General features: G+C 38.7%; 1 protein-coding gene across 1 annotated transcript; it reads left to right on the top strand.

The window, feature by feature from the left end:
• The first annotated feature begins 18,582 nt into the window (after window positions 1–18,582).
• Window positions 18,583–203,158, top strand: SHISA9 (shisa family member 9). Its single transcript, XM_034065634.1, has 4 exons — window positions 18,583–19,181; window positions 25,917–26,044; window positions 184,609–184,764; window positions 202,788–203,158. The coding sequence occupies exons 1-4, from the start codon at window positions 18,583–18,585 to the stop codon at window positions 203,156–203,158; spliced, it is 1,254 nt and encodes a 417-aa protein (XP_033921525.1).
• Window positions 203,159–240,161: the final 37,003 nt, after the last annotated feature.

The raw sequence follows: 240,161 nt of genomic DNA, 5'->3' as shown, positions 1-240,161 counted from the left end.
CATGGACCGAATGCTATACATTGTTTAAAGTTACTACTGATCTATATCAGTTTAATTATAGATTTTCATTAACTTAGTCCAGATGACACCTAGATAAGCAGCACAATTTTGTCATAGGACTTGACTCATTATACAAAGTGTCATGAATATGACAGTGAATAAATAGTTTACAGTACTACGTGTCTGGTCTTATTTATACGGTATAAATTGAGAATAATTCTACTAATCGCAAAAAGTGATTCTACTAATCACTTTTTAAAAATCATTAATTTAAAAAAGTGTTTATGAGCATAGAGAGGACAATATACCATTCTGGAAGAGCATGCAGTATATTCAAAATAAGATAGATGAAAAGTGAGAAATTGAGGCATTTAAAAGGAAATGCTTATATAAGTTTTAGCTTAGTAATGACTGTGATTAGAACAGTGCAGATCTGAGGAGTCCAGATCTTCTAAGACTTATTCTAGTAAGTGTTAAGATCATGCTGCCAATCCTTGCAGTTCTTAACAACTCTGACGTTCCGAAAAATCCAGTAGCATACACTATTTCTTACTGCAGTTTAAAGTATGATCTGCACTTCAAGAAACCTAGATAAAAGCAGTAAATAATTCTAAAATGTACTACCTCTGATGAGCAATTTGTATAAAAATCAAACCAGTCAAAGCAGTGGTTAAAGGAGGGAGTAGTTTCTCTATTGTCAGTAAATGAAAAGAAGACAACAAACTGCAAAAAAAGAAACACAGAAGGTGAACAGGACATAACAGGGTTGGTCTATATACTGGAATTAAAAGTACAAAGCACAGACAGATACACTGATTTGAAAGTAAAGCACTGTAGTCTTACATGTAGAATAGAATTACTATCTGCCATCTGGAATTCAGGGAATCCGATGAAGACTGGAGGTGTAAACAACACACAATTATCAACGTGTATTTTCAGTGCATGCTGGTATATAAGAGTCCTTGAGGGGTAAGTTAGAGAAAATAATGGGAACTAATAAAAGTGGGTGATACAAAAATGATTGCATCCTTGTATTTGTTTAGAGACAATATGGACTTACACACGCTGAAAATAAATAATGCATACAATGTATCAAGTCTGATTTCTATTAATGTCTTATTCCAGCTCCCATAAATCCCGTAAAAAGATGGCATTCCAAGCAGATGTAGCATTTTGGAAGGTTTGGCATATGATACCCCTGCTATTCTTCTCCCCTGAACAAAAATTAGGAAGTTTTGAAACCTTGCAGTAGTATCTCATCCTAGCCCACTCTATCTCCCATTCCATTGCTGAGAATAAAAGACTCTAGGATGACTATGCCAGCATAAATAAACTAAAAGATTACAAAATCTCATAAAATTTATGCTCCTTTGACATCCTATACAAACATAAATTAACTACTACACTAAAGAGTGCTTATCAATGTTAAAAAGGTCCTGTTAATATTTGGCCTTGATACCAAATGGCTTTTTATTTTCAAAAGGCCCACAAAACAGTATAAGGAATATTAAAAAGATTGGTTGACCAGCACCAGTATTTTGTTGCTAGGAAGAGAACAATGACGACATTGATTATTTCCAAAGTTAAGGATCCACAATGTAATTGATTTTTATCTGACTCATTTAGTGTGGGCAGACTCCATTTGTTCAAGAAACCTGTAATATATTCCTTGAATCACTGTAACTACGAGAGATATAAAAGTTGATGCAATGAGTTAAACACACTATTTAACTCAATTTGTTTTGCACACTGAATTCCCAGTTCTGACACAGATACAGGTTCTGTCTAGATCTACGGTCATTTTTGTAAGATGTCTCACTCATTTTGTGTGCTGCCAAGTAGTCAAGAGTTCTACTTTATTCAGGTGCCTCTGATTTTGGATTTCCCTATTCTGAGCTTTCATTTTCAGGTACACTGAGCATTTGCACCTTTCATTGAGTAATTGAGACCTAGGCTGTCAGCAGATTCAAAAGTCATAACCAGTAATGACTCCAGTGAATGACAGAGCTAGACTAGAAGCAAGTATTTGCTCTGGTGCATATTTTTGACACATTAGGTATCTACTTCTGAAGAGCCATGGGTGTTTGGGTCATGAGTTGAAACAGAGAAAAAACACATAAGAGTTCAGCAGAACTAGATCTAGGTTAAAGAAACCAAGGCTTTAACTGAGGTACCTGCTTCCAAAGTTATGTAGAAAAATTGTGACAGACTGCCACCTCACCCTGATCTAAGAACTTTCTGACTTGTTCTGAATGTTCTCCAGAATTATTCCAGTCAGAATTGGACAGCATTTACATACTATCTAAAATTTATGATTCCTGCTGCTCATCAAGCTCATCAAGACCTGTCCAGTCACAAATGGAAAGGAATTAGGGATATAAATAGATCTGAAGAAACTACTCAGTGTATACACACACACACACATATGTGTGTGTGTTTTTAGAGTACTATGGGTTTCAGGTATATACTATTTGACTTGGTCTAAGAAAAAAACTAGGTTTAAGAGCTTTTAATCCACATCCAGATCTAAAATCTGGACTTTTTGGACTTTTCTGATTTTAAAACAGATTTTCCATTAATGCACAAGCAAAAGCAGCAATCTGGCAGAAGAAGCAGTATTTAGTTTATGCATCTGTATGCATGACTCCCAGATTCCTTTCTCCTTCTTTGCTGATAAATGACATTTTATTAGAAAAAAATAAAACCCCAGATGATCATTAACCACAGTTGCTATTTCTGCCAAAAAAATCAAAGAAGCAGCAATCCTTCAAGTATTAAAATTCAATAAACAGGCAGAGCACTTAGATGTTTTTTCAACTAGGCATACAACAAGGACATTCTTGTTTTACTGTTACATTGGTTAACTCAAAATGCATTGCAAATGCACTGGGCAGATCCTTTTATTTCCTCGCTCAAAGCAGAAAATTATTTTTCAGACTAGAAAAAACTCATTTTTATATGCAAACAATTAAAAATAAAAAAATATTCAATTTCCTTTTTCTTCCTTTCTTGTATAAAGAGAATTCATTTCTTATTCATAAAAGGGGAAATATTTCTTTGGTCACCTAAATTTTAGCAGGCAGGCTCTTTGTAGCTCACTTGTTTAACCAACTGTATTTTTGAGAAGCACATGTATGCCACCATTCTGACAGGCTATAACAAACTGGACATAAACAACCACATCAGGTTACTCTGTGAACAAAAAAAAAGAAAAAGTAATTTCAGAAAACTGTGAAAGAGGAGGCACTGTCATACCACTTTGCAGAGTTGTAGCTTCTAATACAGAGTGAGGTTCAACACCGCAGAACTGTCCTCTGTATGTAAGTGGAAACTGTAGGTGTACATCAATCAGGCAAGTAAACCCTCCTGTTGATTGGCCTTTGTGGGTCACAGACTACCACGACTCTCCCCTCAAACTACAGCCTTACCAATAGATTGCATCAGAATCTTTGCTGCCTTAGAGAATGATTTATGTCCCCTAAGACCTTCATAGAATTCCTCTGCATGTTAGTAGTCACTTATGTTGTGTACCAGGTTTTGCACGTGAAATAGATGTTAAAATTCACTTTATCATCTGTGATGTCACTAATAGAGCAGTCACTGAACCTCCTGAAAAGGATGACTATGAAGGATGCATCTGTTTTGCCATAGATTTCTGTAAACGAAAATGTGTTTCAGTAATTAAAGCTGGAGATGAACAAAGAAGGTACTCTGGGAAAAGCACAGATTAATTTAAGCATAAATGACCCATTTAAGGTTTTTTTTTTCACTCAAGTAATGACTGAAGAAAATGAGTTCAGAGACTGATGAAGGATGCTGAATAGGTAATTATTGCTATTACAGACCTCTTAGTTTAATTCCTAGGAAATATGATTTGAAAATTAAATAGCACTTGATTTTTTTATGTGTCAGTGTGGACTCTTTTTCAGCTGTGTCTAGCGCTTTGTTTCTCAGAATTTCAAGGACCTTCCCTTTTCCATTAATGATAGTATTAGATAACCAGAAAGATCCATTTTCCAACACTATTATCTCAGCAATAATTACATTTTCCACTTCTCTCAGGTTCCTGGTCTAAAGACCTGTAGGTGTTTAATAGGGCTTGGATAAAGAGATAAAGATCAAATGTGGAAAAAGGTGGAGGTACACATAGGCTGATTTATGAGTGAAGACATAATATGCACCACAAAGCTTCTACTTTCAAAATTAATAATAGATGAGAACAGGACTGCATGCTCTACAAGGCAAAAGTCTGGCCTTTCAATTCAAGTCTTCTCAACTGTGTTTACAATTTTTATTTTTTGGGGGGGTTTCTCCAGCTGTATTTATTCATAACAACTAAGTCAATGACAGCAAACTTTTGTATATTCCCATAGTGGTGGTCTTTTAATTTCCTAGCTCTAATATTTTTTAATTCTCTGTTACAAATGTAACAGAGTCCATTGTGCAAATACAAAAACCAGACTAAGCAGACTTCAATTGACAATAAAAATGTGTCTTTCCCACTCTTTGCATTTCTTCTATTTTTAAAACAGTGGAGAATAAAAAGCTTGGTCTTTACTGATACATCCTTACATTTGTGGAAGGATGATCATGCTAAAGATGAATGTACAGCAGGCAAATTAAACAAATTCACTAAAGTGCTTCTTCTCCAGATTACTTAGAAGCAGTAAAGATAGATAATTTTGATGTCTGCCAGTTGGTTGCAGGCCTATGCGGTAGAGAATGTGTAGAAGCTACATGTTCGGTACAACAGTAGGCTAAGATTGAGAAGAGTGTTACATTCAATGCTTAGCAAATTTACCAATGACCTTACAAACTGAACCGCTCTATCCATTTTTGTTCGTATATCAGGTAAAACTAAGACCCTACAACTATGACCCAGTCAGGCTTGTTCAACAAGAGTGGTAGAGTCACTGAATGCAGTTGTTCAAGAGCTGGTCTGAGAGTGAGAAAATCACGTAATGCCAGTCCAAAGAAGTAGAGAGACTGAAACTATTTGTCTGTAAGGTTGCACTCAATAAGCAGAGATGTAACAAACCATGTTTAAGCTTGGCATGTTGATGACACCCATTTAACAAAAGACAGTCTGGCTACAAACCTACGATCTTGAACTTAGGCAATGGCCTTACTTTATTGACTAAGCTACTGGAATGAATGATGAAACAGGAGCATCCTAAAAATAGTGAAGCATGATTAACATTTCTGTTGAACACAGTGGGATGGATTCATCAACTGTAACAATTTTTTGAATAATTAACTTACTGAATTTTTCATTAAAAAAGTACAACATTCATACAGTGTAATTATTACAGTGTGAAACATGTTTGAATTAGAACAAGATAACTTTGTCATTTGGTATGGAAATGGGAAATGTTCTCCTCCCCAGGTTCTAGGAATTATGTACCTAACATTCTTTTGCAGCACACTGTACAAGCTACTATTAATAATATATCTATAGCTGAACATAAGGTATGGAGGGAGTGTTTAAAATGTTTAATTATTCAAATGAAGGAATTAATTGAGTGTGCCTTTTTTGCAGTTCAACAATATTTCTAAACACTAGAAGAGGTCAACATGCTAGGAAGAATGTAAGTGCCTAGAAGGAGGTAAAAACTAAAATAACTGGAAACTGAAAACTTTCCTAATGACTGACGCTATGGTATACACACTGTATATGCTGTCTTCATGAGTTGCATTCATAAATCAAATCCATTATAAATTCTTATGTATTTGGGCTCCTGAATGGAAAGAAATCAGATTAAAAACATGAGTTTATAATGCCCACAGAGCATTGGCTGGTGGTGTTTGTATAATAACAACGTAACCACGGCTCTCACACCGGTTAGTGTTGGTACTTGCCAATGAACTTTTATATAAAGAAAAATAAGTTTACTTTTACTCTCTTTTAATTATGTCTTTACCACCTGCAAATTCACAGTAAGATGAATGGTAATACATGAGTCTCTTCTCTATAGTAAGGAGACCTTCAAGGGATGTCCCCTTACTCCTGTTTCCTGATGAGTTTCATAACTTGAAATGTTTTCAGATGATGTAGTGACTTTCTGAGTTGCAGATGCCATAAGAATTATATTGGACTCCAGTGAAAATCTTGAAGAAAGGCCTTGAATGTGAACAAATAACCACTGATTGGAGAGCCAGTGGAGTATATCTAGTATTGGCATATTACTCATACTTGTGAAGAGCAAAGTGAAGTCCAAATGATTCATATTTAGGCTTTCTGTGACAACTGTAAACAAAATGATACTTTGTTCACCAAAGAACCTCCTTTCTTTTTCTGCCCTTCCTACTATTAAACTGAAGTAGCTTCTCCATCTCTTATTAGTGGTTTCTGTTAAGTAAACAAGCAAAAAACAACAGAAGGAAACCAGGGACAAGTTCTTCTTATGCTGAGAAGATGAAAGTAGAATGCAGAGTCCAGAGTCTTGAATTGATTAGGAAGAGACATCTGCTTGTTATCTTCTGCTAGCTATTTAACCTCCATAGAAGAGCACTGGGTAAGACAAACTTCTCTCATCAGCACTTCACTGTTGGTTGTCATGTTTTCCACTCAGCATGCAGACTTCTAGGTTCATCCTTCTGAGGCATCTAACTGTCTATGTGTGCTATAGAGAGAGCTGAAGTATCTGAGATAGAAGAAGCATTTGAGTTTCTTCTTCAGAAGACAGGCATTATGGGAAAACAGTTTAAAGTCAGGTATTTGGAACAAAGTAAATGGCTTTGAGTAAAAGAAACATATCTATGTATGCAATATCTAGAATCATAAAATTGTTTAGGTTGGAAAATACCTTTAAGATTATCGAGCCCAATGGGTACTGAACCAGCACTGCCAAGTTCATAACTCTCCATGTCCCTAAGTGCCACATCCATGACTTCTAAGTACCTCCAGCATTGGTGACTCCACAACTGCCCTCAGCACCCTGTTCCAGTGCTCAACAACCCTGTCAGTGAAGAAATTGTTCCTAATATCCCATCTGAATATCCCCTGGCATTACTTGAGGCCATTTTCTTTTGTCCTATTGCCTGTTACTTGAGAGAAGAGACCAGCTTCTACCTCACTATGATCTCCTCTCAGGTAGTCGTAGAGAGTGAGAAAGTCTTCCCTCAGCCTCTCTTTCTCCAGGCTAACCCTCCCCCCATGTCCCTCAGCCTGCCCTCATCATACTTGTGCTCCAAGCCCTTCACCAGCTTCATTGCCCTTTTCTGGACATGCTCCAGCTCCTCAATATCTTTCTTACAGTGAGTGGCCCAACAAATACGTATATAATATATAAAAAGTGTGATTGATGAATCTGATTCAGCAGGTGAAGATCTTGATGTACTATTTGACATACAAAATGTGATGTAGTACTGTATGCATTGCTGCACTTCACTAATATTTACTTCAGTATAGGACTAATCTCTTTTATTTGTGATTCCAAAATGACACTACCTTTTTACGTTCAGTTCTCAAGAGATTCTAATCTAGTCTAATCTGCCACCATACTGTATAATTATTTCTGTATTAAATAAAGTATTAAAGAAATTTGAATTAGTGAGAATTTGCTAGTGCTGAGCTTTTGGTAAAATAGCATTCATTATTATACTTCCAAGCATACCTAGATGGAAATCATCACATTCCCTGCAGGAACTGATGGGAAAACAACTATTCTTTTTGCCTCTCTAGAAATCTTTAGGGCTAATTTGGCTCAAGGTAAGGTCAAACTTCACTGGAAACCAGGTTAATTTACATATTTATAGTCAAGCTATAGTCAAAGTCTAAATATTGTTAAATATAAAATATATAACTGGATAAACACATTATTTATGCAAGTCAGCATAAATCTGGAGGAATCTCCAGAGAATCAGCATAAAGACTGTGCATAACTTTTGTCTGCCCTATTTTTGAGAATTTATTTGGGACTGTATAAGGCTAAATTTCTTTCTCAGTGCAGGTTTTGTATGCCAGTATTGCTAAACTGTAGTAGGGATCCTCCCACTGTGCATTTAAGGCACTGAGAGATCTGTATGTGGTCTGTTCATGCATTTAATATGCTACAATACTTGAAGTCCATCTACTGTAAATAAGGAATGGAAGCTTGTCTGGGAACAGGCTGGGAAGCCCTGACCTGAAGAAGCATCTGTTACCTTGCATCAGCCAGAAATAATGATAACCTAAACAGACTGGTACTAAAATTTCCAGTCTTTCCTCTTGGACTCCAAAGCCAGAAGCAATCTGTGTAGTTCTGATGTTGCACTTTATTCTTCCCCTTCAGCTCCTCAGTGGGCAAACAGGTTCCCTTTGTCATAATGACAAATTTAAGGGTGACAAATTTGACTGTTTTTTTACTAACAACCAACAGAGAATACTTGTTTTGTAAGGCTTCTGCCAGATTTGCTTAATTGGACTCTTTGGATAAAATAAGCTAGCAAAAGGCCATGCTAACGGTCTCAAAATTCTAATTTTCACATTTTAGCATTAATTTGCTTCTGGATAAACTTTGGTTAACATATTTCTGCAACTCAGGCAAATAAAGAGTGAAATCCACCCTGCTGAAAAGAGCCCTGGCCATTAGAATTTTATCTACTAATATTGTCCCAGTATTTACTACTTCATCCAGCTTTTGAAGTATAGTTGTTTTGGAAGCATCTATATATGTACAAAGATCATAGAATCATAAAATAGTAAAAGATTAATTATTTCAGTAGCTAAAATCTGTTTAAAAATAATTTCGCAATGAAAAATATTTTATACTTGACTCCTAATATCCTGCTTAACAGATTTTTAAACCTTGGAGGTGGGCATCTGGTTTTCTCACAACAGCAGTTCTTCCACTTACTCCTGAGAATACCTTATCCTGCTTCTGGAGGTGAAAGGTTAGCACCTTATTCATACCCACTCAGACTTTGATAATGATGCTGCCAGGACACAAAGTAGTGTAAAATGAATTGGCATTCTTGTACAATGTAGCTGTTAAGAATTTGGCAATTGAAAATAGCAGTGCTTACTACTTGAAACTTAGAGTTGAGTAAATATCTTGAGAAAGATTTTGTGAACCTATGAGATTGTTATTATTTTTCACACTTTTCCTTTCTTGAAGAAAAACAAATTCTAATATTTTAGGGGCTCTTAGGTAGTGTAGTCTAGCAAATATTTATCTCATATTCTAGATTAAATGACCCAAAACCAAACAAAACTGATCCTTGCATAAATCCTATGTAAATAGAAAAAGTGCATGGTAGAAGTTAACTTGGAGAACTTTCTGCTTGAGTTTCTGAACAATAAATCTCACCTGAACAAACATCATAATAACATTCTGGCTAAAACTTGACTACAGTGACTGAGAAGACAGGTAGGTATATAAAATACTTCTTTACCAAGGAGAACTCACATTTATTTGTTTATCAGCTAGGGCTTAAGAGTACTTTCTTGTAAAAAAAATAATGTATCTTATGGCTGTCATTTTTGAAAAAATCTCATAGTTTAAACTAAATCAAAGTAAAGAGAGCATTTTGTGGTTTCTGCAAGTAAATTTGAAAGGACCAATAAGACTCAACAGATTTTTAGGACAAAATCATAAACTTGTGGTGAACGCCATGATGTGAAAGAGGAGGGAGAATTGCCAGCTGGATCCATCATCTCTCTTGGCAATTATACTGTGTTCATCACCATGGTATCAGAACACCTTTACAAGCTCCAAGACTAATCACAGTAAAGGATCTCTAGTTTCTCCTCATGTCCTAGGAGGGATGGCTTTCTTATTCTCATTATTACTATTATGAAACAGGTAGGTGAAAATAAAGAAGTTTACATTTTATTCTTATGGAGCTGAGATTTGTAATCGTTCCATTCATCAGGGAATGAAACCACAACTGTATGCCAGCTGCCAAGAAATTTTTATCTGCTCATGGTATAGAGATAACTCTTGTCTCAGAGGAATGCAACTCTAGTGAAAGGTGCTGAAGTCAGAGAAAAGTAGCCTTCATTCTTTTACACTTTCAGGGCACAAGAAAGTCGCCTAGGAAGGATGTAGGCAGGAAGGTAGAAACAAGGATTGTTGAATCTGCTGCTGATTGTCATTGGCTTCCTTAGCAGTGCAGGCAGCTTCCCTCAAGCATATGTGCTAGAAAGCTGTCCTTATCACACTGCCAGCAGAGCATGCCTCCCTTGGGCTTCAACTACTGATGGACAGAGAGGACAGGTTCTGTTAGATACATTTTGAGCAATATACAGCTATTTTGCACTGGAGCTTAAAGTTGTACTGCATGCAAAAAACATTATTTCCTTAAATATTTCTACTTCTTTTGTATAATAGGCATCACAACACAGCCCTTACCCGAGTTATTTTTGTCTTTAACTTTTCTGTATCTTTTTCTGTATTCTTTAATGTTAGATTTTGGATTTGCTTTCATTACGAATAACAGTAGCATTATGAAATAATCCCATGGAAACAAATGGAATTTTATGCACTATAAAGAACATCTCAATAAGAATGATCTTATTAAATCTTGGTCCTTAGAGTGGAAGCTTCCGTCCACTGAATTTAGTGGTAATGTTGCTGTTTACACTTATGAGTCAAGACTTTGTCCTTTGCATACAGCTGTCAGTAAGTAATTAATGTTAACCAACAGACCTAATGCAAAAAAAAAATCCTTTGCAATGAGATTAAAAGACTGAAAAGTGGACCAATGGTTCAGGCTTTGTATGGAGGACCTATTTCTGTTCTCTTTGTGCAAGGGTTCTTTTTATTTTTTTAACTTGAGCTAAACATTATGACAGAAACAAGTGAAATAATTGGGTATTATGATGTATCTGCTCTTTTTCACTTATGAACATTTTATAAGTTGAAATACTTGCATTGTTTATGTAGGAAAGCAATCCTATTGTTCACCATCTAAATTATCTGTTTCTTCGTCTTATTATCAAGGCTCACTTCAAATGTTCTAGTTTGCATAGAAATTACATGCAATTTCTTTTTACATTTTGTTATTTTTTCTTTCAAAGAGGAACAATCTTCACAGGGAGAATTTCTTAAACTGCAAAATTGTATTTAAGACTTCAAGGTGTATATAAATTACAAAATTGACTTTAAAGAGGCCAGCTTTCTCTCAGGTGCATGGGAGTGAATGACAGCCTAATTCCTACACAAACCTGAGAAAATTGTGTAAAAGTAGTCCTTTTACCAAGCATTCAATTACAGCTGGACCTATATATATATGTTCATATTATACGAATATATGATTTTCATATAGATATGAAATATAGGAAATATTTATTTCATATATAGGAAATACAAATAGGAAATAATATATATATTATTTCTATACTATACATAAGTATTCCTTTTGCATCTTCTTTACATTTTACTCCAGTTACTTGCATATAAATATATATATATATAAATATATAAATATACAGATCAAAATAGTCCATTCTGAAAACTATACTCAGGTGTCAGCATTTTGTATCAAAAATGTGTTTAACCTTATTGTACTCTGCAGTAATTTCCTATATATTTGTTAGGGAGCAGTTGTCTTAAATATGTTATTAACATTAGATATTGCATTTAGGAGGTTAGAGATAATCTGCTGATTTAAGTACATGCTACAACAAAGAGAGATGCCACTAGAACCTCCTGCCACCATCTTTTTGCAACACTTCTCAAGACTTCCTAATGTGCATTTCACACTACAGTCAAAATGCTTTTATTTGTCCTATTATTTATCTAGCTGTGGGATCACTACACTTTCACAATAATAAAAAAACCCTCTAGGCAAATATATGTTACAAAACCACAGTAAAAAGAAGAATTATTATCAAAATCTGCTTCACATTGTTTACTCTAAACATGTACTTTTCAGTCTACATGACTGACATGATGCAAAGAGCAAGCAGTTTGGGCTGATGCTTTTTCATTCCAGACAGGTATAATAGAATACCCAGACAGATGTTCTAGATATATATCCCATTTATGTATGTATAACAGAGTTCTACTGTGCTAAGAAACATCAGTGATGAATCCTGTTAGCATTATCAGAATGCTCTCTAGAAACAGAACATAAGAAACCGTGCATACTTTTCCACCTTGAAATCTTAATGGTTTTTTGAATCATCTGCCGGTATACCTAGTTGATAGATTATTTCTTCTCACTGGCTATCACATCAGAGGACGGAGAAGCAAACCCCTCTGGAGCCAGCTTTAGTACTGCTCTTCACATTGGCTGTCAAGTGCAGTCAAGAAAGGACAGTTGTTAGCATCTGCCTAAAAGTGGTCTGGAACCTGTATAAGCGTGTTTTGTACACGTCAACAGTTTTTCAACATATGCCTAAATTTAGTCTCTGAATTCATTACTGGGCTTTCAAATATGTGACCTGATTTTCAGAAATTCTGACCAGTCAGACATGTGGTAATTCCAGTGTAAGCTGTGATTATTCAGCATCTCTTGAACAAAATCACCCAGTGCAGTTTCCGTTTTAAATCAGTGGAAAGACAGTTGTTGAATTAAGTAAATACAGTGCTGGCCTATGGATATTTAACCTTTGGCAACCACATCTGACATTTTTGGCCAGGCATGGTAAGCACATAAATGAATCTGATAGGCACATGAACACTGCAGTGTCATATAATATAAAAGATATCACAGAACTCAGACCATTATTACTTTCTCTCTACCTCTTATTTCATCTGTCTTGAGATCTGACATTTGAAAATCCTGAGCATCTTTGAGCAGTTAGCATCCTTTAAAAATGGAACTGTCAGAGAAACGTTCTTTTTCACAAATCTGAGAGTTCCTACATCTATATATTATTAGTATATGCAAGATACAAAATATATCAAGCCTTAGATAGGCATGTTGTGACAATGAAGGGAAGCACACTAAAAAGGTCTAATATTCAGTAAGAACTCTTGATTTTGGTTGCCCGACAGTACATTTTGGAAGACATACAAAATATATGGTGGCTAAAATGTTTTGATAGTTAAGTAATATAGCAGCTTTACATTTTGTGAAGAACAAGTTCTTCACTTCTGAGGTTTACAGCTCACTTCTGTAGTCCTTGCAGATTAATAGTGCTAAAACTTGGCAGACTATAACTGACTCACTAATTTGACTTCTTCCTGTTCTGGCTTCCATCCATGGATGTTATAGGCCTGGAGAATGTGCATTCTAGACTAAAACTTGTCTACCTCTTCATTACTGATGAGTTTTTAGAAGAGGTATGGATTAGATCAGCTGCTCAGCTGTTCTAACATATGCCAGAGTCAGACAGCAGAGGATTAGAAAATATTCTCTGCTATGTGTCCTCTTCTACATTTAAGCACAGCTTCTCTATGCTCAGGCACAGTATACAGCCTATGATACTGACTTTAACCTTGAAAATTTGTAATGCTCTTTAAGGTCTGTTTAGAAAGGCTTCCTCACTGCCTTGAAAAGTTAAATTCATGGGGACAAAGGTGATTGGAAGGATACAGCTGGAAGGATACGAAAGCCATTCCAATTTTGTTTTGATCCTCTGCAGCCTTTTTTTTTTTTTTTTTGTTAACAAGAGATAAAGATTTTTTTGGCATGAGTTTGGAATGATGTGCAGAGCCTTCTTTGTCAATTGCAGTAATCCTCAGACATCTAGCCAGTCATTCCAGGTCTAAATTCCATGGCAGTCTAATTTACAACAAGCAGAAACATACCTTGTTCACAGGTACTTGCAATACTGTTCAAGTTCAAAGTAACATCAGCTTTGCCAATGAGAGAACCTGATTGGCAGTTTTCCTTGTTCAGGCTCAGAGCGATAGTTGTGCAACAGGCAAACCTGAGGGCTCAACTCATTTTTCAGCTATACTGCTGAAAGCTGATTTAGACATTTTGGCACTTTTTTTCCCACTGCTGTATACTGAAGACGTCTGCAGTATGCATGTGTTTCCTCTTGTATATTTGCAAGTACTCCTTTAAACTTCTAAATTTATCTGAATTTTTCTGAATTTCCTTTGAATTAAACTGGATTTAAAAGAACTCTCAGGATTTCATTAACTTCACTCCAAATGTGAATGCTGTTACTGCCTGCATCAACCCCAAGTCATGCAATTACTACAGTTTCAGTTTTACAGAAAGACTGAAGAGAAAAATAATATGTGATAAAGGTAATTTCTACATTTCAGAATTGCAATAAATTATCTCCCTCCTCAGTGAGCCATGAAAACAAGTCTCTCAGGAATGAAAAAGCATTCAGGAATGTATTTTCATTCCTGAAGCACCTCCTGCCTCATTAAGATCTCTTGATGATGATCCATTTGCTATGTGCAAAGTGTATTTTTTTCAGACATGCTCAATGTTTATAGTTTAAATTGCTATGAATTCTTGAAATTACAAGAACAAGTTGATTCTGTCCACTCTGTATATGTGTATTTTTTAATGAAAAAAGAAAGGTTAGTTTAAAAGACATGTACTTAATAATTATAAAGGAGAAGTATATTTAGTGTCAACACACTGCATGCTGGGATTTCACACATTTCTGCACTGATACGATAATAATGATTGCAGTTACTAGCTAAAAGGACAAAGGATTATGAAGTGTTAGCTATATAACAAAAAGAAAGGCCTAAACCCAATTGCATTTTAACCATCCAGCAAGCCTAATAACGAATAGAAAGTATACTCCTTATAGAAAAATGACAAAACTTAGTAGAAGCAAATGGGTATGTCTGATGTATGTATGCTGATTCAGGAAAGTAGAGGTTAAAAACAAACTTTTGTGTTGTGTCATTCAACACTGCTTACGGTATCTGTAAATCATGGGATGTTTTCTATATACAGTATCTGTAAACCTCATGCCACTTGTAGCTCCATGTTAAATACACTTTGCTTCTTTAACTCATGTCTGCTAAGGTATTTCTTTCCTGTCTCAAGCTACCTCATTTCTCTTCTGCAGATATCTAATATTTAGATGTACTTTTAAGGACTAATCATTGCAAACATGCTGCCAGTTGGCCTGCTATAGTAGAATCATAACCTCATTTGGTTTTGGTTTGCAATAAATTTTGTATCTATATACCCAAAAATCCCACTACATTCTTTAGATTTACCACCACTTCAGCATCCAGGTTGAGTCATTAACATTCTCTCCTAATTTTACTCTTTTTCAAACTCTCTTATTTACATAAAAAATCCCCACAAGAATCAGTTCTAAGAATATAGACAATCAAGTGCTGAATTGAACATGTATAATATACATATATATATACAGTATGAGTGTATGCATTTATACAGCTTCCACTGAGACATGACTATAAATTGCTACAGTTGAAACAAAGCATAAATTTGAACAAGCACTGCCAATGATCCACATATACCATTGATCCACATAGCAAAGTCTCATTGAAAACAAGAGGCATTTGAGAAAAATATAATAGGAATACCTAACTTTGTAGAAGATCTGTGCCTAAAATTCAGTATTTCACTTAACTAAATGGGTATGTGCTTGATTAAATATGACACCTTAAGTTCCAGTTGAAACATTTTCTCAGCTGTTTTGGAGGCAAAATGCATTCCTTATGGGATAAAACTGCAGAAAAGTACGTGATTATTACTACCTTAAAGAAGTGTCAAAAAGAGAAGTGTTGAAAGTGGAAGGAGATGGTGCTAAATTAGGAAGACTTCTGCATTTTTCAACTCAATAAAGACAACTGAAATACATTAAGAGTTTATTGACTTAATTGAGAAAATCTTTATAAAATCACACAAAGACCCAATGTGTGCCTCAGTCCTATGTGTAATATCCATTTATCTCAACTAGTGTTCTTGTTTCCATTATTGTACTGAACTTTTTTTATATTTTGAACATACAGGTGGCTATGGAGCCATTTAAGCCACTAAAGCACACTGGTGGATGTCTAGTAAAAAGGATTTGTGCCCTAGTCTAGAACAACTCTAGTTCACTATTAGAATTCTAACACATGGTACAGCTAAAGTAACTTCACTGCTAATAATGACTAACAGACAAAGAGAGTATAACAACTAGAATAGCTTATGATTTATGAGTTCAAGGTTCTGTGGGTTTGATCCAAAGTGGTTTTCTTTTTCAAGAAGCTTTAATCACCCTCCTGTTCTCCCCAAGCACATGCCACTTAGGGTCAGATTCTGAGCACATGGGCCTGAATCCTGCAAATGTTAGATTCTAGCCTAAATCCTTTGGGTTCTTTTTGCTGTAGGGGAATTCTGGGAAACCCCCAGGAACTCGGCGAAACAAGAAACTTCCACCATAGCTAGTCAGGATTAATAGCCTATAAAATAAATAATTTTTTGATGTTATTATTTCTGTACATGTATAGCACTAATCATGCAAAATATTTAAGCAGCTTTTTAGCAGTCAGATCAACAGGGGAACTTGCATAATCTTAAGCACCTGACAAGACTGGACCTTAACCATCTCCAGTTCCAATGGTAACTAAGGAACAGATTAATTTTGTGCGGTATTATCAGCACAAACTGCATCACAAAATGTTAATAAATAATAGGAGAGAGAAGCATACACAAGGGAGGAATTATATGATTTCAGAGGAGACTTGAGAAGGTATGTTGATGAGGTGGATGTTTTAAGAATTAAATATTAAAGAAACAAAAAGAAAGGCTGGTTTTGGCTGGGACTGATTGGTTTTCTTTGCTGAGAAATAAAGGGGCTTTTTAACCTACCTCTTGGACAAAAATGCAAGGCTTAGTGTCAAACTGCTCAGTGGAATCATCACTGTACTTAGGGTCTATTTATAAGAGAAGGCAGAGGATCTCAATAAGCTAACTACAGCCCTCTCCAGTTCCAAACGTCTGTTTTGCCCTTTGCCTCACCTTTGTATTTCTTCATCACTTCAAAACTCCACATGGAGTTGGCCCAAGATCCTGAAGCATGGCAGTGATACGGCCCCACTGAAGTGCAGGTGATTGGAAGGGCTTTGTGCTACTGCGGAGCTCCGCACACCAGCCCCTCTTGCCAGGGCAACAGTCGCAGCAAGGCCGCAGCGAGGCTATCACAGACGTGCCCAAGGAGAAGGGAAGCTGCTTCAAGCGCCAGCCCACACTGTTAAATCACGCCGTAACGGGTTGATTTCCTACATTTGGTGGCAGCATAGTATTCAGGATAACACTATCGCTACTTCGGCAGGTTGCTGCCAAACCAAAAGGCAGAGATGAGAGAGTTAAATAACAGTGATGGGGAGTGAATCGCTAAAAAGTCTTTCCAGAGTCAGTTCTCTGTTTAGGGGAAGTTATTTTAATTCCACGTCTCGCAAAACAAGCCGCAGTCTCTCCGTGTCCTCTGGAGCAGCCTGCCTGACATGATAACAAGATTTTTAAATAAAAGATGCGCAGGGGCAGCTCACGTTTAGGAGACAAGAACGCGGCTCCGCTCTGAAGCGCGCGGTGAGAGTGACACCGTACCTGTGCGCAGCGCGCCGCTCACGCCCGTGGTGTAGCGGAGGGCGGCCCCATGGCCCCTGTTCCGACAGGACCTGCCTTCGCCTTGCAGGTGAGCGGGTCTCCGGGGAGCACCCGCCCGGGAGAAGGAGCGCTCTACTTATCAGGAGAGCGGCGCCCTGCGCATCTCCCTTAGGGCTGCCACCCCTGCCTGGAGCCCGCGGAGTGAGGGGCTCTGTGGGCCCTGGTCCGGGAGCGCGCTGGCCATTACATCCCCTCAGCGCGGGGCGCGCAAGGTGGGCTCAGGAGGCGCTCCCGCGCTTTTGGAGACGCACCTGTGAGGAGCGATCGCCTGGGCGGGAAGTCTCTTATGTAAGGGATGGCGGGAGCTGCGGTGGGGGCTGAGGTGGGGGGGGAGTGTTGATCAGCCCCCACAGAGGGGCTGATCAGGAACGCGGTTCGGGGCTCAAGCCGGCGGGACAGTGCCGGGTCTCCGGGCACGCAGCCTCCCCCGGGCGCCTCAGAGGCCGGGCCGGGCTGGGCTCGCCCTCACCCGCAAGCTGCCCGCCACCGCGGACTCCCCCTTTGGCGGCACCCCTTCCACGCAGGCTGGTTGCCGCGGCGAGTCCGACTAGCCTCTCGCGCTCTGCCCGGGCAGCCGTCGCCTTCTGCGGACCCGCCCGGCTCCAAGAGCGGCTCGGCGGGCACTGTGCCTGGCTGAGGGAGTTGTGCGAGAGAACGCGCAGGGACAGGCGGGGGAGCGGAAGGTGGATGCTCCCCGCGCCTGCACGCCGGCCCCAGGCAGCGCGGAGAGGCTCCCCGCTCGCTCTTCTCCTCCTTCCCCCGCCCTACAGCGCACTCGCCTCAGCCCTCCCGCCTCGGGGGCCCTTCCACGCCCCTCTCCCGATCGCGCCGCGCAGTGCCCCGCACTCCCTCCGCCACCTCCCCCCCTCCCATACTCCTCCTCCTTCTCCTCCCGCGCGCTCCCTCTCCCGCGCACTCCACAAGTGCCGCGCGCTCGCTCTCCGGAGCGGAGCGGCGCGGAGCGGCGCCGGGCTGCGGGCGCTGCGCGGGGGCGGTGGCGGTGGCTCCGCCCGGCCCGGCCCGGCCCGGCCCGCGCGGGGCTGTCCGCGGTGCTGAAGGCGAGCGCGGGCTGAGCGGACGCCCGGCCCCTGACGGAGCCTCTTTATGTTCAGCTCCTGGCGCAGAGCAGCATCCAGCAGCTCGAGCGGCGGCATTGCTGAGCCGGGACTGGGAGGCAGAATGGAAGGCTTTATCCGGCTGGTCTTCGGCTACTTGGTGGCGGACCTTCTTACGCTGGTGTGTCGGGCTCAGGAGAAAGCTGGCCAGCAGCTAGGGAGCTTTGTGGTGCTCTCGGGAGGAAACCACTCCAGCCCTGGGGAGCAGCTAGACCCCTCTGAGCCACCTCCTACCCCAGACTTCTGCAGGGGCTACTTTGACGTGATGGGGCAGTGGGACCCCCCCTTTAACTGCAGTTCGGGGGAGTTCATTTTCTGCTGCGGCACTTGTGGCTTCAGGTTTTGCTGCAAGTTCAAGAAGACAAGGCTGGATCAAAGCACCTGCACAAACTATGAGACGCCGTTGTGGATGAACACTGGAAAGCCTCCTTCACGCATAGACGACCCTCTGCATGACCCTACCAGGGATAAAACCAACCTCATTGTCTACATCATCTGTGGGGTTGTGGCAGTCATGGTGCTGGTGGGGATCTTCACCAAACTAGGGCTGGAGAAGGCACACAGACCACAGCGGGAGCACATGTCCAGGTAAGGCTAAATGCCAGGCAGCAGGGTCTCCCTCCCTGCTACCTGTCCCCTACCCCCAAAGAGGAGAGAGAAGCCTATTTGTTCCTGCTAAACAAACAACTCTTGCCAGTCAGGCTGCATTCCCCTGCAAGGTGATCAAGAGACCAACTTTGGCAAGCAGAGCTCCTGTGGTTCCCCAAGCCCAGGTTATCAAAGTACATGCATAATGAGGAAGACTAGAAATAATTGTGGAGTCTGCACAGACAGTAGTCCATTTTTATCTGCAGTGGTTGACTCTCTCCCTAACATGAACCAGCAAGTGTTCCTGAATATACTGTGCATGAATAGGAAAACAAACAAACAAAAAAACCCCTGAAACCAGCAACACCAAATTATAGAAAGCCTGACAGGTTCCCACTTCCAACTGTTTCCAAGCCTGGAAAATGTTTTTACTTCTCAAGAGAAGGATGTAAACAAATGTCATCTCACACTCGCTCTCCAGCTGCATAATGGTTTTGGCAGGACCTTCCCTACTCCCCCAACCCCTGCAAGTGTGTGAGCTATTTGTGAAATTTCTAAGCTGTGAAAATGAGCCAGGGTGGAAGGAAAGAGGGAGACACAAAAACGAAAAGCTGTTGTAGATTTTTTTAACATTTTTTTTCAGTTACTATTGAAAGGTAAAAAATGTAACATAAAAGTATTGTCTTATCCATGTATGTGTGTGATATACTTTGTCTCCACAGTGTCACGGCTGAGTTATATCAAAGAGAACCTCCCCACCTACAGTTAGGCATGCTGTGTACTGTCTACTCCAGGTGCTGGTTGCCTAGTGGTGGATAGGCAGGTGGGCAACTCGGGACAGAGCCCAGTGGCTTTAACAACATACTTCAAACCCAGATTTTCACAGCAGTTCAAAATCAAGGCATAACACATTTGTCAAGTTTGCAGTCTGTCTGATTCTTTATGCTAATTCCAGGCACATGAAAGTAAAGCAGATGGGGAAAAGGCATTAAAAAAGGCAAACAGCTCCATTAAAGAGTCTAAATAAATTCCAGCATATTGGGCAACTTTAGTGATAAAATGATATCAAAAGGATACCTTCTACTGGACGTGCAGTGTGGCAGAAAGCTTCCTCTTGTCTTGGCTGGTAGTGATGTAGTTCACAATCTTTGAAGCTTAGATGAAGAGTCATCCTCTGAAAGATAGTCCAAGTGATCAAGTCAACACCTGGAGCCTTATTTTTTACTGAAGTTTCTGCATGACTTTTTGATTAACTGCTTATCCTGAAATGAACAGAGAAAGTCACAAAAATACTCCTGCAAATGCATCTCCATTTTACTAGCAATTATTTGCTATTTATAAACTGTCTGATTTGGATACACTTTTACTACCGAGGAACAAAGCACATGGCAGAAATTTTAGTCAACACTGTGTCTGATACTCCTGCAAAGGTGGATTTTGTTGAGCAAGGTATAATAATCCTTTAGACATTCTGAATATTCTCAATTACTAGTTGAGAAAAAGAATATATAGCTCCCAACTTATTTTTAAAATCTTAATTTTAAGCTACAGAGCTTGCTTGGTTCAGCCTCTTCCTGTAGTGTCTTCATACAGACAAAAAGGCAGGACAGAGTGAAGTTGTGGCCATCCCTGCTTACATACGGCTTTAGCAGATCTGATTTCTCATAGTAGAAATATTTGCTATCTAAAGTACAGGTGTGCAGTATTCTGTCTTTGCTCATGGAAATAGAATTATAGGGGATTGGAAAATAACACTGAACTCCTTCAGTCTTGTATGCATAAAGATTAGGTTTCTGAAGTGGTTCTTGGAAAAGGTTGTCTGTTACCCTGATTACTTAACAGTGTCTGAGATAGTGTACTTTTCTTGCCATGAAAATATTCGAGTCAGGATTATACAGAAACTTGGAAAGTCATGATCACATGGAAAAACAGTCACCCACTCAGTACACATAATAGCTAGTCATGTTCTGAAAAAGCAGTGCTACAGCTTTTTGTTTTTTTAAAGATAAAAGTTCTCTCAGTCCTATTACAGCCGTGGAGAAGACTCACCATTAATTTAAAAAGGAATATGATTTTTAATTCCCTTTGGCAATCTAAAAATTTGTTCACTGAGGGAAGAATTGAAGTAAATTCTGTCCTCAAATGTGAATTCAACTAAAATATTCCATCCTAGCTTATTTTACACTACTAGTGTTCTGAAAAAAGGCTGCAGTGCTTAAGAAAGAAACAATTTATCTGTTCAAACAGTTAATAGTACCAATAATTAAGTAGTATGTAGCCTATATTAATTTTCACTTTTTCAACACTCATCACTAAAACATAAAAAACCCCCACCAAACAATACCCCCAAAAGAACACTTCTTATGTTTTTTTTTTTTTTGTTTCTGTACTGAACCTTATTAATAAGCAGAAGTATAAAGCATCCAGAGTGTTAGGTAGGCCAAACCGAAAGTACTAAGTGTTACTCCATTTTGGCAGGCAGCACGAAACACATGTAGGCTGATTTGTCATCTATTTCCTTAGCTAAGATTGTCTCCTTTCCCTCACTAGCCAACGGCTATATGAAACACTTGGATCTTCTTCATTCCTATGAAAAAATTCACCTATGGTGAATACACTGACCTCCCATTTGTTTACTGCTATATCAAAACAAACCAAGAACACTGCATTAATTTCCCTGTTTTTTTTTCTCAAATATTTGGGGAAATGATTTATTTAATGAAAACAATCCATAGAGAAAAGTCTCTATTGGGAAAGTCCTTTTAGGAAAAAAGAGTCAAAATTTGTCCTTTCTTAGAGAGCTTGTTACTTCCTTTTGTTTTGAGAAAAAAGGCCAAATGTGGCACTGTTGACATTTTCTCTCTTTGTCAGATCAGTGCTTTTCAGTAAAACTCTCACTGTTGGCATGGAACTGTAAATCTGGAAGATGAAAACGGAGAGGGAAGTACAGTGTTAACTCTAAAGGGCATATATCACTTTAGACATCATATGTTAATGTTTTCTTTATATCATTCTCACTTTTGTATTTGTTACTTGACATTAAAAGGAGATAAATATTCCCTTCAGCTATGGTGTCCAAGAACTAAGCTGTAATAGTAGTATCCAAACAGACTAACTCTTCCTTTATCCTCTTGCTTTCTAAGAGAATAAGGCTGTATTAGAATAAGATGGTGTATGTTAATAGATATGGCAAAGTGAACAAATGTGGCAGTATTGTGCCTAAAAGGAAACAGAACTGATCTGCCTCCTGAAACAGACCTAGAAAGCTATTAGGCATGTGAGGGCAGCATGTTTTTGCTGCTTAAGAGTACATTAGTGGGACTTCCAGGCTCCATTAGCTAAAACTAAGTATTCTCTCTCAAAAGTGTGTAGAAAAGGGGAAAGCTTTACTTCTGTTTCATGAAGGAGATTTTTCTGCAAATAAACCCACACCTTAGTCTTCTTTCCTAATCCTTGTGGAGAATATGCAAACAAACCAGGAACGGAAAGGCCAAGATGTACAATCATGCTCTTACACTATAGCTTGTTGTCCTTTGAAGCAGTGCTTCTGACAGTATGTTAGCAACCTTCCAAATATTGTGAACCATCTGAGCTCTTCTTTCTTCTTTCCAATGTGCTGAGCTCACAAGTTAAGTCTTTTGTTGATCATTCAAAAGGCATGTACCTGGGGCCCAAAATAGTCTGACTTGCCAAAATCCTGAATCCTGTGTGTGAAATTATTTCCCTTACGAGTTTTGACCCAGTTTTGGAGGCAAAATATTACAAGTGACCTTTTATGAAATAACCTGTACTTCAGCTTCTTCAAGCTTGTACCCATAAGGGAAACACCTGGCTCCACATGCTTTGTAACACCTGAAAATAGTATTACATAGCCAAAGAGAAAAATTCTATAGCAAGAGAAATGCTGACGTTTGTTATACTTGGATAGTTCTGGCCCATGAACTCTTTAGTAGGTAACGTTTCTCCACTTTGGAAATAGTGCAATCAGTATCAGTACACAGGACCCAATGATTAAGCTACCTGATTAGAAGGTTATCTTGTATTATGCACTTCCTTAAAAAATCATTCAGTATAGCAAAGGTGTAGACAAAGACCTTTTATGTATATATAATTTTTCAGTGCAATTCAATCTAACAATTTCTTCAGATAGTAAGATCTATATGATGATATTCAGGTGAGCCAAATGCATGAAGGTATTATAACAGTCTGTTGGCCTACGTGGAATTTTTCAAAGCAAAGATCTATTCAAGGATTTCATCATGCACTGAGGCACAAACCTCCCTTATCTTTTTCATTATATGGGCAAATCCCTAAAAGAACAAAATACAGCTACAGCATTTCCTTTGTACTTCAGTGATACAAGCTGCTGTACATTTTTAACTCTCCCTGACATCAGTGGAAGATAAAGACAAGCTCTTTGTTATATGAGCTATTCAGCCCTGAGGAGAGTGTACAACTTTGACTAACACAGTATAAACATAGGTGCTGTGTTGTTAAAAATAGAACTTGATGGTGATTAGTTCCTTTTTTCTTAATACAGTGGGAGTTGGACAGCTAATTCCTTAAAACACCTTTGATAAAGGCCACCCTAAAATGGTAGAAAACTTAGCTGGCATTTTCACAGACAAGCAGTTGTTAATTTGCTCTCATACGGGGTGTTATGTAAAGTCTACGTGAACAATATTTACCATTAAATTAAGGACAATGAGGAAAGTGTTTCTGAAAACCTGTTCTCACAAAGTTGGGAAATACTAATCCATGTATTACGAGATCTCACAGTTTTAACTCTCACACTGAAGTTAGGAACTTTCATTTGCCTTTCTTCCTTTCCCAGAAATGTGTCCAGCTGCCTCTGGAATTAGAATGAATACTGATGTCAAGAATTTTCTTTGTATAAAGACATATGTGCATAAATTGAAGAGAAATTAATGGTTTTGGTCCCCCCTTATTTTAAACTACGTTTTGCAATATAATGCTTTCCTTTCTCCCCATTTTCTACATACCTTTGTGAGATCTCTTCTACTGAATTTTTATTATTCTGCTATGTAGGCCAGCTCTGCTATTTCTGCTGTATAAGCATTACTTCAAATGGGAGCATTGCTCTGATAGCATTAATCATTTGGTTACTGTCTTCTGACCTTTTACAGTATCAACAGAGTATTCCGTAACATGTTGATCACAACTGTAACTAATAATTTAATTACATAATGCTAGCCATAAACACAATGAAACATCAGTCTTATTCAGCTGTGCACCAAAGCAATGTTCCTGCAATCTGCAGCAAGATCCAGTTCAGGATTCCTCTCTGTCACTTAAATGAAGCTACTTTTTAATATTTAAAAGCACAGTGCTTCCTGATCAAGAAATCATCATGTCACAGAAGTAGGGTGGAGGAGCTAGATGGCACTTGCCATGGCTTTCACCAGTGAGTGTGTTTGGTTTTACTTATTTATTAGTGTATAAACTAGTCTTTCTTGATGCAGTATCTGGGACACTGTATATAATTTTGCAGAAAATTAAACTAAAACAGGCAGAATGCCCAGAAAATACATCCATTCCCTTAAAAACAAAAACTCTGAAGACACTGGTAACACACACCACAGCCTTCTTTTGCCTAAAGCAAGTTTCTGCAGGTGGGCCAGTTCTTTTGTATGGCACAGTAGTTCGCAGGTAGCTATGTGGCATGTACCTAAGGGTTAATCCTGCTCCTACAGAAGTCAATGATAAAACTCCATAGCCCAGAATCACAGGGTTAGATGTTGTCATGCTGAGTTTTGGAGCATAAAACTTAGTCACCAACTCTGGATCCACAGGGCTTATACAGGTGTGTGTTCTTAAATGTATGACGAAGAACGGACTTGCACTCAGCAGGACACTTGGCAGTGAGATTAGTCCTTAGAAAATACACCAAAGCAGGACGATTCTGTCTCAGATATAGTTGATGCCTGCAGCTCTGCAGAAAAAGTCCACAACCAGCACCAGGTTGGGCCTGGCCTAACTGTTAGCAATCCTTTTGCTTGCCCCCTCTTTGCTACCGTAAAGCTTTTATCCTGTTTCTGAACTGGCTTCAAAGCAGCAAGGAGTGTGCCTGTGCAAGCTTTGCTCCATCTTAGTGACTAGAAGACTCACAGGAGTCAGAAAAGACATTTTTCATCTCCCTTGTGGATGGGAAAAGCTTAAATCCTTGCCTATTTGATTTCTACATGAAAATATTGTGACCTTTCACTTTCTCTGACATTTTTTATTAATTTGACAACAGCCAAGACCACTGCATTGTGTGGAGCTCCGTGCAAATGCATGTGTGAACTTTTGCTTTGACAGGCCCTGCTGGTAATACAGGTGTGAAGAGAACTCATTTGTGAAAACTAGTTTCACAAACAGGGAGTAGGTGCTGAGGCACACAGCTTAACCAACATGGCAGTGTCACTAAACACATGCAATGGCAGAACTTTGCAAGTCTCAACAAGCTTAAATTATGTTCCTACAAAGCTCAGACAGCTAAAGAACTTAATGTGTTTCTGTGTACTACTGCTAGCACACTGTCTACAACAACCTAAAAAGAGCCTCAAGTGCTAAGTCTCACAATGAATCTGATTCCCTCATTTTGCTGTGAATGGAGCTGGTTTCTCCAGTAGACATTATGATGGATGGTATCCCTAACTAAAAACATCCTTACAATATATTGATGATGCCTTACAGATTTTGTAGTATCATTCTGATTTTGTTGTCTTCCAGGGCTCTTGCTGATGTTATGCGACCTCAAGGCCCATGCACGACAGATCACATGGAAAGAGATCTAAACATTGTAGTACATGTGCAACATTATGAAAACATGGAGACCAGGCCTCCGCCAAATAATTTACGTAAGTTGCATTTTAACTTCATTAAAATCTGGAATGTTGGCACTAAAATGGGCATTATGAAAAAATATTGCTGGATGTCAAATGAGGATCGATAGGACATGGGTTTTCACAAATTAGAAATAGTCCTTACTTCAGAACCAGAAATATTTAGGATATCCTAGTGCAAACCGTGTAACACTGAGAGAAAGCCATTTTGAATAGAAAAACTAGTTGTTATATTTATTTTTAATTAGTTGTCTTGGTTGATTAATATCGGTTTGCTGTTTTTGTCTCCTTCTACTTGTTGATTGTGCTCAGTTCACCAAGCTATGCCTTATGACATGGTTTGTTATACCAAAATACAAATAGTTCAGCTTGCAGCAAGGTTTCACAATATGTTTCCTAGGGCTGTAACATCCAGTAAGAAAGAGGTCTTGCTAGGCTGTTATACTATTTCCCCTAGGAACAGAATTCAGTACTTTCCCAGAAAGCATCAAGTTGTATGTGGCTTTCAATTTCACTTTTTTTTTCCTAAGGGAAAGGTGAGAGTAAAATTATTATTTTAAGTTTTAAATAATATTTGTGTTCCGTATTTGTTATTACATATTTATGTTATTGAAGAAAAGGCAAAAGCGCACCTTGGAGCTTGGAGAGAAAATACGGTGACATTTCAACTGGTTCTGAAGCCTAGGCAACTTATTTCTCAGTCTTGTGTTAGACCACAGTACACATCTTTCTCATGCTCAATAGCTTTTGTAATGAGCAGTTCCACTGCAATTTTAGTTTGGATATATATTTGTTTTTTATATCCACCCATATCTTAAATACACATGCATATATAAACATATATGCATGCTTACAAATTATAGATAATATATTTACAAATTGAAGTTCAATATATTTATAAAAGAAAAGGGTATAATTCAGGAAGGTTTACATTGTTAAGCAGTGAATGGCTTTATTCTGTGCTGTAAATCAATGCAGATGTGCATTTTGCTGCTAATATACTTTTGCTGCATTGGTATTTGGATTTTAAACATTTGAAGTATATGCACTAGTCTTTTCCTTATCTTTCTGTAAATATAGAAAGCAGAAAATTTGCTTATATTTGGACAAAGACTGAGTTTTATTTGGACTGCAGTCTGCAGTATTGAGAGATTTTAAAGCTTTCTTTTAGGGGGAGGGTATAAAAACAATAAGAGGAAGAGCAGGTTCATATGTTGCATGCACTCCTGATACTTGTTTTGTGGTAGATGCTGACTATGATTTCTTATGCACACTGTTACAGAGAATATGATTGAATTAAAGCTGTGACCTCTAATAAAGATACAATATACAGTGAAGTGTGATACCTAATCCATCTGCACTGCTCTCCAGCAAAGTACTTCCACCTGGGCCTGTGCAGTCTTACATTGCAGAGGCGGAGTACATACATACTGCTGCATTATATCCCTAATTGTATAAAAACACACCACTTCTGGAGGGATATTTATGCTTGTCTCTCAATCAAAGGTGCTCTAGCCCTCTGGAGCTGAAGTGGTGAACTTCTGAAGGTTTAAGGAGGATGGGAATATGCAGAATATCTCTCTGCTATGTGTATTAACTTTTTGCTGATCTCTGGATCCTTCCTGTGACTATCTTTTCAAGAAGAAAGATGCCAAATTGGAGTGAAGTTAGGGTACAATCTTTATTTTCCTCTCCTGTGAAATGTTTATTCAGAATCCCAATTAATGAAGGAGTCAGAAAGGAAAGAGATTCTTACTGCACTAATTGTATCCAGATCTTTGTAATTACCACAGAGATATTTTGCTTAATGCTCTTTGTACTACAATGTAACATACCAGGTCTTTAAACACATTGTTTCTTAGATTTTAATTCAGATTTAAGCTTCTTATACTCTTGCATATAAACACAACTCACACAGTTACTGCAGGGACTAAAAAGATACATTTAATAGTATCTTAGGATCTTGGATTGTGATGACCCCAGATATCCGTACCACCTCTGTCTCAGAATTTGGCCTTCTGGCGCAGATGAGAGAATTCTGTGAAACAGCCCTTACACCACTGCAAATTACAATATAGAAGCACTACTGTTACCTTGGATCTAATAACTTAATAACTTTGGATCTAATAACAGTATCTTAATAACTGGGTAATGAATAGGGTGAGTCCCAAGACTTTTCAGGAATTGCTGCTACAGATGCAAACCTCAGAAACGAACAGCTATGATGGTAACTCTTTCAGTCTTCAATCAACTTTATGGATTAGGTCAATCAGTTTAGATTGTTCAATGCAGATCTTCAAGTGGCAAAATTGCTCAAGGTATTCTATAACCAATATTACATACATTCGCTTCATAGCAAGTACATCATTATTCTGTATTTGTTGCCATTATATTCCCTCATAAACTCATCTAAAATGTGACTGAATGACCTATTAGAATTAGTCAGAACATCACTAATGTTTCAAGTCTGTTGAGAACATGTGCATTTATAGTGCAGAAAAAAATCTTTATGAACAAAAATTACAAAGACACATTTTCCAAGTCTAGTATCTTGGCAATTTGAAATTTTACAGTGGAATTCTGAACCACCAAAACAGCGGACATTACTTTGGCAGTGCAGCATTACCTACTGCTACTGCTGGAAGAGTGAGAGGCTTTTCTGGGTATTTTTACAAGCAAATAAACCTGTGTGAATTACAGCAGAAATTCTATTCCAGATCTTATAGAGAGAAAATGTAATGGTAGAAAATTTAGCATCAGACATTTTGATATGTATTTTTTAAGTTTTCTAAGTTACCACTTTATCTACTAGTCATCTCAGAATGACACTTGCGAATTTGAGGCTGGTGTACTTCTCATATTGGCTCACAAATACAAAGAGGACAGGGGGAATCTCTTAGGCATTATGCCTCCTTTCCATGTTGTGCCTTTCAGAATACTGAAGACCAACTATTGAAAGCCAAACATTATTAAAAAATGTTCTAATGTGAGTGTTCATTTGCTCTTTCTGTCCTCTTGAAAATATTTTCCTGATGCTCCCAACCCATTCTGAAAGTGTTTTATGACACGGAGCTCTGTCAAAATGACAAAATTTGCATGATCTCTGGCACTGAAAATGAGTGTGGTTTTGTTTCTGGATTGTTTGTTACCAGAGGACAAAGATTTTATGAGCTGCCTGCAGCCAGCACAGCTGTTTGCCAAAACTAGCAGTCCAGTGGAAGGCCAAAAGTAGAGATCACTTGATAGCATCTTGCAGTTTACTTAGTTTCTTGTCCCTTCTTTACTGATATTCCAAAAAGACCAGATACATTGGAGTTTCTGGAAAAATATTTTTTTTTCTTTATTCATATGAATCCAGACAACCTGGCAGCTTTTTAGTAAAAGCTATTTTGTCATTAGTGGTTGCATCATAATTTTCTTCCAGTACTGTGAGTTACTTAGGATTACTTTTCCATTATTTTCCTTCATTTATAGGAATGTATATGTTAGAATGTAGTGGTGCTTTGCAAACAAGCAGCAGATATCTGCCAAGAATCACAACAGTCCAGTTTTCTAACATGGAATGTTAAATAAAATAAAAAAAAAAAAAGAGGACATTTAAAAGTTACGTTGAAAACAAAACCAAAAGCAAAGCTTCCTGCACAATGAGCTGTTTTGTTCATCTGTTTTATGAATCTGATGAAGGCAGAAGCATTCTAGATTTTTTTTTCTTTCTACTTGTTGTGTTAAAAGTAAGAGATTTATTTAACTTGTTTGGATTATAACACTGGTGTAGTGGGAGTTAGGAGGCTTTGCAGCTACATCCTCATTTCTGAAATGTGATTACTGCTATTATTTCTAATTCATAATCTATGACAGCAGAGTGAAACAAATACTTAAGTTAGTGCAATCCACAGTAACTTTTCATAATGATCAGTAAAAGCTCTGTTATTCTCTCCTCAATAATAACCAGCCTTGCACTAGTACATTTAAAGCATTTATGCAGACTCCCAGGATAAAGGTGGCTTTAAAAGGAAGCCAATTCTAGATTATGGAGGTTTTCAGATGAAAAGTGCTAGCTTTTGTTTAGTTTGACATGTATGGATTATTTCTTTATTCTGACTTTAACACTGCAAAAGGGAATTGTAAATACACCACTCAAAGAAGGAAGAGTTGCACTGTATCAAATGGCCAATTTTAATACTGGCCAGGTATTTGCAGCACATGTGATTAAAATGACATTTTCTCTTCTAAAATATATGCAAGGGAATAATGTGTTTGCTGCTGCATTTGATTGTCAGTTGTCCTGGAGACTTAACTGACTACAAATGCTAATGCTGAAAACAAAGCAAAGACATATCTGTAACTGGCACCTTACAATAAGTTAACTTTTGTTGGTTTTGTTGGCTTTTTTGTTTCTGTTTTGAGACAATTTAAATAGGAGGGTATTTTCTGAAGTTCTCATGTATCCCAATAAGTGTCCTGTATTCCTGTACTTTCCCCATTCCCGTAAATGGAAGCTCAGCCTTTGTTTTCCAGGGAGAGAAACTCACTAGCTTGACACTGAAAATACAGTTAGAATTTGCAAGGGTTTTTTCCCTGTCTCTTTCATCCCTAGTGAATATGGGTTTTGTTATTGTTGAATACAATGGTCTTTGGCAGGCTAATTATTTTTATGTTTAACGTACATAAACATGTCTGTATCAGATGATTCATTGTATCCCATTGCCTAAATAAACTTCCTACTGTTGCTCACTGGAAATAATCATACAGGCATATTAAGAAACTTCAGTTAAGAGAAGTACTATTCTTTAAAATGCAAAGCTTCTGAAGTATATAAAACTAAAACCGAATTTACTTACAGTTACTCTTGGACAATGAATTGCATAACACTGAAAGAGTAGTCATTGAGAATGTGCAAGTATTACTGGAATGATACTATTCTGGTGACAGTTTCTTCTTGAAACTACCAAACCCCATGCTCAGACACAGGCCTGCAAAATCCAGAGGACTAAGCAAATAACTGAATGCTTGGCCTCATTGGCATCTAGATTATTTGAATATAGTAAAATGTTTTTTTAGGCCTGGCTCTACGCACAGGTCTAGCCCAGAGGAAGTGAACTATGTTCTTGGCTGTTCACCATCTCACTCAGAAGGACAAAGTACGGAGAAAAGCTGAGCTGTATAGACAGGGCTCCAGCTATGTTTTATGAGGGAAAAGATGGACAACAGCAATAAGTTTTCAACCAAGGAAAAGACAGTTTTAGCACAGTGACAGGAGGAGAAGTGAAGAAGTACTGCTGATGGAGTGCTCTGAGACAGTGAAGAATGAGGGAGAATAAAATGGCTAACTTAATTGGAAGGCATACTTAGTGAACAAGAGACTACAGTGTTATGACAGAGGGAGGACACTGTAGTCAGCAAGAGTTGCGAAATTTGTTTCCATTTAAAGCTTTAGTCTTCTCTACCAGTATGCAAAAACTATTTTACTGGAGTTTCTGTAATCTGTCAGGAAGCACCTTCACACTATTTCAAAAAAATCTGATAAGTTAGATTAAATTCCTAATATCTAAAAGCTAGTAGAAGTTAACCCTGGGAGAAGGCTACTTATTATACTTTGATTGTAATATACAATGAGGAGGACAAATTCCACATTTAAATTACACACTTTACAAAACTAATCATCCAAGGAAAAGCCCATGCTAATATCACCAGCCATGACGAAAAAAAATACTCTATTTTTTCAATATAATTTCAGTTTAAGGTTAAAAGCTGCAAGCTGCTGTGTCATAGCTATCTTGAGACCACTTTTTAAACCACTTTAAATTAATTTCTAGACTTAAAAAATTACAAATTACTCTACCAGTAAAACTTCAAAGCATTAGCAAATCGGTGATAGAATTTTTGGTAATACAATTATTACAGCTATAGCAATGAATTCCAGAACTCCAAAGCTTCCATGCTGGAAACAAAATTTCCCATAGAAAGTTAAGAAGAAGTCTGAAGATGCTTTTCTCTTGCAACTCAGTCAGTCACTGTAAGGCAGCAATGTATAATCAGTTCTGAATGTGTGTTTAGCCTCACAATCATTAATATGAAAAATGTTTCTAATTTACATTTAGATTTTAATTCAGATGCATGATGCTGATTTATGAGAAGATGCTATGAAACTTCTTGAAACACCAATGAGTGTTTTCAAGGAAGTTAATTACAACCTGAGAATCAGAGCTTCTGAGTTTGTTTAGGAAAGACAATAAGTGAAACAAATGGAATATCTCATTTGTCATTGACTGTTTTGCATTTCACCAATTAGGGTTCTTTTAGAAAACAGGATGATTTTGAAAATGTTAACATAGATATCATACACAATAGCTTTTTATTCATAACTACACCTGTCATCACTGAGTGTCATATGTCAGAAATCTAGTAATGCTCCTACCATACAATTAATTCCATATGTTTAGAATCATCCTGTTGACTTAATCTGTCACATTAGAAAAAAATGTTAATGCAAATAGTAAACACAAAATCTTGCATGAACAAGGACTGAAGGATTGCATTCTGGGTCTATAAACAAATTAAATGGTGAACTTTTCATCATTACATATGTTCAGTGGGTCTCTATTCTAAAATATGTCTTGTGAGATGTAATTTTATTGGAAACTCTAGGAGTTATGCATCCTTCCTGCAATTTTAGTCAGTAGGATATGTTTTGAAGCATGTTGGGTAGGTCTTCATTAGCTCTGTTCTATAGAACTGTTTCCTTTAGGACTGAACAATGATGTTTTCACTCTTTGTTTCTTAATCTATTTTATAATAAGAACAATTAGATTAGATTACTGCCTTGCATCCTATCATTTTCTTCAAGTCAGCTTTTAATTCAGATAAATTCAACATACCTTAATAATCATCAACGTAAAATGTATTTGGGAGACATATTTAATCACTGACATCCTTTTGCAGCAATAATTAACCTTATGGTAATAAAAATATTTAGCATATATTTTTACACTTTATAATGTAGTTTAAAAGGCTGAATAATTATTTAATAAATAACATTGCTGTACTAGACTATGGTATGGACCACTTTGAGTCACACAGCAGCAGACTTGAATAGCACACGTAAAAGATGAGACTCATTTTGCTGTCATTGGGATGTAGATTAAAGTACTTTAAAATGTTGCCCAATAGTAAGGGATGAATACACCATCTACAAGATGGAAAGTTCAATATCTATATGTGATTTGGCTTTCTAAAAGTTATGTGTTTCCCTCGTGATTCTACTTTTAGTTCCGTACTAGCAACATAATTATTTAGTAAGGGCTTAGCTCCACAGGTGTTTGTTATTAGGTATTGATATGTCCTGGAACCAAATACTCCCCAGAAAACAAAGGCACTACTTCTTAGAAGAATAAGCATCCTCTACTCTTCTGGCACTTTGCAATCTAAGATTTACTTATTAAATTTTCTTAATGAGGCACTATTCATATTATATGCTGCTCAATATCAAAAATTGTATTTTGTCTTTGAACACATACACTGAATACCATTATTCTCAATGTTGAATAACTTCCAGTGCGAAATATTCCCACTATTAACCACAGCTGTCAGCAAGATCAATCATCAATGCTTTATTCCTGTTGCAATCTTTAATGTCACTAGGATTTTTGATGTCAAAAATTGGTATAGGAAACAATGCCAAAATAATAGGAATTATGTTTTGGGAAACAAAACAAAACAAAACAACAAAACAAACCCAAACCTTTTATGATTGTATTATGCCAGATTTTAGCTCCTGAAAACGAAGAGGATAGAGACTGAGGCACCTTTTTTTTTTTTTAATGTGGCATGAATCACCTCATTGAAACACAAACAAAAACTACCTTTTGCTTTCACTTATGGTTTGCCAACATTACCACAGAAACTACACTTGCCTTTTCCATGCCAAAACAATATCATTTTAAATGTTGACTTACAGCTTAATCATCTCTCCAAATCCAAGAACTCCCACCCTCATGTTTTGTCTCAAAAATCATATATTTGTAATACAAACAGTAAAAATATAAATTCACTAATATTTCAGTTTCTGTCCACACATTCAGGGGCAAGCATTAAATATTGCAAGCTGATATATCCACAGCTAACCATGTGCATTTTTTATAACTCTGGCTGTGCAAAACTTTGATACTATATTTTATACTGCTCTTATCAGAAATATTCTGTAGAAGTACTTCCGTCTTCATTTTTTAAATAGTCATACTGACTTTGCCAAACAGAGGCAGTACAGTGATTCCAAACTAAAGTGGAAGAGCTTGGCTGCATACATTAAAAAGCTTAAGAAGATACATCCCAGTATTTTGAGGCAATTTTGATATGCTTTTCAGAGGTTTTCACAAATTTCAATCTGCAGTTTCAATCATAAAAGATTTTCAGTACCTTTGTTCTATGTTCTTTGCTTTACATCATAACTTCCCCTGAAATGCACACACTGGCTCTGGCTCCAATTTTATAATCATGAGGTAAAGTTAAGAAGGGAACTGAGTGTGTCTAATATTTATGAAATAAGCTTTGGTGTTGATTTTTATAATAAAAAAATAGTTGAAAAAATGTCTAGAACCATATACAAAATTGCATTGATAATCATTCCCAGATGATAACAATGTGCATTTGAATGTTTTCTTGCATATACCAGTAAATTAAAACTTTAACTTTTAGTTACCACATTTAAATAACTTTCAAGAACCCTTCAGTAACATACTTTTGTTTTTAACTCATATATATAATCATGTCTGTGCACCCAGGCTTAAGGCTATAACTAAATTTCTGAATGCATAATGAATTTGTAATATAATCCAAATAATCCAATTGTCTTTTACCATCCACTCCTTACTAAATAAAGAAATGCACATTTGGTAAATAGTTATTTTACACACACACAAATGTACAGAAAGGTGAATGTGCATGACAAATTAGGTGAAATTCTTATGGTCAAAAGTCATAGTAGAGCATTCACTATTTTTAATAGCACAAAGATTTTTTACCCAGGGGCACTAAAACTCACTTAGGACCTCATGTATATCTTACTGAGAGACATGATGTTCTTGTTATTAATCTTGGATAAGGAGACAGATAAAGGGATATGCAGGAGGTTTAGTCTATGGCTTCACAAACAGAAACCATTGACAGAGCTTGGAGAACTCAGTGCTGGAGAAGGAAAAATGCATGGTCATTGCCAAGAGTAATAGAAGTTAGTCAGGGGAAGTGCAGTGAAAACTACCAAATGGTTTATCAAATTAAAGCATCCTGAGAAGTGTTTTGAGAAGCCAGGAGGCTAGAAGTAGTTTCCAGCTAGATGTACTTTCCAATTTTGTTCTGATTTCAGGAACGTTCTAGAATCTTCCAATGAGCAAAATGTCTGTGCCCTTGGCACACAGGAAGAAGAGAACCTTTTGTGCTCTTCTTCCACGCTCCTCCCCTTTGGCATCACAGCTGCTGTAGTTGAACAACTGTTGTCACCCACACTATGCAGAACAGGGCTCTTGGAGGACTTGTGTGGATACCAAATTCTCAGCCACTGAACCCTGGCACAAAATAGAACTGCAAGTGGCAGCTTTCACTTGCATAAATGGTCTAAAATTCCTCTGGATTTGGAGTAGGTGGAGATTTATTTCACTGAGGCCTTTCCAAGTACTGAGGGATCCAAGTCAGCACGTTTAAATGGGGGTATTTGGCCAAGAACAAACTAACTGTTCTCATGGTCCAGCCAGGGGGGGTTGGCCTATGTAAAACAATATATTTATATCATTTGGAAGCAAATTAATAGTTGAGCATCCCTGTGTTAAAAAGACTGAGGCCTACCAACAGCTTCCAAAAACAAAAAGTAGTTTTTTTAGCATCATCCAAATCCTGAAGTTAAACTAAGGATCTGATGGTGGTTTATGTATTTTTGCTCTTTCTTTTGTACATCTGAGGCCTGAAGGAGTTGCTGTGCAATACACTTACAGAAATTCTCGCTGGGGGCTGGGCCAAGAATCAGGAATATGATTTTTTTCCCAAAAGTTTTGCTTTACCTCATCAAATGACTAACTACTTTAAAGAATGTATTTTGCATTTATAATAATGGATGAGACTATTTTTTATTTTCTTCAAAGCTGAAAGGTTAAAGAAATAAATTTCTCCTACAGTAATTCAGATTCTTGTAAAAATTTCCAGTTAATTTCTGAACATCCAGCAATACTGTGAGGAAATGTTCCTTGTCCTTTGTCAAAAACAAACCTGACCACTCTTTCAATTAGAAAAGTTTCAAGTTTCTAGTCATAGCTTTGTAGTTAAATTGCCATTAAAGACTTTATTTAGTTAAGTGAACTCTTATAATAATATAAATGGCTTATAATAACATAAATAGCTTCTTATAATAATATAAATAGCTTCTTCCCCATCATTTTAAGACTTTTTCTTTGGTTCTTACTTGTCCTTGCATAAGGACCTCCACTTAAGAAAGGAAGAAAAAAGCATGCACTCTGTGGTATAAGACATTTGCAGAAGGGTTTTGCATAGACATTTAACTAGAATAAAGATCACTTTTAGAGTTATAATGAGCAAGATGCTCTTATAACAGCTATCTCCTTAGTCTATACTATTTGTCTGTGGTTAATCTTGCATCGGGAAGTTCTTGCATCAACGTCAGTAAACTGTATTTTACCTCAGGAGACCATTATACTATCCCTTAACCATGCAAGGGTGTCACTGTGATGAGAGAGGGGCCAGAGACTAAGCCTGGATAAAAATGTTTGTAGCAAAATTAGTAACAATTATCAGAAACTTCTAGATCTTGAAGAATATTAAAAGCAAGATTATTTTGCTTCCTTGAAGATGTCCACATTTTAGCAGACAGATTATAGAGGATAAGTATATAAAATGAATTTATATTAATAGAGTAGCTCTTTCTCTGACTTCTTCATTATATTAATGATTAAATACACCCATCTAAGAATTGCCTAGCTCACTAATTCTTTTTCTGACTGTGATCCTACACGTCTTATAGACAGGCCTATATAACTATATGTAAACAGATTAGGCTATTTATTCTCAGAGTAAGCAAATCACAATTGTGAAAAAACACCAGTGCTGCAGAATTTTTTCCAAGCACATACAAATGACACACTTCAAAATATGATGATGTTGTATTGTCATAATTTAGCATTTCAGAGACATTCATTTTTACTTGGGAAAATCTGGCTTGAAATATTTATTTGCAAGCTGTACCTTATTTCCTAGATGACACCATTTATACCTTTCTACAGATGCAGAGACGTAGCTGAAGATGTCTCTGGAACCAGAAACACAGAGCTGGAGTTATGATGCAAAATGTGAATTACCTAAAAAATGTGAATTACCTATCTGCTCTATGCATAAGAAAGGATTTTCAGATTTTTAAATGTCAAAATCTCACAAATAATTTTAGATAGGAAGGCAGGTGGTCCATGAAAACCTGGTCTCTGTAACTGAGCACTTTACTCTGCTGAAATTGTCCCCTGGAATAACACTACTGTTACCCCTTCTTCTTTAGCACCTCTCATGTCTGTTCATCAGGAAGAGGAAGGATTGTGCCTCTCCACTCCAACCCCTCTGCATCTCAATAACTCATACACAGTACCTCAGGTTCCTCTTCCATTTCTTGCTTTTGTCTGGACAAAGAATAATACTCTCTCGCTTTTTCAAAGTTGCACATTCTGGCATACATGCAACAGTATGACATATATAGCCATATGCTGACTGATCAGCAAACAGAACAAACCAAGCAGACCTCTATAGAATTTGTACTTCAGCCTTTTGTCTCCATTCAGCCATTCATTTTCCTTGTGAGGTGGGCTGATGAAGTTTAACCAAGCCAAGTACAAGGTCCTACACCTGGGTCAGAGCAATCCCAGGCACAGCTACAGGTTGAGCAGAGAAGAGATTCAGAGCAGCCCTGCAGAGAAGGATTTGGGGGTGTTAGTCAATGAGAAAATGAACATGAGCCAGCTTCAGTGTGCACTCACAGCCCAGAAAGCCAACTGTATCCTGGGCTGCATCAAAAGAAGTGATCGAAGGAAGTGATCCTGCCCCTCTACTCTGCTCTCGTGAGACCCCACTTGGAGTATTGTGTGCAGTTCCAGTGTCCTCAACATAAAAAGGACATGGAACTGTTAGAACAAGTCCAGAGGAGGGCCACAAGGATGATCAGGGGACTGGAGCACCTCCCACATGAAGACAGGCTGAGAAAGTTGGGGCTGTTCAGCCTGGAGAAGAGAAGGCTGCATGGAGACCTCATAGCAGCCTTTCAGTATCTGAAGGGGGACTATAAGGATGCTGGAGAGGGACTATTCATTAGGGACTGTAGTGATAGGACAAGGGGTAACAGGTTAGAACTTAAACAGCAGAGGTTTAGATTGGATATAAGGAAGAAGTTCTTCACTGTGAGGGCAGTGAGATACTGGAATGGGTTGCCCAAGGAAGCTGTGAATGCTCCATCCCTGGCAGTGTTCACGGCTGGGTTGGACAGGGCCTTGGGTGATATGGTTTAGCGTGAGGTGTCCCTGCCCCTGGCAGGGGGTTTGGAATTAGATGATTTTAAGGTCCTTTCCAACCCTAACTATTCTATGATTCTATGATCCTAGAGATCTCAAAAATACCAACAAGGGCAAATAGGTTGAAAATTATAGAGGGAGTAACAGATAGCTAGACAGAAAATCCACTAACCAACCCAAACAAACAATATCTTTGCTCTCTTTTAGGATCAATAAACCTAGAATTATTTACTGAATGCAATAAAATGCTACAAGATGTTGTTAAGGTGAAATTTGGATCCTTAAAGAAGTATTGAGATACTTGTATGACTGTTCTCAGAGTCTGTAATCATCAAATATAGAAATCTAGTCATCACAGGTTGGGAATACCAAGAAAAAAGAAAAGGAGGATGGAGTAATCTATGGCACATCCTCTTCTCTGTAGATAAAAGAAGTTATCTATTGGGATGATGCCTGGTTTGTAGTGTCTAAATTAATTGTATACGAAAAAGTTTGAAGGGAGTGAGGGTATGTCAGAAGATCAGATCACAGAGGAAAATGCAAGCTCAAAACTTGACAGCTGATTTATTAATTGTTTATTATTCTTATTCCTGCTTTACATGATTTTTACAAGTATCTGCTAGAAGCTTCCAAGTGGAAAATTCACACAGTAGTTAATGCAATTCAGAAGCAGTATTAATCCTCCTTTATGGCTTGCAGCACTCTTGGGAAAGAAGATATTGCACAGCTCCAAGGATGGAAAGTCACTGGTGTTAAGCAATCTGAGGCTAACTAGCAGATTACAAAGGGAGAAATCCTAAGTGCATATTTCCCTGTGTGAAATCTATGTATGAAGAAGTGAATTTACTTGCCCCATAGAGTGTAGCCTATATAGAGTTTGGGAGCAGTGCACCCTGGAAGTTCATGAGCATGAGCTAGTAATTTTAAGAATACTCTTCTCATGTAGTTACTGACAAGTCTTTTCAGCTTTGAAGGAATTAACAGAAGTGATTTTATCTTAATTATCATCCCAGGAAATTAAAACCAGGACATCTGCATGTCATAGACCAACATCATAGGCTAATTTTGGCAATCCTGGCAATCAGTATGTCATGATCAATGCCTTATCTGAAAAGTCCTTTTGAAACATTCTCACGTGAACTTACAGACACAAATTTCACTCGATTTGACCTGTGTGAGATAATTGCAAGTGGTACACAGTCTGCTTGCTCTGTCCTTTGGATTTTATATCAGTGACAGCTCCTAACTGTTACTCTCAACAGCTTTCCTCTTACTAAAACACAGAGTGCTTTTTTACACAGGAATGAAGCAGGTACACACTTCCTCTTGTGTTGACAGAGTTCCTGACACCCCTTCTATATGGTGAGGCCTTACAGCTGGAGTGATGTCCATATAGAGCAAACCTGAGCTTTTTTTTTTGTCTGACTGCATGCAAGCTGAGTGCCTCTGAACACCAGATTATCTTTGTGCTCATACTGTAGAAAAGTGTTGCAGAAGTCAGTGCAGAGCTGGCTGTGGTCCAACAGTACATTATCATATTGATGGTTAGATACCTGCTGGATAGCATAGATTGCTGCTGCCAGCTGTCTGAAGTTGTATCCTCTGCTCTCACTACACGTCAGAGCAAACTAGGTTTGGCAAACTATAGTATACAACATCAGGAAGCCCGGCAGATCCAATTCACGAATGAGAATCAGCATAGCCTTAACATAAAGAAATGCCAGATGAAAAGGTAACTTGCTCAGAGCGGATGTATTGAACATATGGGATGAAAGCAACTGTCAAAGGAAGATGACAATGAAGAGCCTCAGTTCACAAAGAAGATGTCAGAAAGCACACAGAGAGAGTGGGTTCTATTTAAAATGCTCCAGAGACTCTTTTTTTTTTTTCCCAACAAGAATTTAAATTTCAGAGCTAGGTAATGTGTAACACATGCAGCTGCCTACATAGTTCACTGAATTTCAGAGCAGAGACCTGTGTCTGCACAACAGTTATTACCCCCTTGGGTAAAGTTACCTGGACTGACCATGTGGCACCATATTGCCTTAACTCATTTGGTAGACGTTTGGATGATAACCTTATTATATGTTTCTTTTTAAGCCACAGATAAATGATATCAGAAAGAAAGTGACAATGAGCCCTCCAAAACAAACTCATTTTACAGCAACAGCAATAGCATCTTAATGATTTACCCACGCATGACTCAAAAGCAGGCCAGGCAGTCTCATTCTCCTCACACCAAGAATTATCTATTGGATGATAGTATTGTTTCAGCTCAATCTCTCTCTCTCATTTGATCTCCTCCTCAGTCATCAAAGCTTTTCTTGCCTTCACGTTTGTTCTGAGCCTGACAGTTGTAGTGAAGATATGCCACAGTCAGTGACAAGGCAAGTATTCTAGAAAAACACTGCCAGAAGAGATGAAATGAAATAGCCAATACCTGACATCAGTTTCTGGAAGTGATCACCAATATGTAAATTTATGTCATGTTCTATAATTTGCAGAATAAATCAGTATTTGTTTAAAGGTCATGATTAATTAAAAAATCAATGAAAACACTTGTAAATTCATGGAAGAAAATAGCTCACTATTAAAATGTCATTGCAGCATAAGGATCCATAAAAGGTGATATAGGAAAAGACAGCTCAAGTTTGTCTCAGTTTCAGCACCAACTCCAGTTGAAAGAGTGTTATGAATTTTTAAAAGCTTAAAGTTGTGCCACTCAGAATAACAAATGTGGGGTTTTTAAAAACAAATTATTGTGTTTTCTTACATACTTTCACATACTTATCACTTCAGGATATCGCAAGTCTATGTATATTCTATGATAGGATACAACATTCCTGTTCTCTCTCCATCAAATTTCTGAATTTAGGCCACTTACATGATACGTGTAAGCTGCCACAGTATGCATAGCTACATATATTAATATACATACCCCCCACATGTGCTATGTAATATGTAATGCATATAGCACATTGTATTCTCAGCGCACCATTGACATTGGATCAAGAGGGTAAATGGAGAGTAACATAATGCATTTTTTCCCCTGCTGGGTAAGCAATTTTCATTTTGCCTTTAAGTGTTAGTGGAGGAAGAACATGTTTGTTAGTTGCTAGTAACACACCCTTATATGAATATATAAACAAAATGTGCCTGCTGAGAGATGAATTTTCTAATATTATCTGTAGTTACTATTACAAGATTCCTTGAACTAACTCACTGCACATTCTGACACAAACAAATGTATTTTAGCAGCAGCAGTGTGATCTTTTCACCCATTATTTATAATGCTTTATGGTAAAAATGAACTCTACAGGCACAGAAAATTCAAGAAATTTCTATCTTCAGGTCTCATGAATTAGTGCAAAATAATGTGAAAGTTATAATAACACACTCATCCTGATACAACCTTGGGTTTTTGTCTTTCAGTCAGGTATTGTCTTTCATTGTCTTTGTCAGTCTTTGAATTCCATCCACTATGTTTTAAATCAATACACTTGAGATGCGACAGTACTATTTGTATCAGCATAATACTATAATAATTTCAGAAATAGAACACAGTAAACAATGTCCTTGTTTGCATAATCAAGATATGCCCATCTCATAATAGAAGGATGCTGGTAACTATCTGTTGTATCACTTATGTGAACCTTACTATCTGCCCTGGGTAGACTGAGATGTAATTTAAAACAAAAATAAACCAGTACTGGGGTTAAGGAAATGCTGATCAAAACCTTAAGGATTTCTAGAGGTCACAAACATCCTGACAGTCTGCCAGGATCACAGCTGCTGACTAGAGAACACTTTCCAGTTTCCCTGCAACTCCAGGTTAACACAGTTATTAAACACTTTGGAAAAATTAAAAATTGCTACTAACCAGGAGCTCATTCTGGAGGGAGAACCCTCAGGCTTCTAAAATCTATAATGCTTTAAAAGAGAGTATTAAAATATTTAATATGTAAAGTGAGTTACCAGGCTAATTTGTTAATTTTTATGCAATTCACTAAATAAATTAGCTCTGTTGGCAATGGTGGTTCAAAAATCAGATATAAAATCTGAGAGTATGAAAAAAATCCTTTGATTGATATGGACACAGGCATTGGCAAAAACATACTGTTGTGGGGGAAAAAAAAAAAGACTTAAGGGACTGGATCTGATTAAACAGAAAGTGGAGCTTGTTACATCTGAATCTCCAGTTTAAATACAGTCATAACAAGTATAACAGTGGCCGGTTTCTAAGTTTACAGCCTGAACTATCTGTCACTAGATTTCTAATCCTTTGAGCACTAAACAATCTGGAAAGAAATAAGCCTGCCAGTTTTTTAATAGAGTCAGTAACCTATTCTCTTAAGCAGACAGAGTTGCTAAAAACAGAGGTGAGAGTGTTTATTAGCAAATATTTAATTTATGAAAACATTTGGCTTTCTGTAAGTAAAAGAAAGGTCTTCTGAATGGAAAATGTTAGCTTTCTTGATTGACAGTTTTGGGTGGAATCATTACTTGGTGGAAATAATTCTGTGACAGACTGACAGAGTACCTGGGCTATCTGTTGAGGCAGAGTGCCTCTGCTGTCTCTCACTGCTGGTACAACACACTTCAGGCTAAAGTAATCTCAGTGGTATCTAAGTTCCCTCGTGGTGGGAGAAAAAGGGAGAAGTGAATGGGCATTTCTGTGATCCACAGCAGTATGCTTACTTTGTCCATCTTCCATCTCTGACCACCTCTTAGCTTCATGGACTGTGTGGATTCCTAGCCTTTAAAGAAGAAATGAATTCTATTATATCTATGATCTATACAGATATCCCCTGTATAATACAAGTCCTCTAATTTTACCCAGCAGCTCCTATAATCGGCACGTGGGCTGTAAAGCTGAACTGCTGCTATCCTTCTGTGCTACAGGTCATATTTTAGTGATAATTTCTTTTTTTAATGATAAATGTATGATTAATTTTTTCTTTACTTAATTTGGTATCATAAATTAATACAAACCAGAAGTGTAAAATATGCTTATAATCCTAAGAGTTCTGTTAATCCCTAACTGATAGTAGGAAAAAGAATACTACTAACGGAAATAGCATATACTGAAGATTTTGCTTTCATGTGAAAGCAATTAGAGCTTTTCCCTTAAGCTAATAGGATAAGTAACTATATGAGGAAATCCACAGACACTGCAAATGTGCAGGAGAGAGAGGGTAGTGTTTGCTTGGTGTTCAGTGGTCCATGTGTAATAAGATGGCAGTTCCACCTAGTTCCTACCGGACAAATGTCTACATCAGAAATCCTTGCTTTTCCCCTCCCCCAGCTGCACATGTGGAAGTTTCTGCAGCACAGCTAAAGGCTGAATTTAGAGAGACAGGGCTACATTTTCAGAGCTATTATAATTTTCATTTTATAGATAAAGATGCACACACAAATAGATTCTTGTCACATCTGTGGCAGTGGGATTCAGGACATCAGTTAATTTCCTGAATATCTGTGATCAACTCACATACCTTTTGCCAAATTATTCTATGAGATCTATTCTGATATTCCTAAACCTTGATCTTCTCCCAGCATAATTTTCCCACCTGGTAAAACAGATTAATACCCTGTCTCTTGAGAGTAAATAATTCCAGTTTTCAGTAGTTACTCTGATAAATGACCTACAGGATGGATCATACCTCTAATTAATTTTTTAAAACACATTTAGATGATTTGTTAATACTGGGAGTTCTGCTATATAAAATGTAGCACATAAACAGCATAATCCAAACAAGCAGTGAGCATGTGGTATGGCACAACTGTTGCTGGCATTGATTTTGGATTTTGCCTGCACAAGTAATACACTTCAAAAACCATATTGATGTAACCTCTGCAGCAAACCAGTTACACATAGCTCCAACAGCTCCATATACAACCAGCAGGTAACCATCAGTCTTTTATCCATAATATTTTAGTGTGAACCTGGCCATGACGTGGATCTTTTGGGCTTGGGGTGAGAAGGGCCAGGAACTTGGTGCAGTTGGCCTGAAGTTCCCTTCAATAGCTAGAGCTGCACCCTCCTTTATAAGAACTGTAGCAAGCACCAGGATTGCAGCCCTTTTGCAAGGAAGAAAATCATGGCATCACTGAGGTTGTCCTTGTAACAGTAACCCCAGGTAGTGCCTTAACTCACTAGGAGCCAGGATGGCTGGCACAGGTTTGAGGCTGCTGTAAAGCACATTGTGATTGATGAAAATGCAGAATCAGAATACAAATTGTGGAAATACAAAATACTCTTTTCAGCTTTTCCTTTAGTTATAGACAGTCCTTATTGACAAGTTCTAAATTCTAATACTAATAACGAGTGGTATGGATTTATGACTCAATAAAAGCTAACAAAAATCTGTATTATTTTAAAATCTTAGCTTACTGGTAAAACCATACAATTAAAAAATTCTTAATGGAAAGGCTCTTTTCATATAAGAAGATTTCAAGCACTATCTGTGTTGTTCTTCTTCATGAGACCACGGTTGCTGACTCTCCAAGGCGTTCTGCCACAGCTAAAGATTCACAATTCTCTATTCAGTCTGCAAATATCTTTATGGCTGTTATATCTTTCTTTTTCCTTTCCAATATTCTTTCTACTGCCTCCGTGTGATCCCTGTGCAGCTGATATTATTGAGCTAACCCTGAATTTGTACTTTTTGCCCTCAATGCTTGCAGGTTTGAAACAACATTCAGCAGACTTGGAATAGGGTACGTTATTATCATCCATCCTTTTATTGCTATACATGGTCCCTATTGTATGAAATGTGTTTTAATTTGTGGGCAATACCATGCTAGCCTGACTCCCACTTTTCTACATAATTTCATAAGCCTTAACCCCACTCTGTGAAATCTCTGTAATTGTTTAGATGCACAGTGACTTGTCATTTGCATCCCATGAAGCTTTTATAACAATAGCAACTTCAATTAAACTATGCCACTTGGCTTCATTGTGCTTCCTCCAGAATATCTTTGCCATCAATGTTGCTCGGAGTGTCAATTCTCCTGAGTTTTCCAGAATTTATAGGTCACAAGTAAAACAGCATATTCTCTGCAAATGTTAATGAGTTTACAAACTGCTGAATATTATAATGATAAATTTGATCATATTTTTCTATTGACTTTACACAGTCTTGCACTGCAGTATTTTTAGCTTATGTCTGCTCTCAAAGGGCTCAATCCAAAGCTCACTGAAGTCAAGGAAAAGAGGTGTATGAAGATTAGCAACTTTTGATCAAGCCTGAGACAGTCAGTGCTGTAAAAACATTATCTGTACACATCCCTTATATGCAACTGGCATCATCTTGCACCACTGCAAGTGACTGAATCTCATTTTCTTTGCAGCTTTCTGCCTGATCAGGGAATCTATTAAAGTCCAAGCAGTAAGGAGAGCTGTCTTGAGTCAGATAATTTCCAGCTTCCTAAATAAAGGGAACTAATATAATATCTACTTTATGGCCACATCACTGTCATAATTCACATGGTATTGTGGAGGGGTTTCAGAGAGGAGGGGCAGAGTGCAAGCAGCAGTGATTTCTAAAGGCCTGTCCCTGGCCAGTCCTCTGTTTCTGCAAAAGGCTCCCTCTCCTGCTTTTACAGATATTTCCACCAACATTCTTGAGCACAGCTCACTTCTCAAAGTAATTGCTGTAGCTCTTCAATGTATCCTTTCATACCTGGAGGGGTATAGCACAGACCGTGAATGGTAAGGAAGGGTGCATTGCTATTTGGTGTCTCTGCTGCTGATACCAGCACGAACAGAGAACTATAGTTTGGCATCTTTCCTGGGCATTTTAATATATTTACAGACTGAAAGGTGACCTTTGTTTAGAAAGTCTTTTTACTTAAGAATGGACTCAGTTTTGTTGTATTTTTTTTTAACATAAATGATGATTTTAATATATAGCATTTGGAGTGTTATATAACCTGGTCAGGTCTGGTTGAAGTAACCAGATCCAGCACTACCTCTAGAGAAAACAAAATATTTTACACCTGCTTTGTTGATCAATCTTCTACAGCCAGTTAACGTAGAAATACAGATGGCCAAACTAACGTTTTTCAGATGAGAATCTCTATGAAATACAGACCAAATACTGAAAATACTTAGTGGTAACATATTCACTGTCCTTGTCACTGAAAAATGTGTCTAAAAAAACAAAGCAAAAAAAAACGGGTTTTAATCTTTTATCAGAAATCTAATCACAGAATGACTAAACCCTTAAAGACAATTGTTCACTGTTGCTTGAAGCTGTTAGTATACATGTGCGAAAAAAGAAGTTTTACTCAGTAGTTCAGTCAGACACTCTCAACTACATCTAACTTGAAAATCCATATGATCTTTTTTGGTAGAAGTGTTTTAAAATCTACCTTGCCTCTGACATTTCAATATAGGGGTCTATACCATAAATGCATTTACCAAGACACAGAGAGATTAATGGAAGATGTACAAAGTAAAGCAGATTCTTACAGAAACAAATTAAATTGTTAGAAATAAATTAGTAAATAGCACTGCTTCTGGCTTTTTGGTGTGTGTGCTCCCTCCCACCCCCCAGATCATTACATTTACTTTTACACAGCTTAGGAACTAATAAAGAGATACAAGTTACTATAAGCACCTCTCACCCCTGCCAAATAAACTATTCCCTGTTAGTGACATTAAATTTATGAAGGGTTTTGTTATCATACTGCTGAATAGCACTTGTGGAAAAGGTTATTATCTAATATAGAATCATAGAATCATAGACTGTTACTGCGTATACTGTGTTTTATGCCAGTACCAGAAACTTCCTTTCACATTACCAATGAACAAATTTTTGTTGCTTCATTTACACACTTGGTGTCCACTGGACACTTAAATCATAGATTTTATTTTTATATTGAAAGTGGTTTTGAAGTACTTTAATTTGCAATCCATGGTCAGGAGTTTCTGGAATTCAACTAAATGACTCTTACAATTTCTTAAGAGCCTACTCTCATAGTAAGAAAAAGACATAGAAGATGTTTCATTTTCTGTTTTCCATTTTTTGCTAATACTCTGGGAAAATGAGTAGCACAAGCAGTACTCTTTCTATGCAAAAGTAACCAGAGCCTCCTCAAAAGACATTAATCCTTCCCTCTTCAATTCCACAAAACTACAATGAAAAAATACAATTTTCCCAAGCCCTCAATATTAGCCAAAACTAAAAATACATTTTCCCATCTCAAGAGTATTGTATTTTTCTTTCCTCCAAAGCATATGCTCTAGTACGTGTAATATATCATGTAAAAACACTGTAGACACTTCACATATTTTCTAAATATCTGCTGAAAAGGCTGTTTGACTTTTGCAAGACACAGGATGAATGTGCAGTGAATTCACAAAAAAAGCTGTATGTGGAATTTCTGAGATGATATTGATAGATGTAATTTATTCTTTATTTCTAGTTTCTCTGGCTCTTAGTTTTCTTTTCTCTCCTGCTGCCTGAATGCAGCATCAGATAAATTTGCAATCCCAAAATGCTCCTTCATGCTTTAAAAAAAAAAGGACTACAGCCAATGCAACTTTTGGGCAGCTATCCAAACTTACACACCAGCTACACAGGGCAAAGTAACTTTCATCACTCTTCTATCATGGAGTGACAATTTTCTTTTTCTTCTTCCCATTCCCTTGATGAATAACCTCCTTGCCTGGGTTGCTCCTGTCTAGGAAATATGCTGATTGTTATTACTTGCTTCTTAACATGAACAGTGTTTAATCCTATGCCTATTAAGTGCCTGAACAGAAGTTTCATAGTACATCAGGTACTGCTTGGACATGTAAAGCACCATTCAAGGTAGCACATTGTGCGTGATCCTAAAAGCTCTTAGTTTTGAAGATGAACTTTAGGAAAATGGTATCTGTTATTTTCTATTTCTTACCTTATTAGAAGTTCCTGTCCCGGTTTTGGAAATATATTAGAGCCTACTGGCCGCAACTAATAGAATAGAATCATAGACCAGTTTGGGTTGGAAGGGACCTTAAAGCTCATCCAGTTCCAAACCCCTGCCACAGGCAGGGACACCTTCCATTAGACCAGGTTGCTCCAAGCCTTGTCCAGCCTTGCCTTGAACACTGCCAGGGATGGGTCATGATTTTGTGTCACATCCATCCATCATTTGTATTTAGGCAAACATAAAAACCCAAACCAGTGACAAAATGTCAGCCTGTCTGCAACCAAAACACAGCACACCTGGATTGCTGACAAAAGACCACACTTCTGACATCTTTAAACACAACTTCATGAGGGAACTAGTCGGCAACATACACAGCAACAGCTATGCTGGCTCTTTCAGACATGATTACAAAGTGCATGTCTCCAGTCTCAAAATCTTTCCATTTGCACCATACTAATCCTGATTTTGTAAACACAAATACATACAATGACTAACCTATTATTCCAATATATACTTAAAATATATTGTGTCATATAATTGTTTGAGTTAAAATCAAGAAATAATTGCATTCTATGAATGATCAGTGGGTTTAAAACCATTTCCAAAACAATTATTATTTTATGCTTTGCTTTGTGTAGCAAGTTAATTACATAAATGGGACCCTAAAATAAGCAGTTTAAGGTCATATACTATGTACTTCTGCACAAATTTATGGCTATAGTTTACTACACCAATGGCGTTATTATCAATTGTTTCTATCTACAGTGATCATGGCAATGTTTTCAGTACAAAATATCAGAAGAACTACAAAAGTGAAGAGGTACATATATTTCCCAAATTATTTAGAAGCTTACCATAAGGTCTATCGCAAGTCCATATCTAAAACTTCAATAGTCAAAAGAACCTCTGACATACAACTCTAAGATTAGCTAACAGATCCTGTAACTGATACTTCATAACTCACTAATAGATTACTAACATTTCAGATGAACCGAGTTAACTTTACAAGACAATGTAACTGAAAATATTTTGTCATGTCTTATTCCATATTATATGACAATGGTGAACATAATCCACAATCTGAATGTCTCTACCCAAAGCTCTTACATTTCTGCCCAGTACATTTCAATAAACCAGCACTTAGTTTGGACAGGAGTTCAGAGGGGAACTGCTGCTGGTTCACACAGGAGCATGCAGGTACCCCATTCAGTAGGTGCTAGGGATGCCCATATCAAAAAACTATTTGACATATTTAAAGTATGTCAAATTCGGAGAGCAGTTGAACTGGAAGTAGAAAACATGACTTTTGGAGTAAAAAGAACATGTTTATGTTGGGTTTAAGAATGCCAACCTGCTCATGTTGGAAACACTAGTGCTTCTTCTCCAGGTCCTCCTGCAAAGCTAAGCAGAACTTTGCTTTTTGTGTAGATTTTGTTGAGAACTATGAGGGGGTAGCCTGCCTTCCATTTCTAGTACACCCACAGGTTTTGTTATTGCTCTTTTATTAAAGGCATGATAGACAGAATCATTAGCTGTGCTAATTCTTTTCTTACATAAGACGAAGAGAGTGTTATGTTGTGATGGTTCAGAGCTGACTGGGAGGCCTGGGACTGCCCAGCTTCTGTGTGGGTACTCCCTCCAGCTGCCAGGCCCTGATTCTGCTGCTGGGTCAATCCACCTTTAGTTTGGATGAAAAGGCTTTGCAGTCACTCTGTTCCCATTGTCCTGCCATGAGGATGCAGTTGAGCGGTGCAATAAACCTCTAGCAAGTCCCTTAAAACTGCTGTCTTGTGCATCCTGAAGCCCTATTGCTTTTTGGACAGGCAAAATTCAATGGTTTTCCCACCCAGCTCCAGGTGTCTCATGACTGACATATTTGCCATACACCATACTCTCCTCTACAACCCTATAGTTACAATAATCCACAGCAGCTACTTTTAAACAATGTGACATCTCTTACCACTAAAAAAAGAGAGACACTTGGCAAAAATATTAAGACTATGCATGGTTTGTGTACGTGGCTCATTTTTCTTAAGAACTTGATGACCCATGTGCCCCTTAGGATTATATATATATATATGTGTATATATATGTATATCCAGGAAGCCCATGGTTCAGGCATTATGTACCCCTCTATTCTTTGTGGCTGTGGTGTCACCAAATGACATTTTCAGCAGTAACACCCCTCAGAGTGTGCTCATTTTAACCCCTGGCCGTTTTCATTTTTTTGCCTCTTTACTGAGGATCACCACCCTCCTCCTTCCCACATTACAATAGCATCACTGCCTTGTGGCTGTCTTCTGAGTCAGACTGAAGGGCTGTTATGACTTTAAAAATGCTCAGCAAAAAAAACCCCTGTATGTGTAGTTAAAGGTAGACCAGTTCCCCTCACATATCCCCTGTGTGTCTTCATAAAATGGGGCTGGAAGAACACCAGGGCAGCCGGCTACATCTTGGGGGTATGAACAAGCTCTTTTGCTGTCATCCCTCCACTTCTAGCTGCAGGCAGCTCATATTTCTTCTGTAGACACAAGGTGTGTTTTCAACAATTTAGTGTCTTTCTGGGTTTGAAATATGACAGGAATAAGCCTGCTAATCAGATCTGAGCCAGGAAGTGGGCACCCCTAAATTAATGGCTATTTTCTTAAGGACTCTTAATTCCTTTAAGGGCTCTGATTTCCTTTTGTGCTGATTTCCTAGTTGCTTGGAATTAAACAAAACAAATCCATTCACATATTTCAATATACCAGAACATATAACAGAATATAACATATAACCAGAAATATAACAGAAGCACATATTTCAATATACCAACAGAAGCTGCAATGAAGTAATTGTATATTAATCCTGTGTTCTTCACATATGAATACAGACATACTAGACTAGGCAAGTAATTCTTCCTAAGAGAGCTAATCAAAGGTTTTAATTTAATCAGTTCATTTTATATTAATCTTTTCTGTTTTGTCAGCCTAATACACCTAATAAAAATTTAATCTCTTTGTAGTTTTAGTAATGTGACCCACTATTTTACAATGAGTACTTGACTGATGGTCATAGCCAAATGAAACATGTTGGCTTGTATTCACAGAGATTTTAAATAACTGGTTTAGTTCTGTGCCTTGGAAAAATTAGTTTTCCCAACAATATGACACAAAACCAAGGGAAATGTAAGGCTAGTGTTGACTTCCCCACTGCCCCCCCCGCCCCCAATTTTCTGATACTGCCTTAGAGATCTTTCAATTCAAATAATTCCCAGCATATGCGTAAATTGTCTCTTATGTCATGGTACTCTTGAGTCTCCTAGGAGCTCTGTGAGGCAGGTATGGGAAAGGTAGAACCTTTGTTTCTTTTTAAACTGCAAACCATTAGCAATCATGAAAATAGTGGTTAGGAGAAGTGAGGTTTCAATCCAAGAGACTTTTTTTTATGGCCAATGACCTTTCACTTGTGGTCAACACAGTAATGGCAATGAAAACCTGAGAAGCACCTGTGGGCATTACAACTTTCATAATCAGCTCTGAGGCCGCCAACACAAGAGGGACATGGAGCTGTTGGAGCAAGTCCAGAGGAGGCCATGGAGATGCTGCGAGGGCTGGAGCAGCTCTGCTCTGGAGCCAGGCTGAGAGAGCTGGGCTTGTTCAGCCTGGACAAGAGAAGGCTCCTTAAGGGGAGAACTTAGAGCAGCTCCAGTGCCTAAAAGGGGCTCCAAGAAACCTGGAGAGGGGCTTTGGACAAGGGCCTGTAGGGACAGGACAAGGGAGAATGGCTTTAACCTGACAGAGGGGAGACTGAGATGAGCTCTTAGGCAGAAGTTTTTCCTTGTGAGGGTGCTGAGGCGCTGGCACAGGGTGCCCAGAGAAGCTGTGGCTGCCCCATCCCTGGCAGTGTTCAAGGCCAGGTTGGACGGGGCTTGGAGCAACCTGATCTGGTGGAAGGTGTCCCTGCCTGTGGCAGGGTGTTGGAACTGGATGAGCTTTAAGGTCTCTTCCTACCCAAACCAGTCTGTGGTTCCATACCATCAGAGACTTTCACAGAACATACTGAAAATAAGTAAATTGTCCCCTTGCTTTGCAGCCCATAGACAAAACACATTGTCTGCCTGCCTGCCTTTTATCTTGGGGGATGAAAACATGTTTGTTTTTCATTATTTCTGTCTTTCTTTTAGCCTATGCAGGCAATCAGGGAAGCCTGGAAGGAACTCAGCATCTCAATGACTGACTATGAAAGCAGATATTCAGCCTTTCCATTACGATGTTTTACATAATGATGTTTTTTAAATTAAAATGATAGGTGTCTTTCCCTTTTTCTTCATTTTTTTCCTGTCAGACAAGCCTTTCTAATAGCATTTTTATAAAATTTGATAACTTTTAAAGCTATGTTTATACCATCATTCATAGCATTGCCATTCTTACTATGGAACATACTGGTGAGAGAGGGTCTTCTTTCATAAAGGCTTTCCTAAGAGCAAATTCCATAAAGATATTGACTTATTTAATAGCAGAACATTAAATGCAATCATCTGATGGATTAGTGGAAGTCAGGATTCAGACTAATTCAAGACCCAAAGAGCTGAAAGCCTCCTTTGTTCTACACATAGTCAGGCTACAAGATGCAGCCCCTTGACAAAACCAAAATTACCAACATGCTGCATTTGCTGTCAGGAAAGCTGCCTGCAATTAGCATCTTTTCCCACCAACAGTGACAATAAGAGTGGAAATAGAAATACATTTGGTGACATTCAACTGTAGTCAGGTATCATTTTCCCTCACATTTTATTTATTGGTATGAAAGAATTAAACATACTTGTCTCTGAAAGAAAAGTTATTGAATATTACACTATTTTTATATGTATATGTAGTTACTTGACACTTTGAATTAGCTGTATAAGATACACTAAAACACTAAATATTGTTTTATTTATATAGTGTACACATATATATATTAGATATAAATTCATATAATAATAATGCTAGTTAGACTTCAAAAGATGCACTTAACTAGATTTCTGAAGCTACCAATCCATGGTCAAAACATGCCATTTTCGAAAAGATTTTTCATACTGTAGAGTGAAGCAAAGGAAGGGCACTTTGAGATTACATATATATTTTAAAATAAGACACTTCTTGCTGCTAATAGGCTCTCTGTTATCTTTTAGTGCTGCTATAGAAAACTGTCTCCCCCATTTTTCAACCCTGATTGTAAAAACGCTATTTTTGGTTTGGCTGGCACAAGATTCTTTTGCTCCAGCTTTTATAAATACAACAAAAGGAGCCAGCCTGACACTGAAAAGCTCTTAAAGACTCAGACATATCCAGGAGAAAATTTTCCCAGTGTAGGAGTGCAGAAAGCAGGTTTTACAGGATATGCAAGACAGCCTCACCATGCTGAGTACTATAGCCTCTGTGGAAGAAAAAGCAGGTGTTGCAGCCAGCCAGGCATTGCCACTGCACTTCTGTGTTTGCTTTCTGATAATCTGAAAGCCTTCTTAATACCATGTGCCTGTCCTGTAAATACAAAATGCTATTGTTTGTGGTGTTCCTAAGGTTCTTGTGACTAAAATCAATCCATTTTAAGACAGCTTTCCGATTCTCCCTTTTTCACAGACTCTCCTTGCTACAGAAAATGCCTATAATCCCAGTAAAATACACAGTCCAGGCACATTAGCTTACTGAGCAAAACACCACCACTGATTATTATTAACAACTTTGCACGGGTGTTATATAAGATGAATAAATTATAAATAATAGCTTATAGGAAAAAGTTTAAAGGCTTGATATCAGTTCCTAAAATTTTTAAAACTGACTTTATGCTTTTTAGTAATGTTTAGTTTGTAATCCTATGAGTCAGGTCTCCTTTTGCATGGTACACTGAACACTTCCATTATTTTTCCTGGAATATAAGGATTCTGTGGGCAGAGTTTCAGGTCCTCTCCTATTGTTTTGTGTCACTGTGTTCCTGCAGCTGCAGATGCCATTTCTGCGAAAGCAAGTGTGTGGCTAGAACATCCCCATGACTCAGTAATCCCTGGCTGCCAGAACTATCCCATATGACTTCTGGCTGCCAGAAGAGTAGAATAGAATAATATCTATTATTCTTTTTGTGAGGACCACTCCCTCCCCCCCTCCCCCCCAGCCTTCTCAGGCTGGACTGAAGATACACTTGTAAAAACAGATCATGCAAGAGAAGTATATGTTGGTGGTATTAGAATGGTTGCTCAGTATCAACTTAGAATATTCACAAGTGAGTTTAAAGAAACACTGCAAATGGGGTTCCAGTATTACCAGAGAGGAAAGGAAAATAGTGAAAAATTTACTACAGGTCACTTATTTCAAGAAGACCTTTATTTCTACATTGTGGTGCATAGAGGGTCATAGTACCAACCCTTGCCATGAAGTCAGTTATTTCAGGATTTCATTACTTATTTTTTTTAAAGCAGGATTTCTATACTGCCTTAGCTCATATGCTTTGAAATGATGAGCCTAATTTTAAAGACTGACTTTTAGAGTGTTTTCTTCTCTCTTCCACATACTTAATACAGTTAAGGTTATGCTGTCTTTTTATCTCCTAGAAGTTGCACAAACACACTGCTTTTTAGTGAGGAGTTAGAGAAGTTAGTTATAAGCTGCGTTTGTGTCAGTACCCTGGAGTTAGAGTCAATGAAATGGTCCTTTTTCAAAGTGGGAATATTTTTCTAACTCACAGGAAAAGAATAAATAAATTGACATTGCAGTAGCCATCCTATGGATCTGCATTTCACGATTACCTGAATTTATACAAATTTAAAAAATGCTGCATTCTTCAAAGTCATCATGCATGCAACATGCGCTACACAATGAGAAATATAGTCACAGAATCAAAATGAGGATGGAATGGACCTTCAGAGGATATCCAGTTCAATCCCATGATCAAAACAGCTCTAAATAGATCAGGCTGCTCAGCACCATATCCAAGTGAGTCTTGAACACCTGAGAGGACAGAGATTCTGGAATATTTGTGGGAAACCTGGTGCAATATTTAACCACTTTCCTGCAGAGCAGCATCCTTGCAGCTTGCACTGTTGCATGAGATTCCTTCACAGATGCAAACCTCCTACTTTCTCATACTGAATTTCACAATGTTCTGCTCAATCATTTCTCCAGTCTGTCCAGGAGCTTTTTTGCCCATTTTGGTGCCATGCACATACTTGCTAGGGGTGTGTTTCATCCCATTCTCCAGGTTGTTACTGAAGACATTAAATAACATTAGTCCCAGTGCTAATCCCTGAGGGACACCAGTAGCTGGATTTAGCACCACTGGTCACAGTAGTCCAATCCTAGCACTCCTGCCATATTTTCACTCACCCTGTTTATCCCATATGTATCTCATGAATTTGGTGATGAGATTACGGCAGACTGAGTCAACGGACTTGCTAAAACTTCAATTATACAGCATCCACTGTCCTCCCCTTCTCTGCAGGGCTGGTAACCTCATCTGAGAGACAGATCAATAAGGTTGATCAGGCATGATCTGCCCTTTCTAAATCCCCACTGGCTGCTCCTAATAACCTTCTTGTCTTTCATGTATTTAGAAATTGAGCTAATCTCCTTAAAAGCCATAACTACCAAGGACCAAGGTGAGGCTGATTAAGAATTTTATCACAAGAAAACTGAGTTGTTATTGTTTCACTTGCATTCAGTAAAAAAAAGTATTAAATCTAATGCAGAATAAATTACTTAGTAAGTTTTATGTACTTTAATACTACAAGTGAGTGGCTTCAGATACAGAAAAGAGGTACAAACCTGACAGTAACAAGAAACATCTCACTGACTGGAGAGGGATGGAAGCAGCATATTACAAAATACACAAGATAACCATGAGTCCGTTCATTTCAGATTGCCATAATGGAGGTATTTTGATACTATTGTGCAAGTAATTACTGAGTACTTTATTGAAAGGCAGGTAAATAGCATCTTTTTTTTTTTTTTCTGAGGATGTGTGAATGAGGAACTCAGTTTAAAAAGCCCAGCCTAAGTCACTGCTAGTCTTTGGGACTCATCCTGTAAAGTGCTAAGCAAATATTTTCTGTCTAAAATGCGCCTTACTGAACAAAATTCTAATTAGAGTAATTAAGCTTTGATAACTGCTATGTCATTAAACATAAATTGGCTAAATACTAATTGTATTTGCATTGGAGTATGATTTCTATTAATGGGTACATTAATGTTTATACTTTGGAAACTCTTTTGAAGTAGAACATTAAAGTCTATACTGCTTAATTTAAAATGGAATGTCCTCTGAATACAAAACCTGGCATGGCACTTGTGCAAAAGGTTCTGTAAAGAAACATGGTCCAGATCTTCCCTGTTTGTGATTAAGAGCAGCAGAGGAAAGGTAACTCTTGGCTTTCTGGGCTTCCTCCACTGTAGAGCAGGGGAGCTGTGTATCAGCTTCTGCAGCGTAAGGCAGGGGATGCTGTGGGGTTCCTCTACCTTGGGCCAGCTGCCACTGATCCTGCAGAGCCTATGATGCAGTCTCACTAAGCTGCTTGCTCTAAATTCCTTATTCAGCAGTAAAGTGTACAGTGGGACTTGATCGTTTTAGATATGATGAAAGGTTCTAAAAACATAGAACCATTTTCCACTTCAAAACCAGGAGCACTTGCCTATCAAACCCAATCCTAAATAAGGAGGCAAGAGATGTAAGGTGCTATGGAATAGATAATAACTGAACTATGTAATGTGTTTCTTTTTGTGGCACTGGGGATGAACACCTTGAGGTCAATGCTGACACAGAATTCTGTTGAGCAAGTCAGGAAATCTCTATTCTTTAAGTGACACTAGGGCCCATTGCCAAGCCTTACTGGACTTGTTTAGGAAAAACCTCTAAACCAACAAAAACAACAGCAAACCCCTAAACTAGCTTTCTGCAGGTTTTTAATTGAAAGGGGAACCTGAGGCCACACATCAGATGTGCTCATCATCTAATCAGAAACTAATAATTTCCTCTGGGAATTTAACTTCACACATAAAGCCTTTTGTGTTGGTCCAGCCTCATTTCATCTCATTTGTTATCAACAGACAGCAAAGAATTATTTGTCCTGTTTGACTCAGAAACATGAAGTCTGCATTGCTGTTTTTGTACCTGTGGCATATAACTTTCCACTGCTCTTTGACAGAATTATTATGATTTCTACTATAAAATAACAGTACAATGCAAGTATAATCCTCTTAATTCTTTTCATCAGTGTTCCTAACTTTGACCTTATTCACTGGAATATTTTCAGAAAGAAAAAACTGAAAGAAAAGAACATGGTCACAAACTTATTTAAATAATCTCATGAATATTCAATGAATAGGTGTGCATTATTTTCTAGTTATTGCTTCCATGAGGAAAATTATGCAAGTTATGGAAATTAGACAAAGTTCAAAAAGCACACAGTAATAAAAGTATTAAGGAAAAAGCTTGAGTTTAAGACCTGTTGCTTTTCTATTAAAAGTTATTGTCTAAAGCCTATTTTCAAGCATTTCCAAATTCAAATAGACTAAAATAATTGATTAATTATATGCCAGCTGATCATTAATTTTATTTCATTAACCATCCAATTTTCCAATTTAAATACACTAAATGTTTAGTGACATCCCATAATTCTGAAATGGAAGGCAAGAATATGAAGATCACTTTTTCTGTAAATAACATTAAACAGCTGGAAATCTGAAACTCCATGTGTCAGACACTCCAGCATGTTTCCAAGAGCTTACAGTGCCTGACATGCTCCAGGACAGATTGCACTGTTTCCATCCTGAACATTTGCTGGTGTTCAGTATTTCTGTTGAGCCTTAAGGATAATCCTAGTTACCACAGAAGCACTGATATTGAGACTTCCAGGAAGTTGGAGTTTGTCTTTTGGCCTAGGCATCTACTGCAAATATTTTACACCATGTTAGTAGTTGCTTTGTAAACCCAGACCAAAAATTATCCTCTATGGAGGTGAACTTTATCTCCAAGATTTGGGTCAAAGCTGAATGTGAACTTCTCTGGAACACAGTGCTTGCAGGGTAGTTTTGATTTATACTCAGTTGGTATTCTCAGCCATGTGAGATGAGATGAGGATGGTTATTAGTCACAAGGGATAAAGCCAAAAGTAAACAAGGGAATTTCTTGACAAAGCAGTGCCTTACATTTTGAACTTTAAAACAAACAAACAAACAATCACCCAAACAATTAATGCATTTTATTTATAGTATTCAGTTTTCAACAGAACTCTCTTGACCTAATAGAAATTAAGGTGTGATTGAAGCAGTGTAGGAAACAACTGTGACAAACGTAGCTCATACACCATTGATGTAATAATTTATCATTTTTTCAAGAGGAATAAGGGTAAAACACTACATATACTTAGCACCTGGTAACAGAGATAAAACTAGTTGCTGCCATTTGGAAACTGGCCACATTAGGGCAAAGGATTCTTAAAACTTAGAAGGGGACCAAGAGAAGGAATGTATATTAGATGGAAAATGTGTGGCAAAAGAAACTCTGGAGAAGAAGGAGTACAGGAGGTAAAGTGCTGCTCTGGTGTCACATCAGCCATCTCATTCCACAATCTACATTCTACATTCTCCATCCCCTATGAAAACACACAGGAAAAACTGCTTTCTGGAGGGAGAGAATAGATGTCTGTTAGCTGAACGGAATTCTTCATAACAAAGAAAACCCTACTATTTTGAATGGTATTTTAAATAACAAAATGGGAAATGTAAATGATCTTTACAGTGTTTTACAAGGATTAAAGATGACAGAAATATATTTGAGTTCAACAGATTGTCTTACAGTGAAAAATAACTGTACAATAGTTTAAGTGCTGAATAAAATGTTTTGTGACAGAAATTTCTCACAGAGAAAAAATTGAAGGAGGCATTTTTTCAGCACAGGGTGCATATATTTGACATACTGTAAAATTCACAGGTATTTAATTGTCAAATTCAGAAAATAAATGCCGTGAACTCTGCAGTTTTCAGGCAATGTCTTGTCCAGTGATGCTATTGTGAGCTGAATGTTTTAAAAGTGACAAGCAGCCTTTGCTATATGCAAAACCTATAATCAGGCATTCCTAGATGATTAGGTTATAAATCTAACTGGATTATCTGAACAGATTGCCCAGAGAAGCTGTGGCTGCCCCATCCCTAGCAGTGCTCAAGGCCAGGCTGGACAGGGCTTGGAGCAACCTTGTCTAGTGGAAGGTGTCCCTGCCTATGGCAGGGGATTGGAACTGAATGAGCTTTAAGGTCCCTTCCAACCCAAACCAGTCTGGGATTCTATGATTCTGTGATTATCAGTGACTTTGCTGGCTGAAGCACTATATGCCTTTGGATTATTTACCCTCATGCTGCAGTTACCTCTGTATGACTTTTTTGCTCATTTGCAAAGGCAGATGACTACACAACATGTATGAGCCTCAGCTCTTGCCTAACAGTTGAAATATGACATGGAGTAGCATCACAGGGTTTGTGCTTTTTGCTCTAGTGTCCGCAGTACCCTCACATCACCTGTGTTTAGGAGCTGTGAGGACTTCCATTTATATGTTGCTACATAGCATTACAAGGTCTAACAGAATATCATCCTCAGTCTAATCAGTACAGCACTATGTTACCACCCAACAGCACACAGTGACAAAGTGAGTGAACGTACAGGTTTTCGAACAAAGCTAAGCTGAGGATAATTCAGTTTGGAACACAAGTTGGATGTAGTGGTAAAAGCTAAATTTCATCTAACCTTTGGGTATTGCACTTTGTGCATATCTCTAGGAGGAAACAAGAACATAACAGATTACAAAGAAAATAATGCTCCTGCCTATAGATTTTCATTTTTATTAAATGTGTCATGATAATTATTTTGTAAATGTGATTATTTTTTCTTATCAGTATTAAGAAAAAAAGCAAACAGGATTCAGTCTAATTTATGAGACTTGAGAAGATAATTTGAAGCAGACTGATTACAGTGTATCAGTTGTAATTACAATTCATATAAACTAAATAATATGAACTAATAACCTGCTGGTTTCAGACCAAATAATCAACATGCAGAATGGAAGTTATTTTTTCCATGCACTTAAGTCAAAAAATCAAGACAGCCTTATGTAGTTTTATGATAGTTCTGGAATTTGTCGATTAAAACAACCAAAATACCATTCCTCCAAAATAAAAGCATGACTCTTCAGAGCTAAGCACTTGACTGCTTTTTTAAAATTGATTTTTAAAATGTATTTTTCACATGCTTCTTGTAATGCTAAATAAAAACATAGTTTAATTAAAAAATTAAGGAGAATCAATTTGTAACAGATTTATGAAAGCATATAATGGCTCTTACATAATATTGAGCAGCCATACTTCTGATTTAAAAAACTGATTTCCTACATAATAATAATGAATGATTCCAGAAATATTACTCTGGTTTTGGGTTTCCCTCTTCTTACTGACACCTTAAAACTATATCGATAATGCTCAGACCTGTGTCAGACCATGCACAACATTCTTGTTCACAAGTGAAACTTCTGATGCACAAGGAAGATACTATCCATGCTTTAGCCCTTAGACTTGCACCTTCTTTTTTCCTCTGATTTCAGTATTGAAACTCTTTTCACTTGTGTTGCTCCTGGGCATCAAATACAAGTTTCAGTCTTTGGTCTATAGGAATTTAAGAGTTGAAGTTACACCCCAACTATGCTGGAGTGCTCTTTGTGCTCTCCTCTCTTGGCACTCCAGTGGAACAGTGAGCACCACCCTACACATGGTACAGAATGACTGGTCTCAATATGAAGCAGAATTTCACAGGGAGAGAGCTGAAACATTTAGGTTCAAGTTCCTAAAAAATATTGTATTTACTAGTATTCTGGATTCAGTTGTAGCAGTTATTTTTCTCTTTCTTAGTAGCTGGTGCACTGCTGTGTTCTCAGCTTTAGTCTCAGAACAGTGCTGATAACACACCAATGTTTTTAGCTGTTGCTCAGTAATGTTTACCCCAATCAAGGACTTTTCAGTCTTATGCTCTGCCAGTTAAGAGGGGCATGGGAAGCTGGGAGGAAGCAGAGACAGGAAACCTGACCCAAACTAGCCAAAGGGGTATTCCATACCACAGCGTGTCATGCCCAGTATATAAAATGGAGGCAAGTTACCCAGAAGGTCCAGATCACCGCTCAAATTGGGCTGGGTATCGGTTAGAGGGTGGTGAGCAATTGTGTAGTGCATCGCTTGTGTTTATTCTTTTCTTTTCCTTTTCCCTTTTAGTTTTATATTCTCTCCCCTTGTTATTTCCCTTAATATTATTATTGGTGGTAGCAGTAGTAGTTTTGTATTGTACCCTAGTTACTGAACTGTTCTTATCTCAACCCATGGGATTTAAAGTCTTTCAGTTCTCCTCCCCATTCTTCCTGGAGCAGGTGGGGAAAAAGGGGGAGGCTGCATGGTTCTGAGTTACCAGCTGGGCTTAAACCACAGCAACTAGTAACTGATAAACAAGATTTCACTGTAGTTTGAAGTGGTAGAGAAAGTGAGTCAGGATAATGCAGGGAAGCTGCCAAACAGGAAAGTCAGATTTTGCAGAACAGACAAGGCCCTAAAGCCTACAACTAGTAAACAGGGAGCTGGGAATAATTTTCTGGTCTGACGTCAAATGATATGGCAGAACCCATGCCCATATAGCTAACTATTCTCACATCTCCAAAAGTGGCACCATCCAAATGGGTTCTGGGAAAAGTGGGTGTCCTGTGCTGTCACCAAAGCCATGTGCAGACCCACGTGGTTGTGCTGAGCCCCATGCCAAACATTCAGAGACTGCAAACCAGGGAACAAGATGGACAACTGTGCTGATGGCTGTTACTGTGACTAAGACAGAGGCCCTGTTTAATTTACTGTCACAGTTTGATTATCTGAAGGATTCACACTTTAGCACAAAGGAGGTCCAAGCAGATTTCAGCCAACCAAGTATAACTGCAATAGCCTAAAAAATTATCCCAAGTTAATTTTAATCACTTCAGAATATTATGTGCAAGTTGTGCGGCTCTCTGGCACACAGCGTCTCCAGACATGCATGCACGTTAGGCACCAGACTCAGGGACAGCACATCTCCCATTTTGGAGCAGCTGGTGCTGCCAGATGACTCTAACACCAGCAAATTACTGCATGGCTCCCACTGCCCTCTGGGGCTGGCAATCACAACAAGTCACCCAGATGTGACCACAGTTTTGAGCAAACCTTCTCCAACCTGCTTCATTCCCTTCTCTCCTCTTTCTACTGTATTGTGGCTAATCATTCACAGTCTAGGAGGTTCCTCCAGTGCATTGATGATAACTTCTTAATGCAGATGGTGGACAAACCAACTAGGAGAGGAGTGCTGCTAGATTTAGTACTCACCAACAAGGAGGGTTTGGTTGAAGTGATGATGGTCAATGGCAGCCTTGGCTGCAGTGACCATGAGATGGTGGAGTTTAGGATCCTGTGTGGAAGGAATAGAATACCTAGCAAGGCCACAGTTCTGGATTTCTGAAGGGCCAACTTTGGCCTCTTCAATCAACTGCTAAGGGAAGTCTCATGGGAAAGGGCACTAGGCGGTAAAGGGGCTCATGATACTTGGTCAGCATTCAAGGACCACTTTTTCCAAGTTCAGGATCAGAGCATCCCAATGGGTAGGAAATCAAGTAAGGGATCTAGGAGACCAGCATGGTTAAACAAGGAGCTGCTGGGCAAACTCAAGTGGAAAAGGAGAATCTATGGATTATGGAAAGAGGGGCTGGCCACCTGGGAGAAATATAGAACAGTTGTTAGAGGATGTAGGGAGGCAATTAGGACAGCTAAAGCCTCCTTGGAAATTAATCTTGCTAGTCGGATTAAGAACAATAGAAAGGGCTTCTTCCAATACATAGCAAATAAAACTAACAAAGAGGCAATATATGCCCACTGTTGAATGAGGTGGGTGCCCTGGAGACAGAGGATACAAAGAAGGCAGAAGTGCTGAATGCTTTCTTTGCCTCTGTCTTTACTCCTGCAGACTCTCCCCAGGGGCCCCAGATTCCTGTAGCCCCAGAAGGAGTCAGGACAAAGGAGGAGTTTGCTTTGGTAGATGAAGATTGGGTTAGGGATCAGCTATGCAATCTGGACATCTATAAATCGATGGGTCCGGATGTAATGCACCCACGGGTGCTGAGGGAGCTGGCGGAGGTCATTGCTAGGCCACTCTCCATAATCTTTGGTAAATCGTGGGTAACAGGAGAGGTGCCTGAGAATGGGAAGATGGCAAATGTCACACCAGTCTATAAGAAAGGCAAGAAGGAGGACCCGGGTAATTATAGACCGGTCAGCCTTACCTCCGTCCCTGGAAAGGTGATGGAACAACTTATTCTTGACTCCATCTCTAGGCATATCAAGGATAAGGGGGTTATTAAGAACAGCCAACATGGTTTTATGAGGGGGAAGTCATGTTTGACCAACTTTATAGCCTTCTATGAGGAAGTGACTAGGTTGAGGGATGATGGTAGAGTGGTAGATGTGGTTTTTCTTGATTTCAGTAAGGCATTTGATACTGTCTCCCACAGCATTCTCATAGATAAGCTAAGGAAGTGTGGGCTTGACGATCAGGTAGTGAGGTGGTTGAAAGGAAGAAGGCAGAGAGTTGTGGTCAATGGGGCAGTATCTAGCTGGAGGTCTGTGACTAGTAGAGTCCCTCAGGGGTCGGTGCTGGGACCAGTGCTATTTAATATCTTCATCAACAACCTGGATGAGGGAACTGAGTGTACCCTCAGCAAGTTCGCTGATGACACTAAACTGGGAGGAGTGGCTGACACACCAGAAGGCTGTGTTGCCATTCAGCGAGACCTGGACAGGCTGGAGAGTTGGGCAGGGAGAAACTTGATGAAATTCAACAAGGCCAAGTGTAGAGTCTTGCATCTGGGGAAGAACAACCCCATGTACCAGTACAGGTTGGGAGTTGACCTGCTGGAAAGGAGTGAAGGGGAAAGGGACCTGGGGGTCCTGGTGGATAGGAGGATGACCATGAGCCAGCAATGTGCCCTTGTGGCCAAGAAGGCAAATGGCATCCTAGGATGCATTAGAAAGGGTGTGGTTAGTAGGGCAAGAGAGGTTCTCCTCCCCCTCTACTCTGCCTTGGTGAGGCTGCATCTGGAATATTGCGTCCAGTTCTGGGCCCCTCAGTTCAAGAAGGACAGGGAATTGCTTGAAAGAGTCCAGCGCAGAGCCACAAAGATGATGAAGGGAGTGGAACACCTCCCTTATGAGGAGAGGCTGAGGGAGCTGGGTCTCTTTAGCTTGGAGGAGACTGAGGGGTGACCTCATCAGTGTTTACAAATATGTAAAGGGTGGGTGTCAGGATGATGGAGCTAGGCTTTTTTCAGTGATATCCAGTGACAGGACAAGGAGCAATGGGTGTAAACTGGAGCATAGGAGGTTCCACGTTAACATCAGGAAGAACTTCTTTACTGTAAGAGTGACAGAGCACTGGAACAGGTTGCCCAGGGAGGTTGTGGAGTCTCCTACATTGGAGATATTCAAGGCCTGCCTGGACAAGTTCCTGTGTGATGTACTCTAGGTTACCCTGCTCTTGCAGGAGAGTTGGACTAGATGATCTTTTGAGGTCCCTTCCAACCTTTGGGATTCTGTGATTCTCTGAAGGTCAGCCATGCAGCCTCCAGAGCACTAAGATTTTGTGACTAGGATTTGGCATTTAAATTGCTTTTATTTTATTCTCAAGGCAACATTTTTCTTTTTTCTCTTTGAGTATTAGTTATTCAGAAATGTCAAAGACAATTTCCAAGAAAAAAAAAGCTTTTTCTCCTCTCTCCCTGCCTCTGTATACAGACACAGGGCTATTTTTCACTGTACTTGTTCTTATACTGAGAATAAGCATGCAGGTTGGGGTTATTGGTTCATTTGTTCAACCAGTTTTGCAGAACTGTCCTTGGCATTCAGGGAGAAATAATTCTTTCCCATCAACAAGAAGGAGACAAAAGAGCTAATTCAATACTGCATTAGATTTGTAAGCAGTTCAAGGTCTTATCAGGCTTGAAGATCTTTTTTCAGAGAGGTAGAGGTTTTTCAAAGAAATATATAGAACATTGTGAACTTGAAATAATAGTTATAACAGTGGAGACAGCAGGGCAGAGGCAGTATGATTTCCGTTCAGATTATGGTGACCTTGACACTTTAATTATGAGCAAACAGTCCATTACTGTTACATCTTTTAAAAGACAATAATTGCCTTTATATTTCTTGACTGCCAAGGAAAGGAATTTTGATACTCATTTATCAATTATTTGGAAACACCTAGCACCGAGGTCAGTTCCAAATTCTGAGTTTGATTTACTGAAAAAAAAGCTGCAAGCAAATTTTCAATCTACCAGCCTTGGGCCAGCATAGGTCTTCCAACTGCACTTAAAAAGACATAGCTGCCACTAGCTGTCTACCAACAGATGCAATTTTATATTTCTTTTTTTCTGCATAATAAACAAATTCCCTGAATTAAGGGTGAAGTACATCACTGAGTTACCATGTAAAGCAGGAAGGAATTCTTTGGGAAAAGATACAGGGGCTAGCCCTGAAAGTTCCAGCCATCCCTTCTTCCTATTGGCTTTTGGTGCTCACTATTTCACAAGGTTTAACCAGGGTGAAATTAATCATTTGCCTTTTTCAAGTGCCTGCATTATTTCACTCCAGTTAATAGATGTCATGCTTTCCCATGAAGGGAAGCCTGAAGAGAATTTCATTGTGTAGAATTGGAGCAAAGAAATAGCCTAAAACCCAAACAGATCCTGAAATTAAATACTTTATCTATCACCTACCTGCTGATACCTGCAAAATTTTCTTTGAACTTCTAAACATAGAAGAGATCAATTTTAAGGCACCATAAACAGAGGTGGCAGCCAGGGCCTGCTCTTAATCTATTAGTACAGCTGTATGTCACTTGAACAAAACTCCTATTAGTCTCAGATTCTGTGTGAAAAAGAAGAGTAGGTACTGAGCTGGCAGGTACCACTGGCTTGTGCTGATGGCCAGCACAAGGTCCGTGCATCAGTTGTTTCTAAAGGCAGGTTTAGCTAGAGCTGGACCCCTTCCCTACAGGCAATGTGAAGTGGCCAGACATGTAGCAATGCCTGTTAAGAAGCCATGTACTCCATGAACCACTATGGCAAGCTCCCCCTGCCACACACACACTCCTTCCCTTTCTAATGTTTGCTAAATAAAATGTTGTGACTTTTAAATATACTTTTTAAGACAACACCCTTAAAATGACACAAATTAAAATCAAACATGAGGTGGGAGATTCTACCTCTCCTTGTATAACCTGTAGTTTCCATTCCCTTTGTGAATGAATCTTCATAGATTCTTCACTGATCTTGCTCTTTTTCATATTTTTATTGACACGGTATAAACCAACAATAAACCTGCCTAGCAAAAGTCCTAGCCTGTATACAAAGCAGCTAGACTTGCACCTTGTAAAGCTAGATGCATCTGCTTCCAGGGAAAGAAGTAAACCGGCTATATAGGTTTAAAAAGTCTTGCTTGCTTTTGCTCCACCTCTCAGTTTACAATTCTCAAAGACATACATGAAGAGGCCTTCCACCTTCCTCAGGACTGCATATTTGAAACACCAAAATATGACATTTTCCTGATCAGATTATACTTTTGACTGCTTTTACCAAGCCAGTGAAATATTAGAATAAAATAAGTCTTTGGACACAGATTTTGTGAGGCAGATGAACATTTGCAGCATTTTAAGGTTTTCTTAGTTCCTTTGCTTCCAAAGGCCTGACTCAAACACTTCATGTTAGCTGTGTGGTTGAAGTACTTTGTTAAATATAGACCTAAACAAGAATTCTTTGGCTAAGACAAACTCATCCAATCTTCCGTTTATGAAATAAAACAGATCTTACCTCAGCCCTCGGCATTCTGAGAGACAGAAAATTCCTGTTTCTGCTTATAAAGGAACTGATGCCATAGAAGTTTCCCAGGAAATGGTGAGCTGTAACAAAACATACTTCTTGTGAGGTGAAGTTCATAGTCAAGAGAACAACACAGTTTCCACGTCTACTGAAGTTATTAAGCTTTTCAGGAGAAAAAAAAATCATCTAGTACCAAAAGTAAGATTCAGACACCAGTCCTACAAATTACTATGAATAAGGGGTTTTCACATGTCAGTGTTCAGTTCTATGAAGCTGCTAGGCTTTGCAAGCCCTTGCAAGATGTGAATAAGGTTTAAAAATAATCTCTTTAAGGAGAAATTATTTGGTTTAAATTTTCTCAGCAGTAGAAACAATAAGGATTTTGTTTTATTTAAGAAGAACACTTAAAATTTACATAAAAGACAATAAAAATACTTTCATCTTGAGATTCAAAAAAGAATTCCATCAATAGAGATGTGTCTTTTCCATCAATCGAATCCTGTCAATAGAGGTATGTCCTTTCTCCAGGCTCTGGCTCAGGCTTGACTGCCAGCCTGATAGCAAAGGGAGTTTTTTTTATGGGGAGCGCCTTACTGCTAATGGCTGCAGTTTCAAAAAGAAAGAATTGCAACTCTCTGCAGTGAGCAGAAACCCCCCAAAACTGTGCAGTAAAATTGTGATTCTGAGCAGCTGTGTGCTGGCAAGCATTCCACTCATTTGGAGATACTTACATCTGTCAAAACTTGGGTGAGTTAACAGCTACTTTCCCTGCCATATAAAACCCAGTTTGAATCCCCAGAAATCTACAGGTTTATCAGAGTGTGTGATACTAAACCATATCTTTTAATAAGCAAATCTAGGGTTAGGAAAACCCCCCATCTTTTGCACCCATGTGGTGGTCTTCAACATTTCTTTGCTCCTCTTAAGTTCACCCAGGATCATGCCTAGGCTTTTAGCAAGTTCTTTGTTTCTTCTGCTGATCCTGGAGCTGCTATTACCTTCAATGGCATTGCTTGTCTTCATGAAAAACTAAGTTTGGCAGTTACATTCTACCACAAAAAAACATCCAGCACTTTATAAAAGGGGTAAGTAATACAGGCCCTGCAGAAAACCCCGTTCTTGTTCTTCTGTTTTGTGTCAGCTGGTTGTAACTGTAGGCAACCCAGAGACGGCCACATGCCTCAAGAGCTTCTAAAACTTTTGCCTCTCCTGGGCAAGGAGATACAGCTTGTTCCAGGTAGTTACTACAGATTGGTATTGCTTAGCTGTATTGCATCGATACTCATTCTCAGAGCAGACAAGTAGTAATTAACCAGTTCCATCTGTATCTACATTTGGGCAGAGAGTGATTTATAATGACCATTCCTACACAGCAATAGAGGGAATATGATGAACAAGTCAGCCCCAATGACTATAGTGGTGTTGAGAGACTGATAGACCTGGCAAAGCTTTCCATAAGAACGTTAATATACAAGGTAAACTACAGCAATGCTATAGCAATTAACTTCCTACAGCCTGTAGTCTGAATACAGAACATATATGTCAACTTGCTATGCTATTCAACTGAAAGAATTACTTCATGACAAAATTTACACAAATACAGAGACACTGAAAACTATCTGAAACTACTATTGTGTAATTTTTGGTGAGAAAGTCCCACCACCTCAGATAAGTAAGGCACTTTCTAGTAAAGTTTACCATTCAAAATTAACCAGAGATTCTCTGACCTATTTTAGAAAGCAGGTGCAAAGTATTACAGTGCATATACCAAAGTTGACTTTTATTACTATTTTTGGAGTACCTATTACATCTGATAGGTTATTACAATTATATATCCATGAAGGAATATAACTTCTGACTGCTACAAAGGTTCTAATATTTACTGTAAGTAAGGAACTTCTAGAGATCTAAATAATTCAAAGACTGCTCAAAACAGTCTCATAACTATCATTATACACGGTCAGAGTTATGATCATGTAACGTTATTCTGAATCATTCTGGTGATGTAATGGACTTCATAGGATTTGCATAAGAGTTCTCTGAATTACTATTTATGGCAGTTGTCACCTTGACATTGGGAAGCCCCTCAAAAACTCAAATTCTTCCAATTCACCTGCTTAATCCATAAAACAATATCTGTGGACAGTTCCTTATTTCCATACAGCAATTTCTACAGTATTGAATTACAAAGTTTTGATGCATTTCACTGTTTGCTACCATAGATGTGACTCATTGTTTCCCAAAAGAAGCATTTGAAGGACAAATGCAGAACTGTTCTTGTTAGAGATGGCAATTTTTCCTCAAAGAAAAACTTAGTGGTATTAGTATTTGAGTACAGTCCTTGGTCCTGGGCTGCTGGGCAAATTTCTCCTTGGAAAGGTTGGGCTTCAGTTCATCATATTTTAAATGTGTTTTTCTAAATATTCTATACATTTTAAATAGAAGTCTAACCAACTGTAAGACGATTCACCTGCTAAAAAGAGCCTGGTGAAAATTTGGTACTTGAAACCAAGTGACCTTTGTGAAGGCCAGCACTCTCTGTAAAAGGAAAATGTTCCTTATACTGTTATTTACCACGGGTTTGCAGTCCTGGTACAAAAGAGATGACTATAGCATTTCAATGTGGCTCTATCTGTAATTAACATAAACTTAAAAATAAAGCAAGTAATCTGGCTATGCTGTAGTAACAGCTGTCAGAGTGAGCAGCATGTTGTAAATCACCTTCTGTTTAACATGCAAGCGTTAAGAGTTATTTATAACTACACCATATAGTCACAAAGGATGTTTAGTGATTCACAGATGATAACAAAGAACATGCTGTGGGACAGACATAGGTGAGAAAGTAGCATTTTTTTAGATAGAGCCATTTGGAGTTCTTCACACTATTCCCAAGCAGTCCCCAAGGGCATCAGCAGCACTACTGGACTGGACTTCTACTTACTTCACCTGAAAACCCAGCTCTGCTGCAGCTAGTAGGAATTTTGCCCGTGTTTCAGTAAGAGCCAGACTTTCACTTCTGTGGCAATCGTTTATTATGTGACAATTAACTGTTTATTATGGACAATTAAGACTATATTAGCATAGAACAACCAAGTGAAAACTTCAGTGTGACAGTTTTGCAGTGAGTGCAATTATTTTCCAGGTTCTAGCTACCTCTGAATCATAAGGTACTGCTCATACCTATGACTAAGTGACATACATTCTATTTTGCTAAGTACATTGTAGATGACAGCAAAAAAACTGGCCCAGGGGTTTCACCTGGGGAAAAAAGGCAGGTTTCAACCTGATCTGGCAAACTATCCTAAAACTATGCAAAGCAAATGTATTTCTAATTTGACAACTGTGATCTTTTTAACATCAGGATTTTAGTTAGGAAAATTTCAAATAAAAACTTAAAAGTTTGTCAGAATATCCTAGCAAAAGAAATCCCATGCTATTTAAAGCTTGATAAAGATCAGCTTTCAAACAGATTGTCTCTTCCTCTCAACTTTCCGACCAGAGAAGTATCTGTTCTGAGGACCTTGACACCACTACGGAACAAAGTGACCTTGGAATGCACCATTACACATATAATTCAGGACAGCCTTTCAAAATTTGTATGCCACGGACTCCATAGTTACACACTGCTGATTGTTGAGGAAGTGAACTTACAAATATGCTGAATTTTTAAATCTGAAGGCCTTCAATTATGGTGTTGGCCACTGGTCTTGTGTATGGTGACCTTAAACCTCTTCCCTGGCTGTGATGTGTGCAATGTGATTTCTGGTTGATCATCATCATATGCAGCTAAAATGTAAGAATTAAAAAAACACTGATAAATATCAAATTATTTTAACTATATTGAATTGATTGCTGGAGATTTGGGCTCTGATGAAAAAGGAAAAGCTTTCTTCCTGCTTACAGGGACTCTCTCCTGTTCTGCTGTTTGCAGTATTTGATCGATTGCCTCACTCAGGCATAATTGAATCTGCCAGAACTTTGGGAAAGAGCTGGATTAAGTAGATCTGTGGACCAAAGTTTTGTGATGCAGCTTTTGGAAAAGAAAGCATTTGGACTGATCTTCACATACTGTAATAGTAAACATATGCCTGTGTGAGACCCACAGCCACCAGCTCAGAGCAGACAAGTAACTCAGCATCCTAAATTGCTGAGTTTGTAATCTTTCTACTAGTACCATGTAGATGTGTTGAGTTTTCAAATACCAAAGCTCTTCTAGTTACAACTAAACTTACAATACATGGCTAGGTCATGTAGAACAACGAATAATTATTACATAAAAGAGCAATTTTTGCTCATTGGTAAATTTTATACATTTGATCATAGCGAGAAGCACCATTCCAGTCTCCAAGCTTGTATAGCTTACATACTTTAGAATGTAAAGTAAGTCTACACATAGAGACTGCAGTAGTATAGTAAATTAGAAAGCAACAGAAATTAGGTGTTTTTTTTTTATAGTATCAACTAAAAATTATTTCTTATTAGTTGTTCCTAACAAACAGCACATCAGTGTTTGCACTACTTTAAAATCAGTAGGAATATAACCTTCTGTCACTTACAAACATTAGGAACAATTGTTAGATGCATTCCCTAGACATTGAGTGAACTTAATTCTCTGTAGTTGACAGTCATGGTTTTGACTGTAATTACTAGAAATGGCATTGTGGATGATTTCAAGGGCAAAAAACCCCACATAAGCCAAGATTTACAAATGGAAATCAAACTTAGAAATAGTATCAGACCTAGAATTCACTGGCAAGCAAAATTTTCTTTATGACTGTAATGTAACTGTAAAGCTGCATCTACATCCAGATATATTTTTTAAAGTTCCTTTCAACTTTATTCTTCTTTACCTTTCACTCTTCTGTTTTACTCATGCTTTATAGCAATTCTCAGAACAAAAATCATATTACAATAACTTTGTCATTTCAAAGCATCTCTAAAACCTGATACCATTACCTGGGAGCTAATACAAATCTAATCAGCTCATCCAGCTTAAGTTTCCATTGCTTGTTGAAATAATACATCACAGTTGCTCTTGGCAAACATAACTAGTGCCTAAATAATACAAGCTCCAAAACCACCTATAAAACAAGCAAGTAAAGACCCCACAGGCTTTATAAAGGCTGAAACAGTCAATTGGATCCTGACAAAATAGACCATCTAAATGTTATGTTTATTCTTGTCGTGGGTTCAGCAGTAGCAGTCATTTTTTCTCCTTCTTGGTAGCTGGTGCAGTGCTGTGTTTTGGCTTTCAGGCTGGGAATGTTGCTGATAGCAGCGATGTTTTCAGTTACTGCTCAAATGTTTGGTTTGTCCAAGGCCTTTTCTGAGCTCATGCTCTGCCAGGGAGGAGGGGAAGCTGGGAGGAAGGAGAGACAGGACACCTGACCCAGGCTAGCCAAAGAGGTATTCCATACCATAGCACATGATACCCAGGATGTAGCCGGGAGAGACCCGGAAGGGCTGGAGCTCTGGGGGGATGGAGGAGGGGTCGGTGCTCGGTCAGGCAGGGTGGGGTGAGTTATGGGTCGGTGGCTGGTGAGGTGTTGTATTCTCTTCATTTGTTATTGGCTTTAATCATTATTATTTGTAGTAGTAATGGCAGTAGTGATTTGTGTTGTGCCTTAGCTATTAAACTGTGCTTATCTCAACCCGTGGGGGCTACATTCTTTGGATTCTCCTTCCTAACTCTCCGGGAGCTGGGGAAGCAAGCGGGGGGGGGGGGGGGGGGGGGGGGGGGGAGTGAGTGAACTGTGTGGACTTGATTTGAACCACGACAATTCTTCACACTCTCTTTGAAATGAAGAAACAGTGTCCACATATCTTTCACAGTTCATTAATCTTACCAGGATACAGTGGCACATTAATCAAAACTAGTGAAAGGAATGCCAACCACAGGTGACTAATATACACAACGCATCTAGTTCAATTTCTTTGGAGAAGCATGTTTATCCAGCAGAGTATCCTTAAGGATTTAATTCAAACATAGGCACCCCCAGTATTTGCCTAAATAAAAATGCAAAGGCTCTTCTTTCAAGAATTGTTTTGCTTTACTTAAAGTAACTTTGTTGTTGAGGAAAAAAAAAATACATCAAAAAAATTCTCTTACACCTCTAGGTTTCACATGAGAGTTAATTTATGACTTAAGTTAGATGGGGAAAGAGATGAGATGGAGACATCTGCTAGTTAAATGTCTTACAATTAAAGAAAATGAAAATGAATATTAGAAAATAAAGCTATTTGTACAGATTAACAATGGAAGAATGTATACTGAACAACAGAACTTTGGAATGTACCTTGGAGTTGACAGACTAACTACACTTTGGGAAGAATAATCCTTTTGCTTGGCTTTCACCACTTTGATGGCTAGAAATCAATACCACAGCTGCCATGGAAAGTAATGCCATTGACTAGTGTTCATTGCTTTTCTATCTTCAGGAATTAGATTTCTGAAGTTATACGTGATCAATTGTTACCTTACTCATGGTTTTACTGGTTTGTGTTTTATCAAGCAACAGATGTTGACCTATGAGGTTTTGATTTTTTAATGCAGCTTAAATTCTTAACAGTTTTATGCACTCACTGACACATGTATTTTGCCCATGCTCTTATAGTTGCAAATATAAGTCCACATAGTAAATCTAGAACATGTCCATGAAGCAGCAACATATGAAGCTTTGGAATACTTGCTTAGAACAAACACATTTTAGATACTCAGAGGCATTAAGTAACACCATAATAATGATAATTTAGAACTATACATTAAAGAAACAGTATGCATGCTTTTAGTTCTTACAATAGAATACTCCAGGCTGTGTCTACTTTAATGTATTTATTTGGTTTGAAAACAAATTTGGTTTTAAAACTCTCCCTTTCTTGTCTTCTCTCCTCTCCTCCCCATTTGGAACATACATTCCCTTTGATGAAGTATGTGTCTTTCCTAGAAGACATAACTGTTGGTATTAAGCAAGACCCAAGAATAGGTATTCCTCATACTGTGATTTTCTGTACATTAATAGCACAAGTAATGTGCTTACGTTAATAAGACATTTTCAGTGTCTTAAAAAACAATACAAGAAACCCTGTAATTTTGTAGACTTTTCAGAATTAAATATAGGTGTAAAATTCAGTATCCACTTGGATATAAGGATTATGCTTTGGCACAGGCTTTACAGTACTAAACTACTAAAGTAAGAGTGAATATAAGATAAGAAAATACTGTGCCAGAGATGAATTTTGATGGAACAGGAGAAAAGATAAGTAGAAATTAAAAAGACATATATATGTAAACAAACGTATAGTGTAGAAGTAATGTAATACTCCAGATGTCTGGGCTGTTTTATTTGCCCTTTAAAGTATTTATTCAAGAATAATGTGAAGATCTGGAAACCAGGAACTTACACTTAAAATGTACATATTTGACAAAATTAGAGAATATATAGGTGTCACTTTTTTATAATCTCAACATTTTAAAGAATCTGTAGATTGGTATCTGTAGGAATATGTTGTGTTTGAAGTATTTTCTGTATTCTTCCCTTACAGAACAAAAATAAAAAAGAAAAAACATGTATTTAATTTAGTTCCTGTGCTGTTGTGACGAAAGTTTAACTGGTTCAAAAGACGTACATGCCAGAGAAGACTGTTTTATGGTAGAATAACAAGCCATGTTTTCACATTAATCTAACTGAAGAACAACTGTTTCTGACAGCACCTCTTACAAACTGAGTCTTGAATCCAATTCCTCCCAAGGAGAATTAGCAGAGCTGGTGAGTTTGGCTGTTCTAAAAGCCAGTTCATGCTCTGTATTACAAGACATGTTTTTAAAAAGACAAGCAAAGGAATCTCTAACACTTTTTGCCTCTTTAGCATAATAACAGGCATGTATATCTTATACCTTGTAGGTTTTTCAGTACTAGGGACTGCTATTAAGCAAATGCTGTAAAACAGTGTAAAGCAGGAGTGTGAGGAACATGGACAAGATCAACACATGTTTTAGTCATATGAACCACTGAATTCAGTAAGAAGCAATTCTTCTTACTGAATTGCTAATCTACAGATTGGTGTGAATCTAGAGCTTGTTAAAGAAATTTATTTGTTTTATTATAGAATCATAGAATCACAGACTGGTTTGAGTTGGAGGGACCTCAAAGCTCATTCAGTTCCAACCCCCTGCCACAGGCAGGGTCACCTTCCAATAGACCAGGTTGCTTCAAGCCCCATCCAACCTGGCCTTGAACACTGCCAGGGATGGGGCAGCCACAGCTTCTCTGGGCACCCTGTGCCAGCGCCTCACCACCCTCACAGGGAAGAGCTTCTGCCTAAGAGCTCATCTCAGTCTCCCCTCTGTCAGGTTAAAGCCATTCCCCTTGTCCTGTCCCTACAGGCCCTTGTCCAAAGCCCCTCTCCATGTTTCCTGGAGCTCTTTTAGGTACTAGAAGGCTGCTGTAAGATACTGGAAATTTTACGTGTAGAATGTAAAAACAAATGGAGTCAAGTAACCTATTCCTTGCTCAGCATGGGTCTTCGAGAAGCAACCAGGAGAACTTACAACACTGGCACATTTCTGCTGCTCCTCACCCCCTACTCAGAACATTATTATTCTTCTTTCACTGTTCTTAAGAAAAAATAGATAGGAGAGCTTCCCAGGCACTAAGGAAGTACATGCAGTACCCTTTCTAAGTGAATGCAAGAAAGTGTCCCTGTATGAGAGGAGACCCTTAAGTTCCAGTTGAAGCAACAGTGTTTCTGCATCCCCAGCTTAACACTATGCATCTGGGCCCTTGTCTGTGGCCTGTTATAGCCATGGAGTCATGGCAATGACTGCAGCTGGCTCTGAATCCAGTCCTGCAGAGAAGCTAAGTCTTCACTCATCAGCATAAAGAAAGGCTGAGAAACCTGATGAGCAAAACAATTGCTTTGAACCTTTTCTTCATTAAATTCTCATAGAAGCAACTCTATCAAACACCATGTGGCATCATCTGAGGATCACTAGTATTTCAGCTACTGAAAACAATCAACGTATTTTTAAGATAAAGAATCAAAAAAGTCAACAATCAACAAAAAAGTTGACAAATAGTAAATATTACATAAAAATCACATCACATTTAGGCATGTTGAATGAAGAAATCTGTGTGTTATTGTAACACTCTAATTTACCTATGTTGTTATATTTCACTACAGTATGTTTTTCTGTTTACATGACAATGCACTTGTAAATCAGAACAGAGATTTTACCCAACTATCGTGCATAGATTCACATTAATTCATGCTACCACTGAATTCTCTCATGTAACATTAGGGTTTTTTCCTTCATCACCTCTACATTTTTCTTCATTTGAGCCCTGCAATTCATTTGCCATTACTGATTTTATCTGCTAGTAAAAGTTACCCTTAGGTCCTTTGTGCAAATACTGTCTTGGGGTAATAATATAAAATAGTATGATCCACCTCTCAGAAATGCAAAACATTGATATAGCTCTACTGTCACCCACAAAAAGGGGAAAAATATGAAGGAATGGAAACAAATGTTCAAAAGAGAGAAGTGCTACACTATGACAAGAAACTGTTTCTTGTCAAACTCCATTTGCTACATTAAAATGTTTAAAGTAAAAGGACTGGGTAAGTCTTCCTAACATGGATAAAGTGAAGTTTTATTGTTTCCATTTCACAATCCATGAAAATAGTTTCAACGGTTTTAAAGTTAATTCCTTTGGTTTCAATCATCAGACAAATAAAATGCGGCAACATAAACCCCTATGCTAATTCTGAAACAAACATCATGCTGTGGTTCAACCGCAGCTGGCAGCTAATGGGGTTGAACTATCCTAATGGGATGGGGAGCAGAGTTGGGAAAAGGTAACAACCATGGGTTGAGAGAAGAACAGTTTAGTAATTCAAATAATTGAAATAATCAAACCAGAATAATAATAATAACAACAGGAAAAAGAGAAAGACTATTAAACCCCAAGAAACACAGGTGATGCACAATGCAATCGCTCACCACCTTATGGCTGATGCACACCCTGTTACACACCAGTGATCAGCCCTTCCTGGCTAATTCCCCCAGTTTCTATATTGGCCATGATGCTCTGTGATATGGAATATCCCTTTGTCTAGTTCAGGTCAGGTGTCCTGTTTCTGCTCCCTCACCAGCAGAGAGACTGGAAAGGTCTTAAAGGTTGGACTTGATGATCTTAAAGGTCTTTTCCAACCTAGCTGATTCTATGATTCTGTGAAAAGTCCTTGATCAGGTTAAGCACTGCTCAGCAACAACTAAACCATTGGTATGTTACCAGCATTGTTCTCAGACTAAAGCCAAAATACATCACTGCAACAGCTATTAACAAAAAAATAAACCCTATCTTAATGGAAACCAGGACACATCAGATGGCAGGAGATAATAAATGCAAAACATGAATATTTAGGAAGTAGGGCACGAAAAACTACTTGCCAGAGTTAAAATGGTCTGCTACAGTCAAAGGAAGTTTAAACATGAGTTTAAATCACTTAGAGGCATACTTGGGCTCTGTTCCTGAGTCTCATTTGTGTTGACCAAAGATGAACACTGGAGTGCCAATGAGAGTTGGTCTCAGCTCATCATTATGCTACCAGATTTTTTTTATTGTGTTCTTACTGGCATCCTGGACTTTTTCTCCATTTATCTAAGAGAAAAGTTGAGAAAAGTTAAATAAGAAAGCTTTCTAAATTGGAACTATGAATGTATTCTTCCACCCACAAAGAATCTAGTAGATCTACTTCTCAGCATCTTCTGGCCAAGCTATCCTTTTAGCTAATACAAAGACTATCAACAAAAGAAAGAGCTGCTCTCCCCCACAAACAGGCTAACATGTTTCAGAAAGTGAAAGTTGCTAAGAAACAGCACATAAGTCAAACATTTCAAGTATTGGTCACAGAACCGTAGAATCATAGAATGGTTTGAGACTCATCTAGTACCAACCCTCCGCCAAGGGCAGGGACACCTGACAGAAGTAGTCGGTACTCATCTTGGGATTTTTTACTTGAGATGAAAATGTTTTAGAAAACAAAACAGTGACAAAAAGTTGCCTGGATATTTATACAGGAAACTTTTAAACAGTTCTTGCTTTCAGGTGGTTCTTGCATGGAAGAGCCAAAGGAGGCCATTGCTCAAGGCAGCAAACTGGGACAGTAGAACAGCCATTGCCCGCCTGTTCACTTTACCTCTACCAGAGCTCTGAAAAACAGACTGGGGCTTCTAATAACAATATACTGAAGATTTTACAAACTGGGGAAGGAAGCCCTGACAGCCCACCTTACAGAATGCCTTTCCCTTCTACTGGGAGAGTATTAAAGCCATTAGAAATAGGCAGTGATTCAGAGTGTGAAAGGAAACTTCACACTGCAAACACTGGAGCTTCCACAGGGAGAGGCTACTCTGCAGTGCTCACTGGGCTCAGCAGGAGCAGTGGGCACCAAAGATAATGTTGCTTCCCACAAAGGGGAATGTGCTAGTGAGAGATTATGAACTGGTTCTGGCAGTGTAGTCCAGGTGGGTGAAGGGAGACATGGGGCTACATGGGGGCCAGGGCTTACACCTGTGTCTCTCTCCAGAGACAGGACTTTGGGATCTGATTGAGAGCAGAGGCTGAAGAAGACATTCATAGCAGTTCAGTGCAGTTCCCAGAAGGGGACTGCAGCACTGAACGGGATGGGGGCCTGTTAAAGGCATTTATTAACAGCTGGTGCCATTCTAGCCCCATGTATGGTACTGACACCATGGCGTAGGAGCCTACTATTTTTTCAAGCAGTAATTTCACAGAACTGGGAAGGGGGAATGTGTCAGAGGATGGTTTCTCCTGCTGACCACCACTGCAGTGTGTGGCTTGGCACACTATCCTTCAGGAGCTTGGGAATGGAAGGGAAGAAGAACATGCTGGAGATGTGCAACACTAGCTTTTGCATCTTTATTTTCTTTTCCATGTCATGTTCTTAATGTCTCATGGGAGCTCCAAGTGATTAGCCACAAACTCTGGTTGATGATCCTTTTAAAAGCAGTTTGCTGTGCTCCTGCAGAAAACCAGACTGTCCTTCAGGCAAAAGCAGCATATACAAAATAAGATCTATTTGCTAAAACTGTGCCTTTCCCACTTTGAAGTTGCCTGTAATTACATACCTAGGGAATAGTTTCATGTTTACATTTTCAAATGTATGGATGGTTGTATTTAGCATAGTATTTTTCATCTTTTCCTTTCTTGTTACACTTTTTGTGGCCATAAATTAAATTCTATTATGTTACTGAAAGAATGAGGATTGAAAGCAAGTCACAACAGCCCTGAAACAAGAGGCCAACACTTTTAGGTGATGACCAGCTCCTCTGTACCTTCTGAAAGAGCTGCCAGCTGGCTCTCTCTACCAGTTCCCATTCAGAAGTAAGTCTGGCTCTTTCCCATGATGTCTAACGCCCAAAGGGATCTACTGACTGGTCTGACATCACTTATAGGGAGGAAAGCTGGCCAAGTGCCACAGCCTCTCCACCCTGCAGCCAGACCAAATGGCTCTTGCTCAATAAAGCTGGCTGGGGGCCATTGGGTTCAATTCTTCTCTTGGATTTAGGAGCATAAATTCAAGACAGACTTAGCTGGTTTCACAGGAAGTCTTCCAGATTTACACCAGTTTTCTTGTGATCAGAGGCCAAAGTGAGGTCCAGAGTACATAAAATCAATCCAGGCTTTTGGTCTAAATTTATAAGGTTCCTTTATAAAGCGTTCAAGAAAGATTTATCCCCTGGTTAAAAATACATTTCAGTTGACTTCATCCTTGTCAGCCACTGAACAACACCCTGAAAATCTTCTTTTGTCACTAACACAGCATTTATTACTTATATATGTGATTACATGTGAACAATACCACAGAAATAATTTCAGCTATAAATTTGCTGTCTTCTTTCCAAAAAATCATTGTGTCTTTATGATCTTTTTAAATTAATTTATTGTTTTCACAAACAGTAATAATTTAATAGAGTAATTTATATTTCTTAGGTTGGTAGCTAATTTTCTTTACACAAGTAGTGTCTTACTACAACTATGGTCACACACATGAGCTCCAAATAATGACCTCGAGGAACTCTGCACTGATATTAGTGAGATTTGTGTGTGTTTCTGCAGGCAAAATGTATGTTACTAATTTTTGGGCAGTATTTGTTTCCACATTTTGGTTTTCAGTATCTTGGTCATTAGAATTAGAGAAACTTAATGATGCATATTACAGTTTAAGTCTTTGAATACTTATTCTATGAGTATGTTAATGTATTTCCTGGAAAAATCTCTGCTTTTTTATCAGGTGCTTTAATGTATGGTTAGAATAAATACTACTTTGTGCTATAATGGATAATGTACTAAATTCCTCTTGGGACAGAATTTAGGAATACTGGACATTACTAAAGAGATACACTGTTGGCATGTCAGTAGGTCTGTCTCTTATTAAGGTTGCTTAGCACTGCTTTGTAAGAGCATGTTTTCAGTTGCAAGCACTGAGAAGCTTCAACCACGTGAGTTGTGTTTTCTGTGCTGCCTGCTTCAGGCTACTTATTTTTAGCTAAAGAAAGTCCCAGACAGAGCAGTTCAGCCCTTAAAAAATATTTAGTCTAGCTCAGCAAATAGGTGGGAAGAGGGCACAGGAAATAGCAGTGGGGATGGAGAAATGCAGAAACCCAAGGGAAGGAAACTAATTTTGAGCCAGTTACTGGGCAGGGAAATGACAGCTTTGGAAGGTGGAAAAAGGTGAGGTACTGACCAGTGAGGTGTGTGTGCATTAAACTGAATTACAGAGATGAGTTTAAACAGGAGTCCTGAAAAGTGAGCTGAAAGAGATGGAAATGAACAAGGAAACAGAAGCTGAAGAAAATTTTTGGAGGGACAGGGCAAGCTTTGGAAGTGGTTTCCAGGAGGACTTGATCTATTACCTTCCCATGAATCATGATGAGGCTAACTAGCCTGTGGTCCCCTGGATCCTCCTTCTTGAAGAAAGAAGTGACGTTTACTCTCTTCCAGTCCTCAGAAACCTCTCCTGATCACCACAGTCTTTCAAAGATCATAGGTAGTGGCCTTACAATGACATCAGCTGGTCCCTTGGCACCCATGGTCCCATGTCAGGTCCCATGGACTTCTGCACATCCAATTTGTTTAATGCTCCCTAACCTGGTCCTCTTCCACAAAGGTTGAGTCCACCTTGCTTCAGACTTTCCCAGTGGTCTCATGCACCTGGGATTCCAAAAGGATGGTCTTACCAGTGAAGACTGAGGCAAAGAAGGTTACTGAGGGCAGCAGCCTTTTCCACGTCCTTTGTCACCAGGGCCCTGGCTGTATTCAGCAGTGGGCCTATGTTTTCTCTTGCATTCAGTCTGTGCTGATGTATTTGTGAAAACCCTTCTGGTAGCATTCATGTCACTCATCAGATTCAAATCTGGTGGGCTTTGGCTTTCCTAACTCCAGCCCTGCAAGTTCAGACAGTGTCTTTATTTTCCTCCTGGGTCAACTGACTCTGGTTCCATATCCTGCATGTGTTTCCTTTATGGTTGAGTTTAGTCAGGAGCTCCTCTTTCATCCATGCAAGTCTCCTGCTGCCATTGCTTGGTTTCCTGCTCACAGAAATGGACTGTTCTTGAGCTTGGAAGCAGTGATCTTTGAAAATGAGGCTGCTGGAACAGAAAACACACTGAAATGTTAAATGTTGCCTCGGAAAATCACATTATAGTTCTGACTATCAAGGTTTCCTGCCTTGCTCTCATTAAGCAAGGCACTTCAACCAAATTTTTCATAGTCATTAATTTCTTACTTTTGAGGTGTCTGTCCTGAGCTAATGTTCTGATTGACAGAAATGCTGAGCACTATTTATTGCAACTGAGATGAATAATGATCTTTAATTTGAACATGAAGAGCTTTATTATGGTTCTAAACACCATGTTCAGAGCATCTCAACAGTGCACCTCCAATTGAGAGGATACTTTTGACCTTCATCTCTCTGTGCCTCAATTAAATGCAGTCCTTATCTTGCAAGAGTTTGTGACATTAAATTAATTAGTCATTGTGAAGCCCTCAGAGATAGTAGTGATAAATGAGGCAGAAAAGTCAATGCAGGAACTATTTCTCTTCTGAGATGGTTTGAACAGTTCAAAACAAATAAAAATGGCGCCACAGACAGTATAAAGAGTGTATCAGGTGGCTCTGAGCAGTGTTTTGTGAGAACTGCTCACCCTTGGCACTTAAAAAGGGTCCTATGGAAAATAGTGCTGAGAGATTATGAACTGCATATGCATGGAGAATACAGCACAGCTCCAGAGACTTGGCATTTTCCAATTTTCAAATCATGATTTTGCAAAATTTGAAGTGTTTCTACATGTAGCTGTGACAGTGTCTTTGATACTTCAGCAGAACAGGTAATGACAATAGGTGGTTTTGTTGTTGGTCACAGCCCTTCAGCTTTTCTTTACTTTGTGACTCAAATGGTTATTAATATGCTTTGATTATTAACATGCAGAGGTTTGTTCACTAATGAAACTACAAGAGTGTCTCCAGTAGTGTAAGAAACAGCCTCATTAAAAATAACAGATTTCTCACACAAACACTGAACTTGGTATAGCGTTAATTATCCATGTTTTGTCTGAAGTGAAATATATATCTTAAATAGCCTCTAATTATGCATTCACTCAGAGCTTAACACTGAGTGCATATCTTGATTACTGAAAAAATAAGGCAATAGAAAACATTTATATTGCAATGAAAAATGCATATTTTCATTAACATAATGGAACACGTTTTCCATAGAATTATGGTATTGTAACCCCTGCAGTTTTGTCACATATTTTATTCCATTCCTTTATTTTCACAGGTTTAAAGCTTAGCTAAAAATCTAAACTAGAAAATTATAACGTGAACACTCTTCCCCGTTATCTTTCAAAAAAAAATTTTTTTTTTGAAATGCCAATTTTTTGAGTTCCAACTACATGGAGTTTTCCTCTAAAAAATGGGAAATGCACTTCTGATCATTCAAACAGCAAATGAGAAAGTTTCCTCCCATTCACTTCAAAGAGACAGAGAATTAATGAATTTCAAACCTCAGCATACAAGCCTTTTGATAACAATTTTGCTGTGGTTAAACCTCAGTTGAAGCTCTACAGCCAGCATGATTTTACAGCAATCTGAGACTGAAACAAAATAGGTGAGTCAGTGCCCACATGCTGCTGGACCTTCAGCACTTCTTGAGTTCATCTAAACTCATGTCTGGCACTAATATGAGGTTGTACCACAACCAAACTTCTCTGTTAGCTAAAAGTCCGCTTCCAGTTTAGCCACTGTCAGTACATAACCACTGGTTTTGTGCTATCCCCTCTTCCTCTGGCGTATTTACATTGCACTAATATGTTCCAAGACATGTCTCCTCTCAGCCTTCTTTTGCTGAGCTAAATGAGCTAAACTGTTAAACTGCCTCACACAGAATAGGCTTCTTGAGCCTTTTCTTTTGGGAATGCCCTCTCTGCATCTCCTGTGTTTTGAAGTGAACATTTCCGTAATGCTAACCAGAACAATAGCATAGAAAAAGTCATTCAAACGCTTTCCATAGCAACACTACTGTTTCCCCTTTTCCAGCTGCAGAACTCTTCACCTGTACCTAAAAACACTGTACTACTTAGTAAAAGGCACATTTTCCACAGCTGTGGCAAGTGAAGGTTTGCAGTTATCCTGAATATAACATGTCCGTATCTTGCTCCTGTTCCAGCACAGTAGAGAAGATGGGACAGTTCCATGAAGCAAAACTGGAACACAAGCAATATTCAGTGAAACTCTGAATCAGACCTAAATTCTTCTCACTGGAGTCAAAACAGCTCATTCTTTATTGCAAAAATAGCAGAAAAGAACACACAAACACATAACCTACAAGAATATTGTCTAATATTTAAAATACCTCTGAAAATTCATGAGTATTGGCCAGTAATGCTAGGAGCAAAATTGTATATATGGACTTCCAGAAAGCCAGTCGCATTTCTGCCTAACACATTGGAGAGACAGGGAATGGTTGGGCTGGGAGCAGGATTCAAGTTTCATTGCTTCTGTTAAGTTTGGGATATCAGGAACACACATAGCACAGCTCCTTGGGCAGCCTGGCATGTCTGCACCTCTGTAAGCACCCCTGAACATTGCCACTGGTCCCTCTGCCAGCACCCACGGTAGGAACTTGTGTGAATTATTTCTTGTGCCTGGAAGAGGCTTCATGGCTAACTGCATCCTTTCCATGTGACCTTGCAATCACCACCACAGGAAGTTTACACTTTGCTGTTGTTTATACCTTGAGAACTATTATTCTGAATTGTGACAACTGTCAATTTCACCTAATTAAGGAGGGCTTGATGTAGCAGGAAAAAAGACCATATTTGCACTTGTGCTCACTCCCCTTCACCCCCTCCTGAGAAACAAATGCTTAATTTGACCAGATTCTTCATGAGGGAAAAAGGGGCACTCAGAGGCAGCTGGAACTTGAACCTTCCAGTTTTAACATGTCAGTATAAAAAATAATTTTTCATTAAGAACAGTAAGTATCTTGTTGATGTGTCAGGAACTTCACAGTCTGAGATATTGTTAAAAATCTAACCAGCCATGATGGTTTCAAGAGAGATCTGTATATATGGCATGCTCCAGTTGATGACAGAAATAAATCTTTTATATACAATGTCAAAGACAGAATTCTGCAGCCTACACAGAGACAATGAAAAGCAGGATGATCTGAGGTGATATTTTTAAATCTGTACCACTATTCAGAATTATGCAATCATTCATTTGAATTAAGAAAATGAGAGGTACAGAGCTGAGAAGTCTAAAGGAAGGTATAAGGTCTTCCCAGCTGCTCAGTTTATGAAAGGTACCAAAATCTGAAAAGGCAACACAAGTAACAGAACTAGAGAAAGTGAATTTAGTGAACCATGAAAAATATGACTGTTTCTTTCAAGCCCATAGCTCTCTTTCAACAGCTGTGTGAAACAGTTCTCCTTTGTGGGGGCTTTTTACTTTTTTAATGAATGGTTACAATTCTTTTTATTCTTGATAAAAATAAATACCTATCCTGTTGGCAGTAAGGGCATAAGTCTGCCTTTAGGAAAGAATTCTGAATGTTCATGCATCTCTTCTATAAAAAAAAAAAATCACTTTTGCAAAAACATTTTGCTGCTGTCAACAGGTTTTAGTGATTTTGTTTGAAGGCAGTGATGCTTTAGCAGGTTAAATGCAGAAGTACTTGTTAGTTTGGTGAGTCATGTTGTTAGGAAGTGATGGGCAGGTGCCCATCTAGGTGCTGGTGGACCTGGACCAGGCACTGACACGGTGATACCAGGAGAGCAGCGTGTTCTGGGGGTGGTCCCATGGCACCCCAGGGAAACCTGCTGCCTGTGGCTCATCCTGCTCCCATTGCACAGAGGCAGCTTTTGCTTGTGTTATATGGTTAGAGGAGTGGGATTGGTTTATTGTCTTGCTCCAGCAACGGCAGTCAAGTGCAGAGCTGCCTAAGAGGTAACCCCAAACTGCACGAATACTATGGATTGTGCATCTTAATGTCCCTTTTTCATTTCCCACCTTTTTACCACCACTTCCTCTGCTCCGGTCTCCTCCACAACACCCAGCTGATTACTTTTTTCCCCAGTGCTCCCAGTTTTGCTATATCCATCCCAAATTTGCCAATGCTGATAATGTTACCTAGGTAATTTTGGCCTTTCATGACCTTTGCGATGCAGTTACCTTGCTGCCTTGCAAGATGTTACTCCCCAGAGGTCTTCGGAACAGCTCCCCAGTTTTCCATAAAGCTTGTCCTTCTGTTCTATTTCTCACAAACTCCCCTTTAACCACCTGGGAACCCAGCCATACTGCACCACACTATCTACAACTTCAATTGTTTTCTCACACTCTTTGCAATCATGTTCAGCACTTCCTCATGGAGTGTCCAGCAATTTTCTGTATCCTCTTCCCTTACCTAACCTCAGGCCAGGGTTTAGGCAGTTATTAGTTCTAGTGTTGACTCGCTAAGATAGGTTTTCTATATTTTTTCTTCCTATCCCTCACTCAATTCAGATGGATCCTCTTTAGTTCCCTTAATTTTCAAATACCACTGCATCATCTATCTATAAGCTTCTTTCTTACTTACCTATCTCCCCGCTCAGCTGATCCCCCTCTTCCCTGGATTAGGGATGTTACAGGATGAATTCTTTCTGCTTCTCCTAGCAGCCTCTTAAAATCTGAAGACAGTTGCTGGCCTGAAGGAAATTTAGTTAACAACAGAAAGGCTTCAGCAATGAGAGTTGTTTCATTGTCAGCAGAAACAGATGGAAGTGCTTATCTCGAAAGCAGTGCTGGAGCACTAGTTTTTCCTTGTACACATTCTTAACCAGGTGCTTGAGTACCAACTTCTTCAATACAGCACTACAGGCTCTGAGCAGAACTGTGTGCTTTTACATGCAGATTACAGGGAAGAGATAGCACTGGTTTAAGATTAAAAAGATTAAGTGTCATCAACGTGAAGCACTTTGTCCAAACATGAAGCACCTTTTTTTCTCCTGTATTTCTAATATTTGTTGCTCTTTAAAGGACTTCAAGTTAGGAACCCAAAACCTGACATATCCAAAATAACTAGAAACTCTACAGAATTTGCTAATAACAGTGAAATATTACAAACGTATTCTTATGTACTCCCATCACAGCGTGGGACTCAGACAGATACAGCACTCCACATCACAGCTTTTTGTTGCGTCATGTTTACTCTCCACTCAAACCTAGGTCCAACCAGCACTGTAAGTCTCTACCGTGCTGAGTTGAACACAGCACTCCAGCAGCAAGGAGAGGGAGGATCTGCAGAGTAGGAGGAGGCAACAAAATGTGTTTGGAAGTAGATGTCATACTGATGGGACTACTTAGGTAATTAAAGTGAGAAGGAGAACTGAGGTGGTAATGCAGGCATCAGGATGACTCCAGTGAATCTGAGATTGTTATATTGTACTAGGACGGGATGTGGCTTGTTATTTTCCCCTTTTCAGTGCTCCCCCTCAAATTTATGCAGAATAACAAAGACTCATTACTAAGATTTCATTAACATCTTTGGCTGTAAGCACACATTTTGAAAGAAAAAATTTGTAACTTCTGGATGATCTATAATGTTGTGGGTTTTGATGATTCAGAACTTTCAGTTGGTTTCATACAACTGAAGTCTCGACAGTATCTATGTTTCATATAGAACCATATATTTCATTCTCCACCCTGCCTAAATATTCTTTTCTTATTTAACAACCAGTGCATTTTTTCCCCATTAGGTATGGATTTACCAATGCAGCATGTACTCCTTTGTGTCATGTCAAAGTGGAGCAGCTATGAGATGGTTCTGCCTCTTATTCAGATGAGGCTGCATCCTACTCTGCCAATAATTATCCAGAGCTACAAGCGCATCCCCTTTTTAACTGCAGTGTTGAGTTTTGTCATATTCTGAACAAAACTGCATTAAAATCCCACACTCAATGCACTCAACACTATTCTCTTATTTTACTACCATGAACTTCTTAGAAATTCAAATCTCTTATTACTATCCCTTATTTACATTGGTCTGGGAGATAAAAATGGAATTGAAAAAAAGAATAAAATAGGTTTTAGTGTCTTATCTTCAGATTCCCCAGCCCAAATCTGCTTCTCAGTTCTCCCAGCCTGCACAAGAGAAGGTGGCTGGTATAACAAGGGAAATTTGAATAGGCTGGCTGCAACGTGAACAAATCCAGAGGCACCTGAGGCTTTAAAGCTTCATGACAGCACCCTGTTCTCAGACACCTTTCATGGGGCAGCCATGGTATGGTAATGGAGGTGGTTGTAGCTTTGCCTAAAGTAATCCTGCTTCTTCTCTGAAGTCAGCTAAAAGCTGGATAAGGAAACTCCAGAAAAATGGTTCATTGGTAGGCGGGAAAACTGACATTAGCATTGAGTTAGGGGCCTTGGAAGAAACAATCCGCCACCAGAGGTTATAATGGGCTGGAAGCTTTGATGTAGCTGGAGCAGGGCTCCTTTGTTTTCTGTTTGTAAAAAGCTCCCCTGTGGAGTTTTTGTTTGGGTTGTTAAAATCTGTTTAACTCAGAGAGCTGACAATAAGCACTTGGGAGAAAAACTGTCTCTTTGAAAGTCTTTTTGCTGTTCAACTGCATTGGCCAGCCCTGCCAATTTCTAGCTCTGTTAGCTCTTACTGCTCCAAAGGCTGCTTAAGCAAACAATTAAGCTTTGCTGATCACTCTGCACACCACAGTGGCAAAACACAGGCTTTCCCTATAGCCTGAAAGAGAACCAAAATACAAACAATTTTTTCTCACTGTTCCCCATGCCATGATATTAAGGAGCTTGAGTTTTCTGGTTTTAGTAGTCAAGGGTAATCTTAGTAAGGACTTAATTTCTGATGGATCAGCGCCCTGCACTCAGAACAAAGCAAGTATTAAAGCCGCGTGTTATCTTACACTTAATGTTCTTTGAGCGAGGCCGTCTCTGTTGAATGCCTAGCAGCCAGTTTTGATCACTGATCAATGTTGTTACACACTACCCCCACACCAACTGATTTGACAAGTTTTACTCATTATTTCTGAACTAAACTAATGTGGCCTCTGCTTCATGCTCACTGCACTGGCTGCCTCTTTCCTTTGCCAGGACCTAAAAAATGGCCACAGGTGACTGGCTCACTACTGGCTTCATGTTGTGCATTTAATCCTGAAGCAGGAGAAAAGCTTACACACAGCATTGTGGCCAGAGAATATTTACCTGTTCAAATGGTCCTTGTGATCCAGGTAATCTGTGTGGCAGGATGACTGCATTTTATGTCAGCTGTGAGATGGGGCACCTCCAGCATGTGTTTTAACCCACAAGCACATGCCTCTGTCATCCCATTCCTACCTAAGGCAGCCTCATAGAATAACATTTGGGATGTCTGTGCAAGCAGAAAAGAATTTGCTCTAAGGTGTATGTCAGTATCAAAACTTAGTACAGTGAAATAGTCCCTAGATCAGGAATTTGGTGTTCTAGGTTCAAGGTACAGAATTAAAAGGCAGTCTGGGAAGCTTATTGTTTGTTCTGTTCTCAAAAGTCTTCTGGGGAACTGGTGAAATCTTTGCTTCTGTGAAACTGTAATGATTAAAAGACAAGCTATATGAGAGCACCTGTTTTTATATGGAAAAACATCTGAAAGAAAGGGAGCCAAACTTTGTTGTTTTTCAACCAGTTCTAAACTTAATATCTAATAAATTGAATCTCTGCTAGATTTTAGACTGTCCTTTGCTTTCAGGCTATTTAGAATAATATAATTCCAACCAGATCTTACAGCCTGCCCTCCACACTCACCCTACTCCAGTTTACCATGATTGCCATGGCTTGAAAGTTGACGGGCACAGTATAAAGAATGAACTTCGGCTTGCTTTGGTACCAGTACCACTTTTTTCCCCACTAAAAACAGTTAACATAAAGAAGTGACTGAGACTGAACTTTTTATGCTGTAATTCTCTGTGTAAGTGAGAAAAAAAGGCCTTTGGAGGTTTTCTCTGTGCTTGAGGTCCCGCGCAGTTTTGGAATCACAGCTAACTGCTCTTACTCTCCTGGCAGCTAAACAACCTATTCCCACTGCAGAAGACACTGCATGGAAAGTCATTATATGGCAGTTGTTTAGAAAAATAAACCAGAAATTTTGCTTAATATTATTATTTTATGCTGCTTTTATCTACCAAGAATGGCAGCACTTTTTGGAACATTTGGAGAAAGCAGGAGGTGTTTTGTGGGAAGTAGTAATGAAAAATTCATGAAGGATTAAAAATAGTTGGATTTTTTGGGTTTAATTCAGAATCTCTTTATATTTCCCTTAGTTTCCTTCCCTTCCCTATTTATATTGAATATAAACAAAGAACTTGTTCTAAAAAAGTTAGATGAATGGGAATGAACTAGAGTGAAATGAGAAATAAATTCAATAACTTCCAACAGATGTGTTAAACTCTAGACCCTATATCTGCACCTAAGTGCCTAAGTGGTGTTGTTCGTTCAGATATTCAGACCACCCACAGATTTATCCACAGTTGCAAGGAATTTGTAGGTGATGAATTCCTGGGGAACCTGTCCATTTTCATATTTTTACCTGAGAAACGATGGTGTGAGACATTGTGGTTGTGTTTAGATTTATGTGATCTTTGTGCTGAGCCTGCACTCCTTCCCTGTCACACTGCCTGGATAAAGTGTTCCTCTAACACAGGGCTGTGGAGACTGCAGGGAGAGGGATAGAGAAAATGCAAGAACAAAGATAATTGATGTTATTCTGAATAATTTTATCTGGAAGATCTCTCCAGCTCTAGGCCACTAGATGATACCGAATGAGCACCTGAAGTGCAGTTCTCTGGTGCAGGCACCCTAACACCCTCTTTTACAATTATTCCTCCCAATTTACCCAGGCATTTACAAGCCTTCAGAAGACTGCAGAAATGAGGTAGCAAGAGAACAGAGAAAACACTGCCACTCCTCAAAGGCATGTAATGCCCCTACAAGACTGCCAATCCATTTTGGGCCAGGTTTACATGATGCCAGAGTACAGGGTGACAGGAAGGTGTTGGAGGGATAATTTCCAAACTGGTACCTCTTTCTATGACTACATCTGGGTGCCAGCACAGTGCCCAGGGTGTTTAAGCCTCAGAGAAGCTAAGCAAATGTGCCATCTTTGTTCTAACTTTCTTCTATTAAAGTTTCATTTGGTCACACCTTATTCTTTCAACCCCTAAATTTCAGAATGACTTCAGGGTTAATCTTATTTTTGCTTGTTTTCTTTTTCTCACTATAAATGCGATGAGCAGAAGGATGTTGCCATGGTGAGATTTTATAATGCACTAAAAGCACTTGTTACAGTTATGTACCACAGAGCTACTTTCACTTGTGTGAACTGTAGAAATACATGAAAAATCACCCAACGAAGTAGTAGTCGACTGTCTCAGATGATTGCAATACTTTAGATAAGTACAGATGTCACAAATATTTTAGCAGCCACACCATTATTTGGAGCCCTGTATGTTTACAGATAGAAAGGGGGAAAATGGTTGAACAAAATTAATACATCTTATATCTAGAGGGTCAATATTATCTGAAGTCCAGCTTTGTGGTAAACTGAATTTAAAATTACAAATGCAAAATAACACAGAGTTCCTGCAATCCAAGTTACATAGAGTATCCATTGCTTCTCTATGTACTGACAGCATTTTTGTGTAGACCCATGTGAAATGCAACAGTTTTGCTTTGAGCACTATCTTGCCCCTGCAAAAAGCAGAGTTTTCCCAAATTACTGAGGTATGTCATCATAGGTCCTTCCCTAGGAAAACAGTAGGCTGGGGCCCAGTGCTGCACTTCATCTGAGTGGGTGCTGCTCTGAAAAGGAGGCTCTGGAGCAGTCCCAGTGTCAGCAGGCTCTGCCTCCCATCTGACTGACTGATTTACTGGCATCTGGAAGCATACCTGCCCCAATTACAAGGAGGCTTCCTTGTTCGCTTGGCATGCTCATGGTCAAGCATGTGAATTACCAAAAATTTCTAAGTTTCCTTGAGTCTGAACTTGAAGGCTTACTCTCTGCAGAGCCTTTAAGTCTGAGAAAATTCTGGGGCTCATCTTAAACGGCACAGGCTTGTGCTATGGAATTTTTCCGGGAAGTTACAGCACTTAAATCTATGGCATGCCTGTAGCATGTCCATACTACTGAGATAGAGCTCAACCGTTCCCACTAGAGAGGATAAACTTTAATTAACATCTTTTAAAACAAATGCTCTAAGCAGTTACAGTAGGGCTTTCTCACTAGCCCCAGAAGGAACTATAACCTACCCTGACTTTATGAGTAGCTGAAATACAATGCCATACCATTCTGAGTCCAGTTGGGAAAGAGAGAACAAAGCTTAAAATAGTCTTATCAGTGCTGGATACAGTTATAGTCTGAAGAGGGCTGTGCAACTGCTTTCTTGTTATGTGAGTGCTAGTGTGTGCCAAGCAGTGCTACTGGAAAGAATTAACTCCCTGAGGTTATGGACTCAGCTGTGCACCCACGTGTGCAGGGGCAGCAGCAGCTAGCAGCCCTTATTGCGCAGGCTGCCTCTACCTTGGAAAATGTTTGCATAGTCTGGAGAGAAAGGAGTCACATTGATTTCCTTCCTTTCACCAGCACTAACTCTTGGCTCCACATCGTCACAGTGAGGCAGCCAGCTCACTTTGTCAGTATTGAAGGAAAAACCGACAGCAACCCACAGCCTTTCACTTTCACAGCCTTTCACAGAATCTGGGACTTCAGAAGTTCCAGCAGAATTAAGGTGATTTGTACAGAATTTATGGGGATGATGTATGAATGTCCCTGTATCAAACTAAAATCATGCATATACACAGAGACATATACATATAAATACATACATTAAATATATTATCTACTTTATATCATATTGTATATGTATTTCTGGAATTTACTCAGATTTCAAATGATCACACAGGAATTTCAAACCAGCCTTTCAAACGTGAACACTATACTACTTGCTTTGAAAAAGTGAAAAAGGTGATTTCAGAACTGACCTAAAACTGTCGCACTTTTCTGCTAACATTTCTAAGGTCCCTGGTCTGTATCCTGTATTTTAGAATTCTGAAATGGTGGAATTAGAAAAAATAAAACAAATCACTGGTTACAATCACTTTTGATACTTACGAATCATTTAATTCAAAAGCAGGTACTCAGTTAGTGACTGTATGGGTTATACCTCCTGTGAAGACAAAACCTAAACACTAATTAGCATTAATAAGTTGTGTTGTATAGAAAGGTTAAATATCCTCCAAAGGATTACAGGTGGGGATAAATATTCCTAAATGCCTGTGCTCAAATGTGGTTCCACTGTGTAAGGAATAGAGGTTGTACTGTTACTGCAGTCCAGTGATGCGAGGCAAATGTGTTCAAAAGTTGATAGCTAAAAAGAACAAAACTATCATTTTAGGTGTAGGGATTGTTTTACTCATATATGATGACTCTATACAGATACAGAAAAGTCATCATACCTGAGTAACCATCCCTTCAAAGACAGCTCCCACTCTAGCTACAGCCATCGGGGATGTGGCTTTGCTGGTACAGTTCACTAGTACTCCCATACCAGAATAGTGCTTCTCTGGTAAAGCTTTGGTTTCTATTTAATATTTAGCATTTGGAATCTGGATAATGGCAAAATATTTCTATAACCCTGAACCATGGCCTTTGACCCCTCTTCTGCTATAATCAGTGAAAGAAGACTTCTGTAGACCAGCCCTAAGGGGTCAAGGCATAGGAAGAAGTCTTAAGAGGTTAGTTCAGATTCTACCATTAGACAAATAGGAAACGTTGCACTTAATAACAATCTTCATCTAACATAAATGAGAGAACCAAGTGTGCCTAGAAAAATGAGTCACAAATCCTTTTAGTTTTCAGAATATATGCATATACCAAGAAATTCCAAATAATTATATTTTGAAATATTGTGAGGACATCCACAGCTTGAGACGCAAATCTTATCTACTGTCTTTTTACTGAAAATAATGGAGTGGCAATTATTTCTCACAGTACGGGAAAGACATTCTCTATAGAAGATGTGTATAATGATTATTTGTTTAAAAAACTTGCACATAACCCAGTAAACTGCCTGAAACATTTAGTATAAACATGTAACACTGTGAACTCTGAGAAACAAAGGAGGTTCATGTCAAACCAAGATCATGAGTGCTTTTCTGATACCAAGCAGAGAGACCACAATAGGAAGGCTAACCCTTTCCTAAGTTGTCATAATTCATGTAAATCTACTCCAATATTGATCCACAGAGAAAAAAAAAAGAAAAAAAGGGAAATGTGGCTTATATCTGTGCATTGTTGAACGATATTTTAAGGTCCTAACATCATTTTACCCTTCCTGATTTTTTGCAGTCTATGTTTTGTCTGAGTAAGTCTATTTGTACAGTGCTACAGCTAAACCAATAGGAAACTGGATCATGTCTTTTGAAAGCAATGGGAAAATAAGTTTCAAATTCCACTTGAACACACAAATGCTAACTAGCAAGAAGCAGAAAATACAAATGAGTAAATCAAAAGAAGAGGAAAGAAAAGGTGACGACAGTTTTGTAGAAGAAAACTATGCTCAGCAGGGGAGAAAGTTTTCAAAAGTTTTCAGAACTTGGTATTTCTTTATGAAATATGTATAAGCTGTAACAGCCCAATTCTAGCTACACACAGCTGTATTTGAAGTATTAAACCAAGGACACTTTGGAGTTACAAGAGAATAGAAGCAGTTGGAACAGATATTCAGAAGTGTGAGCTGATAAATTTTCTTTATGGCCACAAATCTCAGAAATGGCTGCACTGATTTTTTATTTCCCCCCCCCCCCCCAAAAAAAAAAATTAAAATAAGTCACTTTTGAAAGGGAACTTTCCATACAGCAACTGAGCTCAGCAGCATTAGGAGGCTTAAGGAAGGTCAGCTGAATTGCCATTCTAGCCCAAGCTGCACTGTAGCGGCTCAACCCTTTGCAGCAGTGCTGGGTGCTGCTACATGCACCACGTGCCAGGTCTCACAGTCAGCCTGGAGATCTGCATGGGCAGTGAGTGGAAAACAGCCTCTTACTCTCATTTACAAACTACCTGCAAATTATGCCCTCTGCGCTGTGACTGCTGAAACCAGAGAACTACAGTGTAATTCAATTATGGGTTAGGATTTAAACAGTCTGTAATTTTAGCCTTACATTTCCAACTCCCTCTAACATTTACTTGACAGCGTACCTTTGTTAAACCAGCTGTGGGTCCAGCTCCTCAGGAAGAGTAAACACCCAACCAGAGTTGAGGGATATCTTCCCCAGTTATGCTTAATAGGTCCTACTTATCTCTCATGCCCTGTGTCACTCTGGAGGAGAGACAAATGGGGTACTCCTTAGTTTCATAGAATCATAGAATCACAGATTGAAGTGTTTGCGCTGAAGGGACTTTAAAGCTCATCTAGTTCCAACCCCCTGCCATAGACCAGTTTTTTTTTCCACACACCTTCCACTAGACCAGTTTGCTCCAAGCGCCATCCAACCCAGCCTTGGACACTGTCAGGGATGGGGCAGCCACAGCTTCTCTGGGCAACCTGTGCCAGCATCTCACCACCCTCACAGGAAAGAGCTTCTTCCTAAGATCTTGTCTAAAACCTAGGGTCTACTTTGCCCAAGATCCTTACTAATATGCTGTTTCTGAAAGCCTTTCCTTCTGTGCTGTAGGACAGACTCTTTAATGTCTTTTTTTCCCCTATTGTGGAAGAACAGCACATGTACAAGAACATGAAGACAAGAAATAGCCTTGAAGAAATTGTAATAGGAAAATGGAATACAAATATGTTCCCCACTGCAAAATGCAAATCATATTTTAAGATTACTGTTGTTCTAAAGCAATAACCCCTTTAAAAAACTATTAAATTAACCACATTTATACATGCACTCAAACACATGCAGGCACAGACAGGAAAGAGAAATACATCACACCTAAAGAACTGCTCCACTCTGTCTCCTGTAGTCACTTTTTGCAATTGCTTAGGCTAAATCAAAACCATGAGACTTAGCATACTACACACAAGTATTTATGGATACACTATCTATTCTCACTGTGACGTATGCACACATTTTTCTGCTCATAATTCCTACACATATGCATTAGATATGTGCCCTATTTTTATCCTGTCATACAAGTAAGGAGAATTGTGAAGCCATTTCCCTGCCAAACGAAACAGTGAAGACAAAAACATTATCTCTGCATCCATCCATCTTGTGTGCTCTTTGGCAAGGCTTTCCAATATTGCCTTTTCTTCTTTTTTCACCCTTTTTTTTCAACACTGTGTTTTAGCAATTTTAAAGTATTTTTACAAGTGGCAAACCTGCCCGTTCCCATCTCGACAGCGTTGAGTGTGTTTCCATGGCTACGGTGGGGTGGCTGCCACGGGCTGGCAGGAGCTCGTGGCTGCAGCGGGGGGGGGCAGGAGGTGCTCACCAGCACCATCACCCTGGCTTAGTTGTTACGTGCAAGAAGTTTAATTGAAAATTAAGTGGGTTCTTCTGAAGTGAGCTGTGTGCCAGTGGATTAATTCTGCAGAAGCAAGAGTTCCGACTGCAGGGGGAGAAGGGAGACGGACTGAATAAAAGTGTGTGATGATTCAGTACTGGTGCAGATTTCTGTGCTGAAAGCCTTTCCCATTTCTGTAGCATTGATTGGAATCAGGATTACAATGGGATGCTGCTACCAGATGGGGCAAGTGAGCAAACCCATGTTGAACAGCACAAACTGCAGTGCCAGGGTGTGGGGTGTGCTGCAGCAACCCTTTGAAACAAAGGAGCCGTGGCACACTGTCTGCCACTGCTTACACAGGAACTCAGCTTGGAATTGATCCATAAGGCAGCAGCACTCTTCCTGAGATTCCCTCCAAGAAGTACACCAGGCAAATTAGTGTGTGATTTTGTACGATGCACTGAGTATTTGGGATCTTCATGAAATGTCTTATCAATCAGCTGCACAGGGAACCATGTGATTCTTTCTTTGCCCTAAGGTTTCTTCTCTCCGTGAGCAGTTCTATTTTTTCCACCAAGTTTTAGTGGATAGTAAACTGTAGCTGGATAGCAAACTCTTGGGGAAGACATTACAAAACCAAATGCAATGAGCCTTCAAAATGACATGGGACTCCTAATTGCTCTGACAATACTTCTTCCGGTATTAGGGTAAGTAATAACAACAGATTGGAAATGCTTTTGAGCAGAGCAAGGAAAAAGAACTGCTGCAAAGGAAATGGATAATGAATGCTGCACTAGTAGAGGGTGTCTCAGCTGCCTCTTCTTGTGAAAAAAATTGTTATAACACAAGTTCTCCATCTTACTCAAACAGACCAATTCAAATAAAAATTTGCATTGGCTGAAAATAATCAATATTTACATCTTCAGCCTCCTTTATAGATGCCTCAGAGTAAAGTGTATAGATAATGTAACTCTAAGAGCTACAAAGAAATTCCATGAAGGCACTGCAAGTCATTATCAAATCAGAATTTTGCCAGCCTTCCAGCATCCACCACTAAACCCGAAGCTTGAGTACTGGCATAGCTGCTTGCTGTTGGACAAGAATTAGAATATGTATTTATTTTTTTAATCCTTGCAAGCACCTCCCCAGCAGAATTTCTGGGATCTTCTCACTAATTTTATCATTTCCACTTTGAATGCAAACTGCTCACTAGATGGTTTCCAAAATACATAAAAAGTCTGTCCCTGTTTGAGGAGCTTGCAACTGAAAGACATCATTGAATCTATTTTAGAGGAATTAACACTGGACAGTTTATACACAGTCTGAGTTTAATGTAATCCAATATGAAATAAGAGTCAAATTAATTTCTTGTCATTAGAAAGCCCAGCACTAACATTGTATTTATGTTTCTAAAGTTGGAGCTTTGTTCTTTTTATATCTCCTATTTTGGTTATAACAAGCCATCATAGTTCTTAGAGCAATATTGCAGATGTCCTTTGTGCAACATGACCCAGCCTCAAACTCTTGCATTGCCTTTGACAATCAACAGTGAAATAAATATATACATGTGACTCAGTATTGTAGCTGTGACTAGTGTGCTAACCTCACTCATTCTGTCTACGGTCTGTCTACCGTAGTTATTTCTGGGGCACCACACTATCTGAATGCTAAAAATTGTCCTTGACAGGAGCTGAACCCACACATGCTCGGTTTCTGAAGCAGCAGCGTAATTCCTGGCACTAGAACAGTTCTAATTAAGGAAGAATGAATCTTTCTAAACAAAATAATTGACCAGCATGGCATCCCCACATGAGAAGTGGGTTTAAACCAAAGCCTGGTTGCAGTCTTCAAATCCTAGTAGTTGATCCAAATCTTTCATTTTTCTTCCCACCCCCAGAACTTATTTTTCCATTTTAGGATCAGTGAGGGGACCTAAAATACCATCAAATACATATTTCTCATAGGTCTGAAACCAAGAAATGCAGACTATCTGAGGAGTAGTGTAACCCATATAATTTAAATTTCATCTAACACTTCATGTAATTGGGTACTTATCTGGACATTGTTTAGATGCTCACAGTAGTATTTCTTAGCTAATTTAAATTTGAGAATATGCTCAAAATCCTAACATGTTTTATCTTTGAGAATAGGAAACACAGCCAAATAAAACAAATACCATGTTTGGCAATAAGAAGTATTGGTACTCTGTAGAGCATATTCCCCTAAGTTCAAACATGATCATGTTTTGATGCTAATAGAAACATGAATGGAAAATAGGCAGAAGCTGTGCTCTTATAATTTTAGTACACTCTAAAACCAGTTATATGTGTGTCATTACAGAGAAAAATTACTTGGCTTCACAGACCTCGTCTTTGCTCAAAAAATGATTTCTTTTATTGTAGGGTTAGCATCTTAAAGACTTTATATATTGTAATATTACTGGGGAAAGGACACTTGTAGCAGGGGAGGTTGTCACAGCATCTCCTCTTTGTTTTACACCAGAAATGGTAATTTTCATGTTGGGTTTGATGTAGCAAAGGTACACCTTTGCCAGTTTATGGGTAAGTGCTGTCCTAATCTACACATGTAGCAATCATTAAGGAGGAAATTTTGTGCAAATTAATTGGCATTTTGTATACCCAATGTGGTAATGTTACAGCTATATACACTTATTGTCACAGCTTTCCCTAGACAACAGAGAGAGGTGGAGTTCTTAAAACACTGGCTGGGAACTGGAGCCTTTTTGGGAATGTACATGCTAGATGTCTAAAGCAACTGCTCTGAAACTATCCTGAATTTTTAGCTGTTTTGCATGCCTCTCTTGTTAGTTTGTAACCCCCCTCCCCGAGTTCTGTTGGCACTGTTACCATGACATGGCAGTAGCAAAATGATTTATGGAACCATAATTATCATGTCCTCATGAAGTTTTTGAGAGCTAGTAGGGAAAATTTTAATTAATAATGCATACAAGTACAGCCTATAGAAAGAAAACCTAATTTTTGAGGTCAGGACTACTAAATGGGCAGGTATGAATATAAGAGAAAAAAAGAAGCTTTTCTACATACTTCACCTGACAATGATTTGCATTTTTATAGAAATTTGCTTTCCTGGGTAATCAGGAATGCAGTATTTGCATGAAATCCACACAATATTGTATTGTTAGGGCACTGATAAAGTACCTAGGTGCTGCTTCATGCCTACACAGGCTGGAATAAGACCTGCCTTCTCTACACACCTCCAGGAAATGCTGCCTGGAGCCTTATCTGTCCATGGCCTCAGCTCATCAGCTTACAGACTGCTTGTTTCTAAATCTGGCGTAAGATCAAAGCCTAGGGAAGCTGGTGGGGTTACTGGTGCTGGTGCTCATGGGCTTTTTTGTAGGTCCCACGAGGAGGAAGAGTATTAGAACAAACATAATTTACCTCCTTTGTTTTACCTTCACAATTTTTTTACCTTCAGAAGTTACCTTTTTTCCAATTATGTACGATAAACCCCCTCGAACTTAACAAAATATTTTTCAATACTGTTGAAAAAAAAAGTCTGAATGAAAAAGAATTAAAATAAAAGGCATTGCCAGTAAAAAGTGAATGAGGGAAGTCTTCAGACAGTGCTCCAAGGGCCTGTGGGCCATGTTTTGTGTCAGGACCCATCCTAGGGGGAGTGTTACCAGCTGGTGGAAGAGAGGAAACAGAATGAGATCACAGAATATTCACAGCAATAACTCTAAATGTCACTCATAATGACATTCAAATACGTCAAACATTTTTATAAATGACTGAATGCTTAATATCTTCTTCTCAGGGATACAAACAAGTTTCACCATTATATCATATAATACAGAAAATAACTCCAAACACACTGATCACAGGAATTGAATAAAAATCCTTTGTGTTTACAAAGTAGTGTTAATTATTATGGTAGATTTTATGTTCCTGTGATCAGTAATGAAAAACATATAGATCTAAAAAACCATTTAACAATTCTGACACCAACATCCACCAAGAGCACCAGTATGTATAGCTCAGCAGTCTGGATGCTACAGGAAGAGCAGCTAAGCTATGTTAAGTCAGGACTACCCCACCCAGGTCTTTAGGCAAAGCTGTCAATCAGATGAAGTTGCTCATGCAAATATTCTATTTCTAAAGAGGCTGCATAGACATTAAAATTAAGACAATAATGAAACAATTACAGCATTAAAAAAATATACCTTATTCACAGGTCCTATTCTCTTAACCGTGGTTAAAATGTGATCTGTGAAATGAGTAGTAAAGTAGCCAATGTTTTTTTTTTTCAACAGGGAAGCAATTACTCCGTGTGTCTCTGAGTGCCTTTCAGCTCTTCTACTACATATACTTAATTCTCTCTGCAGCTTCCTCTCCATCTTCAGCAGTGGAGACTTCAGGATGAGTCAAATTATTGCTGATGGAACAATCTCAGCTATTACTTTACCTATTATTTCATGAAAGGGAATTTGCCAATATTATTCTCTATGAGCATGTCCATTACAGGAATGCGAAGAAGAAAGATTGCTGACTCTCTCTAAAACTTTATTTTCAACTTGCCTAAATACAGCATAAATGTGGCAAACATTTTATTAACTGACAATCCTAAATTTAAACTAGTATAAGATGAGGAGTCAAGGAAAGATACAGATGGGTGAGGTGGTCAAAGGAAGGAAGAAAGAAAGATAACTTTAAGCAAATACCACTGAAAGTGAAAAAAAGAGATCAAACAAGATTATTAAACAAGATGCTTCCAGGTTTGAATGATGTACAGGGAAGACTTAGCAACAGCCCCCTTAGATTGTTATTAAATTATTTTAGATAATTTTTTTTTGCTAGTTACATCCCTCGGTAAGCAACAGGGGTTTCTCAGAGGACCCACACTCTACAGTCAGTATTTATGCCAGCTGACGTTAGGCTGATCAATTTAGAGTGAATGACACAATAGACCAAAGGCGAAAATAAAAACACAACCCCCAAGATATCCAAACTAAATTGACCTCCCACTGCTCAAAGAACAGTCTGGCAATGGAAAGTCTCTTGCACAAAGGTGGCAGAGACAGCTGCAGCTAAGCAGTCCTACAGCAAGAGCACATCAGAGGCAGGACTTCAAACTGCAGCTGAGCTTTGCAGCCTCGAGCACAGATGCAGGAGACTGCCATAGCCTGGGGGAAAGTGGAGTGCTAATCTGTGTGACCTGCAAGACTGGCAGTCATCCCCACCAGGCATAGAGCAGGGTGCCATACAGCATACTGGGTTTAACTCTCACTCAGCAGCCTCTTGCACTGAAGGAGGGGGAGTGTTGTGGTTTCTTATTTGCCTGAGGGAGAAGAATAACCCCTCTAGAGAATTCCACCACAATTTAGGAATAGATCTTTTTTTTCTTTTTCAGATTTTAAATGAGAAGATACAAAGTGAACATTGTTCTTCTGGTGAAATAATAACAATTTTCTAGTTCATACAGAAGGTTTTGAAACAATAGAAAGAAATGTTAAGAATGAGGGATTCATTAAGAGAGTGTGTTTGGAGGTTCTGATGTCATCAAACAGCAGTTCCCCAGTTTCCCAATGCCACCAGCCAGATGAGGCAGCACAGCACTCCTGGGCAGCATCCTTTGTAACTTTTGCACTGGAAAACTGGAATCATCAGTTAGGACAGAAAAAAGAACAAACAAACAAACAAAAAAAAACCCAAACCAAACAAACCAAGTGCCTAGGTATTGAAAAGGAAGAAAAAATGCATGTTTTTACAAGAGGAAAACATCAAAGATCTCCAGGGAGACCACATGGCAGCTTCCCAATACCTAAATGATGGGAGCCTAAAAGAAATCTGAAGAGGGGCTTTTAACAAGGGCCTCTAGGGACAGGACAAGGGGGAATGGCTTTAACCTGACAGAGGGGAGACTGAGATGAGCTCTTAGGCAGAAGCTCTTCCCTGTAAGGGTGCTGAGGTGCTGGCACAGGGTGCCCAGAGAAGTTGTGGCTGCCCCATCCCTGGCAGTGTTCAAGGCCAGGTTGGATGGGGCTTGGAGCAACCTGGTCTGGTGGAAGGTGTCCCTACCTGTGGCAGGGGGTTGGAACTGGATGAGCTTTAAGGTCCCTTCCAGCCCAGCAACTAGCTTAGTATAGTCTGGTTATTATGAAAGAGAGGTGTGGTGGAATGGAAGGAAGAAGAATTTAAAATAAGCAATGTCAATAATCACATTCCTCAGATTCGATCTTAGTTGAACCAGGTTGAGAGGATTTGCCTGTGGTAAGATGTAGGTCAGTCCTTCAACAAGCTTTGTGTGCAGTATTCCCACACATGCCGACTTTTTCGAATTGCTTTTCTCCCAGTGGCAATGTCACAGGTCTTCTTTCAAATGTAAACTTTAAAGACATGAGCACGAACCCCAGAGTTCCTAATTGATTACAATTCCATTAGGAAACAGCAATATCTGCAAGTCTTACATAGTCTAAAGACAAATCAATTCTAACTATGTTAGTACTTTTAACACTTCCAAATTCCGAGTTAAATGCTTTACAAATTACAAAATCCTCATTTAATTACTTTAATAAATCTTGTTTACAGATGACTGTGAAAATCAGTGAAAACTAATTCAGTTTGACTGTTCTATCTGCAGTGCTGACAAAAATTTAACACATTTCTTTTTACTATGGTCTGTAAAGTGGAGAAAAAAGCTTTAATTGAATATAATCACAATATGCTATCAGCACGTTATTATTCCACTATTATAACTCTTTAATATAATATTTTTATTTTTAAGTCTGAGGAAGGAATTTCCTTAACAGGAAAGGACTTCTGTTCCATTTATTATGGAAAACAAATGTTGAAAATAAACTTAGCAACATTTAATTTTAGCTTCAAAGATTTGTATTTTAAATACTAGTATCTGTCTTATAATATCAATGTCCAAGACATTTACTGCACAAGTTTTTGTGTTGTAATCATTTTTTAATGGTTAGTGATCAAAATACAGAAGGATTGGCTCAATATGGTTACAAAAGCTTGGAAGTCCCCTGGGCCACAAAACCCAGTTAAACATTTTGATCTTGGCTCTGTGGAACCCGTTTAGCAGGAAGGCAAGGGTGCCACTGATGTGCAGATGAAACACAAAACATGGTCACAAGTTTTTAATGACATTCAGAAATCACCAAGTTTCCTAATTCATAATTTTTCTATTGCCCATATTTGTAATAGTCAGCAGCCTACAAGAAAATTATTAATTCTATGCTACCAGTAAGGAAGAATTCCAGACAGAAGGCTGCTTCTTTGTGATCTTTTAGGTAAGTGATTATGAACCTTTGGGTGAGATTTTCTTCCCTTTTAGAGTCATATCTATAGCTCATGATATTCTATAGGACTCTCACTGACATTGCTAAAACAAAACCCACCCTTGAGTTGTTAGAGGAATATAGTACGAAGTTAAAGGCTGATTATAAAATACAAGGACTATTTTCCACTTGGGCTCATTACTGTTTTTCCTTCTGGGGCTCAGTTGAGCTGAAACATGCCGAACATGCCATAATACAGAAACAACAAGAAAAACGCACATTCATCACCTCATCATCATCATCATCACCATCATGGCTTGACTTCGCGAATGAAGATTTAGGAAGGGCTTTACCCACACTTACTACAAGCGTGCTGATGACTAAAAAGGCCAATGTGGGATAGGCAAATCTGGTTGCAAAAAGCACAGTGAAAGGTCTCCTTGGGTGGTATAGGAGGTTCTTTCTATGCTGTCTTTTCTCCTCGAGACTAATTCTGTGTGTGTTCTCAAAGGAGACAACAGCGTTATGGAGCAACCAATGTCCTGAACCGCCTGCATGCAGGGTTGGGTCTGCAGCTTCCAGTGCACCTTATCACCTGCCGTTTCATTGCTCACCTGTGGCTACAGGGCTTTGCAAGTGTGGGTAAACCTTTGGGTCTGCGCAGTGGATATTTTAGGTGAGGCAAAGTGTACGCGGTACTGGCCCCACCCTTTACACCTGAGGTTTATCTGCCAGGGCCTAGTGAGCTTGGATGGTGACAGCAAGGTCCTCAGGTTATAGGTTTGGTTAGAGTGTCCTTCTCTTAGACGGATGGCCTTACAGGGCAAAACAAGCTCCATCTGCTCAGGTTTGAAGTTAGAGTTGTCCTTCTGGTGGCCATCTATGACGGGGCTATGGAACTAATGGACAGGGGTGGAACAGTAGACATCATCTACCTGGACTTGTGCAAAGCGTTCAACACTGTCCCACATGACATCCTTGTTTCTAAATTGGAAAGACATCAATTTGATAGATGGACCACTCAGTGGATAAAGAACTGGCTGCATGGCTGCATGCGAAGAGTTGTGGTCAATGGCTCAGTGTCCACCTGGAGACCAGTAACAGGTGGTGTCCCTCAGGGATCGGTGTTGGGACCAGTCTTGTTTAACATCTTTGTGGATGACATGGACAGTGGGATTTGAGTGCGCCCTCAGCAAGTTTGCTGATGACACCAAGCTGTGTGGTTCGGTTGATACGCTGGAGGGAAGGAATGCCATTCAGAGGGACCTTGACATGCTTGTGAGGTGGGCTGATGCCAACCTCATGTTTAACCATGCCAAGTGCAAGGTCCAACACCTGGGTCGGAGCAATCCCAGGCACAGCTACAGGCTGGGCAGAGAAGAGATTCAGAGCAGCCCTGCAGAGAAGGACCTGGGGGTGTTGGTTGATGAGAAAATGAACATGAACCAGCTTCAGTGTGCACTCACAGCCCAGAAAGCCAACCGTATTCTGGGCTGCATCGAAAGGAGCGTGACCAGCAGGTTGAAGGAGGTGATCCTGCCCCTCTACTCTGCTCTAGTGAGACCTCACTTGGAGTATTGTGTGCAGTTCTGGTGTCCTCAACATAAAAAGGACATGGAACTGTTGGAACAAGTCCAGAGGGAGGGCATGAGGATGATCAGGGGACTGGAGAACCTCCCATATGAAGACAGGCTGAGAAAGTTGGGGCTGTTCAGCCTGGAGCTGTGTGGAGACCTCATAGCAGCCTTCCAGTATCTGAAGGGGGCTTATAGGGATGAAGGGGAGGGACTATTCATTAGGGACTGTAGTGATAGGACAAGGGGTAATGGGTTAAAACTTAAACAGGAGAAGTTTAGATCGGATATAAGGAGGAAGTTTTTTACTGTGAGGGTGGTGAGGCACTGGAATGGGTTGCCCAGGGAGGTTGTGAATGCTCCATCCCTGGCAGTGTTCAAGGCTGGGTTGGATGAAGCCTTGGGTAACATGTTTTAGTGTGAGGTGTCCCTGCCCATGGCAGGGGGGTTGGAACTAGATGATCTTAAGGTCCTTTCCAACCCTATTCTATGATTCTATGATTTTCCTGGGATGGTTGCCCCAAGGCTAGTGAGCCCATCCTGCCCATGGACACACTTTGTCTGACCCTTCAGTTGAGACCTGTCTGGCATGGGAGACCCTACTAGAGGCATATGCCACCACCAGCATAGCGCCCAACCTCAAAAGGGCACGCAAGCTCTTTCCCCATGACATTCATAAAACGGAAGGATCAAACCAAGAAAACCCAAATTCCATTAGTATTCTTTTCAACTTACTTCCTGGTACAGGAACTAACAACTTACCTAGGAACACAAAGAGTGCACAAGGTCCCCCAAATGGGCAGAAAAACATTCTTGTACAGCCAAAATAAACAAGCACTACTTCTCCAGTAAATACCAGTATAAATCTGATGGTGTGTTACGTATGCCTAAGGATAGGAAACTCAGGCATCTATTTATACTGACATTCATAAAAAAAACCCTTTCTAAATCTTTCTCTTTTTTGGAGGATATAATTTCTGTTGTCATATATTTCAGAAAGGAAGATCTCCACTGTAACAGTCTTTCTCATTTCACTGTCACGTAGACACTCTTACAGTGCATATATCCAAAAGACTAAAACTTTCAATTATTGTCTTCTGATTAAAACTACTCAATTATTTCAACTATTGACTTACAATTTCTTACTGACTTTGTTCCACCTGAAGCAGATCAGTTGCTATCACTGTCTTTTGCAGAAGTGCTCCTTTTGAGGGCTTAATAAGAATAGTTACAAAGACATTTTTTTTTTCCAGTGTATTTGGAGACTATTTCAGCATACAGGGTTTTTTCCTAAATGAATACAATATCTAATTAATAAGCTGACATATGTATGTACATAGCAGGGCACAGCATACACACACAATATATTTCCTGATTACAGTACTGTACTATTAACATCACATTGCATGTGCAGTATTACAATTCAAAAGCATTTTAAGCATTCTAATTTTCTCCAGGCTTGGCACAGCTCTTTTGATTCTGAAATCTGAACCCTGATCTGAGGAAGTGAGGGCTGTGGACATCTCCATTGTGCAGCAGGGAGGAAAAGGATTTGCATTCAAATGAACCAAATAAAGGAAGAGAAATGGTCTATAATTAAGACAGTGCATATAGAGATGATATTTGAAAGGAATACATAGCAAAGGAGAGAGATCAAGCATGCCAGAGCCTTTCCAGTTCAACATTTGACATGACAGTATACCCATTCAAAGTGACACAGTTGGAACTACTATACCTAGACAGGCTAACTTACATGGGGTAGATGAGGCTAAGAGCTGGATTTGGTCGATATGATAGTAAAGATGCCTGTACTGACCAGATAGCAGTTTCTGTTGAAGCTGCCCCTAGTACTGTTACTAAGGTGAAAAACTGGGCTCTGCAAACTAAACAATGCTTTAGTATTTCAAACACCTGGCAATGACAGATACTTTTTTAATGGAAGGGAAGTTGCAGCTGTCAGAAATAAAAAACAGTGTAACAGAAGTTCTGAAACTTGATGTAAAAGGTCATTTTCTTGAAAAAAATGTACATCTGAGAAAAAACTCCATGAGGAATCTAGAGGTGAAAGGACCTGTTATCACAAGCCTGAGTGATCGAAGTTATAAAGAAAACTGTATTTTGTGATTATAGTATGTAATAAAACATAATGAATGAGACCAAACAGTTTACTCCAGCAGAACTCTCACCACATACACAACCTGAAGAGAGGACACCATTATTTTGAAACTGAAATTTGTCATGAGACAAATGTAAGTCTGCTTTGCATCTGGGTGGAGGAAGACTTGCTGCTGGTCTGCAACCACATGCACCCTGATACACCAACAGATTGCTTGGTGCTATGAAGAACATCTCTCCATGCAAAGACTGTGACATTCAAAGAACTAATAAGAATTTGAAAAAGTAACAAGATGTTGATATTTTATAATCTTCTTATTCCTTCTTTTTCTCTAGGAAGATACTGATTTTTGCAGCAGGCAATATGGTGTCTGTGTATGTGTTGGTTTTGGTGTGTGTGAGTGCTTTCTATCGCAGCAGAGGCTGTTAAGCTGTCGTAGTGGAAAATTAGAGCAGTATCTTTTAAAGGAGCATTTCTTTAGTCATTATTCTTGTATTTTCCTTCTCCTTGCCATAACCAGAAACACAGGATACTGCCAAGTAGTCACTGATTTCTCACAGAACAGACTTAACTGAGACATACTTTTTAATGATAGGCTATAAGTTTTTGCAATAATATTTTTTCGTCTATTCATGGATTATATTAGCCTGTTTGACCTTCTTAGAGACAGAGTTAAAAAGCTTTAGGTGCTATTAATAGCCATTATCTCCAATTTCAGTGTGCAATACAGATAAACTGATGGGATTGCTCTGTCTGTGTATTGGGCCAGTGATCTCTGAGATACATGGGTTGTGGATAAGAATTTGCTATTTTCTGCCCTAATCAAAATCCTTTACACCTGCCTGATTCTCACACATTGCTAGTTGGAATGCCAACTAGCTATGTAAAAGCTAGTTCTTGTAAAGCTTTGGAAATCCTAACAAAAGAAAAGCAGAGGAGTTTGCTAACACATGGGAATAGAGGGGAATTTGCACCTGTGATTTGCACAGCTATACCTTTCATCTGAAGTGCACAAGCCTGGGCCTCTCTGACTGAAGTGAGTAGGACTGTAGCCCACAGACCACATCACGCCTTTATCTTGCTATACCTAGTAAATAAATACAGAGATAGCTAATAAGGAAAAATACTACTTTTAAGAAAATCTTATGAAGAAACCTATTAAATACATTCTTTGACAACTGTGACATTTCTCAGCCCTCGAGCAATCTCACTTGGAATAGCGCTTGCAGGAATCCTCCTGTGTTCCAGTTAAATCAGATTACCCTATTCCCCATCTGTATTTTCCCCAATAATACTGCACATTTGTGCTTCTTACCACTTTGAGACTGCATGAAAATACTGCACTTTTAAACAATTCCATGTAGTTTCCCCAGTAATACTGCACATTTGTGCTTCTTGCCACTTTTGAGACTGCATGAAAATACTGCACTTTTCAACAACTCCATGAAGTTGGAGACAAGCATCACTTGCACCCCTTCCATAATCCAAAGAATTACTCCATCCAAATGCATCTCAATTACTGGTGAAATGCTTCCTGAACACCAGCATTGTGGAGGTCTGTATGAATTGTCTCTAGGATTCTTCTATCAATTTCAGTTACAAGCTGTTTTTTTATCTTTCTGTGCTTTAAGGTCAGGCTACAATATTGCTGTTAGTGCTGGGTTTTTTTCAGGTACTGTTTTTTTAGCTTGATCTAAACTTTAAAAGCAGATAGACACTTTAATGTAACAACATTTCTACTGAAAACACATCAGCCAAAAGAGCATTCAATTCTCTCTTAGGTAGACATGTTAGTCTCCTAGGCCTAAAATGAATAGAATGTGGAAATAAACCTTTTTTAAAAGTTCCCAGCTTTGCTTGGCTATTCAGTTATCCTTGACTGTACTCTGAAAGGCAGCAGAGAAAGCTGATGTTTTGATCACAAACCCATCCATCTGTTCTTGTAGAAGATCATTATTTATTCACCTAGATTTGGCTAACACTCTTAACGAAGAGTAACTCACTCCTGAACTTTGAGTGATTCTCATTGACCTTTAAGCTAACCCCCCATCACAGAGCAGCAGAAAACACTGAGACAGTTTGTTCCTTTAAATCCTTTCCTAATTTATGCTTATATCTGAATTATCCTACTTTTCATTTCATTCAGCAGCTCTCGCAGATACTACCTGTTGGTGGATTTACAGTAATGCTATACATTATTAAATACTCAAGTATTTTTCAGCAAATGAGATTTTAAGTATCATGATATCTGGGGTAATGTAGTGCAGTATGTTTGAACATCTGTGTTTTATGAGTTCTTGCTCTTTCCATGAGACAGTGTTTCTCCAATTGATATTGCAAAAATTGCACAGAGACACTGTCTGAATTTAGTTTATATATTACAATAGCAACAATCAATCTACTTACAGAAGGTACACAAGGGATTAGCAGCAGTTTTCCATATTTTGCACTGTTTCTCAACTCATAAGCAAGTGCACCGAAAGTGCACCGTACAGATTCCTCAATATTTGAGCAGACCTTCACCTTTATCTGTCGTCATTCACTCGTTTGGTGTCCTGTAGGTATTTTACAACAGTAAATTTCTTTGTGCATTTGTTCTCTCATCACAGAATATTTCTTAAATGCATATGAAACAGTTCTTAGCAAATACTTGTAGTTCTGCTTTAAAAGGGAAGGGAAATATTGTACTCACTAAAAAGACAGAGCTGCAGGTAAGTTGTCAGTTCATGTGGATCAGTCAAGCTCCATTAATCTCAGAGAAACTACATCAAATTAGCCAAGATGAGCACCAAACCTTTAATTGTTCTTTCCATAATAGACGACTTTGACCTTCAGCCTTAAGACTATGGCCACTAGATAGCTGAAACCTCAGCTTTTCGAAAACAACTGAGATTTCACTCAGAGGAACTCAGATATCATATGCAAATTAAAAGGTGTATTGGGGATTCTCGCTGTATGAACACCTAACGCAACATTTAGACTTTTCATTCTTGCTTAGTTAAAAATTATTTCTTTCCTTACATGTATAGTTTAATTGAGGTTACTTCCTTAACCTTACTAATTCTGAGAGCTACAGTAATAGAGTTATGTTGCGCATAGATTTAAAATATTAATTTACAAAAAAAATGCTTTTGCCTAAATTTTAAAATTAATTATCACAGTCCTGTTGGCTTTTCAGAAGTAAATGTCTCAGAGGAAACACCCAATGCAAAAAACATAGCTAGCAATGGCAAAAGAATAAGTAGGTCTTAAAGGATTATATTTCAGATACTTTGTTCAAGATCCAAAAGCTGTAATAGCATCACATAAACTTCCAAATTATCAAGCAGGTCACAGATTACAGTGTTCCAGGTATCATCTGACCTGGGACTGCATGTGTCAGGAAAGTGGTGCAAGACCAATCATCCCAGTATTGCCCGTTTGCCTTGCTCCCTCTTTGAGCCAGAGCCTAGGTCACCTGACTACCCACACCACACTCCTGCTAATTTGCTCCCAGCTGCCTTTGTGAAGTGATAACTGACTTTCTCTGAGAGGACACCTGGCACAGCTGCTATGGCATTGTGCTCAAAAATCAGCCAAAGAAGCAACACTGGATACCCACCCTGCCATGTTCTGTCTGCTCCTCCTGAACCCATACTGACAAAAAATCCTGGGACTAGAAGAACCTGTTGCAGACTGACACTGTGAACCAATTAGCCACTGTGTGAAACAGGAGCTACCTACCTTTACACAGAGCCACACTAACATAGAGGCACACTGCTCTTGCAGTGTGGGCTAACACACACAGGTACCTCCACAGAGGTGAGGATTCTGAACCTGAGCTCCACTTTGTAAGGGAAGCATGCTAGTAAGTTCAAACAAAGGAAACTTCACACTTGGATTCACCTTCAGGTCTTCATCTAAAAGGTGTAGCTCAGGTTTCATCCACGGTTTTTCATGCAGGGAATCTACTTGTTTGATTAGGAAAAAATGCTTTTTTGAAAAATTGCTAGATCACTGTCCACAGGAGAGGAAGGGGAGTGTTGTGGAGCCACTGATCAGACCACCCAGGCAAACCAGTTCCTTCTTCATCCTATGAGATCTCTTAGGCAAGTTATTATTGTCAGACTTCCATTTGATATGCCTCCTGTATTCTGACACAGCAGTTTACTGTACCTTCCCTGGGAGCTTTGGAATATTAAAGATGTGGGAAGATACGGCTTCAATTGTGCTAGTGGGAAGCAGAGTCCTGCTGTCCCTACAGCAAGGAGTCCTAGGTCACGGCAGAGGCAGAATGCAAAGGAATTTCCTAGTATAGTATTTGTTGGGTTGAGCGTTTAAAAAAGCCATATAATCTTCACTCCTGCTCCAGAATTGCTGAGGAAAGAAAAAAAACCAGAAAACCAAACAAAAAAACCAACCAAACAAAATCCCACAATATAAAAGAGTTTTAACAAGGGAAATTCACTCTCAACAGATGAATTCAGGGACAAACCAAACAAACAACAAATACCTAAAGGGGAACTTATGGCAGAATTTCAGCAATTAAAACTAAAGAACAGATCATGAAAACAGAATAAATGAGCATTTTTCAAATGGGAATTATCACTCATATTCTGAAACAACTTTGCAGACACTTTTTTATTACCTGGCTGCAGTGCAGAGTTAAACAGCTGTACGCAGAACTGGATACATATAAGGTTAGGGGCACTTTCCTGCTGCTTCTGGAAACTGTGCATTGGAAATAGGAAATACACATTCAGAGGGAAATCATGACACTGATCAAATGTGTAAGTTGTACATTTTGCAGTAGGGAGTTGTTGATAGAAATGGCATTGGGAGTAGACCTAGGTTTCCTATGCGGTCAGCTCTTTGCAGCTGCCCACACAAAAAGTTAAACCAAAACAGGTTCAGCACTACCAGTTCACAGGGTAATATCATGTATGTCAAACTGGCCTGAGGACAAGCTAACTCTGACGTTGTTCTGAGGGATAAAGAACTAGCATTCCTAAGAATCTAATTTGCGACTGGTTTAAGGACATTTTATGCTAATGCAGCAGTCTGAGGGGCCTTTAATGTAAGCAAGGCCCTCTGTCTCAGACACGAATTCAGCTCATGCATCTGTACAATAATAAATACTTAATTACCTCCAGGGTTGATTGAGGGCCTAATTAATAATGTGTGTAAAGTGCTCTGAGATCCCTTGGATGAAAGAGCACAGAAGAACAAAGTACGAAACATATTGTGTGAAACATTATGTTTTATAAACAAAAATGAAGCAAGGAACAAGGATATCAAACTGAAAGGCATGATGTACTAGCTAGTTTTCAAATCCCCTTGCCTTCTCCACTGTGTGCTCCCGTCACTTAACTCGTAGTTATGTGGTTGCACAGTTATTTCTATTACAATTGTACATAACCATCTTGAAGGAAGGCACAGTGTAGGTGCATTCAAGCCTGCAAATGTTGCATGTAGCAATAAGTGTTTGGAGAGGGGGCACAGCACTGTGGAACTTGAAGGCTTTTGCTCTGTGGCTCTGAATATTCTCTGCCTACTAATGCCCACAGTCTGAAAGAGAAAAAGTCCAACTCCCTGGGCACTGGGACTCCTGCTACAGAGAGGAGGAAAGATGCATCCTCTGGGATTCTGTAGGAGGGGAAACGCCTTCCCTAACCTTTAGTAAAGGGAGCAAAAAGTTCCCCTTCACTTCTAAGTATGGCATGCTTGCATAGAAAGAAATGCACCTCCCTAAAAGCCTGGATAATGAAACAAAACAAAACAAACAACAGAACAGCAACAAAAAACACACCCCAGGAAAAAACAAACAAAACAAACCCGCCTGTTTTTTTTTTTTTTTTTTTTTTTTTTAATAAATGTACCTATCTTAGGGTCTTATGTGCGTAAGCCCTTACAAATGATCCCTATCAGCTCCTGTTATAAAGTACATCATTGTGATCCGGCAAAGGTGCAAAGAACAGGGAGTACAGGGTGACAAACAACACAGGGGCCTCACAAAGGGGCTGACACTGTCAAGGTCAGCCTCTTGGGGTCCTGTTCTGTCAGCTGTGATGCCGGATCTACATGGGGAAAGATCAGCAGGAAAGCACAATAGAATTATTTAAATAGAGATGTAAGCTTGAAGTATTTTCAATACAGCCTTAAATAAAGCTTTAGCTGACCAAAGTAAAATGAATTTAAAACCAATTTGTTTCTGACGAAACTATTGAAGAAAGAGGTACTTAAAATAAATGTATGAATACTGCAGTAAATTAAGTTGGATTAATTTTGATTACATGTCCCTGTCTAGACATCATGGACATGTTTTTAACTTATACCCATGTAGTAAACTCGTAGAATAAAAGATCTTTTCAAATTTTTCTATGCAGTTCTTAGCCTTTGAATAACAGCAGGAAAAGATGGAAGTGCAGTCATGTTCAATGACTACTGATAAGAACTGTGGTTGGTGGAGGACTGATTTTTAACAGAGGCCTGTAATTTTTTAGGTGAAACTCTGTGTTCCCAATTGTATTAAACTAAATCAACATTTTGCCTCTGCAACTAAATGTGGATTTAACTAACAAGACAAAACCACAGCTCTCAGACAGTAAAAACCGAGTCACTGAAAAATGCAGCTTGTGAGTCTCCCCTATATATCAGAATAACTGCAGCTGTTCTGCTAAACAACATGCTGTTTTGTGAGACTGGGCAGAAATCACTAGCCATCAACACAACTTCATGAGATATGGCTGTGATAAAGATTTCACACTGTACTTGGGACTACTGCTTAAATTATATGGGCTTGATCACTTAATGGCTTTCTGACTCTTTATAAGGCAAATATGGGCTGCCTTCTTGACAGTGTTTGTCTCTCTTGGTACAAAAGGAGGTAATAGCACAGAAGGCTGAAGCAGGGAGGACCTCACAGGCTACGCATGCCAGCACAAGCTGCCATGGGAGGCTTGTGACTGCAGCCAGGCTACAGGAGCACGTGAGACCTGTCTCATTCAGAGGTGCTTGTGTGAAGGTGACACAAGATAGAGAAACCTTTTGGAGCTATCCCATAGTTTTCAAGAAACTGTTTTGCCATGCAGGGTACTTTAAGAGGCAATAATGAAATGTCAGTTTTTTCTAAGCATCAAAAGATGGAGCATCCTGTAAACTTTTTTTTGTATGGGCCAAGCAGGAAAGCTTTTCTCTTTCCAGCAGTCTGATTCTACGCTTAGTGAGGTTCGCTGGGCAGTTTATGTATTTGCAGGGAAAGATCCTTTATAAAGAAAAAATTCAGTGTTCTCATTTACATTGATTTGAATGAGAACTAATGCTGTAATGAGGTTAATGCAGAGCTTGAGACAAGGGTGTGGAGCACCATTTTCTTTCTTTTATTACAACAAAAATGTTTAAGACACATCTGGTGATAGGAGACTGAATCTTAATGTAATATGCTACATGGTAGCTAGACAAACCAAAAAGAAAAATGGCAGGAAAAGAATAAGGAGAATGATCCTTGTGGAAGCAAGGTCATTATGTATGATCAATGCCCATTTGGACAACTCACAAATGTTCCAGTGCTCATATGTAATTCATTTGAGTGGTTTTAAAGACACTTGAAAATCGATACATGAACATTCTGTTAAATGCTTAAGTGGCTATAAGGAGCATGCATGCTGTTCTCAAGCATTTAACATGCTAAACAGGCAAAAATTTGCTTCACTAATGTCACCAGGTCATGGTAAACAGTATTTATTATGGTCTCTTTTGGTTATTGAGTGGAAATGATTAAATCTGTAAAATGTGAGATCAAGAAAAGCACAAGACTACATCACCTGCTACAGAAGATATTAAATTATTAAGTAATGGAGCTGTAGGAGTGATTTTGTGTTAACTGCAAGGGAGCCATGCTATTGTTCTTTTGTGAAAACTCAGGAGAAGGAGTAGAATTGGTCTGTGTGTTTGTTTACCTGAGGCTATTTCTGTCACTTACCACAACTGCAGTAATGAGAATTCTCTTTTCATCAGAAAAAGAAAGGAAACTCACAAAATGGCAATTTTTGACACGCATAACCATGTACAAGAAAAGCTTTTCTTGTCACATTTCCAGGTCTTTCCACAGTGTTATCTGTATGTGTCCATGTGTCATATACAGCTGTATCATACAAACAAAAATACATACAAAAGCAAATGCATGCTGAAAAATTTCAGTGGAAAGCTTTTTGTGTCCAATTAGGCTGTGACAGAGAAGCTGCTTACATCTGAACCTTCACAGAGGTGTAATTACAATATTTGTAGAGATCTGGAACTTCGTTTAGTGTCGCTCACTATATGTAACATACCTCTTAGACACCATTGATTCTTGTTGCAGCAAGCCCTTTAACTCTATTTGATATATGGTAAACGTTAAAAAAATTGAAATAGAAACACCAAAGTTTTGTTTTGTTTTGACAGTAAAAAATAACTGTTTATGCTAGTCTGTGATTAGATTTAGTTTAGGTTGGTTTTATTAATCCTTAAAGAAGTGCAAGTCAAATTAGGGAGAATTCTCTCTCACAGTTGCAATTCAGACACACAGCATATAATCCTTATCATTAAACTGGGAAGAGGAAAATAAAGAGACATCAGTTCTGATTAAAATAAAGCCAGTTAAATTTTTTACTTCTGTGGTTAGCTTCAGGTTTGATAACCTAACACATTAAACCGACATTATGTGCAGTGCTTTACTATGAAGTGAAATGCTGTTTTAAGCAACTGTGTGTGGAAGGCAGTTGCACATGAAGCAACCATAAAGTTTCACCCAGTCCATGTATATGCGCACACTGTTCCCCTAAGATGAGAAATGCTATTCCATGGATACAGTGACTTTTGTCTGCAGGTATTTGTGCTGCTGAGGGCTTAGATGCCAATAAAGTGAGGCTTTCACTGCACATCAAAAAGCCCTGCACATAAACCTTGTTGCTGCTATTTCAGATGCTGCATGCTGAAGGTGTCCCAAATTAGTAGGTATTGGTATGGTTTTTGGAAGGATTCAGACACCTGTCCCTAATTTCTGGACCAAACTTTAAATACATGTGTGTAAATACACGACTTGCTTAAAGGAATCACGTCTTACATGTCTTCACAGAATCCCAGACTGGTTTGGGTTGGATGGGACCTTAAAGCTCCTCCAGTCCCAACCCCCTGCCACAGGCAGAGACATCTTCCACTAGACCAGGTTGCTCCAAGCCCCGTCCAGCCTGGCTTTGAACACTGCCAGGGATGGGGCAGTCACAGCTTCCCTGTGCCAGCACCTCAGCACCCTCACAGGGAAGAACTTCTGCCTAAGAGCTTGTCTCAATCTCTCCTCTGTCAGGTTAAAGCCATTCCCCCTTGGCCTGTCACTACTTGCTCTGATAAAGTGGTCTTGATGGGCTGTATTTTAAGGTCATGTCATTCACTTTTGAGAAGCACACTTCCTTCTCTGACAGGCAACTGCAAACATTGTTTTGTCTACTAACGTAGCTTTTTAAATAGAGCGAGGCACTGTTGTCATCACTTTTGGAAGCCATTTACCTTTCCAAGCATGTGCAATAATACTATCACTCTGTTCTGGTCATCTTTGACTTCCCAGTTTCTTAGATGGTGAGGCCTGGATCAAAGAACTACACTCTTGTCTTGGTGTTTTCTAGTTCATTTCAGTTAAAATCTTCTTTTCTACCATATTTTTTTAATTTATGAAAAATTACTAATTTGAAGAAGCCATAAAAAATAATGGTTTTTTTTTTATCCTAAAAGCAGGGTCAGTAGAATATAGAATCATAGAATAGTTAGGATTGGAAATAGCTTCAAATCAAGAAGTTTTTTAAAATTTAAAAGTAATAGGATTTTTTAAAAATAAGATCATACACTGCACAGCATTTCATGCTTGATAAAATTAAACCCGAATGCTACACATTCTCTGTCCTAGATCAAAACTTTAATGTAGAAGCAGATACTCTTTAAAGCTAATCTTAAAAATTTAATAAACATCAGTTAACAGCAAGAAATAAAAAAAGAGAAAAAAAAATGCTCAACCCTTTACTCCAGAACAAGCTGAAATATCATAAGATTTAAAAAAAACCACAATTCATCATGGTGACCATTTCATTGCACAGAGACAATATGAACCACAAGGATGAAGTCCTATCTGTCATACAACCAAGACATTAAAGCGACCAGCTCTCACACGAGACTAACAAGGAGGCTTGTTGGTTTTACTGGCACCAAGCACATGGAAGTAAAACTGTGCAGGTGTTTACAGTACAAAACTTAACTGCCAAAAGAATGCCAAAGATCCCCAAGGGCACAGAATGTCTGTCAGCATGGTGGTATATATCATGAGTATGTTCATATTTCAGTATGAAGCTTCATCACATTTCTGTCTTGCTTTTGTAGGCTATTGTTGATGTTCCCTAGAGGTGTCAAACACAGCTCTGCTCACTCACCAACTTCCCTGTCTATAGAATGCCACTTCTGCCAGATGACTAATGTTCAAATTCTTTAAAGTAAACACGTTTTTGTAGTTCAAATTCTATACCAGGAGATAATATTTTAAAGTATGGTAGTTCTAGTTATTTGTAATTACTAAATGCATTCATCTTTATTTTTAAGAAAGGACTGAAATTTAATAACGGTGTATGGTGGGAACTGTGAAATTTATTTACTCTGTTAGGAATGATTTATGAAAGTCTTGTTATGGGAGAGAAGATGACTGCAACTGAGGGTGAATTATTGTGCGCAGTTTAACCACATGACATCTTAAGTACCTGTAAAAATACAAATGACAGCTTTAAAGTTCTGATGATAAGAAACATAGCTGAGGTCACCAGTCAGCTGGGAACATATCAGTAATGTCTCTCCTAAAACTCAGACTAAACTTCTCCTTAGCTTCAAACTAACTAATTCAATGAATGTTCTTCCTTCTTCTCCCTCTGTTATAACACGGAAATATTCTCTTCTAAGTTTCAAATGAGGACTTTAGAAAATATATTTTTTAGATAAAATGTTTTGAAAAAAGACTAGATACTTGGTCACTAGAACAAGCTAGCATTTGAGGAGTGCTAAGGCTCAGACCTGTGAAGAATATTCCTAGGGTTACATATTATACACATCAAGAATTAAAGCCAGTTCTGTTGCTATTTTTTGTTAATGAAAGACTTAAAAAAGAGAACCTGAGAAACTCATAAAACTGTACTGCAGCTAAAGAGCACTATGTAAGAGCCAATGTGTAGCTGAGAACCATCCCAGTCACCAGCATCTCCAAGACTGGGAACCGCAGGGGTAGGGAGCAAGGAGTGGGGCTTTCAGTGAGATGAGGTGACAAAAAGGAATCTCAAACAGCCAGAGCTGGTCACAGCAGGATGGCTCTGGGCTGTTACGCAACAGGAGGAGAGAAGAGTGGTGCAATGCAGACACTGCCTGAGCAAGGCATTCATCTAGGAGGTTAAACAAAGGGATTTCACATGTTTCTTAGCATCTGCTGATAGAACTTCACATTGCTTCCTGATTAATTAAAGTCTTAAATAATTCATTAACTTCTCTTATAATTGTTGTTAATTTACAATAGTATCTCATTTCTGCTTTTGAGTGAGAACAGGTATGGAAGAGTCCAGGAATCTTCATTCTTTCCATGTGCAGCTTACAGCAGCAATGCCCAATCTCCTAATGAGCACACAGTAACCACAGATGTCAAGAACAGCTTGATTCAATATATTGGCACACTCCTAGGGAACAATGCCACCTTCTTTTTCATTCCTTCCAATGGAATTTTTCTAACTTTGTTTTAGTGTAATATAGTAGTTTCCTAGCAATGTGCCAGGTAAAGAAAGATTCCACACAGCATACGAGCTCTTGCTTCTGCTTCAAGTGCTGAAAACCACCAGAAAGGCAGAAAGATGAGCAGTAGTTCTGTCGATGCCATTATTGTTCAATGACTTGGAAAGGACAGCAGAGGGAGTTTTATCATCTTGAAGTGTATTCACGCTGCCTCTGTCCTCCCAAATACACGCTTTAGATTAGGTTTGTAAGGGTGAAGAAATTCTGAACTGAACATTTTTTTGGGGAAGAATACAAATATTAAGAGATGTAGGTGCTGGAACATGGAAGGAAAACAAAGTACAACAGTGAACAGCCAAGCCTCTGTGATGTATATTCAGTCTGCAGTCAAGAGCACAGATTGCGTTGTGAATAATGCATTTTGTTTAAAAAGAACTCTAAATAACTCAGCAGAAAACACAGTGTGTAAGTAAGACAATTAAGCAATTTTACCAATTAAGCTATGGTCTACCTCAAAATGAGAGTCATTATTTACAGCTGAGATTGAGCACTGATAACAATTATGAAACAACATGTTTAAAGGAGACTGGAAGAAGCCTATTTCATTGTAATACATGTAAAAAGTAGATCATCCCTGGGTATGAAATAAACAATAGGCAAAAACAGTCTAACCTAAATAAATAAAATGCATTCACATTCAAGGATCATACTAGCAAGCGGCCTAATTACATTTTGTGAATCCCAGGGAAATAAAATGGGAGCTGCACTCAGCCTTTTTGAAAGTTGTATCATTTTTATTTAGGATGCCAAAAATTATATTCCTAAACTATGAGGGCTGCTTCTGAATTTGGACTCTGAGGGAGTGTGGCTAGTTCAATCAAACAGCAACTGAGCTGGGGCAGTACTTCAGAAAGACACTATTTCTGTCCTCCCAGAAACACAAGCCTCTTGTGACTGCAAAGTTGTGATTTAGAAGTCAAATATGTCTTCTCTTCTTATTGCTAAATCTATTCCCAGTAGAAAAGAAAGCATAGAGAGGTGAACTTAAATGATAACCAAAAGGGGTAAATTGATGCTCTCTTCCAGAGGCTAGCCAAAGTACAAGGGAAATAGAGAGACAAAACAGCAAGGTAAACCAAATGAATTCGTAACGAGACAGAGACAGTAGGTGTCTTCCTCTTACCACTTTAAATGACACAATGCTGAAGAGAAGTTAGAAAAATGCTTAATGTATTTTATCAGGCAGTACTAAGTATCTGCTGTGCTTCATGGTTTAAAAACTGAAACTTGATATTTAACTATTGTGTTATACAAATTCATGCCAATAGTTGGGCACATTAACACACCGCTTCTGTTAACATGTCTTTAAATCAAGAAGACGGACCATTGACCAATGCCTAGAGAACAGGAAATAATGAAATTAAATAATGAACTCTTGCTTCTCAAAATAGATGTTTTCTAATTTGCTGGACATTTTCTTTTTCTTTCTTTTTTTTGTCAAAGTTAACTCATTTTTGAGATCTTTTAATTTTGACTGAAAAGTTAACTTTTTAAAGCCAAAATCTTTTACTCAAAACCAAATCCAACTGAATCTCTAATCAGGATATCAGAAAGTTATGTGACATTCACAGAATACTGAGATTTGAGAGAGAGCAGTACATTTTCCATTAGATTCCAGGCTAACATTTAACCTTTCCATTTCACACTGTGGAAAAGACTAGAAATAAGCTACTGAAAACAAACTATCTTGAAATGCTCAAGAACACCTGTCTCAGGACTTCCTGAGCTGTAACTGTGGTTCTGAGATTAATTAGCTTGGAAGTATAGTCCCAGATATAGGAGTCCTTCTGGATACCTTTTGGTCTGTTCTGCCAATCCATATGGCCAAAAGGAGGATGATTGCTTCTGATGGGAAATTACTGCACCTTTCTTCCCGTGGCTGGTGCAGGAGCATGGTGGAAGGAGAAGAGGCATATCCACAGTGTCTGTGGATTATAGCCTACTTCTAAAAGCATGTTGACAGAAACCAGAATTTACAATTACCATCAGGTTGGCAGAGCATTGATGGGTTTTGCTGGCAATAGTACTTCACCCAAAATGTATTTGCACTATCATAAATTTCACTGGAATTAAAAAAATAATATTGCTGGTATCAGAGTCCCTCAGATTTGCATTTTATGTATTATTTTAGTAAATATTTAATAGTCACAAGTTATTAGTTATTTTACTGAAACACACCTCTCTCTCAAGGAGCAGAACAGGAATTTTCAGTCATAGAATCACAGAATGCTTTGGGTTGGAAGGGACCTTTCAGTGTCATCTATTGCAGCCCCCCTGCTGTGTGCTGGGACATCTTTCATTCTTGGTGGAAGGAAACTCCTGAAAGACCATAAAAGTATTCCAGTGGAAGTCTTTAGTTAAATGCTCTTTGACTGGAGGATGTAAATCCTTTTAGCTGGCTCACAATTTAAGAGACTTCAAAAGTAGTCTTTGAAGTTTAGAAAAGACCTTTGAAGTGGCTAAATATGCAAAAAAGAAATTAGAGTGTTTAGCACAAAGTACTGAAGTTCATTAAGTGTTTTTGTATTAGAAAATACAGCAGTTTTTGCATAGCAAAAGCAGAAAATTAGGGTATCCTGTTAACAAAGGCTTTAGATGTCTCCTGACAGAGCCTCTGAATTTACCTAAGGACTACAAATGAACACGCAGCCCTACTGGGAATGCACAGACAGGATATAACACTTCCCTTTGGAGGTGCACCTAGCTATCCAATAAGGATAGTATTTTGTGTTTTTACCAGTCAATCTGGTATGTGCTCCTGCCCATGGGACAGAGCTGCAGCTTTGTAGTGTTCCATGTAGACCCCTTACCTATATTTGTTTAGATCAGGGCAGTATCTGCATCTGACACAAACACTCTGAGCTATGGTATCTGTGGTCATGCTCTGATAAAGCCGAAAGCCTGAACAACTTTTGTTAACTCCCTAACCCTAACCCTTTTAGGCAGGAGATATACTTGGAAGTGCATTATTTTTTTTTTGCATTTAATTAAACACATATTTCCTCTCTTTTGTAAATAAACACCAGTAGCCTTAAAGTCCCTTATACCTGAAGTTTCAACTCCTGAACTTACTGAAGGTGTGCTGATAGCATATGAGATGGAAACAGTCTACTGCTAGGGTATGGATACAAAGATGACAGGAGTAAACTTCTCAAAGAGTAAATTCAGGGACAGCTACTGGGATAAAGTCTGCACACAAAGATGTACCTTCTGCATATGCATGGTTAGCAAACATACTGTAAGCTTTCACTACGTGAGAGACATCACCCTGCCTGAGAGGGGCTAAATGTTGAACAGTGTCAAGCTCAAGTCCTAATAAATCAACTTGCAGAAAACAGTGCATCCTTTGTAGAGGGCTGATAGCATGTAAGTTCTTTCTTCTCTTACTTATTCAGTCATAATAAGACACTATGGGGGAAGAGGCAGAACAATCTTCCTACAAGAAACCTTTAAAACAGAATGTGATTTACATCAACAGCTTCTGTCTATAACTCATTGGTAGCTATGAATACATAAGTAGTTAGTGAATATTGTTATTTTGAACTGGGAAACTTTCCCCACCTGGTGTTTCTGCATGCTTGATCGAAGCACTGAATTTACGTGTTTGGGCTGCTTTGGGCTGCTAATTTTACAGCTTCTAATTCTTTCTCCCTTAAGTAAGACAGGGTAAGTAAATGAGACACATTTTCTGATAAAACTGCTTCTATCAGGAGTCAGAGATAAGAAAACTGATATTGTTGATCTGTATATTACATTTTTGCAGTACCTATCTAATTAAGAGTGGGAGCTAGCACTGAGAATACATCTAGGCATAAGAAAGAGGCAACAGATGGATTCAGGAAACAAATGGTCCAATATAACAGTGAGACAATATTTGGTGAAAAGAGGTCAGAGCATAACAGCTGCAGTACCACTCAGAATTTTCTGTCATCATATGGGCAAAAAGATGTCAGGAAGGGAGATGAAGGCAGACAACAATTAGCTCTGTGAATGCTGACAGGAAGCTCATGCTAAGTATGAAGATCTGTGTTTGAAAACCTAACAGAAATTTTCAACCTGATGTTAACAGTAATTTACAGGAGAGTTTGTTAGCTGCTGTACTAAGAACATTAGGGCTAAGAGATAAGACAAGGATATGGCACAAAAATTATGCCATACATGTTGGAACGTTTTAAGGTGGGATCCCTTGATAAATAAAAAAAAAGTATCAAAAATCAGTTCTAAAAGGAGGAAAACAACAACATAAATATGGAGAATCACTTCTAGCACTGAAATAGGGAAAATGCCCCTGATAAAATGAATACTGATCCTTTAGATTAATCTCTTGCTCATATAATGTATTTTAGGGGACAGCCAGCATCGATGTAACACTTGTTTTGTCTGTTGACTGTCATAATACTTTAGGCTACAGCTAAAAATAGAATTAGCAGAGCTGAAAAACAGCTATAAAGCAAATGGTATATTTTTATGGTATTTTAGTCCAGACAAGAGCAGAAGGCACTAAATGCTTACACAGTAAAAAAAAAAAAAAGACCACAACATTTTCAAACCAAAGTTCCTGATAGCTCAGATTAGCCTATGTAGATTTGAACTGATGACAGAACCGAATGTTGGAAAGTTCCAATACAAAGGTCTGAAATATGAAGCTGGAAACTTAGATGTCAGAGGGTCCCCTCATCACAGGCAAAACTTCACTGCTGCTAGTTAGAGTTGAAAACCAAAGCTCATTACTGCAACAAGCTACTAGGTTGTGTGTGTAACACACAACATGCACTTTTGGGCAACTGCCTACCACACAAACCTTTACTGTCACCCACACTTATACATTGAGTCTTATAAAGCTAACTAAAGAGAAGATAAAAAGACACTGGAAAGTAAAAAACCCCCAATTTTGCTAACATCAGAGGACTTTTTAGCATTTCAACATTTTGGAATATATAAAGAATACATGTGTAACTTTGGAAAGTACAGTTTCATGAATATTTTTGTAGAAAATAAGAAGCTGGCCTAACAAATGAACAAGGGGTTTGACTATGACTTACTTAAACAAATCAAGAGTTTAGGGGCAGAATTACAGTTAGTGCAAATTGTTTCAGCTCTGGTGACTTCATATATTACATGATAATGGAGCAACAATGACTTACACTTGCTGAGGGTTTCACCTGCACTGTTCCAAACTTCTTGGTGGAAATGCTCAGCATTGGAATTTGCCCAGTGGCAAAGAATGGGTATTTAGATCTTTCCTCTGTGATCACTTGTATCACAAAGAACACCATTTGAAGGACACGGATGATATGTTTTCAGTAATTGCCATCTAATTTCAATCTGACTCTCTCCATTTAGTTCTTTTTTATTGCTTCCTTCTCCTCCTGTCATTCCCACCCTCAGCCTCAGGGACCTTTATATTTCTCTCTTTGGCTGGGCCCCTTTAATAAGGCCATGCCTTGTTATTTTATTACTCCTTAAGCAGCCCCCTGTGCTTGGAAGCATCAACTCTCCAGATCCAACTGCATCTTCCGAAGCTGAAGTGTGAAAGTATTTTGGCAGGATTCCTTAGGAAGAAGGTAAAGACACACAGTTGCACTGCTGATCAGTTGGCTGCCTGAAAAGCACCTGATTCACCACACTGGATTTTCTGTGGGAAAATTAGCCTAGTCACCCTTTTCATCCTGATGATTTTTATAAGAATTTGTTTTCAGATGCCTTGGTTCTTAAGCTGTTAATATTATTCAACATTTAGAATATTATAGGAAGCTAGAGTCAAGTCCTACTTGCATTTAAGTTACCAGCAGTTATGTTGTTGAGTTTGTAATATCAGGCCCTGGTATGTTATTTTTGGTCAACCTATATGTACTTTTGTGTAAATGTACACAATGCATAACAGTTTCACAGAAATTGCTTTACTTTTTATACAGCCAAATTATATAGCTCTGCCTGCTCAGTCTCTCCAATTTCCAAGTCAGCTATATCTACTTTTGACTTTCTAAGCTTGCTGAATCATTGCCATGCATGAGTCATGCTTGGCATTATTGTATTATATTGTCAGATGTGAGAAGAGAAAAATAACACCATTTATCATAAACAAAGATTTTAAAATTTATCATATACAAGCACTGATTATGTATTCTCAGTAATATTGCTTTGTATCAGAAACTCTCCCATTTCATGGAGTACAATAGAAAAGTTTGAACTCTAATCGAATCATTCTTACATTTGTAGGCATTAATCCACCATTTACCTTTCCACTTATTAGACAGGCGAATCTGAGATTCCATGTACTTTATGAGGAAGTGAGTTTGTGACACGGTCCCCCAGAGTACATCTTTTCCACCTCTTGGAGTGCTGTAAATGTTTAAGGTTACTTTTCCTCCCAAAGGCGACTGCCTGAATGGGGTAAGGGGAGTGTTAATTGTCTACAAGCCCAAAAAGTTTATGAGAGTATTTTACACAATTTTTGTTCCTAAAATATGCTGTTTCCTTGGACAGAACAGTAAAAACAGACCTGGAGAAAGGGGAAACTTAAAAAACAAATTATGCACTGGATGGTTCCCATGGCTGTAATCCTTTCCTATTTGACTTCAGTTTCACTTGCTTATTACTTTATGGAATTTTAGCTATTCAGGCTGATACAAAAATCTGATATAAATCAAGCTTGTTCTCTAATTTCTATTAGAGTCACACCAACACTTGTTCTAGGTGAAAATTCCACTGAAGAAATATATTCATCCATTTTTAGAAAAAGGAGTAGGAAAACCCAGACTGCTTGTCTTTTTAAGAAGGTCCAGTATCTTAAACAGATATGTTTGTATTTCAGAAGGAACACTGGCTTGTGTCAAGTATATCAGCCTCACTTATGCTATGCAGCAGAAGTTCCCCAGACATCAGCCTGTGCCAACCACCCCACACAGCCCTGCTGTGCCACCTATCCTGGGGTGACCAAGACCTCCCCTCCCAAGTCAAGCACAAGGGATTCCATCAGACTCACCCTCCCCAAAGGCACACTCAGACTTCACACTGTGATTTCACTTTCCAGTCTTCAACAGGCTGCTAAAAGCATTATGTATGTAGAACACAAGAGGGATGTAAAAGACCCTGATTAACAAGATCCTCCAGGAATAGAGAAAAGATAATTTGCTTTCTTCCCAGCAGTCAGACAGGCCAAACTCAGGCTTATTGGGACAATGTAGCACTGAACGTGTTAACAGTTTCCTTCCTCCACTCCCAGATTCTCTGCTGTTTAATTAGAAAATAAATTATAGCCCACTTTCACCCAAAAAGCTGAATGAACTGCTAGCACTAGGAAAACAGGGAAAATATAATGTGGTTGCGTGATTAAAGATCATCTTATAATGTGTTCATACTAACTGGATAATAGGCACTTCTTAATTTCTGCATGCTTAGTTTTGCAACCTTGATAATCTTTTAGCATCTTTGCCTGTAGCCTTTTCTGAAGCAAAAATGTCTTATTGAGTGATTATTATTGAAGCAAAGATGGTATTATAAACATTTATAAGGTAAGCCATCCAACACTTGTTGGTCACAGTCAATGCATCCTTATTATGCCTAAACCAGCTTGATATTTATGCCATTACTAAACTGTTGTTGTCTTTTCACCAATAGACAACCAAGATTATTCTGAAGCAGAAGAATGTTTTCATCCTTACACTTCCAGGCATTTCCAAGAAAGACATTTAGTCATAGCCTTGTGTGCAGCTCCGAGTGACGGCTGTAACAGAAACACTAATATGAGCAAGCTTCTCAGACTTGGACTAATTGCTGACTGCTGACTGCTCAGTTTGTGAAGTCTCAGCTCAACTACACACATACATACAGCTCTGCAAAGATGTGAATCAGAGCAAGAGCAATTAGTTAACAAAAAAATAGGCAGAAGCTGTTAGAAATAAACCACGTGTTTTGTTGTTTTTTTTTAACTTAATTGTCCAAAATTATGCATCCTCAGTTTTGCCCTGTATTTACTCACTTGCAGAACCAAACATGCATCACTTTTTCTTTGTGAAAATAAGCATTTGTGTCTAGAGTCTTGATCTCCAAGTGTCAGTTAAGGTTTGTATGTAGAAGATAGAAAAGGGCATGTGAACACTTCTGGGTATAGGCTGTAATTTTTAGCTACTATTAAGATTCATAAATCCTGAAGTTGAACATAAGAGATGATAACCAGCACAGAGCTAGATACCAAAATACCAATGAAAAAATATGCTATGAGATTGGACAAAGAGAGAGGGTAAGGAACTAAGAAATCCATGTGACTTTTAAGTACAGAATCAAAAAGGAAATGGAACACTTCATCACCTAAAATAAAGTTAAAGCTTGTTTAAAATGACATGGCTGCAGCTGACCCTGTGCTGCTGGACAGAAAACCAAATAACATTAACAATGCCCCTACCAGTTATTTCTTGAATGTTTTCTTCATAGGTTAGGGAAACTCTTTTGAGGAGTACTGACTTCCAGAAGGGAAAGTCAGAGTACTTGAGGGCAGGGAGAATCTTAAATCTTCAGAGAGATTTATGATTGGGCTGGAGGACTAGACCAACAAGAACCTCAGGAAATGCAGCAAGGACACATGTAAAGTTTTGCACCTTCAGACAAGCCTACTACAAAGCTCTGCTGGAAAGGATCTGGAGTGCTGCTGAACAGGAGGCTGAGCGAAAGCCCTTGCAGCAGTGAAGGCCCACAGTATCCCTGCCCAGTATTAACAGGCATGTCACCAGTGGATCAAGAGAAATGATTTTTCTCATTTAGTCAGTACTCATCAGACAGCTAGAACAGCGTCCATCTAATGTACCAAACACTCTGCATTATGGGAAACAAATCTGCTATTCCCAGAACAAACCAACCAACCAAACAAAACCCAACAAAACAAAAAACCCCAACCAACCAACAGCAAACTGCTCCCTCCCCCCCAAAACAAAACAAACAAACAAAAAAAACCCAACAAAACCCAGAAAGCTTGAAAGCTGCAAAATATAAGTGTTATTTGAGACACGAACATCAATCCCTCGGGGTATTTTCCTACTTCATCCTCATTTCCCCTACTTTTCCTCAGACTTGCAGATGCTTTATGAAATGGATGAAAAAACCTTGAAAGTTCTATTTCAGACTGAAAACTCCTTTCTTTCTCATTGCCCCAGGATACATTTGATTCCAATAAGCTACATGAAAAATCTATTTGGGATTTTCTGATATTCTCTCTGTCCTGACCTATTATTGTATCTTCTTTCAAAAGCAGTGTAATATAAATGAATATACAAAGGCTCCACACATGCATGGAGGTTAAATGCAGCTGCTAACATGCAACATTCAGGTTCTTGCTCACACTGAGAGGTGTGAGGTTCTGTGGCTTGCTGGTTTGGGTTGGTTTGGGATTTTTAGTTGCATAAGGATTAATCATACAATGATAAAAAATGCATATCAAACATTAATTAAGCCTTCAGGACTTCAGTCTTCATCATAGAGATATCTTGTCTAACAAGTAGGTATAGAACAGAGTCAGTCAGAATTTCTCAACTTTTTTATCTAGAACTTGTTGAATCATCACTGCTTCGACGCATCTGCCAATTGACATTTAATGTTCAATTTTAAATTGCATTACCCTGCATTGAGAAAAGTGTGGCCAGCAGGTCAAGAGAGGTGGTTATTCTCCTCTGCATAGCATTGGTGAGGCCACCGCTGCAGTGCTGTGGCCAGCTTGGTTCCCCAGTGCAACACACACAGACACGATGGAGTGAGTCCAGCAAAACTTTGTGAAGGTGATGAGGGGCAATAAACAGGCAATAGCAGAATGAGAAGGAAATGTAAGTCTGTCTACTGAGATACACTTTTAAAACTGAAAATAACTGGAAACTGCTGATGAGCAGGGAATATACCCATGACTAGCAGGTCTTCCAGCTACTTACATTCTTCTCCCAAGGCTTGTGCTAGCTCCTGGAAGGGGATCTTGTGTTTAATTCTTTTGGGGTTCTTCTTGCAGTTATTATTTCCACAGTGCTTCTTCCTAAGTGAAGGTCAGGAGTTAGTTTCATTATCTTGTAAAAATGTTTGTCCTCAAACAAATACTCCTTTTTGGAGCCATGATCTCCAGCTATGCTGAGTAAAGATAAAGGAAGTTGGTATACGAGCATAAGGAAGGAGAAAAATAGTAAATAATAGAGGAGAAAATAAATACACCTAAGCACTGTAGTATGCAATAGGTCTGGGAGAATTTATTGCATTTTCTCAAACAAAAAAGTGGATTTCTCTAAATAGTTGGGTGGCTAATCTTGCCTGACTTTTCTATGCATTAAAAAATTAAGAAATACAAGGTTTGCATCACAATATAAAATATTAAAAGTTCAAATTAAAAATGCCCATATGTTTATTGGAATTGACTTTTCTGGTTTATTCTGTTCTTTGGAATCTTCAAAATGAAATAAAAATGTGGAAGAAAAAGATATTCCGTGACAAAACATCTGGAATTAAATTGCTTTGTTTATGGATAAACCTATTTTGCTGCATTTAGTACTCCTAACAATCTCCATAGGGAAGTCTCTCACCTTCACAGGAATTCAATGCAAAACTGCTTTAAAGCTCTTATTTTGGCATGTGTTTTTTGCAATTTATTTTTTTCCAATCTATTTGAAGCCTTTGTAAGGCTAAATACTAAGAGCTCTTCATTAACGTCTTGCTTATTGTGGATCAGCTCATTCAGTTATATACAGTCACATACATAAAAATGTATTTACATATATATGCATACACACACCATTCACACAAATCCTTGGAAAAATGATAGTTTAAATTGGGTTTTAACCCCTCTCAATGTTATTTGCATTTTCATAGGCATTTGAAAAATTCTGGTTTTAAAACCTCTTTTGAACCAAGTGAGGGGATTAGCCTTTTAAATTGAAATCACACATCAGGTACATGTGAATTGGTACATGTGAATTAATTAGCAATAGGGTACCTTTCAAAGGAAATTAATTCCTTTGGGACAGAAATCAAATGCCTCCTTTACAATAGGTTTGAAGTTTTTACTTCTTCATATTTTTCTCTTTTTGGCTCTTATATCTACTTGGGTATGACTTTTCCTATTTAACACACCCCACAGGGGAGAAAAGTCATTTGCAGAGAGACTTGACAATTCATTACATTGTACCAATGCAAGCTCCTGTTTACACAGATGCTGCATACTTCCATGAAGGAGTCCCACATTAGTAAAAACCAGAAAGCTTAAACTGGATATTCAAAGAACAGGCTAAACTAAACTGTTAAGATCATGGTCATTGTGCAAAAATATGGGTATATATACACAGATGAGGCATATTTTGAAATAAACTTTGTGACATAATGCACTATGAAAACTCACATACTCCTGGAATTTGTAATAAAGATCTATTTCTTACAAGTTTTATTTCTTATAATTACAAAAAAAGTTATTTTATTATCAAGTATTCAGGGCCCAGTATATTCTCACTTGGAAAATGAAATATTTCAGGTAAAGGGAGTCACAGAATGGGCAGGCACCAACTGCTGAGAATTTAATTATTAGCAAGCTTAGTCTGTAACATGAATCATTCAAAAACTTTTCTCTCAAAACAGCAAGTTTTGCTTACACCAAGAACAGTACCATAAGTATATGTTCTACTTGATTTGTTCTCTTCTTAATGGCTTCCAGAGATTCACTGACCACTGTGTGTAAGGGTTTCTGCCTTCCGTATTCTTCCTAATCCATTCCATAATCCTAATTTTACTTTGGACAGCATCAAGATATCAGCAGATGTGTTTTGATTTTTTTTTTACTTATCTGTCATGTCCACAAATATTATTCTTATTTTTAATTAAAATATTAATTATTTTTTATTCTCAAGGTGGCTATACTCTGAGCATCTGTTGTCAAGTAAGGGATAACAGTGTGGAAAAAAATGTTAGTCCTAATTTGTTAAGCCTGAGAGGGTTTATAGGTTAAAAGAAGCACTTTTAAACTAAAGTAGAGGCTGGGGTTTCAGAATCCATGATCATTGGTACCCTATAAGCCCAGTAAAACCTTGACTTTACTTTCAGTATTTCCATGCTGATGGTTCTTCAAATCTACTATCAGTCCCCTGATCTTTCCTGATCAGGACACTGGGGAGCTCCCCCCAGTATTACCTGAATAGAGTCTGAGGCAGTGAGGTACCTCAAAAATTCCTCCAAGTCAAATGCAAAATGCACATTAAAAATACTAGTAGAATAAAAAGGAACTGTGTGGTGAGTTTACCAGACAAACAGAACTGTTAAGAAAGATGACATAGCATTACCAAAGTTATAATTCAAGCTGGAGTATAAATAAAATGCTTTCTTTCAGCCCTGTTCCTATAGGCCTGCTTGCTACTAAGGGTTTTCTGGTTTGATACTTCATCCTGACTAATGTTACTTTGCCAGTCAGTCATACTGTTTCTGTGACATGATAAGACAAAATGTGTTGGGAAGACATTAATTTTTTAAATAGAAATAAAGTTCTCCCAAAACTAGTCCTGTTCAAATCCTGAGGAATCCCAAATGCCAAGCAACTTGACTTTTTCTGAAAGGTTTGACTTATGCTGAGGTTGCCGTTAAGAAATATAGAAGATTTGATTCATGGCACAGATGCAGACCCCTGATACAGTTCAGCAGAAGTTATTTAACATCCCCAGTCTAAGTGCCCTATCTGATGAAATGGAGCAATCACACAAACAACTTCAGAAACTCCACTGAAAATAGTGCACGACTGAGATAAGCAAGAATGCAAATCAAATGTTCCCTAGATAGTTTTGCTTGATTCAGTAGGATTCCTTTTTAAACTAAATAGACAAATATTTCAAAATCTGATCTTGTACAAGACAGGAAGCTCTAAAGCTACCTTGGTAATGGCCATTTGTGACAGTGTGTCTAACCTGTCTCGTGGATAATCTGTGTAAGGAGCAGTGCAGACAGTGCTCCATTTTATAACAGAGTATTACAGACAAGTTTTCTTTCTGAAGTAAAAACAGCAGCCAGCCTCCAGGATGCAAAGAAACACCCATGACCCTACAATAAACTAGATTTAAAATGGGCAGGTAACTGGCTATGCAGCCTTGAACAGGCAAGGGTTGCATCAAAATACAATTTCTTATTAGCCAAATGAATATTGTAAAGAGCAAGGCAAGTAAATGCTTTTCCTCAGTGGAAGAATTCCATAGACATTGCATTAAGGACAGCTGATGGCAAGAGCACCACCACTCTCAGTGGATCCCTATTTATTAAAAATTCAAATAAAGATGTGAAGCAGAAGAAGGAAGCACTGAAAAGTTGTAGTATTTAGGGGAAAAACTGAGACATTCTAGAAAAGTTACAGTGCCACTTAATTCAGGGACAGCAAGTTAACTCATGCTTATAACAAGCGAAGATGTTTAAAGAAGGAATGGATAAAATAGGACTATACACATAAAGGGATAAAAGTAAAAGGGAAATTAAGAAACAATGATAATGGACCCACTGACCTTTGCTGTTCCAGTAATTACAGTTATTATGTTCCTAAGTTATGCAATTTTCTCATGGTTGTGGCTTGTATTCTATGAATAGGAACCTTGGTGTTAAAGTAAATCAGGACTTGCGCTATTTTTGGTTCTAAGCTAATAATTAAACAAACTAAAAAAACCCCAACACTCTATATTCAAGTCCTTCCCCCATGCTTGAATAATAGGATGAGGTACAAGCTGCCAAAAATGGAGATATTCAGACATGAAGCTGCTACTTTGTGCTAAAATCTTCCCATTGTCTGTATATACTTCAGCAGGAGGGTGAGTGATTCAGGCTGGGTGTTTATTTAAGAACATAATGTTGCCAAAGCCATCTTACAAAAATCAGTTAGGCCTCAAAACACCCCAGACCACCACAGGATCAACTGAAAAAAAAAAGGAAATGCTTGAAAGCATACACTTTGGAGTTGGGTTTGTTGTTTTCTTTTTTTTTCCCTCTTTCTAGATTTTTATCTTTAGGATATATTTCTGTAAAACCTGCAGTATTTTTTGTTTAAGTAAAATATCTGTGCACTGATCCCTCCTCTCCCTTCCTCTTCTTTACATGAGTTTCATCTGGATAAGAGCTGGGATTCTGATAAAAGTACAGTTTCAGAAAATGAAGCTTAAGACTTCAGAGTTTTAAAGACATTTAGGCACCTAAATACAAAGCCAAAATTCTAGTGTGAATATTCTTCCTCTTCAGGCACCTAGAAACTTTCAAAAATCTTCCTTATGCCAATTTTCTCCTATGAGGCATGCTATGGCTGCACTATAGAAGACAAGAGCACATGAGATCAAGCAAAATAAATCCTGATAGAGGAGTGAGAACAGAACCAGGTGGCATCTCTATTCAGCAGAAGGTGAAAATTCCATTACAGTAATTTGTTTTCTTCTTCATTCCAGTGCAGCCCAGTCAGCTGTTGAAGAAGTCCTTTTAGAAAGCCTGCTGTGAGGAGGCTGCCAGCAGCCTGATTTATAAACTATGCCTTAGGGCTGCGAGGGAGAGCAGGACTTACGGCACACTGTGAGGAAGGACCAAGTCACCCTGGAAAGATCAGGAAGGGCTGGGAAGGGCATCCCAGAAATTCAGATGTTTTAGGTGAAGACAAGACAGATGGGCAGATGCTTCTGCTCAGTTTGCAGCCTCTCTCTGCCCCATGCAGAAGAGAGCTGAAAACAGTTTAGTACATACACTTTACTCTTGAGTGGACTCTGGACATTGGTTAATGTATCAGAGTTAGAATCCTGGGATTAATGTGGATTACATAATACAAAATTAGCTTTAAATAACAATGCAGTTAATTAGTGATTTAAAGTAGTAACTAATCTGTATCACAGTGCTGCAACTCCTGCTCTATTTCAGCCTTGAAGAAAGCTGCGGGTTTCCAATTACACCATTCTCACCTCAAACATATGGCAAGATGCCCAAGGCCAAGACTTCACTGGGAGCAGGAATAACTGCCAAATGAGAATTTTGAACAGTTACAAAATCTGGGCTCTGCTGAGTCATGTGTAACACACAAACAACCTCTTTTTCTTACTACAAAATGTCTTTTTACTGTTACTATATATTCTTCCTGCTAGATTAAATGGTTTTGAAATCAATGGCGCAGAAGCTCTATTAATTTCAATCAGAATGAGTAGAAGACTGAAAATAGTGTGTAGAGCAATATCTGCTCAAGCCACTGAAGGAAGATTATCCCATGAGATGAATCAGTAACTCCATTATGTTCTAAGGCCAAGTTCCTAATATACAGTTACATGTTATAACTGTAACACAGATGCCCACTGAGTAGATCCAAAGGCTCTTCCTCAATACAAGTAGCTGGTATTTTGCATTTATTTTTACTAGTTATTTGCAAATAGAGCTGTGATTCCTGCAGAAGCTTGCAGATCTGTTCCCTCACCAATGTCTTTCTCTCTTTCTATCAGCAAATACAGCACCTACTAAATGCACAGCAGATGCTTTGTCTGTAGAAATTATGTTAGCGGAGGGAATTGACAGTCCGGAGAATTTCCATGTTGACAGAGCTTTTTAGTTTCACATGAACGACAGGGTCTGTGGAACAGGGCCTGTACATTTAGGTGGGTTGAGAGACAGAAAGTAAATGGAACAAGCACTTTGTTCCTTCTGCTTCTATGCAGTTTGAAACCATTTTGACTGTTTCCAGACCTTGTACCACCCATACAGAGAAATTTTTTAGGCAGCCAGTTTAAAATGCAAACAGTATGTGTTATTATTATTATTGCTATTACCAAAAAATCCTACCAAAAGGCAGCAAACTTTCCATTAATTTCAATCACAGCTTTCCATTTACTACCAATCATACCGAAAGTCTGCACGCTATGGTTGCCTGCACAGAAAGCACAGTCTTGTACAGTCACAGAAGCTGGCAATCACATAATGTTACACAATAAACCAATTTCATCAAATACTCAGAGTCTTTTAGGTGATAAAAAGTTGCAAAGATAGTCCATAAGGTGGTCTGAAGTCTGCATCAAAACATGCAGTTGGGGCGCACATGCTCATCTGAAGTATCACAGCTGATTTTGTGAAGTGCTGTAGTAAATGTTACTGGAATATTGGAATGTGCTCCAAATCCCAGATATGTACAAACTCACCTCAGCTAGCAGACATAATATTATTCTTTCCTGCTTTAGTTTTGTTTTCTCTAGAAGCACAAAGCACTGTATTGCTGAGAATTCTCTTTTGAAAGCAGGCTGTATATCAAAAATAATTGGAGAACATCTAACATTTTTGGTTAAAGTTGAATGCAAATTGCATCTTAGTGACAATCTGTGTAGAAATTTCAGGCCAACATGACATATACCAGCTATGATATTATTCTAATTCTATTGTTATAAGAGCGACCATATAATATAATGCCATATTGACTAACTCCTTAGTACAGCAGCATTTACAATGCATGGTACTCTAAAAGAGAAAGGTTGTAAACTTTATACTGTGGCATTTTCAAACTGACAGAAGTGATGATTTAAAAGAACTGCTACAAATATTACAGCTGTCCAAAGACATTCTGGCAGTGAAACATTAATACTGGGAGATCCTTTATCTGGATAAAGCTTGACATTGATTTCTTTTGGCTGAAAAAATTAAAAACTCCAGAGGTGTTTTTCTGCAAAATGAAACTCAGATTTTTTTCAACCAGCTCAGCTTTTTTCTAGACCTTCAAACAAACTAACCAGATACTAAGCACTCTTTGAGGAAATTGTAGGCTGATAGCAATGATGCCTACCCCCAAAAGACATTTTAGTCTTCATCAGGAAAACTTAGGAAACAGGAACAGAAGATGGTCAGACCTTTATAAAATACTTTTATTGACACTGAAAGCTTTCCTAGAATTGACTTTTCCCCACTTATCATTTTTCAGATTCAGATTGCATTTAGATGCAAGTTTTTATATGCCAGATGAACTGGACTGTGCAGCTGCTAAATACTTTGGGATGAAAATTAGGCTCTGATTTGTATTTTTCCAACAGCCACCAAAACAAAAAAGCAGTTAAGGTTAGCAAAAGCTTAACATTTGTCAGGAATTACATTTTCTCATAATCTCTTATTTTAGCCACCTCTGACTATGGAACAGCATGAGAGATGACAGAAAGGAGAAGCAAGGGTTAAAATAGAGGTACCAGTTCTGCCAAGAATGGGAGAAGTAGGGTAATATTCTGATTATACCCATGTATTGTCCAATTGCACATTACATCCAGCATGAGGGAGATTAGCTCATGTGCACACAGCAGGTATAATCTCATTCCAAAGCTCATAGGTTACATAGAATACCCAGGACCTATGGCTGCACACTGCAGTACGGTGTTCCCCATCTTTTCTTCACTTCTATAGGATATGTGTGGATTTCCTACCAAAGCAGCAGATAAAACAGATAAAACCTTTGCCTTTAACAATATATTCTGCTGTTCTGTAAGAGTGTATTGGTGGTATGAGGAAAACAGCTGGGAATATTCAATTCCTGTGAATGTGGATTTCAGCGAGATTTCGGAATTGTTTTCCAGAAGATTTCTTAGCACTCTCTATCACTGTGTGAGAGACATTTCAGGGTAGAGGAGAGGTTTGAGAAGATGCAGATGTACTGAGGCAGTTAGAAGCAAGACATCAAAGCATTACAATAACCGTAGTACAATGGTTCCTGTGCAAAAAAAAAAAAAAATAAAATAATTAAATTTAAGCCAGCATTTTCCAAACCACAGGAGCTGATCAGCTCTTTTTCTCTCTTTAGAGCTGGAAGAGGTCCAAGAAAAAACAAGTGTATCACTTCCATTCTCTACACTGTAGTATTCTCATTGAAATTTGGAGGGTGGGAAAGAAAAACAGATTTGTTTTAGGAATGAGCATAGAGAAACAATACTTTAGGGAACTTCAATGCCTTTCTTTTGAGCATGGTGACCACATCACCATTCTTAGCTTAATGACTCTGCTTCTTTATTCTTTGTCCCCCATTCAAATAAGTGACCTCCTCCCTGGCTGTAAAGCTTGGACAAAGGCTAACCCTGAGCTGCTGGTTCAACTAAAACTCCAAAACCAGACCCACAATCCTAATCTCTCAAGACTAAAAAAAAAAGAGGCAGGAAACAAGGTACATAAAAATGTTGCTTGAAATGGCCAGTTAGTTTTGAAAGGGAAATGCTTAAATACCTATGCAAGCATAGTCTACTTTAGAAAAGCAGATATAAAATAGAATTTTTGTTGCTATCTGATGATAGCATTTTATTTTCATCACTTACTATATTTATTGTATAGGACGTCTATGGGATTTAATAGTCTAGCTTGTTCAGCTATGGTAAGCATTGGCAAAAGATTTATTGCTAGATGCTCTTGTACCATTTAAAGAATTCCAATAGTTCAGTAATTTCTGCAACATGACCCAATTCTGGCTATGCTACTGAAACTCCTAAGTGAAAAGTTTAACCAGAGTTTGTTGTATATAGTGTGGTGACAGCTGCAGTTTAACCAGAACTGAGTTAGTTCTGTGTACTTTTAAATGTAACTGGCCAACCAACAGGACATGGATATTTATGCCCTTTGAAGACTAGTTGGTATTGCTATCTTGGATGTGTTCTACTCAAAAAAGAAGCTTTTTCTGGGAGGAGATCAGAATGTTGCTGTGCAGTGATGAACAGTTGAAATGATGGCATTATTCCCAGAAAGTGTGATTATTCAAGGATCTGTCCAACCAAAGGACAAATAAATTATTTTCAAAAATCTTGTGAAAACCTCAGTGTGATCAAAAGTCTCAGGATTCTGGTTTTCCTTGGTAAATGACACATTTTAAAATGAGAAGCAAAGCTCTATTCGTCAAAATCTGAATGACTGCACTTAAAATGTTTAAAAAATGTGAAAATGTGGAGGCAATAGAGCTAATGAACCATGCAAAAGAATTTGACGGATCTCAGTTACTTACTGCTGGTTCTTTGGAAGATAAAAAAAAAGGTGTTGTCAGGACTCATATACTTGAATAATAAGTGGTATTTGTGTAAATTTCCCTTTGCATTTCTTAAGCAGTGTTCTATTTTTAAATCTAATGATACAGAAAAATATTTTCATTATTAAATTCTTTGGGTTTATATCAAGTTAAGTACCATGGAGGAAGTTACTAAATGGACAACACTTCACATAACTAATGTGGCTAACTCATCCCATACACTGTAGCATTATGCGCTCATACTATCTTATGTGACTTGGATATTTACCTCTAGATTTGTGGGTTAAACATTAGAAGTAGTAAAAATGTGTCAGTTTTATTTAACATTAAATACTACCAAAAGTACTCAATAAAATTTTTTCTGAGTAAGAATGGGGCAAAATTGAGATGGTGCCCAAATAGGGTTAAAGCAATGGCATGAGAAAACACAGAAGTGTGTTCCTTGACAATATCCACTGAGGAAGTGGAAAATGAATTCCATGTTTAGAAAATTATTTGGTACTATACTGAATGTGTAACACTTGGGATAGGAATAGCACAAGATGATCATAATGGACAAATGTTGCAGTTCTACAATTACACACAACATTCTTGTTATTAGTTTGGTAGGATTTTTAACTGAAACAGAAGTGTTTTTGTTGAACTGCATCACAAACACATCACTAAACTGCATGAAATGAAAACATTCATTAAAACTTCATGGAAACATTGAAAACAGCATAGCAAACAGCCATGGAAATCTAACAGCTGTAGTAAAACTGTGAAGTCCACTAAATGCAGATCCTGAGGCCTGTACTACTGATTCTCCCAAAAACTTTGAGTACAAGGATCACTCACGAGGATACTACATGATGTAATTACCCTCTGAGAGTCTCTGAAGGTATTACAATAGATTTACTGGACCAATACACATGTCACAGTTATACTTATTTAATTTCCCAAGTGAGTTCTAGCAGAGCATTCTTATTTGAATAACACTGGCAATTCGGAGCTGTAAAAGCTTAAGAGCCATGCAGAGATTTACCCAGAAAACTTAGTTAAAAAGAGCAATTGAATTTTATAGTTGAAAGAGTACCGAACCCAGTCCTGAGAGATCCTGAAGGATCCCAAAGCATTCTCGTTTGGGTTCAGATTGGGTAAAAATGGAAGCATGCACATAGGCCTGATCTTATTCAGGTCTAGTGGAAGGTCTCCCTGCCCATGGCAGGGGGTTGGAACTAGATGAGCTTTAAGGTTCCATCCAACCCAAACCAGTCTGTGATTCTATGATTTAGAATTATGGAATAATTTAGGTTGGAATGACCTTTACAGGTCTAACCCTTTGCTCAAATCAGGGTGAACTTCAATCCTCAGGACATTGTCCAGTCAAATTTGTATGGATGGAGATTCCACGAATTCTTTGGGGATTGTGTTATAGTACATGCCTAACAGTGATTTTTTTTTTCCTAACCAGAATACATCATGTTCCAATTTATGCTCATTTCCTCTTGCTCTGTAATTTTTTCCTTTGAAGAGTCTAGCTCCACTTTCTCTCCACTGTTTCATCAGGGAGTTGAAGATCTTAGTCTTTTCTTCTTAAGGCTGAATGAACCCATTCCCACAGGCCCTCCTCACAGCATATGTGCTCTAGACCCCTGACCACTTTGGTGGCCCTCCACTAGACTTACTTTACAACATCAACACCTTTAGTGTACTGAAGAAGCTCAAACTTTACATCGTAGTCTAGCCTATATTTCCAAACTGTGAAACAGAGAAAACTAACCACTTTTAGAACCTATTTAAGTCACTGCATGTCATAGATTTCCAAGGAAGGCTTTTGCAGCCAGGCCTAGGGTGCCTACTGAACAAGTGACCCAGTGAAATGGCTGCAGTAGGTTTTGCCTTTCATCAGAGAATGACGGAACAAGGAGATCTGGCAACAGAGTTAAAAAAAAAAAAAAAGGCTCAAGTTCTGACTTCTGTAGCAGATTCCCTTACAGGAAAACTGGAAAATCAGAGCTACAGAAAATCCTTAGCTCTGACACCTGGGGTGGAATTCATTTTCGTAAACGTAAGCATCTCCTATCATTTTAGATACCTTAGAGTGGCTGACACATCTCTCTGGGCCTGGCAGATAGACACAGAGATTACAAGATCTTTGTTTTCCTGGAGAGGCAGCTGGAGGCAAGGTGGGAAACTCCCGATATCAGCAATGGTGTCTGCAGTGTTCACCTGCAGTTACTGCTGTGGGCCTCATAGACCTACCTACTGAGAACCACTCTGGCTTGTTCTGTGCTCAGCAACTACAGCTACTCTGGGGTAGGTTTACCTCTGTCATATTCACTGTCCCGGCACTTGGTGTTGAACATGGACAATATATTAGATTAGCTCCAAGCACAGACATGCGAAAATTGTCAGCTGTTTAAATAGCATAAAAAGCGTAAACCCACAATTCCCTGGTTACAGCAAACATCACAGATACTCAGTCCTACCAAAGAGAGAGACAGGAGGGGAATGGCTCCAGTGCTGTTGTAGCTGTTGGCATCTTTCCTCTTGCCCTGAAAGGCCTGTGGTGTGGCAGGGAGACTGTCAATTTGGGAATTCGGTAGTCCCAGCCAACTCCACCACACCAAGGCAGATCTGTGTGTCCTGTGCATTTAGCCATTGCTTCAGAATTGCATCATGAAGATCCTAAGTGCCTTTGAAATTTGTCTTTCACAGTAATGCAAGTACTCTATTTGAATTTCTATTTTTTTATGGTGCTTTTAATGACAGTAGATTCAGAAGTGTGCTCTGAATACATCAATTTACAAAGAGAATGTTGCTTTAGTAAAATGAAGACTTTGGAAGAGCTAACAGCAATCTGAAAAGAGTTATTTATTCTATACATTTATTCTGTGTAACTTATTGTTTATGCTTAGTTTAATAAACAGTTCACAAAGGATGACTAATACTAAATAGTTTAGACTATGATTCTCACAAAGCATAGATTCCTGACTAAAGCTCCACCTGCTACAAAGTTAGAGCAATGAGTATAAACCTACAGGCAAAAACTAAAAAGCCACCCCCTTTCCTCCACCTCCAACCAAGTAGCTATATCTGGGCAACTACTCAATAAAATGAGAATGGAATACAAGTCACAAAGATGGTATACACAGATGAGAGAAGAAAAAACGTATTACATCCATATCTGATTACTGCATGAATAACATTTTTACAAGTATATCTTAAAGGAAGCATTTGCATTTTTAAAGTCTTATTGTCTTATACCAGCTTGTGTCTTCCAAGAATTTCCAATGATCCCATAGACACTCACATTAACACTTGACAATTTTGACCTCAAACTCAGACCCCTTTCCAGTGACTGTGCAGTTCCAGTTCAGCTGACAACTTCTCTAATACTTCCTTACGCCTGTGCAATTATTTCTAACATGAAAGAAATAAATGAACACAGGAAAGAACATTGCAACTTTAGGTAAGCTAATACCAGATGAGAGCCATTGTTAGTTACATCTGTTTTACTTTTTCCTGCAGTGTTCCTCATTGTATTCTTTAAACACAGACAAATTACATCTGCACAGTGCACTTTGGGCTCTGGGCTTTCTGCACTCTTGTTCTTCAATTCATCTGTCTCAGAGTTCTCTAGCAGCACCCGTCACCATAGAAACTGAGCACGTTTCAGTGATTACGTTTGATGTATTATATAAAACTTCAGATATAGTAGGAAAGCCTTACGAAAGATTTGTAGGTGGGCCTCAAAGATGATCAGCATCTCAAAGTCCCTTCTGCAGTGAGCCCAGTGCTCTGTGTATCATCACCTCAGGCTTGTCAGCTGCCGAGATTTACTCAAGCCCAGCGGGAATGGTGAACTGAGATCTGCTGCAGTAGCTTAACCTGCTGGTCACTCAGAAGATTAAGATCAGAGGCAAGAGAAGTGGCTGGGAGCCAGAAGCTGGATCAAAACACAAAGCGGGATAGATGTGAAAGACTATGGGAAGAAGACTTCAGGCCCATGGCTGCTCTTGAAAATACTGTAGCATCAACATGAAGGGAGCTGCACTTGTCATAATGAGTAGTGCTGTGACTGTCACCAGCAGGCTGGTAATCCTAAGAAAAGGTATTTTCTTTGTGGATACTGGGTAAAGCAGCCACCCCAGCAGTATTGCCATTGTAACTGTTGTCATTACTGCAGTAAGAAACAGGATCCTAGCCACTACAATGCAGTGCTATCTCTTCTCAGTTATCTTACCTTAGTTACCAGCAGCTCCTTGTTGCTAGTATGGAACCTATTCAAAAGCCAAGTAGATTGTGCTGGTACTCAGACTCTTACTGATAGCCATGAGCAGTAGACTTCTATGGTGGTCTCCATGTTACAGCTTCAGTTCAGTGAGGTGCTTAGGTACATGCTTGACTAAGCAGATGACTAATACTCCCAACTTCAGGCTCTTTGATGAAAAAAAACCACAAAAGACTCAGCTCTGCCAGTCTTACCAACCTGCTAGAAGTATTTGCTTGATGAGAATCACAGTACAATAACAAACCAGATACTAATGTGAACATTATTTGAACAATCAGGCCCCAGGTATGCAAAGAACTGCATGGATGGGCAATTATGTCTGCTTTCACAGGACCCTGTGCTGCACATAGGTGCTGCATTACTGCAAGTTGCCAAAAGCTGTAGGAGGAACACAGCTGCTCATATATTTCGTCTTAACAAAACAGATAATCTCAAGACTATTATTAAAATAATTTGAAGTGGATGTAAAAGCAATCCTTAATTAATGGGAATGATTCAGTGTGTACTTCTGTAGAATACCAGCCTATACTTATTTTGAACCATAAGAGGAAAAATGTCAGAGTTGAGAAGTATGTTGCTTAATTCATCTTGTATGAAATTACTTAGAACAATAGGAAGATTGAGACAGAAAAATGCAATTAAGTAGGAATGTATGTCAGTGTTTTTTGGCCAGGCACATGAAACTCCCATGGTATGGCAACATAGGGGAAGGAATACCAGGCCGACATGGTCCATATTTTTTATTAGAATGTGACTCCACATGGGACATTTTAACATATTCTGGAAACACTTTGTATTGCACTAACAGCTTTGATATTTTTTAATATCTTTTCTATACAGTCATTTTTCCTGAGGCCACTGTTGTGTGAGCCAAGAAAATGCTTCATAAGCATCAAGTAAAATCAGGGGAAATTAAAAAAATTGAGGTTTTGCTTATTTACTTATTCCCAACAAGTTACACAGAAGTTCCATTTCACATGAGATGGTACTCATGTCATCAGCATTTATGTAATTTTCTGGGCCAGAATCCACCCTCCTCAGAGTTCTCTCTTTTCTACTGTGTAAATGAGAGCTAGTCCAGTTCTGGCTGAATGAAAGTAGAAAATATTATTCTAGGTGTAGTATTTAACGAGTTAAAGGGGGAAAATACAGTATTTTAGTACAGAATCCAAATTACACTAGAGTAAACAAATCCTGTTTGTGACCATTAAACATGCACATGAAATGTGATAGGCAATTAGTCACAGCACACACACTAACCATTTTACAAAATAAAATATCTCAAGTAGTTACACATTCTGATCATTCCTATTAGTGAAAGAAGTTAATGTTCCTAGCAGCTGATTTTAAATATCTGTTTCCAGGGAGGAAGGTACTTTAGATACAGGTTGATAAATTATCCCACCACACAATGAAAAAAGCCCTGGGTGCACAATGCTGCTAGATCAGTATCAGACATCCACTTAGTACTGGCAGGTAGACTTTACGTAATTTAGGGCAATGAAAAATGATACCCAGCATATGTGTACCTAACACACAGTGCTCAACAGGATATACCATGGTTTTTGCCACAGCAAATGCAGCATTGGAATGGCAAAGGCTAAGAATGTCTTTTCAGATGGCAGTAGTAAGAAGGGCTGAAGAGCTCCACAGACATCCGTGGGACCCATCACTCCCTTTGGAGGGGAACTGAATCTGAGCTGAGGACAAAGCAGCCTTTCTCTGGGGTTCAGGCTGGGTTGGGAAAGGCAACAGTTGGGAAAGGTACAAGCAGTACAAAGGAGCAAGGACCACACTGACAGAAGCTGGTGATGACTGGGCTGTGGCTACTGCTATCTCAGTTGTAGTGGGTGGAGCACCGGGAGTGCTGTTCACAGTCCCAGCTACCACCTGTGCCTCTCCCAGTGCTGGGAACAGGCAGTGGTATCATCAGATCTCTGCGCTCTCATCCTTTTCACTGCTTTTCCAAATTAGAGGTGAGGCAATAGCTGGGGAACTGCCCACTCTTGCTCCTTTCCTTCCTTCCTCCTAGGGGTGGAGGAAGCAGAAGATAGAATCTCTCATACTTTTTTGCTTTTTCCTCCTTTTTTTCTTTCTTTTTGCTTTTCCAGTTTGTGAGATAGGATGAGGGTGAGGCAGTTTCAGCTTTAACTGGACCTTACTCTGAAGCCAAATGCCATTGTGAATAGGAAAATAAATTCCTTCTAACGGAGTAAGTTGGCTTCAGACACCTGTTTGAACTCAACAAGCCCTCAAAGTTGTCTGCAGGACATAGCACTGCTGAAGCTGCAGTGACATGGACTCCAGTCTGCCACAATAAACTTCTGCCACCACTGAGGCAGATAAGAACAGCTTGTTTACAGATCTTTTTGACTTTTACTCCAGGTTTCATACAATATATTTGATGTAAAAACTGAAGTAAAAATACTGGACATTGTAGCACCAACTTTCTCAATACAACCAACAATAAAGTAATTTTAGCAATTCAGTAAAGAATCCAGAACAAGAGAGATGGAGGTTTACATCAGTTCTGTATCTCTTAGTGCTATTGCTCTTGTTACCTTAAAGAACTTTCCTAAAACTACTACCTGTTTCATCCTACTCAGTGCCTAACAACCGTTTCTTCCCCCTCCTTTTTTCCTTTATTTGCACTTAGAAGATAACTGAACTGGCAATATCATTACAGGTAACCAGCAGCTTCTGAGCTCTGCTTTAAAGACACAAGATCTCTTGCAGACAAATTAATCAGCATAAAGCAGGCATCAGAAACTATTTAGGTAATATGCAGAAGATAAATAGCTGCACTCAGAAGAGAGACTTTTCTGTGTTACAAATGGTTGATTATAGTGCCTGAAAAAGGAGCAACAGAAAGTAAAAAAATTGAACTAAGATGAAGACTACATTGTGGAGAGCCTAAACCCCTTTTTCCGTGTGAGGAAAGATGGTGTGCAGGTCAGTACACAAGACTTGGGGAGAAAATTAGCTCCTTAGCTTCTGAAAGAGAGGAAGGAATGAAAACAAGACAGTTTCAAGGCACCGAAACTGGGTGCTGGCAATACAAATCCTCTATGAATAAATGGGGTTGAATTTCCCTTTATAATGTGGAGAAATTTCTGCATTATGCATCGGGACACAGAGGGAAGAACAAGGCACAATTCAATTGTACAATCCAAAGCAGAATTAAGCAACTAGAGTAGGTTTACTGATCTAAACAGAAAGTGTCCTGGGTTCAGCAGTAATAGTCATTTTTTCTCCTTCTTAGTATCTGGTGCAGTGCTGTGTTTTCGACTTTCAGCATGGGAACAGCGCTGATAACACCAGTGGTTTTAGTTGTTGCTCAGTAATGTTTAGTCCGACCAAGGACTTTGTGAGTCTCATGCTCTGCCAGGAAGGAGGGGAAGCCGGGACAAAGCAGAGACAGGACACCTGACCCAAACTAGCCAACGGGGTATTCCATACCATAGCACGTCATGCCCAGTATATAAAATAGGGGCAGTTACACGGAAGGGCTAGATCACTGCTCGGGTAGGGCTGGGTATCGGTTGGCAGGTGGTGAGTGGTTGTATTCTCCTCCCTTGTTATTTCCCTTATCATTATTATTGGTGGTAGCAGCAGTAGTTTGTGTTATACCCTAGTTACTGGGCTGTTCTTACCTCAACCTGTGGGAGTTACATTCTTTCGATTCTCCTCCCCACCCATCCGGGAGGGGTTGGGGGGGAAGGGGGAAGTAAGAGAGAGACTGCATGGTTCTGATTTACAGCTGGGCTTAAACCACGACAGAAAGATAAAGCAATAGGGAAAGACAGGAACATTTCTCTTTGTTACTGTCTTGATCCCGACACATTTACTGGCCATCCAACTTGGAGACCATCTTCATTATTGCCATAACAACCATTCTGCTTACACTCATTACTCCCTCTGACACTGCACAAACTGCAAGGAAATGCAAATATCACTTCCATGCAGTTTAACAGCCTTTTCATTTGTCTGCCTAATGGGAAGAACTGATTCTCCATTCTTGCTGATGGATAGAAGGAATCTGCATTGCTGAGCAGCAGTGGATATGGCACTTGACATTAGAAAGCATGATGTAATAGGGGTATTGCTGAGTCCGTCTGGGTTTAGAAATCTTTTAGAACCCCCTTTTTTGTGTAACAGCTTAAAACAAAATCTAGTCACTCACCCAGGCATTTTATCAGCATTTGCTGAGTTTAAGTGCAAGTCCACCTGTGACAGCATTTTGTCTGCCCAGAGCACCCGAGACATGATTCACTAGACAGAAGACAAAAGAATAGAGAGCAATGTCAGTGTTTCCTGAGCAATAAAATTCAGTCTCATCAATAACCTGCACCCAGAGCCCCCAGACTCTCCCAAGAAACAAAAAGAACTGAAGTCTGTTAAATCAAGACTTAATGGGATTTCCAGAGAGAGCACTGCAAAGTGGGGAAGATAAACAAAAGCAGATACTGTTCACAACTACACAAGGACAAACAGACCTCACTGGGGTTAGACTGACTTCCTGCTATCATCCTCATCATGGCAGGATTCTCATCACAAAAAATAACCTCATTAGATAGAGCTCTGTAAAAAAAAAATAAAAATCCCACAAATGAAAGCAAAATCCTATTTATTTTTTAGTAAGAAAAAGACTCAACAAAGGAAAAATAAAACAATGGTAGCATGACAGGCTGAATACTGTGTAAGACCTTCTGATGCTATGCAGTACATAAAGCACCCATGGGAACACACACAGTACCTGCATGTACTGGAAAAAGAGAAAGGAAATGACAAAAGCACACAAGTGAAAGACAGGAAGCAGTGCTGGAGGGGCAGCTCTTGTGCATGCCTTCTGAGTGGGCTTTCCCAAGGCCAAAACCAGATCCAAAGTATGTCATGTACTGTCCCATTTTTCCCTGTTACGGAAGGAATGACTACACAGATATAAATTATTTTGTCCTGACATTACTGTACTACACTCTATTAGCTGTTAAGACATTGTCTGTACTATGGAGCACAACAGATGAGTTATAATGATGTGGATGTAATTCCATAAAGAATTTTCACCTCAGAAGCAGAACTGACCTGCCCTTGTCCTCATCACTTACCCCTATCCTCTGTGTTGCTCTTTAAAAAACCCGCCAAACCCTGATAATTTCATAACCCATTTTACCACGTAGGCCCACAAGGAGTTGCATCTATGCAACTGAGCATATGGTAAAATTCATCATGGCAGGACAAATAAGAATCTGGGGAGGAGTGGGAGTATCTTAAATGAGCTTTGCTAGCAGTAAAAGTTGCAAGAAAACAGACCAAAGATGTGAGTACAATTTTATGTTGTCTTTTTTCTTTCTACTGAGATGAATTATAACAGAAGTGAAAAGATGAACAGGTAAGAAGCTCCAACTATGCCAAAATCCAGGCATTTGAGAAATGAACCAGAAGAAACAAGTAATTACAGTCCTTGTGTAATAGCTGTGACAACCTGTTAATCCTAACACACAGCTCAGGGCGAATAAGGTGCAAAGAACCAGAAGTGAATATAGCTAAAGAAACTCTTAGGAAAACTGCCACATACATCAATTAACTATTTGCTCAAAGCAGATTTATTTCCCACCAAGTACTCCAAAAGCCCAGTTGGGATTGCAGAACTTGCATAGGAGAGAACTTGCTTTCTCAGAAATTGAGATGAAACTGGAACGTTTTGTTCAGAAGTTCAGTGTGAACAACCTGTCTGAGTAATACTGAGGACCAGTATTACAAGTGCTGAAGTTTCTGGTTGCTAAGATGCACTGAGCTCTCTCAGAGATCACATTGATTATCTGATATATCTTTCAGAAAAAGCAAGAATGCAAAACACTGCCATTTGGAAATTAATATGCAGTCCTTTCAGTGGAGGAGTTTAAGATTTAACTGACTACAGCTCACTAGGTAAATGTCATCCTCAAATGGGCATCAAAGACAAATCTGGGGAAATTTGCCATTTATTTCTCTCTTAGATATATATATATGTGTATATATATGTTGATTGCAAGTCTTTTATCACCACTTACAATAACTAAGCCTGGCAACTAATAGCATTTGGGGAGCAGTTTGTGCATTCTATATCAATGTTATGAAATTTGTGAAGCAGATGGAGTCTCTCTGCTACTGCAACTTAAACACCCCTGTGGCTCTTATTTGTCAAATACACACATTGCACAAACATCGTGATTGCCTCTGTCATCAAGGAAATCAATAATATCTTGAGTCCTCAGCAACAGCCCTTCTCAATCTTTCATTGTGTGTTGCATTGCTGTGACTGAGGCATATGAACAGAGGATGTTCCTCGAGTCCCTAGCCAGGCGATCCAGCATCCAATGGATGAACGCTTCTGCTCAATAGATGATTTGTCAAGAACATCTTCAATAAGAGGACCATATGAACAAACAGATGAAACACTGTGGTTTTACTGGAGATTTGGGTAGCTGAGCAAATGAGACAAAGGTCCAGTGGGTGAGCATATCACCATTTCATACACCACAGCTCTGTGCCTTCTTAATAGCTCTCTACTCTCCACAGCAGAGTTGAAGATTTCCCAGTTGATTTTGCTGCTGTATTCAACCAACTAAATATAGAGAATATTTGATTCAGGTTTGTAGAGTTCCAGTGCACTATTTCTCACATTTCTCACCCATGCTAGCAAACACAATTTATGCCCTGAAATAATGCCATGCCTTGGGGTTCTCTCCAGTGGCCAGCAAAATGTGGAGGGACAAGGAGGCAGGGATAGAGGATTGCAGTGCCTGAACAAATACCTCCAGCCACCATTCCCAGTAAGACTCATTCTATTAAGAGAAAATTCCCTAATCTAATTCTAATACCGACATTTCCAACCAGTGACAGAGAAGGGCTACTTTTCATTGAATGTAAGCTTTCAGTGGATTTTTAAAATCTGGGTTAATATTTCTCACTAGAGTAAATACAGATTTACTGAAGTAGGTAGCTTTATTTTCCTTGCAGAGCCAAGTGTTCTGCCTCCCTAACAACCTCCTAGAGATCCCTAGTGGGTGTTTTGTGTTTGTCCTTTCGAGGGGGGGGGGGGGGGAACACTAGGCAAGCTGCTCTGCTTTACACACCTCCTTTGGGATACAACAGGACAGACTGGATAGGGAGAGGGAGATAAGTGCTGTTCCTTGCTAATCTTGAGACAAGACATCTACTCTTTGCCTTGCTTGGATTGTAACAGCACAGAAAGGAGTAGCATTATAATTATACTCTTTGGTACACATTCCTTAGAAGAAGCCATTATTGTGGTCAACTGGGAAGCATGGGAAGTACTCTAATCAACAAGGATTTGTAGGATCAAATGTTTGCTTTTAGCATCAGGCCCTTGAACTCTGGCCTGCTTTGTGTCTTAATGCCCATGCAGTCAGTGAAACTATTCCATACTCTATGACTTCAAGCATCAGATTAAAATTAACTTCTGAGATAATTCTGCCTTTTAAAACACGAAGAAATAATTTTTAAAAGCAAAAAGATTTATCACAGTTTTTCCTTAATTAGAAATTCAGTGTTTTTCCCCCCCTGAGGAAATTATAATGCGACAAACATTATATCTAAGCTTCTTTCACTTTTCAGCTGTGGTAGTATCAAAACACATTAAAACATCAATATATTCTGTAACATGTTGTACCACCTTGCTGTTCTGTCCTTTTTAAAAATTAGATAAAAAAGAAAATATTAATCTCTTTCTTGAAGCATATTTTATGCAATAAAAGTACCACAAATTTAGAAGGATTTAAAAAATTTTATTTTTTTTTATTAGCAAACCATGAGTGTTGCACATGGTTAACAAGGCAAATGGATTTTCCAGACTCAGGACCTCTTAGAGCAGGAATGTTGATTCTGTGTTAGCTGGAAAAACACTACACATGATGCAGAGAGTGAACGCAACAAAAATATGAGACCAAGTTCACATTGTATTTAGATGTGGTTCTAACAGTGGATAGGCTCCTTGTATTTCTCACACATATTATCATTCCTTTTTGCTGTCTTTCACACTGGGAGAAGGAGCAGCACAATTCACTAATTGCATTGATCTTCAAATTAGATTTGTTTGTTTGTTTTAATACTTAAAGTTGCAACTTTTTAACTGGAAAAAAAAAACAACCTGTATAAGCTTTGGGTCTAATTTGTGACATATCATGGCTAAACATTGTTCCATGAGGAGAGCTTCCATTCTGGAGAGTAAAAGGCAGACTGTATCTTTCATGTGGTTTCATATCATCTGAATGTCACGGACCAATGGCCATTGTGCATCTGTTTCATAAAGCATCTGCTTGTGTTAAGCCTGGGATGTGACTCAGCTAAGAATGTGGTATCAGAATCTATGACAGAAAATACAACAAAATACAAGAAATACCCTTAAAGTAACAGGTATGGTATTTTTATGGTTTTTCTAATTCAACTGTTAAAAACTGAGGCAGTTGTAAAAATCCATAGAGTCATTAACTCAAGCATATAAGCATAAAACATTCAGCAAAAAAAACCCTAAAAGCTTTAGCTCTCATAACACTGTTCCTTCTGTCCATCACTTTTTTCCAGTAAAGAACGGGAACTATAACTAGAAAAAACAACTGTCATATTGTAGGCTGCTTTATTATTTTGGTGTTATTTCTTTTTAAAAGTCCAACTGCTTGAGACCATTTGTAGAGTTCAAATGATTCCACAGAATCATGGAATGGTTTGGGTTGGAAGGGACCTCAAGGCTTATCCAGCTCCAACCCCCTGCCATGGGCAGGGACACCTTCCACCAGGCCAGGTTGCTCCAAGTCCTGTCCAACCTGGCCTTGAGCACTGCCAGGGATGGGGCAGCCACAGCTTCTCTGGGTAACCTGCCATGTGTCTCACCCTCAAAATAAAAAACTTTCTAATATCTAATCTACATGTGCCCTCTTCTAGTTTTATACACCAGAAGATAACCTAAGCGTAACTCAAGAAATAATTTCTGCTAGAAATTAGGAAAATGATACCCCCTTGGACAACACAACACCGCTCTGATTACAAGCAGAATATTTACTCTAAGGACACAGAGCTTGATGGCTTCCAGGACACTCGGAGGAAGTAGTGACAGAGCAGAACCCAAGTTGAAGGAGAGATCCAGAATGCAAAGAGCCTGCAGATAAATCCATCTCCCACAAAACCACTGCCTTATCAAAACTGTGCACCAACCTCTGACCAGTGGCACAGTTGAAGTATCTATTTCTTTCAGTGTTCCTAGTTTCTTTCTATTCATCTCTAGGAAACTGATAACATTCCTCTATCTGTGAAACAAGGTCCATTTTCTAAAACTAATGCAAAACCCATGAAACTTTTTCCCAGCTCCAGTCATGTACCTCAGGGAACAAACATTCAAGATAAGACTGTAGGTTCCTAAGCTACCTCTCTCCAATATACAATATATATTCCTCAATAACAGATTTTGAAAAAGCAGAGGTCTTTCCTCTCTTTCTAACCTGTACTACAACAGTAACTTTCAGGTAGTCACAGAATAAGTGGAGATGGTTCATTGTTTCCTGATCTGGTCAAGTACTTCAATAAGTACTCAAATTATTTAGCATTGGCTCAAATATCTTTGGCCATAAGATGGCACATAGCTGTCTTTAGTGTGCCACTTATAAGCAGGCATTGAAGCAGAGATGAAGTAGATGCATTTCTGGAAGAGATCACAACTTTCTCTGCAGTGGCTGCCCAGCAGGATGAAAGGGACCAGTGGATCATAGAATCATAGTACAGTTTGGGTTGAAAAGGACCTTAAGATCATCCAGTTCCAACTGCCTGCCATGGGCAAGGATGCCTCACACTCGACCATGTCTCCCAAGGCTCTGTTCAACCTGACCTTGAACACTGCCAGAGATGGAGCATTTATCACTTCTTTGGGCAAACTGTGCCAGGGCCTCGCCACCCTCACAGTAATGAACTTCCTCCTTACATCTAACCTGAACTTCCCCTGTTTTAATTTGAATGAATTACCCATTATCCCATCGCTACAGTCCCTGATGAAGAGTCCCTCTCCAGAATCCTTGTAAGCTCCCCTCAGATACTGGAAAGCTGTTCCGAGGTCTCTGTGCAGCTTCTCTTCTGGTTGAACAGCCCAAATTTTCTCAGCCTGTCAAATTCACTGCTGGGAGGACTGGGGCCATAACCCACTTATTAGCCCATTAACACTTCTTAGGCAGCACTTTTTGCCTCATGTGTTTTCATCTTCACAGCTTCACCTACCCCTGGAAAGGGTACTAGATCTGCAAAACTAGTATCTTTATTTTCCTCTCTGTTAAGAGTAGAAAAGATTCACCAGGACAAAGGTCAGTCACTGGGGCACTTCTTGCTTTTAAGCAGCAAGTATTTTCACATCCCTCATCCAAGTACATAAAGCAGCAGCCAGACTCAAGCAATTAAGCTTCACTTCAGAAGTAGTTAGGTGGTTCAGAAGGAAAAGTTTTCTGAAGGAGGGCACATGGGCCTGCCTTAGAAACATGCACACAGGCTATCATAGCCGTCTATGAGGAGACTCATAGAATGGTTAAAGTCCACATATTTTTAACACAGGACCTTCATTTTGACGAGTACTAAAAAGAAATTAGATAAATACATACAAAGAAAACAAATGTAAGAGAAATCAGTATAAGAATAAAGAGGAGGAATACCCTTGCAAGTTTATCAATCACCTGTTCCAAAACCGAATGAATCTGTTGCACTCTTTGAAACTGGCTTGGTTTAAGCATGTTGTCATCATCCTGCACCTCTGCAATCTGTGAAAAAGCACACACATAAAAGCCTGCACTTTCTCACTCTGTCTTTTTCTGACAGTCAAGAGGTTTGGGGTTTTATTATTAAAAAGGTAACATACTGTCCAGTGCTGAATCTTAACAAACACTTTATTGGAAAACTGAATTAAGTGTAAAGCTGAAAGGGTATTTTCCTTTTCAGGACTTTTATATATTATCTGTCCTTTCGTAGTCCATCCTATCCCCTAGAAGATAATGTATTAGACAGAAGGATAAGGAAAACTGAGAGATGGAAAGAGATGCTTAGTTATCCAAATAGGGTGGCTGCCTGTCTCTGTTAAGATGCTCACTTTAAGAAATTCCAAGAAATTTCTAATAAAGAGATTATATAAATTACAATACCCACGGTTCCCAAAATTATTAAATGCTAAAGTAAAAGAGAAGTTATAGGGCAAATTTCCATGTTTCTGAAATTTCTCATACAACTGTTTTGTATTTAGTCATACTTCAAGACTACTGTTCCACCTACTAGATCCATGTCACACTCCATGAAATGCTTTTCTGCTGTGTGTCAGCTTATACACTGATGTGAAGCTACTCTCAGTTTGCCATGTCCCTACAGAAATGTTGTAATTCATCTCTATGATGCTTTTCTTAGCTGTCTACACCCTGTATTTCTGTACCTATCAACTCATACTGAAGGAGTGTAAGGGGTGTGTATCCCCATTATGGAAAAGCTGTACAGAAATAGTCTTTTGTTTTCTATCACACAATCGTAGAATGGTTTGGATTGGAGAGGACTTTAAGATCACCTAGTTCCAACCCCCTGCCATGGGTAGGGATGCCTCACGCTATATCATGTTGTTGAAGGTCCATCCAGCCTGGTCTTGAACACTGCCAGGGATGGAGCGTTCACCACTTGCTTGGGCAACCTGTGCCAGAGCCTCACCACCCTCACAGTAAAGAACTTCTTCCTTATATCTAACCTGAACCTTTCCTGTTTAAATTTAAACTCATCACCCTTGTTCTATTGCTTATAGTCTCTGATTAAAAGTCCCTCTCCAGCATCTTTGTAGACCCCTTCAGATACTGGAAGGCTGCTCTGATAACTCCATGCAGCTTTTCTTTTCCAAGCTGAACAGCCCCAACTTTCTGAGCTTGACAGATTAATGATTTAAATATAGATATATATTTAAAAGTATTAATCACGTTTTCCAGTATGTTCTTATGTCTGGGAAGAAGCATTTCAAAGCTACAAGCAATAGTAGGAAACGAGGTTATTTTACTAAGAACTACATATTATTATTTTTTTTTAATTATGGCATGATGCTGCATATAGATTAAATGCTCTCTTATCTTTCAGGTTACAAGGATTTAGCATTCCGCACAAAGCTTCTCTGCAGATGAGCTATGCTGAGATTTTATTCTGTTGTCATTATATTAATGATCAATGAAGTAAAATTTTAGAAAGAATGTAGGTTTTATACAACATATGTTAAAGGGGGGGAGGCTTATCACACATTGACACGTCAAGTTTCATAACCAAGATTATCACTGATCTTAGATGAAGAAACTCTGTGCTAGAAGACAGCCATGGAATTCCACAGAACATACCTTTTCAGCTTGGCTAGGACCAAGTGATGTATACAGTAAGTATAATGATATGAGCCTAAGAGCCTTTCCCAATGGAAAGACTCACAGAACACCTCCCCCATGTAGACACTCAGCCCACCAAGAAAAATTCAAAAAATCTTGTTTAGCATATCTTTTTCATCATTCTGTAATAGTTCTGTATATAGTATCAAGAATCAAGGGTGCTGCTTTTTCCTTTACAACACCAGCTTAGAAACTCATCTCAATTTCTAGATAACGCTCTAAAGCAATACACGTAAGTGATTTTTCTGGGGTGATACAACAGAGACAAGAGCTGACAAAGAACCTGTTCAAGCTGTTCCATGGGAGCTGATACCTAGTTATACCAAAATGAAAGAAGTCTGGTTCAGAATGACAATGGAAGGGAACTGAAAACTCCTTGGGCTGCTGGCCATGAGATGAGCCCACTCAGAATGAGCACCAGGCAGATCATGTCAGGAGAGCCTATGCCTCAGTGCTCAGCAGTCTCAAGTGGGAAATGGAAATTGCACAGAATTTCATTACAAATTACAAGTTACAAATGCAGTAAAGCAAATCATACCCCTTTGCATCCTGGTTAATGCGAAGTACCTGGATAAGTCAACAGAACACAACCTGGTACTGGAGATGGAAGTATTTGGCATAGTTTTAGAACCACCTCAATGACAGAAGGAGATCAGAAACAGAAAAATTATTTTGGGGGGAGAATTAATCAGTGAGCATTTTTACTATTAAGAATATTTTTTTCCTGGTATCATTTTGCAGGGGTTTGTTTGGTTTTCAGTTTATGCAGTAGCAAGCTCCTTATCTCCTCCAAGCCCCAACCTTTCCTTAGTTTTCTGCACTGGGCCAGGCAGTTCAATACAAACGGAGAAAGGCTTTTTGCGTTATTTCAGGTACAGATGGATAAGGCAGAAGAGCTACACTTTTTTCCTCAGTATGTCTTCTTGCTGTATGGAGAAGGAATCTATATCATCTCCATGTCCAATAGGCCAGGGTAAGTATGGTGACAGGGGATTCAGGCACTTACCCATGACTGAGCATTTCCAGGCACACACATATGCATCCATTGACAGTTTAAGATGCACACTAGCATAGGTTGCTGTCTTTTAACTTCAGCAAATTCTAGGGTTTATGGAGGAACATTTTCCAAGGAGCAAGTGAGCTGTTCCAGTGAGTCTCAATTATTTGCTAATGAGATGTGTCATTCCTAAGTACCATTTTGAAAATATACCTCATACTGCTAGAAGGTATCCTTGTGTTCTCTAAGGATGAGGCAATTTCTCTGAACCTTGGAATGAGCTGTTAGAAGGAACTGGTACTTCTTGCTTTCTGGGAAAAACCTAAATCACATCGAGTTATATCAAAGCAGCAACTGGTGTGGGCAGGGAATGATTATAACGGTGTGAGGTTGAAAACTTTATTTTAGACTCCTGCGTAATTGCAACAGAAAATCTCACTGACATGAGGCTGAGAAGAGGCAAAAGGGAATGTGCTGCCATTTATTCATTTTTAAATGGAACAGGCAGTTCTGAAATTAAATGGTTGTGCACAGCTGGCAAAGCATGGCCAGAAAATAATCAAAGAGGAAAAGGGAAGGGAAGGGAAGAGTGAGGGACTCAGAGAGAAACAGAGGAAGATTACAAGGAAAATCACCACAATAGAAATGTAGCCTCAAAATACAGGAGTACTAAAGTGGAAGACACATGACTTCATAAAAGATAATTAAAGGAACTAGAAATAGAATCAAACAAAAATAAAGTTGTATTATTAAGCAATCTGACAGTAATTATTACTTTGCTTATTGGTTAAGTGGGTTTGCATAGTAAATATAGTTTTATACATAAAATAAATTGAAACACTTTGGCTTGGTAATATTAGAAAAAGACATAACATCTGAAAGCTGAATTTGGCTGCTCTGCACTTCAAAGCGTCTTCTCTTATGATGTGTCACTGTTGTTAAAACAGCATGCCCAAACTGGTAGCAAGCACAAGAAAAGTGAGAGGTCTCATAATTAATAGTAGTGATGTAATCACATAAATGTATTTCTTTAGTAAGAACTAAAATGTCACTAGGAACACAATAGACTGCTTAAATGAGTTGAGTAAGTCAAAATAGGAGTGCTTAGATTGAAACTTCTGAAGATAGGCAATAATGCATAACTATATGTGGCCAGAAAAATGTCTTCAGTATCTGCATTACCCCAAGCAAATCATACTGCTGAACGCAGCCTCTCTCCTGGCAATCTCCAGTTTTCTTTGGAGGTTACCCTGGATCAGTTTTGCAGAACTGTCCATCACAACAGATTTTGGGAAGTGAAGATCATGTATCAGCAGATCTTAAGATATATGAGGCCAAGATATCTGAAGGAATCTCTATCTCGAATCACAACATCCTTTCAGACTCTGGTCCCACCATCATCACATGTCAGTCTTGGGTAAGACCCCACTAAAAGTTTGTCTAGAGCACTGTAACTCTCCTAGAGAAACAGAATTGCTGGTAATCTTTCCTCCTTTAATTCACATTAGTCCAAGTCATCCTACACAGTACAATTAAGTAATGATATGTTTTTAGATTGTATTAAAGAAAAAAAATAATTCAAAGTCGTATTTGTGAATTTGAAGGTGATAGGTGCACCAGATTAAAGTGAAACATATTTATCCTCTTCTATTTTCCATTTGATGGCTGTTCTCATACATGTGAGTTATGAAAAGTTAGGAAAATAAATCTATGGAAATATGAAAAATAATAAATTTATGCCTGTTTTCTTACAGTACACTTTCCAAAAAGAACTGGCTGAGAGGTTAGCTCTTTCCCTAGGGCTGACTAAGAGTTAAACTACTCTGAGAAGGTATCTTGGTAAATTATAGCTATTGTAAGCTATTAAATGTCAGTTACAAGGGTAAGCTGATTCTTACTGCATATTTATTAAGATTAATTTATGAGGTGTATTGAAGGAATTATTGAACATTTAAAAATGCTAATAGATACAATTACTAATAAATCATTCTGACAACAAAAAAAGCCATCCTGTTCTTCTTTAAGACCATGAAGCTCATTAAATCTTTCAAACGAAACTGTTCTGTCAGATACAGAATCTGTGTTTTTCATCTCCTGCACTGAAACAAAAGTCTTCACTTCACAGGGATGCTGGCTAGTGTCAGTGTGGTAATGATCAGTACATACAATGTGCTGGATCTTCTTCCCTCTGCCTGGCTGCCATCTCCACCTGCATGTGTTGACATCCTGCTGTCTTCAAAATTCCCAGTTCACGTTTCAGTAACAGGGGTCATTAGCCTGAAGGGATGCAGAAAGAAGTGCCTCTAGAACTGAAAAGTAATGGCTTAGGAAATTCCAGTGTCAAAGATGAGAAATCATCAAAGTAGATTTTCAGTATTTATTTGATTTACACATGATGACTTGAGGACACAGATGACTCTGCCATTTTGTCATGTACAAGCAACCCCTCAACACCTGCAATAGCTTTTCACAAGAAAACACAATGTCGGGGGCTGTTTTTTTGTTTTGTTTTGGGTTTTTTCATGTTTGCTCATTTTATTCCTCTTTTATTGCTATGACCTTTAAAAATAATTATTTGTGTGGTTTTCATTTGCTTTCTTTCCTTCTTATTTTCTTCTAAATCTCTACACAACAGTGTCAGTGGATGCATTCCTCTGATCTTTCTGTTGTCCTTCCCTCGAAACATATTTTCCTAACATTTGGTTCTCTATTAGCCTGTGTCCCTGAAAACACAAGTGACATGATTAATCAGTACTGATCTTTTTCTCCTATTCCCTTTATTAAAACATTTGGAAGAATATTCTCTGCTGCCCTGGTGACTCCTCTGCAGCTTGGAGCTGGCAGCTCCTGTTGTTTTATCTAGGGTAATTCATCTTGCTTTCTATGTACAGTTACTAACAAATCAATCAAACTCCTCCAGCTGAATTTAGTGGAAGCCTCAGACTATTTAATCCTCGGACACTATTTCAACTTGTATCAAAAATGGCCAGGTAAAAAAGAGACAGAACTGTTCCCTCATTTTGTTTGAATGGAAACCACTACATGTTTAAGTCTAGAGCTGCTTGTAAATCAGAGGCATTCTTAACAGAAATAGCACAGTCTCTGTGCTGTTTAAGTGTATTAAGTGTATTTAAGTGTTAAGGGTATTAATACTTCCAATTTACCATTAAATTTTTGGAGGGTCTGGACAGAAAGCTGAATCCCTGGAATGAAAAGGTGATGCCAATAACCTTGTTAAAGATTAATTGCTTATAAGCACCATTACAATTAGAGAGTATGCAGACTACCAGCACATTATGTAAATATGGAAAACAATTCCATTTTAAGTGGGATGGTTACTGTAGGTGACAGAGTACGTTTCCTTTCTTTATATCAATCAAGTCAAAGTAGCAGGGATTTTAACATATTTCACTATAATATTAGGACACTGGCATTAAGAAACCATTAAGTAAAAATATTTCTCTGAGGTATTAATTAGATAGGCTTTGGTTTATGCTCATAACCCTTTTTATATCCTTTTTCTTAAAAAGGTCATATCATAAAGAGCTGAATGCTTGCAATTCTGGGTGTAAAAAACAGCAGCTAATGGGAGAAAGAATCTAAATGAAAAAAAAAAGAAATAAAGTGGTATTTTTCATCAGCTTTTACATGATACTTCTTCAAATATACAGCATGTGGGAGAATTAAATGCAATTCTCCCCTTACTTCTACCAGCTACTTGTAGGGACAATAAAATACAATCTCTGGCAAACATATGAGCCTTTTGCTCTTTACAGGCATCACCAATGCCCCTAGCAGGCATAGGGAAGCCATGTTTCCTTTCTTCCCCACAGCAGGACCAAAGCTTGTGGGGCAGGCAGGGACAGAGGACTTGGTGTATGCATAATGAGCCAAAAAAAGCCTGGGCAACCTCTCTGGGGCCTCAAGAAAGCCCTCCTGCAGCTCCTATACATCAATGCCTTATGAGCCAGAGCTGTACTGCCTGCCTTTCTCGTAGACTATTCTTCTCCTGTTACTGCTTTCGAAAAGATGTACAAGAAGGAAATTGGGAAAAATGTAGATTTACACTATTGCAACAGGATTAATACTTGTTATTGTGACTCTGACCCCATCAAAATAACTCTCACACTCATGTTCTTGTGTACGCTAGTTGAAGAGAAAGCCCAGCTGGCTCCCTTCCCACTCAGCCACCCAGCCTTTGCATCACTGAAACACTTTGCTCTGCAGCCTGCATCCCCTGGCCAGCGTGCTTCCTCACATCCACAGCCCTAAATCGGCCCTTTGGTCACTGCTGTTCTTGCGAGGGGATGCAAGGATCCGAGCAGCTCTGGACTCAGGTAGCCTAGCAGAGTTGGGAGGAACCCGGTAATCCCCTACACTGCTCTGGGGAGCAGAGTACTGCCAAAATGCAGCACATCCATCCTGTGGTCCCCACAGCCCTCCCAGATTAACCAAGGGGCTGTGCTGCACAATGATGACTGGGTTCACATCCAACTGTCCAACTAAACACAGCTACACTGCTAACGTGGGCACATGAGGCCATGAAAATTACTCCTATGGGCCTGTGAAAGAAAGCCATCCTTGTTTATGGGATCATAGTCAAAATCTACTAAGATTATACAGGGTACAAATAAAATTCACTTATCATTTGGGCTATGTGTTCCCTCCATTTACCACTCCCCCCAGTGTATAACCTTTTATGCTAACAGGAAAGCAGGGGTGATCTTTGACTGAGCTACAAAGGGCAGCATTTGAAGTCAGAGAAACTCCTGTCTTACAGTAACTGATCTAAAAGTCTAATAGCACATTTCATAACAACTGCCTGCATGAGGTGTAAGTCTAGCTGCAAACAGCCTCTGCTACTACTGCAGTGTGTCCACAACAAAGGGAACTCTGTATTAGCTCCAGAAAAGTAATGAAATTTAATGACACACCTTTGTCTTTAATGGAATATAGAAACAGTTCTTGTAAGGGCAGAATACTTTCTCACCTACAGAAGCACTGTTTGGAAGAGAACTGATAGTAAGTAAAGAGAGAAAACTAGTTTCAGAAAGTCAGTTTCTGGTTTAGAATACTATGATATTTTTTCTTGCTGATTATTGTCATTCTTTGTTTCTAGTAACAATGGAGTCCTGACAAGACCTCTTATACACTTTCAAGTAGTACAATCTGAAAGATTTAGTTTCTTTCATATTTGTCTTTTTCATTCTCTGCTTGCAAGAGGCCTGACTAGTGTGAGGGCTTATGGGATCAGACACTGTCACTCCCCATTTTTCCTTGCTCTGTTACAATTTAATGTTTGTTGCTCTGCCAGCTGGTCTGAATCAGGAGCTTGGTTTGACTGGAAAGGAGTCCAAACCAGTGAGCAAGTGGCATTACACAGTGACCAGCTACAGCTGGAGCCTGGGTTGCTGGTGTTATTGAGTTCTATAGGTCATAAATGTTTTCTTATTATGTCTCATACCCTTATCTGTATGGTGAGCAACACTCTACACTGTTGCTGCTTATAAGCATATAGATCAAAGACATTCTTCTCACTCATGTATATATGTATGTAGTGTGCATATAAACAGCAAGTCTGTATCGTTTCTCCTTCATCAGGCAGCTTGGCACAGTGGGGTACATGGAACAGAGACAGGCTCTGGTTTTGAATGTGTAAGCAACAGTAATTGCCAAGATTACCTTCTTATTATCCTTAGTATCTCAGTTGCATGAAGGGCTGTTTGCTCGTGAGGAAACAAAGTTATCGGGCAGCTAAGGACTATGGGGGATGGTGTAACATCAAGCTTGGAGCTTACAAGAAGTTAAAATGAAGTCTCTACTCATGGTACAGCTCAGCCACAGGTCTGGGGTCTGTTTGTGACAACTGAGTTAGAAATATCTGTCAAACACTTCAGTCCTACATAAAGGCTGAACTTGTAAAGGTCTGCAGAATGCTGGGTTACTTCCTATTCAAACTGCAGTTGCTGAAGAATGCTTTTCCACTGTAATCAGATTTTCAAAATACAATGCAACTTTGTTTATATCAATTTTTTTCTGCTTATGCATTTGCCAGGAGAATATGTTCTGTACTTTGGAGTTGTTCTGGAGACAGTAGCTGCAAGACATGCAAATTCTAGATACGTATTATTGCTCAACAATAATTGAATATGCATCGCTTGCTGTTGTTTACTACCAGAAAAAAGCCCACAACAATTACAACTAAAAGTAACAAAGTAACAAGAGCAGATTATGCTTTGCCCTTGGAAGGGTTTTAAAATTTCTGAAGTTGTTTTACTGCTGGTTTGGATGAAAACTAAGTATTTTGGCACTGTTTGCAGAAGGCCAGTTCAGCACTGAAGCTCTGGCTGACCTGCATCTCGCTGGACAGGACACAGCCTGGGCAGTTAACTGCTGAAGAACTGCAAACTGGAAAGCCAAAATCCCAGTGCCACATCAGTGCACCAGAAAAGCTGCACAACAGCCAGGAGTTGGGCAGCTCCCAGGCAGCTCCTCAGCTGTGCCACACAAGAGCAGGGAGTTGGGGAGCAGCTCTGAGCTTTCACTTCCCCATCAGCTTGCCAGGCAGGCAGCAGAGGTGCTTGGCAGATAAGCTGACAGAGACTGATACGACTTTCAAAACCTCTCCATTTTTTCATTAGCCTTTGGTTAAAACCAAACTGCCCCTGGGTAATACTTTGATCTTCACAAATCAGCATTCTCCAGTCAAAGCATTTCTGACCAGCTTTAGCTGAGGCTCCAAATCACAAATTCCACGAGAGCTGGATGCCTGCCTCCATCAGACTGCTTTGCAAATCTGCTCTTCTGAGAGCATCCCATTCTTGGGATGCAGGCCTGATTCCACGGGCTTTAATGTGTTCAGGATTAGAGCCCAATGGATTTCACACTGAGAACAACGAACAGATAAACAACAGCATTCTTTAAGAATCTTGTGAAATAGTCTGTTTCTGAAGACTTGGGACAAGAGAAAAACATGAATTTATAATATTTACATTTTTAGTCCTCCTTTTACCCTTCTTGAAGAATTAAAAATATTATTAATGATTTATGCTTTTAGGAGTGGGGAAAACCCCATGAATAATAAATGTCATTAATGCCAGCAGCAATTATAATTTAATTGCCCACAGACATTTATTTTTGGGTTTTTTTCCTCTCACTGATACAACTACAGGAAAACATGAATTCACAACTGAATTTGATCTAATTTTAAATAGCTAGAATTAAGACTCAGTATTTTACTTACATGAGGGTCATGATACTTGTATTTAGTTGACATTCAATAGGCTGTTCTAATTGCACTTTGTTTTGAAATCAGAACAATTCTTTTGAGACTCACCAATGTTGAGCCATGGGCCTGAAGCTCTATTACAAGGCTTCAGGTCTTTGCACAGATGCCTTTAGATTCAGATGTTTCGGAAAATAAAAGTTAATTCAGAATTTAACAAATCAGAGGCCTTTGTATTTGTTCAGAATTATTACCTTTTATTAACACTTTTGGCTCTGAACCTGGGATTCAACTGGCTTGTTCTCAAGAGGGTGACTAACCTTCCCCAGCAACCACTGATGTTACCTTAATCTTTCCAGGCTATGTATTTTTAATTCTTGCTATGGGTGTTTTTAATTCATTCCATGACTACAACATTAAATCAGTATTTACAGCTGTGTTCCACCAAAACTAAAAGTTTAAAGATTTCCTATACACAAGCCTAGAAGCATCCTAGTCTATTACAGTCAGTAAGCCACAGGGCTGTCAACTTCAATATGCCTACTGTTGATTATCCAGGGTCAAACAGGCCCTCCTTACACAGCCAAAACTCCTAGGAGTTTTATTTAGAAAAGTTTACTCTTTTTCTAGAGTAAATATATCAGGTTTTCTTCCTAAAACCAGAGTGGCCATAGTTTATTTCAAATCACTTTCATAAAATACATGCAGAGTATCAACCCTGCCTGTAGAGCAATCACAGTGGGCAAAATAACAACAGGCTCAGCATCCAGAGCCTTCAACCCTTTCTCCTACTGATAGCATTGTTCTCATGTAAAATCCACTACACTGTCAAAACAGAGATTTTCTATGAACCAGGCACATATACAATCCCTGGCTACAATCTATCAACACATTTAAACACGTTCAGTATTACACAGCTACAAATGTAGGAGTGGGTGGTTGATTCCCATAAAACTGCTGCTAATGTATGATAATCACTGAAACTTCAGAGTTTTAGCTCATCTCTCTCAATTCTGTTTTTGGAAACAATCACAGCAATAAGATACAGAAGATAATGATTTGGATTATTAACAGGTACTGTTACTTATGGCTATGTACAGCTGTATCATTTTGTGCTGTTGACATTGGCTCTGATATTGCTTAATTGAATTGTACCTAAAAATAGGTATGAACTAAAGTGATTTGGAGGAGGATATATGAAAATTTTATAACATGTTTTCCAGTGCCTCATGCAAATCTTGGCTATTTCCCTGCATAATCAGTTTGCGTGGTTGAAGGTTGAACTGCATAGGCCTGGATCCTGAAAACAGCAATTTCTGTAAGCAGTACTGCTGAAACCTGGGTCTTTCTCCAAACTCCACTGCATACAATGAAAATGATCCACCATCAGGGATGATACTGAGGATATGTGGTCTTTACCCAGAAAAGGACTTATGTGCCTGTATAGTGCCACTGTGTGGGATGGCTTTAGATGTTTGTGTTCAAGTGTTTTTTATCAAACAGGTCCCCTTGTGGAGAATAAAATATTATAGTTGAAAGCCTACTTTGTCCCTTCCTGCCCTCAACTGGGCTTGAACTTCACATGAATAATGCGTCTATATACACAATAAGGTTGTGTGGGACCTGACCTAGGTGGCTTAGCTTTAGAAGCACCAGTGTTGTGCTCTTCCAGACACAGCTGACCCTGCTGAGATATCTGTATGCTGAGGCTCTTCTAACTAACATGTACTCCTTCCCAGAGCTGAGATTTTACAGTTTCCGATTTAAAATACAAAAATACTGCTTTGTTTCCCTCCTCTCTAGTGTTTGTGTTGTCCTGTTATACACTAGATGACACCAGTGGCTGAGCAATGTGGCTCCCCAGGCAGACTGGTATAAAATGAATTCTAAAGTCAGCAACCTTGCTGCTAGCAGAATAACTTATTACAAATCACAGCACCTGTTTTCACCTTTACTTCATAGAAAAGTCTCATATTCTAATATCCTCTGTCATAGAGTGTGTAGCTCACTTGCCAAAAATACTTCTGGAAAATAGGTATCGAATTTATTGTCTCTTTCTTAACTTCATACTTACTAGACTGTTTCAGTTGGGCCCTACAACAACCATCTTGTCCAACTGCCTGACCAATTCAGGGCTGACCAAGTTAAAACATTATTAAGGACACTGTCCAAATGTGTCATAAACTCTGACAGTTTTGGGGCATTGATCACCTCTCTAGGAAGCCTGTTCCAGCGTTTGACCACTCCCTCAGTAAAGAAACACTTCTTAATGTTCAGTCTAAAACAGCTCTAGCACAGCTTTGAACCATTCTCATGCATCCTGTCACTGGATACCAGGGAGAACAGCTCAGCACCTGCCTCTCCACTTCCTCTCTTCAGGATGCTTGTCCAGAGCAATGACCCCTCATCCTCCTTGCCTCCAGAGGAGCGCCAAATCCCCAGCCGCCCTTCACAGACCATGCCTTCCAGCCCTGTCACCAGCTTTGCTGCCCTCCTCTGGACGCATTTCAATGGTGATGTCTCAAGCTGAGCAAAATCTTTCAAGCCTTTGCTTTAAACGCACAGTTGAAGTCCAAGTGCCTATACGAATAAGCACTATTCTGTAAGGAAAATTTGCTAGGAAGTGACAGTTTTTAACATTCTAAACCAAATAGATCTTTAAACACATGTACAAGACAGAGTGTCTACAACCTAAAGTTTGTCCTCCACTTATATTCCCTCTGTCATAATAAAGGTCAAGTTCTTTAATAATCTCTCTCTAGTCAAGTGGACTGATGCATAAATTACAGAAAAGCGCTTTGTGCTTCTATTATTTTGTAAAAATGAATTGCTAAGCAAAAGGTGATCATCCACCCATGAGGGAAAAAAACCCTCCAAAACAACACAAAAACATAACAGAAAAATCCTTATGCTTTTCTTATTGAATTTCAAATAAAAGAGACAGAAAAGTCCCATTATATTCTTTAGTCCCACCAAAGCCAAAAGGATTCATAACTGGCAGTTAAGCACATATTTATTTGCCTTCTGGGTTTGTCTCTAATCTGAAGAATGAAAGATCTTGCCATTTATTTCAATAAATGCAATAACTGTTGACACACAAGGAGGCATTCTTATGGTATTTACACATGGGACAGAAGTTGTACAGCTTTCTCTACCTTACTCTTATTGCAGGCAAACCACAGAATTTTGCTACAGCTTGGAAACTCATCCAAGTTCCTTCCATGGCAAATATTTAAATAAAAACTTAATAAAAATATAGAAAGAAGCTGGACACTTCTAGTTTCCATGTTCTGCATGGCTACTGCACCATTAATATCTATAACGTTCAATGAAATATGTACATTGTGTAAGTACATAATCCTCTTATTTCCCCAACAACTTTCTGCAAGATTTTTGATTAATGAGCATTTAGTAATCCCAACATAAAATAGATGGAGTATTGAGAAGAAACGCTATTCTAATGCCCTATCTGGTTTCTGTGTATAGTGTTGTCCACTTCCTATACTCACTTGCTCACTCTACATTGCAAGGACAACTGGTATTTAACAAGAGGCAAACTCTGTTTCAAATTTTTTTCATTTATTTAGGGATTTTTTTTTTTTTACATGAGCTCCCCTAAGCACTGGATGATTTAACAAATCATCAGTGGTTCTCTGTAGATATAAGCGATTCACCTAGATACAGAATTTAATCAAAAAGATCTTGTTGCTGATTTTAAATGGGGGGATTACTTGTCTATACACTTTCTGTGTATTAAGAAAAGCTCTAATATAGACATCTGAGTTGTTGGCTACAAAATTACTTTGTCTCTGGATTGTACTGGATGTGGAAAGGCTTGGTTGCTCAATGTGCTGTGTTAGTATGGCAGACCCCTCTGTCTTGCAGACATTATTGTTGTTCCCTTGCTCATAAACTTTTGTCTAACTTGATTTTTGTCTCCAACTATTTGATAAAACAATGCTGTAGGATATCATCAACCATTTATTTCATATATTTCAACCATTTCTTCCCACTGAAAACTGAAACAGTCCTACTAAGCTGCCTCATGATAATACCCAGTTTTCTAACCATACATGAATCCATTCTGCCAGACTAGTGCAATGAGCACACACTAGCTGTTGTAATGATGCTTTGTACAGATCAGTTAGCATGAAGAAACATTGTTGTATTAAAACAACTGCCCATCTGCAAATGCAAAAAAATTGGCAGAAGTATATGAAGTGTTTCTAAAAAATATGCTAGATGAACTGATTGCATTGCAAGTCTTTTGGTGACTTCACCATGAGTACACAAGGCCATTGTGGTGTAGTCAGGAACTGAGGTACTGGACTCTGAGTGCATTACTGTTGGTTAACTAAACATCGACTTATTTTCTCCTTGCGAAGAGAAAGGCAGGTTACTCTACCAATAGACCAAAAGCATCGTTACAACTATAAGCAAGAATTACCTTGGGTGAAACAAGACAGTTGTTTAATAGGTCATAGAAACATTATATAAAAGATTAGGAAATGGTCCAAAAATCCATAATCAAGATACAGAAGGGAAGAATAAATTATTGCTATGAGATTTATTTTCAATTATACTGAAAATGAACTATTAACTACAGTATTCCTGGCTGTAAATATAGAACACAAAATTTTCTTGAAGTAGCATTGATTAAAGTTGGAAGTAAAATATAATCAAGACAAAGGGAAACACATTTAAAGCATATTGAGTTTCTGTGGGAAGTTTGAGTAATGATTTGTTATTGTAAACAGGGTTTATTTTACGGTAACATGCTGTGAGAAACAATAGTTTTGACAAAATTAACACAAGGACATAGCCCTTGGTCACAGAGGAAGTTCACAGGCACCCAAATATCAGAGCTTCCAGCAGGTTCCCCTTGGGGCAGGGACTGCCTTTTTCTGCCTGGCAAATTCTTACACATCAGGAATAAATAAATACCAGTAAGACGGCATAGGAAAGCTTTCATAACAATCAATGTAACAATGCAAGATTTCATTGCTTCTCTCACTTGCACAGGAAGGTTCTTGCTCATGAGCAAGGTCCTAGGGATGAAAACCTGCCCCTGTGCCTAGCTCCTGGTGCTATTGCTGTGCCTTGAATTCCAGTTCTTCCAGGGGTTATTCGTTTAAGCTATCATAAATGAAAAGGCCTCAGCACCTGACCAGACTTGACACTAGGGCAGAGAAGGTTGAGACCTTGGCTTTTGCAAGTTATGGAGTAAGATGCAATTGGTGGAAGTGTTGAAAGGCTGTTGCCAAAACAGTTTTGCTACCAGCAAGAGAAGGGCGGCATACAAACCATACGTGTGTGTGCCTGGCAGGAGTCCACAAAGCCTTGTTCTTGGAAGACATTCTGAAAAAGCTAAAGAGGCACTCTGCAATTCATTAAAAATAATATATGCAGAGTAATAGGTTGTAACTAGAAATGGCTGAAAATAGAAGCATCAATTTTACTTTTTCTTTTGGGCCTGTACCTTATTTATGAGACTAAGAACTGCACTGTGAAAAATCAGTGGGTGACAACAGTTCAGCTAAGAAGACAGAATTGACAAAAAAAGTCCTATTATAGAGGGACATAAACTGTGTCCCCTATCCAGCCTGCCTTCTGACAGTTTACTTTAAGCAGGTAGCACTGGACAGGCTCTCTGAATCTGTTCTGGCTATTGTTCTCTTGCCAAGACACACTTGAGTTCAACAGCAATGTTAATCAGCATCATTGCAAAATAAACTGTCCCAGTACCCCATTCATCATTTTGTATCAGCTAATCATGGTTCTTTAAGGAACTTACATCTGACTTAGTGGCACTGCAACAAATTATTAAAACCCCACACCTGTATTTCTGTTTGAGTATCAATTTATGAGGAGGGAAAAGGTCTAGTTTTGAAAGGGTTCTCACATTCAGTAAACCTACCCAGTTTACCCCACTAAGAGGGAAAGGATTGTGAGACAGCAGCTTTTTATTTGGATTGTAACTAAACAAACTATGTAAAATCCCTAAGTCAGAAATGTCAGTCATTAGTACATTGCCTCATTTAGGAAACATAATACTGCATGAATACAGGGATCAGTGAGAGCGGTTATATACCAGACTCAAAACAATGTTCATATGGCTTACTGAAAGAGAGAAACCGAGCTCAGGGAAATGTCAGGGGATAACAACCACCCCCATATCCAAGGCATCAGTGCAAACATAACCCACGTTCATTTGCAAGGGACTGAGAATTAATTTAGCAACACATGTTTATCCAGTGGCTCTTGTGAGAAGGGTTGTTTATCTGAGTCACTTTGCAGTGACCACATTATAAAATACAGCTCTGAAAGAGAAACTTAGTAAGTTGGTCTCACCAGGAAGGTCAAAAGAGCTGCATGGTGTGAGACATTCTCAGTGAGGTATGGGGCTCCTGTGTGAGGTTAGGGCACACTGGCAATGTGGAGTGCAAGTAAACACACTGACATATACAGTGTGTTGAGGGTACAAAAGATACTGTGAATCTGGTTCAGCATCAGCACATTTGTACATTTAACAGTGATGAGGTATCACTACAGAAGATCTGCTAAATTACTGCAATTCAGTTTCTAAATGCTGGCCTAACTCCACTAAAGTAGGTGTTCATAAAATACATCCAGACAAAGCTTTAGAGATGTTTGCCTGATTCTGCTGTTGTTGAAAAGCCTCAGCTTCACTGGGAGCGAAATAAAGACTGAGCACTGACCAAAACTTCACTCTGAATAAGACAGACAGTTCTCAAAATATCACGTCTACATTTTCATACTTTTGCCTCAATTTACTGATTATACAATGCACCAATTTGTAATGGTTAAGAGAGAAGAATGAATAGTAAGCAAATAGAAGCCATAAAAGGAATAACCTAGGAGCTGAGACTTCTTTTTTCTCTTTTTCTTTTTAATTGCAAAGAAAAGAAAAGACACTGAAACAGTCCAACAAATAGAGGCCAGCTTCTTTGCTGTAGACTCACACTGGGGGAATTTATATTATAATCATAAAAGCAAGATACCTTTTATTTAAAATTAACTTAGCAGCAATTAGAAGGGAATCATCTTCTTCCTCTCATTTCCTTGTTATGCCATAGAAGGGTGGCATAATTTTGTTTTCTCAAACCAGACACAAGTGAGAATAGAGGAGAAAAGAAAGTAGATGGAAAATGTGTCTGGTGTGGTCATTCTGGACACAATTAGGTCAATGGAAGTACTTCTGCTCCTGCAGCTTCAGGCTAGCATGGCACTGTAGTTATTCAGAGCCCCAGAGTACTGGTATATATAATTTCTCACCTTCTCAGAGAAGGGGAAGCAACCTGTGTGGTATGCAGAGACAACAGCACATCTTTCTCCTGCTGTAACTGTCTCCTTAAATGCAGCCAGTAGAAGTAATAAGAGAACAGGGCATGCGGATGGCTCCAGAACAAGTTAACTTGGCTCTCCAGGCATAAACTGAGGACTGAAGCTTAAGCTGAACATGTTTTCATGGATTTATATCCTATTCCTGCCTCTCTGAGCTAGTGCAATGCAGGTGGTTTTCAGGGAGATGTAGCACAGACAGCTATAAACTTGGAGAAGACATTGGTGAAGATGCCACAGAGACAAGTGGTCATCTCCCTGCACAGATTAAGGGGAAGAGTGACACACAGAAAAAGATCTAACTTAGGATAATGTAGAACAGAAATAAGCATAAAGAAAGAAAAGGCTCTGAAAGAAACCTGGCAACACAGTACAATTCTCCAATTGTAAGAACCCTAGGTCTTAGATTTACCTCTGGCATAGCAGGGGGAAAGATGAAGAAGGTGCATAAGCAGAGAACACACGCCCTCAGGACACTAATGTGATAATAGGGCCCCAGCTGTCACACATGCAGCACTGAGAACAGTAGTGTTAACATTAAGTATGCACTAAAAAAGAGAAGTGTAGTAGTACATCTACAGCCCATACCACAAAAGTTCACACAATCGCAGGTGCTGAGCCTTACAGGAAGAATACATTCTGATTTTGCCACTGGACAGGTGGAGGCTTTTTCCAGCGTTCCCTTCTTGTCAGCTGCATATCTTGAAGAGTATTCTTGAATAGCAGTTTGATATGATAACACAACCCACTATGCCTTATTCTCAGAGGAACAGTGACCTGTGCCTAGTCTACTGCAGTTATTTTGATAACTGCTTTCAGTAAAGACTATTTAGAAGAAAATGTTTGCATTTTAGCAAAAAGGTGGTAATAGGATGGATAATCTCAACTTCTCTTCAGGTGGCTTAATTTTTTTAAAAGCCACTGGAATTGCTTCTTCTAAGCAATAGGATTTTCTCCTTTATTGAAAGGTCTGTTCATCATTGTCCCTTTTACAGTAGATTTAGCACTCTACAAAAGGCTGTTAGAATGCAAAAATAGAACTAGGTCATCTTTATGCTGCACATCAGCGTATGTGCATGGTCATTATTGATCACAGAAATTGCACATAAGAGGTTCTTAAAATAACATGGGGGTTGAGATAGAAGCTATTGCAGTTGCCTTTTAAGTCCGAAGGTTCAAAATAGAATGGGAACATTACTGAAATGTTAAAAGGAAAATAAAGTTTCTGTTGATACAGGATTGCCTATGTCCTAATTGTGGTAGGGTTTTCTCTGTCCTCCTTTTCCTCCGCCCTCATACCTACTTGGCACTTCCTTCAATAGGTCGGGAGGTACATCATCAGTAGGGAAGATCAAATAACAGGAAGCTGAAGTCACTCAGTATACTTCTGAATGATCCTTAAGATTATTAAGAACACTAAAATTAAATGGCATCTGGTAATATTATGATCATCTCCTTTCAAAACTGTCATTTAAAGTAAGATTTTAAAAGTAGGAATAAGTCCCTTCCCCTAGTAAATACCTGGGTGATAATTCCAGGAAAAAAAGGGCAGCTATTCTTTCATTGTTTCTCATGCTAGGTTCTGAAATTCACAATTTGAAGTGCAAAAAGGAAAATATTTTTTTTATTCTGTTTTTTTTCCATTTTTAATTCCTTCCTAGTCTCTAGTGCCTAAGCATGAAATAGAGTTATTTCACCTCTTGCTGAAATTCATCAGTGGCTACACTAGGAGGAACCATTTGAGAGTAATGAGAATATTACAAACAAGTAATTGGTTTGTGACCAATGTCAAGTACACAGCAAGAGTTACCACCTAACCATCTGTCACACTCTTGGTACAATGCCATGACTAGAAAGGCCCGTGAACACTGGAAGCTGACAAGGCTTTCAATGCCTCTTAAGTCATACAGGGGTTTAAGGATGTTTTCTTTCTGGTGAGAATGTCAAACTCTCTTAACAGGATATGTAACTTGTAGTCACACCACCTATCTGCAAGGTACCATAATAACCTCTTTGGTAGGCTGCATCATTAGAAATTATTTGCTTTAAAGAAAATGAGATGGACATCTAGCAGCTTTACATTTATTCTTACAAGATCTAGTCTACTTTGCTTGCATTATTATATTTCAAGTTTCCCTACAGAGGCCTAAAGAAACTTACATGGGCTAAAAATAAGAGTGAAGTTAGAAATATACCATATATCACCTCCAAAGATAGCATTTTCTTTTTCAAAAGCAGCTATTTGTATGATGTTCTATCTCACCTAATTTTTCCCCTGAAACTCTTGTGCATTTATTTGGATACAACAATACTATCTAAATAGAAAATAATTTGACTTTAGCAATTATTGAAATAACAATGTGGAACACATCATAACTAAGCAGCTAAATGTTAAGCTATTATTCTACAAGGCCAACTCAAATTACTGTGGCTTATATAGATGCTCGCTTATGAAAGACTTGGTGTTGATTAAAAGAGAACCATATATAGGACACCAGAGGACTTCATTTTTGTTTGATTTTTAGCTATTCAAAGCTAACATCTGAAGATCACAAGAATCAAATAATTCCTTTTAGAAGATGGTGCCTCAGCATTCACTAAAATAGTTTCAAGCAACTACCCCAAATTAAGCATCAGAAAAGCAAGGGGTCACACCTGAGGACAGAAAGGCAGATTCAAGAGCACTTAGAAAAAAAATTATAATGCGTTTCTACTCAAAGGCCCAGAATAATTCATCATGAACACTGAGTAAAAGGTCTGGAGTCCTTTAAATGCCATTATCTTAAAGAACTCCCTCAACAGATGAAGTTCTGTAAACTGTCAAAACCAAAGATGTGCTGTCAAGCCTTAAAATAGGAGAAAGAACACAATCAAAATAACTTAGTAATAATTTAATTCATTAATTAAAGGACAGGGGAGAGGAAGGGAGGAAGGAGTAGAAATCAACAGTTAATTCACGCTTCTTATAGCATTTAGTCAAAACATGGTAATGAGTAACAACTAATAGAGCTTTGTCAAAAACAAATGGAGCTAAACCTAAAAAATTTCCTTCCACAACAAAGTAACAGGCCCTTTGTATGGGGTAAAGCTGTAGATATAACAAATTTGAATTTTTAAAAATATTTCAGAATCTGTTTCTAGCAAGTAGGTAAAAAATGGTCCAAAAACTGTATTCAGAGAATAATCCACTAATGGCTCATGTTTTGGTTGTTTTTTGTTTTTAATGAAAAGATGTACTGGACAGAGTTCTGCAGGGATTTCTCATGTCTCCAATGTTGTGCAATACTTTCATTAATAAGGAGAACAGTGGGACAGAGTCTACGTACACATTAAATTTGTGGACAACACAAAACTGGAAAGAGTTTCAAAGGCCTCAAAGGACAAAATTGGAATTTGAAAGATTCCTAAAAATCCTAAAAAGCTGGGAAAATGCTGTGAAAAAACAAGGTGTATCCTATTAAATGATACATAAGGTTCTATGTATAAGAAAGACCTAAGTGAATACAGGCTAGGAATAAGACATAAAGAGCAGTCTGACACAAAAGGATTTCTGGAATTCAGGGGCTTGAAAGCAGAAATGGATCAACACCACCATGCTGATGCCAGAGAAGAAATGGTATGCTAGGGTGCATAAAGAAGTAGGGATCCTGCAAGATATGAGATATACGAGAGGATATGAAATGTCAAGCCTCAAGAGGGATATGTTCGGAAAGACTGAGTTTCTGAGACATCTAATGGTTCTCTATGACAAGCCTGAAAGCATTCTTATTCTTTAGCAGTGCAGAGACTTCCAACTGCATGAAATGCTGCATCATAAGGGATAGTAATCATCTGCTCTCCATACCCCTGGAGAATAAGAGAACTAATGGACTTCAACTGCTTTAAAGGAAATGTAAAACAAAATATAGGACAAGTTCTGTAATGATCAGGATAACACTGGACTAGCATTAGAACTGGATCAGATTATGCAGGGAGGCTGTGGAGTACCTCAGTAGGGGCTTTTAAAAACATGAGCAACATCTACCAAGGGTACAGATAATCCTCCCAGAGATGACTGTGGAATAAATGAGGTGATCTCTTGAAAAGCCAGTCATTTGTATTTTTCATGATTCTATGTAACAAGATAACATGCATCCTACTTTGTAATCAGTAAACTGCGTTATATGCTATCCTGAAGATAACAAATTATGGCTATTTCTCTTAGAACAGAACTCTAATTCTCACCAACCTTCTGAGTTCTTTCTCTGAGTTTTGTTTACTTTACCCAAACTAACTAAACAAAAACGGCACTGACATTAATAATACTTGCACACGTCTCAGAAAGAAGAGATCCATAACTGGATACTACAGCTTCACTATAGCATACTTGATATATTTTTGCCTCTGGAGAGACTCTTCTCCATTGCTGGGTCAGGTATATCAGGACAGAATGTGCCACTGGGATATGCCCAGGTGAGATACTTAGGTGAAGTGATTCTCCAGCCTCACATTAGCTGGATGATTAGCTAGTTGAGATTGTCCTCAACCTTTGCTGACCGAAGTAGAATAATGCTGAGCAACTTCCTTCCAACTTTAACTCTACCTTTACCTTAAATCTTAACTCTTCAATTGCCTTTGCTAACTATCAACATGAGTATCCTGCAGGCAATTTGTTGCACCCACAAGTTATACACAGGGGACCACTCAGTTACTGCTTGAACATACGAGCAAATAACAATGACATGAAGTAGGTAATGTGTTTGCTTTTATAATTTTTATACTGTCTTCCTTCTAAAGAGTTGATATATTGGGACAGCTGACAAACTAGTGGAATGCCTGAAGTGAGGGAATTTTAATCTTATACAATCTGCATAAAAATTGACACTTATTGGTCACCAATAACCATTATGGTAAGAGAAAACAAAAAAGGCATATAAACACTCAGAATAAATATTATGATAGGCACATTCCCATTAAGTATATTAATTGTTGGAAGGAAAGTAATTTCAGTGAAAGACAAAACTGGCAAAATAAAGAATCTGAGCTGGCTGGTACTTCTTAGCAGACTCTTTTTACTTCTGTGAAAAGGTACAAAAGTGTTTGATTTGTAAAACAACTCATGCCTTATAGGAAAAGAACATTCTGCTGGCCAAAAAAAAATCTGCTGTGTAAGTCAAATTTGCTGAATTTCTCTTTTCTTAATTTGCATAGCTAAGGATATTTGCAGTGCTCAAAGTGTGTATAACTGGTGGGTTTAATTAATTTCTCAACTCTGTTACTTGAGGCAAAAAGAGATGAAGAAAACCAGAAATGTGGGTGGGAGTGAGAACACACACTGCTCCCTGCCCTCCTGCAACTCAAGCACTGGAAATTGATATGAAAGCAGGGTCTTGGTATCTCAAGAGTTCATCTGCTTATTGCCATCTTAGAGGTTATAATCCTCCTTGTTTGTGAAGCCACAATAGGTTGCTCCAGAGATTACAACGTCTCAAATCCTATCAGAGGATTATAAGTCTGTCAGGTTGTGAGTAATTATGAAGGAAAAGTAAACTTTCAGAGGACACAAATAACCTTCATAAAAGGAGATGTGGTGCCACAGAATAAAAGTCTACATGAAAAGTCAACTTCAGACTGTAGCACTTGTGCAAAGCAAGAGCCCAGAAAATACAGCACAGAGCCCAAGGGAGATGGAAAGCAGAAGAGAGGCTTTCAGCCAGTTTAGTCACAAGGCCAGTGATATCCCACCCTCCCACCCTCTTGGATGGCAGTAAACCAGCCAACTGATTTCACAGAACTCTGCTCCTACACACTTGGAGTCTAACCAGAAACAAGGAACCCAAACCTGAAATATGATGAAGACCCCATCTCCTAAATCACTGCAAGCACAGATAATTGACCTCACAGCATCAGAGATTTTATCTAGAAGACAGTGGGGAACTTCAGTCACCACATCTTGAATTAAACTGATACACAAAGATGCTGTTGTCTCTTCTCAATTTGTAACCTGAACAGAGTTCCAAAGAACTCACAGACATAAGATTCCTATATGTGTATTCCCATGGATTTAAACGTAAACTGGCAGCATCTCATTAGTAAGGAAAATGTCCTTTTACAGGAATATTGTATATATTTTCCTGGCTGAACTCAGATGGCAGGTGACCCCCACACCTCTTTTGCCACAGTACTACCAATCTTCCTACACACCAAAGGCAGAGCACTGTGTATTTAGTGACCTGGCTCCTTGACCTTCTTCCCCATGTCCAGATGAGTGACATTATGCTCATGAATCTCCCTGCTGTAATGCTTTCTCATAAACACTGCATCCACAATAACCTTGCTCATCAGTGTCTCAAATTAGATCTACAAGGTGCTAAGAGTTACTGTGCCATCCTATCTCAGCCAATTTTCAACTTGAACCAACAGGAATTCTGGCACTAGTCAGCACTACAAACCCTGCTGATTCATAAACGCTTGCAGCAGGGGATACACTTTCACTTGCCTGTGCTCCATGCTGTCAGCACAGCCCCAGCACCACTGTGTCATAAGGAGTTTAATACCTTTTTGAGTCTGACTGTGCAACTGAAGATGTTTCTGCGTCCAGCATTTTTCTATTTTGGGGAAAAAAGCTTCTCCTCAGAAATTGCCTCAGGATGTCTATATGTGAAAGACCATGTAACCTCTGCCATGGAAGACAGCAACAGACCAAGAGGTTAATCATGTAGGAAGTGAATAGAAAACATACGGCACTATGTGTCAGTATGCCGAGAGACACTTGTACTTAGTGGCATGAAGGAGAATAAAGAGTACAGCATGTAGCATGGGACTACCTCCTACAATTGCTTGATAGGACAGGGGAAGGCACAAGACAGTATGTTTGATGACAGGCATTTACACTGTAAACTGTCACTTCCATTAAACAGAAACATTTTTTTTTTCTGGATGAAATGCCATCCCACTCATCTCAGATCCTTTTTGTGATGGTGATTAGACGGGTAGGTTGTCTGTGTTACAAGAATGTTTTTGTGATACGATGCAGAGACAGAACAGATAACTGGCTAACATAAACTGCCATGAAAAATATGTATTGTCTCAGATCTATCACATTTAGGGAAAACATGACTACTCACATGACTAGGGCATCACTGTTGAGAAAACAAAAAAGTCTGCATAGCATAAAGGACAGACTTGTAGGGATGACTTACAATACCATTATATACAGAATAATACGACTCCATGTGTTACTGAGGGTGGAACCTCATCTCAGAAACTGCATTGCAAGGGTACAAGTATTGCAAAGTGGCCACAGTAAGCTCCAAGTTTGGAAAGACTGTCAGATGGAGAAAGACTGAAAGAAGTGAAATTATTTACTTCAGAAAAGAGACAAGTATTTGAAAAGTAGGGGGGGAAATTCCATATAAAATAATGAACATTACAGAAGCTAGATTACAAGCACCTGTTCTTGCTAAAGTACAGAATCAGTTACATTGCAAGGCAGAGAAATTCAGATTGGATGATAGGAATACTTTTTCAGTGTAGGACTTGTAGTAGTCTGTGGGAAATGCTGCTGTGGAGTGCCATTAATTTAACAAGAGCTGAAATTTCATTTTATGATTATGTGGAGAACAAGACCATGCACATTTGTAACAATAAAGCAAATCAAATAGTTTAAGAAGTTTGCTGTTTTGGGGCATAATCCCTAGTGTAAGGTGTAATCACACATCTTTTAGAGAAAAAGTTGCATATAAATACCAGTGGGGCTCTTGCAGCCTCCTGTCACACATCTGCCACATGAGGGACCACACATATTAGTGTACGTTTGTATGTGCACTAACAGTGCATTATCTAATTGGTGTGTATCCTGGGTTCAGCAGTAGCAGTCATTTTTCTCCTTCTTAGTATCTGCTGCAGTGCTGTGTTTTTGACTTTCAGCATGGGAACAGCGCTGGTAACACCGATGGTTTTAGTTGTCATGTTTACTCCAACCAAGGACTTTTCAGTCTCATGTTCTGCCAGGGAGGAAAGGAAGCTGGGAGGAAGCAGACCAAAAAATAGCCAAAGAGGTATTCCATACCACAGCACGTCATGCCCAACTGGGGGCAGTTATCTGGAAGGGCTAAATCACTGCTTGGGTCGGGCTGGGTATTGGTTGGCAGGTGGTGAGTGGTTGTACTCTCTCCCCTTGTTATTTCCCTTATCATTATTATTATTGGTGGTAGCAGCAGTGGTTTATGTTATACCTTAGTTACTGGACTGTTCTTATATCAACACGTGAGAGTTACATTCCTTCCATTCTCCTCCCCATCCCTCCAGGAAGGGGGGAGGAAGGGGGAGAGGGAAGTGAGTGAGCGGCTGCATGGTTCTGAGTTACCATCTGGGCTTAAACCACGACAGTGTGCAGTCTAATTCTGATATACCAGCTGTTGCCTGGCATACTCTTGTATACTCCTGCATGCAACGGTGCCCTGGATGTAAGTATCCTTTTAAAACACAAATTGTGAACGCTCCATCCCTAGCGGTGTTCAAGGCCAGGCTGGACAGAGCCCTGGGTGGCATGGTTTAGTGTGAGGTGTCCCTGCCCATGGCAGGGGGTTTGGAACTAGATGATCTTAAGGTCCTTTCCAACCCTAACTATTCTATGATTCTATGATTCTATGCACTAGTCTTATAATAAGACACTCAAAACTCAAAACAAAGACACATTTTGGTGGCAGTGCAGTTATGGATGGGAAGGGAGCAATTTTGTACTGGTATTCTCTAATCACTCACACTCTCAGTTTTCTTAACTGTTATTTTCAATTTTAGTTAGTTCAGGCCAGTTTTTCTTCTTGAGATTCTGAAAACGCTCAGCTATTATTATATTTTGCTTTGAATTTTCCCCTTTCCCCCCTTGACTTCCAGTGTTCTTTTGTCTGTCTTGTTCTTATTCCTTTTGTATGCGTGTCTGCAGGTAGCTTTTATAGCAAAATCTCACTCTGCATTCCTACCCATCCCCACCCTCCCCTGTTTTGTTACAGCATCGCCTGTCTCATTGTTCTTTTCTTCATGCCTGTAACTGCTCATTTGCTAATAGATTCCATTCTGTGCCTATGGAGTCTTTTCATTCTTCTTCTTCTTCTTCAAGCACCGAATCACTGACTCCACTGCCACAGAAATGAGTGAATCCCCAGGCCACGACAGAAAAGGTTTCTCACTCCCAAGGCTGAAGAGGAGAAGAATAGTGGCTGAGCTTAAGGGATGTTCATGGCAGGTTGTCGGCTCATAGTGAACAAGCTTATTATTGCTAGCAGCCTACTGACATATGTTCCTTTAACCTAAGTATTTCCCATAATCCTGGCAGCTCCTTGACAAGAATAATCAAACTAGGTGAGCAGCACAATATATTCCACTGACAGTGCAGAAAACAGAACAAACAAAAAGTTTTGAGACTTTTACCTTGTCTTATCACGTTCATACCCAAGGTATGTCAGGTGTTTCATCTTTGTTTCTTATTTGTATTTAGTAATGGCTAAGATGCTCGTTCTTTGATTTATGAATGAAGAGTGTAAATTAGATATAAAATCATCTTAATTGGATAGAGTGCAGCATAACTACAGCAACCAACTACATTATTGTTGTCACTGTGATACACACAAAGTAACCCCACAATTCACAATCAAGTAGAGGGGGAAACACTCAAAAAAAAAAAAAAACATTTTCACTTGAAAAATGCAGCAAGCTGTTACCTGTGACATCTGTATACAAGTTTCAATTGCACAGGCTGAGCAATAAGTCAAGATTAACACAGAGATATGGTAATGATGAGTCTTCATCAACTACTAGAACTGTGACCAGAAGCCGATGCCTGAGCCATTTAGAAGGCTGGGATGTAAAACCTGTCTGTCTCATTTCCGCACAGCAGGCATCTAGCTTTTGTGGGGTGAGCTCTAGCATGCTTTTTTAAAATCCTATTTTGGATCTGGGTGTTGGAAGACAGAAAGCAAACCACTAATAATTTGTCCAGAATTACTCCTCAAAGCCTTGGGAGGGTAGAAATCAGCCTGGCATCCTATTTCTTTGCTTCAGCAGAAAATAAGAAAGATTGTGAATACCGCAGGTTTTTGACAGTAACACCAGTGCCAATCCAGTCTGTTTCTGCTAGAAGCTGTGGCACAAACAGTTTGTTGACTCTCTGTAAAGTTCATATTCTCTGTCTTTTAAAAAATAAATACATAAATTGGCAGTGGCACCTTGCAGCTGGTTATATGGAATACTGTGCCTATAATGTACCGGTGACAGGGTGCCAAAAGTACTGTATCAGCACAGCAACAGCTTTCAGTTTAAAGTTGCTCCCACTCCATGAAACCAGCTATTTGCAAATAGCAATCACAGAGTATCTGGTTTAGAAGTAGAAAATACCTAACTTGGCACTAGAGGTCAGTGATAATGCTAGTAGGGATTTTTCTCGCTAAACTTTCTTCCTATTGAAACCACTCCCTTGTATCCCAAAATGCTTTAAATAATCCAATAGACTACTATTTGCTCCCCAAAATTTAACATTTATTTTTATCGAATTTTAGAAAAAAAAGATAAATTCTCAAATTGGAAAATCTCACATTTCACAGAGAGATCTTGAGAAGCCCTTGTAGACAAATTTATTTCCTGAGAGAATTCCTATTCAGTATTGCTGAGACCAAACCACTATTTATAAGTATAACACAACCCTGACAAGGCCAATGCCTTTTTTAGTTACAAATGTAGATTGCCAGAGTACGTAAGTCCTGTTTTAAACCTCCTTGTTGCTCACAGCAAGCCTGGACTCTCCACAGTGGTTAAACTTACGCTCCCCATCCCCATGTGCGCTGCAGGATTTGCATTATACCACTGTACTACAATCATAAGCATTTCCAAAATAGCATCCAAATATAAGTGAATTTACCCATCATCACTACCTTAAATACATGGGGAGAAAACAACATACTGATATTTTCCATTTGGAATTCTCCCCAAAAGTGCCATTTGCTCACCTCTAGAAACCCAAAGCTAAGGAATCAGATCACACAGTTCAGTGACCTTGCAAACAAATGCAACATTCACTGGTTACAGTTAGACTAAAACTTGGTATGATTCAGATTTAGGCAAATGTATGTATCAGGCTGAGATTTTCCTTTTAGGCCCTGGGAGTCTGCTCCAATGGGATTATCTTTATAAAGAGGAACTGTTCTTCAATATAGTTCAGTGCACTTTGCCAGAGTTTGGCCTTTTGCTTAATTTACTCTGTGCAAATGGCTAACTGAATGAGTAATTTGAACTGTCTTCTATGTGATGACTTAGTCTTGTGTAAGCATCTGGGTATGAGTGAGGGGCATCGTGCAGTCACTGCAGCAATGAAAGAATGGTTGTCATTAATTGCTTGAAATTCATAATTCAGGAGACTTCTGGGTTTTTAACAAGACAAAAGAGCAAAGATGATATGGAAATGGAAAAAACGTTTCTTTACATCTTCACAAACACTCAAAGAACCAAACCCAGCAACACAGTCTGCCAGGGAAAGACCTGGACAAAACCCAAGTACACAGAATTCATTTTCCCTAGTACATTTCTGGGGTAACTTTCTTCATTACATTTCAAAAGATGATTGAGTAAAAATTACAGGTCTAAATAAGATACGTAGCTAAAAAAGCAGTAGAACAAACCAGTTATGGTTAACTATACCTTATTTACTTTGGTTTTGCAAGTCTCCACAGCTGCAAGTCACTTTGACAGCATAGAAATACTGGTGCATACAATAATTTCATCACAGTGAAATCATGATGTTTTGACAGATGGAATAATAAGAATTGCCACAAGGGAACTTCATAGTAGTAGCATCTATGAAGTGCTGATTTAGCTCTACTCAGAAAACAAAATTAGTGGATGTAGTGGAAAAAGATTGATCCCTTCCTTACATTATAGGTCCCACCCATGCTGGTGTCTTTAGAGCTGCCCTGTTACCTGGCTGTGCTACATTCCTCCTCAAATGTACTTGTAGATGCAACCAGAAAAGAGAGATAGTGGGAAAATATGGATGGTTTGGAAAGAGTGGTCAGCTATTTCATGGTTCAAGCCACTAGAGTAAGAGACTTTCCTCAGCTGTACTCTAGAGACAGAATGGGAACAGAATAGGATTTCAGGAATTCTTGCTCTAAGATCAAGACTTAGTTCCATCAGACATGCCAGTACTATAGCTGAACAGAAACTTGCTGAGAGCTTCTGTTTATTAGAAAATAGCAATTCATTAAAATGACAACACTTTCTGTGAAAGGGTTGACTTAATAAACTTACCCTTTCAAGGTAAACCTATCAAAAAGGATTCAAAAAGTGTTCCTATACTTTTTGGAGGAACTCTGAATGGAAATGTTTCTGGGTTTCAATCCAGAATAACATTTCTTTTTTTTTAAAGGGAGCCAAATTATTTATATATTATAATTTTGAAATCATAACAAAATGTTTCTCCTGATCGGACACAATATTTGAAAAAAAAATCAACTTCAGATTTGATTCGTTTGTTAAAAGAAAACAAGCTTACAGAAAAACTTTTTTCTTATGGGAAGATCATTTCTCATTCAGCTCTACCTACTACCTACAATCAGTTTGTTCCAACCAGTACGAATAAGAAGAACCAGTGTTACTAGATGGGAGTACTTCTACTGTTTCTCTGGAGTGCCCTCATGATCTATTTATGCATGTATAAGGTAGAAGGATGTAATCACGTTGCTCTGCACAGGCAAGGGCAGCCTCAGCCTGCACAGCAGGGGCTGCACCAGGTAGCAACAATGGTAAAGAAGAAAGTTAAAAACACCTCAGGATTCCTTTTGTATGCCAGCAGTAAATGTGCTAACTGTCTTCAGAGCATGCTCATGCATTCAGTTGCATTAATGAGCTACACAAAGCCAAGTGGCTCAATTCCCTTAAAATCCCAGCAAACTACAGGAATATTTGGCTCCTGCCAGACCCTGGGGGCCCTTGGGAGTGGTCCATTCACTCCATCACCATAAGTCTTCTTTCCCTTAAGTGCACAGCTTTCTCTCTACATTATCATACGGCACTGCTTGATGCTGTGGGAGTTACTGTATTGTCACAATTCTGAACCATGGTTTCATTGCAAGAGAAAAATGCACTCATCTGTGATTTCGTAAGCCATGATAAGGTTCTAGGATTGACAATCAGCTTCAAATAGTTCAAATACACAGCCTGGAAAAAGACTCCGCAAAAAAAAGATATGCTGACCATCCTGAAAACTGTTGAAATTTAGGTTTACAAACTGAGTGCAGCGTACAATTCAGGCCAAACTTTTTAGAGACTGGAATCAAACACCAATAACAACTAATAAATTGTGACACATCCTGTACAGTATTCATGCTATATTCTCTACTATAAAATCAACTCCAGAATGGATATGGGGTGAGTGCTGTGATGGACCTGTACATAAGCAGTAATTAGCTCCTGCTTTTAGTTTTGTCTGCTACAGAAAATGTCATCTTGTGATTCCATGATACTGTTTCTGTCATGGAAAAGGAGAAAACATAAGGATAATGCTTGAGCTTTGAAGAATTTACCTAATGATGGTCATTAGCCAAAATTGCACTTTCTACACTGTGGGGCATGTCTACAGAACGCAATATAATGCTGTGCAAATAACCAAGCTGATTCTGGTATTAAAAGCTTATATACAGCAGCTGCCTGATTAAATCAGCCTGGCTATTCAACTGCAGGAGACAGTAATACTACTGCCCTGTATTCAAGTCAGCTCAGAATAAAATTAAAGTTTTGGGTTGTATCCTAATGCTGCAGCAAATTCAGTCTTTATGTTGGTGTTCAATTGTTATGAAAACCTATTTTTTAGTTCCAAGGTAATAGTTTTTATACAACAGTTAACAGATATTGATACAATCATATGTCAACCTTTAATGTCATTAACTGAAGTACAGGTTTGCTGTACTCAAAATCCCACTTCATAGTAAATAGTGGTTTGTTTCATTAAATCTCATGATTCAGTCTAAACTATGCTGAATAATGATGTTAAAACCCCAAGACTGGTTTATTTTTTCTTAATGCTTGTTTGTTTTCTTTAATACAGATGCACCACAGATGAATAATGTCATGCCAACATCTCCCCTCCTTCCTCAGATGGCACATCAACATTCGTATCCCAGCCTGGGACAGATCACAAACCCATATGAGCAACAGCCCCCAGGCAAAGAGCTTAACAAGTACGCCTCTCTAAAAGCAGTTGGTAAGTAAGCAACATGATGCATGACTTTTCCTTCAGAGCAGCATGTTGTATTTGCTGTTGTCAGCTGACATTCTGCTTCAAAGTGAAAAACAGTCTTGCTTATCTAGACTAATTCCAGACAGAATTTCATACAGAATACCATGTTAGTTAGAAGTGTAAGAGAATTACACGTAAGTATTTGTGATCACATGCAGGTAGTTAGAAATGCACCCAAAACACCTCCATACCTACTGTACACCATTCATTGGCAGGGTTCACCTCATACATGCACAGTGTTAAACCTGAGTTCTTTATGCCCTGAATATACCTCCCTATGCATTTCAGTATGTATTTTCTATACCTATCTCAACAAATGAGAGAGAAAAACATCAGATGCATTGCAAATGTAAAGTATATAATTTAGACACCTGCTAACTACTTCCCAAAAGAGAAGGTACTTGTACATTTCTGAAATAAGAGCTTTCCCATTTTCTGCAAGATGTGCATAGTAGGTCACTGGAGGAATGTTCTGAGGCCGCATGGTTTTAAACAAGTACTGCATCAGAAAATTCCTAATAAAGATCACAGTGTGATCAGACTATTTCCTGCAACTGATTAATATCATACTATGATTTTAAACAAAGAAGGGAAGATCCTCAAAGAAAGAGTTATGGCGGGGGAAAGGACAACACTGGAGAAAGATGTCAATATAATTTTCCTGTTGGAAGTATAAGTTAGTAATACATGTCAGTGGCTGTAAATACTTGCTCACACTATATGAAGACAGAAAGCCTTTATCACCTTATGTTTCAGGCCCTTCTAGGCAACACTAAATTACAAACTGGGGGGATGTATTCATAGCTTCTCACTAGCCCTTGCTCAGCTTACACATATGGATGTTAACATCATTCCCCCTGAATTTTGAGCAGTATCACACTGCCTATTTCCAGACGGAGCTATTTAGCTCAGAAAGACCTCAGAATAGCTGAGAACATTCTGACTTAGTAATCTAGTATTCATCATGCTGGAAAAAAATTCCATCACAAGCTGACATTCCTTTATCTGAACTTCAGGATAGCAGGCCTCTAACAAAATGTATATTGAAGCCCCATCTCAAATAGTTTGGTTTTGCTTCATCTGGCTGGCTTTGATTGTTGCAAGTAGAATTTTTAAACCTGTTTGTAAAAGACAAGGGTTAATTCTGCTGAATTCTGAGTTCAGACAGAGTAGCTTTATAATCTGTTCTTCAAAAGGTGATACTGTGTAATGATGTGGTGATTGTCACATATTTATGCACTGATATCAGCCTTCTTTTTCAGATGTCAATTTAGGTCAAGCCACTCATCAAAGCTAAAAGGTACTTAAGCATAATAAAATGAGAGATGAAACACTTAAAAGAACCTTCTCTCGCCTGCCCAAAAGCCACTGAATGTACTTGGTTTTTTTTAATTATTAAATTAGAATGTAGATGTTGCTTGGGTGTCTGACTACAAGTTTTTAAAGCATCTAGATTATAACCATACAGTTAAATCAACCTTGAAAGATTGTGCACTTCCATTCCAGAAGTTGTGTAAAGCCTCTCAGAATCTTAAACTAAATTAAACATAACTTGCAGGGACATTTTCTTCCAGGAACACTGTACCATCTTCCTATACTTTCCCCCTATGCTTCCTTTCTGCTCCCTCCTGCTCCCCCTCCCTGCTCCCAGAGCTTTCAGCAGAAAACAGTAGAGATTTTGAAACTGTGATACACTCACCCCTTCTGCCTGGAGCAAGAATTAAATATGCTCAGTTTATAACCACTTTCAGACTCTGAAGGCCACAATTCCTCCTAAGGGATGCTTTTTGAGTACATCGCAAGATCACAAAGAGGTTTTTCCATAATGCAAGCCAGGTTTGTGTTTGTGACCAAGCTGATATCAAGCTACCCAGACCACACATTGCAAAGTCCAGTTTGGCTTTATGAGACTTGTGAGAGAAAATAGCAACCAGCCTACATCAGGCCTACCAATACAGTTTTCACCTGACAACATCTTTTGAACAAACAGACATAGACTGAGTTCACCCTGACCTGGTATTCATGTCACAGGGCAATTGCATTTTCAGATGCTAACTTTGAGTCGCATTTACTCATCCTCATAGCAGGTTAATGAATGACTGTAGTGCATTTTCCTTTGCATTCATTGATAGTGGCTTGAGGATGGATTTATTTGTCACAACAGAAATGTAATAAAAGATGTGTTCTATATTCAGCCATGTGTTTGAGACAAATCATATGCATTTAAGTGCTCTTACACTGAGTGATCCCATTGATGGCTGTAGTGCACTTAATTCCCTTCTTTAAGGAGGAGAGAGTGGAGGAGGAAGCATTCCTATTGCTCTGTAGCAACTGTAGCTATACTACATTAATATCAGTCATTATAATGTGTCCATGAGTGGCAAGAAGTTTAGATAACTGAAAAAGGGATGCTTTACCAGAGGCAGTATTAAATTAATTTCCACACAGCTGCTTTCTTCTGGATTACAGATGTCCTAAAAATTTGTCTCTCTAATTTTAGAAGTGAGCTACTCATCCCTCAGTGACTGGATGCTGTGAAAATTCAGTTCATAGAAATGAAGCAAGTCACAGTGATCTTGATCATGTTCAGGATCTGTATTAAATTCAGCACCTAGGACTCAAGCACTTGTGAAAACAAGAGACACAATGCCATTGCTACTAATTTGCATTGAAGCAAACATATTAATTTGCATTTGTACTGAAAGAGAATGACCAATACCTTGTTACTAGGCAAAGTTGACTCCTAGGATGCTATTTTAAAGCTACAGCCTAGACTTCAAGTCATAAAGCCAAGCAGAGTGCAATTTGAAGTAGGACTGTTCATGCATGTATGCAATGCAGCGTGTGCATTGGGAGTGTCTGATTCAGCACAATGGGGGAGAACAGAGTTAAAAGACCAATGTGGTTTTATTATATTTAAAATGCAAAATATTTTTATGTGAACCAGTTCAAACTCCACAGCAAAACCCGTACTCAGTGGAAGAGGATATTTTCCTCATTGTTAGGAATTTATTTGTTGCAGCCTTCAGAATTTCTTAAGCACTGACCAGCGGCTACTGACCAAATTCACCTTTTCCTGTTACTGTCTACTGGCATTTACATGTCTGAATGATTTGAGGACATTCTGTGCCTATCTTCTATTCTCTCATGAGTGCTTGGAGTACAAACAAGGTAATGGTGAGGTGAGATTTACTTACTGTTTTCCTCACTGCACCAGAATTTCGCTTTCCTTATGCATATATTAACAGATACACCACCAGGGAATAATCAGAAGAAGACAGAGGACCCCTTGGAAATGAGTCAAAGAAACATACTTCTCAAAAGAACAGATAAGCAGTCAATCCATCTGCCAGTATCTCTAGCCTATCTGACTGATAAGTGCACTCTGTTCATCCATTATTTGTCCATTTTTGAGCCAGAGAATCTTTTTTAACAGTGCCAAATTTGTCCCACCAAAGAATGTGCTTTTGCAGTGGTTGATTATTTATGTGAAAAGTGCAAAAAGAGGTTTTTCTGCATAAATTATTCTTATTTCCAGTTCATCAACCATGTTTCTACTCCATGCTCAAATGGTTATTGCTCACCTAAGCAATCCTGACATGCCTAAAGCTACAAGTGGATGAGGATCTTATATGTGAACACCTTCATGAAATTCAAGTCCCAGGACATACAAAGGTAGCTCATCACAAATTTTTATACACATCATTTAGACACATTCAGAAAGCATGAACAATCCCACTTCAAGCTGCACTCTGCTAAGCTGTAAAAACTGGAGTCCATCTTGTTGCTTAATAAGTTTCCTAGAGCTCAAATGTGCCTCACTATCCTGCAGTATTAGCTGTATTTATTCAGGGCAATTTTTCTGCAAGCCTGGCTCAGCAACAGTTAATTTTCTTGCCTAAGTTTCAAGGAGTGCAAAGTGACCAAAGTTCTTTAGGGCCTTTTGGAAAAATTAATAAAATACCACAGACCCAACTTTCCAAAGCTGCCAGAGGGGTGCATAAGACATATATGTGCATACCGAGAATACAAGTATATCTACAGCTTAACACAATTATATTTTACATTTCTTTCATAAATTTTCTTCTTCCTCTCTCCCTCCACACACAGACCCTTAGGGAACTGACTGGGCAGGACTTACGAAGAGGTAATTCAGTTTACTGAAACTAAGACCCAGAAAGCCTTCAGTAATACTGGTAGTCTCCTGTGGGATAAAATCAGATCTAACTGACTGGATATAGTGAACCTAGAAGAAGGATATAATTGGCAGCAGACTCACCATCACATACGTGAGACTATAGCTCCTAGCATTACTTGAAGCTTCACAGTTCTTTGATCCCAAAGGAAATGTTAGACAGTGTTCCAGCTCTGCTTGCAGCTGCAGAACTCCAAAGATTCTGCAAATCTGACATTCAAAGAATAAATATCTCCTCTTTAGGTCACTGTTTCTATGTAGAAAATATTGTGGCCGCAAGTGCCATATGGAAACATCTTCCAAAAGGTGAAGCATGTGAGAAAACTGATTTGTCCTTCACATCTACATACACAGAAGGATACAAAGGGGAAGATCACCATAAGGTTAAGACTTTGAATCATTCTCCTGTCTAATGTGAAATTTGGTAGTGCCTTCTCTTAAGCTTCAGATCTTCATTTTCATAGAAATAAGTGCAACTCTATTCTGATGCAAGATCGGTCTCATGAGAATAGAAGTGACTTCACAACTGCCCCATAAGAATCTGATACCTATCTCACCAGAAGAGGAGATTCTGTACTGTTCCCTATTGTGCTCTGAGCTGGAAAGAAATACTGTAGTTAGAAAAATGGAAACATCCAACAGGGAAAAAGGCCTGCTCTTCCATTCACAGGGGTTGAAATAGTCCACTGTTGGAATTAAAACTACAGGATTACTGGACGTACTATGATTGTGGTACTTTACTTCACTATACCAACCCCGCTGTTACAGTGACAGGTAAATATCCACATTTCTTTATAATGCTTAAAAAGCAATTGTGCTTTCATTTCAAGGAGTAAAGAAATTTTCAGCTACTACTTCCATAAGCAGTTGCGCAAAAATGGGTTTAAAAAATCTGGGACATGGGAGTAGCTCCCTGTATTTAACACCATGCAAACAGGAAAGTACAGATTAATGCATCACTTGTCATATTCAGAGGGTGATTCAGTTAATTATTTCATATATCTAGAGGTATGTTCCATTACATGGGTAATGCTAGTCTGGGCAATCTACCTGATTCAACAATGGAACTATGGACCTCAAGGAAGTATAACATGAAAGCTTGGTATCTTTTTAACATTGTAATTGACTTAGGCCAGATTTTGAGCATTCATTTGTTAAGGAAATCTTTCATACTTTAATCCTTGCTTCTCCTTCAGGCACAGGATAAAAGCCAAGGAGGAGCCAGCTCCATCTCACCACCTCACTGCTGGCACTGTTCCCCCAGCCTTTCCATTGCCCACCCAGATGCAAAGCCAGTGCCGCTGGTTCTAACTTCCTCTCTGCTGAGACCCCCCCATCCCTGCTTCACATCCTGCTCAGTGCATGCAGACTTTCAAGAGCTTTTCTTGCTTCCCCTAAATCATTTAATTGCTTTCTCTGTTATTTACCATACTGGCTTCTGATACCCACAGGCACTCTGTCATAAGTAAATAAAAAGTGCTTGGAGAGACTTGATCAAAATATTTTTTCCTATTTTATCATCCAGCATTCATTTCTTCTTTTAGTGTGGTAACCATATTTTAATTATGAATATGTTGTTTTGTGGAAAGGCTTACTATCTTGAGCAAGATCATCTGCATTGCTGACATTCTTTTACAGCCTTTCAAAAGAAAAGACATTTTCATATAAAATCAAATAGTTTTAAAATCAAATTAAATTAATTCAATAATTTGGGTGATATTCTAAGGCTGGGGAATTCCGCTGTAAGCAATCAGACATCCAAGCAGCTTTTGCCCATACCACCCTTTTGCAAATACATGGAGCTGGGAGAGGGTAACACTTTTGGGATACATGGGTCATAGCAGAAACAATATCTAGGCTGATGGGAGGAAACTGCAAATAGTCCTTCTTTTACAAGAAGCAGTTTTAACACCAGAATAAGATGCTCTCAAAGATTTCTATCTATGTGTCTCATTTTTAAGACTTTAGCAGCACATTGAACTTGTGAAAGAAAGGAAATCTCACCTTTAGGTGCATTTAGTTGAGGCTTATTTTCAGGATTTTTTAGTTTCTGGGTTGGAATCACACCTAGGGAATTTGTTTTTTTCTGAATTTTGTCCACTAAATGGTCTTATGATGAAGACTATTTATAAGGAACTATTAAATTCTTAACCTATTTTTCATGCCAAAATAGCAAATTTAAATCTGTGCATCCTTAAGTCTCATTCTTGAAATTAATATTCTTTCCACCCATGATCTCTACAGTAGATCTCCTACAATGGAGAAACAGCTATTTTATCTTGCTACCAGCATTTCATGTGAAAATGAAACCCTCACCAGTAAAGTTCATATTATAAACGCCACTTCACAATTCATCAGTTATACATTACAGAGAACTCAAATCCTTCCACTAAAAATTAGGTTGGTTCTCTGGAAACCAGATGATTTTAAAAATCCTTATTATAATGAATCAAAATGAAACAAAAAATAATTTTCTCCCTTATATAACACACAACAGGCAGATCTACAACAGCAGCAGTGTGAGTCCAGCTGACTGCTAGAGAATGCTGCTCCTTTAACGGCTTTGTACTGTCTTTTGACTGACATTTTTCTTTGAAGACTGCAGTCTTCAGGGGTCACAAGTGTCAGTAACCAGCTTTATTTCAATTTACCGAGATCATTGATGGCCACAGGAAGGAAACTAGTAAATCTAAATAAAGCACAGGTTATTCAAACCTATTTCTATGAAATATTAATGAATTATGCCTGAGAATTTTTTTACACATTAAGTGATGTGAAGACTTGAGTGAAACTTTACTGTTAGGCAATGCCGCTAAATGAAAGGGAACCGATGAAAAACAAAGTGCAGCTCATGCAAAGACAAAGTTTAATAAGATTAAACATTTTCACTTGCAAACATTTTTAAACACCCTTTTCCTTCGGACCAGGAGAAAAGCCAAGAAGGACTCATGAGCAAGCCCCACTTGTCAGTGTTTTATTTTGCACTATAAACTTACCTATCTACATATAAACTTACCTCTCATTCTGCAATGCACTTTTTTTTTATCATTACTTAAGAGTAGAGGTTAATCATAACCATATGTAAAGAATTGTGAAAACTTGCAGTTACATAGCACCAGAGTGGGATCCTAGCTAAAGTCAAGATTTAATCTGAAGCATGACTTTTACATTACCAACTGTGGAGCCCACAGGTGGCTCTGAACATGATCCACTCATGCTTTCCTCCTGGACTATTAGCTGAGCAGGGCATTTATGGCAATATTTTGCAAGAAGTTTCATACACTTGCTCAATGTGTGATACCCTGCAAGTGGTTCTTAGTGGTGCCAAATGAATGCTCTAAACTCAGCACATGGAAGTGAAGTTCTAAATGATTTCAAAGTTTCAACTTTGAATGAATTCTGGGGAAAAAGTCTTGGAGAGAATTTTCTTTAATTAAATTAAAAGTTTCTCTAACTAAAGGCTTTCATTGACAACTTGTATTTATTGAGTAGTCTTTCAGGCTGACAATACTCAAACATAAATCAGCTTACAATTACTGAGCCAAGAGTTTCAGTTTTTAAAACTCCAAAGGCAAAAATGAAAAGTAGCTTTTTAAGGAAGAGCTTTGATTTAAATTTTCCTAAGAACTGACCAAAAAATAATGGAATGAAACCAGACAGCATAATTCTGAAATCCCACTACATACAAAGCTTAATTAAGAATAAATTTAGGAGTCTGGAGTTTGGGAAGCATACTCAGTGAGAAACAGACTTTAATTCCTATACTCCTACTTTATTTCCCATAGTACTACTGATTCACAGTGGGCTTATTTTTGTATGCAAGTATTATCTCTCCAAGTAGATCAGAATCTGCCTTGATGCAGACTACATAGCTTTAAACTATTTCATCAAGTCAGTTGCATTTACAACGTTTGTGACATGAACATTAAGGTTCAGTAATTTAAAGCAGTTACAAGGATTACTTTGTTGCAAGGCAAGTTTACTTAAGAAGTAATACAGATTTTTGGTTCTAACCAAATTAAAAACCTCAGAAGCTTCCATATTCTTCAGTTTTGTACCGGGATATGTCACCAGCAGTAGTGTGATGTTCTTTAGAATCACCCATGAATATCAATGAAGACTAGTAAGACAACTGATAGGAATTAATCCCTTATTAACAATACAGTATAAAAAGCAGCAGCTACCTGCTTGCTATTTTGGTTCTGCAAAGGATGTTTTAAAGACAGTAAATGTGTTTAAGAGAGAAATTACACAGATAAAAGCCACAAAGATCATTGCTTTACACCTACACATGCATACTATAATAACAAAGGGCATGAGGCATGGAGGAAGGGCAGTAACATGATTTGTAATGCCCACAGCTAATTTTCCCTAAAGTCTTAAAGTTTTTCCCCTTTGAAAATGCAAAAAAAAAAAAGAAAAACTGGGGAGTAGGGAGGGAGAATTTGATACCTAGCAGTTATGATACTACAGTGTCAAAAAAAAACACCACAAAGAAAATACCAGTCTGTCCCATCCTAGCGGTAATACCAGGTACAACAGGTAATTTTTATAGTGGGAAAGTTTGCAAAGCTTTCTGGTCTATGGAAGGTGCTCCTGAGAAAAGTTCACCTTCCCTTGCAAGCAACCTGCCCTGGGAAGGAGGAAGACGTGCAGCTCCACAGGGTTGGTTCTCACTTCCCAGGTTAGGTTTAGGGTTGCTGTGCTTGGGGAGAAGGGTAAAGGTAGGAGCTGAGCACAGCTGAAGTCTGTGTGTGCAGCATTAAATATTCATTGAAGTCAGCTTCATTACTGATTCTTGTTGACTGTCTGCCAGTCACAAAAGCTTCAGTTTTATGTGAAGGCTACTCAGAGGGTCCTGTTGAGAACAGGCATTGGTTGTGCTTGGCCTTTGGGTTTGCCCAATCTGTAAGAAAATCTTATGAAACTGATTCTATTCTGACAATGCAAGTTAGGCAATTGCCAGCGAACACTATATCTTTTCAGTCTGAGACATATCTCAGGCTTGGAAAATTCTGACAATTAGGCAGAAGACTTTAATAATAGAAACCTCACATAGTCTAAGAGGAGACAAGAAGGGAAGGGAAGGAAAGGAGAAGAAAAAAACAACTGAATGTGTCCAAGTACAGCTATGGAATTAATTCCTTAATAACTCTCTCTTAAAAAGGATTCCTTCTGGCAAAAAGAATAGAAAAAGATAACCTTCTAATAGAAAAACACTCATGCCACAGCCAATTTTTAAAAAAACTCAACTTCAATATGGAACAATTGCTAAAAATTCGTTAAAATTATAGCAGTAAAAAAACAGATCAAATAAAACCAGGTCCTACAAAAATAGTTATTACATCACTGAAGCTTTTTTCATTTAGCCAACACAATTTGAAAAGCCTTTAGGCCTCATTCTGTATTCGGAAGTAATAGTGCAAATCTGGTATGATGCCAGTTGAGAGACAGAAAAATGCAAGTTTATTTCAGCACTAAACCCACATCTAAATTATGTATTGAACTCACTTTTCTGTGTTCTCACACAGCTTTCTACATCACAACTAGGAGCATTTGTAGCTGATTCAAACACATGTTTAAGAATTATAACCAGCAGTACCCTAAGAGAAACAAAAACATTTAAGAAGAAGTATAAAAAAAATGAAAATCAACACACAGAATGTCAACAGCAATGTGTGAAAAAAATTAAATTAAGTTCATGCTAAGAACAGTTATTACACATAAATGTGGGCAGGAATATAACAACTTTTTCAGTCTCCATTTTGACACCTTCAGGAAAAACAAACATGCATTTTCAGATGCTTTAAACAAGCTGAAGGTCCTTACCACCCAAAAAGGTTGCAAACAATTTCTTAGTATTGTTGAGGTATGAAAGCATTGCTGCAAACTTTTCACACAATCTGATTTGTCTTCTTGAGAAGCATTAAAAACCATCAGTGAGAAAGCAAGCAAGCTCACTGAAGGAAGAAGCAGAAGAAGCCTTTTAAGTAAATCTCCTAAGTGCAACCTCTTTGGCTTCGGACAGTATTTTTAGAAAGCAAGCCAAACCCTCATTTTCTATAATCAGTTTATGCTGCAGACATGCTTTATTCAGAAATTAAGCATGACAGCATGACTCCTTAGACAGTTTCTATTTCAAAAGGCAAGTTTTCTTACCATATATAAGGTTTCCAGTAAAACTCAAACTGATAAATATGCCTAAATGAGATAAAACTGAATAAATATTTCACAGTAGAACTTTTTGTATTTATTTGCCATTGTAGATGCCATGGAAGGACATGAGCTTATGAGGCCTTTAGGAAGAATATAATGAAAAAACAGATTTACAGTTATTTACAGGACAGCCACTGGGTGCATTTGCAAAGTCAGAGATTTGAATGCATAATTCTCTTACACTTCTTTTACAATTTTATCCATTGGTTCATGAATAGAACTGGCAATCTTATTTCCTTCTCAAACTTATCATTCATTGCACAATACTGAACCAGCTGCTTAACATTTTGATGCTTGAATTTAAAATGTTCAATCACGTGAGGATATAGCAAAGTAGCGCAATCTTTGTCTGTCTGCATGCAACAGATTTCAGGTCTCCTGAAAACATTTACAACTTGAATGTTAATTTAACATGATGTAGCTACCATTTGTTTCCAGACTGACAGAACCTATTGATTCCAGCAAAACTCTGAGGTTTGGAAAAGCTCTGCTTTAATTTCACTGCTTAGATACAAGTACTCTGCATGTCATTGGTCTCTACACTAGGTACAATGTGTGTGTGTCTAGAGTATTTTGACGAAAACCAAATCACCATACCAATGCAGCACTTTGTAAAATTGAATCATAAATACTGCAATTTAATACTATGTAAATCAAGACAGTCAAGCATACAGAAGCAAACAGGAAAAGCTGATTTTCATGTCCAAGGAGAAGCCTGTCTAAGCTTACATAGTAAATAAATGTTTTTAAAAAGAAAAAGAAAACCCAGACTTTGCAGTGCTGTGTTTGTTCGGCATGCTGTCAGAAGAGGGCGTTTCTGCTCACAGGACATGTGGCTGCTCCTGTGTTCCAGGTAACTATAACCCTGGACATCAGATACCACACATGATGTCTGATGCCTGAAGAGTTAGGCAAATTCTGTCTCAGTGCTCCCAGACAAGCAGCAGTCTTTACTGCCTGTAGTGGATAAAGAGAACACTGCTGAAACTGAAGGCTCTACTTACCAAGTCTAATTACATTCCCATTCTAAACCATTTCTAATGCATTTCAAAACCCAAAAATATTCTGGCCTCTTCAGCCTTTCAGAAACTGTCAAGAGAGTAATCAATAGAAAAGAAGAAATGTTTGGGCCTACATATTTATGTTTCATCATGTCTGATACGAAAGTAGAATTTTATTTCACTGGGAAAACAAATTCAGTGTTGTTTCTGGAGGTGGACAAGCTCCTTCCAAATAACATCTGCAGAAGAAAAGGTTGATATGGTGTGCCTTTTCATGCCTGGTCTCTCTCCAGATCACTATAAGAAATGGTTAAATGTATAAAGTGATAGAGGTGGCCAGGAGAGGGATAACAGTCATAAAAAGTAGGTTCCACCAGAGTTATGAAAATAATTTATGCATAGTTCTATAAATTATGTATTTTTCTTCTATCAGTATAGGGAATAAAAATAATGAGAAAGAATTCACAGAAATAAGATGGCATCTTCCTTTTTTAGAATATCTTAAATAAAGACAAACTGGTATAAGAATTTTTCAAGGAAGAAAGGCAACTATTTAGGTCCATGTTAGTTTTTTCCCCTTCACCCAAGAAAAAAAATTGTGCTAGTTTAGAAATTATATTTCTTTGATTTTCAGATGAATTCCTGCAAAAACTCTCACACAGAGTTGACTTACATCTCAGAAGCCTTTGAACATACTGTCTTAGATGCCAGCTTAGAAAAGCAAATTAATAAGCAATCACACATTCCGATGGGATCAACACCACCACTACCAAAGGCAGCAACCTAGTATCTCCCTGGGCAAAGTTCTCATTGTGTCTTTGAGCCAAGATTCATTAGCTTTTTGTCTTCCCTGGAGTTTTCACTTTCATTATTTGGAGAGAGAAGTGCAGGGCTCCCATAGCTTCAGGGAACTACACTCATGTCTCAGCAAAGTCATGGCTGTTGAAGCAAAGTCTTGTTATGAAGTGTTAAATATTACATAGGGATAGCTTTACTGTTACACAGAACACACCTACAGATAGGGAGTTAGTGTATTTAGCTGTTACTTGGTGTGTCACTGTAGTAATTTCATTGCTGTCCTGTCCCCCAGTACTTTCTGTTGGTTTGCTTTCTGCATCTCTAGCCCTAAATTTGAAACAGTCTCTCTGTGGCTAGAATAAAGCTCAATACTTCACAAGGAAGTTCTTAAAATATGTTCAGATAATGAACAATCCTGTGAAATGTCTACTGGGGTATAGGATTCCCTCTGTATTTTTGCACCTTCTGACTGTGACTGAAAGCTCTCACTGAAGCTTTTATTTTCTTTTTAATTCCTTTCTTTTTCTTTTTTTTAATGTCTTCAGAGCTTTTCTAAGGGCTCAGTCCTTTGTGGATTCTCCTCTCTCACTTCAAAAGTTCTTCAACTCCTGGGTGCCTCTTTTCACAAAAGCTGTAGAACATATTTTCTTTCAGGGTTCTATACATTTCCCATAGCTATAAGTAGTGCAAGAATTCGGTCATTTTATGGACCTACAAAGATAAGAGGATTAGCAATGAAGAAGAGAGTAAAAAACTACTGCTTCAGATGTACCTAAGGCCTCCTTAGTTAGCTGTACTTTCTACACAGAAATGCTTATAACTGCAGCATTTTACAAGAAAAAAAAGAAAGCAGTACACAGTGCTGAAGCACGTTCACATGACTTTTTGCCTGAAGTGGTTACACAGCCACTTGGAAGACTACTTAACTCAAGGACCAGAACAATATTACACAGCTTGAGGGCCAACTCAGCACAGGTAACATATACTCAAGTGCTGACCCTATTATAGCCACAAAGATTTTTGCCACTGATTTTCAAGAAAAAATATTGCCATCCATGGTACTTACTCTAGAAGAGACTCATTGGTTTACAATCTTTTGTTCTATACTTGTGGATTAGGAAAAAATACGTGAAAATTCAAAGTTAGGTAATGGACAGTCCTCAATCAGCGCAAGAGCAAGGCTTGTCTCTGTTAGTGACAGATGTAGCCAGAATGGTGAAACTTCAACCAAAATGTACTATCAAAAGCCGATTCCTTTCTGGCTACCTCATCTAAATGAGCCTAAAGTCACTGCAGTTTTTCTATGAATTCCAATGTCCTTTCTATTCCAAGCAGCTTGGTAGCTATCTCCTTTCAAATTCAAAATTCAAGGAATAATGCATGAGTCCAAACCTGGATATTTGACAATGATACTGGCCAAGTCAAGATCAAAATAAAACTCCTTTAAGGCACAGGTGGGTTCAGGTAAGAGTGAGGAGTGGAGTCATACCACCTTTTAGATAAACTCATGGTTATACATGAGCTCCAACTGTGTGGGATTTCAAATCTATATTCCCTACCGAGAAAGGTTCACCCCAGCTTCTGGGGGATAGTCCCCACCCTGATGAACTTGTGCTTCAGAATGAAGAAAATTCAATATTTATTCATCTAGAAAGACAAAGGAAGAGAAAGCATCTCTTTAGCTTACTAGTTAAGGTGCTCAGCTGGGAGGGAGATGTCCTTCCTTTGATCCTTATACTGTTTCTCTATTTTTTCAGTTACTCTTTTCATGCTCAGCAGGAAGAAAAGCCCAAATTTTCCCCCTCCCAGGCACAGGATTTAGGTTGGAAAAATTTCATATTTTAACATTTTTTCCAGCTGAACAGCTACAACAGTAACTAAATTTGTGGGTGCATTACCTTAAAGGAGTAAAAACCTTACAAAAATATTGAAACTGAGAACATTTTTATAATTAGCTGCCAAGACTGGAGGGAGGGAATATAAAGAAGAACACTCAGAATTAAAGCCCTTCTTTTCCTATTGTTCATTTGGCAATTTTGCAATTCTAATTCTTTACTCCCTTTGCAAACATGACAGTGATATCTTTAAATCCTATTTTACTGATTTATATACAGAAGCCAATGCAAAAAGCACTTTTATAGCACCTTTCATCTGAAAAGTCAGTATACTCTACAAATAGCAATTAAACTTCCTAACACTTAACTACCTCCTCCAATGTGTTAACAGCTCATTTTACAGCTGGTGAATCCAAAGCAAAGGGAAGTTGAGTCATGTACCCAAGGTCACATAAGAAATCCATCCTGTAACTTCAAACTGTCTCTTCACATGTTTGAAGTCCACAAACTATTTATAGGGGCTGGTTAAGAAGAAAAATAAACTTTCTGAGATTCATAGTTGATTTCTAAAGTAGCTGGCGTGAGGACACCATAAACATCCTTTTCTTGATAAAATATCTGTTACAAAATCATGCTCAGTCTTAGTCTACTGAATCTTTTCTGCTTTGAAAATCAGAAGAAAAGTCCCTGTTTCTGCATGAAACTATCATCAGGTTACTCACACTGGGGCATAGCACACTGGTATGAGAAAACCTATAATTTACTCAGTACATTTCAAGACTTGCCAAAAGCCCTTTTGAAAAACTGAACAATTTGGGTTTATCAACACATTTCTGCTATGTACTTCCCCCACCCAATTGTGGTTCATGTGCCTGTGTGTAAGCCTGAGCATGTCTGCTGAAAGGAAACTGTGTTTTTAAGAGGTTAAAACATTAGAGAAGGAGGCTGGCTTTCTGTGGTAGCATGATTCTCTCAGACATACATAAGAAATTCTTAGGCAAAGCCCTACAAACCATAAAGCCCAGTTTCCAAACAGTTGAAAAGTTCCAAGAAAGGGACTATAGGCTAACCTAGTTTAAGTAACTTTAATAAAACCATATTTACAGAATTAATAATTTAACTTTTTGTATGGTCATAGAATCATAGAACAGTTTGGGTTGGAAGGAACCTTAAAGAGCATCCTGCCACAGGCAGCAGGGATACTTTCCACTACAGCAGGTTGCTCAAAGCCTATCCAGCCTGACCTTGAACGTGATCTTCTATAAGAAACAAATACAGTTGAGAATTTTACGTGTAACATTGCATAACCAAGAGCAAAATCACAGATGTGCCATAGGTACAGCCACTGTCAGTCTCATTTCTTCCTTGCTTAGTGTTTACAGTGAGGGTGCTGTTTATGTGGAACAATACTACTACATACTCTCTGTGAGGACCTCAATCTTGATGTGTTTGGAGATCTGAATAACATTTCTGATGTATGACAAGATTCAAAGCCCTGGGACCACTGCTGGCAGGAGGAAAGGTGTAAGTGAGGAAAAAAAAAAAGAAACTAAGGAAGTAGCTCCAGTTTCTTGTGGCCTTTTCACTTGGCCATACAAAAGAGAAAAATGGCACAAAAAATCAGGCAATACAAATATCTCCAAGGTTTGGTCGTCATTTACATAACTGCATCATCACAGAAGTCATTATTTGCCTTCTACTTGATCATCAAAGATCTTGTGTATGTAAGACAAATTGTTGCAGCTTGTCTAAGATGAAGTTTAAACTACAAACTTAGAATTTTATTCTATCATTACATGAGATTAACTTAGTTTTAAATTTTTCTATGCAAATTAAACCAATTTAAATGTGAACTAGCCAGATAAATGTATCTATATTAGGAGCTGGACATAATTAACTACGCTGAATTTAAATGACGTAAGTTAGCGTGACTTCTCCTAGATAGACAAGGTCTAAGCCATGATGTAGAAGATCACTCTCCCAACCAGCTGACTTGCAACGCCTTTGATGTAAAAACTTATACAAATAAATACTTGTGTGGATATCCACAATGCCTTTTCTGAAACTGTTTCTCTCAACTATCAAGAAATTAAATGAGAAATTACAAATACAGACTGCATTTCTCCCCTGTTTTTACTCAACTTGCATAATACTGCTTTGTGGCACTCAGTGAATACTAACAAACTAAATGGACAAGCCACATTTAGAACTCGAAAATGCTCTTCCAATGAGAAATAGGTACAACTTCTTGAGTATTCAAATTACAGATCTCTAAATTAAACAACTCACCCCAAAAACAAAGCAGAACTTGGCAGGTTTTCTTTTTAACACATTGCAGGTCTAGCAGCAACTGGAAATGCTCATCCTGTACTGAAACAAGAATAAGCTATTGTCTTCATTCTGGGATCTGCTTAAAACAGAAGACATCTGTATGCTGTAGGAAAGCAAGAACTCATAGCTTAAAGAAAACCAACAGATGGAGATGAGTAAAACATACAAAGCCTAATTTTATAGCGCAAATGAGCAATTTCAGCTCATCAAAGAGGAAGCACCTCTTTAATAACAAAATTAAGGATATAAGTGTGAAATCCAGTTGTACAGTCATTATAAAAAAAAAAATGCCATGAGATGATAAACAGCAACTGCTTTTAGTAATATTCCTCCCTGCTGAGGGGCCAGGACAAAGGGGATGCAGACCCAAAGCCTGAGCTTGAAGATTAATGTGGTGCTCATGGGAATTTCACTGCTCTGCATAAAGACCCAGTTCAGAAGAACTAGAGAGGGGAAAGTGCAGAGTGCAACAAAAGCCTCCTAGAAATACTGGAGAGAGAGAAAAAGAGGGAAAATAGCAAAAACAGTCCAGGGAATAAAAAACCTACTCATCATGATAAGAGGAGCTGAGCTGTACAGACAGCTAGATGTAGGAGACTTCTGCAGAGAAGCCTTACATGGCATAGCTCCTAGGAAAATGGATGGATCTACCCAGGATACAGCAAAAGTCAAATGAAGACTGACACAATCATGTATTCAAATCACACCACTGCTGTTTAACACACCACACTGTTAGTTGATCTACATATCTGGCAGCATCTTAAATAAAAATCTAGAGTTTTGAAGGGGATAAATAAACCTTCTTTACATAAAAGACAAAATCTTCAAAAAATGAAACTCAGTTAAGCTTGCTTTAACCCCTGATATTTAGTCTCAAAACTGACATGAGTTGCTGGAGTGCTGTAGAATGCCTTTAGCGTCCTGAGCATGGCTTTTTAAGCAAGGCTAGCAATACAACAAACATGCAAAAACATGCACTGAAAGGCACTTGTCTAGGAAATCACAGAGGGCAAACTTGTAATTTGAGAACTGCAATGTAGTATTTGTTGGCAGGGCTATTGCTGTATTTCTTAGTGACATTGGCCTCAGAAAATTATGTCAGAATCTGGAATTCAGAATTTTCATTGACTGGAAAATTACGGGGTCAATACATCACCTTCAGCAACCCAAAGAATTTTCAGCCCCATAAGGCATTAGTGAACCTCTAACCACTTAGAAGAACAGATTCCATCCTTCACACACCACTGGACCTTACAACTAGCTTGGTTAAATACCCATATGCCATTTTGCATTTAAAGGGATGTGCTCTCATACACACCTGTCCCCGTAATGTAAATATCAGCACAACTTGAATGATACAGGGCAGACACAGACTTTTGTTAAAGGGCACCAGGTTTTAGTCTGAATACATGAAAAGCCTAGCATAACGGCATCCAAAAATATGCTACAGAGAGAAAATAAGGAGTGGGAGGTGGCATGAACTGCTCCTGCTGGTGGACCTGTGAGTGTATCTAGTCCACAGATGTAACTGCATGACATACTGGGAACTGTAACATTTTTCTTGTGTCCAACTGATTTTTTTTGTCCTCTACCTTTTTTACATCCTAATAGCTGACAAAGTCAACGATGACTTCTACACCAAACGTCGGCATCTTGCGGAACTGGCTGCCAAGGGGAGCCTGCCACTCCATCCAGTACGCCTAGATGAAAACAGAGCTTACACGATCGACAGTGGCCTAACCAAACAGAATGGGCAGAAATCCAGAATGGCAAAGATACACACACACCCACTAGGTTACAATGCCCACTACAAGACCTGGGATCCCAATGACCAGTCTCTCAGACGGCAAGCATACACAAACAAGGGGAAGCATGGTATGGGAGACCCAACACTAAGCGACCCACTGACAACCCGAAGCCAGCATTATTTGGGCCCACAGCCATACTTCATAACTAACAGCAAGACAGAAGTAACTGTTTGAGTTTGGTTTCCTTTTCCTTTATTTTTTTAATGAAATCCTTTAAAAAATACACACAAATACACACACAACACAAACACTCAACTGAAAGGCAAAAAATAAATTTAAAAATATAAAATAATAATACAAGAAAAAAAAAAGGAAGAGAGAAGGAAGGAAATTCCACCAGGACACTCTTGGTATCCAACCAACTGTAGGCCGAAGAGTGGGTTAATGCCATTCAGCAATACACACTGAAGGTTGAATTATAAACTCCATTTATATTTCACAATGGAACACAAACCCTTGTGACTAAATTTTTTTACTTGAAACTAAAATCCATGATGAGAAGTAGCACAATCTATAGAAACTTTATGTCTGCTTAAATATTTACACTATGTTCCTGCCTTGAGACAGAGGAAGAAAGAGAGAACAATATACTATATTGTTTCAGAGAGGAATTTTGTATAAAACCTATTAATAATCACTAGACCTGTGAAAAGCCGAGAGTAAACATCTTGGTACAGCCCCTAACATCTACTATTGTAACATCTACTTTCATACCAATCTATAGAAAGTGCAAAAAATACAAATACAATAAAGGACAAAGACTCCTTCACAAGGAATTAATGAAGACTGTTACGATTCAAAGCATATGGAACCTTTCTGGCTGGCAAAGAATTTTGCAGGATGATAACAAACAGCAGAAGATTTTGAGTTTACTTCATTTGATTTGAAATTTTCGGGAACCTCCAAAATAAGAAGAGACATATCATATGACACAGAAAGCTGCTGGGGGAATAAGGGCATCAGAAAATTCCCTCACAGTCCTCCTGGTTTCGGGCAGATGGTAACAATTCTCACTTTGCAGACTGTCAGGACTTTTTCTTCACCTATATGTTTTGCCTATCTTCAACTGCTTCAGACTGAAATTAAGCGTGGGTGGTGCCTTTACTGTATTACTATTGTTCAATGACAGTCTTGTTTCTCAAAGTGACCCCCCTGTTCCTTTAAGCTATTTCCTCATGTTTTGCTAAGAATGGCAAGGGTTCTACCCTGCTCAGCCTGCTCTGTTTGTCCTGAAGGGAAACTGGACTATATCTCCATGCAGTGGTTGCAGAGCAAGACCATTTAGTTAGCCCCTCAATTTTCCCAATTTAAACATTTTCCCCCTGGTCTCTCATTTTGTATTTGCTTTAGCCATGGTAGCTCTCTGTAGTTCAACTAAATGTTATATGGTATAATGTCTCTATTGTTTGGCTTTCTATAGTGGCGTTCCCTCTTGGTGGACTATTTGGTGGAAGAGGCTAACAGACTAGTCTCAAATGTTAGAGATCTGGGTTTAAACTAAACAAACAATTGGACTCGTGGTCTTGTTTGTGGTTCTGATGAGCAGAATGCCTTGTTTATGTGAGTAAAGCTACTCTTGAATTGGGCACTGGTAGCAAACTCAGAATCCTGGGCCTATAAAGGATTTGGCACATCCACAAAGAGATAAACAGAGTTGGGATGGGATGACGGTGCTGCAACAGCCTGATGACAGGCAACAAACTCAGTGTTTCACTTAAATTTCTGCCCTTCCACCAGAAAAAAAAGTCATTTGGCTAAATTCTAACTAACTATCTTACTACAGTTGCATTCTCACTAGCTGTCAATTCTTCTGGAGATTAGTTTTGGAAGAGTACATAGGGAGGAGTGAGAGCTGTTCTGTTGTAAGAAGAATTGGAAGTGGCATTTTTTACTGTATTCAACTGACTGGCAGTGCTTCTTAGTCAAGGATGCAAGGGCTAAATCTGAAATGTGGTTAAATGGAGAGACCATTGGTTTTTAGCTTTACTGAGATTGATTTGCATCCCAAGAGCACCGGCATCTCTCCATAAGCGTGCTGCTAAATTGTATCATCACATCTTTTGAGACTATCAGAAGTGGATGAAGCCCACGGGACAAATACTTTGCACACAACCCAGATTCTCCACTATCTTACTTTTATTCCTTTAATCTTTATTGCCTTCACAACTGGCTGACTTAATTTGACCCGTTATGGAATGTTGCTGTTAATCCATATGCTTTAGAAACACATTACAGCTGCACTCTAATTCACACAGATTTCGTGTAACTTGAGCATATTTTATGTGGAAATATTTTAGTAACTGTATGTTCTGTAAGTAAACCCGTGTTAATACTTGTTAACTACAGAGTTTATGATACCAATAATACTTCCTACAATAAAATGTTTGTTTGTTTTTTAAGAATGTTTATTTGTAAACATATGTATTCACTATATTAATATGAATTTCTTACCTGGCAATAAAACTGATTCTAAGTGAATCCAACTTGCTGGTTCATTACTAAACTTGTATCATTTGGCCAATTTTTGAGTATTAATTGGGCTTCTGGGGCCTCTCACTGCAGCCAGTGGGGTTCATCTCAGCGCAAACAATGACTTGACTCTGTCATTGGTAATCTTGTGAACAAGAGGTTCTTCAGGAAGCAGATGCATGTTTTACATGTTACACATGTGCAATGCCTGTTACATGAAATGTTACACAATACTCATAAGGTGTGCAAGCCTTACAAAACTCCATGTGACCTGTAAGCCTCCAAGCACCACACACAGCTTGTGTCACTTCATTAGCTAATTACAGTTTGGAAGAAAGAAAAAAAGGTGAGGTGATGTTCAAGGCCAGGTTGGACAGAGCCTTGGATGACTGGTCTAGGGTGAGGCTTTTGCATTAAAAGGCAAGATGATTTGGCAGAAAATACTCCCCCCCCCCCCCCCTTGCCTTCCAGCTGGTCCTCAGATATTAGAGGAGTTGGGTGTGGCTGGGCTTAGATTCTGAGTGATGCCCAATTTTTCACTTTCAGTCCGGTCAAGTCTGATATATTGAACTATCACAATTCTGGATGCACTAACAGCACACTCCAGTAAGATCATTGCCTTCCCTCAAAGGGGGAAATTCTTGAATCGGAAATGGTTTATCTGGTGAAGATTGGAAAAATAGAACACCATCTATGTCCTTTTGCAGTTTGGATACTTTAACACTGCCTTCCAAAATTGGCATAATTTCACTAAAAATGACCTCTAAAAAAGCATACCAGTTAAGAACTGTGGGTTTCTGGGCAATACCAGCTGGCGGTGCTGCTCCTTTGTGGACCACATCTAGAAGGCGAAAAGGCCCCTGGATGATCACAGTTTATTCTCTTATTTGTTCTGCTCATTTCACCACTTGCACTAGGGAGAGCAGGCCTTTCTCAAGATCTGAATACCTCCTTTTCTTTCACTGAAAGAGTGAGAGCCAAATTCCAGTGTTCTTTCTGGTCCTTCTGGCCCCTTTTTCCATAAGGTGCAGTGAGAGTCACATTCACTAAACCCCCATTCTACATGGATAGGGTCAGTTGGGTATATAGGACCAAGCTGTTGGAATAAACTTAGCTCTTTTATTAGTAATTCCAGTGCATTGGTGTGTTGTTCAGTCCACTCTCATGCTTTTCCCCTTTTGAGCAAACTATAAAGACTACGGGCAATAATGGAAACACCAGGAATATGTTTAAGCCAATAACACAAAGTTTCCAAGAATTGCTGTAATTCCTCTACACTAGATGGATTTTGTCCATGTTCTAGTGTTTCCAGGGTGTTCTGAGGGATAGAAGCAGTTCCTCTAACCCACCAGACATCGAGGAATTTGACCTTCTGTGCAGGCCTCTGACATTTTGAGTCTGGAATTTCCAAGCCTAGTTTGAATGATACTCCCCGGATGTTTTCCATTGTATCTTTTACATTTTCTTGGTTCTCTCCCCCTATCAGGATATCATCAGTGTACTGATATACTGTGTTATCAGGTGGAATAGGAATCTCTGCCAAAACTTTAGCCAAAGTATTGTGAGCAATGTTGGAAGAATATTTATATCCTTGTAGAAATCGGTTAAAAGTATATTGGGTTCCTTTCCATGCAAATGCAAACCACACTTTGTCCTGTTCAAGGAGGGCAATCATGAAAAACATATCCTTAACATCTAAGGCAGCCATCCAAGAATGGGCAGCTCCTTGTATCATTGTCACAATTTCGGCAATACTCGGAACTGCTGCAGTTAGGAGTGCAGTACTGGCATTTATCTGTCAATAATCTACTGTGAATTGTCATTGCATGGTGGGTGTCTTTACGGGCCACATCAAGAAATTATAAGGCAAGTGTGTCCTTTTAATGATGCCTCTTTTTTCCAACTCCATCACCACACCATCAACACCTATAAGTACTGTCACAGGCAACAGGTATTGCCGAACATTGGTAACTTTAGATGGAGGTAAAGGTATGGATGTTTCTAGCAGACTCAAACTCATTGTGCCTTTTCATGTCCTGCAAAACTCCATATAGTTCCATATGGGAGTTTCCACATTCATCCACACAGTATGTCAAATCCTAGAAGGTTAGTATATGTGGCACAGACTAATACTTCTGCAGGGTTAGTCTGCGTTCCCCTACCAACCGGAGGGCTGTTTTTGCAGTGGGGGATTCCTTTATCACACCATGAATTCCTGTGAATTTAACTTGGCATCAGGTAAGTTTTATACCTAGGGTTTGTGCCATCTCATTAGTGAACACTGACATTTGGGCCCCAGTATCAATGAGAAATCCTACCAATATTTTTCAGGGTCCAACTTGCATGGCAATAATAGGTTCAGAGTTTTTATTAGAGAGCCAATGTACCACTAACACCCACCAGGCAGGGTGGCCCACTGCCCTCCTCGGGGATGGAAGTTTTTTTGTTGGGATTCTGACAGATTGATCAAGTTGCATTCTGGTGCAGAAGGTATGCTTTCCTTATGGACTGGGGACTCCCTAGTTAAACTAGGATTATTCTTTCTAGATAGAGGCTGGACCAATATATGAAGATCCGCTGTAGAGGCACCGTGTAGGAATTGTCAAGGCACACCCAGATCCAGGGCTTTACGTCACAACTCATTCCGTTCCTTCTTAGGCCTAAACCTCCCATCAGATTTAGAAATTTGGGTAGAAAAATTATCAGATTTAGAATTTTGAGTATTAATTTGGTCAGGTTTAGAATTTTGAGTGTAGAATTAGCAAACTCTTCAGGTGCAATTAGAGTTTTTTTCTCTGGATGAACCGACCCAGCCCATTTGGCACTTGTATTTGTCTACTTCATGTACAAATTCATTCCAGGTGAGTGCATAAGTCTGCTGGCCTCACCTACGACTTCGACCTCGTATGTAGTCCTGAATATTGACTACAAATGTCTCAAGGCAATCAGGGAAACTGCGAATAAGAGAATTTATTCAGTCTGGGTCCATAGGTGCTGACATCAGGGATTTCCGCAGCTCATCTCTATCATACACTGCTTGTATTCAAGTTGCTTTCTGCACTGCCTCAGCTAGATCATAGTAGCTTGTGACTTGGATCAACAGGGGTTCCCCTCTCTCTTGTGGGTCCATACCACCTGCCCAGTATGCTGCTCGACCGGTTAGGGAATAACGATGATCTCCTGGTAAGGCGGTTAAAAACACTCTAGGTCCCCCAAAGCCTCCTGTTTCTTCCTCATTTAACATAATCATATCTCCTCCCCTGGAGGGAGATTCACCACAGATACTCCATCTCAGACTCTCCTGCCCATCTTGAGTATTTTTCCCTTAATTTCATTAACTTGGCGGGTGACCACGGGGTCATACGTGTAATGGTGTGGACCTCCTCACCACTATTGACAGCAGTCTCAGTTTTAATCAGAGGTTGTAAGGGAATTGATTGAGAAGCCAGGGTCCCTTTCATTATCCCTGAAGTACCGAAAATTTCCAGCTTGACTTGGGTAATGCATTAACCTACGAATCTGCTGGACTGGGGCAGAAGGTTGCATCTTATCCAACTGCCCATGCACCTTTTCCAGTAGTAATTGAAGCTGATAATTTTGATTAACAAGTTGATCAACTTGGATTCTTAATATCTTATTTTCACCCTTGAGTTGATCAACCTGAGATATAAGTTGATCATTTCACGCTTCTAGTTTTTTATTTAATTATTCCACAGAGGCATACCTGCCCATGGCAGGCGGTTGGAATTAGATGATCTAAAGGTCCTTTCCAACACAAACCATTCTATAATTCTATGTACAGGGCCAGATCCTGGTCCTCATCTCTGCATGGGAGTTCTGCAATGAACTTCAGCCATGTCCTAGAAGTGGAACTACCCAGTAAGAACAGCTGAACACTGGTGTATATTGCTTCAAATTTTTTATATGTTAATTACAGAAAAACCTGTACACAACATCTGTGTGCCAAGTCTGCTGGAACAGAAAGTCCTCTACAGGCTTTTAGTACTGCTAATGGCTCATAAACCTGACAAGGAACAGAACCTCAGAAAAGGAGAGTGTTTGGGCAGCTTCTTCTCTTTGCTTTTCTGCAACGATATGGGACAAATTTCAGCAGAAGAGATGAAGAACTGGGATCCTAGCTTCAGAATCAACTTACTGCATGACTTGGTACAAATTCTTTAAACAATTTATGATTCCTAGGAAGCCATGACATGTTATCAGAATAAAAACATCAATCCAAAAATGTTTGGAATCCAAAAATGTTTGGAACTAGCCATTTTAAACAGCAGAAAAGTCTACTTTCATTATATGTGCCTTTATGGGTGTCATGAAATAGTCAATAAATGCCCCATTTCTGGTTACAAAGGCACTTCCCTGTCTCAGGCACAACCACAGAAACAACCCCATTCTGCCAAGGGCTAAGGAGACACATATGGCATGTGACCACAATGCCAGAAAAGTTCTGAGCAGCCCTGAGACTCACATAGGAGCCTGGGGAGTATTCATATTAGTAAGCTTAGCCTACAGTAGGTAGACACAACTTACTGTTACAGCTCCACCACAGCTTACAGGTCCACCACTAACCCATCCAATCCACATGGTGTTATCATCAGGAAATGGAATCATGGATGGTAAAAAGGACAACTGTTTCACTAGTAGAAGGGTCTCTGTGCAGGCTTTCCTTCTTCCCCTGCATTTGATTTTGTGTCTCTGCACGTTCTTGTCTCTTATGTTAGCCTGAAACTTTTATTAGCATGAGCAAGAACTGCACTGGTTTCCTTAAGCCCTTCTTCCATAAGCCTCTTTGGTATCTACAAAGATGCACTTGCACAGTACAAACAAAGTGTGTCTTCCCAAGAAATTAAGATATTCCATATACATAGCTGTGGTGTCTAAAAGTCTAAATGTTATCTGGTTTAGACCCTTTACCCTGGAAACATCTGTTTTCATGAGTAAATCTTTAGAGAACAACCCTCATTTTACATAAACTGAAATGTGGTGACATTCAGATAGAAGATAGATCTCATGACATTCCACACTACCTATGAAGTGTCTCCAGGACTCAGACTTCAGATTTTAATAGATCTGGAAAAAGATTCATGCTTTGCTCTGTTCTTATGGAATGGTTCTTGAATTTGAGGTATTAAATAAATAACCCTAGTCCACAAATCCCTTTTCGACAAAATTCTGAGCAGTTTATTTAATCCTGGTCTCTATACTTGAATACATGAAGAACTTCCAGCAATACAGTCTTTACTGTAATTATATCATCTTTCTATTTGTCATGGATAACCTTATTTTGCTGAAAAAAGTTATGACAGGAAGTATTATTGTATTAGATATCATCTATCACCAAGTGCTGACAATATGAAAATAGGATGAGTTCCAAATTATTTAGAAGTCATCATTCTTATTTTTATGAATGGGAAAGTAAAATTACTGTGTCTACCGAGTTTAAAAGATCAGATAAATTTTGTCATTTATTTCAGCGCTAATAGATATTATATATATTAATTAGTACTGTACCAATATTCCTATTAATATAACTATTAGTATATAAAATACATATTAGTACAGATGCCATGACATGGGTTGGGTATGAATGCTGGTTTTTAGCTAAAAAGGACTGAAAGCCCTGTTCATTTCAAGTTATCCAGCAATTTGCTCAATTTATTGTTTCTAAAATATCATTACATGATCAGTAAGAAATAGCCTCCAGGATACATGAAAAACCCAATTAAGAAAATAAAATTAAAACCCCCTTGTATTAGTTCAATAACAAAGTTCTAAAGGGGTAAAACTATTATTAACGCTGTTGGCTGTATTAAATATCAAGAACTACTCGGAAAACTCCTGGTAACTAATCCTCTAGAAATGAGATTGGCTTGGGAGAACCAATTTCTGAGGTTTTCTAATTATAGATGCACTTTTCGATTTACCAGTAATTTGTCAGAAGATATAGCATATAATGGCATTATTCCAAGTCACCTGAAGCCATGACACTGCCTCAGTTTACAAGGTGTGTGTCACATATACATTACACTGTCTGGTTTTGACCACTCTGTCCAGCTGCCACCCCCCACAAGAGGGGAGATGTACAAGATGATCCTTCATGCCATATCCTGCAGTTCCCACTAGGTTGCCCATAGAAGAGTGTGGATATCTATCCTGACAGCTTAGGAGTCAAACTGAAGTTTCTCTCTAGTGTTAGCCCAAGACATGAACAATTTTTTCTCAACAGGCTTGATATCAAGGGCTAACATTAGTAGAGATGAAGAAAGAGACTCTGCAATGTGAATTTTTCACTGGCAGCTTGGGTTATTGCTCACAGAACACACCTCTTGTAGCACTCAATACTCTGCTCCATCAAACTGTACCACCAGCCCAGCTGGCTCTCCTGGTACACACTGCATAGGACCATGTTTAGGAGGGCAATGGCAGATGAGTGTGACTAATGAGGGAAGATAAACTTCAATGTTTTATGCTAAACTACTAAATCAATTCATTTGAAAAATGTGACATAATAGCACATTAATCTCAGCCTACAGATGGAAAAAAAAAAAAAGAAGAGCCAGCAATTTCTATTACAGCTCAAACCCCAGGGGAAAACTTTCAATGTAAACATCAATATACAGCTCTAATTTGAAAAGTGTCTGTAAAAAAACAATTCTTGGAATTCATGCTTTAGAGATTTCCAGACACAAATTTGCTCAGCCTGCAAGTAGATGTGCCCTCATATGTGCCAACTCAATCTGGAACATGAGCATTAAACCAGGCCTTTTCTCCCCATCCAGCTGCATTAATGGAAATTGGGATCAAATTAGGATAGTGGTCATATCCTGTGTCTGCACAAAAGCTGCTGTCAGACAAATGTAGCTGGACTAGTAAACACTTCTGCAGAAGATGCACCATGAAGAATTTAACACACATTCATCTGTGCTGGCCCTGCCACATTAGCAAAACTTAAGACAAACATATGTGTCACCAGTGACAACAAATTACATTCTTTGATACTGGAAGAAAATCAATCTTGACCCTAATTCTGAGGATTCTTCTGATGTGAGACTCTGCCAAACAAACAACACCTGAACAGGCCAGGGCTCCCAAGACAGGCCCTCCTTATCACAGGACCGCTCTCCAACAAGATAATGGTGTTGCTTCAAAACCAAGCTGTCCTCTTCAGTTTCATTTCATTTTACACCTTCGGAGCTCAGGATCCCCTTCCAGGAAGCAGAAGCTATGGATTCAAGCTTACCTATGGCTGAGATAGGTCTAGAACCACAATCTGTCACTGCCGCTCCTGTTTCATGCGCATGAAATAATAAAATGCTACTTGTACCTAAGTGCACAAAGCAACGTTATAGTAAGCGTGCTCCTTCATGGATTCATGAACAGGCTCTTTGTAACTATCTTTCTCTGCAGGTAACTTGAGAACAATTTTGGATTCCAAAACAAAATCATTTTGCAAAACCTACCTTTTTTGTTTTGTTTTTGTAAGGTAGAATTCTTTTTCCTTTTTTGCCTAGCTAGGGCTTTAACAACACACAGCTACACACACAGTTGCACCTTGTCTACTTAAGTCAACACTAGCTTCCTTCACTTGGCAAGTCTGCCTGCATTTAAATGGAAAGAGCCATCACTGCTTGTTAATAGGCATTGATGTTTTACTGGCAGAGTATACACAGTAAATAAGGCTGAGAGAACAGTAGGCTATCAACAGCAAGGATTCAAATCAAGAGAGAATGTCAGGCAGTGCTGCTGCTCCATCTCGGGTTCAGCCACAAACCAGAACTGAAAAATGGCAACAATTACAACCCTGTACAGTGGTCATTGGCAGGGTTATTTTGTCAAGGAAACGAGTCCTATGAAACAGCAGGAGCGTCAGCAGAGCAACTAATACTCCCTGAGCAGAAGCACGATCTACTTTTCACTGCATGCAGCTTTTGGCCTCATTCTTACTCCCTGGTATTTGGGCTTACACTAACATTTTGATCACAGTAGCTATTATTTGAAAGAGTTTTGCCAGTGTTAGTGCATATAAATCCCCAAGGTAATTGGTCCCCAATGGATAGAGAACTTTACCTGCTATTTACTATTTCTTTAAGCAACAGAAACATTGCAAAAATATCATAATTGTGCTCTATTGCCTTGCCACAACTAGAGAGAAAATAGATTTAGCTTTGTCCTTACTGGGGTAAGCAGAGAGCTCAAGGATGCCAAATTTTCTGTCTCTTTTCAAGGCAGTGTTATACTTCACTCGGGATTTTTCATACACACTGCTGGAGACAGCACTGACTACTGAGCACAGAGACATCCTGTTGACTTCCTTTTATATGAGGGATGAAAAAAAAAAAAAAAGATCATGCAGTTGAAAGGTAAAGATAGATTGGACTACTGTGGCACCAGTACTGGCTTTGCCATATGCCATGGTTTGGTGGCTACTTTCTACCACCCATCTGGAGAGATTAGAACTGTGTAGTATTTTCAAAACCATTGGTCTCCAGTGAACATCTGCATTGGCTTTGGGGTTTGTTGCTTCTTTCTGTTTGGTTGGGAGATACTGAGTTTGCTAATACCAGAACGGCCATATTCCTGTCCATACAGAAAACTGAGGAAAAATCAGATTATCAAAAATGTCAACTAGATCAAAAGAAAGGTTACAAAACTTACGAGGTAACTAAAGCTGCAGGAAGATAAAAAAAATACATAGAATTGAAGAGTGCTGTCTGTTAATAACTACAGAAGTTCTACACCATCTGCTAATTTTCCCTTTCTCAGCTGCACAAGGGAACCACATGAGAGACACCATAATAAACAGAGGTATTTTTTTCCCTCTTGAGTTCATAAGTCTCCAGAACTGGTGGCATATATGTTCACTTACACTCAAGCTGTTAATATATACAAGTGAGAAGAGAACCAGTATTTTTATCAATGTGAAATAGCAGCTGAGACAGACAACACAACCTCCGCAGAGGGACACATCCATATGTTACACAATAATGAATGCCAGAAAAATAATACAGTGTTGAGGCTTCTCTTTAAGAACTCTATTCAAAGGCACTTTAACTAGAGGTCAAAACTCCATCACCCATGAAGACCTTGCAAAAACTCACCTAGCATGAGAACTTAGAAAAAAATCATTTGGAAAGTCTGTGCATTAATCTCTAGACCTGCTTCCATTATCCACTCAGGACACACACTACCTCCTGCCAAAGCCCTGCTATGCATATACTATATTTCTTGATCTTTTCTGTTGCCTAGTAAAGGTTTTTAAGTTTGCTGCCAATTCAACCCCTGAAGCACAGATGGGAATAAAAAGCATCTTATCTCCTAGCATACTATTCCGTATCATGTTTTCTACTATTTTCAAGCTGTACAATCTCTCAACCTGTATGACATACTTATTTCCCTTGGGAGACTATTTCACATACACGCAGAATCCTAATGCCCCTTGTGCATATTCTTGCATGTGAGATTTGAAGCTGTGATAGAGAAAGGAGCCCTCTGCTTTTACCTGTTTTCAACTCACTCTTTCAGCAACAGCAGGAAAAGTTGTCAGGAAGTTGTTTTATAGGTTCCTCATCCAAAACTTCAGCCTGAGGTGTGAGCAGGAAGGCACTTTTGGCACTCTGTTGGTGAGCACAGAAAGTATCACCCGTACCATCCTGATCAGAGGTGCAGACTTCTGTCCTATATTCACTCAGAGACATCTTAACAGTCAGCTACTCATTGCTAATAGTAAGGTTGTCAATAAAACAGATGGCAAATAGAAATATATATCATCATAAGAAATTTGGGAAATGTGGGTTAAATTAGCCTACTGAAAGTTATGACCATAATTAAACTACATAGTTATCAGTAAGCTTCTAATAAACCACAGAGGAATCAAGCAGCATTCTTCAAAAGTTTACTTTAAAATATCAAAATCTATTTGTATTTTGTTGTCTACGTTAAGCAGGAAAAGTATTACATTTACAGGTAACTCCTGTCAGATTATAAAAGGAAAGTAAAATAAGAATCAAAAAGTGTTCACCATATAACATGACGGTATGAAATAAACAGGATGGAGTACTGAGGAATAATACACAATATTATATACATACAGTTGTTATATATTATAGTGAGGAATAATAGCATAAGACCTAGAAGTTTCAGAGTAACAGGTCAGGCAGCAGATCTGGAAAACACAGGGCTAGGAATTATAACACTATACAGCTGACTATGGGTCAAGAAAATCAGACAGGCCAAATAAGAAAATCACATAAAGTAATCTTCCCACTCTGCTCAGATGTAATACAATCTCAGCTAAAATACGGTATCAAGCCTTGGCCATCATGTTTCCAGAGATGTAAGGATCAGTTGCAGACTACCAGAGAAGAGAAAAATCAGTAAACTAATCAGTTACTACGTAAACAATCAGTATGAATAAGCAGAGGTGTAGAGAAAACAAACTGTGAGGAAAACAATGCAAACACTGCAGTTGTTCATGCAAGAGAACAGACAACTGAAGAGAGCTATTATGTACAGATGATATAATTTGTAACAAAGAATCACTGAAAAGAGGATGAAACAGTTCATGTCCATTGGAGACAAAGTATTGCGTTAGTTTTTTTATCTTTGCAGAAGGGAAGGCTCATGGGGACCTCACTGTAGTATTCCAGTATTTAAGGGTACCTACAATGAGGATGGAGGAGCAACATGAAGAAGATAAGGACCAGTGGGCCACAAGTTGCACTGGGAGAAGCAATTTTTTTACAGTGAGATCAATGATTGGAACACCCTCCCCGGGAACGCGGTAGAGTACCCATCACTGGATAGTTTCAAGATGCAGATGGATCATCTCATCTAGAATCCCTGTTCCATGAAAGGTTGGACCTGACAGCCTTTTAAGGTCCTTTTCAACTTGGGCTATTTTCCAAGTCTTCAGCTCCTCTGCTTATACCATTGGTGACCCAGATTAAGAAGCAGAACATACAAACACTGGTGTTGACACTGGTCCATTGATATTTAATGAATACAGAGGATTTTTTTTTCCTAAGAAGACACAGTATAGTCAATAACCAACATAAAATCACGTTTAAATAGCAGTATGAAGCTGCTTGCACTATGCATACTTTAGAAATACAGCCCCTTCTCAAAAAAAAATTTACATTTGAAGTAGAATTACCCAGCAGACAGAAGCTAATACTGAATGAGTTTCAAAGACTTGCTCTAGTCCAGTACATCAAGGTCAGTAACTGCACCCAGGATTCTAATTGCACTCAGCCAGGCCTCTCCTTCCCAGGGCATCACTGTGCTCTAAAAGGCTGATGTCCTTCTGCTGCTCCTTAGAAAATCTGGTTTTGATCAGAAGTTCCAATGGACTTTAGCATTATCCTACTTGAATAAGGCAGAGATTCCAAAAGCAGTTTCAGAGTTCTGCTATTTTGACCACAGCTTTTGTGAGAATAGTGCAAATGAGAAGGAAGGGGGATCAAAGTGTTGATGAGGAAAGAGGTCTCAGACATAAAGAAAGTGATCTCATTTTATACTGTCTTTAGCTTGTTTTACAGGGTAAATGTGTGATGCCAGGAAATAAAAAGAATCACAAACTCAGTTCAGAAGGATGAGGGGAAAAGAGAAGGAGAGACTGAGTGGGAACAGAAGTGTAACAGTGGAAGACTCCACATAACTTTCCAGCATCAATGCAGCCCTCCCCAAACCACTCTTTCCCTTACAAGCTTGTCTAGATGGAACCAGTGTAAGATGGGTGCCAGCTCTGATACCCTAACAGCAGCAATCAGAGAAACACAAATGTTGCACTAAGATTTCCCAGGGGTTCAGTACCTATGAGCATTTTCAGTCATGACTTAAGAGGACAGAGTACAGAGTACACTTACAGAAAGGAACAATTTTGGACTACAAGTGAATGTAAGACATGATTGGAATTCAAATGGTCTGGATAATCCAAGCTATTTCAGACAACTGCAGATCAGCTACAGCATTTGCAAAGTGCTAGTAACATGACGACACGAAAAATTGACAAGGTAGAAAATGAAAAGCTCCTGTGTGATGTACTCTAGGTTACTCTGTTCTTGCAGGGCAATTGGACTAGATGATCTTTTGAGGTCCCTTCCAACCCTTGGGATTCTGTGATAGACTAAGAAACTTTTCTGCAAAAACTATTTTGTTTGCACTCTAATGCCATATAACCCCTCTACTTATATAGGTATGGCTTTAACTGAAAAAGCATCCAGAAATGTATAAATGAACTCCAGAATGTAGAAACAGCAATGGTTTGATGATTAGAAACCACAAAGCTACTGAAGACATCAAAAGACAAGATAGAAATAAAACTTTGTTATTTCAGAGAGTATTTCTTCCTTTTATTCTATAGAGAAGACATCTATGGAGAGACATGATTTCACCTATAAGAGATGCTGAAAAGAGGAAAGCGATATACCCTACTGGAGACAGGAAAAAAAAAATCTAGTTGGCGTTCACATGGTTTAGTCAAGTATTAGAAAAAAAAAAAAACCCTTTTGAACAGTGTGGAATGACAAGCAATGAAATGGATTATATGTAGAGGCTGTGGAGTTTCCATTGCTAAATGATTTTAAAGAAACCTTGAACTGATTCTGTCAAGAATGATTTAGATATTGTTGAACCCTTTCTGAAGAAGGAAGATGGACTAGAAGAATTTAAAAACTGTCATGGTTTAAGCCCAAAACTGGTAACTCAGAACCACACAGGTGTTCCATTACAACTCTTCTATTATTTTTTCTTCAAGGGCCACAGCAAAGACAGGACAGAAAGTCTGTTCCCCTAGGAATGAGGTTTTCCTTACATTTCTTTATCCGTTAGCAGCAGATGAAAGCTATAATTAGTAACACGAAGGTATGTGATGTTTCCCCAAAATACAGTGTGGTTACACTGCACTTACAAATCAATGCATAGTGTTCCCTAGACAGACTTATATAGTAGCTAATAGTGCATACATTCAGACACATTATAGACTGTCTGAAACAAAGAATCCTGAGGCACAAACTAACTGTGTTATTATGTATTACCAGTATCATTCACGTATTTGACAGTATTTCTTTTTTTCATATCCTTACCTGGCAGTCAGCTACAGTCATTAAAAGGCCAAAATCCTGATCTCCAGTATAACATTTCCTTCCAGAGGCAAGGAAAGAACCTGCCTCTTCAAGTCAACTCACAGCTACAATCAGAATAAATCAATTATCTGAATTCCAATAAAGAGTTTGAAAGAGTAGAAGAGTACTGAAGGAAGTTAGAAAGGTTTTGAAACCTTACTTTGAAGTAAGATTTGGCTTCCAAAGATCATAGTTTTAGTTCCCTGTTCTGAATGGACTTCCTACACCATTTAGAATGAATCAGTTCCTGTTTTGTGGTATTAGTTCATTTTAAAAATGAGGAGAAAAATTACCTGTAATTTGACTGTCAGTTCCCTGGGACAAATAGTCCAGGCCATACTATTGGAGAAAGGAAAGGAATATTTTCCCAATTACTCCCAGTAGAGCTCATACACAACTCTAGTCAGTCCTGGGAAAACCATATAGGGTTAAAGCTCCAAAGAGATAAATTCACTGAGAAATTAGGCAATGATGTCACTGTGACCAGAGTTGGCCTTAAGATAAATACGCTGTGCCCCATGTGTATGAAACGGCTTTCAGTATTCCCTGCAGTCAGTTGCTGTCCCTTGGCACTAAGATGAAATCATAATGCTTTGTAATTACAGATAAAAGGAGTTTGACATGAGAGCTCTCCAAACAAGCCAAACATCCTGGAAAGTAAAAAAAACCCAACAAACCAAGACCCAACAACTTGCTTGCATGCTCATTCTCCAGGCTCAAGACAATTTTCTTCTTATTAGCAGCTGTTCAGAAATCAGTACTAGATTCATTAGTTAAATCAGGGGCTTTCCCAGATAAAAAGAAAATTATGGAAAGAGCAGGATTTGAGAATGAATTAGCCAGAGCATAACAATGCCACAAACATGACACCCTACAGCTCTGCTATGTAGAAATGACACAAAAACAAATCCCCAAAACAAAAGACACATTCCAAACATAACTGAATATGTTAAAGTATAACCTCCCATTCTTTTGACAGCACAGCAGATGGACTCATCTACTCAAAAACTCCTCTGAGAAAGATTACAGTGATGCAATAGAAAAAAATAAGGAAATCTTATGCACTGCTATGTCTGTAATTTAAAAACAACTCTAAACTGTACTTAAGGAAATGTTGCCATCACCCTACAAAGGACAGGATGAGAAAGATGGCCTAGAGTCTTTCTCTTCCTATTTTTCCAAGCTATGATCATAATACATACGTGAAAATTCTTAATAACTATCACTGTAGCCAGTGTTACAACAGTTACATCAATGTATTGTTTTAAATGATTTGGGGGTTGTTAGTTGTCCACATGCACTCAGAGGGTTTAATTCTACAAGTACTTACTTTTGGAGGCTGGTTTTATGTTCTGGGCTGCTGTCTACGTCATAGCCTTGGCTGCAGCAGAGACACTGGTAAAAACTAGTGAGACTGATAGAAGAGAGTGCTCTTAAGAGAAGCTCCAGTGATCTGGGCTATTGCTACTAACCCACTACAGAGAAAAGAACTATAAAATAAATGTAAGTTGAATTTATATCAACAGTACAGATGTGCATGTGAAAAGTATAGCCCAAAGTCATACTTATACAACATGCCTACACACATTTTTATTGATGAAATAGAAAAGCTGTTTAAAAACCTAATTGAAAGTACCTCACATTTGCAACAGAGAAAATCCAAGCATGTTAATTCTTTTCCCAGCGAGATCACCATTCAGAAATGAGGCCCACATTTGGAAACTCAAATTAGCAGTAGCTGTAATTATTTTAATTTTATTCCTTATAGACTTTTCTAACAAAAATTGAAAGAAAAAACTACTGCTTTCTAGGGCAAACTGTTTCTTCTTTTAAATGTGAAATACTTTGGCTTAGATAATACAAACTTCAGATGTGACTGCAAACTTGCATCTGAAAAAAAAGCAATCATTACCTAGTCTAAAACTTTAAATAAGTTTTGGCCACTAATTTTCTACCTGCTGTCAATGCTTTCTTTGATGATGTTTCACCCTGCTGTTGCTGTTTGTATGAGAATCCCTGTCTTTAGTTTTCTAAACTAATGTCATGATCTCTACTAGAAGAGTGTTGAGAGATGTACTGAAAGAGGATCATTAAACAGGACTTTTAGTCTCATTTGTACTGTTGAGAATCCCTCTCCCTGGACAGACTGTGGGAGAAACTCCTATATATACCATTTTTTTTTTATTATTACCATCTATAGACAACCACATTCTATAAATAATCTGTATCTGATTGAAAACAATTCTATACAAAACATAAAAAGCTCCCCTACAAGTTACTCTGTAGCTTAGAGATAACTTATTGATCTCATGAGACGACAGAATTGGTTCACTTTTTAAACGCAAAACAATTATTCTGCTGTTTCAAAGGGAAAGTGGTGATATTGCTCAGTAATGCTGGCAATCATAATTTAAAGAGTTTATATACATAATCTTGACTCTTAAAGAGAAATAGAGATTGCTAAGAGAAGTAGAAATTGGATTACTATTTTTAAAAATCATTGTGACTTCTAGACAAATGTAATAAAATGCTCCACCACTGATGCCAGCAGGAGCACTTCACAAGCTTTTATTTCAACAAGAGGCAGCATCATGCCCAGATGTAATCCTTATAGATATTTCCCTGCTGACCTCCATAAGGATTATCTCATACCTGATGACTCTTACCCAGCAAAGTACTTAAGCATATGCCTTATATCTGACAGTTATCTGGTAGTTAAGGGCAAAGGCTCTGGACTTAAAGCTAAACATGTTCTTAAGCATCTTATGGCACTGTATTCTAGCTGAGAAAATACCTTTTTGAAGCATGCAGAGTTATTTAAACCAAAAGGATAAGATCTGAATTTGCTTGTTATTTAACCCAATATGACTAACTGCTTCCTGCATGCTGAGCTCAGTTTCTGGTAGAGTTATTTTGTTCAATATTGACTTTTGTAGCAAGATGCTTGTGTTGCAACAACTGATCTAGCCTCAACAAAAGGAAGAATTGCCTAAAATCTTTTATTCTGTGGTCTACAAAACCGTCTGATGTTGCATTAATTTTATTCATTATTTACATAAAGTATTAAAGTAATATATAGTAGGAAATCCTAGCTTGTATATTAAGTTATTTCCATTTCTATGTGTATTATTTACCTTCTCCAGTGGTCACTATTTTCTAATTAAATTAAATTAATTTATTATTATTTAATTTAAATTTATTAAATTCTAATTAAACTACAAAGCTGTACAACAACTGCATATTTACCTATATTACTAAACATTCTTTTTCCTTTTTATTTAATAAAATGCCAGTAAATAAACATTTTGAAAAGGAAAGAAGAAAAAGGAAAGCAAGTGTCTGACTGCAAAAAGGGAGAGTAAAATGTTTGTCCTCTAATGATAAAGGTCAGTAGCTCGTCTTAACATCCCCCAAGAATGACTTGCAGCCATCTAACCAGCCTGAGAGCTTTGATACATGAGATTCCTCTCAATTTCAGTATTCTGTGTTTTCAAAGGATGAAAGGTTGCCTTTAATAAAATGTTTTCACTTCCACACATTATCCACAGATGAGCTTTTCATGATTTTCTCTCACCATACTTTATCTTTCCATAAGTGACTTTATGCAGCTTGCATACACTCTCCAACTCTGTAAGCACTAGCAGAATACACATCATAGGATAAAGCATCATCCCCAGTTTTAATGGGAGGTTGCAATGAAGTCAGATACTTCATAAATGTCTAGGAAGATGGATAGTAAGTTATGTAGAATTAAAAAAAAGAAAAGGCAGTATCAATCTACATAATATCATTTCCTGTCAAGGAATAGGCTATCTTAAGTGTGCATAAACAGCAATATTACTCATGGCTACACCACAATGCAACTGTTTACTGGATTTGAATGAGGTTTCCTTGAATATAAATGAAGAGACAAAGTGAAGATAAAAGAAGCAGCTGAAGCTAGAAACCAGAAAACTTAAAAAGAAAATGATTAAATCAGATACACCTCCTTTTATTGGGTGTGTGTGGAAATGATTATTAAACCAACAGATTTATAACGCTAGCCAGAGACTGAAGTACAATGTGGAAAGAAAACTGTTTCTTAATTACATTCTGCCAATGTGCCTCAGCCTTGACATCCAGCATTACTGACAGTGGAAGCCTAAGCCTCTTGTAAATACAGTCTTAAACATACATCAAACTGTTTCAGAAGAACTGGTGATTTTTAGGAAGATAAATGATTGTAGAACCCTAACAAATGCATATCCCTTTGTGCCGAGAGAAATCTAATACTTGGGTCACATATTGTAAAAGGCATCATCCAGGCCTGCAACATCTTCAGCATACTCATTATTAACTGAAAATTATGACAAGAAATGGGATGAATTTCACCTCCTATTGTCAGTGTGTTGCCCTTATTTGAAGCAAACCCAAGAGAGTAGCAACATGTAATTACTTGGGTCTGAAACTAGACCAATAGGATTATGCCTAAACCTTTTCAAAAATTAGCTGCTGAAAATGCAAAAAGACCAACACATGAGGTGACCCACCTGAGCTGCCTTCCCATATCATCATGCGACCTGATCCACTCCACTCTCAAGACAAGCAGAAACCAGAACAGAAACTGTCACGAAACCCTGACAACAGAAATTCTCATCTGAGACAGCTTGAAATGAGAAGCCAACCTCCTCTCTGGTAGCCAGTAGAGAGATGATGGGAAACTTAACATGGCAAAAAGAAAGAAGCAGCCCAGAATAGATGTAGCAAACTACTAAGAATGAAAACAAATGGGAGTAAGATACTCCTTGTCTTCTCCCAAAATTAAGATCTCTTATGGACCAGATAGTTGGAGTTTGGATTCCTCTAGACAAATCAAAGCTGTCTTCCTCCTATAAGAGCACTAGGACAGTGTTAAGAACAAAAGACAGCAGCAAAGACTGAGCTGAAGGAGCAAGAAAAAATTCACTCCATTACAAGAAAAAATATTGGAGATTGCAGTAGCAAACCCACAACAGTGGATATACTAGTTATCATGACAGTACTCACTGCAGCAAAATTTCTACAGAGACTAGCTGAGCTGGACAGTTTCTCCACTACTATCTCAGCTCTTCCACCACAGAAAGAGCTGAATTCAGAAGGCAGACTTGGACATTTGCTTCATGACACATAATTACTTCTGACTCAGCATGTTAGAAAACCTACTTAATTTTGAAATATTTCTGCTGCAGAAATTTAAAAGTATTTTTAGTTTAATTTTGTAAATTTTAAAAGGGAAAGTTATTAGATGGAAAATTTGGATGTTTATTTCCCTGTTTAATGGAGTCTGTTGAATCTGAAGTTTTCTAACAACCTGAACTGAAAAATTATTCTTAAATGGCATTTCCCCATGAATGTCTTGTTTCAACCATTAGGCAACAACTGACTCCAGCTCCTGACATAACAGTACTAACATCTGAAACTGTCTCTGTGTGCATGTGTAGTACCCAAACAGGACACTCATCACAAATGAGTAAAGTAGCTCATATCCATGCAGCCTTCTTTCAAGCTTCCTGAAATACAACCAAACTTTTCAAAAGAATCAAAGGATTTTACAGGAGAAAATATACTGGACTCAAAATTCTATTTTTCTACTTCTTTTAAGTCCAGTTGTCTCTGTTACCTTGCTTATTTGTATGGCAAATGTGGATTCATTCACTGTATAGTTAGTTGTCAACTAAAATCACATTTCATATTATCCAACTGAAATGACAGTTTATATTATTCAAAGCAAGACATGGCCTCCTCATGTAATGACAATAAATACTTATATAGAAGTTTCTGAGATCCAGTTTCACAATTTATTCAAATGTAGTGGGGGAAAAGGAAGCCAAAGACATTTTCATATCAATATTTCAAGGAATCATTCAGTGTATTTCAGACTCTATATGTTACAATTTTGATCATAGCAGATTATTTGCATAACATCATCTTCCAAATATATAAAAGCTACTTATAAATACAACTACAATTGAAGACTACAATGTCTAAGATTATTTAAAAAAAAAAACCAACAAAAAACCAAGAGGAATTGATGATCATCTTACTGAACAAAGACATAATTTTGGGACTTCAATGCTTTCAAAACTTGCTGTGTTTAAAACAAGAAATTTTATGGCAGATGAAACTCCCAAAATTAGTTTTCAAATTATGAGGTTAATTTTAATTTTATTCACTCAAATGTTGAACTTCGACAAAGCATTGTTGAAAAGATTAAATCAAATCAGGCATAAAAATCTCAACAGAAACACCTATGACATCTACACAGGAGTAAGGTCTGAATGAATACATCTTAAATGATATCTCTTATTAATGCATTAGAGAAAGCAAATGTTTAACCAAGGAGATAATCTTGAAGCAGTCCAACAGAAAGACAGGGTGAAGGGGAAAAAGCATTTCAATAGTAAAATAAGAATAGTACAGGATCACCCTGAATCTTATCCCCCATAATGGGCAGAGAGGCTCAGAAATAGGAGCAATTTTCAGTATAGTATAAGGTCAGGGGAAACATACTTAACTTGTCCTCCTCTGGTTTCCAGCCACCTGAAGTTTAGGATTCCCAGAGCCAAGTATGATATCTTTCTATTAAAGAATTTTCTGTGATTCTTTTCCTTTCATTCCATTTCACAGTCATTTTCTACACATGTGAATCTTTAGGACCCTCAAAAACCTGCAGAAAGTCATTCTGTAACATTTTGTGTTGTATGAAGCATAAGCCCTTTTTTCTTCCTTTGCATAGAATCAGCCAGGTTGGAAAAGACCTTTAAGATCATCAAGTCAACCATTACCCCAGGAGAACTTTTTTTCAGGAATGACATTGGCTGAAGCTGCCCTGGTAGTGTATGTGCTGGGAAGCACAAACTGGCCGCAGAAAGGGCCTCTTAGCATTGTGATACTATGATAACTTGGTCAGTGATAGAGCCATGCTGACTTGTGTGCCCCCAGTGTCCACCCATGAGCACTCTCAGCCCCTGCCTGGCCACCCAGACATGTCAGAAAGCAGGCACTCACTGCTAGCACCACCTGTAGGATCTCTGCATCCCTCCTAATTTTGTGGACAGCCCAAGGAGAGGGCTGTGCAGTGCCTTGGCATTAGATGAGACAGTGACACTGGGACACTGTCCCAGCAGCAGTGGTTCCTAGGGACTCGTTGGTGGAAGATGCTTTGTAGGGCACTGGTCAGCTGCCCTGTGAAGATGAAGCTGTAGAAATGAGGAAGCACAGGAGGGATCAGTATTGCTCAGGGAGTTTCCCTTCCAGCCCATTGCTAGAGGCAGACATGAAGCTCCTGAAAAGTTGAAAGGTAGGCAGGAGCCATCATTTTGTCTTGCCCCAAGAGCACCGATAAGTCTTGATGCCCTTGACCAGCCCCCACCTGCAACCTTTGCTCATGGGACCAGGAGCCCCATTTCAACTCAGCACCAGCTTTTAGTCTTTGCCTGAGCTGTATCACGGTCTCCTTCCATCTCTTTCACAGCTATGACTCTTGGTTAACATTCAAGGATCACCTGCTACAAGCTCAGGAGTGTTGCATCCCGACTAGAAGGAAGTGCAGCAGGAGGGCCAGGAGACCTCCTTGGATGGATAAGGAGCTGCTGAGAAAAATTCACAGGAAAAAAGAGGCTTATAAAAGGTGGAAGTAAGGACAGGTGGCCTGGGACGAATACAGGGGTGTGGTTTGGGTAGTTAGGGACCAAGTTAGGAAAGCTAAGGCCCAATTGGAGCTAAACTAGGCAAGGGATGTTAAAGATAATAGGAAGGGATTTTATAGGTATGTAGCGGCTAAAAAACAGACAAAGGACAATGTAGGCCCCCTCCGGAAACTTTCGGGAGAGCTGGCTACACAGGACTTGGAGAAGGCTGAGGTTCTGAATGGGTTCTTTGCCTTCGTCTTCACTGGCAAAGGCTCTGACCGCAGCACTCGAGACATGGAAGGCGGACGCAAGGACTGAGAAAACCTAGACCTTGGGCCCACTGTACATGAGGATCTGGTTCGAGATCATCTTATGAACCTGAATGTACGCAAGTCCATGGGACCTGATGAAATCCATCCGCGGGTCCTGAAGGAGCTGGCGAATGAAGTTGCAAAGCCACTGGCCATCATATTTGAAAAATCATGGCAATCAAGTGAAGTTCCTGATGACTGGAAAAAGGGAAATATAACCCCCATTTTCAAGAAGGGGAAAATGGATGACCCGGGGAATTACAGACCAGTCAGTCTCACCTCTGTGCCTGGCAAAATCTGGGAGCAGATTCTCTTGGAAGGCATGCTAGGGCACATGAAAAACAACAAGGTGCTTGGTGACAGCCAGCATGGTTTTACTGGGGGGAAATCCTGCCTGACCAATTTGGTGGCCTTCTATGATGGGGCTACAAAAGTGATGGACAGGGGTGGAGCAGTTGACGTCATCTACCTGGACTTGTACAAAGCGTTCAACACTGTCCCACATGACATCGTTGTCTCTGAGTTGGAGAGACATCAATTTGATAGGTGGACCACTCGGTGGATAAAGAACTGGCTGGATGGTCGCACTCAAAGAGTTGTGGTCAATGGTTCAATGTCCGGCTGGAGATTAGTAATTAGTGGTGTCCCTCAGGGATCGGTGTTGGTACCGGTCTTGTTTAATATCTTTGTCGCTGACATGGACAGTGGAATTGAGTGTGCCCTCAGCAAGTTTGCCGATGACACCAAGCTGTGTGGTTCTGTTGATACGCTAGAGGGAAGGAATGCCATTCAGAGGGACCCTGACTCACTTGTGAGGTGGGCTGCTGCCAACCTCATGAAGTTTAACCATGCCAAGTGCAAGGTCCTCCACCTGGGTCAGAGCAATCCCAGGCACAGCTACAGGTTGGGCAAAAAGGAAATTCATGGTAGTCCTGCGGAGAAGGACTTGGGAGTGTTAGTCAATGAGAAAATGAACATGAGCCAGCTTCAGTGTGCACTCACAGCCCAGAAAGCCAACCGTATCCTGGGCTGCATCAAAAGGAGCATGACCAGCAGGTCAAAGGAGGTGATCCTGCCCCTCTACTCTGCTCTCGTGAGACCTCACTTGGAGTATTGTGTGCAGTTCTGGTGTCCTCAACATAAAAAGGACATGGAACTGTTAGAACAAGTCCAGAGGAGGCCACGAGGATGATCAGGGGACTGGAGCACCTCCCATATGAAGACAGGCTGAGAAAGTTGGGTCTGTTCAGCCTGGGGAAGAGAAGGCTGCGTGGAGAACTCATAGCAGCCTTCCAGTATCTGAAGGGGGCCTACAGGGATGCTGGGGAGGGACTCTTCATTAGCGACTGTAGTGATAGGACAAGGGGTAACGGGTTGAAACTTAAACAGCAGAGGTTTAGACTGGATATAAGGAAGAAATTCTTTACTGTGAGGGTGGTGAGGTACTGGAATGGGTTGCCCAGGGAGGTAGTAAATGCTCCATCCCTGGCAGTTTTCAAGAGCAGGTTGGATGAAGCCTTGGGTGATATGGTTTAGTGTGAGGTGTCCCTGCCCATGGCAGGGGGGTTGGAACTAGATGATCTTGAGGTCCTTTCCAATCCTAACTATTCTATGATTCTACGATTCTATGTCAGGCCACAGACACTGTGTGTCTGGAGCCTGGCACATGGAATGATTTCTTGGCTTAACCTCAGTTTAAGCTTCAAAGATGTCCAGATCAAGAGAAACAGGTTTAAGGCTAAAGTTATTACCAGCCCATTAGTTAACTTCCTTAACTTCACTCTTAAAAGCAGAGTGAAGCGGCTCTTCTAGAAGAGCTCTTTTCCGGTGCAACACTGACATGAATGAAAGCAGAAATGACAATATCCAAGTCAATGCAGTGTAAGTTAATTAGCTTCTAAGGAGCTTCAGGATGTCAGACTTTCAACTATTAAGATAAATTTTATCCCTTTTCACTAAAAAAAAAAATAAATCTTTCATGTCTTTGTTTCCAAGGATCTCTGACGGGAAAGGGAGCTTGGCAGTAGTTCCATAGCTGTCAGCCAAGTCATCAGGCATAGAATGTTACTTTAATAATAGATAAATGGCAACAGATTTAAAGTCAGCAGGTATGTAACCTAGGGACATAGAAGCATTAATTAAACCAGTAAAGGAAAGCAGAAGCTCAAGAAGAAAAACCTGAACAAGTATTTGGGAAGCACTGATAAGGCCTGATTTTCTCTCTGCACAACTTGTGCCTCCAGCAGTTCAGCCCCTAAAATGCAAGAAAGCTGTGAAACAAGCTATCAGAACACTTGTCAATCACTGGACAAGCTATATGACGGTCAAAAGGTACTTCTAGGGCCTGCAGGAAAATAACAGAATGAATTTATGATGTAGGTTTATCAGGGACTAAGCAACTGCAGTTTTGATTATTGCAGCAGAGGCTTAAACAGAAGGGGGAGAGTGATAATAACTAAGTTAAGGATTATAATTCTTACTTTCTCTTCATTTAAGACTTTCTTTGCATTTGCTAATTTCTGTGTTACAGACTTTCTGCATTACACAGGGAAGACAGACCATTCTGCAAAATGACACTAGATCGGGTGGAGCTCTTTTTTATTCCAAATCCAGGCGGTTGAAAGTTAGATAGGAAGAGGTACACATTTAGCACTGGAGATACCTGTTCCTCTTTGAAGAAGATGTGAAACAGAATGAGAGAAGAATAACCTAGATTCAAAAGAAACACAGTTGTCACATTCATTAAATTATCAGTAAAAACAAATCTGAGGGAAGTCTTAGGAGAACACAACGTGTATATATATTTTATATATACACAAAGTATGCATGCACTTTGTGTGTTCCTCTATGGAAATACAATTAATTGTATTTATTTGATTTTTCCACCAAACTCCCAATTTTTGTGTCTTTGAGTCTAGAGTCTTTGTTAATGCCCTGAACAAGAATGACTAGTAAATGAGAATAAACTTCTAACTTTGATCTAAATAATCTGTACCTTATCGTTTTAACCTGCAAGCAAATTAAAGACATCAGAACTTGTTCTCTGGATATAAGACTGTCACCTTACTATCATGTGAAGAAGTGTTTTCCATCTGATTAATCAATATGAAAGATTAATGCTGTCAGCTCCTTAGGTCAAGTGAAATTAAATCAAGATTATAGTTAAACGGAATATATATAGTTGTTCATGTTCAAATATATTCTACAGAGCCAAAAAAACTAGCCTGGAGCAGGAGTCTGTGTGTCTAGCTCTACATATTTTTATTGTCTGAATGTAACACTTCTTTAACAGAGACTGCAGTGATAGGACAAGAAGTAATGGGTTCAAAACAACAGGGGAGATTTAGATTAGATATAAGGAATAAATTATTTATTGAGAGGGTGGTGTAGCACTGGCACAGGTTGCCCAGAGAAGCTGTGGTTGCCCCACCCCTGATGGTGCTGAAGGCCAGGTTGGATGGGGCTTGAAGCAGCCTGGTCTAGTGGAATGTGCTCCTGCCTGTGGCAGAGGGTTGGAACTGGATGATCCTTCCCAAACCAAACCTTTCTATAATTCTGTAAAAGGATCTGGCTTCAAACAAACTTTGTGTTGCTCTTGTTCTGCTGAAAGAAGATTGTTCGTCACTTTATAAATGAGATGGAACAAAGAGAATGGGGAATGGAATAGTCTAGTAAAGAGAAACGTTTCTCTTGTAAAAAGGTTTTTGAGATACTGCATGTTCAGAATCTGACTGATAATCACACTACACTCATCATTTCTTCAGTTCTCAACTAACACATATATAAACAAGATGGAAAGGTGACATTCGACAGAAAGTAAATAGAGCACTATAATACAGCAGCTGAAAATGCAACTGGGTTTTCTAAGCACTATTACTTTAGATTTGTTACCAGTAATAGATAAAATGTGTATCTAGTTTTCAGAAGAATGAGTCTGTCATTACTACTATGTGGACTACATCCTATTCTGCATTCTTAGTGAAACTGAAGCTAATCTAGAACCCCCAACATGGAAAAGGGTCCTCTCTCCTAGGTTTTTGAAGGTGTGACAATGGAGGCATAATGGGCAGACCAGCTATGGAAGGAACTACCTCAGATTGCCCCATGCAACCACCTCAACAGACCAGAAAGACGGCAGATTTCCACAAGAAACCTTTCCTTAGTTGCTTGCAGCCATTCAAATGACAGATATTTTCCATTCTCTTTTCTATATCTTAATGCGCAGGAAGTAGATGATTTTTTCAGGACATTAAATTTCTATAAAGCCCTCAAACTGAAGTTCTATGCTTCAGTTATTTAATTTATTCATGAAATATTTTGCATTTCATGCTACCTCCCCCCAATAACCCCAAGCAAAATTAGCATAAGAAGTAGTGTTTGAGAAAGGTATTTCAAATAATTTGCACTGCACTAAAAACCTACCTGAAAAATTAACTTCACTTGGGCTTTGAAGCTGAGAGTCTGAAAGAGAAGTTTTTCTCACGAGTAGAAATCTTCTATTAGTGAACATTTTACCTAGAGAAAACAAGATCAAAACAATCCCAAGTGCTAATTACGTTCTGCATATGAAGTTGCTCCACCGTCAGAAGCACAAGTAATGAATGGACAGATTTTTTAATAAACAGCTTCTCTTACAGGAAATTAGAACTGTACATCCCTATTGAAGAGAAAGCAAAAGCAGAGCTCTTTTAATTCACTGAAAACAATTCAGCAGTTTAGTCATAATGGAAGGAGGACACATCAGTTACAGGACTTGTGCATTAACAGCAAAACTAATCTGCATAAACACATTGATGTTATACAGATCTCTCTGGAGTCCAAGTTAAAGAAAACAAGATGTGACAAAATGGAAGGGCTGCAAATGGAAAAACTGCAAACATTTGTGAACAGGTTCAGTAGTCTTGATGCAGACTAATCAATCACCTGGTAAGTACATGATGAACACATATGGGAATGCCCAGAGTGGAATAACAGGTAGATAAATTGGGTGATACAGTTTTGCTAGTTCTTCTGCCACAATGGGAAAGCAGCCATTCATTCTGGTAATGACAGTTATTCCCTCCAGCCATCACCACTAATTAAATCGCTGTCTTTCCTATTCCACTTTTTCCCCAGATATAGATATGATCAAAGGCAGAACAATATAAAGAAGGAACAGGAAACTAGATTTAAGTAATAATTTTAAAAGCAAAGTGAGACAGCCTGAGATACTAATGCAATCCCGTGGAAAATAGAGCATGCTTCTGACAGGAAGATGGGAACAACAGTGTGTGAGGTGATGTGTGCATGACTATAATGTTGTAATTGAAACCTCAAGCTTTTCATAACTCTTAAAATTGCTAGAAAAATGCATAATACACATACAAATGGGAATGGTTTATGGATAGTTTGTTTATCAGTAAGATATTTTCAACAGGTTATTACAACTTACACTGCAGCCTATTTCAAAGTTAGGATTGACTTGGTTTCAAATACTTAGAGAAGACTCAGAAAAGAAAAGCCCTCTTTGAAAAACAAATCATACATTACTTATTCAAAACCATGGTCCAGCTTAACATTTACAGGACTCTGTATGCATACTAGGAGCTGCATTCCAGTGCTCAAACCCTCTCCTACTCTCATGCCATGCATTTCTAGTGATAAGCATAGAAGTTAAAAGAAAAAAACAAATCAAAATAGAATCTGTAGAAACTGGCATTAGCCTATCTTTGTGGCTTTCAAATGACAGATAGCATCAATAAAACAGACAGGAGAAAGTTTCAGCTGAAGTGATCCCCTAACTAAAGGGCCAAGTCCCTTTTCTAAGTACAGCCCACTGCTTTGCTGAAGTGGCTTGGGGATGCTCGCATATACACTCTTCCCTTCCGCAGACCAGCTCAGATGCTGGTCACTGCTGGGCACAATTCTTCCCCCAGGTGCCCTGAGAAGCTTGTGTCACTGCCAAGACTCCCAGACTTTCTTCCCTTACACAAGGAATACAGAACTATGTGCAAATGGGGGCTTAACAACAGAAAAAAATTAATGCTGTGACATGAACTCAGCATGGCAATATTGACACAATTCCAGCAACTTCAGTAGTGACTGGCCCTCAGTCAGTACTCCCAGAAGAGATTCATACCACAACAGCAACAGTGCCTTTCATTTTCAGAATGCTGCACTAAAACTCCAGTAAGTACAATAAATGGCTTACGCTTGCTCAGTGTAACAGTAAATCTCCTGATGGCTTTTGATGACAGACTGCCTCCTAACCTGTCTTAGTTACAAGTTGCTATAATAGCAAGATCACTAAAATATAGGTATGGCACAATAGGGAAATACTGTAGAAAAAAAGACAGACTTGAATAAAAGTTTATGAAAAATACTGGAAAGACTGAGGGATGAGTAATTACAACACCCTACTATAGACTGGCATGTGGTTGTGCCAGTTTTCATATAAACAACAATCACTCTTCTAATCTTTACAGCAACATCCTGTTTCAGAGGTTCTTGCCTCTAGAGACAGTTTCAACATTGCTTTGAACTCTCTAGGTTTCCTTCTCCAGCTACTGTCCCTTTTGAGCAGAAAGTATCCCTGACATATACTTGGTTGACCATTTTTAGCATATCTGAAATTCACCCAAAACTAGCATTTCACCAGGAAGGATCTTTGCCCAAGTCAGCACCAATGGAAAGCTGAATTATGTGTTAATGAAGACAGCCAAGTCCCATCGTCTCACACCGCTGCCGTGTAATTTTCTTTTAATTTTTCTCAAAGGTACTTCAGATTTCACCTCACCACTAATGAACCTTGCTAGACTTAATGGCCCAGCAGCTCTTTGTGTGGATACCCAATGGGGAGTCTGTCCATTGTGAAGACAATCTGTCTGCTTCAGCCTCAGGGGGCTGATCCACCTCAATTAGTGAGGCATCAGGAAAAGGTAGAATCTTTGTATCCTGAAGCATTTTCTAATGGGTCATTATCTTCTATAGCCTGTAATACTATGTCTTAAGTTTTAATCACCAAGAACTATCTTGCCACCTACTCCTTTGTGGAAAAGAACAGTGGTGTCTATCCACTCTTATCACATTTTTCCTTTAAAAATAAACATGCTGTACTGGTTTCAGCAGTAGCAGTCATTTTTTCTCCTTCTTGGTAGCTGGTGCAGTGCTGTGTTTTGGCTTTCAGGCTGGGAATGTTGCTGATAGCAGCGATGTTTTCAGTTACTGCTCAAATGTTTGGTTTGTCCAAGGACCTTCTGAGCCTCATGCTCTGCCAGGGAGGAGGGGAGGCTGGGAGGAAGGAGAGACAGGACACCTGACCCAGGCTAGCTAAAGAGGTATTCCATACCATAGCACATCATGCCCAGGAGGTAACAGAGTTATATGCAGCTCTTTGTTCACTTGTACTTTTCCCTGGTAGTTCTCTAAGTACTGAAGTATCCTCTGAGGAATTTTGCAGCTTAAGACATTACTGCCTCAAGCTGTCAACTTCAACCATTCCACAGAGGTCACTTGAAACAGAAGCTTAACAAGAGATGCCAATCTGTCAGTTAAGAAAAGCGAGAAGTGCACACACATCCTTCTCTGTCAACTTGCGTATGAACGCGTTAACCTATGGCACAGAAGATGGTGATATAATGCCAGGAATTGCTGCAGCAACATTCATCAGAAGATTCTGCATCCTAAGCATGGTTTTTATCATAAAAGGGGTTTTAAAAGCTTTTAACTTTAGTACAACAAGATATTAAACCTATGAGCACTCTGGTCAATATTATTGTGACTATAAATATGTAAGATAGTACTTGCTTAAGCACCTTGCTGAATCAGGTTTTAATTCCTTATATATCAGTATTTCTAAAGCAATTAATGAAAAAACTCTAGAACATACCAGCACGAACTCCCCAGGGAGAAAGCATTAACTGAAACAATCATGTAGTTGACATACGGTTTCTGCTTCTAATGAGGCCTACCAACTAAACAGAAAATAAAGGGATACAAGCTCTGATACTTCCAGATATAAAATAACTAGTCTCAGGACAGAAAGCACTATTATCCTGAGAGCTGACTACCCAATGGTTCACAATAGGTTTCTTGTACTTTGCAGCAGCCATGGTTGCAGCAGACACAAGGGCAACAGGTCTGACATAAACTCCTGCATTCCATTTAATATACGTCCATGTGGCTTCCCTTTTAGCTTCATAAATCCTTCTGAAGTGATTAATACTGGCAGAGGGGAGTATCAGATGACTGGAAGACAGAAGGTTTATCCAATATTGCCCTTTGTTAACTTAGCACACTTCTCTCTGGGACAGAAGTGTATTCAAAACCAGGGCTAAGGAGCTGGCTAAGACATTTCTGCAGTATTGGCAAGAACTCAGCAGGTGATCATGGCGCTGGCTCAGGGAGTTATCCCATACTAAATTCCCTTCTGCAAGGGAAAACATCCCAGTAGTTCCCGGAGCTGCTCCACTACCAGCAGTCACTAAGACATCCATTTAATGTTTTTTATTACCCTGCAGTCACAGGAACAAAAATCAGTTCTGAAAGAAATAATACCTGAGGATGTGTGAGACTACACTGAGGTTCCATTGATCCTCAATATGCATGTTATGATACACATCTATACAGCTAGAGGTATATGCATTTATTCAAAAATATCAACCTGCAACACAAACTTCAGAAAACACAGAACAAAGACATATGAAAATGCACCAAAATTTACTCCCATCCTGAATAAGGCAAAATGTAAACACATTATTAAAGGATGGATTAGCATGTCTAATTCCATGAAAATTAGAATATAGAGAAAAATAGAAAACTGCAATTAAAAGAATGAAGAGAGAACATAAATAGGATGAACCATACACTCCAACGCAAAATAGTATGTTGAACTGTAGTCATATTATCAAAATTACTAATTGAGGAAAAAAAATACAGTCTCTTCCTGGGAAAAGACTAAAAGTAAGCAGTTATAGTTATCATACAGAAACTGGTGATAGTTTCTAAAACTTAGTTAGGTACCTTCTATCACTTGCAGGTCCATAGAACGTTTTTCCTTCAGTTCATTGCAAAAAGAATGGAAAGAATAAGATTTTTTTTTTGTTTCAAATACTGCTGAACAGACTGTCAATGGTTTTTCTTCATTGTTTGGCTATAGGTTAAAACTGCAGCTTTATATTACTCATTTTTCTCTTTTTAGTAAAAAAACACAAACTCAGAGATTTTTCATTTCTAACTAGTAAAGAAAACCATTTTCAGTTTCAAGTTAGAAATACAGACATTCCCCTGTTTCTTAATACAGTATTTTTTTACCTGAATTCCAATTTCAGTTTACAGGGTGTTAAAATATTTTCAGGTTATAGAACAGTTTGGTCAAGAGCTATCTAAATAATCAAAGGTGAAATAAAAGATACCAATGATAAGGTGGCTTAGTCCCTAAGTCCCTACTGCTGATGTAGGAGAAGATGCACCTCCTGAAGAAGCATCATCAGCTGTAGCCCTGAAATAATTAAATATTTTTATTTTAAGAAATTATGTAGAAACTAATTTCCATGGTTACTTTGGTCTGCATTTCAGAGTTCTAATCCTGGAAATTCTCTGTTGCATCCAATACACAATGCTAGCTTGTTTCTAAAGTCACTGTCTACACAATGAGTTGCAAGAGTATCTTGTGTATCACAAGGTTAATATCCTTTCTTCACTTTGCAATCCTCTGCTTACTTCAGTTTCATTTACTGGTTTACTGTACAAAGTACAAATACAGTGGTTTCGTTGTAATTCACTGAAGGACTAACATGTGGTGAAGCTGATTTTTTAATATTACTTTACTCCCAATAGATTTTTCTATCAGTAAAGATGTACATGGACAAGTCACAAAGATATTAAAGATAAAATACAGATGGATCTCATCAAGTTAGAGTCAGGTTTTCTATTACTGTAAGTGCATTGCCCTCCAAAGGGAGCTTATTTAAACAGCTATCTTATATGTATAACTTCCTCCAAAATACTGTGACCATCATTGGATTTCCAAGCCCAGAAACCAAATAATTGTTCTTGGGTGTAAGACAAGGCCAGGAGCCCTAACAACACACTAACAAGCAATTCCTCAAGAATTGGCTTAAGGTCAGATAGACACTCTAAGTGTAATGAGTTTGAAACTTGCACAGTTAATGTCTGGATTGCCATAGGTGCAGAGGGGTGACTAGCTATATTTGGGGAAGCTCTACAGCAGAGCAGCTTGCAGGATCAAAGCTGTGCCTTCAGGCTAAGACCAATGAACCCATTTCATGGATGACTTGAATCAAACTTTGATGTGGAAATGAATCACTAACTCATTGTTTCCCTGTGGCACTAGTATTTATAAGCCACCTCATATAGACCATGGGATAACTCAGGATGAGAAGGACCTCAGGAGGTTAACTAGTCCAGCTTCCTGCTCAAAGCTTTCTTCTGTTCTTTCTGAACCTTTTTTTCTATATACATAACAAATGTACAAATGCATTTTATCACTATGTTGTAAGCAAATTCAGTTTAAGAAGGAGATGTTCAGTGCCAGATTGGACAGGGCTTGGAGCAGCCTGGGCTAGTGGAAGGTGTCCCTGCCCATGGTAGGGGATTGGAACTGTATGAGCTTTAAGGTCCCTTACAATCCAAACCAGTCTATGTTTCTACAAGATTATGTTGCAGAATACTATTTGGCTTTGAGTTAAGGAAAAAGTAACTCCACTGTCTTATGGAAAGTAAAAAATCAAAAAAACCAAGCATAAATCACTAGGCCGTTTTGGCTTTTCTGTTAGCAACAAAAGTGCATGTAGGAGTTAACATTAAAATTAAAATGAAATAAATGTGCTCTCTAATGAACTAATATATGTGGGTAATGTAACATCTGCTACTTTGTTTTTAACAAATGTGTCAAATATTAGATATGCCAGCATTCATGCACATGATCTGATGGAAACTGGAGAATTTGCTTTATTCGTCCAGCAAAAAATGGAAGATCTTATGTCACGGCAGAGTAATATCAGACCTGAGAGTGCTAGAAGAGAAAGATTGAATTTTCTTCTTAAACAAAGAAATAACCCTTCTTATAACTGCACAGAAAAGGAGTCTAAAGTGATTTGGGAACAAGAAAAAAACTATTTTTTAACTAGTTCTGACCTCCTTTCTATCTCTAAGGAAAATTCTAAGGAGTCCAGTAATCCCGGACTAGGTCAGGATCAACCCTATGAGGTAATGTGACTGCTGCTTCCTCTGTTTTTCTCTTCCCTTACCAAACAATCCTAACAGGAAAATCACAGCATTTCCAAGTCAGTCTAGATCTGTTCTCACAGAGAACACAGTGGATATTCCCTACTACTTCACAAGCATCATCTATTGCCTTATAGAAAGTCTTGAAAGTAATGAATTTCAGTGGATTTGTTAGCACCCACCTTGGATTGTAAGCAAGAAGATTGTATGCCAAAGCCTACTTTTTACAGTGGCAAGTAACAAGGCAAAGCCTAAATCCTGAAAAGTGCCCTTGAAAGGAGTTGCTAATTGATCTAATGCCCAGTTTCTTCTCTATGTAAACTGTTCGCAGATATTTACTTGCTGTAATGAGTGACAAAACTTGAAAGCTTATCATATCTGTATTTTAAACATTTAACAAGGAACTACAGCAATTCCTCCATTTCGTTTGTAAAGTTCACATTAACCAAAACGTACTTGTAATTCACCTTCAGCCCACAAACCATTTTTCTAGTTAAAATATTGGTCTCTTATCTGTCACATATGAAGTCCTGGCTCCACTGATGCAGATATTAAAGCTACCACTGGTTTATTTTTTGTTGGCTTCTATACTACATATATATAATTATATTCTATAATATATTCACCCAGTCTTAGTTATTAATATCCAAATCACTTTAATAGTCCAAACAGTTCTGCAAATATCACTATTCTTCTAATCTCCAAACATGTAATGAAAATGCAAACAGCATGAATTAAAAATAAATAAATAAGTACAATATGTTCACTATAAGAGAAAAAAAACATGATAGTAATAATTTATCGTGTACCTCCAGTATCTTATTATTCATGCTGCTGTCCATAGTAATTTAACATCAAGTTGATGTACTCAGATGAACTAGTCCAGAAAGTTTGTTACAACATAAGGAGTCATAGACAGTACTTTCCCTGAATGAAAAACAAATTCAAGCACAAATAGCATTGGGTTTGTTCTTTGCATATTAAAATAATCCGCCCAAAGGGGAAGTAAAAGACAGCTATAGTCACCCTTTCCTTTCTGTGCTGCCAAAGGCAGAGAGAATACAAAATGCTCATGACTTGTTGCTGAAATAAATCTGAATGGCTTGGCACTATGATCACACCTTCTAAGGTCAGTATACAGGAGCTAAGGGGATGATGCTGAATTTCCCAACTATCAGAGAATTCAATGAGCCTCTGCGATGCAGGTGGAATGGCTGTGCCGCTGGCACCTTTCCTCTACTTCTGCACAACAAAATGCAAATTCACTTCTAAATCCTTTTTCAGTACTACAGATCACATCCAGACAGAACTTTGTCCACAAACTCATTTTAAATGATCAACACAAAATGTCTTATACATCCTACATGCAAACACTGCATTAACGTTGGGGAAGCTATCAGCAAGTTACTCAAAAGTTGAAATTAAATTGTTTAAAATGAGATATATAAAGTTAAAATAAAACCGTGCTGCTGTCAATCAACTTTAAACTGTATTTTTAAAGTACTAGATAAGAATTAATGAAAAGATAAGTGCATACAAGAAAAATAGAAACAAGAAACAGCATTTTTATACTTACATGTTATAGATATAGACATTATCTACTAATTCTCTCCCTAAACCTAAAACCAGCATATATCAATGTAAAAACTATGGGAGCACAAACTACGGTTTCCAATTACCTAACTACCAATTTTAGCAAAGACTCTCCTGTTTCTTATACAACCATTCAAAAAGACAGTCTAAGTTCTGATTTAGAAAAATGCTCTGATATTGAGGACTGAATTTCACAAGTACTTAATGAGGATGCCTTCCTCTGTACTTAGCTGCATTTTTCCTTAAAGATCTCCAAATAACAAGACTAACCCATGTTTTAGGTGAATGTCTGCATCACTATCCAGTAGACTTGGGTGGTCTGCAGCTGGTTAGCCAAAACACATTTTGATTGTCAAATGACAGAAACAACAATTTGCTGTCTTATGTCAGGACTGCTGTGTTAAAATAATTTTTAGACTCCCTTCACTGATAATTTGACAGGATGAAAAGTACCAAATCTCTGTGGTAAGTGTCTAAGTTCTTCTCCAGTTCTTCTCTTTTATTTCATTAAATCTGGAGGTGATAGAGGGCTGGAGTCAGGTTGATACTGGAAGGAACAGCAATCAGGAACAGCAATCAGGATACTTGCAAATAATCCACTGCAGACTGAACTGCAGTGAGGAAAGCATTTGTATAAAAGGTACTGCCTCAAAGATCACAGATGTAATCTGGCATTATAACTACAGATTCAACACAGACGCTAAAGTTTACTCCATCAAAATGACGCTTATGAAATGTTAGGTAAAAACATACTGGGGGGGAAACGCACAGAAGCACATCACAGACTCAACTG

The sequence above is a fragment of the Melopsittacus undulatus genome, chromosome 8 (assembly GCF_012275295.1).
Source record: "Melopsittacus undulatus isolate bMelUnd1 chromosome 8, bMelUnd1.mat.Z, whole genome shotgun sequence".
Lineage (NCBI taxonomy): Eukaryota > Metazoa > Chordata > Aves > Psittaciformes > Psittaculidae > Melopsittacus > Melopsittacus undulatus.
Note: the sequence above shows the minus strand (reverse complement) of the source record. Positions and strands in the feature narration are given on the sequence as shown.

Bases quoted from the DNA above. Each gene is read 5' to 3' on its own strand.
- SHISA9 (XM_034065634.1), top strand. From the start codon at position 18,583: ATGTTCAGCTCCTGGCGCAGAGCAGCATCCAGCAGCTCGAGCGGCGGC. The intron at 19,182-25,916 runs GTAAGGCTAAAT...GTTGTCTTCCAG, and splicing joins CAGCGGGAGCACATGTCCAG to GGCTCTTGCTGATGTTATGC. The intron at 184,765-202,787 runs GTAAGTAAGCAA...ACATCCTAATAG, and splicing joins CGCCTCTCTAAAAGCAGTTG to CTGACAAAGTCAACGATGAC.